The 237,343-nt window shown below is 45.1% G+C and overlaps 4 protein-coding genes and 1 long non-coding RNA gene across 11 annotated transcripts; 2 read left to right on the top strand and 3 right to left on the bottom strand.

Moving 5' to 3' along the window:
- Positions 1–5,408: 5,408 nt before the first annotated feature.
- LOC123995255 (sialomucin core protein 24-like) lies at positions 5,409–19,745 on the bottom strand. Of its 2 annotated transcripts, XM_046298731.1 has the most exons (6): positions 19,539–19,742; positions 18,596–18,658; positions 9,333–9,434; positions 8,531–8,623; positions 8,292–8,369; positions 5,409–8,135 (listed from the first exon to the last, which is right to left on the bottom strand). In XM_046298731.1, exons 1-6 carry the CDS (start codon positions 19,606–19,608, stop codon positions 7,969–7,971), a joined length of 573 nt encoding a protein of 190 aa, XP_046154687.1. In that variant the 5' UTR covers positions 19,609–19,742; the 3' UTR covers positions 5,409–7,968. The 2 variants fall into 2 exon arrangements, with proteins under 2 accessions (XP_046154687.1, XP_046154688.1); XM_046298732.1 differs by lacking the exon at positions 8,531–8,623 and having other exon boundaries at positions 19,539–19,745.
- Positions 19,746–26,354: 6,609 nt separating this feature from the next.
- Positions 26,355–29,204, bottom strand: ppil6 (peptidylprolyl isomerase (cyclophilin)-like 6). 2 transcript variants are annotated; one of them, XM_046298729.1, is made up of 8 exons: positions 28,674–29,204; positions 28,446–28,541; positions 27,934–28,122; positions 27,696–27,758; positions 27,449–27,596; positions 27,180–27,239; positions 26,882–27,017; positions 26,355–26,629 (listed from the first exon to the last, which is right to left on the bottom strand). In XM_046298729.1, the coding sequence occupies exons 1-8, from the start codon at positions 28,749–28,751 to the stop codon at positions 26,518–26,520; spliced, it is 882 nt and encodes a 293-aa protein (XP_046154685.1). In that variant the 5' UTR covers positions 28,752–29,204; the 3' UTR covers positions 26,355–26,517. The 2 variants fall into 2 exon arrangements, with proteins under 2 accessions (XP_046154685.1, XP_046154686.1); XM_046298730.1 differs by lacking the exon at positions 28,446–28,541 and having other exon boundaries at positions 28,674–29,203.
- A 7,147-nt stretch (positions 29,205–36,351) lies between these two features.
- On the top strand, positions 36,352–38,070 carry LOC123995767. Its single transcript, XR_006831888.1, has 2 exons — positions 36,352–36,639; positions 37,688–38,070. It is a non-coding gene; the product is annotated as an uncharacterized LOC123995767 (long non-coding RNA).
- Positions 38,071–39,935: 1,865 nt separating this feature from the next.
- Positions 39,936–60,134, bottom strand: ak9 (adenylate kinase 9). 5 transcript variants are annotated; one of them, XM_046298724.1, is made up of 38 exons: positions 59,973–60,126; positions 59,583–59,710; positions 59,361–59,424; positions 59,212–59,264; positions 59,038–59,134; positions 58,766–58,878; positions 58,382–58,558; positions 58,153–58,275; positions 57,873–57,947; positions 57,538–57,639; positions 57,210–57,349; positions 56,672–56,994; positions 56,471–56,521; positions 56,335–56,376; positions 56,095–56,228; positions 55,811–55,961; positions 55,583–55,694; positions 55,377–55,462; positions 55,153–55,221; positions 53,935–54,111; positions 51,667–51,794; positions 51,217–51,420; positions 50,710–51,012; positions 50,480–50,601; positions 50,148–50,367; positions 49,841–49,909; positions 49,485–49,688; positions 49,001–49,219; positions 48,612–48,825; positions 47,747–47,948; positions 47,320–47,466; positions 46,838–47,055; positions 45,222–45,418; positions 44,867–45,036; positions 41,057–41,155; positions 40,844–40,946; positions 40,582–40,696; positions 39,936–40,378 (listed from the first exon to the last, which is right to left on the bottom strand). In XM_046298724.1, the coding sequence occupies exons 2-38, from the start codon at positions 59,673–59,675 to the stop codon at positions 40,167–40,169; spliced, it is 5,328 nt and encodes a 1,775-aa protein (XP_046154680.1). In that variant the 5' UTR covers positions 59,676–59,710; positions 59,973–60,126; the 3' UTR covers positions 39,936–40,166. The 5 variants fall into 5 exon arrangements, 4 of the variants coding, with proteins under 4 accessions (XP_046154680.1, XP_046154681.1, XP_046154682.1 ...); XM_046298725.1 differs by having other exon boundaries at positions 50,480–50,598; XM_046298726.1 differs by having other exon boundaries at positions 55,159–55,221.
- Positions 60,135–60,159: 25 nt separating this feature from the next.
- fig4a (FIG4 phosphoinositide 5-phosphatase a) lies at positions 60,160–195,017 on the top strand. The gene is made up of 24 exons (XM_046298728.1): positions 60,160–60,345; positions 60,761–60,897; positions 64,752–64,850; positions 68,764–68,887; positions 86,180–86,336; positions 86,913–86,963; positions 88,532–88,683; positions 89,100–89,228; positions 92,347–92,447; positions 93,073–93,235; positions 98,401–98,498; positions 104,915–105,048; positions 106,758–106,874; positions 116,581–116,626; positions 116,758–116,906; positions 117,034–117,200; positions 135,143–135,281; positions 137,244–137,302; positions 138,340–138,487; positions 140,757–140,843; positions 162,827–163,025; positions 181,079–181,164; positions 186,465–186,539; positions 194,023–195,017. The coding sequence occupies exons 2-24, from the start codon at positions 60,835–60,837 to the stop codon at positions 194,198–194,200; spliced, it is 2,721 nt and encodes a 906-aa protein (XP_046154684.1). The 5' UTR covers positions 60,160–60,345; positions 60,761–60,834; the 3' UTR covers positions 194,201–195,017.
- The last annotated feature ends 42,326 nt before the right edge of the window (positions 195,018–237,343 follow it).

The raw sequence follows: 237,343 nt of genomic DNA, 5'->3' as shown, positions 1-237,343 counted from the left end.
CTGAGGGGTCTTTGGCCTGGTTTGCTAACTACCTCTCTCAAAGAGTGCAGTGTGAAAAGTCAGAAAACCTGCTGTCTCAGCCACTGCCTGTCACCAAGGGATTTACATCAACAACATAGCTCAGGCATTAGGAAGATCTCTCATTCATTTATATGCAGAGGATACAGTATACTCACTTGGTCCCTCCGCGGATTTTGTGTTAAATGCTCTACAACAAAGCTTTTGTAGTGTCCAACAACATCTCTGCCCTTAACCTTGTTCTGAACACCTCCAAAACAAAGGTCATGTGGTTTGGTAAGAAGAATGCCCCTCTTCCCACAGGTATGATTACTACCTCTGAGGGTTTAGAGCTTGAGGAAGTCACCTCATAAAAGTACTTGGGAGTATGGCTAGACGATACACTGTCCTTCTCTCAGCACATATCAAAGCTGCAGGCTGAAGTTAAATCTAGACTTGGTTTCCTCTGTCGTAATCACTCCTCTTTCACCCCAGCTGCCAGACTAACCCTGATTCAGATGACCACCCTACTCATGCTAGAGTACGGAGACATCATTTATATATCGGGAGGTAAGGGTGCTCTCGAGCAGCTAGGTGTTCTGCCAGTCACATTCTGTTAAAAGTCCCCAAAGCACGCACATCCCTGGGTCGCTCTGCTTTTCAGTTCGCTACAGCTAGAGACTGGAACGAGCTGCAACAAACACTCAAACTGGACAGTTTTATCTCAATCTCTTAATTCAAAGACTCAATCATGGACACTCTTACTGACAGTTGTGGCTGCTTTGTTGTCTCTACCTTCTTGCACTTTGTGCTGTTGTCTGTGCCCAATAATGTTTTTACCATGTGTTGTGCTGCTACCACATTGTGTTGCTCCATGTTGTTGTCATGTTGTGTTGCTGCCATGCTGTGTTGTCATGTGTTTATGCCTTGCTATGTTGTTGTCTTAGGTCTCTCATTATGTAGTGTAGTCTCTCTTGTCATGATGTGTGTTTGCCTTTTGGTAGACAGTCATTGTAAATAAGAATTTGTTCTTAACTGACTTGCCTAGTTAAATAAAGGTTAAATAAAAAACATACCTACACGTACGCTACGGTCACAAAACGCAGGCCTCCTAATTGTCCCTAGAATTTCTAAGCAAACAGCTGGAGGCAGGGCTTTCTCCTATATAGCTCCATTTTATGGAATGGTCTGCCTACCCATATGAGAGACGCAGACTCGGTCTCAACCTTTAAGTCTTTATTGAAGACTCATCTCTTCAGTAGGTCCTATTATTGAGTGTAGTCTGGCCCAGGAGTGTGAAGGTGAATGGAAAGGCACTGGAGCAACGAACCACCCTTGCTGTCTCTGCCTGGCCGGTTCCCCCTTTCCACTGGGATTCTCTGTCTCTAACCCTATTATAGGGGCTGAATCACTGGCTTACTGGTGCTCTTCCATCACATCCCTAGGAGGGGTGCGTCACTTGAGTGGGTTGAGTCACTGATGTTATCTTCCTGTTTGGCGCCCCCCTCGGGTTCCCTTCTGTCGCAGCCTCCAGTATTTATGCTGCAATAGTTTGTGTCGGGCTGCTAGGGTCAGTCTGTTATGTCTGGAGTATTTCTCCTGTCTTATCCGGTGTCCTGTGTGAATTTAAGTATGCTCCCTCTAATTCTCTCACTCTCCCTCCACTTCCAGAGGACCTGAGCCCTGGGACCATGCTTCAGGACTACTTGGCCTGATGACTCCTTGCTGTCCCCAATCCACCTGGTCGTGCTGCTGCTCCAGTTTCAACTGTTCTGCCTGCGGTTATGAAACCCTGACCTGTTCCCCGGATGTACTACCTTGTTCAGGACCTGTTGTTTTCGACTCTCTCTCACACCTGCTGTCTCTAACTTTGAATGCTCGGCTATGAAAAGCCAACTGACATTTACTCCTGAGGTGCTGACCTGTTGCACCCTCTACAACCACTGTGATTACTATTATTATTTGACCCTGCTGGTCATCTATGAATGTTTGAACATCTTGGTCATGTTTTGTTATAATCTCAACCTGGCGCAGCCTGAAGAGGACTGGCCACCCCTCAGAGCCTGGTTCCTCTCTAGGTTTCTTCCTAGGTTCCTGCCTTCTCGTGAGTTTTTCCGAGCCACCGTGCTTCTACATCAGCATTGCTTGCTGTTTGGGGTTTTAGGCAGGGTTTCTGTACAGCACTTTGTGACTTCGGCTGATGTAAAAAGGGCTTTATAAATACGTTTGATTGCTTGATGTTTTTAAGAGGCAGCGCTGCAGAGTAAAGCCGTAACAACCGGTTGCACCTCTACAGGCGTTGTGGGCAACGTGACCCTTCCAGCACGTGACTAGATCACCGACAGAGATGTGTTTGTTTGACTGTCGCTGACATCCACACCTTCACTAGGGGCCCTAGAATGTAGTCAGAGGCGCTACTTCTTTATCTTAGTCCAGCATCTTTGCCTGTTTAGTTCTTCCGAATTCTGTGAGGTTTCAACGTCAGGTATTCTAGTGTCTTCCCTACTTACTTCTCTCTCCCGTGTCCTAATTCTAAATCTGCTGGAGATGATTCTTTCTGAACTCTGTACCTTCTGTTGCTGAGGCAACCTGCCACATTATTTCATAGACAAGAGGTTAAAGATCCAAGTCCTGGTTTCCAAACTGTTTCACAAATATACAGCTCCATTGTAGCGGTCTTGATTTGTGGTTTACTGTATGTTCCACTGCATTCTGCCATAAGACTGTCCTGCTCAGAAACGTGAGAGAATTTACAGTAACTACAAAGACAAAATAAATTGTTTAACAATATTCAAACTTTATTGATTTTAACATCTTGAATCTAATGGCAAAACTATAAAAGAAAACTTAAGGCAAAACAAGATTCCAGGCAAAAAGGACACATCAAACAAGCATAAACCATTAGAGTAGTAGGCATCCTGACCATATGCAACAGCAAGTGTCTGTCAACACATTAACCTGTGTGTCTGTGTGTGTGAGAGAGTGAGGAAATCTGAGGAATCATTCCATAAGACCTATGACTTTTTATTCAACAGGACTTAGATCAAGGTGGCATGTGGACATGGTTAAAAAGCAGCAAGGCAAAAAAACAAAAACAGCTCCAGAGCTTCACACTAATAATGACAGCTGCCTCCAGAGCCAGAGACATGTAAAGGTCAGCCAACTGGGTACAATACTAACGTACACCGTTGTTCCAGAGAACGCTACATTCTAGGGTCAAGAATGTAAATTCCATTTTAGGTTGGAATGTAGGCAAGTCATGGAATGCTTGGTGACAATATCTAGGACAATTTGCCATACTATGCATGTCTGTGGCTCTGGCCAGCTGACCCATTCTTCTGTGTCTGGTTTAGGCTCCCAAAGCAAAGTGTGATTGAGAAAACGAAGACAACATTTAAAGATGCTCTTACAACACAAAGCATCTTTGATTTCATCTTTACAAGGGGTCTGAAAGTGCGGAGTCCCTTTGATATCTATTGGGTGTACTATCCCGTTACGACAAAAATAAAAACCTTCATTTATGTTCAACTGAGTAAGGCACTTTTCTTGAAAAGGTGCAGGGAGAGGAACTGTGTGACAGTCTACGGGCTCTGGAAAAAATTGGCAACAATCAGAATATTTGTATCAGTTGCTGTGGGTACTGGCGATGTCCTGTGACATCTACTGAAAGAAAATACTATCTCACTGCAAGATGGTGCCTTTCTACGGTAGGCAGTCATTTTAAATCAGTTTCAAAAACAAACATTGTGTCCTTAGGACTATGGCAAAAGGAGAAATAACAGGGAAGTAACAGTCAGAATGCTGGATTGATTCACAAATGCCACAGCATACTGTGAAGCTGTGAATGCAGTCAAGGCAAAACTAGATTTATACTTCTGACTTGCCATAGTTCGGGGGTCTTTGGGACGTATCCTAAAGCCGTTGGGTGACTGTAGATGAATATTGTAAAAGGCATGCTTAAAGCGATCAAGAAAAAAAACATAAAATCAGGGACAATGAAGGCCAAGGAAAGACGCATGCGCACATTTAAATGACATTGAGTGTGCTCATACAAAACAACCAAGTTATTTTTTTTTCCATCATTAGAAACATATTGAGTTAAGAGTTCTCACAAGCATTCATACATTTTTGGAAGCAATACAAAAACAATAAGGCAAACACTACAAAGCAAAGCTTCGTCAGTGCAAAGCTCCATTTTCCATGCCAAGACTGAGGACTTTGGCTTTAATGCACATTTTTTAGGCATACTCTCCACTAGCATACTGTTTGACAAATTCATCAAGTGGTTATTTTAAGTGTCTGAAGCCCCAAGAGCCTAATTCAAAATAAAATATTACAATTCCAAGCATTGGACATGCAAAAAATGACAAACAAAAACACAACCAAGTCTTGACATTGACAAGCCACTGCAAGCGAAAGCTATTGATAAAACACTAAAAAAGATCCATCATCTTGCCTTTACACAATTGAAAGTGGAAATCTTGAAGGTAGATCAAATGAAGGACATGACAGCTCTATGTACAAGGTGGACATCACACTGTTAGCAGCAAGCTAATCAAAGAACTAGACATACTGTACGAGCACTACATTTGGGAAACCTACAGTGCCTTGAGAATGTATTCAAACCTCTGGACTTTTTCTACAATTTGTTGTGTTACAAAGTGAGTGTAAAATTGATTTCATTGTATTTGTTGTGCCAACGATCTAGACAAAATACGAACGTCAAAGCAGAAGAAAAATCCCCCCAAAACTTGTGGGAGTTTTGCACACCTGGATTCTGCAATACGTGCACATTATTCAAGCTGTCTAGTTGGTTGTTGATCATTACTAGACAGCCATTTAAGTCTTGCCATAGATTTATGAGCAGAATTAAGTAAAAGCCCAACCAGGCCACTCAGGAACATTCAAAGTTGTCTTGGTAGAAACTCCAGTGTATATTTGGCATTGTGTTTTAGGAATTATCCTGCTGAAAGGTGAAGTTGTCTCCCAGTGTCTGTTTGAAAGCAGACAACCAGGTTTCCCGCTATGATTTTACTTGTGCTTAGCTCTATTCCGTTTCTTAACCTTATTCGTATCCTAAAAACTCCCTAGTCCTTGCCGAAGACAAGCATACCCATAGCATGATGTAGTCACCACCATGCTTGGAAATATGAAGAGTGGTACTCAGTGATGTGTTGGGAGTCGCCCCAAACATAATGCTTTGTATTCAGAACAAAGTGTCAAATTTATTTTCTCCCATCAATCATTAAACTCTGTAACTGTTTTAGAGTCACCATTGGCCTCGTGGTGAAATCCCTGAGCGGTTTTCTTCCTCTCCAGGAACTGAGTTAGGAAAGACGCCTGCATCTTTGTAGTGACTGGCTGTAGTGACACACCAGCCAAAGTGAAATTAATAACCACCATGCTCAAAGGAATATTCAAATGTCTAATTTTATTTATTTTACTCATCTTCCAATAGGTGCCCTTCTTTGTAAAACATTGGAAAACCTCCCTGGTCCTTGTGGTTGAATCTGTGCGTGAAATGAACTGTTTGACCGAGAGACCTTAGATAATTGTACATGTGGGGTTTTAGAGATGGAGTAGTCATTTAAAAATAATATTAAACACTATTATTGTGCACAGAGTGAGTCCATGTAATTTACATGACTCGTCAAGCACATTTTTAACCCTGAACTTATTTAGACTTGGCATAACAAAAGGGGTTGAATACCTTTCGACTCGAGACACTTCAGATTTTCATTTTTAATTCATTTGTAAACACTTCTAAAAACATAGTTCCACTTCAACATTTTGGGTATTGTGTGCAGATCAGTGATACAAAATCTCAATTTAATCAATTTTAGGCCGTAACAGCACAATGTGGAAAAAGTCAAGGGTTGTCAATACTTTCTGAAGGAACCCCTCTCATTCGCACTGCACTTAAAAAAAGACAGCTCACTGGGAGAAAAGAAAACTTCCAAAATGAAAAGGACGACATCTCAACATTGCGCCCATTTTAAGTTCAGGGACCAGGTATTAGTTAGTTTTTTGAAATGATCAAATAACTATCAGTTCAATTTATGCATGACTCCATGAAAAACAAATTGATTAAGAACTAAGCCAAAAAGTATTCTTCACTGTTAATTTTCAAAACACAGGCTAAGGATGTGCCTGTACAATATGAGGGGGAACTAGCACTAGGGCGCTGTGAGGAACATTCAAAACTTCTGCCTGCATAGGTAACATCTCATCCAATGCCAATAGAATCAATTGATACTGTAATAGGTCTTCATCCATCAAAGACCAAGATGAGGAACTAACGTATCGGTCTACTCTTCAATAATAAAAGGCTATTCAGTCCAGCTGGGATACTAGGGTTTTGCTGTTCAGGGTTGGGCCCAACTCATTGCAATTATTCAGCAAGTTCAGGAAGTCAACTGAAATTGAAATCATTCCCAATCTTCTATGAGGAACATTTTGGAATTTCAGGTAACTACTTGGTTTGAATGAATTAAAATGGGATTGAGAACCACCCTGGTTCTCTTCTCTCTGCTCATCACCAATATCAGCACCGCATTACCGTGCCTGTCACCAGACTGCTTTTACTTCACAAAAACGACACTCAGGCCTCAGCTAGGAGGAAGAGGAGCAACATCAGAATTCTCACTCATCCCCTCTTTAAGTCACATTTAACATTAAAGGCACTTTACTGCTATCACTGTACGCATCAATAAGGTGCAGACTGTCTTATCTTCATCTCTTTCCGTTCAACACTTGAATTCATAATTAGACTTATTTAATCATTCTCATATATTTACTACAATCTTTAATCTGTAGAACCTTCCGACCATGTCCCAAAGACTTGACTCATTGTGATTGCCTTCCTGTCAAGGGAAGATCTCAAGTCTACTGACTGGACTCTTCACTGTGATCCGTTTGGCTGAAGCCGATAAAGAGAGGGGGTTGTAGAAAGGGGGATTGATTTGGGGATATTGCATTGAGCTGCTCTCTTGGCAGCGTGTGGTGTGTGCTGTGTCTTAACACCAAGGGTCTGACTTCTCCTCTACTTCAGATGGAGGCATCTTCATACAGAATATAAACTTAAAGAATGGAGTACTGCTTCTAGTTATTTTTGTTTGGACTTTCTACCATCATTTGATTATAACCCCTTTATATAGGCGTGAAAAACTCTGCCCAGATCTGTCCCACGACAAACAAGAATAAAAGCTATGCTGCATCATCCAGTCATCAAATTCTGAAAAATAACAGGGGAGGGGACCTCAGTGGTTCTGAAGCGTTACCAAGGTGCATGAAGGCCACAAGCTAATGCCATGGCAGCCCCACTATATTCCAACAGAACAGAACGTCTATTACATAAATGACCGTCGGCTCGTTTTACGAGGCCAGGCAGGTAAAACATTCAAATGAAGGGCCAGGGGAGAGGAGCAGTAAATTAGGCTGATTTTTCTCAAGTCACAATGACTAACTGAATGAGGAGAGGGGAGTAGGAGAGGGGAAACACAGTGATGTAACTATGTGCTGAAGGCTGCACCAGGGTGTGAGAAATGCGTAGTGTACACATCCAGTAAAAGATGTGGCGCAAGTGTGGGTGTGTACCACAGGAGGTTGGTGGCACCTTAATTGGGGAGGACGGGCTCGTGCTAATGGCTAGAGCGGAATGGTATCCAATACATACAACGCATGGTTCCCATGGTTCCCATGTGTTTGATGCCATTCCGCTTGCTCCGTTGCAGCCATTATTATGAGCAGTCTTCTCCTCAGCAGCCTTCTGTTGTGTGTATAGTTTACAGCCCATGTGTCTATTCAGGCTACAGGCCTAAACCACAAGTTGCTAGCACAATGCAATGAGGAGTGGGGATTGTAGGAGAAACACTGTTTGAGAGAATCACAATGGCCAGGGGTTAGGGGTTTGATATTAGGAGGTTCCAGCTGGCCCGGGAGGGGGGGGGGGGCAGAGTAGGTGTTGGTCCTTCAGAGGGTGTGGTAGTTGCGGTCCTTGGACTTGCAGAACTTGTAGAGGAAGAAGAGCACAGCCTGCAGGCCCAGGACCAGCACGATGCCCCCAATGAAGCTCGCTGCGTCAAACGTTGCATTCTTATGAGGTGCAGGAGAGGGCCACACTGGTGACGCAGTGCTGTCTGCACAGGGTGGGAGTGAGAGCCAAGTCATACCACTGTATCACCACTAGCCTTTAGGGCCATATAGAACCACAAACATTGATAATACACTGGCGGAATTGACTTTTGATTCAGTAATATGATTTGATTTCAGACTGGGCTGTCATGGGAACTTACTTGAAGCAGTCGTTGTGTCAGAGACTGGGACGGTGCTGTTAGTGGGCAGGGCAGTGGGTACTGCAGTAGTCAGGTTAGCTGGACACAGCAGTAAGATATCAGTTTAATACCATTTCACCACTTACAAAAACAGTTGACCATTTCCCCATATTTAGGTTTGACATTACAACCATCCGGCCACCCAGTAGACACACACTGATTAGAAGGGAGCAGCTGAGAGGCTGGTTTTTGCTGGTTACCTGTGGTGGAGCTGTTAGTGACATTGATGACCGTAGGGATAGCAGACATGGTGGGGGTAGGAGGTTTGGCTGAACTTGAAGTAAAAGGCTGCACTGAAGAAACCGACACAGAGAGAGACAGAGTATAAAGCAGGGCCGTGACGATTTCAGTTTTGCAATATTTTTTCCAAGGCAAAAATGAAAACACATAGCAGACCTAACACTACGGTCCTGCTGCATGTAAAATATTGTGCGCCATTGCTTGGAAAATAAACGTGACTCTGGATGAGAACCGTTCGTTTCCAACATTAGGGCTGTTAATCGAAAGAAGTTAAATCCACTTTGCGTTTTGTTTCCTTGCCATAATACTAATGAGTATCGCGATACTGGTATCATCCCGGGCCTAGTATAAAGCAGGGAAGAAAGAGACAGGCTACATCTGGATAGTCCCAAATTGCCTCCTGCATTCCCCTCCTGCCTTCCATTTTAATCTGACAGGATTTGGTAGGTGAATGTAATAGCGTGAAATCATACAATTAGCTTTCACCCATCTAATCCTTTTAGACTGGTGGAATGACAAGGGAGGAGGAAGGCAGCGACAAAGCAATTAGGAAAGGAGGGAAGCATTTCAGAGTATTGAGAGAAAGCAACTGACACCACATAACAGAGATATAGAATGTCTCCAAATGCCTAGATCAGTCACTTTCTGTTGAAGGCCAGTCCTGTGTCATGTTAAATAAGCGACAGTGACTGGAATAACAAAGCACATGTAATCCCTCTGGAGAAGCCTTTAACTGAACCAGGTGATGGTATTGGACTTTACCTGAGCAGGTTTCATTGGAGCAGGCGCCTATGGTCATGTTCTGACTGTTTACGGAGGTGACGTTGACACAGGAGACATTGGAGACATCTGGAGTTGCTGTAACTGAACAGAGGGGATAAAATGAACAAACAAGCACCAATGAAAGACAGTTTTCCAGTAGAGCACTAACACAAAGACAAGAAAATGTGTTCAGGTGATCGGGAATCTTTAGGAAAAGTATATTAATCCTGACACCATAGGGAACATGAGCCATTTAAGAACACAAGGGCTACATTCCAAACACTTAAGACACACCCTATCCCCTCAGCCCTCAAATTAAGTGGACACTTCTGATGAGTATACACTTGCAGGGTAAGGGAGGAAGGAATGATTTTTAAAATGGACCGCCCTTGCACAGAAATTCGTCACTCATTCATCCCGCGGTAGCTTGTGGGTGCTTTACATATGCTACAGTCAATTACAATTGCACGTCTACTTTAAAATGAACTGTATAAATGATTCATATATGCCTACTATATGATAGCTAGCCAATTAATTAGCTAACTAATGGTTAGCTTGCCTAGCTGGAACTTCTGAAGAAGCTAAATGTTTCATTTAAAAATGTTCCAAAATCATCATTACATTTACAATGCCGTCATGTGCATTAGTAGCACAATTTATAACAAATTGAAACATGGAGAGTTTGTCCCCAAAGTGAACATAATTGTACACTCGGAAACTCAACTAAAAACGAGGGCAGAAGGGCTTACATTTTAAAACTCGCCTTGCTTGGCGAATCATTTGGACCGCCCTCCAAGATGGTGACAGGGATTCCCCCAAGGGCACAAGGCGAGGTTAAGTGGACGAGGGTGTGTCTTAAGAGTTTGAACCACAGCCAAGTATTATCTGGTTTTCAGTCAAATGGGATGGGCTTGTCAGCTCAGGAGTCTAGTCTAGTACGAGTTCAGTCATTCTCCTTCCTGGAAAGTCAGAAATCATAGCCAGCCCCCTCCCCCACTGCATGATCTTTCCCATTACTGATTAATCCAAGGGGGTGGATAGATACACTTCTCTCATCCAGTGGGGTTTTGAGAAGACGAGAGGACACGAGGAGTATCCAATTAAGATCATCCGTGTGTGACCCCACTCACTATCAGTGTGTGTGTGTAAAGCAGACTTTTCCATTGGTGGAGGGGGTAGAGGTGGCTGTTACCTCACAGGCAGCTATGAAAGGTGGAGCTCACTAACACACATTCCAGAAGGATCTTGACAGTGTGAGCCGAACCCACTGCAAGGGGCATCCAGTGAGAGATCGGAGGGAAGAGGATTGTCAGAGGGGAAATCCTTAAAGAGCCAAGTGCTGCATAACGCTTTATGTTTCTTACATCCAGACCAGTACACTTTGAGCTAAACCAGCTGACACGTGTAGCTCAGTGGGATTAAACTACAGGCTTCAGAACAAAAATGGAGCCCCTCTGACGCCTATGTGTTTACATGAAATCCCTAAACCAATGATAAATCTGGTAATAACAGTGGGACTTGCAGTAACTCACCACAATGAGCTGGGTCATTACCTCAGCCTAAGTGAGCTGGGTCTGTATTGTAGCCAACTTTAGAATGTCCTTCTCCATGGTCAGTCTGTGTGAACTTCCAGATTTAGTTCATATCTAATTGGTGATCCTGTTGTAGGGCTTGTGAAAAGCATTTGTTCAGACCTCCGACCTACTGTGTGGTGAGACGGTTAGTTCTGGTGTGAGAGAGAGAGACTGCCGAGTTATTAGTTCTGGTGTGAGAGAGAGAGACTGCCGAGTTATTAGTTCTGGTGTGAGAAAGAGAGACTGCCGAGTTATTAGTTCTGGTGTGAGAGAGAGAGACTGCCGAGTTATTAGTTCTGGTGTGAGAGAGAGAGACTGCCGAGTTATTAGTTCTGGTGTGAGAGAGAGACTGCCGAGTTATTAGTTCTGGTGTGAGAGAGAGAGACTGCCGAGTTATTAGTTCTGGTGTGAGAGAGAGAGACTGCCGAGTTATTAGTTCTGGTGTGAGAGAGAGACTGCAGAGTTATTAGTTCTGGTGTGAGACAGCACTGTGAGGATATTGTCTGTCAGTCATTAACCAGGTTTCCATCCACAGATTTGAATCAGAATAAAGTCATACCTTACTAAAAAATATATAATTCACGACAGCTGTGATGGAAACAAGTAATTAAGGTACAATTATATATATATATATATATATATATGCGACAGAACTAGTTTGTTCGATATGGTGGGATCTTTGTCTTGTAAAATGAATTACAGGGGAAAAGGATGTGCAAATATTGATATCAAATCAAAATTGTATTAATCACATGTGACGAATACAACAGACCTGCTTAATTACACGCCCCTAACCAACAATGCAGTTAAAAAATTAAATAAAACAGATACAGATAAGAAATCAAAGTAAACGGTAAAATAACAATGTGGAGACTATATACAGGGGGGTACCAGTACAGAGTCAATGTGGAGACTATATACAGGGGGGTACCAGTACAGAGTCAATGTGGAGACTATATACAGGGGGGTACCAGTACAGAGTCAATGTGGAGACTATATACAGGGGGGTACCAGTACAGAGTCAATGTGTGGGTGCACCGGTTAGTTGAGGTAGTATGTACATGTAGGTAGAGTTATTAGAAGTGACTATGCTTAGATGATAGAGTAGCAGTGGTGTTAAGGGGAGGGGGCAATGCAAATAGTCTGGGAGGCCATTTGATTAGATGTTAGAGTCTTTAGGCTTGGGGTTAGAAACTGTTTGGGCCGTACGCACTACCCTCTGCACCTTGCGGTCAGAGGCCAAGCAGTTGCAATACCAGGCTGTGATGCAACCAGTCAGAACCTTTTGAGGATCTGAGGACCCATGTCAAAATTTCAGTCTCCTGTGTGGGAATAGGCTTTGTCGTGCCCTCCTCACGACTGGCGTGGTGTGCTTGGACCATGTTAGTTTGTTGGTGATGTGGACACCAAGGAATTTGAAGCTCTCAATCTGTTCCACTGCAGCCCTGTTGATGAGAATGGGGGCGTGCTCGGTCCTCATTTTCCTGTAGTCCACAATCATCTCCTTTGTCTTGATCACGTTGAGGGATAGGTTGTTGTCCTGGCACCACACGGCCAGGTGTCTGACCTCTCTATAGGATGTCTTACCATTGTCGGGGATCAGGCCTACCACTATTGTGCCATCGGCAAACTTGGTGTTGGAGTCGTGCAGTCATGAGTGAACAGGGAGTATAGGAGGGGACTGAGCACAAACCCCTGAGGGGCCCCTGTGTTGAGTATCAGCATGGTGGATGTGTTGTTACCTACCCTTACCACCTGGGGTCAACCTGTCAGAAAGTCCAGGATCCAGTTGCAGAGGGAGGTGTTCAGTCCCAGGGTCCTTAGCTTAGTGATGAGCTTTGAGGGCACTATGGTGTTGAACACTAAGCTGTAGTCACATTGGTGTTCCATAGGTGTTCCTTTTTTTCAGGTGAGAAAGGGCAGTGTGGAGTTCAATAGAGACTGTGTAATCTGTGGATCTGTTACAAGTGGAATACAAAATTGGAGTGGGTCTAGGGTTTCTGGGATTATGGTGTTGATGTGAGCCATGACCACCCTTTCAAAGCACTTCATGGCTACAGACGTGAGTGCTACGGGTCGGTGGTCATTTAGGCAGGTTACTTAGTGTTCATGGGCACAGGCACTATGGTGATCTGTTTGAAACATGTAGGTATTACAGACTCGGACAGAGAGGGGTTGAAAATGTCAGTGAAGACACTTGAAAATTGGTCAGCGCATGCTCGCAGTACCTGTCCTGGTAATCCGTCTGCCCCTGCGGCCTTGTGAATGTTGACCTGTTTTAAGGGCTTATTCACGTCGGCTGCGGAGAGCGTGATCACAGTCTTACAGAACAGCTGATGCTCTTATGCATGTTTCAGTTCCATTTGCCTCGAAGCGAGCACAGAAATAGTTTAGCTCGTCTGGTAGGCCTGTGTCACTGGGCATCTCTCGACTGTGCTTCCCTTTGTAGCCTGCAATGGTTTGCAAGCCCTGCCATATCCGACGAGCGTCAGAGCCGGTGTAGGACGATTCAATCTTAGTCCTGTATTGACGCTTTACCTGTTTGATTGTTCATCGGAGGGCATAGCGGGATTTCTTATAAGCTTCCGGATTAGAGTCTCGCTCCTTGAAAGCAGCAGCTCTAGCCTTTAGCTCAGTGCGGATGTTGCCTGTAATCCTTCTGGTTGGGGCATGTACGTACGGTCACTGTGGGGACGACGTCGTCGATGCACATATTGATGAAGCCAATGACTGATGTGACGTACTCCTCAATGCCATCGGAGGAATCTCGGAACATATTCTAGTCTGTGCTAGCAAAACAGTCCTGTAGCTTAGCATCTGCTTCATCTGACCACTTTTTAAAAATTGATCTAGTCACTGGTACTTCCTGCCTTCATTTTTGCTTGTAAGCAGGAATAAGGATGATAGAATTATGGTCAGATTTTCCAAATGAAGGGTGAGGGAGAGCTTTGTATGCATCTGTGTGTGTGGAGTAAAGGTGGTCCAGAGTTTTTTTTCTTCTGGTTGCACATTCAACATGCTGATAGAAATGTGGTAAAAATGGATTTAAGTCCCCAGCTACTATGAGCGCTGCCTCTGCGTGAGCATTTACTTGTTTGTTTATGGCAGAATACAGATAAACTATCTAGGTGATCGTGTGTTCTACAGCTTATCATGAGATACTCTACCTCAGGCGAGCAAAACCTCCAGACTTCCTTAGATCTAATGCGCCAGCTGTTATTTACAAAAATACATAGCCCGCCACCCCTTGTTTTACCAGACGCTGCTGTTCTAACCTGCCGGTACAGCGTATAAGCAGCCAGCTGAATGTTCATAGTGTAGTTGTTCAGCCATGACTGTGAAGCACAAGATATTAGAGTTTTGAAAAACTTTGTGTCGCTGATGCAAGCCTTTGGAACATCTGCATTAAAAAAATCTAATAAATTAATTATTAATTTTAGGCAGGTCGAAAGAAACATTGATACGAATAAAATGTACAGTTGAAGTCATAAGTTGACATATACCATAGCCAAATACATTTAATCTCAGTTTCACAATTCCTGACATTTAATCCTAGTAAAATTTCCCTGTCTTAGGTCAGTTAGGATCACCACTTTATTTTAACAATGTGTAACGTCAGAATAATAGTACAGAGAATTATTTATTTCAGCTTTTATTTCTTTCATCACATTCCCAGTGGGTCAGAAGTTTACATGCTACCTAATACTAATTGTGTATTGCCATTAAAATGGTTTAACTTGGGTCAAACGTTTAGGGTAGCCTTCCACAACCATCCTACAATAAGTTGGGTGACTTTTGTCCCATTCCTCCTGACAGAGCTGGAGTAATTGTCAGGTTTGTAGGCCTCCTTGCCTCATTTTCTACAGGATTGAGGTCAGGGCTTTATGATGGCCACTCCAATACCTTGACTTTGTTGTCCTTAAGCCATTTTGCCACAACTTTGGAAGTATGCTTGGGGGTCATTATCCATTTGGAAGACCCATTTGAGACCAAGCTTTAACTTCCTGACTGATGTTTAAAGATGCTTCAATATATCCACGGAGCTGTGAGGGGAACGGCACCTCAGTACCTCCAGGCTCTGATCAGGCCCTACACCCAAACAAGGGCACTGCGTTCATCCACCTCTGGCCTGCTCGCCTCCCTACCACTGAGGAAGTACAGCTCCCGCTCAGCCCAGTCAAAGCTGTTCGCTGCTCTGGCCCCCCAATGGTGGAACAAACTCCCTCACGACGCCAGGACAGCGGAGTCAATCACCACCTTCCGGAGACACCTGAAACCCCACCTCTTTAAGGAATACCTAGGATAGGATAAGTATTCCCTCCCCCCCGCCCCTTTAAGATTTAGATGCACTATTGTAAAGTGACTGTTCCACTGGATGTCATAAGGTGAATGCACCAATTTGTAAGTCGCTCTGGATAAGAGCGTCTGCTAAATGACTTAAATGTAAATGTAAATATCCACATGTCATCATGAGGCATGAAAGTTATCTATATTGTGAAGTGCACCAGTCCCTCCTGCAGCAAAGCACCCCCACAACATGATGCCATCACCCCCGTGCTTCACGGTTGGGATGGTGTGCTTCGGATGGCATGCATCCCCCTTTTCCCTCCAAACATTACGATGGTCATTATGGCCAAACAGTTCTATATATTTTTGTCCCCATGTGCAGTTGCAAACCGTAGTCTGGCTATTTTATGGCGGGTTTGTAGCACTGGCTTCTTCCTTGCTGAGCGGCCTTTCAGGTTATATCGATATAGTACTCGTTTTACTGTGGATATAGATACTTTTGTACCCATTAGCTCCAGCATCTTCACAAGATCATTTGCTGTTGTTCTGGGATTGATTTGCATTTTTCGCACCAAAGTACGTTCATCTCTAGGAGTAAGACCGCGTCGCATTCCTGAGTGGTATGACGGCTGCATGGTCCCATGGGGTTTATGCTTGCCTACTATTGTTTGTACAGATGAACGCGGTACCTTCAGGCATTTGGAAATTGCTCCCAAGGATGAACCACTTGTGGAGGTCTACATTTTTTTTTCTTTTGATTTTCCCATGATGTCAAGCAAAGAGGCACAGAGTTTGAAGGAAGGCCTTGAAATACATCCACATGTACACCTCCGATTCAATACATCGAAATGATGTCAATAAGCTTATCAGAAGCGTCTAAAGCCATGACATAATTTTCTGGAATTTTCCAAGCTGTTTAAAGGCACAGTCAACTTAGTTTATCCAGTTCGGGATAGGGGGCAGCATTTTCACGTTCAGATGAAAAGCGTGCCCAGAGTAAACTTCCTGCTACTCTGGCCCAGAAGCTAATATATGCATATTATTAGTAGTATTGGATAGAAAACACACTGAAGTTTCTAAAACTGTTTGAATGATGTCTGAGTATAACAGAACTCATATGACAGGTGAAAACCTGAGAAAATCCAACCAGGAAGTGGGAAATCTGAGGTTTGTAGTTTTTCCAACTCATTGTCTATCGAATATTCAGTGTCTATGGGGTCATATTGCACTTCTACGGCTTCCACTAGAGGTCAACAGTCTTTAGAACCTTGTTTGAGGCTTCACTGTGAAGTGGGGGCGAATGAGAGCTGAATCAACCAGAGGCCTGCCAGAGTGCCATGAGCAGATTACGTGAGAGTTAGCTTGCGTTCCATTGCAATTCTAAAGACAAAGGAATTCTCCGGTTGGAACATTATTGAAGACATAGTTTGACATGTTTCTACGAACTGTAATATAACTTTTTTAACTTGCACTTGTGAATGTATGAAAGATACATATTTCAAAAAAATATTTTTGAATTTCGTGCTCTGCCTTTTCAGCGGAATGTTGTTGAGGAACCCCTAGCCATAAGAAGTTATGTAAACTTCTGACCCACTAGAATTGTGATAGTCAGTTTATAAGTAAAATATATCTGTAAGTAAACAATTGTTGGAAAAATAACTTGTCATGCACAAAGTAGATGCCCTAACCGACTTGCCAAAACTATAGTTTGTTAACAAGAAATTTGTTGAGTGGTTGAAAAACTAGTTTTAATGACTCCGACCTAAGTGTATAAACTTCCCAACTTCAACTGTATTTCAGTAAAACAGGATAGGAGTATGTTATCTGGCTATACGCCATGCCATAGGCCAGATTTGCCCAATTGGCGGCCCGCAGGCCTAATTTGGCCCGCTTACGCTCCGTTCCTTGCCTCAGGCTGCACACGCTGGTCTCTTTTCAAGTGAACATATTTCACCCTAATATGCAACATGTTTCGATTTAGAAGGGCCTATTAACAAATGGGCAGGAGCAGGATAAAAAAAAAGATGTCCATATGCACTCAAATAGCGAATGGAAGCTGCTGTCCCGCAGATCATTTTTCAAATCATGCTGGGTAGGCTACTCCGGTTTTATAGTGCAGCTGAGAAATAAATACAGTAGCAGCTGGGATCATCCTCTTTTTAGTGGCAACTGCCAAAACTGAGGGCCTACACTCAGCTCAGTCCACATAATCATTGAGGATAATGTGCCTGAATAGAAGGTTCCAACTTACCACACCCACAATTCAGATAGTCCTATAATACTGTCTATGTAGTTTGCTATGTTGAAGTAAATTATGCAAATCATGATGACAGACACACAGGCTCTCTAAAAACATCTCACAACCCTACGTAGCTTAAATGGCACCTCCTAAAACACACAATCGGATTTGCTCTGCTTCTTCTCAGCATCACACACACACACATACACACCCCCACATACCTGGGAATGACGCACCTGTTCACCTTCATTACTCAGCAGTGTGTCAAGGGCAATGATCTGGGCTTGGCTTAAAACCCCAATTAAAACAACCTGTAACCTCAATTCACTGGGCTGATAACATCCACAGGCAAACAGAGTTACGATGCGGCAGTCAGAGCAGCAGTCTGGCTATATAAACTAGGTGGTTAGAGCCCTGAATGCTGATTGATATACCACGTCTGTCAGCCAGACCATATACCACGGGTATGACAAAACATTATTTTTTACTGCTCTAATTACATTGATAACCAGTTAATAATAGCAATAATGCAGCTGGAGGGTTTGTGGTATATGGCACTCAGCGATGTCGTGCCTAAGAACAATCCTTAGGCGTGGTATACTGGCCATATACTACACCCCCTCGTGCCTTATTGTTGAATTATAGTGTATGACTCAGGCATCTAGGAGCTTAGTATATCACACCATCGACCAAAGCCTAAAAATGAACAAACATCCCCACTGGAGATTGAGACCACAATATCAAGACATTTATCATGATAGTCTGACCAGGTATTGCCATTATTGTAATGAGATAATTGTGTAGCAAAGTGTTCTTGTCCAAGGACCAGCAGATATCTCTACTCTCTAAAATGTCTGGTGTGGAAGAGATGAGGCCAAATGTCCTAGTAGCTTCCTAAACTACATAAGCAGGCACTTTAACTAAGGACACACATTTCTCGGTTCACTGCCTTGCCCAAACCGCCCATTGTCCCAGTCTTTTTTGACTTGCATCTCAAAATGGCTACCTCTTGATCCTTTGGAATGACATTGTCAAAAAACAGAATCAACTGGCTGACAAGTTCAGTATGGCTCAGGAAATTGTAGACTTAAACTTACATGCCAAAACGTATGACTCTTCACCACAGTATCATGCATGCAGGAGCAGGAAAAGTAGGTACTTACATGTGCAGTTCATCCATTGACAGTCACCAACACATGCGTCACAATCAAATGTAGCACAATCAACTGAAAGGGGAAACATCAATTAACATAAGTAATTACAAGTGTATAACTAAGGTTAGATGTAATAGGGGTATTTGCCCAACTTTGACGGATATAGAGCTAATTGGACTTGCCAGGGAGATATTAGGCAAAACATTACTCAAATGTATGCAAAGTTAAATCGTTAGTCACAGGGAGTGGTAAAGTTACTCAGCGATTCCTTGCAAATGAAATCAGTCTAACGTTACGAGGTGAGAAAGGTCATGTCAACATCAAGTGCATTACATTTAAAATACCTGTGTCAATGAGGGACTTTAACATTGTCCCTCTGTTCGTGTGACTTGTGTAGCTTCATAGCTAACTAACTAGAGCTTCATAACGCAACATAACTCTAATGTGACGCAAGGCTGACAGGCTTGTTGTTGCATATGATAACAGCCAGCTGGACATGGGCAATGAGAGAATAGCTGGCCTATTCACTAACCACCCATTTTCGAAAGTTGTTGTGAAAGGGTAAATTAAAAGCGACACATTTGCCTGTAAGTTCAGGGTTGCTGGCCAGCGTTAGTATTTGTTTCTTCTAAAAGCTAGTTGGAGGACGATAACGTGGGCTGCTTGATATGTCGCGCGCGCAGCTAGCTGGCTAAACTCCGCACATATCCTTAGAAAAACCAACTAGCTTGACATGATTTGACAACACGTGGAATTCGCACAAATAATTTTAAAAAACTGTTTGCAGTCACATTCGGGGGAACTAGATAGACATGTGACATAAATATGCACTCAAACGTCTCGCGCAGTTACCTCTCCTTAGTTAGCTAGCTAACGTTAGCTCGCTCGCTGGCTTTCCAATGCAGAAAGCGCAAGAACAGGTTGTGCTGTGCTTTGTAGGTCGCAAACTTACCTACGTATGCAGCTGTTGTTGCACTCACCAATGCGAGTAGCAATGTAACGAACACAAGTTTTAAAAACATGTTGTTTAATTTCTATTTTTCCTCAATTTGTTCAAACCGAATTTTAGTCGCGACAGATCTGGATATCTGCTGGATACGGGGCTTGTTGCTAACTTGCTACTTCCTTCTACACAGGTCATGTGGCACTTTTTATTGCGTGCTTGCAGGGAGGGGTAAAGAGATGTGTCGTGAAGTGGAGACGTCCAGTACTGACTTTATTTCACAGTATGGCCTAGGCCTACTGTACTTAAAAACACGGACCTCCAGTTTATACTACTTCACTGCAGAGTGGCACAGTTATAATAACTTGTCTCGGGTAAGTGGCAACATGTTTTCTTCTGAAAGAAACTCACACCTGTCATGAATCACAATTGAAATAACCAGATGATTTAATTATTGCTGATATAGAATCACTTGCAAATTGTTGATGAAACAAACAGATAATACATGCCAACCAACTCACAGCCCCTTGTTATAACTATTTTTATTTATTTAATTCTGTTCTGACTGTACACTACAGTGCAGGAATTTGGACAGCAGGCCTACTGTTTTTGTGGCCTCTTAGGTCAAGATACCATTTCCTGTATAGTCCACCACCACAAAATCACATATCTAGAGAACTAGAAATGCCACAAGTCTTTTGTTTTGACTAGTCTGCTTTGATTTACTCAAAAGAGGAGGGATTGAATCAACAAACAAGTCATTTTTAGGGGGGAATTATTGTTTCACATATACAGGGTACACTACATCTCTATCTAGCTTTCATTTCTGGTGCGTAAAAAGCTACAGTTGAAGTCTTAAGTTGACATACACTTAGGATGGAGTCATTAAAAGTAGTTTTTCAACCACTCCACAAATGTCTTGTTAACAAACTATCGTTTTGGTAAGTCGGTTAGGATATCTACTTTCTGCATGTCACAACTAACAATTCTTTACAGACAGATTATTTCTGTTAATTCACTGTATCACAATTCCAGTGGGTCAGAAGTTTACATATGCTAAGTTGACTGTGCCTTTAAACGGCTTGGAAAATTCCAGAAAATTATGTCATGGCTTTAGAAGCTTCTGATAGGCTAATTGACATCATGTGAGTCAATTGGAGGTGTACCTGAGGCTGTATTTCAAGGCCTACCTTCAAACTCAGTGCCTCTTTGCTTGACATCATGTGAAGAAAAAAAAAAAATAATAATAATAATAATTGTAGACCTCCACAAGTCTGGTTCAGCCTTGGGAGCAATTTCCAAACGCCTGAAGGTACCACGTTCATCTGTACAAACAATAGAAGTATAAACACCATGGGACCACGTAGCCGTCATACCGCTCAGGAAGGAGACTCGGTCTGTCTCCTAGAGATGAACGTACTTTGGTGCGAAAAGTGCAAATCAATCCCAGAACAACAGCAAAGGACCATGTGAAGATGCTGGAGGAAATTGGTACAAAAGTATCTATCCACAGTAAAACAAGTCCTATATCGACATAACCTGAAAGGCCGCACAGCAAGGAAGAAGCCACTGCTCCAAAACCGTCATAAAAAAAGCCAGACTAAGGTTTGCAACTGCACATGGGGACAAAGATCCTACTTTTTGGAGAAATGTCCTCTGGTCTGATGAAACAAAAATAAAACTGTTTGGTCATAATGACCATCGTTATGTTTGGAGGAAAAAGGGGGAGGCTTGCAAGTCAAAGAACACCATCCCAACCGTGAAGCACGGGGGTGGCAGCATCATGTTGTCCGTGTGCTTTGCTGCAGGAGGGACTGGTGCACTTCACAAAATAGATGGCATTATGAGGTAGGAAAATTATGTGGATATATTGAAGAACATCTCAAGACACCAGTCAGGAAGTTAAAGCTTGGTCGCAAATGAGTCTTCCAAATGGACAATGACCCCAAGCATACTTCCAAAGTTATGGCAAATGGCTTAAGGACAACAAAGTCAAGGTAGTGGAGAGGCCATCTCAAAGCCCTGACCTAAATCCTATAGAAAATTTGTGGGCAGAACTGAAAAAGCGTGTGTGAGCAAGGAGGCCTACAAACCTGACTCACTTACACCAGCTCTGTCAGGAGGAATGGGCCAAAATTCACCCAATTTATTGTGGGAAGCTTGTGGAGGACCACCCGACACATTTGACCCAAGTTCAACAATTTAAAGGCAATGCTACCAAATACTCAGGTATGTAAACTTCTGACCCACTGGGAATGTGATGAAAGAAATAAAAGCTGAAATAGATAATTCTCTACTATTATTCTGACATTTCGCATTCTTACAATAAAGTGGTGATCTTAACTGACCTAAGACAGGGATTTTTTAAATAGGAATTAAATGTCAGGAATTGGGAAAAACTTTGGCTAAGGTGTATGTAAACTGCCAACTTCAACTGTATATATATATGTATATATGTATATATATATGTATATATGTATATATATATATGTGTATATATATATATGTATGTATATATGTAAATATATGCAAATATGTATATTTACATACATGTATATGTAAATATATACATATATGTATATATTTACATATATGTATATGTAAATATATACATATATGTATATACTTACATATATGTATATATATGTAAATATATACATATATGTATATATTTACATATATGTGTATATATTTACATATATTTACATATTTACATTTCTGGCTATTCCCCCCAGAAATGTCAGGGAACTTGCAGGTGCCTTGGTAGAAGAGTGGGGTAACATCTCACAGCAAGAACTGGCAAATATGGTGCAGTCCATGAGGAGGAGATGCACTGCAGTACTTAATGCAGCTGGTCGCCACACCAGATACTGACTGATACTTTTAATTTTGACCCCCACCTGGCTGCTTACAAGCAAAAACTAAAGCAGGAAGCACCAGCGATTCGGTCAATAAGAAAGTGGTTAGATGAAGCAGATGCTAAGCTACAGGACTGTTTTGCTAGCACAGACTGGAATATGTTCGGTGGAAATATGTTCCGGTGGCATTGAGGAGTACATCACATCAGTCACTGGCTTCATCAATAAGTGCATCGATGACACCGTCCTCACAGTGACTGTACATACATACCCCAACCAGAAGCCATGGATTACAGACAACATCCGCACTGAGCTAAAGGGCAGAGCTGCTGCTTTCAAGGAGCGGGACTCTAACCCGGAAGCCTATAAGAAATCCCGCTATGCCCTCTGATGAACCATCAAACAGGCAAAGTGTCAATACAGGACTAAGATTGAATCATACTACACCGGCTCTTACGCTCGTCGGATGTGTCAGGGCTTGCAAACTATTACAGACTACAAAGGGAAGCACAGCCACGAGCTGCCCAGTGACACAAGCCGACCAGACAAGCTAAATTACTTCTACGCTCACTTCGAGGCAAGTAACACTGAAGTATGCATGAGAGCATTAGCTGTTAAATACCGACTACCGACCCGTAGCACTCATGTTTGTAGCCATGAAGTGCTCACATCAACACCATTATCCCAGAAACCCTAGACCCACATTTGCATACCGCCCAAACAGATGCACATATGATGCAATCTGTATTGCACTCAACACTGCCCTTTCCCACCTGGACAAAAGGAACACGTACGTGAGAATGCTGTTCATTGACTACAGCTCAGCGTTCAACACCATAGTGCCCTCAAAGCTCATCACTAAGCTAAGGACCCTGGGACTAAACACCTCCCTCTGCAACTGGATCCTGGACTTCCTGACGGGCAGCCCCAGGTGGTAAGGGTAGGTAGCAACATATCCGCCATGCTGATCCTCAACATGGGTGCCCCTCGGGTGCGTGCTCAGTCCCCTCCTGTACTCCCTGTTCACTCATGACTGCATAGCCAGGCACGACTCTAACACCATCAAGTTTGCCGAAGACATAACAGTGGTAGGCCTGATCACCAACAACGATGAGACAGCCTATAGGGAGGAGGTCAGACACCTAGCTGTGTGGTGACAGGACAACAACCTCTCCCTCAATGTGATCAAGACAAAGTAGATGATTGTAGACTACAGGAAAATGAGGACCGAGCAAGCCCCCATTCTCATCGACGGGGCTGAAGTGGAGCAGGTTGAGAGCTTCAAGTTCCTTGGTGTCCACATCGCCAACAAACTATCACGGTCCAAACACAATAACACAGTCATGAAGAGGGCAAGACAAAGCCTATTCCCACTCAGGAGACTGAATAGATTTGTCATGGGTCCTCAGATCCTCAAAAGTTTCTACAGCTGAACTGGTTGCATCACTCCCTGGTATGGCGACTGCTCGGCATCCAACTGCAAGACACAATAGAGGGTAGTGTGTACGGCCCAGTACATCACTGAGGCCAAGCTTCCTGCCATCCAGGACCTCTATACCAGGCAGTGTCATGGGAAGGCCCTAAAAATTGTCAAAGAATCCAGCCACCCTAGTCATAGACTGTTTTCTCTGCTAACCGCATGGCAAGCGGTACCGGAGCACCAAGTCTAGGTCCAAAAGGCTTCTCAATAGCTTTTACCCCCAAACCATAAGACTCCCGAACAGCTACTCAATTGGCTAGCCAGACTATTTGCATTGCCCACCCTCCCCTATTACGCTGCTGCTATTCTGTTTTATCTATGCATATGCATATATGCACTTTAACTCTACCAACATTTTATTCATTATTTTAGCAGGTAAATTGACTGAGAACACGTTCTCATTTACAGCAACGACCTGAGGAATAGTTACAGGGGAGAGGAGGGGGATGAATGAGCCAATTGTAAACTGGGTATTATTAGGTGACCGTGATGGTTTGAGGGCCGGATTGGGAATTTAGCCAGGACACCCCTACGATAAGTGCCATGGGATCTTTAATGACCTCAGTCAGGACACCCGTTTAACATCCCATCCGAAAGATGGCACCCTACACAGGGCAGTGTCCCCAATCGCTGCCCTGGGGCATTGGGATATTTTTTAGACCAGAGTAGAGTGCCTCCTACTGGCCCTTCAACATCACTTCCAGCAGCATCTGTTCTCCCATCCAGGGACTGACCAGGACCAACCCTGCTCAGCTTCAGAAGCAAGCCAGCAGTGGTATGCAGGGTGGTATGCTGCTGGATATTACCTCGACTAACCAGTGCCCCCACACATTGACTCTGTACCCTGTACCCCCTGTATATAGCCTTGCTATAGTTATTTCACTTCAGCTCTTTAATTATGTTACTTTTATTTCTTAACACGTGTTTTTTCAAAAACTGCATTGTTGGTTAAGCGCTTGTAAGTAATTATTTCACTGTAAGGTGAAATACTGTTGTATTTGGCGCATGTGACAAATTTGATTTGATACTGTGTGAATCAGGCCTTCATGGTTAAATTTCTGCAAAGAAACCACTACTGAAGGACACCAATAAGATACTTGCTTGGGCCAAGAAACAAGAGCAATGGACATTGGAGTGGTGGAAATTTGTCCATTGGTCTGGAGTCCAAATTTGAGATTTTTGGTTCCAACCGCTGTCTTTTTGAGACGCGGTGTGGGTGAACGGATGATCTCCACATGTGTGGTTCCCACCATGAAGCATGTGATGTGATGGTGTGGGGGGTGCTTTTCTGGTGACACTGATTTATTTAGAATGCAAGGCACACTGAACCAGCATGGCTATCAAATCAAATTTATTTATATAGCCCTTCGTACATCAGCTGATATCTCAAAGTGCTGTACAGAAACCCAGCCTAAAACCCCAAACAGCAAACAATGCAGGTGTAAAAACACGGTGGCTAGGAAAAACTCCCTAGAAAGGCCAAAACCTAGGAAGAAACCTAGAGAGGAACCGGGCTATGTGGGGTGGCCAGTCCTCTTCTGGCTGTGCCGGGTAGAGATTATAACAGAACATGACCAAGATGTTCAAATGTTCATAAATGACCAGCATGGTCGAATAATAATAAGGCAGAACAGTTGAAACTGGAGCAGCAGCACAGTCAGGTGGACTGGGGACATCAAGGAGTCATCATGTCAGGTAGTCCTGGGACATGGTCCTAGGGCCCAGGCCAGTTGAAACTGGAGCAGCAGCATGGCCAGGTGGACTGGGGACAGCAAGGAGTCATCATGTCAAGTAGTCCTGGGGCATGGTCCTAGGGCTCAGGTCCTCCGAGAGAGAGAAAGAAAGAGAGAAGGAGAGAATTAGAGAACGCACACTTAGATTCACACAGGACACCGGACAGGAGAAGTACTCCAGATATAACAAACTGACCCTAGCCCCCGACACAAACTACTGCAGCATAAATACTGGAGGCTGAGAGGCTAGAGGCTATCACAGCATTCTGCAGCGATTACGTCATCTGGTTTGGGCATAGTGGGACTATCAGTTGTTTTTCAACATGACAATGACCCAACATACCTACAAGCTGTGTAATTGCTATTTAACCAAGAAGGATAGTGATGGAGTGCTGCATCAGATGACCTGGCCTCCACAATCCCCCAACCACAACCAAATTGAGATGGTTTGGGATGAGTCAGACCGCAGAGTGAAGGAAAAGCAGCCAACAAGTGCTCAGCATATGTGGGAACTCCTTCAAGACGGTTGGAAAAGCATTCCAGGTGAAGCTGGTTGAGAGAATGCCAAGAGTGTGCAAAGCTGTCAAAGGCAAAGGGTGGCTACTTTGAAGAATCTCAAATATAAAATATATTTTGATTAACACTTTTTTTGGTTACTAGATGATTACATATGTGTTATTTCATAGTTTGTCTAAACTATTATTCTACAATGTAGGAAATAGTACAAATAAAGAAAAATCCTTGAATGAGTAGGTGTGTCCAAACTTTTTAATGGTACTGTATATATTTATTACAAATCCAATTCCCCAGTGACTAAAGCTTTAATTTACTGAGCTTAACTGAATATACCAAGAATAAAATAGAGCTGGACCAGTTGTCAGACTGGGTTTTAATAAAAATATGCAGTTAAGGTTATGTCAGGGTTCAAACACTCCACAGTCTGCTACTTTACAGTGTTGTTTGGGTCTTTCATTGTAGGTTGGGACTTCCTCAAGTCTCCTCAGAACCTCTGTGCCTTCAACCACTTGACTACAAAACAAAGAGAATATGAAAACAGCTGAATACCAGGTACAAAATACAGAAATACAGTATATCCCAGAACAGTCCTGACGCCACAGAGGTCGTTAAACGTTGACATCCAAAAGATTGTTCGAGCCTAAAGGTTTTAGAACACATAACCGAGACACAAGCAGTACACAAACACAACACTATAGCAGTACACAAACATACACTTCATTCAACTAACAGCACTATACCACACATTATTAGAGACATACACACCCGAAAGCCACATATTGTCTGTCCATCCAAAGGGCGGGCTGCAGGGTGATGTAGAACTGAGAGCTGTTGCTATGAGGACCCTGGTTGGCCATTCCCAGGATGCCCCTCCTACTGTGGGAGACTGCAAAGCTCTCATCTAGCAGAGATCCCACAGTCACATGTTAGTGTGGAGACAGTAAATAGACATACATCCTAATACATCTCCCTATACTTACTTACCCGAATACATTTCCCTAGGCATGTGTACTACATGTGTATACTGTAGAGTAGTAACTTGATGTTAGGCCTGCGTCTGTACCTTCAAAAGTTGGCCCGTAGATTGACTCCCCTCCGTTGCCTTTGCCTGGTGCAGAAATATCTGCAATAGGGAAATATGACATCATCAAGTGGTGTGTGTACTGACAAAGTAAATATTGACGTATGATGACTCAATTAAAACCTACCAATATGACAGCAAACAGATACAGTATGGAATCAATGGCAAGTCAAATATAGTCCTGTATGTCCTTTCTTATCAATGTAGGCCTATAGGGGTGACTTTCAGATAGAGGACCTGGTAGACTGTACCTCCCCCCTGTATCCAGCCGTTGGGCACCACACGGTGGAACACAGAACCCTTGTAGGTCAGGATTAATTCACTCTGTGACAGGCCTGCCTCCCCTGTACACAGAGCCTGGAAGTTTGTACACGTCTTCGGACACAGCTCTGTAAACAGCTGGGGGGACAGAAGACCTATGCTATCAATACAACTCTGGACCAACTTCTTTACCCATTCAGGTCCAGTCAGATCAATGGTTACAAATGACAGCCTCACCTCAAACAGTAATCTCCCAACCGAGTCCCCTCGGATCGAAATGTCCATGTAAACAAACGTGTGCTGTGGTGGAAGCGAGAGAGGATGTCATGTTTTAGGTATGATGTCACTGTTATAAAGTACTTTAGGGCCATGGGGCTTGCTGTAGTAACTGCACTGTCTGTCTTTGTGTGTTTCATGGTCTATTGTGTCACTCTATCCTAATCCTATGCAAGTACAGTGTGTAGACTAGACTTGCCCCAGTGCTGTGGAGGTGTTTAGAGTAGTAGTCGTCAGCAAGGGCCAAGTATAGTGCATGTGGACGGATAAGTGTAAACTCCCACTGCTTCTCAGCCCAGCTGGTCAGGTCCTTCTCGTTGCCAAGGAGACAACCATTCACGAAACACATTAGGTTGCTGGAGAACTGCCACACCTCCCCTTTCAGCTCCTTGGTTTGAAAATGTTAAAGGATGCAGTTTAACTCAACAATTCATAATACAAATGTTGACTAATGCACACCACAGCTCAAGCCATACATCACACTACTTAGCTAAGCATTATTCTCCATTTGAGTCTATTATTCAAATACTCAAAGCAGTGGTCCTTCTGTAGCTCAGTTGGTAGAGCATGGCGCTTGTAACGCCAGGGTAGTGGGTTCAATCCCCGGGACCACCCATACGTAGAATGTATGCACACATGACTGTAAGTCGCTTTGGATAAAAGCGTCTGCTAAATGGCATATATTATTATTATTATTATTATTATACCCACTCTTTTCTTATTGGTTAGATACACATGCCAGTCACATTCGAGTAATGGACGAATTGTTGGATCCAAAAACGAGGTGGGAAACTTCTGTTTCAGTCCCTGTGTTGACATAAAACATGATTTGGTCTGCTCAGTCAGTTAGTGCTCATGCTGGATAGCCTTAGCTAGCTAGCTAACCAGGTTGGTTTGCCAGAATGTCTACTTAAACTGTACTTTGAAGCTGAAAGTTACCTCGGCAATGCTCTTAGCAATTTGAAAATGGTGTTCTTTCATCAAACCCACGATTTCCAGGTAAACTTCAGAAGTCATGATTAGCTATTTCCATTGGGCTGCAATATAATTTTTTTGACAGCCCGGAGGTGTTTGTAAACAATACGTATCCATGGTAACATTGCAGTCACGAGCTAAAATGACGTTTTCGTCGCATATTGTCCCCGTTTAGTAACTGTGGTAGTCTGTTTTGCCAATGGTGCTTTCAAGACAACTGGGATCTCGAGAAAAAACGAGGTCAAATCATGACGTCTGTGATCTTCAGGTCGGAAAGTCAGCGCTTTAGAAATATGCCCGAGTTTCAGACTTGGAATTCCAAGTTGGATGACCGTTCACAAAGATTATTCCCAGTCTTTTTTTTCGAGTTCCCAGTTGTCTTGAACGCACTGAAGTCAGATGTCGGAGATTTCCCAGTTGTTTTTAACGCGGCATAGCATTCCACTTCACCTATTGTACTGGCCTTGTGACTGAGTTGCGGATTGGTTGTTAAACATAGCATAATTCCATGACAACACGTGGAGTCTCGAAAATATAATTATAACGTCAAAAACAAAATCAAAGCTAAGACGTTTTGTGGTTGGAATTGCAGTATGTATTTATACTGAACACATATAAACGCAACATGTAACAATTAACGACTTTATTGAGTTACAGTTCATATAAGGAAATCAGTCAATAGAAATAAATTCATTAGGTCCTAATCGATGGATTTCACATGACTGGGCAGCTAATTTTCAAATTGCTAAGAGCATTGCCGAGGTAACTTTCAGCTTCAAAGTACAGTTTAAGTAGACATTCTGGCAAACCAACCTGGTTAGCTAGCTAGCTAAGGCTATCCAGCATGAGCACTGACTGACTGAGCAGACCAAATCATGTTTTATGTCAACACAGGGACTGAAACAGACGTTTCGTTTTTGGTGATGTTACTGTAAATACATACTGTAAATAAATGTAATTTTGGGACGATGCCTGGGAGGGCATAGTCCCACCCACCCACTGGGAAGCCAGGCCTAGCCAATCAGACTTAGTTTTTCTCCACAAAAGGGCTTTATTACAGAGAAATACTCCTCAGATTCATTACCTGTCCAGGTGGCTGGTCTCAGACAATCCCCCAGATGAAGGAGTCGGATGTGGACTTCCTGGGCTGGCGTGGTTACACATGGTCTGTGGTTTTGAGGCCAGTTAGACCTACTACCAAATTCTCTAAAACTACATTGTACGTGGCTTATGGAAGAGAAATGAAGATTCAATACTCTGGTAACAGCTCTGGTGGACATGCCTGCAGTCAGCATGCCAATTCCACACTCCCTCAACTAGAGACATCTTGACATTGTTTTATGTGCCAAAACTGCACATTTTAGAGTGGTCATTTATTGTCCCCAGCACAAGGTGCGTCTGTGTAATGACAATGCTGTTTTAATCAGCTTCTTGATATGCCACACCTGTCAGGGGCATGGATTATCTTGGCAAAGAATAAATGTTCACCAACTAGGGCTGTAAACAAATTTGTGCACAACATCTGAGAGAAATAAGCTTTTTGTGCATATGGAATATTTCAGGGATTTTTTATTTCAGCTCATGAAACATGGGACCAACATTTTACATGTTGCGTTATTTTTGTTCAGTATAGTTTGAGGACTTTGTGTGCTAGCAACTTTTGACCAATGACGTACAGTTGAAGTCTGAAGTTTACATAAACCTTAGCCAAATACATTAACTCAGTTTCACAATTACTGACATTTAATCCTAGTAAAAAAATTCCCTGTCTTAGGTCAGTTAGGCATGTCCACCACTTTATTGTAAGAATGTGAAATGTCAGAATAATAGTAGAGAGAATAATTCATTTGATATTTAATTTCTTTCATCACATTCCCAGTGGCTCAGAAGTTTACATACACTCAATTAGTATTTGGTAGCATTGCCTTTAAAATGGTGCTGCCACCCCCGTGCTTCAAGGTTGGGATGGTATTCTTCAGCTTGCAAGCATCCCCCTTTTTCCTCCAAACATAACGATGGTCATTATGGCCAAACAGTTCTATTTTTGTTTCGTCAGACCAGAGGACATTTCTACAAAAAGTACGATCTTTGTCCCCATGTGCAGTTGCAAACCGTAGTCTGGCTTTTTTGTGTCGATATAGGAATCGTTTTACTGTGGATATAGATACTTTTGTACCGGTTTCCTCCAGCATCTTCACAAGGTCTTTTGATGTTCTGGGAATGATTTGCACTTTTTGCACCAAAGTACATTCAACTCTTGGAGACAGAATGCATTTCCTTCCTGAGCAGTTTGATGGCTGCGTGGTCCCATGGTGTTTATACTTGCATACTATTGTTTGTACAGATGATCATGGTACCTTCAGGCATTTGGAAATTGCTCCCAAGGATGAGCAAGACTTGTGGAGGTCTACCATTTTTTTTCAGAGGTCTTGGCTGATTTCCCCATGATGTCAAGCAAAGAGGCACTGAGTTTGAAGGTAGACCTTGAAATACATTCACAGGTACACCTCCAATTGACTCACATGATGTCAATTAGCCTATCAGAAGCTTCTAACATAATTTAATGACATAATTTTCTGGAATTTTCCAAGCTGTTTAAAGGCACAGTCAACTTAGCATATGTAAACTTCTGACCCACTGGAATTGTGATACAGTGAATTATAACGGAAATAATCTGTCTGTAAAGAATTGTTGTAAAGATTACTTGTCATGCACAAAGTAGATGTCCTAACCGACTTGCCAAAACTTTAGTTTGTTAACAAGAAATTTGTGGAGTGGTTGAAAAACTAGTTTTAATGACTCCAACCTAAGTGTATGTAAACTTCCGACTTGCTTCGACCCTGGATTGCTGATACTAATGATTGGCCGTTGAGAGGCCACCGGTCACCCATATTAGCACTTCCTAGCAGGAGCAGTCCTCCATAGGAATGAATGGAATTGAACAGTAATTCAATTGAATGTTAAGGACAAAATGACATGTATTTACAGTAAGTATTGTGACGACCCTCCCACTCTGGCTGCCGTATTCTCTCTTTGTTCTTGTTTCCTTATTAGGATGCCGGTGGGTGCAGTTGGGAGGGTCGTCAGTTACATGGGAAACACCTGGGCCCGGTGTGTCCCAGGATAAATAGACCTCTTCCACATTCATGGAAGATACTCTCTCCATGCAGACACCTTTACAGATTTTGTTGTGTATCTTGGTGGCCTTTTGGTTGTTTGCTTTGGCACCTTTCAACACCCTGCATTATCACATTCATGCATGCAAAACAGTCACTTATACAATGGTGTGTGTAATCAGTAGTGTATTGTAGTTACTTATTTAATAAATATATATTTTGTTACTCCTTATCTCCACGTTGTCTCCCTTTTGTTACGGGCTTTGAGCCGGTTCGTGACAGTATATATTTTTTGTTGTCGTGGGGACAGTAACATTACTGGTGTCTAAATTTGAAATGTTTAGCTGAATATAATTTAAAAGTATGCATTAAGGTGACAAATTGAATAAACGTGTCAAACTGATGTAGACATTAATAAATGCATTTCTATAGAGTCCTAAATTTAAAAAAATACAATTGAGTGCCAAGGTGGCTGCGTGGAGGTTTCAATACAGTGCCCCCTGCCAGTCATCCAGGGTTTATACACAACATTGCTTTTGTGAGATTGGTTTTATCGGGATAGTGGACAAACAAAAAACAGGTGCATGATCTGTGGAAGAAAAAAAGTGATCGAGTTCCAATATTTGCATAATTGTTGTGATTGGATGATAGCTGTGAGGGTTATCAAATCATGATTAAATCCTCTGTTCTCCCCGAGCTCATTAATGATAGAATCAAAGACAGTACAGTATGGTTTAGAAACTGTGATTGAATGTTCATATTTGAAGATGACAGAAAGGACAGTCTATTTAGTATGACAAGGAGTGAGTGGCAATGAGTGAAATGCTAGGTAAACAGACAGGTACCCAGACTACAGGTTCTCATAAAAATGAATAAATTACTTAGAATTAGAATACAGTGGGGCAAAAAAGTATTTAGTCAGCCACCAATTGTGAAAGTTCTCCCACTTAAAAAGATGAGAGATGCCTGTAATTTTCATCATAGGTACACTTCAACTATGACAAACAAAATGAGAAAAAAAATCCAGAAAATCACATTGTAGGATTTTTAATGAATTTATTTGCAAATTATGGTGGAAAATAAAAACCATAAACTGTTCTATAATTATATTACAATATTTTAGGTTGACAATAATTCTATTACACAATTTCTAATATGACATGCCTTTTTCCCCCCGGCATAAGTAAAATCAAGATCATGGCTCTACTGCCATTCATTCCAATTAGACTGGTTTGGATTTATCCCTGTCCAATACGTCCAACATGGCTGCCATTTATTCCATTCTGGAACATTGAGGGTTTATGACATAGGCTGCATTTCAAACTCAATGTAGACAGCCCTAGGCCCTAAACCCTCAGTCCTATGCCCTTGGGGGAATCCCTGCGGCCATATTTGTCGTCAGTCCAAATGATTAGCCAAGCAGGGGAAGTTTGCAATGTAAGCCCCTCAGACCTCGTTTTTAAGAGTTTGCGAGTGTACAATTCTGTTAACTTTGGGGCCTGAAATGCCCCATAATTCAATTCGCGATAATTGTGCATCCGCTAAGAAAAGTAAGCCAAAATGTAAAGCCAAAATTAATATGGAGAAGTCAACATACAAGTGTAAGTAAAAACAAATGTAAATAAGTTCGAAATTGTGCTACAGTGCTAATGCACATGACAGTGTTTTTATTTGGTTAGCTTTTGGAAACGTTAACTTAACACTTTCCCTGACATCACACTTATACATTGTAATTTTCGAATTACCTGAAATAGTAGGATGGCTAACATTCAATGTCTGAGGATACGTTGTCTTCTAGCCAAGATATGAAACATGACTGGAAACATGACCGAATACAAACAGTGTAGCTATTCCCTCCGCAAGGCAATCAAACAAGCTAAGCGTCAGTATAGAGACAAAGTAGTCGCAATTCAACGGCTCAGACACAAGAGGTATGTAGCAGGGTCTACAGTCAATCACGGACTACAAAAGAAAAACCATCCCCATCGCGGACCACGAGGTCTTGCTCCCAAACAAACTAAACAACTTCTTTACTCGCTTTGAAGACAAGACAGTGCCACTGACACGGCCCGCTACCGAAACCTGCGGGCTCTCCTTCACTGCAGCCAACATGAGTAAAACATTTAAACGTGTTAACCCTCGCAAGGCTGCAGGCCTAGACGGCATTCCCAGCCGCATCCTCAAAGCATGCACAGACCAGCTGGCTGGTGTGTTTACGGACATATTAAATTAATCCTTATCTGAGTAGGCTGTTCCCACATGCTTCAAGAGGGCCAACCATTTTTCCTGTTCCCAAGAAAGCCAAGGTAACTGAGCTAAATGACTACCGCCCCGTAGCACTCACTTCCGTCATCATGAAGTGCTTCGAGAGACTAGTCAAGGACCATATCACCTCCACCCTACATGACACCCTAGACCCACTCCAATTTGCTTACCGCCCAAATAGGTCTACAGATGACACAATCACACTGCACACTGCCCTAACCCATCTGGACAAGAGGAATACCTATGTAAGAATGCTTTTCATCGACTATAGTTCAGCATTTAACACCATAGTACCCACCAAACTCTTCATTAAGCTCGAGACCCTGGGTCTCGACCCCACCCTGTGCAACTGGCTCCTGGACTTCATGCCCCCCCCAGGTGGTGAGCATACTTCCTGTTCACCCATGACTGCGTGGCCATGCACACCTCCAACTCAATCATCAAGTTGCAGAAGATACTACAATGGTAGGCTTGATTACCAACAACGATGAGATGGCCTACAGGAAGGAGGTGAGGGCCCTCGGGGTGTGGTGTCAGGAAAATAATCTCACACTCAATGTCAACAAAACAAAGAAGATGATCGTGGACTTCAGGAAACAGCAGAGGGAGCAGCCTCCTATCCACATCGACGGGACAGTAGGGGAGAGGGTGGAATTTTCCACGGGGTACCCATCATGGACAAACTGAATTAGTCCACCCACACAGACAGCATGGTGAAGAAGACGCAGCAGCGCCTCTTCAACCTCAGGAGGCTGAAGAAATTTGACTTGTCACCAAAAACACTCAAACTTTTACAGATGCACAATCGAGAGCATCCTGCCGGGATGTATCACCGCCTGGTACGGCAACTGCTCCGCCCACAACTGTAAGGCTCACCAGAGGGTAGTGAGGTCTGCACAACGCATCACCAGGGGCAAACTACCTGCCCTCCAGGACACCTACACCACCAGATGTCACAGGAAGGCCAAAAAGATAATCAAGGACAACAACCACCCAAGCCACTGCCTGATCACCCCGCTAACATCAAGAAGGCGAGGTCAGTACAGGGGCATCAAAGCGGGGACCGAGAGACTGAAACAGCTTCTAGGCCATCAGACTGTTAAACAGCCATCACTAACATTGAGTGGCTGCTGCCAACATACTGACTCAACTCTAGCCACTTTAATAATGGAAAAATTGATGTAATAAATGTATCACTAGTCACTTTAAACAATGCCACTTTATATGTTTACATACCCTACATTACTCGTCTCATATGTATATACTGGACTCTATAACATCTATTGCATCTTGATGTAATAAATGTATCACTAGTCACTTTAAACAATGCCACTTTATATGTTTACATACCCTACATTACTCGTCTCATGTATATACTGGACTCTATAACATCTATTGCATCTTGATGTAATAAATGTATCACTAGTCACTTTAAACAATGCCACTTTATATGTTTACATACCCTACATTACTCGTCTCATATGTATATACTGGACTCTATACCATCTATTGCATCTTGATGTAATAAATGTATCACTAGCCACTTTAAACAATGCCACTTTATATAATGTTTACATAACCTACATTACTCATCTCATGTATATACCGTAGTCTATACCATCTACTGCATCTTGCCTATGCCGTTCGGCCATCACTCATTCATATATTTTTAAGTACATATTCTTATTCATTCCTTTACACTTGTGTGTGGTAGTAGTTGTGAAATTGTTAGGTTTGATTACTTGTTAGATATTACTGCCTGGTCAGAACTAGAAGCACAAGCATTTCGCTACACTCACATTAACATCTGCAAACCATGTGTATGTGACAAATACAATTTGATTTGAAATGCAATCATAATTGACTGTAGCGCATGTAAGGCACACACAACAGTTCCATGATGACTGAAAACACAACCGTGGGATGAACGAGTGACACATTTCCAGGCAAGAGCGGTCCATTTAAAATTAATTCATTCTTCCCTCGCCCTGCAAGTGTCAACTCGTCAGACAGACGGATGACGGCATGATACGTCATTAGAAGTGTCCACTTAATTTGCAGCAATATTCATTTAATAAGATCTCCATGGTTTAAAGGTCAAATGCAGACGTTTATTTTTATTTTTAAATCTCAATATCAAATCATTTCTGGGAAACAATGAAGTACCTTACTGTGATTGTTTTCAATTAAAATGTTTGAAAAGAAAAAATATTTTTTAGCAAAGAGCAATTTCTCATGCAATAATTTTGCTGGGACTGGAGTGGTCTGAGTGGGGAGGAGAAACTGAAAACGCTGTTATTGGCAGAGAGGTTTGGAACTCTGTCTTATTGGTCTATAGAGGGCTTGCAGTTAACATAAAAAGCGTCCTGGCGGCCACGTTGGAAACCACCGCATTACTTCTTCAGACAACAATAACTGACCGCCTACCCCAAACTGCAAGATAACATCAAATGGAGTACTTGGCTTCTCTAACAAGACAGGAAAGACAACAGGAAAAAAATATGTTTACAGATTCCCCGCAATCATGAAACGCCATTGGTGACACCAAGGTAAGACTCAAGAACTGTCAGATAAGAGAATAAACCGTTTTACCTATCAAGACCTAAAACCTAGGAACGCGAACCCAGACAGCTGTCAGTAACGGGTCTGCTACAATCATTTAATCACTGGTAAGTCGAGTCTGATCGATTTCGAGTTTAGTTTGGCTGTTATGCTAAACAAGTGTTAACAACAACACTAAGTTAGCCAAAATTATATAGCTAGATAGCTTGTAGTCTAGCAATTAACATTTGTCGTGTGAGTAAAGTTTTGGGGAATCTGTTTTCACCATAAATGCACCATTCTAACAAAGGATTGCATGCCTCTATCATCGTATATTTTCAGACAAATGTAAGCCTACAATTCCTAATGTTATGAGTAGATTGGATAGTAATAATTTAGGCTATTTAATAAGCACGTAGAGGTATAGGTATATAGGCTATATCAGAGACGTTTCTGCTACACTTTGACTGGTGACATTTTCAAAATCAATTTTCATACGATTGTAGCCTTGGCCTACTCTACTGATTAATAAAAATGATCATGTCTTGAATGCAACCATGTAATCTAGGCCTATGAAAAAGGGGTCCTGGCTAAAAGGGAGCCAACTTGTCAAAAGTACATTTTAGCTAACCCTTTTCTTAACCTGCTGCCTGAATGATCGTAATCTGCTACGAAATGTCAAATATGACGTTCATTTGACAACTGGATCCCTTCTAGCCATGACCATGGGACATGCAAATAGTACAATATTATGTCCATATAGCCCAGATGACAATATTGCCAAAACCTGTGGTTATCATATGATAAAACAATGATAATTTGTTGAACTTTATTCATAAGAGGAAGGAAAATTATATGGACATTGCAGCATAGGACAAAGGCCTCAATGGGATAGCACAACCTGTATTGACTATTGGTTGTTCAAGCCCAAAATATTTAAATCTTTATCACACTAAAACACATGAATTAAACACAACCAAACAATTTAAAGCCCTGGTGGTATAGGTGCCATTCTAACAACAGGTGGGCTTTTCATTTATTTATGTACTACTATAGGTTCACCAGCTGACTTCTCAAGACACCCATGTCAATTGGATTACCACTGAAGATGAGCAATGCTGCAGCAGCATCAGTTTCTACTTCACCATTTTCCAGATATGAAAGGAGACATCCCTCAATTATACAATATGATTGTGATCAAAGCACAGCATATAAATGTAAACGCTTCTGTTGTGCCTTCACCTTGTCGTCATAGAAAAAGTGCCCTCTTACACCATATTAATATATGAAATGTAATTTGGAAGGTGTAAAACTTGTTTACGATATTGTAAATGTATTGTACTTTAATAACAGGCTACAGTGTTGTATGGGTGAAATAAAGTATTGTCAGCTCTGCGTTGCCTAGCCCCATTGAATAAAATGTATTCTTATACCCCAACTATTTTCATTCTTTACAATTTGACTATGTATGCTATGTGTTTAATGTAATTGTGGTAGTCTTTAGGCAAACCATCTTCATTAGCACCTGCAAGTGCCACTCGGACCTTCTTGGATAAAAGTATCTGGCAATGAACACATTTACATAAAGTATTCAGACTGATGCACCTTTGGCAGCGATTACAGCCTTGTTTTTGGGGGTCAGACGCTAAAAGATTGGGAGAAATTCCAAATACAGGCGTGGCATTCTTCTCTGCAGATCCCCTCAAGGGCTGTCATGTGCCTTTTACTGAGAAGTGGCTTCTGTCTGGCCACTCTACCATAAAGGCCTGATTGGTGGAGTGCAGCAGAGATGGGAGAACCTTCCAGAAGGACCATCATCTCCAGAGAAACTCAAATGCTGTCAATCAGGTTCATGGTCACCTCCCTGACCTTCTCCCCAGATTGCTCAGCCCTAGGAACAGTGGTGGTTCCAAACTTCTTCCATTTTTAAGAATGATGGAGGCCACTGTTCTTGGGGACCTTCAATGCAGCAGACATTTTTTGCCACCCTTCCCCAGATCTGTGCCTCGACACTCCTGTCTCAGCTCTACGGACAATTCCTTCAAACTCATGGCTTGGTTTTTGCGCTGACATGCACTGTCAACTGTGGGACCTTTATATAGACAGGTGTGTGTGTGCTTTTCCAAATAATGTTAAATCAATTGAATTTACCACAGGTGTACTCCAAGTTGTAGAAACATCAAGGATGATCAATGGAAACGGGATGCACCTGAGCTCAATTTCAAATCTCATAGCAAAGGGTTTAAATACTTATGTAAATAAGGGATTTCTGTATTTTGTATACTTGCAAAAATGTCTAAAACCGTTTTCACTTTGTCATTGAGGTATTGTGTGTAGATCGAATAAAAAATATTTAAAATTTTTTAGAATAAAACTAACCTAACAAAAGGGAAGGGGTCTGAATGCATTGTATGTACCCTTAACATTCATTGGGACCTGTTCATCTGCAGACAGGATTGGATGGCTCTCTGCATCTGAGGACAGAACATCACACAGAAATACGCCGCATTATAATGGATGTTAGACATCCCTGAATATTAAGTTGCTTTATCTCGCTGTCCTTAGTTTTTCTCGCTAGGAACTGGAGAATAGTTTCGTAATGCCCTACCAAAGTTACCTGCCCTGTCCAGAGTAGACTACTCTCCCCTTTGTGACAGCTGGAAGTACTAGCTAATCCTTTCACCCTCTTCCATGGCCGTAAGCTATCTACCTACCTACCAATATATTTGGGTCTGAAATGGTAAATACATCAATATAGCTAACTAGCTAATATTAAGTTACTGTGCTATTTAATTCACGTAGCTAGCTATACAGTATGTAAAGTTAGCTAACTAACATTACGTTAGCAGCTCATTTGAGTTAGCCTGCACACTAACTTTCTGTAGTACGCTAGATAATACAGCATTTTTGATCACTTTCAACATATTTACTTACTTGAATAGGTTCTCCCACTGCCTCCGTTTTCTAGGTCCTTCAAAAAAATCATGGGAAATCTTCCTGAAGTTTCCGGTGGTAGCAAAACGCAGTCAGCCATGTCAACGATTGGAGGACTTTCCACAAACTTGTTTGTTCTTCCAACATGGCGCTTGGTGCTGTTGCTAGGTGATTTGTGAAGCAACTGCAAGCCCCCAATTCACACATTTACAGCCTCATGTCACCAGGCAGGCCCAAACTCCATCCCACCAAACAGGCAGAAATTTCTGGCAGTCTTTTCAAACCGCTCGTACACTTGAAGGACATGATCATTTTCACAATATTATTTCAACAATGTGGAAATGTATATCACTGTAAAATCACATTTCTGACTGCACTGGGTTTTTAATATGTACGAAGAAAACCCCACTGACTTCCAACTTACAAATGGTGAACTAACAAAATGCATTTGGTTAAATAATAAACATTTAGAAATGTTAATAGCAGTTTAAAAGGACTGCAATTCTAATGTCATCCTTTGATATATCAAGAGTGCAATGCACCCTGTGAAATACTTAGAGCTCAACATTTCAGTGAACAATATTTCACAAGTCATGCGGTACTATAGCACCCCAGCAGCAGCCTCTGTGGACTCTCCAAAAGCCAAAAACCTGTGCAGCTTAAATTCAAAGTCTATGGGCTGCTCCTGAGGAGCTCTGTACTTCTTGGTCATAGTGGAGCCCAGGTAGGAGATAAGCTCACAATTCTCCTCAAATGACGCCAGCTTCTTCTTGTACTTCTGGCGGATGTAGTCCGAGTTCCTGGGGTTGAAGGCTGAGGAACGGAGAGAGGGATGGAAGGAATAGGGAGGGAGCATAGGAGGAAAGAATGGACAAGCAAGATAATGCAGAGTCAAATTATAATCTGAGACCAATGCACTGCAAATATAGCATGACAAGGGACCGTGTGACATTATGGTGATGACAAACTTGGGTGTGTGAAGAGCCTTAAGGCTCCTCTCAACGATTTTTGCATACCTTTCAAATAAAATGCCAGATAATGGAGTGCCGATCTCTTCGGACTGAGGTAGGGGAACTTTGGTTTGAGACAACCGACGGCAGTCAGAGCTTTAATGATAGATCTTGCCACGCCCTGATATGGAACACAAAACCTCTGGTCAACATACAGTATGTCACATGCACTGTAGTGTAAACACACTTCAGCTATTTTTATTCAGATTAAGTCCCTCCAGTAATTACATCCAGAGTGCCTCCCGGTGTGTTTGAGCCTCAGTCTCACCTGTTCCATGTAGCCTAGCATGGGCAGGGAGGTGAGCTGCACAGGCTCACTCATAGGAGGCAGCTTGTCGGGCAGCTTCTGGTTCCAATAGGTCTCAGGTAACCTGAGAGGAGGAACAAGAAGTTGGAAGAGAACTGGTTTTGGGTTACCTAACAATATTAAAATTGATAATTTGAGATCACACCAGGATCATTGCATAAGTCTATTACTGACCTCAGAAACCTGTCCTGTTTCTGTTCGTTCTCAAAAATGTAGATTTGTTCCCGATATTCCACAGAGTACTCCACGCTTCCACGAACCAGGGCCTCATACCTGAGGAGAGTTTCAAACTAAAAGCAATACATCTCAAAGGCACTAAATATGAAACGGAATCAACTGAGAGCCTATAGCAAGCAGCCTGTCTGGGAGGTAGAATGAGAGCATCAATCTGTGACATTGTAAGGTTGGACCCAGGTGCAGAGAAGAGAATCACCAGCAGCAAGAGCAACATCATTGATATTTACAGAGAAAAGAGTCGGCCCGAGATTTGAGCCCTGTGGCACCCCCAAAGAGACTGTCAGAGGTCCGGACAACAGGTCCTCCGATTTGACACACTGAACTCTATCTGAGAAGTAGTTGGTGAACCAAAAAAAAGTGAACCAAAAACAACAGGGCAGGATGGATATAGCTCTATAACAGTTTGGGTCTGTCTCCCCCTTTGAAGAGGGGGATGACCGCGGCAGCTTACCAATCTTTGGGGTTCTCAGACGATACGAGAGGTTGAATAGGCTAGTAATAGGGGTTGCAACAATTTATGCAGAAAATTTTAGAAAGAGAGGGTCCAGATTGTCTAGCCCAGCTGATTTGTAGGGATCAGATTTTGCAACTCTTTCAGAACATCAGCTGTTTGGATTTGGGTGAAGGAGAAGCGGGGGGAGTTTGGGCAAGTTGCTGCAAGGGGTGCTGAGGTGTTGGCCGGGGTAGGGGTAGCCAGGTGGAAAGCATGGCCAGCTGTTGAAAAATGCTTATTGTGACAGTGTTTCCTATCCTCAGTGCAGTGGGCAGCTGGGAGGAGGTGCTCTTATTCTTCATGGACTTTACATTGTCCCAAAACTTTTTGGAATTAGTGCTACAGGAAGCAAATTTCTGTTTGAAAACTGACTGAGTATATTGGTTCCTCACTTCACTGAAGAGTTGCATATCGCGGGGGCTATTCGATGCTAATGCAATACACCACAGGATGTTTTTGGGCTGATCAAGGCCAGTCAAGTCTGGGGTGAACAAAGGGCTCTATCTGTTCTAAGTTCTACATTTTTTGAATGGGGCATGCTTATTTAAGATGGAGAGGAAAGCACTTTTAAAGAGCAACCAGGCATCCTCTACTGACGGGATGAGGTCAATATCCTTCCAGGATACTTGATCCAGGTCGGTTAGAAAGGCCTGCTCGCTGAAATGTTTTAGGGAGCGTTTGACAGTGATGAGGGATAGTCATTTGACCGCGGACCCATTATGCACGCAGGCAATGAGGCAGTGATCGCTGAGATCCTGGTTGAAGACCGCAGAGGTGTATTTAGAGGGCAAGTTGGTCAGGATGATATCTAAGAGGGTGCCCATGGTTAAGGATTTTGAGTTGCATCTGGTAGGTTCCTTGATAATTTGTGTGAGATTGAGGGCATCTAGCTTAGATTGTAAGACGGCCGGGATGTTAAGCAAGTCCCAGTTTAGGTCACCTAACAGTACGAACTCTGAAGATAGATGGGGCGATCAATTCACATATGGTGTCCAGGGCACAGCTGGGGTCTATAACAAGCGGCAACAGTGAGAGACTTGTTTCTGGAAAAGTTGATTTTTAAAACAAGAAGCTCGAATTGCTTGGGCACAGACCTGGATAGTATGGCAGAACACTTCAGGCTAACTCCTCCCCCTATTATTGCAGTTCTATCTTGTCGGAAAATGTTTTAGTTAGGTGTCACGACTTCCGCCGAAGTCGGACCCTCTCCTTGTTCGGGCGGTGTTCGGCAGTTGACGTCACTGACCTTCTAACCGTCATTGATCCATTTTTTAAATTTTCCATTGGTTTTGTCTTCTCTTCCTTCACACCCGGTTCCAATCCTATGAATTACATGTTGTGTATTTAACCCTCTGTTTCCCCTCATGTCCTTGTCGGAGATTGTTTATTGTATGTGTTGTGCTAGTCATGTGTCGGTGTGCGACGGGTTTTGTACTCACTTTTATTATTTTTTGTATATTTTGGTTTTTGGCGTTTTATGAGCGCTTATTACACAACTCTGTTTATACCAAGTTCGTTTTCCTGCGCCTGACTTACCTGCCACCTACACGCACTCATTACATTAGGGATGGAAATTTCAGGATTGTAGGTGGCCTTCCTAAGCCAGGATTCAGACACGGCTAGGACATCTGGGTTGGCGGAGTGTGCTAAAGCAGTGAATAAAACAAACTTAGGGAGGAGGCTTCTAATGTTGACATACACTAAGTTGACTGTGCCTTTAAACTGCTTGGAAAATTCCACAAAATTATGTCATGGCTTTAGAAGCTTCTGATAGGGTAATTGACATCATTTGAGTCAATTGGAGGTGTACCTGTGGATGAATTTCAAGGCCTACCTTCAAACAGAGTGCCTCTTTCTTTGACATCATGGGAAAATCAAAAGAAATCAGCCAAGACCTCAGGAAAAAATTGTAGACCTCCACAAGGCTGGTTCATCCTTGGGAGCAATTTACAAATGCCTGAAGGTACTACGTTCATCTGTACAAACAATAGTACGCAAGTATAAACACCATGGGACCACGGAGTCATCATACCACTCAGGAAGGAGACGCGTTCTGTCTCCTAGAGATTAACGTACTTTGGTGCGAAAAGTGCAAATCAATCCTAGAACAGCAACAAAGGACCTTGTGAAGATGCTGGAGGAAACAGATACCAAAGTATCTATATCCACAGTAAAAAGAGTCCTATATCGACATAACCTGAAAGGCCGCTCAGCAAGGAAGAAGCCACTGCTCCAAAACCTCTACGAAAAAGCCAGACTACGGTTTGCAACTGCACATGGGGAGAAAGATTGTACTTTTTGTAGAAATGTCCTCTGGTCTGACGAATTAAAAATAGAACTGTTTGGCCATAATGACCATCGTTATGTTTGGAGGAAAAGGGGGAGGCTTGCAAGCCGAAGAACACCATCCCAACCGTGAAGCATAGGGGTGGCAGAATCTAGTTGTGGGGATGCTTTGCTGCAGGAGGGTCAGGTGCACCGCACAAAATAGATGGCATCATGAGGCAGGAAAAGTATGTGGATATATTGAAGCAACATCTCAAGACATCAGTCAGGAAGTTAAAGCTTGGTCGCAAATAGGTCTTCCAAATGGACAATGACACCAAGCATACTTTCAAAGTTGTGGCAAAATGGCTTAAGGACAACAAAGTCAAGGTACTGGAGTGGCCATCACAAAGCCCTGACCTCAATCCCATAGAAAATGTGTGGGCAGAACTGAAAAGGTGTGTGCTAGCAAGAAGGCCTACAAACCTGACTCAGTTACACCAACTCTGTCAGGAGGATTGGGCCAACATTCACCCAACTTATTGTGGGAAGCTTGTGGAAGGCTATCTGAAAAGTTTGACCCAAGTTAAACAATATAAAGCCAATGCTACCAAATACTAATTGAGTGTATGTAAACTTCTGACCCATTGGGAATGTGATGAAAGAAATAAAAGCTGAAATGAATAATTCTCTCTCCTATTATTCTGACATTTCACATTCTTAAAATAAAGTGGTAATCCTAACTGACCAAAAACACACATTTTTACTAGGATTAAATGTCAGGAATTGTGAGAAACTGAGTTTAAATGTATTTGGCTAAAGTGTATGGAAACTTCCGACTTCAACTGTACCTAATTACTGGCATATTCCAAACTTGAGACCTCTTAAAAAGCCAGAGACCTACAGAGAACCCATGCCCCCCTGTGCCAACATTGAAGAAGACTGGTACTATAATGAATAGATAGGAGTAAAGCCAGTGTGTTGGCTACCTCTGCCTCCCATCCAGGTAGGTGACGGGGCAGTAGCCCTTCATCTCCACCTGCTTGGGGAACCTGGCCTTCACCTGGCCGGCCGTCAGCTTCTTGGGCAACATGTGGGAAGGGGGGAGAGCGTGTGGGCAGCCTGGGATCACAAACTGTTCTGGAGTCTCAAGGAAGAGCTTTTGTAGATAGGGGTACAAGGCAAAGAGAGACATCAATATAATTTTACCTCTGTTAATAGTTCCTGTGATGTAATCATATACATTTGACCTTTTAACCACAGATCTCAAAGAGCACTTTACACACATTTACATGCAGGTAAGTCACCAAATCATTGATGACTGTCACCAGGTATGAGACCCACCTCCAGGTACTCCCGAGAGCACATCTTGTAATAGTGTCCCCTGAACTCAGCTGCCAGCTCCAGAGATGTAGTGAGAGAACAGTCCACCAGGTGTCGATGGAGGGCGAGGCTGACAGGGCAGTAATAGCTAAACTCACCCAGCCGAGACTTTAGCTCCTTTGGTGTGATGCACAGCCTGTCGATGCTAGCTGCATGGCCTGTAGGGGCCAGGGGCAAAGACATAGGAGAAGCAGCAATCTCATAAGACTTTAATATTTTCTGAACAAAAAAAATAACAATATCAAAGATTTTACTGAGTTACAGTCCATATGAGGAAATACATGTATTAGGCCCTAATCTATGGATTTCACATGACTGGGAATACAGAAATGCATCTGCTGGTCACAGATACCTTAAAGGACAAGGGCCTCACAATGGGCCTCAGGATCTCATCACAGTAATTATGTGCATTCAAAGTGACATTGATAAAATGCAATTGTGAAGGCCTCCCGGGTCGCGCAGTGGTTAAGGGCGCTGTATTACAGCGCCAACTGTGCCACCAGAGACTCTGGGTTCGCGCCCAGGCTCTGTCGTAAACGGCCGCGACTGGGAGGTCCGTGGGGCGACGCACAATTGGCCTAGCGTCGTCCGGGTTAGGGAGGGCCTGGCCGGTAGGGATATCCTTGTCTCATCGCCACCAGCGACTCCTGTGGCGGGCCCGGCGCAGTGCACGCTAACCAAGGTTGCCAGGTGCACGGTGTTTCCTCCGACACATTGGTACGGCTGGCTTCCGGGTTGGATGCGCGCTGTGTTAATAAGCAGTGCGGCTTGGTTGGGTTGTGTATCGGAGGACGCATGACTTCCAACTTTCGTCTCTCCCGAGCCCGCACTCGAGTTGTAACGATGAGACAAGATAGTAGCTACTAACAATTGGATACCATGAAATTGGGGAGAAAAAGGGGGTAAAATTAAAAAAAAAATACAAATGCAATTGTGTTTGTTGTCCTTAGCTTATGCCTGCCCATGCCATAACCCTACCGGCACCATGGGCCACTCTGTTTACCACGTTGACATCAGCAAACAGCTCACCCACACAATGCTCAACACATAGTGGTTGTGTGGCCGGTTGGACATACTGCCAAATTGTCTAAAACAAGTTTGAAGGTGGCTCATGGTAGATAAATAAACTTTCAATTCTCTGGCAACAGCTCTGGTGGACATTCCTGCAGTCAGCATGGCAATTTCATGCTCCATCAAAACTCTGTGGCATTGTGTTGTGTGACAAAACTGCACACTTTAGAGTGGCCATTTATTGTCCCCAGCACAAAGTGCACCTGTGTAATGATCATGCTGTTTAATCAGCTTCTTGATATGCCACATCTGTCAGGTAGATTTTTACCTTGGCTAAGGCAAAATGCTCACTAACAGGGATGTAAACAAATATGTGCACAACATTTTAAAGAAATAAGCTTTTTGTGCATAATTTATGGAACATTTCTGGGATCTTTTATTTCAGCTCATGAAACATGGGACCAACACTTTACATGTTGCGTTTATATTTCTGTTCAGTGTAGAAATCAAATCATTACCAAAGTGAATAGGCTTTTTCTATAGTCTCTCTAGACTGCATATATTACCGGTGCGTATTTTCTCCAGGTAGGTGTGGATGTGTCTCATGCTCATGCGGGCCTCATCCAGGATTCTGTTCCAGACCCACCACTTGGAGTTGTGTCCATCCACAGAGACCCAGTTCTGGTAATGCTGCTGGTAGTGCTGCCTCACCGCCTCCACCTCATGCTTGAAATTAGAGTTACGGATGTTCAGGATCTGGGGGCTGTCATGCATCAGGTGGGGACTGCCAGGGGAGGGGGGATAATTAAGTGACAGTTTAAGCCAAAATGATAACAAGATGAATCCATGTCCCAGGTAATCTGTTGTGTAGATGCAGCAACATGCCCTAAATCTTAAATGAATGGGAAGCATAGACACTGTCAAAGTGTATTAATTTCAGGACGTGCTGAACTTTCCTATTCATTTAAGATTGATGAATATAGCTGGATGTACTGTACACAATAGTTTTGTTCTCTCTGGTAGGGCCATCTAGTGCCACCCGTCTGACCTGTTGGGTTTCATCTTGTCACTGAGGCCTCTCTTCAGCACCTCCACGGTGTCCAGCTGCAGCTCCACCACAAGCACTGGGATAATGCTCCGAGCCTCCATCAATTCAGCCTGCTTACGCGTCATAGGGAAGCCATCCAACACGTACCTGAGATAGGGAAGGAAATACAGTCAATAGAATATGTCATGGAAATAGAATGAATAGCCTAGTCAACCTTCTGGTTGGCATACAATGAAATGTTGCTTTTGGTCTGTTCAATACAACCTTTTTCCAGCTTTTGATTGGTCTGCATGGATCACCAAATTACTGTCTCACTGGGAATTACTGACTTTTAACGTTTTATGACATCATTCAGAATGAAGCCAGACATGAGAAAGAGGGAAATTGAACACTGCCTATATTTTTCAGCCAAGGTTAGCTGCCTTACCCTCTGGTGCTGCAGACCAGGCTCATGAGGGCTACCTCCAGACACTGGATGGCCAATTCATCTGGCAAGGTGTGGCCCTGGGAGAGGTGCTTCATCATCTGGGTGGCCAGCTCTGTCCTACCCTGGCTGGCCAGCACAGTCCGCATCACGTCCCCAATGGACAGACGAGTCAGGCTGTACTCATGGGCAAACATCCTCGCCACTGCACAACACATATAGATATGGGTGTGTTCTCTGTTTGGGGGAGCTAATGTACAGCTGGATTGGCAGAACTGTCCTGAGATGGTCTTAAATCAAAGTTTGTGTTAGAGAGAATCAAATCTTAATGCATTGTTTGACAAGTTACAATAAAGTGAGTTTTAGTGCATTCATAGAGGAGAAAAGAGTTTAAGAATCAAATACACATATTGCAAACAATCCTTACAAAAGTTAATTACATTCAGCTACATTTGTGATGAGAACAGTGGTGTAAAGTACTTAAGTAAAAATACGTAAGTCGTTTTTTGGGGTATCTGTACTGTACTTTACTAGTTATATTTTTTTAAACATTTTTTTTACTTTACTTCATTCCTAAAGAAAATGATGTCATCTGGTTTGTTTAATATAAGAAATTTAAAATTATTTATACTTTTACTTTTTACTTTTTATTTTAGCAATTACATTTACTTTTGATACTTAAGTATATTTAAAATCAAATACTTTTAGACTTTTACTCAAGTAGTATTTTACTGGGTGACATTCACTTTTACATTAGTCATTTTCTATCAAGGTATCTTAACTTTTACTCAAGTATGACAATTGGTTACATTTTCCACCACTGGATGAGAACTTGTGTAATATGCCTCTATGTGTTGTGAACTCTGACCTGTGGTTTTGCCTGACTTGGGGGGTCCGATAATGACCAGTTTGATGGGAAGGGAGGGGTTGGGTTTGGGCTGCTTCAGGTACTTGATGGGGTTGAGGATGAAGGTGTTCCTCGTCTCCTTGGAGGCAAAGAAGTAGATGAACTGGTGGAAGAGCACGGGGTAGGATGTGTTCAGGGGACCCTGCACTGGCTGGATCAGGTCTCCCTCTGTGTACTAAAAGAGGAACACATGGGTTCTGCTATCAGTCACATTACAACATACAGGGATAAACAGAAAGTTAGTAGAATATAAAAACATTTATCACACTATGAAGAAGTCCACATCCACTGAATTAAGCGGATTGGGATTTGAATAGAGAGAGTGTGGGTATGTCCCGGTTTATACTGACCTTGACGGGGTCCCAGCAGCCGAAGAAGCTGTTATACTTGAAGGAGTAGCAGAGCAGCTTGCGGGCCAGGGTATAGCTGATGGGCTGGCACTTGTGGAAGTGGGCCTCCCTGTTGGTCACCAGAGGCTGAACCTTCTGAAGCAGCTGGTAACGCACGATCCTGGACTTACGGCCACCGTTGATGGTCAGCTTAGGGATCTGGTTTTCATCCAGGAGTTCCTGAACAACAAACAAACAATTTTATACTCTGTATTGATACCCCGTGTATCTTGTTTTTTGTGTTATTATGTTTCACATTTTCTCTCTGCATTGTTGGGAAGGGCCCATAAGGAAGCATTTCACCTGTTGTTTACGAAGCATGTGACAAATAAAATGTGATTGGATTTATAATGGCACTTTGGGTTACAAATGTATTATTATTATTATAATGCCTGTAACTATATTAAAGCCTATTCATAGCTGGACAGTATGTGTGTCTCTGTACCATCATCCTAGTGAAGTTGGCGTCGTCTGTTTCAAAGCGTTCTCCGATCTCCATCTCCAGCCTCTCCTCAGCAGCCGCTTCTGTCTCCTCATCCTCCCCATCATCCTCCTCGTCCAGAGTAAACTCCTCAATCAGCATGGCTTCGATCTCCTCCATCCCCTCCTCTTCCTCATCAAACTCCTCCTCATCCTCCTCATCCTTCACCTGGCACACAGAGAGAGACTGTAAGGACCAGTGGATGACAGAGTCCCTACTTATCAGGGTCTAATCATAAACTCTTCCCAAACGAATATAGCACAGACCCATATCAGCCTCAAAGAGTCACAGCATCTGTGCTTGTGACAATGAAGGACTACCTTTGCAGCTGGTTGCTTTGAGGCATGCTCTGCCATGAGCTCAGCCCTCCTCCGGGTGATGGCCTCCTCCTGCATAAACAGAAAGAAATAGATTGAGGGGGGTGGGGGAGGAGGGAGATATATATATATATGAGAGAGAGAGAGATTTGGAGAAAGATAGAGAGGAGGGGGGAAAGATAGGGAGTGAGAGTGTGTTAACATGACCTCTAACACCTGCCTTGAGCATTGAGCCTCTACTTTCTCCACCTTCTCCCCCACTTGGCTCCCTGTCCTGAAGCCCTAGTAATCTGCCCTGCTCTCCTCTCACCCGTAGTTTGTGGCGTAGATCCCTGACTTGTCTCAGCTGTTCTCTCCTGCGGTCACGGCGTTCTCTCCAGCTGGCTAGGCGGGGGGGCAGCAGGCGCCGCACGACGTCTCTCACGTCCACCGTCATGACCACAGCTGCGTCCGGGAACAGCCGGCGCTCCACCATGAAGGACACGTCCTCAGGGTTCTGGGGGAAACCCTCCAGGATGAACCCTTTCGATCTGGGGTAGGGAGGGGGGTGCAGCAAATCAGTCAAGATGGGAAGTCAGTGGGTCGAGAGTGCCTTGTGTGTCAAGATGAGTCTGTGTGTGTGTTAGTGAAATGTCTTGGTACTTGTATGGCTCCTGGTCCCAGAACTGTGGCAGCATCATCTCCATGATCTCCTGAGGCAGAGGCTCTCCATCAAACAGATAGGACTTAATTGCCTCCTCCTCGTCACTCAGCCCCACCCCCTGCTAGCAACATACACAGCAACACAGATAGCCCACCATTCAATCCCTGGGGAACAAGCTGAAATACTGCACCATAACAACTGTGATATGTGACAGTATCATATCCTTTACCTCTGCTGCTGGGGCTTCCTCTGGGCTGTCCTTCCCACTGTGTTTTTCCTCCTCGTCCATAGAGAGCACTGCTGCCCCTCCCTGTGCCTGCAGCAGAAGGGCTTCCAGGTCCTCAAGGGGCTCCTCAGGGGGTTCCACCTCATCAGAGTAGGGCACGCGGGCCTGGGTCTTCCCCAGGATCAGCTCCTGCAGGCACTCTCTGAACTGGATGTGAAAAACCCCCAGTTTCTCCGCCAGCCATTTCCCGTGGGTGGTCTTATCAGAGCCCCTCGTACCCAGCAGGAAGACTCTCAGAGCTGGGGCCTGAGATGGGGACGAAGGGGAGGTGGAGAGGAAGAGGGATAGAATATGGGGGTCAAGTGGAATCATTATTTTATCATGGATTCACTTGTCTTAGCTATTTGGTAATTTCCGACATTCATAGATTAAATTGTTCAACAAGTTATCCAGTAGCTCTTACTTCCTCACTGTTTCTCTCTGTCCCTCCCTCCCTCCCACCTCTCCTACCTGCAATAGCTGTGTGTGTGAGACGTATGTCTCGGGGTTCAGTAAGAAGCGTTCCCTGGCCTCAGTACTAGAGAAGTAGTAGGCTTTCTCTCTGTACTTGGCAGCATATTCATCCAGACAGGGGATCAGTGCCCCGTTCTCCTTCAGGGACACGGGACAGAAATGTTGGGTGTCCCCCATCACCCTCTTAGATGCTACCTCCTCCTGGATACAGCAGGGAGAGAGGAGAGAGGGAACGTCACAAAAATGTCACAGAAAAACAGCAGTATGGGATGATGGTAAACAGACATGGACCAGATGTTTTTGGTTAGAATACCTATACTGTGAAGTCTGTAGCAATTTTATTTTCAGCTACAGTGCATTTAATTGGAGAAAGTGTACAAGAAATGTGTAAGGTCTAAATTGCCAACTACTATATGTCATTAGTGGGTTTCTCCATGTAGGACTTACGTCTGTCTCCTGTTCCTCCTCTCCCTCTGCCTCCTCAGGTTTCTCCAGCTCAGCCAAGGCCTGAGCATCCTCCTCCTCCTCATCCAGGTCTACTCCTGACAGCTCCCAGCCCACGTACTTAAAGGGCTCTTGGGAAAACACACATCAAGGTTATTAGGTACCTAAAGTGCCTTCAGAAAGTATTCTCCGCCCTTGACTGTTTCCTCATTTTGTTGTGTTACAGCCTATAATTTGTGTCACTGGCCTACACACAACAACCTATAATGTCAAAGTGGAATTATGTTTTTTGAAATGTTTACAAATTAATAAAAAATAAGAGTAAGCATTTGCTTAACAAGTCACATAATAAGTTGCATGGATTTACTCTGTGTGCAATAATAGTGTTTAACAGAGATGACTACCTCATCTTTGTACCCCACACATACAATTATCTATAAGGTCACTCAGTCGAGCAGTGAATTTCATACACAGATTCAACCACAAAGACCAGGGAGGTTTTCCAATGTTTTACAAAGAAGGGCACCTATTGGAAGATGGGTAAAAATAAAAAAGCAGACATTTGAATATTCCTTTGAGCATGGTGGTTATTAATTACACTTTGGATGGTGTATCAATACAACCAGTCACTACAAAGATACAGGTGTCCTTCCTAACTCAGTTGCTGAAGAGGAAGGAAACTATTCCACAATACTAACCTAATTGACAGAGTGAAAAGAAGGAAGGCTGTACAGAATACAAATATTCCAAAACATTCATCCTGTTTGCAACAAGGAACTAAAGTAAAACTGCAAAACATGTGGCAAAGAAATTCACTTTTTGTGTTGAATACAAAATTTTATATTCGGGGCAAATCCAATACAACACATTACTGAGTACTACTCTCCATATTTTCAAGCATAGTGGTGACTGCATCATGTTGTGGGTATGCTTGTAATTGTTGATTAAGGAAAAAAAAATAAACAGAATCGAGCTAAGCACAGGAAAAATCCTTGAGGAAATCTGGTTTAGTCTGCTTTCCACCAGACACTGGGAGATTAATTAAACTTTCAGCGGGACAATAACTTAAAACACAAGGTCAAATCTACACTGGTGTTGCTTACCAAGAAGACAGTGAATGTTCCTGAGTGGATGAGTTACAGTTTTGACTTAAAACTACTTGAAAATATATGGCAATACCTGAAAATGGTTGTCTATCAATGATCAACAACCAATTTCACTGAGCTTGAAGTATTTTGAAAAGCATAATGGGCAAATGTTGCACAATCCTGGTGCGGAAAGCTATTAGAGACTTACCCAGAAAGACTCACAGCTGTAATCGCTGCCAAAGGTGCTTCTACAAAGTATTGACTCAGCAGTTTGAATACTTACGTAAACTAGATATTTAATTTTCAATACATTTGCAAACATTTCTTAAAACATGTTTTCACTTTGTCATTATGGGCTATTGTGTGATTCTGATAACTATGTGACGTATAGGTGAGAATATATAATTGTTTTTATTAATTTTGCATTCAGACTCTAACACAACAAAATGTGGATTAAGTCAAGGACTATGAATACATTCTGAAGGTGCCTTATAACTCTGTCCTCTGCCACACTATTTGACCAAGCCAGTATAGTCACTCAACCTCAAACACTGCCATACTCTCAGTACCCTGCCATACTCTCAGTACCCTGCCATACTCTCAGTACCCTGCCATACTCTCAGTACCCTGCCATACTCTCAGTACCCTGCCCTACTCTCAGTACCCTGCCATACTCTTAGTACCCTGCCCTACTCTCAGTACCCTGCCATACTCTTAGTACCCTGCCCTACTCTCAGTACCCTGCCCTACTCTCAGTACCCTGCCATACTCTCAGTACCCTGCCATACTCTCAGTACCCTGCCATACTCTCAGTACCCTGCCATACTCTCAGTGCCCTGCCATACTCTCAGTCCCCTGCCATACTCTCAGTACCCTGAAATACTCTCAGTACCCTGCCATACTATCAGTACCCTGCCATACTCTCAGTACCCTGCCCTACTCTCAGTACCCTGCCATACTCTCAGTACCCTGCCCTACTCTCAGTACCCTGCCATACTCTCAGTACCCTGCCCTACTCTCAGTACCCTGCCCTACTCTCAGTAACCTGCCATACTCTCAGTAACCTGCCATACTCTCAGTACCCTGACATACTCTCTTTTACCAGCACAAAAAAAAAACACATGTACACACCCTGAGCCCCCACCCCCTCCACCTACACAAACACCCTAAGCCGAAAACTCACTCTCCATGTGGAAGACCATCTCCTGGACCAGGTCCTCAGGGCTCTTGCCAGAGGTCTCCAGTACATTGTAGCTGCCTGTGATAGAGGACTCCATGCTCTCCCAGTCCATCACAAACTGCTTTAGCTGCAGCTTGAATGGGTTCATCTCTGGACCGTCTGGATAGCCTCTCTTCCACACTGCAGAGAGAGAGAGAGAGAGAGAGAGAGAGAGAGAGAGAGAGAGAGAGAGAGAGAGAGAGAGAGAGAGAGAGAGAGAGAGAGAGAGAGAGAGAGAGAGAGAGAGAGAGAGAGAGAGAGAGAGAGAGAGAGAGAGAGAGAGAGAGAGAGAGAGAGAGAGAGAGAGAGAGAGAGAGAGAGAGAGAGAGAGAGAGAGAGAGAGAGAGAGAGAGAGAGAGAGAGAGAATGAAGGTGGAAGGGGAGAGGGAGAGAGAGAGAGAGAGAGAGAGAGTGGAAGGTGGGAGAGAGAGAGAGAGAATGAAGGTGGAAGAGAGAGAGAGAATGAAGGTGGAAGGGGAGAGGGAGAGAGAGAGAGGGAATGAAGGTGGAAGGGGAGAGGGAGAGAATGAAGGTGGAAGGGGAGAGGAGGAGAGGGAATGAAGGTGGAAGGGGGAGAGGGAGAGAGAGAAGAGGGAATGAAGGTGGAAGGGGAAGGGAGAGGGAATGAAGGTGGAAGGGGAGAGGGAGAGAGGAATGAATGAAGGTGGAAGGGGAAGAAGGGGGAGAGAGAGAGAGAGGGAATGAAGGTGGAAGGGGAGAGGGAGAGAGAGAGAGGGGAATGAAGGTGGAAGGGGAGAGGGAGGGAGAGGGAGAGGGAATGAAGGTGGAAGGGGAGAGGGAGAGAGAAGGGGAAGGGGAGAGGGAGGGAATGAAGGTGGAAGGGAGAGGGAGGAGAGGGAATGAGGTGGAAGGGGGAGGAGAGGGAAGGGAAGGTGGAAGGGGAGAGGGAGAGAGGGAGAGGGAATGAAGGTGGAAGGGGAGAGGGAGAGAGGAGAGGGAATGAAGGTGGAGAGGGGAAGGTGGAAGGGGGAGGAGAGGGAGAGGGAATGAAGGTGGAAGGGGAGAGGGAGAGAGGGAGAGGGAATGAAGGTGGAAGGGGAGAGGGAGAGAGGGAGAGAGAGAGAGAGAGAGAGAGAGAGAGAGAGAGAGAGAGAGAGAGAGAGAGAGAGAAGAAATAAAATGTTTTCACATTGCTCAGATGGTCATTGCTCATTGTCTTACCTCCACCTTTTATGCTGACGGTAGGTGGGCTTTTGTCAGCAACGTCTGCATCAGATTTTGCAGAGCCTTCTGCAAAGCAAATTAAGAGGATACATTGAAGATAGATATGAGTATACAAAAGCTGTGATCGTAGAAGGCAGCATGATGTGAGAAGCATACCAGTAAGTCATGTTTTTCAGGATCGATATCGAGAATGACAACATTTAGTTAAAATGGAACAGTACCCTCCACCTCCTCTTGCACTGCCTCCAGTTTGGCCTGAGGATCTGTTGGCTTAGGATCCTCCTCTGGGTCCTGCTGCATACTGTTTCTACAGAAGGCCACAAACACACATACAGCAAGTTAAAACTGGTTAACCCAACCATCCATGTTGGCTCCACTAATGCAGAGGACCAACACATCATTCCCCCTCCATTTTAGCTCTACTCACAAGGAATCTTGAGCCTCCTGGGCCTTCTGTTTCTGCTGTTCTTCAAGCCTCTTGATTACCTTGTCAACCTCCTCCCTGTTCTGTTCATACATCCTCTTCAATACTACCCTACCTGCAACAGAAATATTCTACATTGGTATAGAACTACAAATATGGTAGTCTTCAGATGAATAATACAAAGGCATTACTATGGTAGTATTTGTAGTTGTGAGTTGTAGTTTCTCCCACCTTCCCCATCATTGTCTTTCAGGCAGAACAGGATATCGGGCATGATCCCATCGTGGAGATCCTGAATGGTGGCCAACTGGGACCTGTTCCTGGGAAAGTTGTCCAGCACCCACCCTCTCTTGATCTCTGAGTCTGCATCGGCCATCTCAATCTGGAATACTCATTTGATAGAGAACATCAATGCCATTCCACAAGGCATGGCTTTTTCAATTTGGAAGGATACTGTGCACACGTTCAACTATTTAATCTTCAAGGTAATTTACTTGACTTGACTTCAGACAAACCTCTCTGATGTGATTCTCCAGCACCTCTGCATACAGGTCCAGAGAGGGCGGGGTTACAACCTGCTCCGCCTCCTTTAAAGCCTCCTCCACGATGGCCTGTACATCTGGGTGCTCCTCTGTCACCTCCATCATCACTGTATCCCAGCAGCAGCAGCAGCAACAACAACGACAACAACACCTCAGCAGACAGTCAAACAGAGTAACTGACAAGTAGTGGGACTGTATGGTTGTGTTGCTCACCTTCCTCAGTCTGTTCACTCGAGGAGTGGGTCGTGGATGTCGCTGTGGGATGACATCAGAATCACCAGTTAGACTAAATGTGTATGTCTATTAGGCAGCACTTACCTGTTTGTTGGTTAGAGTCTGATTTACTCACCTGAATCATTGTCATCAGACTCCTCCTCACTGATGTTGGATCTCATGTTTACTGCAGGAAATCCACATTTGATTACATTTGACTAAATGCTCATTCTATAAATGCTTTGCAGATGACAACACAAGAAACCGAGCAAAGGATTGATACACTTTTTCACCATGCATTCGTCATCATCACCACCATAATCATCCCATCACTCACTGGACCCGTGGGTGGCGTCCAGTTCCATCTTGACCTTGACCCTCTCGATAGCCATGAGGGTGGAGTCTCTCTTGACCTTCTCCAGCATGTCCTGTTTGACCTTGGCGATGACTGGCTTCATCAAGACCTCCATGTCCACCAGCTCTGCTCCGTAGTGCTGGGCCAGTAGGGCGCACAGCGTGCTCTTGCCTGCACATGGAGGCCCGATCACAGACACCTTGCAGGGCGGCCGCGGCATGGGTGGCAGGAGGTACCGCCGCGGGTTCAGCATAAACCTCCCCAAGGCCTCCTGGGAAGACAGGATGTAGATTTTGTCCATGAACCTGAAGGGGAGCGGGGAAGGAGAGTTAATGGCTGGAATGTGTAGACACAAGCAACAGAGACACGCACACACACTCTCACTCACCTACTCACTCACTCACTCACTCACTCACTCACTCACTCACTCACTCACTCACTCACTCACTCACTCACTCACTCACTCACTCACTCACTCACTCACTCACTCACTCACTCACTCACTCACTCACTCACTCACCCCACAGAGAACTCAGGCTTTCCCTTGATGATCTTGCCTTCCTTCAGGGCCACAGGGCAGGCTCTACACCAACGACTCCTCCTCCACCTGAACCCAGGGGCCACTGTCTTAGAGGAGGACATGGTCCGCAACAGCTCCTCCTGAGAGAAGACATCAGCACAGACAGCCAATGGCAGTTACTATCCCATAGCATTGGGCTACCATAACCTGTTAACATTGTGCTAGCTAGCTACATTGCTTGCTGCTCAAGGACCATTGACTAATCTTACAATAATAGATCTGAGTTTAGGGTTTTCCACACAAACAGTAGCATAAGCGAGAGGCTGACCGTGTCAATCTCATCAGGCAGCTCTTCCTCGTCGATCTGGAGCAGCCGAAGGGGGACAGCAACCCTCCTCACTGCCATGGACTCCAGACGGAAGAGCACTGACTACACCAGGGACAAAACCATAAACAACCAGCTCGTCAACCAGCAATTAAAACACATAAGTCAGTCTTTACCTACAGGGACAGTCACTGTGGTTAGTTGTAGAATGGATCATGAAACTGCAGCCAACTCAAGGGTTTTCAATGTGACTAATGTATTGACAGAGGACTAAGGTTTGCGTTGCTTATTCCCTCAGAAATGGAACTCCTCTTTCCAAGAACCCCCTCTGATCCCACCATGAACAGTTCCTCAGGGTTTTTATTCCCATCCAGCTCAAACAGGTGCAGGGAAGCATGGTCTGCCATGTAGTCCTGGAAACAAACAGCATGTCAAACAGCATGTCGGTAGCCATGGCAGTTAATCAGAACAGAGAACTATGTCCATCTAGTAATACACTACATCTCTATCACTGATCAAGATAGAACACTTGATGATGAGTCAACAAAGTGAATGGAGTTGTTGTCAGAAATTGGCAGCCATTTTAGGTGTGTCCTCTTCAGGCCTCAGTACGCTCACCTCTAGAGGTCTGAGAATGGTGTCCTTGTACAGGAGAACCCTGCGGTAGGCGTTCTCTGGGAAGTTTTCCTGCGCTCGCACCAGCTGGGTGATCATGTCCTTCTGCAGCTCGCGCTCCTCCACCTGATCAACAAATAAGCAACCGACTAAATAAACAAACAAACAAATCACATAGAATAGAGTAGAACAACATCTCCAATAAGTATCAATCTGTTCATGTTGGCTGCACCTCCTCTGCCTCCTCCAGCTCCCCTTCCTCCTCTTCCCCCTCATCCTCATCTGTCTCATTCCTTTTCTTGGTGGTCTCTTTCTTCACAGGGTCCCACTGCTCCCTGAGGAACACCCTGCCTGTCAGGGGGTGCTGCCTCTGGCCCGCTAGGCGGTGGATCAGGTCCCTGTCCGCACACTGGGGATGGAACAGCTCAATAGAATAAGCGGATAGAAAAGTTCAACGCAATGAGGATATTTCAGGCCAAGGACAGTTTCAGGATTTTACTGTTATTTCACGGTCGATGGTATAGTGTAATGGGCGTAACTAGCTGTAAAAGTTTGGCTGTGTCTTGTTAATTCAGCACAAGGCACAGTAAACTAACTCAAGGGAGAAGATGATAACCTTGATGTTTATGATGAAATCGGGTGCCAGTCGCAGGTTCTTGATGAACTCAATCTGCTCCAGTATCTTCAGGTACTCCTCTGACATGGAGGGCAAGCAGCTCAGCACATAACCTGCCATACAACATAATACTGACATTTTCCTGAAACTGCACACACTTCAAACATACACAAAACATGCAGCACTGTGTTGAATCTAGTGAGTATAATGTAGTTAGGGATTAAGGAACAACGAAACAATGTTGATTAGGCTAGCAAAATTAGTTGAATTACCGTAGTGCTCGACCTCTGGTGACTTGAGTCTGTCCAGAATCAGCTGGACCACCATCTCTTCTGAGATACTTTTCCCTTCATTCAGAATCTCAAGAAGCTGAAACCATAAGATGGGTAGTTGAAAAGTCATTCATGTAAATCTGCTACTGTACAGCAAATTGAGGCTGCACTTACCTCTACTCCTTGAGCTCTTTGATCATTGATGTGTTGGTTGAGCAATTCTGTGTCTGAAATGAATGTATAAAGACGTGTTCAGATACAGAAAATGAGAACAGGACATGATATTAGGAACAGAAAAACAGGTTGAGATAGGGAATATTTACCATTAATCAAGACACACTTCCAGGACTGGGCTAATTTTGTGGCAAGAGTGGATTTGCCAACCCCCTGTATAGAATAACAATATAGTAGGTCAGTGTGTGTGTGTGTGTGTGTGTGTGTGTGTGTGTGTGTGTGTGTGTGTGTGTGTGTGTGTGTGTGTGTGTGTGTGTGTGTGTGTGTGTGTGTGTGTGTGTGTGTGTGTGAGAACCATTTTGATAACTCACTGGCTTCCCAATAATGATGAAGCAGGTCGGTTTGGCAAGAAGAAGCTCAATCTCAGCTTCATCCTCAATGAGGTTGTCAACATAAGTGTTCATGACTGGGGTTTCTAGAACATTTGATGATACTTCCTCTGAAATATGCAATGACAAACAGCCACGAAAGAATGTTATCATTTCAAGCAGTTGACAATCAGCTGAAAAGGTTGTTGTAACCAACTGTCACAGGCAAACTCTAAACTGTTAGCTAACGTTAGTTTAGACAATTTGAATACCCCTAGTACTACCTAGACAGCGACTTGCCTAGTAAAATAAATAAATAAAAACAGTGAGTGGTTTAATAATACTGCAACGACATAAGCTAGCTAGCTACATTTGAAATTACATTTAACTTACCATTTAATAATGTTCCATCTGTTTGACTAGGTACTCAAAACAAGTTAGCCATGGTTATGATGTGCCTGTTATCCATATCATTTTCTCATGCTTCAACTTTGTTGTGCGAGGGTAACCATAGTAACCCGAGCCAGTACAGGGACTTTTAAATCGCTTTATATCGCGTCCTTTTTGACCGTGTGAGGACTCGTCTCAGCGGAAGTTTGTGACAGTCACCTGATCGAAACAAACGCATGATCAGGGAGGTGCATTGCAAAATAGTTTGCTTTTCTGTATTTGGCACTGCTGTCAAATTGGGTTTTTGATTAAGCATGGTTTGAAACAACATCTTAAGGAGCAGTTTAACATGCCTCGTATCAGCTAACGACATTTGGTGAGTCATATGGTAGCGATATGTTGTCAAACAAGCCAACGTTGGGTGCAATCATTACGCCGATTCTGTTGAAAAACGTTTCACAGAAAACCGTTTCCTCCAAACGAAAAACGCAAGCGAGAGTTTCTATTGGACAAATTCAGATCGTTCCCTCCCCGTTATGTTCCGTTTGCTTTATTTGCTTTCGTTTGTTTCTAAAACTGGTAACGGTTTCCTTAATGAATACACCCATGCTCGCCATGGTTTGGCACTATCTTACTGACGGTGACAATGTCAGCTAGCTACAATGTTTCCACTTTATAGCAGTCATCTTTAATGCAACAGATGTAATGCTTGTTTATAACTTTGTAACGTATTCTGTTTGTCAATTGACTTGAAGTTGACATCCTCGAATCTCTCTAATATCCTTCCCCAGTGTGAACTCCACAAAAAGCAGCTGACAGTCTCGTCCATCGAGTCTGTGAAGTTGGTCTTCGTCAAATCTTCACCATGCCTCTGTCAGCAGCCGTCATCAGTGGAGTACAGAAGTTGGTTCTGTACGAAACTAGAGCCGTACGTTTCACAGCATTTCCCCTAGACTTGATGAATGCATTATTCTCTCAAACATGGGCTGGAGGAAGCCTTCCATACGTTTTGCTCATAATGCATAGCTTATTTATTAACACATGAAGTATATGGTTGGTATGTCCATATTACACTGTCTTAACTGTCATTTATAAACTATTACAAGGTGTTGGATATTTAGTCACGATTGCATTCAATATCTCAACTGGAAGACAATATTTTTAGCAGACCATTTGCCCATTGTCTTATGTTATGACCTATTGTTTACAGTACATTAACACTAGATGGCAGTATAGGCACTGATATAACGCAGTTTCTCTGGACCCCGCAATGGCGAAGTTCGAGTACCGATTGCTGTCCCTGGTGCTGAAATAGCGACATGTCTGTGTGTGTGCATGCCTATCGATTCGATGATAGGCTTTCTGTGGTGCCAGGTCTTAGCTTTGCTTTAAATAATGGATACATGTTCATTGGTAGGCTTCTTTGCCCGTAGTTTTCTTATGTTAAGCCTAACATTTCACGAAGCTATACACCATGTCGCAATGCTGCCATTTTTAAAATGCTGACTGGTGGCAATGATGTAATACTTGTTTAGTAATTAAAGTTGGAAATTCAAACATTGCAGATAATAAATGTTTGATGCAACAGCATACTTGTTATATATATGTATAGGCTACCTGAACCTGCATGACATGAGCCATCCTCATGCTCTCTCCCAGCTTCGATAGAAAGTTATTGTGCATAAAACCAGTCCTTTAATGCCAAATAAGTCCGCCCACCCTCAAAACAATATCTTACTTGTGGTTTTATTATGCAGTGTACGATCTATAGCTATATACTGTATCTAGCTGCTATTAATAAACTTTAAATTTCATTTATTATTTATTATTATTATATAATATTCATTTTATTACACAGAAAATAAAGGGAAAAATTAGATGGCTTGAGGATAAATTCAGCCACAATTTTTTTGTTGAACTCAGTGGGTTGTGTGCTGCTAATAGCCGACCCAAATGGGCAGCTATATTCAAGGTAAATTAAATCAAATTAGATCCAAATTGAGACTTCCCTGGCCTCCTGAAGTTTTTTTTGTGCAAATGTTTTCACATGGCCTGTATGTCCAGGTTGCAAGGACCGACTGTTTTCTATACTGAGTATTGCCAACCCAGAGTCTTTCCTGACACATTGTGCATTATTTGTCCATGGAGCTGCACACAATTTAAATTGAGTCTTGAATGATGCATGCCAAGATATACCAGAGATAAGGGACTGTTGATATTACAACCATACAACTCCAATGCCGGTTCACCAGTATGAACGAAATTGAAAACATCTTTGTTTTTGTTCAAGTCCTCGAACTGTTGTCTGCTAAATATTATCATCTGATTATAATCTGGCAGCAATTAAGGTGAATGATAAACTAAATTAAAGATTTGACAGAACTGCTGTATTTGAAGCACAACCCTGTAGCTACCATACCTGTAGCTCTCGCGTCTACAGAGATATTGTTTTCTAAACAACAACAAAAGTCATAAAGGACTACCTAAGAAACATTAGGCTCTCTGTCTATGTCCTTATGAACACACTCATTGCACTGGCGCCGTCGTAGCCTTAACTACGGCATTTGTTCACTGAAGTACTAATGACTTTTTAGAGGGTTACTGTCAACTATTTTATAAAAAAATTAAATCGACTTCAATGACTGGCGCATGGGGCCCCAGAGCTCGTGGGCCCCCCTGCCTTGTGGGGGCTGCGGTGGTGTCTTGAATGCCAGTATGGGTAGGAGTATGTTGTAACATCTAAACATACAGTGGGGCAAAAAAGTATTTAGTCAGCCACCAATTGTGCAAGTTCTCCCACTTAAAAAGATGAGAGGAGGCCTGTAATTTTCATCATAGGTACACTTCAACTATGACAGACAAAATGAGGAAAAAAAATCCAGAAAATCACATTGTAGGACTTTTAATGAATTTATTTGCAAATTATGGTGGAAAATAAGTATTTGGTCACCTACAAACAAGCAAGATTTCTGGCTCTCACAGACCTGTAACTTCTTTAAGAGGGTCCTCTGTCCTCCACTCGTTACCTGTATTAATGGCACCTGTTTGAACGTGTTATCAGTATAAAAGACACCTGTCCACAACCTCAAACAGTCACACTCCAAACTCCACTATGGCCAAGACCAAAGAGCTGTAAAAGGACACCAGAAACACAATTGTAGACCTGCACCAGGCTGGGAAGACTGAATCTGCAATAGGTAAGCAGCTTGGTTTGAAGAAAAATTATCACAAGAACGGTGAGCAAAAATCCCAGAACCACACGGGGGGACCAAGTGAATGATCTGCAGAGAGCTGGGACCAAAGTAACAAAGCCTACCATCAGTAACACACTACGCCGCCAGGGACTCAAATCCTGCAAATCCTGCCGTGCCAGATGTGTCCCCCTGCTTAAGCCAGTACATGTCCAGGCCCGTCTGAAGTTTGCTAGAGAGCATTTGGATGATCCAGAAGAAGGACAAAGAATGCTGAGTTGCATCCAAAGAACACCATACCTACTGTGAAGCATGGGGTGGAAACATCATGCTTTGGGGCTGTTTTTCTGCAAAGGGACCAGGACGACTGATCCGTGTAAAGGAAAGAATGAATGGGGCCATGTATCGTGAGAGTGAAAACCTTCCATCAGCAAGGGCATTGAAGATGAAACGTGGCTGGATCTTTCAGCATAACAATGATTCCAAACACACCACCCGGGCAATGGAGTGGCTTCGTAAGAAGCATTTCAAGGTCCTGGAGTGGCCTAGCCAGTCTCCAGATCTCAACCCCATAGAACATCTTTGGAGGGAGTTGAAAGTCTGTGTTGACCAGCAACAGCCCCAAAACATCACTGCTCTAGAGGAGATCTGCATGGAGGAATGGGCCAAAATACCAGCAACAGTGTGTGGAAACCTTGTGAAGACTTACAGAAAATGTTTGACCTCTGTCATTGCCAACAAAGGGTATATAACAAAGTATTGAGAAACTTATTTTCCACCATAATTTGCAAATAAATTCATAAAAAATCCTACAATGTGATTTTCTGGATTTTTTTTCTCATTTTGTCAGTATAGTTGAAGTGTACCTGTGATGAAAATTACAGGCCTCTCTCGTCTTTTTAAGTGGGAGAACTTGCAAAATTGGTGGCTGACTAAATACTTTTTTGCCCCACTGTATACCTTTTTACAACACAAAGTTACTTGCAGCTGCATTCAGAAGACGGACAGAGATGGGTCCTCATACTAAAATAACTGATAATCTGATCATCAACTTGATTTGATGCATCAGAAGTGTTAATGTTGGGCTGGAACAAAAGCGCGCAAACGCTATGGGTCTCAGCAAGACGGCCTAGGATTGAGTAACACGTTTTGTGAAGAGCCAGCATTGACTACGTTGTAAAAGTTTCAGGTCAGCACTGCCCCTTTCATTGGCTCACTCGTGTTCAGACATGAGCAACACAGAGGTGTAGATGATAGGTAGAACAGGACAGAATTAACTCAGTTCCAGACTGTACTATCAACGTGTTCATACTGGACGTCCCCACATCAAATCTCACACCAATATAGAAACACATAAGGGTCGGAAGAAAGAGACTCATGTAGCATCTTAATTGTGTTAGTGAGAAAAGTCCTGCATGAAAAAGAAAAGCATGTCTTGTATTAAATACTGTTTTAAATTGTACTTTTCTCTCATCTTCTATCTACCAAAGCACTGCTTTCATCCCACTGTTGAGTGAGGCTCAATGTTTCATCCATGATGTACTTTATTGTGTGATGTAATCACACACTTTCATGTGTTCTTTGATTACAGAGGTATTTCCTTGTGGGGAGCAATCACGCCCAAACCAAACACCGTGTTCTGAAAATCGACCGCACTGAGCCCAAGGACCTGGCGATTATTGATGATAAGGTGAGTTGCTGCACGTCAAACCACTGCTTGAGAGTAGCAGCGACCATTGCCCTTGTTGTACAGCACCCCTCAGGGAAAATTGTACAATCAGTCACCTGGTCCTAAGTGTGTATGGGTGACAGATTTGGCTCATAGTTTAAGAGACTACTACTACATTATCACTCATCCCCTGCAATCAGTCATTACCAAGGTGTATGAGAGTGGAGGACATTTGTTTGTTCTCATCATCAGAATGATAAGGATTCTAATTGGTTTGTTATTATTGTACATAGTGTCAACTGGTGAGCTCTCTTTCCATCCATCATCATCCTCCCATTCGTTCCTGTAGATTAGGGGTTCCCAAACTTCTCTCTGGGCCCCCTCCCAGGATTGGGGAACAACCCGTGCCCTTTCTATTTCTGTGGGTACAAGCACTGTACATGACACAAACTGTTCACACCCCTCTTGTTGGTGGAGAGAATTCTGCAGATTTAAAGCTTATTTCCTGTAATTCTATTCATTTTGTCATGGGGTGCAAAGAACATTTAGCAGTTTTAAAGCTAATTGTCTTGCAATTTTATACATTTGCCTAATGTGTATTCAAGTGATACTGGAGTGACAATGAAAATGACAAAAATGGCAAACATTAAAAAATATAAATAAATTATGAGCATGGCCTTATTTCTATTACAGCATATTGGCTGACTGTCATTCATATTCCATTCACCCAGCTCAATGTATCAGCGATATGTTTAGACTACTACATGATACTCAAATTTTCCCTATACCCATCATGAGGTTGCTACAACCTAGAATATGAATAAAAGTTTACAACGTAGATGCACACAGGTTGAGAGAATTTTGAGCTATCAAGGTGACAGACAGTGGCACAAAATACCACCTTGCAGACTCTTGCCTAAATCTAGCTGATCTAGGGTGTAATCATCAGTCCAAAAGTTTCTATTGGACAAATTCAAAGTATATTTATCCCTGTTCCCTTTAAGAAACGTTTTTCAACAGAATCGGCGCAATGAATACACACCCCTGATCACACGCAAGTACAGTTCACTTTCATACCAGACACATACATCTAGCTCAGAAAGTATTCAAACTTTTCCACATTTTGTTTTACATTACAGCCTTTTTCTAAAATGTATACAATAAATGTTTTCCTCATCAATCTACACATAATACCCCATAATGACAAAGCAAAAATAGGTTTTTAGAAATGTTAGCAAAAATAAAAAACAGAAATACCTTATTTACATGAGACCCTTTGCTATGAAACTCGAAATTGAGCTCAGGCGCATCCTGTTTCTATTGATAATCATTGAGATATTTCTACAACTTGATTAAACCCAAGGCAGTGGTCGAAGAAATTGTCCATAGAGCTCCGAGACAGGATTGTGTTGAGGCACAGATCTGGGGGAAGGGTGGCAAAAAATGTCTGCAGCATTGAAGGTCCCCAAGAACACTGTGGCCTCCATTCTTAAATGGAAATAGTTTGGAACCACTAAGACTCTTCCAAGAGCTGGCCGCCCGGCTAAACTGAGGAATCGGGGGAGAAGGGCCTTGGTCAGGGAGGTGACCAGGAACCCGATGGTCACTCTGCCATAGCTCCAGAGTTCCTCTGTGGAGAGGGGAGAACCTTCCAGAAGGACAACCATCCCTGCAGCAATCCACCAATCAGGCCTTTATGGTATAGTGGCCAGATGGAAGCCACTCCTCAGTCAAAGGCACATGACAGCCTGCTTGGAGTTTGACAAAAGCAGAATCAAGATTCTCTGGTCTGATGAAACCAAGATGGAATTCTTTGGCCTGAATGCCAAGCCTCGCATCTGGTGAAAACCTGGCACCATCCCTACGGTGAAGCATGGTGGTGGCAGCATCATGCTGTGGGGATGTTTCTCAGCGGCAGGGACTGGGAGACTAGTCAGGATCAAGGCAAAGATGAACGGAGCAAAGTACAGAGAGATCCTTGATGACAACCTGCACCAGAGCGCTCAGGACCTCAGACTGGAGAGAAGGTTCACCTTCCAACAGGACAATGACCCTAAGCACACAGCCAAGACAATGCAGGAGTGGCTTTAAGTGGCTTTAAATGGCCTAAAGTGGCTCAGCCAGAGACCGGACTTGAACCCGATCGAACATCTCTGTAGACCTGAAAATAGCTGTACAGTGACGCTCCCCATCCAACCTGACAGAGCTTGAGAGGATCTGCAGAGAAGAATGGGAGAAACTCCCCAAGTAAAGGTGTGCCAAGCGTCATACCAAAGAAGACTCGAGCCTGTAATCGCTGCCAAAGGTGCTTCAACAAAGTTCTGAGTAAAGGGTCTGAATACTTATGTAAATGTGATATTTAATCATTTTTTAAAAGATTGATGAGGGCTCCCGAGTGGCGCTGTGGTTTTAAGCACAGCATCTCAGTGCTAGAGCCGTCACTACAGACCCTGGTTTGATTCCAGGCTGTATCACAACTGGCCGTGATTGGAAGTCCCATAGGGCGGCGCACAATTGGCCCAGCATTGTTATGGTTTGGCCGGGGCAGGCCGTCATTGTAAAATAATTTATTCTTAACTGACTTGCCAAGATAAATAACATTTTGAAAAATAAACAATTTAATCTATTTTAGAATAAGGCTGTGAAGTAACAAAATGTGGAAAAGTCAAGGGGTCTGAATACTTACCAAATGTACTATATATATAATTGCTTCTCAAATCTATCTACGCGCTCTCTCCTCCTCTCACCTCTTCGCTTGTGGACCAGTGCATAACACATCAGCTGTCTTTGAAAAAACCTTTCCAAGTCAAACCTTCATATGACTGCTAACCGCTTTACACCGCCTACATTGTTGTCATGTCGTGCTAGAACTAAGTTGTTAATAAACCCACTACAATCATGCAGTATAGTGAAGTCAGCAGAAATCAGTTTAGTAGTTACACTGGCAGGCCTCGTTGGCAATAAATGAGTAAAACCAAAAGCTTACCTTGACTTGGAAGAGTTCCAGTGTTGGATAGCCATAGCCAGCTAGTTAACATCCCTCTCTGTTTGAGTCGGGTGTTTGAGTAGGCTAAACTAGTTATCTGGAATTTGACTATACTACAAAATATATCTTGCTCTCTCTCTTGCTTTTCCTTAATTTTGGAAGAAATTATTTTTTCCCCCAAACTGTTCAAATATTGTCTTTCTCTCTTTTTGAGTCAACTACTTGCTACATGTTATGTACTGCAGTGCTAGCGAGCTTCAGCTTATACTATCAGTACAAAATTAATTCTCTGATCCTTTGATTGGGTGGACAACATTTCAGTTCATGCTGCAAGAGCTCTGATAGGTTGGAGGATGTCCTCTGGAAGTTGTCATAATTATTGTGTAAGTCCATAGAAGGCGGTGAGAACCATGAGCCTCCTAGGTTTTGTCAATGTACCAAGAGGAGGACAGAAGCTAGCTGTCCTCCAACTACACCATGGTACTACCCTGCTGCTGAGGCTATTGTAGACCTTCTTTGAAAAACAGTGTGTTCTAATACTTTTTTTGGTGATGTGAATATAGTTAGTGTAGTTTTATCTAAAAAGGATAACTTATTTTTTAAATGTTTCACTTTATATTGTAATGAAATTCACTGTGGATGATCCTCCCCTTCCTCCGCTGAGGAGCCTCCACTGGCACAGTATGTACGGTTCTGTTCTCTGCATAAGGAATGGTTGTACTGTCTGAGACGTTATGTTGTGATCACAGCAGAATTAATATTAAAATGTTTTTCAGTGTTCTGAAATCCTAAGGCTAGCACAGAAAAACATATTGACCACAGCCGGGGCTTAATCCCAAGATGTCTATGGGATGTGCTGTTTCTACTGCTTGCACCTGTCTCAGCCAGAAGCTCAGTTTGAAAGAATCCAGAAGCACACTATTAACAATACGTCCCTCTTGTCCCCAGCATGTCTACAACCAGCAGGAGTTGAGGGAGCTCCTGGGACGGCTGGATCTGGGCAACCGCACCAAGATGGGCCAGAAGGGCTCCTCAGGTCTGTCCAGAGCTGTGTCAGCCTATGGCATCGTGGGTAAGATAGTCCTCCTTGGACCCTCAGTCCTCACAACTACTTCTCCTCTACCAGTTGCCACAGGAACGGCCATGAGCCTGTCGGCATGTCTTGTCTTGTGAGAACTGCACATGAGGGTTTTGGCTGAGATGTGTAGGCTAGTAGGACTGTGGTAAGGAGAGTTGATCCTGAAGCAGTCACTAAGGGCAGAAAGTGTGTTTTCTGTCCCTGTGTTGCTGAGGAAACCATCCTTTGGAGGGTTCAGAGATATTATAGAGTTAGTGCTCCTAGCAGGATCTTTAAAAAAACTTGTTTTACAAGAGGCTAATCAATGCAGTCACTTGTTTTGGTTTACTTAATTTTTTATTTATTTATTTATTTCACCTTTATTTAACCAGGTAGGCTAGTTGAGAACAAGTTCTCATTTGCAACTGCGACCTGGCCAAGATAAAGCATAGCAGTGTGAACAGACAACACAGAGTTACACATGGAGTAAACAATTAAGTCAATAACACAGTAGAAAAAAAGGGGAGTCTATACAATGTGTGCAAAAGGCATGAGGAGGTAGGCGAATAATTACAATTTTGCAGATTAACACTGGAGTGATAAATGATCAGATGGTCATGTACAGGTAGAGATATTGGTGTGCAAAAGAGCAGAAAAGTAAATAAATAAAAACAGTGTGGGGATGAGGTAGTTGAAAATGGGTGGGCTATTTACCAATAGACTATGTACAGCTGCAGCGATCGGTTAGCTGCTCAGATAGCTGTTGTTTGAAGTTGGTGAGTGAGATAAAAGTCTCCAACTTCAGCTATTTTTGCAATTCGTTCCAGTCACAGGCAGCAGAGTACCGGAACGAAAGGCGGCCAAATGAGGTGTTGGCTTTAGGGATGATCAGTGAGATACACCTGCTGGAGCGCGTGCTACGGATGGGTGTTGCCATCGTGACCAGTGAACTGAGATAAGGCGGAGCTTTACCTAGCATGGACTTGTAGATGACCTGGAGCCAGTGGGTCTGCCGACGAATATGTAGCGAGGGCCAGCCGACTAGAGCATACAAGTCGCAGTGGTGGGTGGTATAAGGTGGTTTAGTGACAAAACGGGTGGCACTGTGATAAACTGCATCCAGTTTGCTGAGTAGAGTGTTGGAAGCAATTTTGTAGATGACATCGCCGAAGTCGAGGATCGGTAGGATAGTCAGTTTTACTAGGGTAAGCTAGGCGGCGTGAGTGAAGGAGGCTTTGTTGTGGAATAGAAAGCCGACTCTTGATTTGATTTTCGATTGGAGATGTTTGATATGAGTCTGGAAGGAGAGTTTGCAGTCTAGCCAGACACCTAGGTACTTATAGATGTCCACATATTCAAGGTCGGAACCATCCAGGGTGGTGATGCTAGTCGGGCATGCGGGTGCAGGCAGCGATCGGTTGAAAAGCATGCATTTGGTTTTACTAGCGTTTAAGAGCAGTTGGAGGCCACGGAAGGAGTGTTGTATGGCATTGAAGCTCGTTTGGAGGTTAGATAGCACAGTGTCCAATGACGGGCCGAAAGTATATAGAATGGTGTCGTCTGCGTAGAGGTGGATCAGGGAATCGCCCGCAGCAAGAGCAACATCTTTTGATATATACAGAGAAAAGAGTCGGCCCGAGAATTGAACCCTGTGGCACTCCCATAGAGACTGCCAGAGGACCGGACAGCATGCCCTCCGATTTGACACACTGAACTCTGTCTGCAAAGTAATTGGTGAACCAGGCAAGGCAGTCATCCGAAAAACCGAGGCTACTGAGTCTGCCGATAAGAATATGGTGATTGACAGAGTGGAAAGCCTTGGCAAGGTCGATGAAGAACGCTGCACAGTACTGTCTTTTATCGATGGCGGTTATGATATCGTTTAGTACCTTGAGTGTGGCTGAGGTGCACCCGTGACCGGCTCGGAAACCAGATTGCACAGCGGACAAGGTACGGTGGGATTCGAGATGGTTAGTGACCTGTTTGTTGACTTGGCTTTCGAAGACCTTAGATAGGCAGGGCAGGATGGATATAGGTCTGTAACAGTTTGGGTCCAGGGTGTCTCCCCCTTTGAAGAGGGGGATGACTGCGGCAGCTTTCCAATCCTTGGGGATCTCAGACGATATGAGAGAGAGTTGAACAGGCTGGTAATAGGGGTTGCGACAATGGCGGCGGATAGTTTCAGAATTAGAGGGTCCAGATTGTCAAGCCCAGCTGATTTATACGGGTCCAGGTTTTGCAGCTCTTTCAGAACATCTGCTATCTGGATTTGGGTAAAGGAGAACCTGGAGAGGCTTGGGCGAGGAGCTGCGGGGTGGCGGAGCTGTTGGCCGAGGTTGGAGTAGCCAGGCGGAAGGCATGGCCAGCCGTTGAGAAATGCTTGTTGAAGTTTTCGATAATCATGGATTTATCGGTGGAGACCGTGTTACCTAGCCTCAGTGCAGTGGGCAGCTGGGAGGAGGTGCTCTTGTTCTCCATGGACTTCACAGTGTCCCAGAACTTTTTGGAGTTGGAGCTACAGGATGCAAACTTCTGCCTGAAGAAGCTGGCCTTAGCTTTCCTGACTGACTGCGTGTATTGGTTCCTGACTTCCCTGAACAGTTGCATATCGCGGGGACTATTCGATGCTATTGCAGTCCGCCACAGGATGTTTTTGTGCTGGTCGGGCAGTCAGGTCTGGAGTGAACCAAGGGCTGTATCTGTTCTTAGTTCTGCATTTTTTGAACGGAGCATGCTTATCTAAAATGGTGAGGAAGTTACTTTTAAAGAATGACCAGGCATCCTCAACTGACGGGATGAGGTCAATGTCCTTCCAGGATACCCGGGCCAGGTTGATTAGAAAGGCCTGCGGGGGGGGGCGATCAATTCACAAATGGTGTCCAGGGCACAGCTGGGAGCTGAGGGGGGTCGGTAAGCAGGCGGCAACAGTGAGAGACTTATTTCAAAATTAGAGTAATTTTCAAAATTAGTAGTTCGAACTGTTTGGGTATGGACCTGGAAAGTATGACATTACTTTGCAGGCTATCTCTGCAGTAGACTGCAACTCCACCCCTTTGGCAGTTCTATCTTGACGGAAGATGTTATAGTTGGGTATGGAAATCTCTGAATTTTTGGTGGCCTTCCTGAGCCAGGATTCAGACACGGCAAGGACATCAAGGTTAGCAGAGTGTGCTAAAGCAGTGAGTAAAACAAACTTAGGGAGGAGGCTTCTGATGTTGACATGCATGAAACCAAGGCTTTTCACAGAAGTCAACAAATGAGGGTGCCTGGGGACATGCAGGGCCTGGGTTTACATCCACATCACTTGCGGAACAGAGAAGGAGTAGTATGAGGGTGCGGCTAAACGCTATCAAAACTGGTCGTCTAGAGCGTTGGGGACAGAGAATAAGAGGAGCAGGTTTCTGGGCATGGTAGAATATATTCAGGGCATAATGCGTAGACAGGGGTATGGTGGGGTGCGGGTACAGAGGAGGTAAGCCCAGGCACTGGGTGATGATGAGAGAGGTTGTATCGCTGGACATGCTGGTTGTAATGGGTGAGGTCACCACATGTGTGGGAGGTGGGACAAAGGAGGTATCAGGGGTATGAAGAGTGGAACTAGAGGCTCCATTGTGAACTAAAACAATGATAACTAACCTGAGCAACAGTATACAAGGCATATTGACATTTGAGAGAGACATACAGCGAGGCATACAGTAATCACAGGTGTTGAATTGGGAAAGCTAGCTAAAACAGTAGGTGAGACAACAACAGCTAATCAGCTAGCACAACAACAGCAGGTAAAATGGCGCTGACTAGGCAACGGGGCCGACAGATAAAACAAACAAGCAAAATGGAGTACCGTGATTAATGGACAGTCCAGCGTGCATCAGCTATGTAGCCAAGTGATCAGTGTCCAGGGGGCAGCGGTGGATGGGACAGGGAAGCTGGACTGGCGAGTTGTTATCCAGGTTAAAAACTAACAATGACTAAATAACTTGTAGCTAGTTAGTTGGTTAGCTTCTGGAGGTTCTTGAGTGTGTTCTAAACATTTTAAAAAATAATAGCGATTCCATATCACATTGGGTGAGGCAGTTTTCCGGAAGGTATAAACAAATAAAAAATCGGAAAGAGATAGAAAGTAAATATGGGTCCAGTGAGTGTTTACGACGCGGCGATGCAGACGGTTAGCAGGCCTATGCTAACAAGCTAACAGTTAGCAGGCAGGGGGTAAACAAGGTAGCAGTTAGCGGACCAGGGCTAAACAAGCTAGCAGTTAGCAGGGCGAATTAGCAAGCAAGGAGATAGCAAGGGCTAGAGAGTTAGCCTTTGGGGGACGTCACGCTGGGGTGAGTCTGTTTATTCCTCTTCATGCGGTGACATCGATAGACCGGTCGTGGGCCCGGGTATTGTAGCCCAGGAGTATGCTATGGTGGTAAGCACAGGTGCACTGGCCGGGCTAGCTTCAAGCTAAGTGGGTGGAAACGCTAGCCAGGAGTAATCATCCGGGGTTGCGGTTTAGCTAGATAGCTAGTTGTGAAGATCCAGCTGAAAAATGTTCCGTTTGCGGTGGGAATCCGGGGATAAAAAATAAATAGGTCCGTTATGCTCTGGTTAGCGTCGCGTTGTTCGAACTGGCGAGAGCTTTCCGAGCTAAAGGTTAGCTGATGACCGGTTAGCTGAAGACCGCAAGCATAGCAGGCGGTTAGCTGGCTAGCTTTAGTTGAGGGGTTCCGGTTCCGAAGTAAATATAAATACTTTAGGAAAAAAATAGCTACATTGGGTGAGGCGGGTTGCAGGAGAGTATTTGGAAGCTTAGGTTTAGGCAAAATGTTTTTAAAGATATGCGAAGAAAAATATGTAAAAACGAAAAAGAAACGATATATACAAGGGACACGACACGACAGGACGACTTACTGCTACGCCATCTTGGATTCGAAAAAAGTTGACCAAATAAAGGCTTAAAAGCGTAATCCAATCCCATTCAAATGTATTTCTGGCCTTAGTCTCTATGCCTGTTTCTACTCTCATAAGCATGTGACACGACCTGATCTCTCAAGACCTTCAGTGGCCACTTGAAGTTCGACAATAACCAACTTCCTGCTGGTTATACCATTTTCCCACATTTTTCTCTTGAAAACCAATTTTGTTACTTAATTGGTAATTTCGGTGTCTGAACCTGAGAGATGTATTTAGTCTTTTTCCCTGGAAGAATGAAGCATCTCAAGGTGAAATGGCTGCTAATTTGGGGTTGTGATGCTCTTGCTAGTAGAAATGTCAAGCTTTGAGATCAAGTTCACACTGAACGGAGGGAAGAAGGGATCCTGAGAGGGGAGCGTCACACAGCCTTATTATCCTTCTGTCGTTTCTGTACACACACACGTGCGCGCACACGCACACAAGCCCATTTACTTGGTGGCTGAGTCAGATGACATTCAGTAGTTTGACCAGACAATGTTGTGACGCTTTAATCATGGTGCCTTGTTCCAACCATTTCCGGGCCAGTGTGTTTGTAGAATTGTACCAACAGGTAATAGGTCTGACACTAGTGTGAATGCCATTCATCCCCCATCAGCCCTGATCTACATACAGTAATGGGGAGAACAACAAACAGATGTGCGCAAGCAAGGGCGCACAGGTATACACATACAGTGCCTTCAGAAAGTAGTCAGACCCCTTGACTTTTTCCACATTTTGTTAGGTTGCAGCCTTATTCAAACTACACACAATAACCCATAATGACAAAGCAGAAACTGTTTTTAGACATTTTTGCTAATTTATTAAAAATAAAGAACTGCAATATCACATTTACATAAGTATTCAGACCCTTTACTCAGAACTTTGTTGAAGCACTTTTGGCAGTAATTAAAGCCTTGAGTCTTCTTGGGTATGATGCCACAAGCTTGACACATGTGTAATTGGTGAGTTTCTCCCATTCTTCTCTGCAGATCCTCTCAAGCTCTGTCAGATTGGATGGGGAGTGTGTCTGCCCAGCTATTTTCAGGTCTCTCCAGAGATATTCGATTGGGTTCAGGTCCAGACTCTAGCTGGGCTATTCAAGGACATTCAGAGACTTGTCCCGAAGCCACTCCTGCGAGGTCTTGGCTGTGTGCTTAGGGTCGTTGTCCTGTTGGAAGGTGAACCTTCTCTCCAGTCGGAGGTCCTCAGTGCTCTGGAGCAGGTTTTCATCAAGGATCTCTCTGTATTTTGCTCCGTTCATCTTTCCCTCAAACCTGACTGGTCTATCAGTCCCTGCCACTGAGAGACATCCCCACAGCATGATGCTGCCACCACCATTTTTTAAATATTTTTTTATTTTTTTATTTCACCTTTATTTAACCAGGTAGGCTAGTGGAGAACAAGTTCTCATTTGCAACTGTGACCTGGCCAAGATAAAGCATAGCAGTGTGAACAGACAACACAGAGTTACACATGGAGTAAACAATTAACAAGTCAATAACACAGTAGAAAAAAAAGAGAGTCTATATACATTGTGTGCAAAAGGCATGACGAGGTAGGCGAATAATTACAATTTTGCAGATTAACACTGGAGTGATAGATGGTCATGTACAGGTAGAGATATTGGTGTGCAAAAGAGCAGAAAGGTAAATAAATAAAAACAGTATGGCGATGAGGTAGGTAAAAATGGATGGGCTATTTACCGATAGACTATGTACAGCTGCAGCGATCGGTTAGCTGCTCAGATAGCAGATGTTTGAAGTTGGTGAGGGAGATAAGTCTCCAACTTCAGCTATTTTTGCAATTGAGGATCTCATCTCGATACCTAATGGCAGTCAGGCTACCTCTGGCGAGCACAGGGAGGGCTGTGCGGCCCCCCAAAGAAATGCCAATCCCAAACACCATGACTGACCCACCGCCAAACCGGTCATGCTGGAGGATGTTGCAGGCAGCAGAAAGTTCTCCACGGCGTCTCCAGACTGTCACGTCTGTCACATGTGCTCAGTGTGAACCTGCTTTCTTCTGTGAAGAGCACAGGGTGCCAGTGGCGAATTTGCCAATCCTGGTGTTCTCTGGCAAATGCCATACGTCCTGCACAGTGTTTGGCTGTAAGCACAACCCCCACCTGTGGACGTCAGGGCCTCATACCACCCTCATGGAGTCTGTTTCTGACCGTTTGACCAAACCCATGCACATTTGTGGCCTGCTGGAGGTCATTTTGAAGGGCTCTGGCAGTGCTCCTCCTGCTCCTTCTTGCACAAAGGCGGCGGTAGCGGTCCTGCTGCTGAGTTGTTGCCCTCCTACGACCTCCTCCACGTCTCCTGGTGTACTGGCTTGTCTCCTGGTAGCGCCTCCATGCTCACTATGCTGACAGACACAGCAAACCTTCTTGCCACAGCTCGCATTGATGTACCATCCTGGATGAGCTGCACTACCTGAGCCACTTGTGTGGGTTGTAGACTCCGTCTCATGCTACCACTAGAGTGAAAGCACCGCCAGCATTCAAAAGTGACCAAAACATCAGCCAGGAAGCATAGGAACTGAGAAGTGGTCTGTGGTTATCACCTGCAGAACCACTCCTTTATTGGGGGTAATTTCCACCTGTTGTCTATTCCATTTGCACAACAGAAGGTGACATTTATTGTCAATCAGTGTTGCTTCCTGAGTGGACAGTTTGATTTCACAGAAGTGTGATTGACTTGGAGTTACATTGTGTTGTTTAAGTGTTCGCTTTATTTTTTTGAGCAGTGTGTATATATATATATTCATATACATATACATATATATATATATATACATATATATATATACATATATATATATATATACACACACAGTTGACGTTGGAAGTTTACATACACTTAGGTTGGAGTCATTTAAAACTTGTTTTTCAACCGCTCCACACATTTCTTGTTAACAAACTATAGTTTTGGCAAGTCGGTAAGGACATCTACTATTACTTTTTTTTTCAACAATTGTTTACAGACAGATTACTTCACTTATAATTCACTGTATCACCATTCCAGTGGGTCAGAAGTTTACATACACTAAGTTGACTGTGCCTTTAAACAGCTTGGAAAATTCCAGAGAATGATGTCATGGCTTTAGAAGCTTCTGATAGTCTAATTGACATAATTTGAGTCAATTGGAGGTATACCTGTGAATGTATTTCAAGGCCTACCTTCAAACGCGGTGCCTCTTTCCTTGACATCATGAGAAAATCAAAAGAAATCAGCCAAGACCTCAGAAAAACAATGGTAGATCTAGACAAGTCTGGTTCCTTGGGAGCAATTTCCAAATGCCTGAAGGTACCACGTTCATCTGTACAAACAATAGTACGCAAGTATAAACACCATGGGACCACGCAGCCGTCATACCCATCAGGAAGAAGATGCGTTATGTCTCCTAGAGATGAACGTACTTTGGTGCGAAAAGTGCAAATCAATCCCAGAACAACAGCAAAGGACCCTGTGAAGATGCTGGAGGAAACAGGTACAAAAGTATCTATATCCACAGTAAAACGAGTCCTATATCAACATAACCTGAAAGGCCGCTCAGCTAGGAAGAAGCCACTGCTCCAAAACCGCCATAAACATGCCAGACTACAGTTTGCAATTGCACATACTCTACTCAGACTGCATCCAGTTTGCTAACACAGTGCAATCCATTTTGTTACCAAATCACCTTATACCACCCACCACTGCGACCTGTATGCTCTAGTCTGCTGGCCCTTGCGACATATTCGTCGCCAGACCCACTGGCTCCAGGTCATCTATAAGTAAAGCTCCGCCTTATCTCAGCTCACTGGTCACGAAAACAACACCCACCCGTAGCACACGTTCCAGCAGGTATATCTCACTGATCATCCCCAAAGCCAACACCTCATTTGGCTGCCTTTCCTTCCAGTTCTCTGCTGCCAGTGACTGGAACGAATTGCAAAAATTGCTGAAGCTGGAGACTTATATTTCCCTCAATAACTTTAAACATCTGCTATCTGAGCAGCTAACCGCTCGCTGCAGCTGTACATAGTCCATCTGTAAATAGCCCACCCAATCTACCTACCTCATTCCCATACTGTTTTTTATTTACTTTTCTGCTCTTTTGCACACCAGTATCTCTACTTGCACCTCATCATCTGCTCATTTATCACTCCAGTGTTAATCTGCTAAATTGTAATTCTTCCCTACTATGGCCTATTTATTGCCTACCTCCTCATGCCTTTTGCACACTGTATATAGATGTTCTTTTTTTTCCTACTGTGTCATTGACTTTTTATTGCGTTATTGGATTGTTTATTGTTTACTCCATGTGTATCTCTGTGTTGTTCTCTGTGTCACACTGCTTTGCTTTATCTTGGTCATGTCACTACCTGGTTAAATAAAGGTGAAATAAAATTAAAACATGGGGACAAAGATTGTACTTTTTGCAGAAATGTCCTCTGGTTTGATGAAACAAAAATAGAACTGTTTGGCCATAATGACCATCCTCATGTTTGGAGGAAAAAGGGGGAGGCTTGCAAGCCGAAGAACCCCATCCCAACCGTGAAGAACGGGGGTGGCAGCATCATGTTGTGGGGGTGCTTTGCTGCAGGAGGGGCTGGAGCACTTCACAAAATAGATGGCATCATGAGGACAGAAAATGATGTGGATGTATTGAAGCAACATCTCAAGACATCAGTCAGGAAGTGAAATTTTGATCACTAATGGGTCTTCCAAATGGACAATGACCCCAAGCATACTTCCAAAGTTGTGGCAAATTGGCTTAAGGACAACAAAGTTAAGGCATTGGGGTGACCATCACAAAGCCCTGACCTCATTCCTACACCAGCTCTGTCAGGAGGAATGGGCCAAAATTCACCCAACTTTTTTGTGGAAAGCTTGTGGAAGGCTACTGGAAACGTTGGACCCAAGTTAAACAATTTAAAGGCAATGCTACCAAATACTAATTGAGTGTATGTAAACTTCTGACCCACTGGGAATGTGATGAAAGAAATCAAATCTGAAATAAATCATTCTCTCTACTATTATTCTGACATTTCACATTCTTAAAATAAATTGATCCTAACTGACCTAAGACAGTGAATTTTTACAAGGATTAAATGTGAGGAATTGCAAAAAACTGAGTTTAAATGTATTTGGCTAAGGTGTATGTCAACTTCTGACTTCAACTGTATGTATGCGTGTGTGTGTGTATATATATAACACACACACTTTTTTTCTTTTTTCTTTTTTTTGTGTGTATTTTACTGTTTTTTTTCTCCCCAATTTTGTGGTATCCAATTGTTTTTAGTACCTACTATCTTGTCTCATCGCTACAACTCCCGTACGGGCTCGGGAGAGACGAAGGTTGAAAGTCATGCGTCCTCCGACACACAACCCAACCAAGCTGTACTGCTTCTTAACACAGCGCCTATCCAGCCCGGAAGCCAGCCGCACCAATGTATCGGAGGAAACACCGTGCACCTGGCGATCTTGGTTACACCGTGCACTGCGCCCGGCCCGGCCCGCCACAGGAGTCGCTGGTGCGCCATGAGACAAGGATATCCCTACCGGCCAAACACTCCCTAACCTGGACGACGCTAGGCCAATTGTGCGTCGCCCCACGGACCAACTTTTCAGTTAATCGTTCAGCACTAATTGTTTAAAGTTTAAACATTCACACCAACAGACACCCAATCTATTTTTTCTAACTGAAATTGACTGTCATTGCAATTGGCTACGTAGGTAACATGGCAAGGCCTACAGAGAAACATTTCTTGGAAGTCCTTTGTATCGAGCTGGATGGTGATTTAGAACAGGGGTTCTCAAACTTTTTCACTCAGGCCCCCCCTTCTGGCACAAGTCAGGTTTTCTCCCTTGAGTACACTACCTGAGGTTGCCACTGGAGAACACCCTTGGGTTATTTCCAGTATCCAGGTGTCCCTGATTGGGCTTATTGGGATCACCTGCTGGATGACTATTTAGGTTCCTCTGTGGACTGGTCCAGTTGCTCAGGTCTCCTGTTTTGTTCAGTGTTCCTTTGCTTTGTTGTTTTGCTAAGAAGACCTTAAGTAAATATTCTGGATTTACCCTTACCTCTTTGCCTGGTTCCGAGTTCGTACTAGCACTAATATCACAGTAGACCTGAGACTCAAAATGGTCCCAATAGAGATGTCTCTGCCATCCGAGGGACACTCAGCTCCACCACTTACAGTCGGCTCTCACTCACATGGAACAGTGATTGGTCGCCATAAGGCGTGGCTGAAATCATTGTCGGAGGATTTAGGAACGCTTGTGTTCACTCTGCAGACGGGAGCAACTTCTGCTGCACCTTCGAACCCTTCACTTTCTACCAGTTCGTCTTCCTCCCCTCGGGAGCCTCATCTCCCAGCACCGGAGCGCTATGAGGGGCATCCTGGCAGGTGTTGTGGGTTCCTGCTTCCATGTTCGCTGGTCTTCAAATTGCAGGTCTTAACGTTTCCCACCGAGCGTGACATATGTCATCTCCTTGCTCTCAGGACGGACTCTCCAGAGTGGCATATGTCATCTCCTTGCTCTCAGGACGGGCTCTGGCCTGGGCCACGGCCATCTGGGAGCAGAAATCAGACATTTGTTTTAATTGGCAAAGCTTCACCCAGGAGATGAGGGTTTTTGATCACCCAATCAGTGGCAGGAACGCTGCTCAAAGAATCATTTCGGACGGTCGCCGCTGAGAGCGGTTGGAATATAGAGGCACTTCACTCTGTTTTTCTGAACAGACTCAGCGAGATTCTCAAGGATGAACTGGCTTCCCGGGACAGCCCTGACACTCTGGAGGAGCTTATCATTCTGGCCATCCTGATTGACAACCGGCTTCGGGAACGTCGTCATGAGAGGATGAAGGGGTCCCAAATTGGTTCCAGTGTTTCGGGCCCCGCTAAGGGAGTCCATTCTTCATTTGTTTCACTGCCGTATGCTGGGCCTGCTTGTCCTGTATTCCATCATGGTTCTCAATTCGTCTATGGCTACCATCTGTTTCCTGGATTGTACATTAGCTCGCCAACAGAGGCTGCCACTCACTAAGCTGGACACTCCGTTGTTGGTCACTGTGCTGGATGGTCAACCCTGGGAAGGTGAAGCAACTCACCATGCCTGTTCAGCTACGAGTTCTGGATGGCCATGTGGAGCTTAACCAGTTACATCTGGTGGACTCTCTTGAGCTTCCCCTGGTTCTTGGACATCTGTGGCTTTCCACCCATAATCCTCAAATTGCTTGGCCTTCGGGAAGAGTTCTGGTGTGGAATCCTTCATGCCAGTTCACCTGCCAGCAACTCTCTCCACACCTTTCCAGTCCTGCTTGTCTGGAGACTTCTGATCCTCCAATTCCTCTGGATGGGAATGACAAGCCTGATCTTTCCCATGTACCTTGGGATTCCTTGGATTTGGGTCAGGTCTTCAGCAAACAAGGGGCCAGCAAACTACCACCTCACAGGCCCTACGATTCTGCCATCGGCCTCCTGACCGTTACCACTCCTCTTAGAAGAGGGCTGTATTCTCTCTCAGGTTCAGAGACTGCAGCCATGAACAGTTATATTAAGGAGGCGCTGGCGGCTGATTTTATTCCTCCGTCCACTTCACCTGCAGGAGCGGGTTTTTTCTTTTGTTGGGAAGAAGGATGGGGGATTACGTCCCTGTATCGATTCCTGGGGTTTAAATAACATTACCATCAATAACCATTACCCCCTTCCTCTTATGTAATAAGCTTTTGAGAAACTCCAGGGAGCAATGGTTTTCTAAATTGGATTTACAGAATGCGTACATTCTGGTGCGCGTCAGACAGAGAGACGAGTGGAAGACAGCGTTCAACACTCCTAATGGACATAATGAGTACCTGATCACGTCGTTTGGACTTAATAATGCTCCAGTCGTTTTCCAGGCCCTGGTTAATGATGCGCTGCGTGACTTCCTTCACCAGTTCATGTTTGTGTACATCCTCATCTTCTCCAAGTCCATGGTTGAACACATCCAACATGCCCGCCAAGTTCTTCAGACTTCTCGCTCATCACTTGATTGTGAAGCCCAAAAAGTGTGAGTTTTACATTCCTCAGATCTCCTTCCTGGAGTACATTGTGTCTCAGGGCTGTGTACTGATGGACTCCCAAAAGGTAGGATCAGTGGTCAACAGGCCACGACCCAGCACAGTCAATCAAGTTAATTGTTTTTTTTCAAATTTTCCTGGAGATTTGTGAGGAACTTTAGTGCTGTGGCGGCGCTGTTGACAACGCTCATCAAGGGCTTGGCTAGGCATGTATGCTGGACCTCTGCTGCTTAGAAGGCGTTCCAGGACCTGAAACGTCAGTTTTCTTCTGCACCCATTCTCGTTCATGCGGATCCTTCTCTTTCCTTTGTGGTAGAGGTGGATGCCTCTGACGTTGGCGTTGGGGCTGTTCTGTCTCAGCGCTCGGCAAAAGACCAAAAGCTTCATCCCTGTGCCTTCTACACCAGGTGTCTCACTCCAGCGGAGAGGAACTATAATGTCAGCAATCGGGAGCTTTCTTGCGGTCAAACTGGCTTTGGAGGAGTGGCGGCACTGTTTGGAGGGCTCGGAACATCGCTTTACGGTTTGGACTGACCACAAGAACCTGGTCTATATCTAGGAGGTTAAACTCCTCAACCCACGGCAGGCTCGTTGGGCACTCTTCTTCACTCGGTTCAGATTCACATTATCTTACCGTCCGGGGTCTAAGAACGTGAAGCCGGATGCCCTCTCTCGCCAGTCCTGATGCCCTCTCTCACTTGAATCCATCATCCCCAGGTTGCTCATCCTTGCGCCAGTGTCCTGGGGTATAGATACTGTCCTGAGGGAGGCGCAAGGTAGGGAGGCAGTTCTAGATGGCTGTCCACCTAACAGACTTTTTGTTCCTCTTGGGGCACAGTCCAAGGTACTTCAGTGGGATCACTCGGCGCGTCTCACCTCTCATCCGGGAGGGCAGCGAACGCTAGAGTTTTTGAGGAGGAGGTTTTGTTGGCCCTCGGGCGGAGGCAGACACTCAGACCTTTGTGGCTGCCTGTCCGACATGCGCCCGGAACACGACTTCTTGTCAGCAGCCTCTGGGGCTTCTTCATCCACTGCCAACACCTTCTCGACCTTGGAGACATCTCTCTATGGATTTCATCACGGGCCTTCCATCCTCAGAGGGAGACACGCCATCCTGGTCATTGTGGACCACTTTTCCAAGGCGGCACATTTCATTCCGCTGCCTAAGCTTCCATCTACCCATGAGACTGCTCAGCTGGTCATTTGTTACGCACGCCTCTATGAAGAGGGAATGCAACACCCTGCTACAACTAAACTCTCCGTGAAGAGAAAAAGGTATGGACTGTAGGTGCAAGTAAGAATGACAATAGGCAGAATGTGGTACCGTTTACAAGGACTTTATTCCTTTACACGGTAATATGGGGAAAAGGGGCTGGACGGAACCAAAGCAAAGAAAGTAAATCTCAAAGCCCCCCCCCCCTCTCCTGTCTTACCTGCCTACCCACTACTTACCTAATTTAGCACCACCTGGTGCCCTAACCAAAATATAGGGGGTGGTCCGCCCAGGTCTTACCTAGTGTGCCTAGACAGCGAATATGCTACGGGTATATGTATGCCCACGGGCCTCTTGCCTAAGCACTCCCAAGGTGCCTTCCCCTTCCCCCCTGGGAACAAATGAAACAGAATATTAAACAATTTCACAAACAAACTAAGAAACAAAGGACATCAAATAAGCTCTATCTGAGCAACAAACTCACAAAACATACCAACTCTCAGCAATGAACTCCCAGCAAAATCAACCTCTATCAAAATCTCTCTAGCAAAATCTCTTCAATGACATCCCAGCAAAACTCTCTAGCAAAATCTCTGCAATGACCTCCCAGAAAATCTCTCTAGCAAAATCTCTGCAATGACCTCCCAGAAAATCTCTCCCTCCTGAACAGAACACTGGCATTTATATAGCTTCAGAATGAATGGGTAATTGGAGACAGCTGCGTCTTGACGAGGGGGCGGGGTCAGCTCTCCAATTAGCCATGGAGTCGACCAATCAGCTGCTTGATGGATTTCAGGAAGCCATTTCCTGAAATAAACACATGCACAAACACAAACTACAACACAAACTGGGGAACGTAACACATTCAACATGTTTTCATCTTCACGGACTTCCTCGGGACAGAGTCTCCGACCGGAGATACCAGTTTGCCTCCAGATTCTGTACTCTTCTGGGGTTATCAACCAGTCCGTCCTCGGGTTATCATCCTCTGTCCAACGGTCAAACTGAGTGGGCAAACCAGGATCTGGAGGCCGCCTTACGGTGCTGTGTGTCCGCCAACCCCGCCACTTGGAGTCCGCACCTTCCCTGAGTGGAGTATTCACACAACACTCTCCAGTGTTCCTCCACTGGCCTGTCATCATTCCAGGTGTTGTACAGTTAGCAGCCCCCCTTGTTTCCATATCAGGAGATTTGAAGTGACGGTTCCTTCCTCTCTAAGCCTCATCTCTCGTAGCCGCCGGACCTGGAAGAGGGCTCGTTCAGCGCTCCTGAGGTCCTCAGCTTGCGTTCAACAACAGGCCAACTGTCATTGCTGCCCGAGTCCCCTCCTGCGTCCAGGCCAGATGGTCTGGTTGTCTACTAGGGATCTGCCTCGACCCGTGGAATCTAGGAAGTTGGCTCCCCGGCACGTTGGGCCATTCAAGTTTCTATGGCACATCAATCCAGTGGCCTATCCTCTTCATCTTCCCCGGTCCATGAGGTTTCATCCCACCTACCACATCTCCAGACTCAAGCCTCTAGTGTTCATTCCTCTGGTTCCGGCCACCTGGCCTCCACCTCCACTTTCATGCAAGGCGGGACAGCCAGCCTACACGGTGCGATGCATCCTCTCCAGTTGTCAGTTCCTGAGAGGGACTCAGAACCTCGTGGACTGGAAGAGTTACTGCCTGAGGAACGTTCCTGGATTCCGGCACCGGGACATTTTGGACCCCGGACTCATTCGGGACTTCCGTCGATGTTCAGCTACCCCTGGTGGAACATCAAGAGTCGTTCCTTGAGGGGGGGTTTTGTCACATGTCAGGTTTTCTCCCTTGAGTACACTACCTGAGGTTGCCACTGGAGAAAACCCTTGGGTTACTTCTAGTATCCAGGTGAACCTGATTGGGCTTATTGGGATCACCTACTGGATGACTATTTAGATTCCTCTGTGGACTGGGCCAGTTGCTCAGGTCTCCTGTTTTGTTCAGTGTTTTCGTATGCACTTGCTTTGTTGTTTTGCTATGAAGACCTTATGTAAATATTCTGGATTTACCCTTACCTCTGCCTGCTGTGTTTCTCTGCGCCTGGGTCCGAGTTCGTACCAGCACTAATGTCACACCTTCCAGCATTGGACAAATAGCTCTTTAAGGTTTGCGATGACAGACATGACAAGAGGAACTGATGATGCACTACCCAATTTCTAAATGACACCTTTTGCATTCTACTATTACAACTTTCAAGAGTAAGTTGAAAGCCGTACTGAGTTCAATTTGGGAACCACTGATATAGGAAATCGCTCACACCGACCCAGACAAAGCAGGGAAATTGAATGTCAATGTGTCACGGCAAGAAAATGGGTGGTTCTGATGGTGTAAAATGGGTAAGGGTATGATTTTGAGTTACAAAATTCCATTCTCTATCTCCTATCCTCCAAACATCTATCCATGTGAATGTATGTCCTATGCTGTTTCTATGGAGGTTTCTCTCATCTATCCCCAGTAGATAATTTCCTCCAGTAGGATGCGTAACCTATGATCTCATCCCCTCCCATTAACGTAAATCGGAGTGGGAAACCCTGGTCCAAGTGACATGGCGCTAGTAGTCTGTGTTTCTAGCGGTCTGTGACCTCTAAGAGGAGATCATATGAAAACAGCCTGACTAATATGATTGACAAACAATAATAAGCTCTCAGAGAACATCTATTCTGCTTTTCCGTGAAGCAGTATACACATTCCAGGACTGAAAACATTATTTTGTAATTGAAAATATATATAATTGAAAATAAAGATTTTGAAGGTGATAATGAAGGATGTAAGACAGATGAACAGACTGTGAGTGTGTTGTGGTCATGCAGCATGAAAAACAAGTGGTCTCATCTATTATGAAGACACACACACACACACACACATACATAGATAGGCACTCATTTGATTGTTGAGATGAGAATAGATATTGTACATAGATGTATGAAAATGTGTCTTGAAAAAAACATTGAGGATGGAAAGGTTCATGTTAAAAGTTTCATATGAGTTGTATAAGTTATCTGGGTGGTTTGAGGTGTCCTATAGTAACATTAATCTTATGTGTGCTGTTCATGTGTATTCATTGTCCTGGTCTTGCAGGCTTTGTCCGATTCCTTGAGGGTTATTACCTCGTGTTGATCACCAAGCGGAGGAAGATGGCCGACATTGGTGGTCACTCCATATACAAGATAGAGGATACTAACATGATCTACATCCCCAATGACTCAGTGAGGGTGACACATCCTGACGAGGCCAGGTACAGTAGGTCAACCGTTATATACCCAACATCTCACACCCCACTGGAGATTTTCTTCTTTCCTTCCTCTTTCTCTCACTTGTTTCTCTCTCAGTTTACACACACAGTGTGACGGCTTCACTGACCCACTAACCAAGTGTGACCAGCTAAGGATCACTCTGTATATGGGTCTATATAACCTGCCGTGCACAGCAAATGCTTATGGTATTTTCTAGTCTCCCCTTTTCATTGAGATGAGAAAGTAACATGTATGATGTTATATCCTAAAGACTAGGACTGTTTCCTATGTGACCTGACAACTCCAGTGATGTGACTGCGGTGATGCGACATGAAAAACTCCTGCCACTAGTATTACAGGTTCTGACTCGGTGGGATACAGCTACGGCCAGAAGTTACTTTTTCGTAGCAGGTTAGGAGAACTTACGCAGCCACGTGGCAGGTTAGGGGAATTAGGTTAATGTTAGGAAAGGAGTTAGGGTTAGCTCAAATGCTCTCCTGAACTAACCATGCTCTCCTGGTTATGGCGTGCAGGTCATAACCATAAGAGATTGGTACTGTTTCTTTCTCCTCTTATAGATACGTGAGGATCTTTCAGAATGTGGACCTGTCCAGCAACTTCTACTTCAGGTAAGTAAGTGTGTGTGAGATCTTAAAAATAACCACTCCTCCGCATCTCTCTTCTGTTGTTTGTCAAGTCAATGCTTTTGTTTGTCACAAGTCTTGGTGATCAGGAGGCTCAGGTGTTTGTTGCAGTATGGAACCTGTCAAACGCTATTCACAGTTCTTCACTTTTTTTGTATGTTACTTTGTTGGAACAAATGTCACACAAGATGCACAGTATATCTGTGGTTATCGCTCTCTCACGTGCATACACATATACACACACACACTTTCAAGATTGGATATTTTATTACAGTGATGTTGTGAATCGGTGAGAGAGGACAGAGTCACACTCTTATGGATTTATGTATCAACATCCTCCTCATTAAAACTACACAAATAATCAGTGAGTGTACAAAACACCTTCCATGACAGACTGACCAGGTGAATCCAGGTGAAAGCTATGATCCCTTATTGAAATCCACTTCAATCGGTGTAGATGAAGGGGAGGAGACGGGTTAAAGAAGGATTTTTAAGCGTTGAGACAATTAAGACATGGATTGTGTATGTGCGCTATTCAGTGGGTGAATGGAGAAGACAAAATATTTAAGTGCCTTTTGAACAGAGTTTGCCAGGCGCACCGATTTGAGTGTGTCAAGTACTGCAATGCTGCTGGGTTTTTCACACTCAACAGTTTCCTGTGTGTGTTAAGAATGGTCCACCCACCCAAAGGACATCCAGACAAGACAACTTGACCTAACTGTGGGAAGCATTGAGTCAACATGGGCCAGCATCCCTGTGGAAAGGTTTTGACACATTGCAGTGTCCATGCCCTGACGAATTGAGGCTGTTCTGAGGACAAAGGGTGTGCAACTCAATATTAGGAAGGTGTTCCTCATGTTTTTATCTCAGTGTACATCTCATTAAAACAAATGGTTAGCATTTATTTCCATCCACCCATTGAATTAGATTTTCTTTTCTTTAATTGAATTCACTTAAAAAAACACATAAGAGATGCCATCACTTCCATCAATAGTTATGTATCATTAAAGTACTGTTTGGACTCCTTTCTGAAGTGTCGGTCTGTCATTTCGTCATTAAGCCAGAGTGACACACAGAGACCTCAAAATACCCATCTGGTGTACCCTTAACTCCTCTTGGAATCATGCCCTTCAGCACCTACCATCTAAAGCCCACTGTATCAGTAGCCGTACTAAAGGTTAACCTGTACTGAAAGGGTCAGTATTGACATAGTGTATTCACGACTCGCTCCACAGATGACCTTCTATCAGTTCTCACTCAGACTTGTTGTCAAGCTGGTCATTTATCTCCCTAGTGACAGGTGAAGATACATTTGGGACCCTACCTTTTTTGTATCCTCAAGGAAAAAAACATTGTATACCGCAAAGAAAAAATATATACAAAAAATAGACGTACTGTCAGGTGTAAAACAAAATGTTTTTTTTTTGGTCATTCTTCTATCATTATTCTTTATACGCATCACTCCATTCATCCATCTCATTGATTTTTGATTATCAAAGTGTTGTTCTTCTTCCTCGTTGACCTCTTCACCTATGAACTTTGACCCCTCCCAGCTACAGCTATGACCTGAGCCACTCCCTGCAGTACAACCTGACGCTGCTGCATAGCCCGTGTGACCCGGGCACAGTGGAGGAGGTGCACACACGGAGCAGCAGACAGCAGGACAGCTTCGACATCTTTGAGGACGAGGGCCTACCCACACAAGGTCAGACAGCTCCTGCCCTCTCACACTCTCCCTAAACTCCAGTTCATCCAGTTTTAAAACATGTGAATACACTCTATTGAACACATTTCTTTCCATTTGATAACCACGTGTAACATACCATTCCTTTTTTTGTGATATGTTTTCTTGATCTTTTAACCGTTAAGTCAGTCAGTGGTCCCAAATAGAAAACGATCCTCACAACTCAAGCCACTCATAAAGCCATTCACCAGCTAAAAGGTTGATCAGGACATCACTACTAGCCCAAAACCAAAGTCTTTATTCAGCTCATCTGTCTCAATACAGTTTCCATGTTCTAATCTACTGTATCGGTGGTAAACCATCCCCTCCTTGATCCTGTCCATCCATGTAAGCTGTTCTGTGGTGTTTTGTGTTCCTATGTAATGGTTCCGTTGCAGTGTTCCACGGCCTCCAGAGTGAACCGTACGCCAAGTACGTGTGGAACGGCAAGCTCCTGGAGCGCGTCAAGGACACGGTGCATCCTGATTGGCTCATGTACATCATTCATGGCTTCTGTGGCCAGTCCAGTATCCTTTTCCTCCTGCCTGGTTACGACCTGCAAAGTAGAGTGTTCAGTTTAGTAGTCAGGTGCTGCATATGTGCTTGTGTCAGTGACTTGGTGCTTTTGCCATGTTCCAGATGTTGGTATCCACTAGGGCTGACCCCATTTAATCAACTGGTCTATTGTTTGTTCGATAGGCTGGTGGTTGACCGAGTATTCTTTCTTTTTTTACCGAGCAGTCGCATATATATTTATAAATAAATACATTTTATTTAAATATTTTATGGCACACGAGACACCTGTCTGACTCACGCCTGCCTCAGTGGACTAATCCATTGCTGAGGCTGTGGGGATGGCACACCTGTATCACCAGTAGTACCTTTAACTTTAATTACCATCATTTCTCATCTCCAATGGAACATTTTGTTAATGCATTCAATATATTATCAGTCTTTTACCATTCTCATTGTCGGTGGACACGTTGTTTGCGGACCTCCATCTTTCTGTCCGTCTGTCTTTTGACAGTTATCCTTTAGAAGACAGCTTTATTCCTCTTGTGTTCCTTTCCCTCGCCCGCCTCCTCCACTCCCCATCATGTGTCTGGCATGCTGCTCACTGGAAAGTGTGTGCCTGCCTCTTGTTCCGCAACACATGGAATACCATTTTATTTGTTTTTTTTTTGTTTAGGGGGCACATGGAATACCTAATGAGACAGATGCTCGCCAGTCTGCTAAGCTGCATTAAGCGATTTGTGTTTATATTATGGTCTATATAAAAATATTAAGCAATGCTTATCAGGTATGAAAACAGTGGAGCTTTTGCATGCTTTGCCCATCTGGTATATGAGGTGGAAAAGAAAACAAATATTAGGTTAGCTAGACAGGTTCTTTTTGTTTAGACTAGGAAAGCACAGCTAGTGTGTCCACTAAGCCAAAGAAAAACACACTTGAAACAAAATGTATGCCTACTTTGGTTATATTGATGCATATTTGAGTGTGGATGCTCGGGGCTTGGGTAGAAGTGCTTGAGAATAACTAAATCTGATTAATTGTGTCCCTGATTTTGAGAGCCCAGTTTAACTATCCGTCAGTGCAGATCTTATAGGCAGACATTAAGACATTATAACCATTCATTGCACCTCATAGCCATGAAAGGTTTTAGCTCATGACTCTTATGCTTGACAGAAGTTGTTCTTGGCTTTTTATATACACAAGTAATAATGAATGACCTCCTCCACAGTCATGAGATTCGTGAACCCCCCAGTATCCCAGTGATGAAAGAGGAAATGGATAGAAAAACAAAAATACTTCAGTCTGAACTTAAACAACTAAAACTTTGTAGAAGGTGTGTGGAATTGATAATGAACCTACTTACATTTTTATTTGTTTTACCTCTGAAACTATTTTTTCAATCACAGTATTTTCTTATCTAGAGCTATTAGCAGTGCTATTTAGTTGATTTGGTTGATTTTGTGGTCTCAAATCAGTCAGCTTATTAACATTCTTCATCAAGAATATTGGCAAATTAGAGTTATTGACCATGGAAAACGGTGGGAATGTTGTTCCCTTATCATATAATTGCTACATCTACTATCAATATAGCATTCTAAATAGTTTTCCAGATTGTATTTTTGCAACAACAACAACAAAATGGGATGCTAATATTGGGTTGCGACTGAGAAAATTTGGTTCAATTTGGTTCCCAAGACAACCAGTTGAGGACCACTGGTTTACAGCAAATATTGCTGAATAGCGCGAGGTGCGTGTGTGTGTGTGTGTGTGTGTGTGTGTGTGTGTGTGTGTGTGTGTGTGTGTGTGTGTGTGTGTGTGTGTGTGTGTGTGTGTGTGTGTGTGTGTGTGTGTGTGTGTCTCACCAGGTTGGCTGGTTAGATGGGCAGTGGGGGCCACATTGCAGATGCTGGGTTTAGACAATGGTTCCTGGAAGCCGTCCTTCTCTCATGGTTATTTTCCCAGAGAAACCCAGGCAGAATAATTCATAGAAGGAAACTGAGGAGGGGGGTGAAGAAAGGCAGAGGCACAGAGATGGGGGAAGTGATGGGGTTGAAGTGATGGAGGTTAAGAGGAAAACAGAGTTAAGAGAGGGACTTAGTAAATTAGTGCGAGAGAGAAAGAGATGGAGGGTAGAGAGAGGGGAACAGTGATTGGCAGGGGCAATTCCATTTCAATTCAGGAAGTGAATTACAAATCATTTTTCTCCCATTTTTGAATTAGACATATAAACGTATACACTTTACAATTCTTGACATGAGTACCAATATCTTTTCCCCCCCTTTTCTCATTGGAGAAGCCCCCCCCCAAAAAAATAAACAATCAAACTAACATTCCATATGAAAATACAATTACAACAGATCACAGCACACTATCCCTTCCCTCCCCTTTTGGTCCCAAGTTCTTGCTCAATAGAGTGTAATTTGTCAAGAAAAGGAAATTAAAGGTGGCCATCTCAGAAAAGTTAGCAGTACATGCACTTTAAATTAAGAAAAGACATAAGAACTCAGTGGTTGGTTTGGGAGATTTCCTATTCAGCCAAATCTGCTGGCGGGCCACTAGTGAAGCAAACGTTACATCTGCTTTACTTTAGGTGAGAATAGACAGCACAAATGGAGGTCCAAATATAGCTATCAAAGGACAAGACTGCAGGTCCATATCAATACCTTTAGAGAGAGTAGTTAAGAACAAAACCCTTGACTGCTTAGAGCATGAGTAAAACATGTGACTGTGATCAGCGGGAGACATTGCGCATTGTGTCATTTGTCTCTGGGGGAAAATTTTGTGCAACACTTTGATCTGATTTAGGACACATGGATAGTGGGGCACAGATTCAAGAAGAGAAGGGATGATTGGAAAGAATGGGCTTCTATTGAGCACCAGTTGGTACTTGGAGAATTACACCAGACCAAAATCTTCTGAATAGTAGCTGCCCAGTAGTGAAACAGTAAGTTGGGAAGTGCCAAACCACCATCTTGTCTTCCTCTTTGAAGTATCTCTCTTCTCCTAGGTGTTTTGCCTGGCGAGTGAATTACAATACCATTTCAGTAATTTACTAATTGTTATTTGAAATCAATGACACTTTGCCTTTTTATGTTACATCTGTGTGTGTCCCACCTTAACCTCTGTGTGAAGAGCTCCTGATCTACGGTCGTCCGGTTCATGTCACCCTTATCGCCAGGCGCTCCAGTAAATTTGCTGGCACCCGCTTCCTCAAGAGAGGAGCCAACTGCGAGGTAACCTCCTGCCTCATCTTGTCGCCACGACAACAGGGCGAAGTCGCCCCCGGTGTTATATAATAGCAGCATGGCACAAAGGAGGGGGTGTGAGGTTAATGTAACCTCCGTGTCTCTGCATCTCCCTTTTGTGTATGTAGTTTGGTGGTAAAGGGGTTCAGTATGCTGTGTTTTTGAGGCCAAATTATGTGTCTATTATTCCCTCTGCGCGGCTTAGTTTAGTCCAGGATTGACATTCGTAAGGTGTGTGTGTGTGTGTGTGTGTGTGTGTGTGTGTGTGTGTGTGTGTGTGTGTGTGTGTGTGTGTGTGTGTGTGTGTGTGTGTGTGTGTGTGTGTGTGTGTGTGTGTGTGTGTGTGTGTGTGTGTGTGTGTGTGTGTGTGTGTGTGTGTGTGTGTGTGTGTGTGTGTGTGTGTGTGTGTGTGTGTGTGTGTGTGTGTGTGTGTGTGTGTGTGTGCTCATTTTGGGATGACTTTCTGGTCCAGTATATGGTCCACTCCTGTCAATTACAGGTCAAAACTGTTGAACAATGACAAAAACAACTATGGGACCATCTAAGAGTGTGTAGATCCATGTGGTTCTCTCTGTATATTGTCCCTCACCTGTTTTCATCTGATCCTCTGCAGGGTGACGTAGCCAATGAGGTGGAGACTGAGCAGATCATCCACGATGCGTCAGTGATGTCATTCACGGCAGGGAGTTACTCTTCGTACGTTCAGGTCAGGGGTTCTGTTCCCCTCTATTGGTCCCAGGACATCTCCACCATGATGCCTAAACCACCTATACGATGTAAGATATTATCATCATTAGATATCGTATACACTGTACAGTATCATTAATATAATGTGGTCTACTGGTCTCTGTCTGGACATACCCCTATCACCAATATGCCATAAGATACACATTACTACAGTACTTACAGTAGTAGTAATACTATAAACTATACTCTGGCCAAACGGACCATGTTTTACTATTGATGAGAGAGAGATTTTCTCTCCTCTTTTCATCCATCTCTGTTTCTCATTATGACTCCAGCAGGATACATCTTAGGGAGTGGAGTGTGTAAGGATCAGATGGTCTCAGAGATTGAAAAGATGGAGAGAGACTGCAGTTTGTGTGTGTGGACTCGACTGCATTAAATTATATCCTCTCTTACCTCATTTGGCCTACAGTCCATCGTGGACGATATTTACTTAAGAGATTGAAAGCTTGTCCCAAGATGTGTGTATGCGCGCGCCCGCATGCATTTGTATATGAAAGGATATTTTCCTCTCATCCTCCATTTGGTTTTCAGTCCATCCTAGGATGACATTTACATGCATAATGCAGAGATGTAATGTACAGAGAGAGCTAGTGTGCCCTCCAGATCTATGTGATGGGGACCTTACCTTCCCTCTCCCATCTGTCTATCTACACTACATAACCAAAAGTATGTTGACGCCTGCTCGTCGAACATCTCATTCCAAAATCATGGGCATTAATATGGAGTTGGTCCTCCCCTTTGCTGATATAACATCACTATGCATTGGGTCAGGTAGTGTTCTCCTGGCATCCGCCATACCCAGATTCATCCGTTGGACTGCCAGATGGTGATGTGTGATTCATCACTACAGAGAATGTGTTTCCACTGCTCCAGAGTCCAATGGCGAAGAGCGTTACAGCACTCCAGCCAACGCTTGGCATTGTGCATGGGGATCTTGGACTTGTGTGCAGCTGTTCAGCCATGGAAATCCATTTCATGAAGCTCCTGCTCAAACGTCATTCAGCTAATCCATTAAATCAATTCAGCGATATGGCATCAGGCACACACACAGATATAGAAGCCCATAGACACAAAGATGTCCAATTACATGTCAATTCTTGTTCGATAACGATGTCTGTCGGCTCCAAGATCATCAGCCATTAGTGAATTTAGGACAGGTTTGACGATCAGGAAGACCCTGGTGGGACATAGTGGTCAGTCACCACCCAGCCAGCCGGTCCTGAAAAATGAGACTGCGGTTACACAAGCCTCCTGTTGACTTTATGACATGCTTAAGTAGGTGAATAGCTTTGTAGGGAGGGTTGAAGAGAAGCGTGTCTTTTCATGCTTCCTCGTCCTAATCATGAAGACCCACGGGGGAACGAGGATGAAGGCCTTATAAAATGGCTTCAGTCAGCCCCCCTCCCCTCGCCCTGGTTACCCAACATCACCATTTACAACTGACCTAAATGGATGAGTGATTTCCCCTCATGACTGATCATAAGGGGAAACATGTTTGACTGACCCAGATCTTCATTTGGTTGGCTGAATTGTCTGCAGGTGTGGGGCTCTGCGTGACCACCACATGAAGTCATAACACTGAAAGAATAGAAGGGATGGGTGAAATGATGGAGAGAGGGGCTGAAAGGAAATGGGCATGTGTGTTCGTTACGGTATAATAATACTCTACTGTATAACCAACAGCAGGTTAGATGACCTTTGTCATGACGTTGGCCTGGGGGTAGGTTTATGACAGTCATAAATACCTCTCCCCCCTTTTTCCTCTCTCTACCCTACTGATGTTACATTTGAAAACCCCTTGGTTAACATAGAGATTCTAGGAACATCAGAAGGTGGGGGAAATTAACTATATTCTGGTAATCCGACCAATTGAACATATGCTTAATGTTCATATGCTTAATGTTCATATGCTTAATGTTCATGCTTAAAGGTACTTAATGAATATGATGTCAGTTTGGTTGTCATCTGAGACATTCTCATCAATGATAAGATGACATTAACTCTACAGTGTCTAACTCTAAAATCTACACATCAGAGTTATCGGATTCACATGGAATTGTTGTTCAATTTAAATGTTTGAATATGAAATTATTCGTGATGGGATGAAATGTGATTTTAGCTTCTAAAATGTGAGAATTGGGTTTTCATGAGTGAATTAGGCCCAACTCAGTGGCCCGCCCACATGAAGAGACATAGTTTGTAAACTATGAAACACACCCCTTTTCTCCCTCCACTATATAAGCCCTTGACGAAAAGGACTCGGTTTGGCAACACGGCCTTCTATCTACCACCAACCCCCCGAAGCGCAGCTCAGAGTAAATATTTATTGCATTTTCCTTTTCCAAATGGGTGGTAATTTAAAATGCATAAAATACTGTATTTACGAAAGCACAGCTTCTTCCCGCTCTTTCACTCAAACCCAGCCCTTTTCTTTTGTGTAACGAGCTGTCATATTTGTTCCGCCCGCTAGAGACGTTTTCCTTTATAATGTCATCAAGGTATAATTAATTCTGTGTATATGTAATTCTGTGTGATTAGTTGGGTATTTAGTAAATAAATCATTCAACCCAATTTTGTATTGCTGATTCAACCAGGGTTCGTGAAGATAACCAAGAATTTACAACTTTCAGATGAGACTGAATTAAGGTGACGATTAATATTGACTGCTATTGATATAAAATATTACTAGGTCTTTAAGAGTTTATTCGGAAGATAACAGCTCTATAAATATTATTTTGTGGTGCCCCGACTCTCTAATTACATTTACATGATTAGCTCAATCAGGTCATTTTAATAGAATAGCATGTTATATCACTTAATCCGGCATAGCCAAAGACACGACACCTTAATGTTTCTAGGTTACCTTTTGGTTGGTCTTATGAAATGCTTATGAATCATTATATCAAACATTATTGCTTACCTTATGATACAGCCAGTGGCATGGCTTTGATTCAGAGGGGTTGGGATAAATGCAGAAGACACATTTCACTTGTACAACTGACTAGGTATCCCACTTTCCTTCTAACATCCTAAACCTTAATGTTTGCTCATCGCTCAGTCAAAATAGAGTTGAGTGAACTAGATGCTAAAGTGACCCCTACGGCCATGTAGCTAACCTCTCTCTGTTGCACCTCAGTAGCTGCCTTCTGACCTCTCTCTGTTGTGTCTCAGTAGACCAGGCCTACCTATAAGCCCATGTAGCTGCCTTCTGACCTCTTTCTGTTGTGTCTCAGTAGACCAGGCCTACCTATAAGCCCATGTAGCTGCCTTCTGACCTCTCTCTGTTGTGTCTCAGTAGACCAGGCCTACCTATAAGCCCATGTAGCTGCCTTCTGACCTCTCTCTGTTGTGTCTCAGTAGACCAGGCCTACCTATAAGCCCATGTAGCTGCCTTCTGACCTCTCTCTGTTGTGTCTCAGTAGACCAGGTCAAGCCCTATGCACATGTATCTGCCCTCTAACCTCTGACCTCTCTCTGTTGTGTCTCAGTGGACCAGGCCGACCCGTGCGCCCATGTACACTACCGTTCAAAAGTTTGGGGTCACTTGGAAATGTTCTTGTTTTTGAAAGAAAAGCAATTTCTTTGTCCATTTAAAATAACATCAAATTGATCAGAAATACATTGTTAATGTTGTAAATGACTATTGTACATGGAAACAGCTGATTTAAAATGTTTAAAAATGTAATATCTACATAGGCGTACAGAGGCCCATTATCAGCAACCATCCCTCCTGTGTTCCATTGGCACGGCGCGTTAGCTAATCCAAGTTTATCATTTGAAAAGGCTTATTGATCACTAGAAAACCCTTCTGCAATTATGTTAGCACAGCTGAAAACTGTTGTTCTGATTGAAGAAGCAATAAGACTGTCCTTCTTTATACTAGTTGAGTATCTAGAGCATCAGCATTTGTGGGTTCAATTACAGGCTCAAAATGGTCAGAATCAATTAACTTTATTCTGAAATTTTGAGAAATTGCGAAGAAACTGAAGATCTCATACAACGCTGTGTACTATTCCCTTCACGGAACAGCACAAACTGGCTCTAACCGGAATATAAAGAGTGGTAGGCCCCAATGCACAACTGAGCAAGAGGACAAGTACATTAGAGTGTCTAGTTTGAGAAACAGATGCCTCAAGTCTTCAACTAAATAATACCTGCAAAACACCAGTCTCAACGTCAACAGTGAAGAGGCGACTCCGTGATCCAGAGTTCCTCTGTCCAGTGTCTGTGTACTTTTGCCCATCTTAATATTTTTATTGGCCAGTCTGAGATGTTTTTTCTTTGTAACCCTGCCTAGAAAGCCAGCATCCAGGAGTCCCCTCTTCACTGTTGACGTTGAGACTGGTGTTTTGCAGGTATTATTTAGTTGAAGACTTGAGGTGTCTGTTTCTCCTCTTTCTCCTCTCCCACTCTTTCTATTCTGGTTAGAGACAGTTTGTGAAGGGAGTAGTATACAGTGTTGTATGAGATCTTCAGTTTCTTGGCAAGTTCCCGCATGGAATAGCCTTCATTTCTCAGAACAATTATAGACTGACAAGTTTCAGAAGAAAGTTATTTGTTTCTGGGCATTTTGAGCCTGTAATCAAACCCACAAATGCTGATGCTCCAGATACTCAACTAGTCTAAAGAAGGCCAGTTTTATTGCTTCTTTAATCAGACAACAGTTTCCAACTGTGCTAAAATAATTGCAAAAGGGTTTTCTAATGATCAATTAGCCTTTTAAAATGATACACTTGGATTAGCTAACACAACGTGCCATTGGAACAGAGGATTGATGGTTGCTGATAATGGGCCTCTATGTAGATATCCCATAAAATATCTGCCGTTTCCATGTACAATAGTCATTTACAACATTAACAATGTCTACACTGTATTTCCAATCATTTTTGTTATTTTAATGGACAAAAAAAAAGCTTTTCTTTCAAAAACAAGGACATTTCTAAGTGACCCCAAATTTTTGAACGGTAGTGTAGCTGCTCTCTGACCTCTCTCTGTTGTGTTTCAGTGGACCAGGCCGACCCCTATGCCCATGTAGCTGCTCTCTGACCTCTCTCTGTTGTGTTTCAGTGGACCAGGCCGACCCCTATGCCCATGTAGCTGCTCTCTGACCTCTCTCTGTTGTGTTTCAGTGGACCAGGCCGACCCCTATGCCCATGTAGCTGCTCTCTGACCTCTCTCTGTTGTGTTTCAGTGGACCAGGCCGACCCCTATGCCCATGTAGCTGCCCTCCATTTTGACCAGATGCTCCAGCGGTTTGGCTCGCCCATCATCATCCTCAACCTCGTCAAGGTAACAGCACCTCACCTCACTGCACCGTACCCCCCACCACAGGGCACCTCAGACCAACACCTCAGTCACACTGTTAATGGAACAACGGAATAATTACTCTGGTAGAAACTGAGTCCAATAGATGAAACCTTCCTCAGAGTACCCATTTACGATACTGTTACATCAGCGGACAGTTAAAGGATTGTTCCACAGTTTGTCTCCACGGATCCATTTACTTCATTTAAATTGTAGTGTGTTCACCCATAAAATGATTCATTCATTCAAGGTTTATACAAATATGTCCATTCAATAGAGAATTGCGTCAAAAAAGCAATAGTCCAAACCTCATGCCTCTACCATGAGAATACTCAGAGAATTGAGCATGTTTAGAGTGAATGGAATGTCGTCACCGGGATGATCAAAAAGTGGTCACTGCTCAATAGAACTCTGTGGTGCTGCTTCATGGCAGATTGGCGCTAATATCGGACATCAACTGACCAGCTAACTATTGGCTACAGGTTCATGAGTGAAAACATGGGCTTTTTCTAAATTAAATCCGCGGAATAGAAAGCAACATAGGGACTAAATAATATTTATTTAGAAGGCTGCCAGACTGAATTTCATTATCCACCCTCCGCGTAGACAATCTGTTCCTGTTTTCATTGTGTATTTCTGAGTCTCTCCCTTTAAATCGCTATAGAAACGGCCCCTCTAAATGTAAATTGAAGGCCAATATCCAGCCAATGGAAGCCAAGGATCGGGAGATGAAAATTACGAGGGTATCAAGTTGATTTTGATAGGTCCATCCTGCAGAAAGACTTCCAAATGGTGCCATCTCCCACTGCTAAATATGGAAGAGATACAACCAAGAGCACCTCAGTCTAAACTAGCAAACTAACGTTCTTATTTCATCAACACTGTCAAGAACAAGTGATTGATAATGACAGGGCAAACAAAGGAAACTACATTTTGACATTAATTTATAGCACGCTCTTGAATTGCCCTGTTTTTCTCTACATTTTAGAGCAGGGAGTGAATGCCCTATAAATTGTTAGTGGCCCTAGTTATCCAAATTGCCCGGAAATAAGTTTGGTGTCACTTAAAAGCCATATCTCAGACTGGCCAATGAAAACAAAAGATTAAGATGGGCAAAAGAACACAGGCACTGGACAGAGATATGGCTTTTCATTTCTCTTCCTAGAAGGCCAGTGTCCCGGAGTTGCCTTGTCACTGTTGACGAGTACTATTTAATGAAGCTGACAGGTGAGGACTTGTGAGGCATCTGCGGCAGGGTAGCCTAGTGGTTAGAGTGTTGGACTAGTAAACGGAAGGTTGCAAGTTCAAACCCCCGAGCTGACAAGGTACAAAAATATGTCATTATTCCCCTGAACAGGCAGTGAACCCACTGTTCCTAGGCCGTCATTGAAAATAAGAATTTGTTCTTAACTGACTTGCCTATGTTAATTAAAGGGTAAAAAATATATATAAAAAAAAAACTAGACACTAATGTACTTGTCCTCTTGCTCAGTTGTGCACTGGGGCCTCCCACTCTTCTTTCTATTCTGGTTAGGGCCAGTTTGCACTGTTCAGTGAAAGGAGTAGTACATAGCATTGTACAAGATCTTCAGTTTCTTAGTAATTTCTCGTATGGAATAGTTTTAATTTCTCAGAACAAGAATAGACTGACTAGTTTCAGAAGAAACGTATTTATTTCTGGCCATTTTGAGCCTGTAATCGAACCCACAAATGCTGATGCTCCAGATACTCAACTAGTCAAAGAAGGCCCGTTCTATTGCTTCTTTATTCAGACAACAGTCTTCAACTGTGCTAACACAATTGCAAAATCGATTTCTATTGATCAATTAACCTTTTTAAAAACTAGCTAACACAACGTGCCATTGGAACACAATAGTGATGGTTGCTGATAATGGGCCTCTGTACGCCTATGTGGATATTCCATAAAAGATCTGCCGTTTCCAGCTACAATAGTCATTAACAATGTCTACACTGTATTTCCGATCATTTTGATGTTATTTTAATGGACAGAAAATGTGCTTTTCTTTCAAAAACAAGGACATTTCTAAGTGACCACAAACTTACTTTTGTACGGTAGTATATATACAGTACCAGTCAAAAGTTTGGACACACCTACTCATTCAAGGGTTTTTCTTTATTTTTGTTATTTTTTACATTGTAGAATAATAGTGAAGCTCTGAAATAACACATATGGAATCATGTTTTAAAAAATCAAAATATATTTTAGATTCTTCAAAGTAGTCACCCTTTGCCTTGATTACAGCTTTGCACACTCTTGGCATTCTCTCAACCAGCTTCACCTGGAATGCTTTTCTTGAAGGAGTTCCCACATATGCTGAGCACTTGTTGCCTTCTTTTACTTCACTGCGGTCCAACTCATCCCAAACCATCTCAATTGGGTTGAGGTTGGGTGATTGTGGAGGCCAGGTCATCTGAAGCAGCACTCCATCACTCTCCTTCTTGGTCAAATAACCCTTATGCAGCCTGGAGATGTTGGGTCATTGTCCTGTTGAAAAACAAAGGATAGTCCCATTATGCGAAACCCAGATGGGATGGCGTTTTGCTGCAGAATGCTGTGGTTCAGTGTGCCTTGAATTCTGAATAAAACCCTTCTGCAATTATGTTAGCACAGCTGAAAACTGTTGTTCTGATTGAAGAAGCAATAAAACTGTCCTTTAGACTAGTTGAGTATCTAGAGCATCAGCATTTGTGGGTTCAATTACAGGCTCAAAATGGTAAGAAACAATTAACTTTATTCTGAATTTTTTAGAAATCTCATACAACGCTGTGTACTATTCCCTTCACAGAACAGTACAAACTGGCGCTAACCAGAATTTAAAGAGTGGAATTCTGGAATGCATTTCAATTAACAGGTTAAAAATGAATTTGTGGAATTTCTCCGGTCCTTCCGTCTAGAGTCCAAATGGTATGTTTTTGGTTCCAACCGTCTTTGTGAGATGCGGTATGGGTGAAAGGATGATCTTTGCGTGTGTATTTCCCACCGTAAAGCATGGAGGAGGAGGTGATATGGTGTGGGGGTGCTTTGCTGGTGACATGGTCTGTGATTTATTTCGAATTAAAGGCAAACAACCATCATGGCTACCACAGCATTCTGCAGCGATACGCCATCCCATCTGGTTTGGGGTCAGTGGCACTATCATTTGTTTTTCAATAGGACAATGACCCCAAACACACCTCCAGGCTGTGTAAGGGCTATTTTACCAAAAAGGAGAGTGATGGAGTGCTACATCAGATGACCTGGCCTCCACAATCATCTGACTTTAACCCAATTGAGATGGTTTTGGCAGAGTTGAACCGTATAGTGAAGGAAAAGCAGGCAACAAGTGCTCAGCATTTGTGGGAACTCCTTCAAGACTGTTGGAAAAATATTCCAGGTGAAGCTTGTTGAGAGAATGCCAAGAGTGTGCAAAGCTGTCATCAAGGCAAAGGGTGGCTATTTGAAGAATCTCAAATATAAAATATATTTAGATTTGTTTAACTTTTTTGGTTACTACGTGATTCCATGTGTGGTATTTCATAGATTTGATGTCTTCACTATTATTTTACAATGTAGAAACACACATGACTGTAAGTCGCTTTGGATAAAAGCGTCTGCTAAATGGCATATATTATTATTATTATTATTAGTAAAAAAGAAGAAAAACCCTTGAATGAGTAGGTGTTCTAAAACCAGTAGTGTAGCTTACTCCAGTAGTAGTGAGAGGACTTGACTGGCAAGCCATACATTAGTTTACCAGTCTGTTGCTGCTCTGACTTCAAAGTTAAAGACCTATATGTTAATGTGACTTGTGACAGAATGCAGGGCTAGCAGCTTGTGGTGATACTGCCAGAGAGGAGAGCGCTGAAGTGAATGGTTATACAAGCACTTCTGACTCAATCAGCCAGGCTGTTGTCCTCTTTCTGTGTGAAGTAATTATTCCTGGTTCTTGTTGTTCTCGGTTCTGTAAAGTGGGTTGGAAACTATTGGGGCCATACTTGCAAACATAAAAAAGTCATAATAATTTTAAGTTCAACCTGGACCTCTGTCTTAAAATGTGCATCAGCCAAATACAATCGTAGCTGATGCAGAACTTATTGGATATAATCATTGTCAGCTGGTGAGGTTAGCATAAGGCTAACGTGTGCCATGTTATCTGATGGGACCAGCTACAATGTAGCATTCTATCATGTGCAACTATGTTTACGATTGTATCTGGCTGATGCTCGTTTTGAGACGGGTCCAGGTTAAACAAAATATATATATCATGTTCGGAAGTATGGCCCCATTGTGCTGTTTTCCAAGCATTATATTACTGCAATGTTACAATTAACATATTTATACTAAAGATGGCATTAAATAAGCTTTTGGAGAGAAAAAAAACATGTTCTCCGGTGTCAGATGTCCCTGTGGGGGAGAAAACAAGGACAGGGGGAGAGATGTAATATCCAACATGACCATAATGAAGTGTTGACAGACACATCCAAATGACTGAGAATTTAACTTGAGGATTTTTCTAAGAAACCAGCAGGATTCCTGGAATCACACCTTCATGTGATTGGACAATAGCCTGGTGTGTTGGTTTAATTAGCTAGTGAAGGTTTAGGCTAACTCCCTAAGCTAACTCAATACATTGGAAAAGAACAGTTGTTTGGTTACTTTGACAGATGGAGTGATAAAAGAGGTACTCGAGAGAAACTGGTTAGGCGCTAGTGATTACAAGCTGTTGAAGAACCACCTTAAATGCACTCATGCACACTCACACTCTCTTCACACAGTGTTGTGAACCCCCCCTTCTTACTGCTGAGCTCGGGTGTCCTGTGCATTTCACTCACAAGGGAACGAGGAGAGGGATAGCCAATCACAGCCCTCCGTTGCCTGCACAAGCTCGGCCATGTGCAGTAGGGGAGGAGAGGGTAGGGTGCTCCCCCTTAGTCCCATGCTCCCCGGTCCCCCCCCCTCCCTCTCACTCACTATCTCACTCACAAGCAGAAATCAAAAAAGTCACCATAGACTTTGCAACATAGGAGTGATTTGTGTTGGCCAGTGATGGGTAGGTGGGGGTGTGTCACTCATCAGGATCCATTTCTCTTAACTGGGAAATTCCCTCGTTTGTGCAGAGACACATTTAACCACTGTTAATTTGTCACATCAAGAGCCTCTGTCATGCCTTGCCACACTCTCTTATGCAGGTGTGTGAGATCTGTGTGTATCCGTGTGCATGCATTTTGCATGACGCCCATCTGTGTGTGCAGAGCATGTACTGCACTGCATGCATGGTGTGCTGGCACATGATTAGTGTGTTTGCAGTTGTGCGCGTGTATGCATGATACTTTGTGTGTGTGTGTGTGTGTGTGTGTGTGTGTGTGTGTGTGTGTGTGTGTGTGTGTGTGTGTGTGTGTGTGTGTGTGTGTGTGTGTGTGTGTGTGTGTGTGTGTGTGTGTGTGTGTGTGTGTGTGTGTGTGTGTGTGTGTGTGTGTGTGTGTTTTGATGCCATGCTGTGAGAGAGAGCCTGGCAGTGGTTAATGGCTGGTTATTAACTGGGCTGTGACACTGATAGAGGCGTGTGTGTGTTTTGTAGATAAGTGGTTAAAAGGTTGTTGAAGGTCTAGCGACCGGGGTGATCTTTAGGAGAGATGACAGGAGGAGCAGCAGGGGTAGACTCTCTTGGCTTCAAACAGAATGAATAGGAACTGACAGTGCTCAGGAAGTAGCCAGCATATGTGAGGGAGAGTGTGTTTTGAGAGAACGTTTTGTAGAGAGGAACTGAACTTCTGGTAGACAGACATAGTTTGGCTGCTGTAGACATGATTAGCTGATGTCAATGCAGAGCTAGGAGTACTGTGTGTGTGTGTGTCTACGTTGGAGAGAAGAGGTCATGACTAATGCGTGACACGTACATGCGCACACACTGATCCTGTGGGTGAACTGGCATTAATGTCTGGAAATAATTCTCTCTTAAGGTAGCTCCATCTGATCTTAGTTACAGATGTAGGATCTTAATTTGATCATTATTTTGTTGCTGAGAATTTTCCTGCACTTGTACAAACTTGTAGTGTATTTGAATTTCCACTTTGACATTTCAGACTTAAATTTGCCCTAATGAAAAATGTATCAACTCCTACAAAAAGTCCATTAATTATAATCTACATAATTTTTTTTTTTTTTTTTTTTTTTACATAATTCACATTTCCTGTTGCTGCAGAACTATTTTCCTGCTTTAGCAAACTGGCTCAAATGATTAAGGTCCTACATCTGTATGTAGTTAACGGATTGAGATGTTAAGAAAACGTTATGTTCATTCAGGTGGTACCGTTGTGGGAGAAATCTTCCAGAAACAAAAAATTATGAAGTTACCATAGTGTAAATGAGTAATGCTGATGATGTGTGTGTCTGTGTGTAGAAACGAGAGAAGAGAAAGCATGAGAAGATCCTCAGTGAGGAGCTCTTACCTGCTGTAATCAACCTCAACCAGTTCCTCCCTCCAGAACACTGCATCGACTACATCGCCTGGGACATGGCCCGATACACCAAGAGGTACAGATCTAGGATCAGCTCACCCAAACCCTATCCTTAACCATTAATGGTGAAACGCCTAAGATCAGTGTTTGGTTGCGACTTCGTCCTACTCATACCTGCTGCTTTAGCTTAACCCTACACCAGCATCGTGTTCTGTAAGAGCCAGAGGTACAAAATGTTGTCCCAGCAACCTAAGTCAACACCTAAGAACATTTAATGGTTCCCAAACGTTTTGGGTCCACAACCCTATTTTTATATCTGAAAAGTCTCGTGACCCCACCCATGTGAATTAAAAACCAATGTTTACTTTTAATGTGGGACTGTGACAGTCAATTGCAAGTTATGCTGATGTCTCATATCTTGCCACCACTAATGAGATGGGTGTGGTTGATGAATGTCGCGTCGGAGCTTCTCAAAGTCAGGGGGCGTGGTCGACAGTATGCTCCTCCTTTCTGCTGTCACATCCAACCCTGATCTATATTTGCTTTTAATGCAGACAAGCACTGGATCCAGCTTCACACATATGAGCTGGCAAAGGGTAGTCTACCCTGACCTTTATGGTGCTTTCAAGACAACTGGGAACTTTGAAAAATACGAGGTTGAATCCTGACATTAGTGATCTTCAGGTCGGAAAGTCTGAGCTCTAGAAAGAGAGCTGAGTTCCCGAGTTACATGACTGTTCAAAGCAAATTTTCCCAGTTGGAGCTCTCTTTTCATTCCGAGTTACCAGTTGTCTTGGGAAGTAAGTCCCAAAGTGCCCTTCCAAGTGTTGGGAGGTGAGCAGTCATCACTCATGTGGGACACTTACTGATGCTGTTTTCTGTTATCAACCAAGTCAGTTGTTTTTACATCCTTTGTGAATGACAACCGCTCCTCTCTCAATGCGAAAAATCACATTCACGTTCATAACTAGAGTGCGGAGGCCTGCCTGTCGTCCCGGGATAGATGGAGCTCCATCTGTGCAAAAGCCCACCATTCCTTCCCATATGGAATCTGTTTTTCATCAAGCCTCTGCTCTCTGTCTGTTTGCCTCGGTCTCTGTCTGTCTGCCTGCCCCGCCCCCTCTCTCTGTCTCTCTCTCTCTCTCTTTAAGGGGCTTTATTGGCATGGGAACATATGTTTACATTGCCAAAGCAAATTAAATGGATGATAAACAGAAGTAAAATAAACAATCAGAATAAACATTACACTCACAGAAAGTTTCAAAAGAATAGAAACTTTAATGTAGCTGAAGTTCAAAAAATAATAAATATGGTTTTATTTAAACTGGTTGCTTTTGTAGCAACAGGTCACATCTTGCTGCTGTGATGGTACACTGTGGTATTTCACCTAATAGATATGTGAGTTTATCAAAATGTAATTTGTTTTCCAATTCTTTGTGGATCTGTGTAATCTGAGGGAAATATGTGTCTCTAATATGGTCATACATTTGGCAGGAGGTCAGGAAGTGCAGCTCAGTTTCCACCTAATTTTGTGGGCAGTGTGCACATTGCCTGTTTTCCTTTGTGAGCCATGTCTGCCTACGGCAGCCTTTCTCAATAGCAAGGCTATGCTCACTGAGTCATTACATAGTCAAAGCTTTCCTTAATTTTGGGTCAGTCAGTGGTCAGGTATTCTGCCAATGTGTACTCTCTGTTTAGGACCAAATAACATTCCAGTTTGCTCAGTTTTCCACTGTGTCAAATAATAATCTAATCTCTCTCTCCCCCGCTCCCTCCCTCTCTCAGTAAGCTGTATAACGTGCTAGACCGTCTTAGTATGATAGCAGAGAACGTGGTCAAGAGGACTGGCTTCTTCATCAACCGCTCTGACTTCTTCTGCCACACCCTCAGACCAGACGAGAGGTACACACACACACACACACACACACACACACACACACACACACACACACACACACACACACACACACACACACACACACACACACACACACACACACACACACACACACACACACACACACACACACACACACACACACACACACACACACACACACACACACACACACACACTCACACACTCACACCCTCACACCCTCAAGCTAGACGAGAGGTACAAACGCACACCCTCTGGGCAGACAAGAGTTACATACCCTCAAGCCAGACGAGAGGTACACACGCACACCCTCTGGGCAGACGAGAGTTACATACCCTCAGGACAGACGAGAGGTACACACAAACAGGCCAGACGAGAGGTGAGCCCAGAGGGGTAAAAACTTGCGCCCTTTAAACCCCAACCTTACAGGGGTTGGTGTTAAGTTGTCATAATTGGTTTTAATTGTGATTATTGCTATGTTTGTTTTTTTATAATATGTTTATTATTTTACAATAAAAAATCAAATAGAAAAGACAGCAATACTAACAATGACATTCATTGTACTGTTGAATGGGATGGCCAATTTAGAGGACAAAACAAAACTTAACCTGTTGATCCTACCTCCTACTTTTTCGAACATTCTGTTAAAAATCGCGCAACATTTCAGCACCCTGCTACTCATGCCAGGAATATAGTATATGCATATGATTAGTATGTGTGGATAGAAAACACTCAGACGTTTCTAAAACTGGTTAAATCACGGCTGTGACTATAACAGAACGTGCGTTTCATCGAAAAGCGCAGGAAAATCTGATCACTGAAAACTGGAAAATATATCAATGCGCCACTTGAATGTATTGTTGAATAGAAACCACATTACCTGGAGCCGAGGTTGCAATACCTACAGCTTCCACACGATGTCAACAGTCTTGTCATTTGCCTAGGATTTGTTTCTTGGTCAAATGAACAAGAGACAGCCCATTTCTTTCGGTCTCCAACAGGATATTTTGGTTGAGATTTATCCAGACATTATTTCAAGACGTAGAGCTATAGAATATACATCGCCCCGTGATCAATTTGATCGATTATTAACGTTTACTAGTACCTAAAGTTGCATTACAAAAGTATTTCGAAGTGTTTTGTGAAAGTTTATCGTCGACTTTTTTAATTTAAAAAAATGACGTTGCGTTATAAAACGCTGTTTTTTTCCTTGATCACACAGTCTTCATAGATCGATATCTAGGCTATATATGGACCGATTTAATTAAAAAAAAGACCCAATAGTGATGTTTATGGGACATCTAGGAGTGCCAACAAAGAAGATGGTCAAAGGTAATGAATGTTTTATATTTTATTTCTGCATTTTGTGTAGCGCCGACTATGCTAATTATTTTGTTTACGTCCCCTGCGGGTCTTTAGGGGTGTTGCATGCTATCAGATAATAGCTTCACATGCTTTCGCCGAAAAGCATTTTAAAATTCTGACTTGTTGGCTGGATTCACAATGAGTGTAGCTTTAATTCAGTACCCTGCATGTGTGTTTTAATGAACGTTTGAGTTTTAACGAGTGCTATTAGCATTTAGCGTAGCGCATTTGCATTTCCAGATGTCTAGATGGGACGCCTGCGTGTCGGGTGGAGGTAAGAGGTTTTAACTCACACATACACAAAATAAAACAAAATCCTATTAGGTGGTACATGTATATGAAGACAGCATATAATCATTACAAGCAGTGTAATTAAGCCAAAAATAAATGTTGAGTGGAGTACAGCACAGAGTAGCAGCAGATCGTCAACCCAGTTATGAAGCGGGACTAGACCATTTATCCAGTATCGGCTGCCATATTTTGTAAAATATTGGACTTCTATTGGAGGTATTGTATCGAGTCTTTTCCATATGAGTTACTATTGAATCCAGTTTCTTAAAATGGCTTTGTGGTATGAAATTGGGTAGACATGGGAAGAGGTAAAGAAACCTGGGTAGGACAACCATTTTAATAGCGTTTATACGACCAACCAAGGAGATAGGCAGAGTTTTCCAAAAATCTATATTTTGTTTAAGCTGATATATTTTCTTGTCCCATTTCGCTTTCAATAGCTGATCAAGGTCTCTTGTCACTACAATCCCAAGGCTTGTGAACTTGTCCATCACTGTTCTAAACAGGGTAGATTGCAGAAATTGCATATCCACAGGCCGTGATATTGGCATCAACTCACTTTTTTGCCCGTTTATCTTGTAGCCAGAGAAGGAGCCAAATGTGTTTATCAAGTTAAGTAAGGGTGGAATAGAAGTTTTAGGTTTATACAAAAACAAAAGAACATCGTCTGCATATAGGGACATTTTTTGCTGTGTGTCCTTTATTTTAACAGAAGCTATATCGGCACATGCCCAAATGCGAGTTGCAAGGGGTTCCATGGCTATAGCGAAGAGAGCAGGCGAAATAGGGCACCCCTGTCGGCACCCCTTGAACAAGCGGAATGACTGCGACATTTCTTGATTGGTTACCACGGACGCCATTGGGTGTGCATAAATAATTCTTATCGAATTAATAAATTCCTTTCCGAACCCGAAGTGCTCCAGAACCGACATCATATATTTCCACTCAATCCGGTAAAACTCCTCTCTGCATCAAGAGCTATTACCACTGCCTCAACCTTATGATCGTGATACATTACGTTGAAAATACGTCTCAAATTGTAGTGTATATGTCGGCCCGGGATAAAACCTGTCAGGTCAGGGTGTATGATGTCAGAAATATATGTTTTCAATCGGTTTGCCAACATCTTTGTCAACATCGTGTTTTCTATGGGGAGTAACGACACGGGCGATAAGACATCTCCATTGAATCTCTATCTTTCTTCAAGATCAGTGCAATTGTAGCCTCATACAGTGTTTGCGGGAGTTTGGCATTTTCTTTGGATTGTTTAAACATTCGCAACATAAGTGGAGCTAGACTGGCGCAATACTTCTTATAGAATTTTATTACATATCCATCGGGCCGAGGGGCCTTGCTGTTTGGAAATTGTGCTATCGCTGTGTTAATTTCCTCCAAAGTTATCCCTGCATCGAGTGCAGAAGCTGCCCCCCTGTCTAGTTTAGAAAGTCCACATTCAGCGAGAAAGTGTTCCATAGTTTGTGGATCAGTAGCATCGCATTTTGATTGGTATAGCTCTGAGTAAAACTGCGCAAAGCATTTATTAATATCCTGCGGATCTGTTACTATTTTACCCTTCTTGTCTTTTATTTTGTGAATAGCTCTAGATGCCTGTACATGCCTTAGCTGTCTTTCTAATAATTTATGTGGTTTGTCACCCAGTTCAAAATAACTTTGTTGCGTTCTAGCAAGTAAAGAGCCCACCCGTTTCGAAAGGATGGTATTCTATTCATTTTTTAACTTTGTGATCATCTCAAGGACTGTATACGAGGAATTCGTCCTAAAAACGTTCTCCTGTTCCCCTAACTCTCTTTCAATTTCTCTTAGCCTAGTATTGGCGCGTTTCTTCCTCTCTGATGTATAAGAAATAATGTAACCTCTAATCACAGCCTTTAGAGATTCCCAAAGGGTGGAGTCGTCAACACCCCCGTGTCTTTAGTTCCGAGGAAAAAGGCAATCTGTTCCTTCAAATACTGACAAAAAGCCTCATCTTTCAGCAGGTATGCGTCTAAGCGCCACGGTCGCCGACCTGTCGACATATTGTGAAGTTTCAGCACCATGGACAGAGGAGAGTGGTCCGTAATTAGAATAGGGTGATAGGTAACCGACTCAGCTGCTGAAATTAGTTTGTCGAGTTTCAGCACCATGGACAGAGGAGAGTGGTCCGTAATTAGAATAGGGTGATAGGTAACCGACTCAGCTGCTGAAATTAGTTTGGAGTCCAACAGAAAAGAGTCAATTCTGGAATATGATTTATGAACTGATGAAAAGAAAGAGTAATCCCTGTCTGTTGGGTGCGTCAGTCTCCAAATATCGACAATGTTAAGGTTAACAGGCCAGACGAGAGGTGAGCCCAGAGGGGTAAAAACTTGCGCCCTTTACACCCCAACCTATACCTCTATAACTACCTCACCCCACCCTCTAGATTTTTTTACAGGGGTTGGTGTTAAATTGTCATAATTGGTTGTAATTGTGATTATTGCTACGTTTGTTTTAATGTGTTAGACAAAGTCCCTCTGAGGGCTGCAATAAAGCTCCGTCTAATAACTAATCATACAGTATTTTACAGTCACGCATTAATAGCAATTACATTAATTTTTTTCCCTTCTGATATAAATGAATGTCCAGTAATGGGAATAGATGGGTCTGTTAGATGGGAGTCTTGCTGAATAGTCATGGCCAGGGTATCCCTACCTATCAGAGTAGATGATGGAGCATGCAGCAGCAGAAGGGTGTGAAGAACAGCTGCACTGCTCACTATCTGCATGTCTTAATCACAACCATTGACATTTCCATCTGGTTACCTAAGCTGCTAGCCATTCTTCTAATGACGTATTTATTAGCTTTATGTTACATTATCAAACACACTCCCTTGCTTTTATACATGTGCTCATGCTTAAGAAACACACACACACGGCCGCCCACTCTCTCGTCTCTGGCGGGGTTGTTGACTTGAGTCCAGACCAGACGTGTCACAAATGAAAAGTCTTCCTCCATTTACTTCTTAATTTATTATTTCTTCTGTGCTTCCAGACATGTGACATTCTGACTAGCCCTGGGTTGTCTCATATGGAGACTCCCATGGGGCTCACTGCTAGTCTGGAGGCTAACCTTCTTACACAACCACAATTATGAAAGTCAATCAATCAATCAATCAATCAAAAGGGATTCAAAAGAAGAAAAATATATACACACTACCGTTAAACTTTGGGGTCACTTAGAAATGTCCTTGTTTTTGAAAGAAAAGCACCATTTAAAATAACATCAAATTGATCAGAAATACAGTGGAGACATTGTTAATGTTGTTAATGACTATTGTAGCTGGAAACGGCTGTTTTGTAATGGAATATCTACTTAGGTGTACAGATGCCCATTATCAGCAGTCCTGTGTTCCAATGGAACGTTGTGTTACCTAATCCAACTGTATCATTTTAAAAGGCTAATATATCATTAGAAAACCCTTTTACAATTATGTTAGCACAGCTGAAAACTGTCCTGCTGTTTTAAAGAAGCAATAGAATTGGCCTTCTTTAGTCTAGTTGAGTACCAGTTGGTGTCATGATAGTTTGCCCCTGGTGATGCGTTGTGCAGACCGCACTACCCTTTGGAGAGCCTTGCGGTTGAGGGCGGTGCAGTTGCCTTACCAGGCTGTGATACAGCCCGACAAGGTGCCCTCGATTGTGCATCATTTTGGGTAGAGGTCGACCGATTAATCGGAATTGCCGATTAATTAGGGCCGAGTTCAAGTTTTCATAACAATCGTTAATCGCCATTTTTGGACACTGATAATGGCCGATTACATTCTACTCCACGTGGAGACTGCGTGACAGGCTGACTACCTGTTATGCGAGTGCAGCAAGGAGCCACGGTAAGGTGCTCGCTAGCATAAAACTTATCTCATAAAAATCTATCTTAACATAATCACTAGTTAACTACACATGGTTGATATTACTAGTATATCTAGCTTGTCGATGCGGTGCCTGTTAATTTATCATTGATTCACAGCCTACTTCAACAAACGGTGATTTAACAAACGCATTTGCGAAAATAGCAATATAGCAATAGCAAAAATAGCAAATAGCAAATTAACAAAAGTGAACAAAATCGTTGCACTAATGTACCTAACCATAAACATCAATGCCTTTCTTAAAATCAATGCACAGAAGTATATATTTTTAAACCTGCATATTAATGTTAGCAGGCAATATTAACTCTGCAAATTGTGTCACCTCTCTTGCGTTCATTGCACGCAGAGTCAGGGTATATGCAACAGTTTGGGCCGCCTGGCTCTCTGCGAACTTATTTGCCAGATTTTTACATAATTATGACATAACATTGAAGGTTGTGCAATGTAACAGCAATATTTAGACTTATGAAAGCCACCAGTTAGATAAAACACAGAACGGTTCCATATTTCACTGAAAGAATAAACGTTTTGTTTTCGAAATTATAGTTTCCGGATTTGACCATATTAATGACCTAAGGCTCGTATTTCTGTGTGTTATAATTAAGTCTATGATTTGATAGAGCAGTCTGACTGAGCGGTGGTAGGCAGCAGCAGGCTCGTAAGCATGAATTCAAACAGCACTTTCCTGCATTTGCCAGCAGCTCTTCCATTGCGCTATTTATGACTTCAAGCCTATCAACGCCCAAGATTAGGCTGGCAATACTAAAGTACCTATTAGAACATCCAATAGTCAAAGGTATATGAAATACAAATGGCATAAAACCTAAAACTTCCTACCTGGGAATATTGAAGACTCATGTTAAAAGGAACCACCAGCTTTCATATGTTCTCATGTTCTGAGCAAGGAACTTAAACGTTAGCTTTCTTACATAGCACATATTGCACTTTTATTTTTTTCTCCAACACTTTGTTTTGGCATTATTTAAACCAAATTGAACATGTTTCATTATTTATTTGAGACTAAATTGGTTTTATTGATTGTAATTTTATTGTACTATATTAAGTTAAAATAAAAGTGTTAATTCAGTATTGTTCTAATTGTCATTATTACAAATATATATATATAAAAATCGGCCGATTAATCAGCATCAGCTTTTTTTTGGGGTCCTCCAATAATCGGTATCGGCGTTGAAAAATCATAATCGGTCGACCTCTAGTTTTGGGTGACAAGCCACATTTCTTCAGCCTCGTTCTGTGATGTGTACGCCCATGAACTTAAAACCTCCTACCTTCTCCACTGCTGTCCCTTCAATGTGGATAGGGGGGTGCTCCCTCTGTTGTTTCCTGAAGTCCACGATCATCTCCTTTGTTTTCTTGACGTTGAGTGAGAGGTTGTTTTCCTGACGCCACAGGAATGAGTGCCCTCACCTCCTCCCTCTAGGCTGTCTCATCGTTGTTGGAAAGTCCGGGACCCAATTGCACAGGGTGGGGTTGAGACCCAAGGCCTCCAGCTTGATGATGAACTTGGAGTGTACTATGGTGTTGAATGCTGAGCTGTAGTCAATGAACAGCATTCTTATATAGGTATTCCTTTTGTCCAGATGGGATATGGCAGTGTGATGGCAATTGCGTCGTCTGTGGACCTATTGGCAGGAGTGGAAACTGAAGTGGGTCGAGTTTGGCCAGTAAGGTGGTGATATAATCCTTGACTAGTCTCTCGAAGCACTTCATGATGACAGAAGTGGGTAGTCATTTAGTTCAGTTATCTTTGCCTTCTTGGGTACAGGAACAATGGTAGCCATCTTGAAGCATGTGGGGACAACACACTGGGATAGGGAGCGATTGAATATGTCCTTAAACACACCAGCCAGCTGGTCTGCGCATGCTTTGAGGATGCGGCTAGGGATGCTGCCTGGGCCAACAGCCTTTCGAGGGTTAACATGTTTAAATGTTTTACTCACATCAGCCATGGAGGTGGGGGGGGGGGCGCAGTCCTTGTTAGTGGGCCATGATGGTGGCACTGTATTATCCTCAAACCGGGCGAAGAAGGTGTTTAGTTTGTTTCGAAGCGTGACGTCCGTGACGTGACTGGATTTCTTTTTGTAGTCTGTGATTTCCTTTAGACCCTGCCACATATGTCTTGTGTCTGAGCTGTTGAATTGCGACTCCACCTTGTCCCTGGCATTTCGCTTGTTTGATTGCCTTGTGGAAGGAATAGCTACACTGTTTATATTCAGACATATTCCCAGACCTCTTTCCATGGTTAAATATGGTGGATCGCGCTTTAATTTTGCACGAATGCCGCCTTCCATCCACGGTTTCTGGTTAGGATAGATGTTAATAGTCACAGTGGGTACATCATCTCCAATGCACTTCTTTATGAAAGCACTCACCGAGCCAGCGTATATGTTGATGTTTTTCTGATGCTGACCGCAACATATTCCAGTCCGCTGATCAAAACAATCTTGAAGCGTGGCTTCCAATTGGTCGGACCATCATTGAATGGTTCTCGTCACTGGTACATCCTGTTTGAGTTTCTGCCTATAAGACGGAAGGAGCTAGATGGCATTATGGTCAGATTTGCAGAGGGGAGGGCGGGGGAGGGCTTTGTATGCATCACGGAAGTTAGAGTAGCAGTGGTCGAGGGTATTGCGCATGCGCAATCAATATGCTGGTAGAATTTAGGTAGCCTTGTTCTCAAATTTGCTTTGTTAAAATCCCCAGCTATAATAAATGCAGCCTCAGGATGTATGGTTTCCAGTTTGCATATAGTCCAGTGAAGTTCCTTGAATGCCGTCTTGGTGTCTGCTTGAGGGGGAATGTACACAGCTGTGACGAGAATTCTCTTGGTAGGTAAAATGGCTGGCACTTGATTGTAAGGAATTCTAGATCGGGTGAGCAGAATGACTTGACTTCCTGTATGTTGTTATGATTACACCATGAGTCGTTAATCACAAAGCATACACGCCCCTATCTTTGCCCAGAGAGGTGTTTATCTCTGTCGGCGCGATGCATGGAGAAGCCCGGTGGCTGAACCAATTCCGACAACATATCCCAAGAGAACCATGGTTTCCGTGAATCGGAGAATGTTACAATCTCTGATGTCTCTCTGGAAGGCAACCCTTGTTCGATATTCATCTAACTTGTTGTCAAGAGACTGGACATTGGCTAGTAGTATACTCAGGTGTGGTGTGCACTTCTACGGAGCCTGACCAGGTGGCCGCTTCGTCTGCCCCTAATGCGGCGTCGTTGTTTTGGATCTCCCACTGGAATTAGATCCTTTGTCCTGGGTGGTGGTCCGAACAGAGGATCCGCTTCGGGAAAGTTGTAATTCCTGGTCGTAATGTTGGTAAATTGACGTTGGGCTTATATCCAATAGTTCTTCCCGGCTGTATGTAATAAGACTTAAGATTTCCTGGGGTAACAATGTAAGAAATAATACATAAAAACTCGAAGCGAGGCGACCATCTCTGTCGGCGCCATCATAATGAGTGAGAGGCACTGCCTCGCAGTGCTTGTCACAACCGGCCATGAGCATGAGTAGGGTGGCGTCTGGGTTAGGGGAGGTTTTGGCCGGGTGGGCTTTACTTGGCTCATCTCGTTCAAGCGACTCTTTGTGGCGGGCCAGGCGCCTGCAGGTTGAACAGTGTCTCCTCCGACACATTGGTGCGGCTGGCTTCCGGGTTAAGCGGTGCTTTTTTGGAGGATGCATGACTCAACCTTCGCCTCTCCCGAGCCCGTTGGGGAGTTGCAGCGATGAGACAAGATCGTAATTGGATCGCAATTTGATATCACGAAATTGGGGAGAAATAGAGGTAAAAAAATGTTTTTACATTAACATATCATGCATAGCATACAAGCCAGGGACACACCTGGCAATGAAGCAAGCATAGAGTGACCTAAATTGATAAGCAAAGAAGACGGGATGGTAATCTTGGAAGAGATGCTATGGGTAGAAGAGCCAATGTTTCTCTGGTTTTCATCACACAGTGCTGTATGCCATTGTGGCATTGGATAATTACTCCTCGATGCACCAGTCCTAAATGTGTTCAGATTCAGAAACTTCAAGTTTTGCCATCTCAAGACAATTTATGTGCATTGCAGGAGTATAAAAGTACAACAAGCATACTCTGTGTTTGATTGATTAAAGGAGTTTTCTCTTTCCTCAGGTGGGGAGATCTTGGGGGAATTCTTACCTCAAGTGGGCGTGTCCAGGTACGGTATATTACACACCGTACACACCTGAGCAGGCGGTGGCTGTTGACATGGAAACGTGGAGATGATCTTTTATCAGCGCCCACATTCAAATGTTTTGTTGTTGTTGAGCTCTCCTCTCCCATCTTCAGACAGGTGTGTTAAGGACGAACTGCGTGGACTGTCTGGACCGTACTAACACGGCCCAGTTCATGGTGGGGAAGTGTGCTCTGGCCTATCAGCTCTACGCTCTGGGCATGATTGACAAGCCCAAGCTGCAGTTCGACACGGACTGTGTTAGGTAAAACCCTACTCTACTCTCGCCTCTGAGACTCACTTACACATTTTCTAAAAGTTGACATAAGTAATTAGAAAATGCTGTTGACATCTCTGACCTTGTGTGACCTTTACCCCCCTCCCCACTTCAGGCTGTTTGAGGAGCTGTATGAAGACCATGGGGACACCCTGTCTCTGCAGTACGGGGGCTCCCAGCTTGTCCACAGGGTGAAGACCTACCGGAAGATAGCCCCCTGGACACAGCACTCCAAAGACATCATGCAGACCCTGTCCCGTTACTATAGCAACGCTTTCTCAGGTAGATACGGACACACACTTTTATCTCACCTTTATTTATCCAGGTAGGCCAGTTGAGAACTAGTTCTCATTTACAACTGCTACCTGGCCAAGATAAAGCAAAGCAGTGTGACACCAACAACACAGAGTTACACATGGAATAAACAAACATACAGTCAATAACACAATAGAAAAGTCTATATACAGTGTGTGCAAATGGAGTAAGATTAGGGAGGTGAGGCAATAAATAGGCCGAAGTGGCAAAATAATAATTACAATTTAGCAATTAAACTCTAGAGTGATAGATGTGCAGAAGATGAATGTGCAATTAGAGATACTGGGGTGCAAAGGAGCAAAAAAATAAATAGCAATATGGGGATGAGGTAGTTGGGTGGGCTCTTTACAGATGGGCTATGTACAGGTGCAATGATCCGTAAGCTGCTCTGACAGATGATGCTTAAAGTTAGTGAGGGAGATGTGAGTCTCCAGCTTCAGTGACTTTTGCAATTCGTTCCAGTCATTGGCAGCAGAGAACTGGAAGGAAAGGCGGCCAAAGGAGGAGTTGACTTTAGGGGTGACCAGTGAAATATACCTGCTGGAGAGCGTGCTACGGGTGGGTGCTGCTATGGTGACCAGTGAGCTGAGATCAGGCGTGGCTTTACCTAGCATAGACTTATAGATGACCTGGAGCCAGTGGGTTTGGCGACGAATATGAAGAGAGGGCCAGTCAACGAGAGCATACAGGTCGCAGTGGTGGGTAGTATATGGGGCTTTGTGACAGAACGGATGGCACTGTGATAGACTGCATCCAATTGACTGAGTAGAGTGTTGGAGGCTATTTTGTTGCAAAATAGGAAGCCAACTCTAGATTACATTTTGGATTGGAGATGCTTAATGTGAGTCTGGAAGGAGAGTTTGCAGTCTAACCAGACACCTAGGTATTTGTATTTGTCCACATATTCTAAGTCAGAACTGTCCAGAGTAGTGATGCTGGACGGGCGGGGAGGTGCGGGCAGCGATTGGATGAAGAGCATGCATTTAGTTTTACTTGCATTTAAGAGCAGTTGGAGGCCACGGAAGGAGAGTTGTATGGCATTGAAGCTTTTCTGGAGGTTTGTTAACAGAGTGTCCAAAGAAGGGCCAGAAGTACACAGAATGGTGTCTGATGCTCGCAAGCACACACATGCTCACACACACCCACATGCTCACACACACCCACATGCTCACACACACCCACATGCTCACACACACCCACATGCTCACACACACCCACATGCTCACACACACCCACATGCTCACACACACCCACACACACACACACACACACACACACACACACACACACACACACACACACACACACACACACACACACACACACACACACACACACACACACACACACACACACACACACACACACACACACAAAATCTGTCATAACAAAAATACTTTTACCATTGCAAATTCTTTACAGGCATCTAGGTAGTCTCTCTTGACAGCCCTAGTTTGAGATTTCTTATGTAGGTAGTAGTGTCTCCGAGGTAACGGTGCCTCCCAGGTAATGGCGCCTCCGAGGTATGACCACTTCATACCACTCACTCATCACCCCCGTATTGTTACTTCGGCAACACACTCACTCAGGATCCCTCTATTCCCCCTATATACACACACATACTCCATTCACCCCTGCCCTGTCCTTATGACACCACTGCTTACTCATCCACGAGTGTCTCTTTCTCTCTCATTACCCCTCCTCATCCACTCACCCCCTCTTCATCCCCTCACTCCCTCCTCATCCCCTCATCCCCTCACCACCTCCTCACCCTCTCCCCTCACCCTCATCCCCTCTCCCCTCTCCTCATCCACTCTTCCTGCCCCCTCCTCTTCTCCCACCCCCTCCTTTTCCACGCTTCCTTCTCCCCTCCTGCCACCCCCTCTTCTCCCGCCTCCTCCTCTTCAGCCGATTCTTTCATCTTCTCCCACCCCCCTCCTCTTCTCCTGCCCCGCCCTTCATCCACTCTTCCTTCTCCCCTCTTCTCCTGCCCCCGGCCCCTCCTCATCCACTCTTCCTTCTCCCCTCCTCATCCTCCTCTTCTCCCGCCCCTCCTCTTCTCACATCCTCCTCTTCTCCCACCCCTCCTCATCCACTCTTCCTGCCCCCTCCTCTTCTCCCACCCCCACCTTATCCACTCTTCCTTCTCCCCTCCTCTTCTCCCACCCCCACCTTATCCACTCTTCCTTCTCCCCTCCCGTCCCCTTCTTCCGCCCTCCTCCTTTTCTCCTGCCCCCTCCTCATCCACTCTTCTCCCGTCCCCCTCCTCTTCTCCCGTACCCCTCCTCATCCACTCTTCCTTCTCTTCTCCTGCCCCCTCCTTTTCTCCCGCCCCCTCCTCATTAACTCTTCATTCCCCCCTCCTCATCCACTCTTCCTGCCCCCCTCCTCAACCACTCTTCCTTCTCCCCTCCTCATCCACTCTTCCTGCCCCCTTCCTCATCCACTCTTCCTTCTCCCCCCTCCTCACCCCTTCATTTTATTCTGCCCCCTCCTCATCCACTCTTCCTTCTCCCCTCCTCACCCCTTCATTTTATTCTGCCCACCTCCTCATCCACTCTTCCTTCTCCCCTCCTCACCCCTTCATTTTATTCTGCCCCCCCTCATCCAGTCTTCCTTCTCCCCTCCTCACCCCTTCATTTTATTCTGCCCCCTCCTCATCCACTCTTCCTTCTCCCCTCCTCACCGCTTATTTGATTCTGCCCCCTCCTCATCCACTCTTCCTTCTCCCCTCCTCACCCCTTCATTTGATTCTGCCCCCTCCTCATCCACTCTTCCTTCTCCCCTCCTCACCCCTTCTTTTTATTCTGCCCCCTCCTCATCCACTCTTCCTTCTCCCCTCCTCACCCCTTCATTTTATTCTGCCCACCTCCTCATCCACTCTTCCTTCTCCCCTCCTCACCCCTTCATTTTATTCCCCCCCCCCCTCATTCACTCTTCCTTCTCCCCTCCTCACCCCTTCATTTTATTCTGCCCCCTCCTCATCCACTCTTCCTTCTCCCCTCCTCACCGCTTCATTTGATTCTGCCCCCTCCTCATCCAGTCTTCCTTCTCCCCTCCTCACCCCTTCATTTGATTCTGCCCCCCTCCTCATCCACTCTTCCTTCTCCCCTCCTCACCCCTTCATTTTATTCTGCCCCCCTCCTCATCCACTCTTCCCACCATTGCTCCCACTACTTCTATGCTCTCTCTGTCAGATAATGTGACCACCCCCTCCCAACTCCTTAGTTACATTTCAAATCAAATCTATAATGAGTTTGCAGACCCAGCGTAAGGTAAGTGGCAACCTCGTAATAATGTCATACATCATGTGATGTTTACACACCCTATCTCTCTCCCAAGGGACTTACACACACGCACACAGTTTGCATTACAGTGGAGACTAATTGCTGTAAATTATTCTGACAGAGAAACACTGTGTAGAGAGCTATATATTATCCCCCTTTTTCACATCCGTCTTCAGCATTGCCATAAAGACCCTAATAAATCAACTACTGTAAATGTGTCCAGTACTGATGTATTTATTGTATTTACCAGCTACATTGTTTGAGGACACGACATTGTGGGGAAGAGTTAGAGCAGAGGGGTGGAACCGTAGAGATCCTATTAATTTACTATTCTAATTCTATGGGTAGAACTCTATTGCCTTGGAATACTTTAGAACAGAGTATATAAAACACAGGAAAACCTACTATACACAGCACTAAGTGCATCTGGTTGTGTTCTTGGCTTAGAAGTGTTCCCTTTCTACCTTAAAATCACAGTCTCTCTACGTCTTAGTTCACAGCCCTTTGCTGTTCAGAACACTGTAGACAGGGGGTTGATTAGAAGGCGTCCCCTCGTCTCAGTCTCCTACATCTCCTGTTGCTGGAAGATTGAACATCAGAGCTGTAGAAACTCTCCTCTGTCTCCCAGAGCACTTTCTTCTGAATCACCCTCACACGTACAAAGATCCACAGTCACACACGCATGCATTTCATTTGCATGGACACACACACACCCTCGCCCACCTCCACACTAATTATGATGAAATTAGGCTTCCTTCACGACGTTGAATTATACATTCTCATGACATCCTCCAGTGTAACATTCAGCCTACCATCACCACAGGACCCATATCCCGGTAATGATAGCGCGGTGCACAATTGGCCCAGCGTCGTCTGGGTTTGGCCGGGATAGGCCATCATTGTAAATAAGAATTTGTTCTTAACTGACTTTCCTAGTTAAATAAAGGTTAAATTAACAAACACAAAAATATCTCCCTTCAGTCACACTGACACCTTACAGGGGACAAAATTGCTTCTCTCCACTTCAACTAACACATGACTTCCTGTCTCCCTCAAACTTTAGTGAGGAAAGTAACCCTGGAGTGTTTTACTGGGGACCATGTTTAGTTTAACTCAATCCAAGTGAATCATGGGAATAATCCAGTCAACAGTAATTGCCTTAATTGTACTGGACCCAGGAAGAGTGCTAATGGGGATCCATAATAAATACAAATACAAAACAGTTAGGCCTAAATGGAGAAATTATATTATTGGAATATGGAGGAAAATAATTGTTTCTTTTGGATGAGATTATTATTATCTCTGTTATTGCATCCAAATATTTTTATATGAAAATCCTCCGTGCCTCCCTAGGTTGATTCAATTGACCTTGTGTTGACTACACACACACACACACACACACACACACACACACACACACACACACACACACACACACACACACACACACACACACACACACACACACACACACACACACACACACACACACACACACACACACACACACACACACACACATGCGCACCACACATAGTCATCTAATTGTGGTGGTAATGAAAGTTTACTGTTCTCTAGTTCAGGATGAAACTATCCTCATTGGTATTAGTGTTCAGAAATGACGTACACCAGAACCCCAGGTGTCATATAAGATATCCACAATGAGATCTGCTGGGGCCTGGCTGCGATGGAGTGAGTGGGAGAAAAGAGGGCCTCAGGGGCCTGTGAGAGGATGAGGGGCCACTAACTCATTCTTCTGCTGAGTGGGAATCAGTTTGATGTCAGTGTTGTGGCCAGGTATTCGTTAGTGAGCTTGTGTGTGTGTGCGTTAGCATGTTCAAGACTAACGTTCCACACTAAACCCACCCTTTTGGGTTTGAGTAGAGCATTTCATCAAGAGTCGACACAAGAAACTCCTCTTCTCTTTTGGCTGCAGAAGTCAATTGCAACATCTCTGTGTGTGATGTCGAGTGGTGAGTCACTGTCTTCCTTTGTCCTCACACACCCTGCCCTCCCTGCACCAACCAATGTCTGTCATCAGACTAATATAGATACAGGATAATTTTGATTGGCCGGTAACAGTTAGACTGAGTGCTGGTTAACCCAGATGTGTCATCTATGCCTGACGGTTAGTACAACAGAGCTGACACTTATCCCACCCTTAAGCGTCCATCGTTGTCCAAAACTTGTACGCACAGCAGTGTTCTAGAATATTGGACCGTTGACGTTCATACTTTTCAAATTCTCAACTCAGATCAAGCTGAACAACATGTCCAAACGAATGCTTGTCGAACATCTCATTCCAAAATCCACTCTTCTGGGAAGGCTTTCCACTAGCTGTTGGAACATTGCTGCAGGGACTAGAGCATTAGTAAGGTCGGGCACTGATGTTGGGAGATAAGGCCTGGCTCGCAGTCTGCTTTCCAATTCATCCCAAAGGTGTTCAGTTGGTTGAGATCAGAGCTCTGTGCAGGCCAGTCAAGTTCTTCCACATGGATCTCAAAAAACATTTCTGTATGGACCTCGCTTTGTGCACTTAGTCTGTACAGTGTCAAACTGTTGCCACAAAGTTGGAAACACAGAATGTCATTGTATGCTAAATGTCATTGTGTGCTATAACGTTAATATTTCCCTTCACTGGAACTAAGGGGGCTAGCCCGAACCATGAAAAACAGCCCTAGTCCATTATTTCTCCTCCACCAAACTTTACAGTTGTCACTATGCATTGGGGCACGTAGAGTTCTCTTGGTATCCGCCAAACCAAGATTCATCCGTTGGACTACCAGATGGTGAAGTGTGATTCATCATTCCAGAGAACGCATTTGCACTGCTCCAGAGTTCAATGGCGGCAAGCTTTACACCACTCCAGCTGACGCTTGGCATTGCACATGGTGATCTTAGGCTTGTGTGTGGCTGTTCAGCCATGGAAACCCATTTCATGAAGCTCCTGACGAACAGTTATTGTGCTGATATTGCTTCCAGAGGCAGTTTGGAACTCTTTAGTGAGTGTTGCTTCAGCACCCGACGGTCCCGTTCTGTGAGCTTGTGTGGTCTACCACTTTGCGGCTGAGCTGCTGTTACTCCGAGACATTTCCACTACACAATAACAGCACTTGCAGTTGACTGGGGCAGCTCTAGCAGGGCTGACTTATTGGAAAGGTGGCATCCTATGACAGTGCCACGTTGAAAGTCACTGAGCTCTGCAGTATGGCCATTCTACTGCCAATGTTTGTCTATGGCGATTGCATGGCTGTTAACTCGATTTTATATACCAGTCAGCAACGGGTGTGGCTGAAAAAGCCAAATCCACTAATTTGAAGGAGTGTATTTCTCCAACTGTCAACACATTCAAATGATTCGAGGACACGTACGGGAGCCACGTTGTTTGGAAATTGGGGGGGGGGGGGGGGCATTCGGGCGTAGCTATGTCACAATGGGACACGGGACTAACGCGTCTTACCATCTGTGGATTATGATTTACGCTTCATCCCTCACAGCACTCGGGTTCCAAACAGATGGAGAGAACAAAGAAAATAAGTGAAAGGGCCAAACTACTGTGCCACTGAGGATGGGATCAGACAGACTGTCACAGTGCTTATTTCCCATGATTGCATTTCCTTTCCCTATTATGATATTGTGTTGTGTTGAGTCACCACCCTCGTTGTTGTCACTAATGCTAAAACAACTCTCATTTGGTTTTTCTTACTGTAGCCTCTCTCTCCTACCCCTCTGGTTGAGAGGGTCTGTCTCCTATTTGACTATTCTGAACTCATCTTTTTTCTTAACTGTAATTGAGGGTTTTTATTCATTCATAGGCTTACTCTTGTTTATTTTATGGCAAGATGTTCAATGGCAAGATGTTCAAAGAAGATTGGAGTGTAACTGACATCCAAGAGAAAGAGCTGTTACATGTTCTATGATGAGTCTGTACAGTATCGTGTCCAAGTTGAATGTTGGAACATTGTTAGAGCTGAAAACGTCTGCAATTCAATCTGTTCGAGGAGGCACATATGTTTTTCTGGCTGAGGTACATGCAGTGCATTCGGAAAGTATTCAACCCCCTAGACTTTTTCCACATTTTATTACGTTACAGTCTTATTCTAAAATTGATTAAATAAAAATTGTTCCTCAATCTACACACAATAACCCATCATGAAAAAGTGAAAACAGATGTATTCAGTCCCTTTTGCTTTGAGACTTGAAATTGAGCTCAGGTGCATCCTGTTTCCATTGATCATCCTTGAGATGTTTCTACAACTTGGAGTCGGTGTTAAATTAAATTGATTGTACATCATTTGGAAAGGAACACAGCTGTCTATATAAAGTCCCACAGTTGATAGTGCATGTCAGAGCAAAAACCAAGCCATGAGGTTCAAGGAATTGTCCGTAGAGCTCCGAGACAGGATTGTGTTGAGGCACAGATCTGGGGAAGGGTACCAATACATTTCTGCAGCATTGAAGGGTCCCCAAGAACACAGTGACCTCCATTTTTAAATGGAAGAAGTTTGGAACCACCAAGACTCTTCCAGAGCTGGCCACCCAGCCAAACTGAGCAATCGTGGGGAGAAGGGTCTTGGTCAGGGAGGTGACCAAGAATCCGATGGTCACTCTAACAGAGCTCCAGAGTTTCTCTGTGGAGATGTGAGAACCTTCCAGAAGGACAACTATCTATGAAGCAATGAACCAATCAGGCCTTTAGGGTAGCCAGACAGAAGCCACTCCTCAATAAAATGCACATGACAGCCAAAGACACCTAAAGGACTCTGACCATGAGAAACAAGATTCTCTGGTCTAATGAAACCAAGATTGAACTCTTTGAACTGAATGTCAAGCATCACGTCTGGAGGAAACCTGGCACTATCCAAATGGTGAAGCATGGTGGTGGAAGCATCATGCTGTGGGGATGTTTTTCAGCGGCAGGGACTGGGAGACTAGTCAGGATCGAGGGAAATATAAATGGAGAAAAGTACAGAGATCATTGATGAAAACCTGCTCCAGAGCACTCAGTACCTCAGACTGGGGTGAAGGTTCACCTTTCTACAGGACCAAGACCCTAAGCACAGCCAGGACAACACAAGAGTGGCTTCGGGACAAGTCTCTGAATGTCCTTGAGTGACCCAGCCAGAGCCCGGACTTGAACCCGATCTAACGTCTTTGGAGAGACCTGAAAATAGCTGTGCAGCGACGCTCCCCATCCAACCTGACAGCTTGAGAACATCTGCAGGGAAGAATGGGAGAAACTCCCCAAATACAGGTGTACTAAGCTTGTAGCTAAAAACCTGGTTTTGCTTTGTTATTATGGGGAATTGTGTGTAGATTGAAGAGAGAGAAAAAAACTATTTTGAATCAATTTTAGAATAAGGCTGTAACGTACCAAAATGTGGAAAAGGTTAAGGGGTCTGAATACTTTCTGAATGCACTGTACAGTATTACCTACAGTTGAATGATGTTCCAAGCTCTGTGCTTTCTGTTCACGGAAGAGGAGTGACTAATGTTTTAACATGACATAATTACTGTAGATGACTAACAAACCTCTAGTAGCTTGATCTAATTCCCTATAGTATTCCCTATAGTATTCCCTATAGTGTTCCCTATAGTGTTCCCTATAGTATTCCCTATAGTATTCCCTATAGTATTCCCTATAGTGTTCCCTATAGTGTTCCCTATAGTATTCCCTATAGTGTTCCCTATAGTGTTCCCTATAGTGTTCCCTATAGTGTTCCCTATAGTGTTCCCTATAGTGTTCCCTATAGTATTCCCTATAGTATTCCCTATAGTATTCCCTATAGTATTCTCTAGATAGTAACTGGCATTTTGATATGGGCTGCATTTATTGTTGATGGGTAGTGATTGGATAAGCATGCTGTAAAGCGTCAAGAATATAGTCATAACCCCACTTTGTAAAATTATGCAGTTTATTCAGGACCCAGTTTCCCGATAGCGATGGAACTTAGGCTTACGATTGTTTGACTGATGCATCGTTCCTACAACCGCCGAAGATGTAACATGCGTTTCCCAAAACTCCACACAGAGAGAACATTTGTTAAGTGTGTAGTTGAGGCATGGGATTGAAAGACGAGCAGCGCTGCTCTCGGATCAGCTTCCTCAATTAAAGTCTTGGCCTACCTTAACATTAGGAGAATAATTCCACAATACTGACGACAGATCAGCTTCTAGAGTGATATTATCACCTATGGCTGTAAATATTGAAGCAACTTATTCTAATGCTCATAGGCATTACCCTATAATTACCATATAAAAATGTGCACATGCTACACCATGAAATATATATTGAGAAATTGATTTCAATATGACTGATCGAAATATATAGGCATGTAGTCGATACAGTTGCATAACAAAGACATTGGTGACTTTGTATTTGTGATCAACTTCGTTCCCTGTTACCTTTAGTCCTTAGGCAACTTCTTAATAGAACAGGTACAACGCCCCAGGGACCTTCTGCCTTGTAAATCTCTTTGAAATGTCAGGTGTCTTTCTTGGAAACTGATGTAACGGATGTATACGGCCTGTGCACCTGTCAGTGGTGACTGAAACATGTGACCAGATGCAAAATGGTCAGTTTCACAGCAATACGTGTTTGGCCTTTCTACCTTCTTTCCTCTGGGTTCCTCCCATTCTTCTTTTCCTCCCCTCATCATCCCTCTCCTCTCACACTGTTCCTGACAATACAGAATGTTTGTGTGGGTCAGGGACGGTGTGTGATTTCAGTCACACAGGCAAGGCTAATGTTTTTATTTAGTCATTGCCCCAATATTACTCTTGCCTCACTGACTCTCAAGGTCATGTCAAACTTTTGGCCGGACGTGAGCTTTGGAGCTCACCTGTGCATGATGTCATAGGGTCCTTCACTAAATATGTCATGTTTCATGATGGAGACCACACACACACACACATCTCACACACACACACCTCACACACACACACCTCACACACACACACCTCACACACACACCACATACACACACATCTCTCACACACACACACACACACACACACACCTCACACACACACCACACACACACACACACACACACACACACACACACACACACACACACACACACACACACACACACACACACACACACACACACACACACACACACACACACACACACACACACACACACACACACACCACACACACATCTCACATCTCACATCTCACACACACGCACATCTCACACACACACACACATCACACACACACGCACATCTCACTCACACACACATCTCACACACACACACACACGCACATCTCACACACACACATCTCACACACACGCGCACATCTCACACACACACATCTCACACACACACCTCACACACACACTGTTTTGCAAAGTGTTTCCCTTGAGCTGTAACCCCTTTCTCAGAACAACAGTTATTTAAAGGAAATAACAGAGAAGAACAGGTGTAGCATTGACATCACGTTGTACATGCAGAATCTATTGCATCTGTGGAGGATGTACAGAACAGAGAAACAATAGTGTTGAATTAAAGGAACACAAGCTCTAACACACACACACACACACACACACACACACACACACACACACACACACACACACACACACACACACACACACACACACACACACACACACACACACACACACACACACACACACACACACACACACACACACACACACACACACACACACACACTAACCTGTCTCCCATGTACAATTAACACACACACAAATGTAAAAAACACATTTTCTTCTCCTTGATGTTTGTAGCTGTGTGTATTCCTCCATTTTTTAAATTAACTCCTGATTTATTTATTGAATATGATGAAAATTACCTCTAGAAATTAATGGGAGAGAGAGAGAAAGAAAGAGCCTGTAATTGCTTCCAAACATCCTCGTTTTGCAGCTAATTACCCACCTTGGCCCTTAAGTGTGTTAGTACGGGGCTGCGCAGCAGAGAGGGAGGTGTAGAAACCTAATCAATCACACCTCGAGTCACCACAACATGGTATAACACATGACACGCAGACGGCCGAACAATGATCTCTGCAGCACCCATCTGCCACACCTACAAACTGTCTTGTTTTAATGATGTTTTCCCCTCATGTATTAATCACAGGAGTCCCTGGAGCCTTTAATGTACATGTAGTTGTATTAGATGATTAATCTTCATTTTTCTCTCTCTATCCTCCTCTTCCATTTTATCTGGCTCCAAAATTACCGTGTGGTCAAAATGACCTTAAAGTGGCCTCCCGGGTGGTGCAGTGGTCTAGGGCACTGCATCACAGTGCTAGCTGTGCCACCAGAGACTCTTGGTTCGAGCCCAGGCTCTGTTGCAGCCAGCCGCGACCAGGACTGGAGCGACGCACAATTGGCCTAGCGTCGTCTGGGTTAGGGAGGGTTTGGCCGATATCCTTGTCTCATCGCGCACTAGCGACTCCTGTGGCAGGCCAGGCGCAGTGTGCGCTAACCAGGTCGCCAGGTGCACGGTGTTTCCTCCCACACATTGTTGCGGCTGGCTTCCGGGTTGGATGCGCGCTGTGTTAACCTCTCTGGCCAAAAGCCAGGGAAAATTCAGAGCGCCAAATTAAAATAAATTACTATGAAAATCAAACTTTCATAAAAGCTACACTTGTTGTGAATCCAGCCAACATGTCAGATTTCAAAAAGGCTTTTCGGCGAAAGCAAACGATGCTATTATCTGAGCATAGCACCTCCGTAAACAAAGACAGAAACCATATTTCAACCCTGCATGCGCGACACAAAACGCAGAAATAAAAATATAAATCATGCCTTACCTTTGACGAGCTTCTTCTATTGGCACTCCAATATGTCCCATAAACATCACAAATGGTCCTTTTGTTCGATTAATTCCGTCCATATATATCCAAAATGTCCATTTATTTGGCTCGTTTGATCCAGAACAACACCAGTTCCAACTTGCGCAACGTGACTGCAAAATATCTCAAATGTTACCTGTAAACTTTGCCAAAACATTTCAACGGTCTCGCGCCTCTATCTAACAGTACACTTCAAGTGACCCTTGTTCAAGATGGCCATACTTCTTTATTACACAAAGGAATAACCTCAACCAATTTCTAAAGACTGTTGACATCCAGTGGAAGCCATAGGAACTACAAGAAGGTCCCTTAGAAATCTGGATTCCTAATGAAAACCCATGGAAAAGAGTGACCTCAAAGAATAATAATAGTCTGAATGGTTTGTCCTCGGGGTTTCGCCTGCTAAATAAGTTCTGTTATACTCACAGACATGATTCAAACAGTTTTAGAAACTTCAGTGTTTTCTATCCAAATCTACTAATAATATGCATATCTTATCTTCTGGGGATGAGTAGCAGGCAGTTGAATTTGGGCATGCATTTCATCCTGATGTGAAAATACTGCCCCCTGTCACCAAGAAGTTAAGAAGAAGTGCGGCTTGGTTGGGTTGTGTTTCGGAGGACACATGGCCTTCGACCTTCGTCTCTCCTGAGCCCGTACGGGTGTTGTAGCGATGAGACAGGATAGTAACTAATAAACAATTGGATACCGCGAAATTGGGGAGAAAATTAAACATTTAAAATAAACTTTTTTTTAAATTACCTTAGTCCTTGGTCTGATTTAAGGTCAAATCTGAGCCAAATGACCAACACTATAGAATAATTACATCCTGTTACTATAGAACATTTACTTCCCGTTACTGTACAACATTTACTTTCTGTTACTGTACAACATTTACTTCCTGTTACTGTACAACATTTACTTCCTGTTACTGTACAACATTTACTTCCTGTTACTGTACAACATTTACTTCCCGTTACTGTACAACATTTACTTCCCGTTACTGTACAACATTTACTTTCCGTTACTGTACAACATTTACTTTCCGTTACTGTACAACATTTACTTCCGTTACTGTACAACATTTACTTCCGTTACTGTACAACATTTACTTCCCGTTACTGTACAACATTTACTTCCTGTTACTGTACAACATTTACTTCCTGTTACTGTACAACATTTACTTCCTGTTACTGTACAACATTTACTTTCTGTTAATATACAACATTTACTTTCTGTTACTGTACAGCATTTACTTCCCGTTACTGTACAACGTTTACTTTCTGTTACTGTACAACATTTACTTTCTGTTACTGTACAACATTTACTTCCTGTTACTGTACAACATTTACTTCCTGTTACTGTACAACATTTACTTTCTGTTACTGTACAACATTTACTTTCTGTTACTGTACAACATTTACTTTCTGTTACTGTACAACATTTACTTTCTGTTACTGTACAACATTTACTTTCTGTTACTGTACATTTACTTTCTGTTACTGTACAACATTTACTTTCTGTTACTGTACAACATTTACTCCCTGTTACTGTACAACATTTACTTTTGTCACAGGCGTAGACTAACGTGAAATGCTTACTTCTGGGTTAAAGAAAGAAAAAGTGACAGGGAGTACCAGGAGTACCAGTACTGAGTCCATGTGCAGGGGTACGAGGTAGTAACATGACTATATACAGGGAGTACCAGTACTGAGTCCATGTGCAGGGGTACGAGGTAATAACATGACTACATACAGGGAGTACCAGTACTGAGTCCATGTGCAGGGGTACGAGGTAATAACATGACTACATACAGGGAGTACCAGTACTGAGTCCATGTGCAGGGGTACGAGGTAATAACATGACTACATACAGGGAGTACCAGTACTGAGTCCATGTGCAGGGGTACGAGGTAATAACATGACTACATACAGGGAGTACCAGTACTGAGTCCATGTGCAGGGGTACGAGGTAATAACATGACTACATACAGGGAGTACCAGTACTGAGTCCATGTGCAGGGGTACGAGGTAGTAACATGACTATATACAGGGAGTACCAGTACTGAGTCCATGTGCAGGGGTACGAGGTAGTAACATGACTATATACAGGGAGTACCAGTACTGAGTCCATGTGTAGGGGTACGAGGTAATAACATGACTACATACAGGGAGTACCAGTACTGAGTCCATGTGCAGGGGTACGAGGTAATAACATGACTACATACAGGGAGTACCAGTACTGAGTCCATGTGCAGGGGTACGAGGTAGTAACATGACTATATACAGGGAGTACCAGTACTGAGTCCATGTGTAGGGGTACGAGGTAATAACATGACTATATACAGGGAGTACCAGTACTGAGTCCATGTGCAGGGGTACGAGGTAATAACATGACTACATACAGGGAGTACCAGTACTGAGTCCATGTGTAGGGGTACGAGGTAGTAACATGACTATATACAGGGAGTACCAGTACTGAGTCCATGTGTAGGGGTATGAGGTAATAACATGACTACATACAGGGAGTACCAGTACTGAGTCCATGTGCAGGGGTACGAGGTAGTAACATGACTACATACAGGGAGTACCAGTACTGAGTCCATGTGCAGGGGTACGAGGTAATAACATGACTATATACAGGGAGTACCAGTACTGAGTCCATGTGCAGGGGTACGAGGTAATAACATGACTATATACAGGGAGTACCAGTACTGAGTCCATGTGCAGGGGTACGAGGTAATAACATGACTACATACAGGGAGTACCAGTACTGAGTCCATGTGCAGGGGTACGAGGTAGTAACATGACTACATACAGGGAGTACCAGTACTGAGTCCATGTGCAGGGGTACGAGGTAGTAACATGACTACATACAGGGAGTACCAGTACTGAGTCCATGTGCAGGGGTACGAGGTAATAACATGACTACATACAGGGAGTACCAGTACTGAGTCCATGTGCAGGGGTACGAGGTAATAACATGACTACATACAGGGAGTACCAGTACTGAGTCCATGTGCAGGGGTACGAGGTAGTAACATGACTACATACAGGGAGTACCAGTACTGAGTCGATGTGCAGGGGTACGAGGTAATAACATGACTATATACAGGGAGTACCAGTACTGAGTCGATGTGCAGAGGTACGAGGTAATAACATGACTATATACAGGGAGTACCAGTACTGAGTCGATGTGCAGGGGTACGAGGTAATAACATGACTATATACAGGGAGTACCAGTACTGAGTCCATGTGCAGGGGTACGAGGTAATAACATGACTACATACAGGGAGTACCAGTACTGAGTCCATGTGCAGGGGTACGAGGTAATAACATGACTATATACAGGGAGTACCAGTACTGAGTCCATGTGCAGGGGTACGAGGTAATAACATGACTATATACAGGGAGTACCAGTACTGAGTCCATGTGCAGGGGTACGAGGTAATAACATGACTATATACAGGGAGTACCAGTACTGAGTCCATGTGCAGGGGTACGAGGTAGTAACATGACTATTAAGGGAGTACCAGTACTGAGTCCATGTGCAGGGGTACGAGGTAGTAACATGACTACATACAGGGAGTACCAGTACTGAGTCCATGTGCAGGGGTACGAGGTAATAACATGACTACATACAGGGAGTACCAGTACTGAGTCCATGTGCAGGGGTACGAGGTAATAACATGACTACATACAGGGAGTACCAGTACTGAGTCCATGTGCAGGGGTACGAGGTAATAACATGACTATATACAGGGAGTACCAGTACTGAGTCGATGTGTAGGGGTACGAGGTAATAACATGACTACATACAGGGAGTACCAGTACTGAGTCGATGTGTAGGGGTACGAGGTAATAACATGACTACATACAGGGAGTACCAGTACTGAGTCGATGTGTAGGGGTACGAGGTAATAACATGGCTATATACAGGGAGTACCAGTACTGAGTCCATGTGCAGGGGTACGAGGTAGTAACATGACTACATACAGGGAGTACCAGTACTGAGTCCATGTGCAGGGGTACGAGGTAGTAACATGACTACATACAGGGAGTACCAGTACTGAGTCCATGTGCAGGGGTACGAGGTAATAACATGACTATATACAGGGAGTACCAGTACTGAGTCCATGTGCAGGGGTACGAGGTAATAACATGAATATATACAGGGAGTACCATTACTGAGTCCATGTGCAGGGGTACGAGGTAATAACATGACTATATACAGGGAGTACCATTACTGAGTCCATGTGCAGGGGTACGAGGTAATAACATGACTACATACAGGGAGTACCAGTACTGAGTCCATGTGCAGGGGTACGAGGTAATAACATGACTACATACAGGGAGTACCAGTACTGAGTCCATGTGCAGGGGTACGAGGTAATAACATGACTATATACAGGGAGTACCAGTACTGAGTCGATGTGTAGGGGTACGAGGTAATAACATGACTACATACAGGGAGTACCAGTACTGAGTCGATGTGTAGGGGTACGAGGTAATAACATGACTACATACAGGGAGTACCAGTACTGAGTCGATGTGTAGGGGTACGAGGTAATAACATGGCTATATATAGGGAGTACCAGTACTGAGTCCATGTGCAGGGGTACGAGGTAGTAACATGACTACATACAGGGAGTACCAGTACTGAGTCCATGTGCAGGGGTACGAGGTAGTAACATGACTACATACAGGGAGTACCAGTACTGAGTCCATGTGCAGGGGTACGAGGTAATAACATGACTATATACAGGGAGTACCAGTACTGAGTCCATGTGCAGGGGTACGAGGTAATAACATGAATATATACAGGGAGTACCATTACTGAGTCCATGTGCAGGGGTACGAGGTAATAACATGACTATATACAGGGAGTACCATTACTGAGTCCATGTGCAGGGGTACGAGGTAATAACATGACTATATACAGGGAGTACCAGTACTGAGTCGATGTGCAGGGGTACGAGGTAATAACATGACTATATACAGGGAGTACCATTACTGAGTCGATGTGCAGGGGTACGAGGTAATAACATGACTATATACAGGGAGTACCAGTACTGAGACGATGTGTAGGGGTACGAGGTAATAACATGACTATATACAGGGAGTACCAGTACTGAGGCGATATGCAGGGGTATGAGGTAAATGTACACATAGGTAGGGTTATAGTTACTAGGCAACAATATAGATAATAGACAGTAGCAGCAGCATGTAGCCATTTGACTAGCTCTTGTTTAGCAGTCTTATGGCTTGGGGATAGAAGCTGTTCAGGGTCCTGTTGGTTCCAGACTTGATGCATCTGTACCGCTTGCTGTGCGGTAGCAGAGAGAACAGTCTATGGCTTGGGTGGCTGCAGTCGTAGACATTTTTTGGGGCCTTCCTTTGACACCGCCAAGGTATAGAGGTCCTGGATGGCAGGGAGCTCAGCCCCAGTGATCTACTGGGCCGTACTGACCACCCTCTATAGCACCTTGCGGTCGGATGCCAAGCAGTTGCCGTACTAAGCGGGGATGCGCCCAGTGAAGATGCTCTCAACGGTGCAGCTGTAGAACTTCTTAAGGATCTGAGGGCCCATGCCATATCTTTTCAGCCTCCTGGGGAGGAAGAGGCTCTGTCGTGCCCTCTTCACAACTGTGTGGGTGTGTGTGGACTGTGTTAACGCCTTATTGATGTGGACACAAAGGATACATGTACTTCCTGTTACTTCCACCTCGGTCTTGTACATATTGTGCTTAATATATCATCGTCTCTGTGACGCTCTCTCTGTCTCAGATGCAGACCGGCAGGATGCCATCAACCTGTTTCTGCAGGTGTACCAGCCATCAGAGTCTAAGCCTCACCTCTGGGAGCTGCCCACTGACTTCTACCTGCACCAGAAGAACTCTATGGCGTTGACCCACGACAGGCGCAGGTACACACACCACGGCAGATGCGTACTCACATGCTAATATGCCTGGTGGGAGATCACTTAGACAAGATTACCAGCTGCATCTGTGTTTCTTTTACAGCAGAGAGCTTACCTGCAGAACAGGTGTGTGTGCCTTGCGTGTGCTTGTGCTCATGCTTGTCTGAGTGTGTGTGTTGCCTGAGAGCGCACGTGAAGGCAAATATCTACTTCTGTGTAGAAATAAAGCTCTGTCCCCACCACCACCACTGTCTGTGAGTCTCTGACCAGAGAAGGGAACACTTTACATTTGCTGTGTTAAGAGGGTTTATTCAAAGCAAGGAGAGGGCAACTCTCTGTCAGTACTGTAAGTTATGGCTTCCTTCCCTTTCTATCACCTCTGCTGTGTGCTAGCAGGAGACAGGTGGTCAACTCCCCTGTCATCATCTCTGGGGCTTCGAGTGCACCTTGGTTCCCACTTACCCTGCTTCGTCTCACTGTAACCCCACTCTCCATCCCACCGTCTCACTCACCCTCTTCTTCTGGCTCTCTCTCTCTTTATCTCTTTTTCCTTTTCTCTTGGTTCTTACCCATATTTGACCCCATTCCTTTGCCTTTCTTTAAATGTTTTATAATTAAGTGTCTCTTCTCCTTCTCTTGGTCCCTCTCTCTCGGACACGCTCGCTCTCTGTCTCATTCTTTCTTTTTTATTTCACGCCCTCTCCGCTCCCTCTAGCCCTCTAGCCCTCTAGTCCTCTAGCCCTCTAGCCCTCTAGCCCTCTAGCCCTCTAGTCCTCTAGCCCTCTAGTCCTCTAGTCCTCTAGTCCTCTAGTCCTCTAGTCCTCTAGCCCTCTAGCCCTCTAGCCCTCTAGTCCTCTAGCCCTCTAGTCCTCTAGTCCTCTAGCCCTCTAGCCCTCTAGCCCTCTCCACCCCCTCGCTCCCTCTAGCCCTCTAGCCCTCTCCACCCCCTCGCTCCCTCTAGCCCTCTAGCCCTCTCCACCCCCTCTAGCCCTCTAGCCCTCTCCACCCCCTCGCTCCCTCTAGCCCTCTAGCCCTCTCCACCCCCTCTAGCCCTCTCCACCCCCTCGCTCCCTCTAGCCCTCTAGCCCTCTCCACCCCCTCGCTCCCTCTAGCCCTATAGCCCTCTCCACCCCCTCGCTCCCTCTAGCCCTCTAGCCCTGCACAGTCATGAATTTTAAGCCGAGCCCTATCCATGCCCGTGATGTTCAGGCCCTCCCCTACCCAGGCCTGATTGCTTCTGGCAAATTTAAGGCCCTGCCCAAAACCCCAAATCAGAAGTAACTTCCTCCCTTAGTAAATCCATTAGCTGCTCCTCTCTGTCTGTCACTGGCTCCATGAAAAAACAGTCCCTACCCGTCCCTAACCCCACGTATAATATCGGGGCTCGTCTGGCTCGGGTAGGGTAGCAGACCTCTACTACCACTCTCTCATTCTTTATTTTTACTTTGACGCCCTCTCACCCCCTCTCACTGTCTTTCACTCTCCTCTCTTTCTGTCTTCCATTCTCTCACTCCCTCTTAACCTTTCTCTTCGCGTATGTTCTGACCCAGATCTGTCTGCCTACCTGCCTGACTGTGTTCAGTCAATTCTTTGTGGTTGTGCTGCTGTCATAATGACAGACCCAGATTGCTGTGGCCACTCCACCATTCAGTTACAAAGACCAAGATGACTATGTTATTATCATAAGAAACTAAATCTGCAGTCAGTCTTTTTCCTCTCAACCAGCCACACAACTCCCTATAATTGCTGTATTTATTTACACAAACTGGACTTCGTTGAATTAAAGGGATGATGTATTAGTTGTTAGGCTTTCGTCAAGCTGAATCCTAGTTTCATATCTGGGTTATGGACGTACGGTATTCATTGGTGTTATGGCAGTGAAGGTAGAGTATGCAAACCTTACGGAAACTTGCATTTATCATAATGTTGAACGCTGTTAGCTAATCCTTGTTGTGTGTTTCTCTCTAGCTATACGTACTGGTGGTCGGAGGGGATCTTATCCTACCTGCCTCTGCCCTATGATGAAGGTATCTATTCAATCATACACACATCTGGGTTGGAAAGTAAAGTTTGTCTCAAAGTCAAAATCATGACCGACGTAAATGAAAAGAATATGCTTTTCTCTAATTTCACGGTGTGTGTGATTGTGTGTACACTATGAGCATGTGGCGTATGTTCAATATGTTAGTGTGACGTGTCCTAATCAGGGTGTGTGTGTACACTATGAGCATGTGGCGTATGTTCAATATGTTAGTGTGACGTGTCCTAATCAGGGTGTGTGTGTGTGTACACTATGAGCATGTGGCGTATGTTCAATATGTTAGTGTGACGTGTCCTAATCAGGGTGTGTGTGTACACTATGAGCATGTGGCGTATGTTCAATATGTTAGTGTGACGTGTCCTAATCAGGGTGTGTGTGTGTGTACACTATGAGCATGTGGCGTATGTTCAATATGTTAGTGTGACGTGTCCTAATCACGGTGTGTGTGTGTGTACACTATGAGCATGTGGCGTATGTTCAATATGTTAGTGTGACGTGTCCTAATCACGGTGTGTGTGTGTACACTATGAGCATGTGGCGTATGTTCAATATGTTAGTGTGACGTGTCCTAATCAGGGTGTGTGTGTATGTACACTATGAGCATGTGGCATATGTTCAATATGTTAGTGTGACGTGTCCTAATCAGGGTGTGTGTGTATGTACACTATGAGCATGTGGCGTATGTTCAATATGTTAGTGTGACGTGTCCTAATCAGGGTGTGTGTGTATGTACACTATGAGCATGTGGCATATGTTCAATATGTTAGTGTGACGTGTCCTAATCAGGGTGTGTGTGTGTGTACACTATGAGCATGTGGCATATGTTCAATATGTTAGTGTGACGTGTCCTAATCAGGGTGTGTGTGTATGTACACTATGAGCATGTGGCATATGTTCAATATGTTAGTGTGACGTGTCCTAATCAGGGTGTGTGTGTATGTACACTATGAGCATGTGGCGTATGTTCAATATGTTAGTGTGACGTGTCCTAATCAGGGTGTGTGTGTGTGTGTGTGCTTCCAGTTCCCTGTGAGGAGAATATGAAGAAGGTAGGGGTGAGGAGAGTGAACCGTTACGACGAGAGCATCGATACCTACACAGAGTTCTTCAAACCCTACGAACTCACCTCCTTTGACGACACCTTCTGCATAGCTATGACCAACTCTGCACGGTACGTACCCTAACCTGCATACAGTCACATCAATATCTACTGGGTCATTGTCTGAATAATGGCCTGAGAAAAAATATTCTAATTGTAAATTGACAATGAAGGTATTATATTCAGGGCCTTCAGAAAGTGTTCATACGCCTTGACTTATTCCACACTTTGTTGTTACAGCCTGAATTCAAAATGGATTCAATTGTTTTTTTGTTCACCCATCTTCACACAATACCTCATAATGACAAAGTAAAAACAAGTTTTTAGATTTAAAAAAAATAATCAGAAATGAATTACAGAAATCTCTCACTTATAAAGGTTTTCACAACCCTGAGTCAATAGTTTGCAGAAGCACCTTTGGCAGCGATTACAGCTGTGAGTTTTTCTAGGTAAGAGCTTTCCACACCTGGAGTGTGCAGCATTTGCCCCTTATTCCTTTCAAAATTCTTTAAGCTCTGTCAAACTGGTTGTTGATCTTTGGTAGACAGACAATTTTAGGTCTTGACAGATTTTCCAATTGATTTAAGTTAACAGTAACTCTGCCATTCATGAAGATTCAATGTATTCTTGGTAAGCAACTCCAGTGTATATTTGGCCTTGTGTTTTAGGATATTGTCCTGCTGAAAGGTGAATTAATTTCCCAGTGTCTGGTGGAAAGCAGACTGAACCAGGTTTTCCTCTAGGATTTTGCCTGTGCTTAGCTCCATTCCGTAAAAATGTTATCCTGAAAAACGTTCCAGTCCATAACAATTACACACATACCCATAACATGATGCAGTCACCATTAGGCTTGTAAATTTAGAGAATGGTACTCAGTAATGTGTTGGATTGGATTTGCTCCAAACATAACATTTTGTATTCAGGACAAAAAGTGAATTGCTTTGCTACATTTTTTGCAGTATCACTTTAGTGCCTTGTTTTAATCATGATGCATGTTTTAGAATTTTTCTATTCTGTAAAGGCTTCCTTCTTTTCACTCTGTCAAGTAGGTTAGTATTGTATAGTAACTACAGTTTTGTAGATCATCCATCCTCAGTTTTCTCCTATCACAGTCATTCAACTCTGTAACTGTTTTAAAGTCACCATTGGCTTCATAGTGAAATCCCTGAGCGGTTTCCTTCCTCTCCGGAAACTGAGTTGATACACCATCCAAAGTGTAATTAAAACTTCACCATGCTCAAAGGGACATTCAATGTCTGTTTATTTTTATTTTTTACCCAACTACCAATAGGTGCCGTTTGCAAGGCATTAGAAAACCTCCCTGATCTTTTTTGGTTGAATATGTCTTTGAAATTCACTGCTCGACTGAGGGACCTTACAGATAATTGTATCTGTAGGGTACAGAGATGAGGTAGTCATTCAAAAATCCTGTTGAACACTATTATTGCACACAGAGTGAGTCCATGCAACTTACTGTATGTGACTTGTTAAGCAAAGTTTTACTCCTGAACTTATTTAGGTTTGCCATAACAAAGAGGTTGAAAACTTACTGACTCAAAACATTTCAGCTTTTCATTTTGTATTAATAAAGATTAAAGATTTAAAGTAAAGATTTCTAAAAACATAATAACACTTTCACATTATGGGGTGTTGTGTCTAGGCCAGTGACCAAAAATCACAATTGAATCTATTTTAAATTCAGGCTGTAGCAACAAAATGTTGAAAAAGTCAAGGGGTCTTAATCATTTCTGAAGGCACTGTCAACTGACCATGTGAATCCTGGTGAAGGCTATGGTCCCTTGTTAAATCCAATTCAATCAGTATATATGAAGGGGAAGAGACAGGTTAAGGAAGGATTTTTAAACCTTGAGATAATTGAAATATGTATTGTGTATGTGTGCCATTCAGAGGGTGAATGGGCAAGACAAAGAATGCAAGTGCCTTTGAACAGGGTATGATAGTAGGTGCCAGGGCGCATCAAGACTGCAACATTGCTGGATTTTTCACGCTCAACCATTTCCTATGTGTATTAAGAATGGTTCACCACCCAAAGAACATCCAGCCGACTTGACACAACAGTAGGAAGCATTGGAGTCAAAATGGGCCAGAATCCCTGTGGAACTCTCTCGACACCTTGTAGAGTCCATGCCCTGACGAATTGAGGCTGTTTTGAGTGCAAGGGGGGGTGAACAACTCTAATATTAGGAAGGTGTTCCTAATGTTTGGTGTACTCACCTGTTGCAGAGAGACAAAAGAGATTTGGATCTGGGTGCAGACATGAGGTTAACTATGATGTGTTTTTTCTGGGATAATGATGTGATGATTATGTTCTCTGTGAAAGGGAGTTGATGCCCAAGACGGTAGGAGTGGACCCCAGCCCCTTCACTGTGCGCAAGCCAGAGGAGACTGGGAAATCTGCTGTGATTGGGTGAGTGTACTCTACTCGCGTGTGTCCTGACTTTACGTTAATTCATCTGATGACTGTTATTTATCTTATCACCTAACTATGTTTAATTGTTACCTGATTAAATTAATAATGTAACAGTCAACTCATTAGGATCTGGGGCACCATGAGAGAGGTTCTTTAAAGAGTTACCATCTCCCTATTTAAAGGTAATTACCTATCACATCTATAAACAGTCAACTCATTAGGATCTGGGGCACCATGAGAGAGGTTCTTTAAAGAGTTACCATCTCCCTATTTAATGGTCTTTACCTATCGCATCTATAAACAGTCAACTCATTAGGATCTGGGGCAACATGAGAGCGGTTCTTTAAAGAGTTACCATCTCCTATTTAATGGTCTTTACCTATCACATCTATAAACAGTCAACTCATTAGGATCTGGGGCAACATGAGAGCGGTTCTTTAAAGAGTTACCATCTCCCTATTTAATGGTCTTTACCTATCACATCTATAAACAGTCAACTCATTAGGATCTGGGGCAACATGAGAGCGGTTCTTTAAAGAGTTACCATCTCCCTATTTAATGGTCTTTACCTATCACATCTATAAACAGTCAACTCATTAGGATCTGGGGCACCATGAGAGAGGTTCTTTAAAGAGTTACCATCTCCCTATTTAATGGTCTTTACCTATCACATCTATAAACAGTCAACTCATTAGGATCTGGGGCACCATGAGAGAGGTTCTTTAAAGAGTTACCATCTCCCTATTTAATGGTCTTTACCTATCGCATCTATAAACAGTCAACTCATTAGGATCTGGGGCACCATGAGAGCAGTTCTTTAAAGAGTTACCATCTCCCTATTTAATGGTCTTTACCTATCACATCTATAAACAGTCAACTCATTAGGATCTGGGGCAACATGAGAGCGGTTCTTTAAAGAGTTACCATCTCCCTATTTAATGGTCTTTACCTATCACATCTATAAACAGTCAACTCATTAGGATCTGGGGCAACATGAGAGCGGTTCTTTAAAGAGTTACCATCTCCCTATTTAATGGTCTTTACCTATCACATCTATAAACAGTCAACTCATTAGGATCTGGGGCAACATGAGAGCGGTTCTTTAAAGAGTTACCATCTCCCTATTTAATGGTCTTTACCTATCACATCTATAAACAGTCAACTCATTAGGATTTGGGGCACCATGAGAGAGGTTCTTTAAAGAGTTACCATCTCCCTATTTAAAGGTCTTTACCTATCACATCTATAAACAGTCAACTCATTAGGATCTGGGGCAACATGAGAGAGGTTCTTTAAAGAGTTACCATCTCCCTATTTAATGGTCTTTACCTATCGCATCTATAAACAGTCAACTCATTAGGATCTGGGGCACCATGAGAGAGGTTCTTTAAAGAGTTACCATCTCCCTATTTAATGGTCTTTACCTATCGCATCTATAAACAGTCAACTCATTAGGATCTGGGGCACCATGAGAGCAGTTCTTTAAAGAGTTACCATCTCCCTATTTAATGGTCTTTACCTATCGCATCTATAAACAGTCAACTCATTAGGATCTGGGGCAACATGAGAGAGGTTCTTTAAAGAGTTACCATCTCCCTATTTAATGGTCTTTACCTATCACATCTATAAACAGTCAACTCATTAGGATCTGGGGCAACATGAGAGCGGTTCTTTAAAGAGTTACCATCTCCCTATTTAATGGTCTTTACCTATCACATCTATAAACAGTCAACTCATTAGGATCTGGGGCAACATGAGAGCGGTTCTTTAAAGAGTTACCATCTCCCTATTTAATGGTCTTTACCTATCACATCTATAAACAGTCAACTCATTAGGATCTGGGGCACCATGAGAGAGGTTCTTTAAAGAGTTACCATCTCCCTATTTAAAGGTCTTTACCTATCACATCTATAAACAGTCAACTCATTAGGATCTGGGGCAACATGAGAGAGGTTCTTTAAAGAGTTACCATCTCCCTATTTAATGGTCTTTACCTATCGCATCTATAAACAGTCAACTCATTAGGATCTGGGGCAACATGAGAGCAGTTCTTTAAAGAGTTACCATCTCCCTATTTAATGGTCTTTACCTATCACATCTATAAACAGTCAACTCATTAGGATCTGGGGCACCATGAGAGAGGTTCTTTCAAGAGTTACCATCTCCCTATTTAATGGTCTTTACCTATCACATCTATAAACAGTCAACTCATTAGGATCTGGGGCACCATGAGAGCAGTTCTTTAAAGAGTTACCATCTCCCTATTTAATGGTCTTTACCTATCGCATCTATAAACAGTCAACTCATTAGGATCTGGGGCACCATGAGAGCAGTTCTTTAAAGAGTTACCATCTCCCTATTTAATGGTCTTTACCTATCGCATCTATAAACAGTCAACTCATTAGGATCTGGGGCAACATGAGAGAGGTTCTTTAAAGAGTTACCATCTCCCTATTTAATGGTCTTTACCTATCGCATCTATAAACAGTCAACTCATTAGGATCTGGGGCACCATGAGAGAGGTTCATCTTATTTAAGAGTTACCATCTGGGGCACCATGAGAGCAGGTTCTTTAAAGAGTTACCCTATTTAATGGTCTTTACCTATCGCATCTATAAACAGTCAACTCATTAGGATCTGGGGCACCATGAGAGCAGTTCTTTAAAGAGTTACCATCTCCCTATTTAATGGTCTTTACCTATCGCATCTATAAACAGTCAACTCATTAGGATCTGGGGCACCATGTTCTTTAAAGTTACCATCTCCCTATTTAATGGTCTTTACCTATCGCATCTATAAAGAGTTACCATCTGGGGCACCCTTTAAAGAGTTATTTAATGGTCTTTACCTATCGCATCTATAAACAGTCAACTCATTAGGATCTGGGGCACCATGAGAGAGGTTCTTTAAAGAGTTACCATCTCCCTATTTAATGGTCTTTACCTATCGCATCTATAAACAGTCAACTCATTAGGATCTGGGGCACCATGAGAGCGGTTCTTTAAAGAGTTACCATCTCCCTATTTAATGGTCTTTACCTATCGCATCTATAAACAGTCAACTCATTAGGATCTGGGGCACCATGAGAGCGGTTCTTTAAAGAGTTACCATCTCCCTATTTAATGGTCTTTACCTATCACATCTATAAACAGTCAACTCATTAGGATCTGGGGCAACATGAGAGCGGTTCTTTAAAGAGTTACCATCTCCCTATTTAATGGTCTTTACCTATCACATCTATAAACAGTCAACTCATTAGGATCTGGGGCAACATGAGAGCGGTTCTTTAAAGAGTTACCATCTCCCTATTTAATGGTCTTTACCTATCACATCTATAAACAGTCAACTCATTAGGATTTGGGGCACCATGAGAGAGGTTCTTTAAAGAGTTACCATCTCCCTATTTAATGGTCTTTACCTATCGCATCTATAAACAGTCAACTCATTAGGATCTGGGGCAACATGAGAGAGGTTCTTTAAAGAGTTACCATCTCCCTATTTAATGGTCTTTACCTATCGCATCTATAAACAGTCAACTCATTAGGATCTGGGGCACCATGAGAGCAGTTCTTTAAAGAGTTACCATCTCCCTATTTAATGGTCTTTACCTATCGCATCTATAAACAGTCAACTCATTAGGATCTGGGGCACCATGAGAGCAGTTCTTTAAAGAGTTACCATCTCCCTATTTAATGGTCTTTACCTATCGCATCTATAAACAGTCAACTCATTAGGATCTGGGGCACCATGAGAGCGGTTCTTTAAAGAGTTACCATCTCCCTATTTAATGGTCTTTACCTATCGCATCTATAAACAGTCAACTCATTAGGATCTGGGGCACCATGAGAGAGGTTCTTTAAAGAGTTACCATCTCCCTATTTAATGGTCTTTACCTATCGCATCTATAAACAGTCAACTCATTAGGATCTGGGGCACCATGAGAGAGGTTCTTTAAGAGTTACCATCTCCTATTTAATGGTCTTTACCTATCGCATCTATAAACAGTCAACTCATTATGGGATCTGGGGCACCATGAGAGAGGTTCTTTAAAGAGTTACCATCTCCCTATTTAATGGTCTTTACCTATCGCATCTATAAACAGTCAACTCATTAGGATCTGGGGCACCATGAGAGCAGTTCTTTAAAGAGTTACCATCTCCCTATTTAATGGTCTTTACCTATCACATCTATAAACAGTCAACTCATTAGGATCTGGGGCAACATGAGAGCGGTTCTTTAAAGAGTTACCATCTCCCTATTTAATGGTCTTTACCTATCACATCTATAAACAGTCAACTCATTAGGATCTGGGGCAACATGAGAGCGGTTCTTTAAAGAGTTACCATCTCCCTATTTAATGGTCTTTACCTATCACATCTATAAACAGTCAACTCATTAGGATCTGGGGCAACATGAGAGCGGTTCTTTAAAGAGTTACCATCTCCCTATTTAATGGTCTTTACCTATCACATCTATAAACAGTCAACTCATTAGGATTTGGGGCACCATGAGAGAGGTTCTTTAAAGAGTTACCATCTCCCTATTTAATGGTCTTTACCTATCGCATCTATAAACAGTCAACTCATTAGGATCTGGGGCAACATGAGAGAGGTTCTTTAAAGAGTTACCATCTCCCTATTTAATGGTCTTTACCTATCGCATCTATAAACAGTCAACTCATTAGGATCTGGGGCACCATGAGAGCAGTTCTTTAAAGAGTTACCATCTCCCTATTTAATGGTCTTTACCTATCGCACATATGTCAGAGTCAAGGCCCGCGGGCCACATCCGGCCCGCGAGAAGGTTTTTTACGGCCCCTGGGATGATCTTGATTTATTATTAGAACCGGCCCGCAGACCGCAGCAAGCCGGCAGCCCGCAGATCTTTTACACGCACCAATACTACATTTCCCACAATGCAACGGTGACGCACCGAGCAGTAGGCTGCTTCATTTCTGGCACAGCAGTTGGCCCAATATTTATTCAGCAGCATCACAGTAAAATTAACTTTCAGATACCCATCAAAAATGGCAAAACGGAAGGTGGACACTGAGAACCGGGGTTTCAAACAAGGTGGGAGTCGGAGTATTTGTTCACGGAGGTAGCTGGAAAACCTGTGTGTCTTCTGTGTGGAGAAAGTGTGGCGGTACTGAAAGAGTATAATCTGAGACGACATTATGAAACGAAACACGCGGACAAAAACAAGAATATGGACATGGAACAAAGGCTACAAAAGGCAGAGGAATTAAAACGAGGCCTCAAATCTCGACAGGCTCTGTTCAAAAAAGCCAAATCACAAGGCCAGGCTGCTGTCAAGGCCAGTTTTATTTTGGCAGAAGAGATCGCTAAATCAGCCCGGCCATTTACGGAGGGGGATTTCATCAAAAACTGCATGATTAAAGTTTGTGACGAAGTTTGCCCAGAAAAAAGGCAACTCTTTTTAAATGTGAGTCTGAGCAGAAACACCATTGCCGAGAGAGTAGACCAGTTGTCCATCAATCTAAAAGAGCAGCTTGTGAAAAAGGGAAAAGATTTCATTGCATATTCCTTGGCTGTGGATGAGAGCACCGACATTTCTGACATTGCCCAGTTGTCAATTTTCATCCGCGGAGTGGACTCCAGCCTAAGCGTGACAGAGGAGTTTTTGGCTTTACGTCCTATGCATGGCACAACTACGGGGCATGATTTGTATGAAGAGGTGTCAAGATGTGTAAATGAGATGGAGCTGCTTTGGGAAAAACTTGTGGGTTTGACAACCGACGGAGCACCTGCGATGTGTGGACACAGGAGCGGACTGGTGGTGAAGATACGGGAAAAGATGCAAGAGGAAAACGCGACAGGTGAGCTGACAGCTTATCATTGTATCATACACCAGGAAGCGTTGTGCGGTAAAGCCTTGAAAATGGAGCATGTAATGAGCATCATCACGCGCACAGTTAACTTTATCAGAGCCAAAGGTTTGAACACCGTCACCGCCAGTTCAAGGCATTTCTGACGGAGTTAGAAACGGAGCATGGTGATTTGCCTTATCACACAGAGGTGCGATGGCTAAGCCAGGGAAAGGTGCTTCAAAGATGTTTCGAGCTTCGTGAGGAGATTTGTCTGTTCTTGGACAGCAAAGGGAAAGACACAACACAACTCCGAGACGAAATGTTTCTGTGTGAAATGGCTTTTCTGTGTGACATTACGAGTCATCTGAATGCAATGAACTTGCAGCTGCAGGGTCGGGATCGTGTCATCTCTGATATGTACAGTACAGTGAAGGCATTTAAAACCAAACTGACTCTGTGGGAGACGCAGATGCGGAAAGAAAATTTGAGCCACTTTCCCAGCTGCCAGACCATGAAAGAGAAGCTCTCTACCAGTGCGTTCCCGAGCGCACAGTTGGCTGATAAAATAGGTATGCTTGCCGCTGACTTTCGACGCCGATTTGCTGACTTTTAAGCACAAAAAAGCAGGTTGGAACTGCTCGGTAACCCATTTGCTGTTGACGTGGAAAGCTCACCACCAAACCTCCAAATGGAGTTGATTGACCTCCAATGCAATGATGCACTGAGGGCAAAATATGCGGCAGTGGGTGCTGCGGAGTTCGCCCGTTTCCTCCCCGACACAATGCCCCAGCTGCGCATCCAGGCTGCTCAAACGTTGTCTATGTTTGGCAGCACATACCTGTGTGAACAACTGTTTTCTTTGATGAACTTGAACAAAACATCACACAGAAGTCGACTTACTGCTGAACACCTCCACTCAATTCTGAGGATTTCCTCAGCTCAGAGCCTTACCCCGAACATTGATGAACTTGTGGAAAAGATGGGACACCACCAAGTATCACCCTCAACCTCAAACAAGTGAACATTACTGTGCAATCACATATTTAGAGTTTTTACTCAGTTCAAGTTTAAAAGTTAAAGTTTAATATTTGTTTTCACTGCATGTTACTTCTCCTTAAACAAAGTGTTGTTTTTGATTAATAGATAGATTTTTGCACTTTATTTTATTGTATTTCAATCCAATTATATTTTAAAAATATTTCAGTTGAGTGGATGATAGAAAATTGCTATTATTGTTTTTTTCTTTGAAGTAAATTTAGCCCACTTTTGCTAAAATAGAAAATATAGGCTACTGATGGTGCCTTGAATACCGGTTTCTTTCATTTAATGTTCATGTTATGGGGATTTTTATATAAAGGAAATTTGTCTTTTGTGTCTGTTGAAAATTAAAGATTACTGACAGAGCCATAAGAAAATATTGCTTTATTTATCTGATCATATTGGAATATATTTGTTAGGTTTTCAGTAGGTTCAATTAGGTTCACTAGACTATATGCGTCATTTAAATTTTTTTCAATGAACATTCGAACAGTCCGGCCCTCGGCTTGTAGCTAAATTTTTTATTTGGCCCTCCGTCCATTTGACTTTGACACCCCTGACCTATCGCATCTATAAACAGTCAACTCATTAGGATCTGGGGCAACATGAGAGAGGTTCTTTAAAGAGTTACCATCTCCCTATTTAATGGTCTTTACCTATCGCATCTATAAACAGTCAACTCATTAGGATCTGGGGCAACATGAGAGAGGTTCTTTAAAGAGTTACCATCTCCCTATTTAATGGTCTTTACCTATCGCATCTATAAACAGTCAACTCATTAGGATCTGGGGCACCATGAGAGCAGTTCTTTAAAGAGTTACCATCTCCCTATTTAATGGTCTTTACCTATCGCATCTATAAACAGTCAACTCATTTGGATCTGGGGCAACATGAGAGAGGTTCTTTAAAGAGTTACCATCTCCCTATTTAATGGTCTTTACCTATCACATCTATAAACAGTCAACTCATTAGGATCTGGGGCAACATGAGAGAGGTTCTTTAAAGAGTTACCATCTCCCTATTTAATGGTCTTTACCTATCGCATCTATAAACAGTCAACTCATTAGGATCTGGGGCACCATGAGAGCGGTTCTTTAAAGAGTTACCATCTCCCTATTTAATGGTCTTTACCTATCACATCTATAAACAGTCAACTCATTAGGATCTGGGGCACCATGAGAGAGGTTCTTTCAAGAGTTACCATCTCCCTATTTAAAGGTATTTACCTATCACATCTATAAACAGTCAATGTATTAATCATAACCTCGTATCATATCATCATTCTCCTTGTATCTGCAAAAACCCAAGCCTTATTTATGATTCAGTACTACACAAATTGGTTTAATTATTCATTTACCAGCTAACTAAATGGTAACACAAGTTAAACATACACACTTAATACATTAGCAACAGGTCCCAAGCAGACTGACACAATATGGCAGCTTGTTACAAAAGACAGAAAGCGAGAGAGATGGACAGACATACACTACCTTTTCAAAAGTTTGGGGCCACTTAAAAATGTCCTTGTTTTTGAAAGAAAAGCAAAAAAAATGTGTCCATTTATAATAACATCAAATTGGAAACGGTTGATTTAAAAAATAAAATAAAAAGGTAATATCTACATAGGCGTACAGAGGCCCATTATCAGCAACCATCACTACTGTGTTCCAATGGCATGTTGTGTTACCTAATCCAAGTTTATCATTTTAAAAGGCTAATTGATCATTAGAAAACCCTTTTGCAATTATGTTATCACAGCTGAAAACTGGCCTTCTTTAGACTAGTTTATATCTGGAGCATCAGCATTTGTGGGTTCGATTACAGGCCCAAATTGGCCAGAAACAAAGTACTTTCTTCTGAGTCTCGTCAGTCTATTCTTGTTCTGAAAAATGAAGGCTATTCTATGTGAGAAATTGCCAAAAAAACTGAAGATCTCGTACAATGCTGTGTGCCACTCCCTTCACAGAACAGCGCAAACTGTCTCTAACCAGAACATAAAGAGGAGTGGGAGGCCCCGGTGCACAACTAAGCAAGAAGACAAGTAGATTAGAGTGTCTAGTTTGAGAAACGGACGCCTCACAAGTCTTCAACTGGCAGCTTCATTAAATAGTACCCGCAAAACACCAGTATCAACGTCAACATTGAAGAGGCGACTCCAGGATGCTGGCCTTCTAGGCAGTTTTCAGATGTGCAAACATAATTGCAAAAGGGTTTTGTAATGATCAATTAGCCTTTTAAAAGTATAAACTTGGATTAGCTAACACAACGTGCCATTGGAACACAGGAGTGATGGTTGCTAATAATGGGCCTCTCTACGCCTATGTAGATAATCTATTATTTTTTTAATTGACAAAAAATGGGTTAACAAAAACAAGGAGAATTTGAGGTGATCCCAAACCTTTGAACGGTAGTGAAATATTTTGGTACATTTAGAAACTACTTTCACTGTAATCATATACTTTGCACACGGACCGCCACCCGTTTGGAGTAATAAATCATGACGTGTGTGCGCTTCTCGTTGTTCGTGTGTGTGTTCCGCACAGGCGTTGTTTATGTGTGTTTGTATATTTCTGTGTCTCAACACATGTATATGGAAGCCGTGGGCCAAAAACAAGACACTCATCTTCCATTAGCTGACTCATGTGAGCACACACACATAAACACACACACACACACACACCACCTCTTTACCTTCTTGAAAACCTTCAATAACACCTAGTTGTTGAGCAACTACATGTGTTAGTATGATATTGAACTCCTATAAAGGGCATGTATTACTCCTGTTCCTTTAACCAGTCAATGGCTGTTTATGGATTTATTTATCAAAGCACAACCTTTTAATGAATGATTGTCATTCATTCTCTACTGGAGTGTTATGTAGGCGTCCAGATTGGGGTTGTCCATCCGTTGTAGAGAGAGGACAAAGCTTTGATTACACTCTCTCTCTCCTTCTCTCCACCCCCCTACTCCCACCTAACCTCTCTCCTCTGCCCTCCCCCTACTCCCCTCTGTCCTGCTGCCTAATCTCTCTCTCCTCCCCTCTAACTCTCTCTCCTCCCCCTATCCTCTCTCTCCCTCTTCCCTCCCCCTACTCCCCTCTGTCCTGCTGCCTAATCTCTCTCTCCTCCCCTCTAACCTCTCTCTCCCTCTTCCCTCCCCCTACTCCCCTCTGTCCTGCTGCCTAACCTCTCTCTCCTCCCCCTATCCTCTCTCTCTCCCTCTTCCCTCCCCCTACTCCCCTCTGTCCTGCTGCCTAACCTCTCTCTCCTCCCCCTATCCTCTCTCTCCCTCTTCCCTCCCCCTACTCCCCTCTGTCCTGCTGCCTAACCTCTCTCCCTCCCCCTATCCTCTCTCTCCCTCTTCCCTCCCCTACTCCCCTCTGTCCTGCTGCCTAACCTCTCTCTCCTCCCCCTATCCTCTCTCTCTCCCTCTTCCCTCCCCCTACTCCCCTCTGTCCTGCTGCCTAACCTCTCTCTCCTCCCCCTATCCTCTCTCTCCCTCTTCCCTCCCCCTACTCCCCTCTGTCCTGCTGCCTAACCTCTCTCTCCTCCCCCTATCTCTCTCTCTCCCTCTTCCCTCCCCCTACTCCCCTCTGTCCTGCTGCCTAACCTCTCTCTCCTCCCCCTATCCTCTCTCTCTCCCTCTTCCCTCCCCCTACTCCCCTCTGTCCTGCTGCCTAACCTCTCTCTCCTCCCCCTATCCTCTCTCTCCCTCTTCCCTCCCCCTACTCCCCTCTGTCCTGCTGCCTAACCTCTCTCTCCTCCCCCTATCCTCTCTCTCTCCCTCTTCCCTCCCCCTACTCCCCTCTGTCCTGCTGCCTAACCTCTCTCTCCTCCCCCTATCCTCTCTCTCTCCCTCTTCCCTCCCCCTACTCCCCTCTGTCCTGCTGCCTAACCTCTCTCTCCTCCCCCTATCCTCTCTCTCCCTCTTCCCTCCCCCTACTCCCCTCTGTCCTGCTGCCTAACCTCTCTCTCCTCCCCCTATCCTCTCTCTCTCCCTCTTCCCTCCCCCTACTCCCCTCTGTCCTGCTGCCTAACCTCTCTCTCCTCCCCCTATCCTCTCTCTCCCTCTTCCCTCCCCCTACTCCCCTCTGTCCTGCTGCCTAACCTCTCTCTCCTCCCCCTATCCTCTCTCTCCCTCTTCCCTCCCCCTACTCCCCTCTGTCCTGCTGCCTAACCTCTCTCTCCTCCCCCTATCCTCTCTCTCCCTCTTCCCTCCCCCTACTCCCCTCTGTCCTGCTGCCTAACCTTTCTCTCCTCCCCCTATCCTCTCTCTCCCTCTTCCCTCCCCCTACTCCCCTCTCTCCTCCCCCTATCCTCTCTCTCTCCCTCTTCCCTCCCCCTACTCCCCTCTCTCCTCCCCCTATCCTCTCTCTCCCTCTTCCCTCCCCCTACTCCCCTCTCTCCTCCCCCTATCCTCTCTCTCTCCCTCTTCCCTCCCCCTACTCCCCTCTCTCCTCCCCCTATCCTCTCTCTCTCCCTCTGCCCTCTCTCCACTCCCCTCTGTCCTGCTGCCTAACCTCTCTCTCCTTCTCTCCACCCCCTGCTCCCATCGGTCCTCCCCCTTAACCTCTCTCTCCTCCCCCTAACCTCTCTCTCTCCCTCTGCCCTCTCTCCACTCCCCTCTGTCCTGCTGCCTAACCTCTCTCTCCTCCCCCTATCCTCTCTCTCCTTCTCTCCACCCCCTGCTCCCATCGGTCCTCCCCCTTAACCTCTCTCTCCTCCCCCTAACCTCTCTCTCTCTCTCTGCCCTCTCTCCACTCCCCTCTGTCCTGCTGCCTAACCTCTCTCTCCTCCCCCTATCCTCTCTCTCCCTCTTCCCTCCCCCTACTCCCCTCTGTCCTGCTGCCTAACCTCTCTCTCCTCCCCCTATCCTCTCTCTCCCTCTTCCCTCCCCCTACTCCCCTCTGTCCTGCTGCCTAACCTCTCTCTCCTCCCCCTATCCTCTCTCTCCCTCTTCCCTCCCCCTACTCCCCTCTGTCCTGCTGCCTAACCTCTCTCTCCTCCCCCTATCCTCTCTCTCCCTCTTCCCTCCCCCTACTCCCCTCTGTCCTGCTGCCTAACCTCTCTCTCCTCCCCCTATCCTCTCTCTCCCTCTTCCCTCCCCCTACTCCCCTCTGTCCTGCTGCCTAACCTCTCTCTCCTCCCCCTATCCTCTCTCTCCCTCTTCCCTCCCCCTACTCCCCTCTGTCCTGCTGCCTAACCTCTCTCTCCTCCCCCTATCCTCTCTCTCTCCCTCTTCCCTCCCCCTACTCCCCTCTGTCCTGCTGCCTAACCTCTCTCTCCTCCCCCTATCCTCTCTCTCCCTCTTCCCTCCCCCTACTCCCCTCTGTCCTGCTGCCTAACCTCTCTCTCCTCCCCCTATCCTCTCTCTCCCTCTTCCCTCCCCCTACTCCCCTCTGTCCTGCTGCCTAACCTCTCTCTCCTCCCCCTATCCTCTCTCTCTCCCTCTTCCCTCCCCCTACTCCCCTCTGTCCTGCTGCCTAACCTCTCTCTCCTCCCCCTATCCTCTCTCTCCCTCTTCCCTCCCCTACTCCCCTCTGTCCTGCTGCCTAACCTCTCTCTCCCCCCTATCCTCTCTCTCCCTCTTCCCTCCCCCTACTCCCTCTGTCCTGCTGCCTAACCTCTCTCTCCTCCCCCTATCCTCTCTCTCCCTCTTCCCTCCCCCTACTCCCCTCTGTCCTGCTGCCTAACCTCTCTCTCCTCCCCCTATCCTCTCTCTCCCTCTTCCCTCCCCTACTCCCCTCTGTCCTGCTGCCTAACCTCTCTCTCCTCCCCCTATCCTCTCTCTCCCTCTTCCCTCCCCCTACTCCCCTCTCTCCTGCCCCCTACCTCCCCCTCTCCCCTCTCTCCTCCCCCTTATCCTCTCTCTCCCTCTTCCCTCCCCCTACTCCCCTCTCTCCTCCCCCTATCCTCTCTCTCTCCCTCTTCCCTCCCCCTACTCCCCTCTCTCCTCCCCCTATCTCTCTCTCTCCCTCTGCCCCTCTCCACTCCCCTCTGTCCTGCTGCCTAACCTCTCTCTCCTTCTCTCCACCCCCTGCTCCCATCGGTCCTCCCCCTTAACCTCTCTCTCCTCCCCCTAACCTCCTCTCTCCCTCTGCCCTCTCTCCACTCCCCTCTGTCCTGCTGCCTAACCTCTCTCTCCTCCCCCTATCCTCTCTCTCCTTCTCTCCACCCCCTGCTCCCATCGGTCCTCCCCCTTAACCTCTCTCTCCTCCCCCTAACCTCTCTCTCTCCCTCTGCCCTCTCTCCACTCCCCTCTGTCCTGCTGCCTAACCTCTCTCTCCTCCCCCTATCCTCTCTCTCCCTCTTCCCTCCCCCTACTCCCCTCTGTCCTGCTGCCTCTCTCCTCCCCCTATCCTCTCTCTCCCTCTTCCCTCCCCCTACTCCCCTCTGTCCTGCTGCCTAACCTCTCTCTCCTCCCCCTATCCTCTCTCTCCCTCTTCCCTCCCCCTACTCCCCTCTGTCCTGCTGCCTAACCTCTCTCCTCCCCCTATCCTCTCTCTCTCCCTCTTCCCTCCCCCTACTCCCCTCTGTCCTGCTGCCTAACCTCTCTCTCCTCCCCCTATCCTCTCTCTCCCTCTTCCCTCCCCCTACTCCCCTCTGTCCTGCTGCCTAACCTCTCTCTCCTCCCCCTATCTCTCTCTCTCCCTCTTCCCTCCCCCTACTCCCCTCTGTCCTGCTGCCTAACCTCTCTCTCCTCCCCCTATCCTCTCTCTCTCCCTCTTCCTCCCCCTACTCCCCTCTGTCCTGCTGCCTAACCTCTCTCTCCTCCCCCTATCCTCTCTCTCCCTCTTCCCTCCCCCTACTCCCCTCTGTCATGCTGCCTAACCTCTCTCTCCTCCCCCTATCCTCTCTCTCTCCCTCTTCCCTCCCCCTACTCCCCTCTGTCCTGCTGCCTAACCCTCTCTCCTCCCCCTATCCCTCTCTCCCTCTTCCCTCCCCCTACTCCCCTCTGTCCTGCTGCCTAACCTCTCTCTCCTCCCCCTATCCTCTCTCTCCCTCTTCCCTCCCCCTACTCCCCTCTGTCCTGCTGCCTAACCTCTCTCTCCTCCCCCTATCCTCTCTCTCTCCCTCTTCCCTCCCCCTACTCCCCTCTCTCCTCCCCCTATCCTCTCTCTCTCCCTCTTCCCTCCCCCTACTCCCCTCTGTCCTGCTGCCTAACATCTCTCCCTTTCTCTTCCCCCTATCCTCTCTCTCCTTCTCTCCACCCCCTGCTCCCATCGGTCCTCCCCCTTAACCTCTCTCTCCTCCCCCTAACCTCTCTCTCTCCCTCTGCCCTCTCTCCACTCCCCTCTGTCCTGCTGCCTAACCTCTCTCTCCCTCTTCCCTCCCCCTACTCCCCTCTGTCCTGCTGCCTATCCTCTCTCTCCCTCTTCCCTCCCCCTACTCCCCTCTGTCCTGCTGCCTAACCTCTCTCTCCTCCCCCTATCCTCTCTCTCCCTCTTCCCTCCCCCTACTCCCCTCTGTCCTGCTGCCTAACCTCTCTCTCCTCCCCCTATCCTCTCTCTCTCCCTCTTCCCTCCCCCTACTCCCCTCTGTCCTGCTGCCTAACCTCTCTCTCCTCCCCCTATCCCTCTCTCTCCCTCTTCCCTCCCCCTACTCCCCTCTGTCCTGCTGCCTAACCTCTCTCTCCTCCCCCTATCCTCTCTCTCCCTCTTCCCTCCCCCTACTCCCCTCTGTCCTGCTGCCTAACCTCTCTCTCCTCCCCCTATCCTCTCTCTCCCTCTTCCCTCCCCCTACTCCCCTCTCTCCTCCCCCTATCCTCTCTCTCTCCCTCTTCCCTCCCCCTACTCCCCTCTGTCCTGCTGCCTAACATCTCTCCCTTTCTCTTCCCCCTATCCTCTCTCTCCTTCTCTCCACCCCCTGCTCCCATCGGTCCTCCCCCTTAACCTCTCTCTCCTCCCCCTAACCTCTCTCTCTCCCTCTGCCCTCTCTCCACTCCCCTCTGTCTTGCTGCCTAACCTCTCTCTCCTCCCCCTAACTTATCCCTCTCCCTCTGCCCTCCCCCTACTCTCACTTCCCCCTATTCCCCTCTGTCCTGCTGCCTAATCTCCTCTCTCTCTCTCTCTCTCTCTCTCTCTCTCTCTCTCTCTCTCTCTCTCTCTCTCTCTCTCTCTCTCTCTCTCTCTCTCTCTCTCTCTCTCTCTCTCTCTCTCTCTCTCTCTCTCAATTCAATTGACTTTATTGATATGGCTAGTTCTTACATTGTCAAAGTATACATATCGAAAAAATAAATAAATGGTGGGACCAACAGCAATAATAATAGTAGTAGTGGACATGGTATTACCATTAACAACAACTACAACAACAATATTAATCAGAATAACAATCCATTAAAGCAATGGTAGTAGACCAGTGTCAACCTGACTGAGAAGACACATGACCTGGTAGTAGACCAGTGTCAACCTGACTGAGAAGACACATGACCTGGTAGTAGACCAGTGTCAACCTGACTGAGAAGACACATGACCTGGTCGTAGACCAGTATCAACCTGACTGAGAAGACACATGACCTGGTCGTAGACCAGTGTCAACCTGACTGAGAAGACACATGACCTGGTAGTAGACCAGTGTCAACCTGACTGAGAAGACACATGACCTGGTAGTAGACCAGTGTCAACCTGACTGAGAAGACACATGACCTGGTAGTAGACCAGTGTCAACCTGACTGAGAAGACACATGACCTGGTCGTAGACCAGTGTCAACCTTACTGAGAAGACACATGACCTGGTAGTAGACCAGTGTCAACCTGACTGAGAAGACACATGACCTGGTAGTAGACCAGTGTCAACCTGACTGAGAAGACACATGACCTGGTAGTAGACCAGTGTCAACCTGACTGAGAAGACACATGACCTGGTCGTAGACCAGTGTCAACCTGACTGAGAAGACACATGACCTGGTAGTAGACCAGTGTCAACCTGACTGAGAAGACACATGACCTGGTAGTAGACCAGTGTCAATCTGACTGAGAAGACACATGACCTGGTAGTAGACCAGTGTCAACCTGACTGAGAAGACACATGACCTGGTAGTAGACCAGTGTCAACCTGACTGAGAAGACACATGACCTGGTAGTAGACCAGTGTCAAACTGACTGAGAAGACACATGACCTGGTAGTAGACCAGTGTCAATCTGACTGAGAAGACACATGACCTGGTAGTAGACCAGTGTCAACCTGACTGAGAAGACACATGACCTGGTAGTAGACCAGTGTCAACCTGACTGAGAAGACACATGACCTGGTAGTAGACCAGTGTCAACCTGACTGAGAAGACACATGACCTGGTAGTAGACCAGTGTCAATCTGACTGAGAAGACACATGACCTGGTAGTAGACCAGTGTCAACCTGACTGAGAAGACACATGACCTGGTCGTAGACCAGTGTCAACCTGACTGAGAAGACACATGACCTGGTAGTAGACCAGTGTCAACCTGACTGAGAAGACACATGACCTGGTCGTAGACCAGTGTCAACCTGACTGAGAAGACACATGACCTGGTAGTAGACCAGTGTCAACCTGACTGAGAAGACACATGACCTGGTCGTAGACCAGTGTCAACCTGACTGAGAAGACACATGACCTGGTAGTAGACCAGTCTCAACCTGACTGAGAAGACACATGACCTGGTAGTGGACCAGTGTCAACATGACTGAGAAGACACATGACCTGGTAGTAGACCAGTCTCAACCTGACTGAGAAGACACATGACCTGGTAGTGGACCAGTGTCAACATGACTGAGAAGACACATGACCTGGTAGTAGACCAGTGTCAACCTGACTGAGAAGACACATGACCTGGTAGTAGACCAGTCTCAACCTGACTGAGAAGACACATGACCTGGTAGTGGACCAGTGTCAACATGACTGAGAAGACACATGACGTGGTATGAAAGACAAAACAAAACAAGATGGGAAATATTATTGACATTACTTTGCACTTTTCACTGGCTGTCCCTCAGGTTGTGGCAGGAGGACACATATTTGGCTGCCAAAACTGCACATTTTGGCTTTTATACCTAATAAATATTTGATTTTTATGGTAGTTTCAAATTCTTTGTATTGAATTATAATTTTGGGAAAGAAATATTCGCTTAGGTCTGAGTATTTGTCACAGTGTAATAGGAAATGCAGCTCTGTCTCTACCTCTCCCCTGGAGCAGAGTGAGCACAGCCTGTCCTCTCTGGGCAGCCAGGTTTGTCTGTGACGACCGGTCTCTATAGCCCGACTGCTCACTGAGTCTGTACCTAGTCAAAGTTTTCCTCAGTTTTCTATCAGTCATAGTGGTCAGATAGTCTGCCACCATGTACTGTCTGTTTAGAGCCAAATAACATTGAAGTTTACTTTGATTTTTTGTGGTGTCTTTCCAATAGGTGATATATTTAAATTTTTGTGTTGTGATGATTTGGTTGGGTCAGATTTTCTGAGTGCTGTCCTGAGGCTCTATGGGGTTGGTTTGGGTTGGTGAACTGAGCCTCAGAACCAGCTGGCTGAGGGGACTCTTCTCTTGTTTCATCTCTTGACATTGTAGAGCTGTGTGATGGAATGTTTTGGGGTCACTTGTTTTTAGATGGTTGTAAAATTTGATGGCTCTTTTTTCTATTCAACTGAGGAGGGGGTGTTGGCCCAATTCTGCTCTACATGCGTTATTTGGAGTTTTTCTTTGCACTTGCAATACAGTCTTGCAAAACTCTGCATGCAGTATTTCGATTGGATGTTTGTCCCATTTGGTAAATTCACTATTAGAGATTGGGCCCCATACTTCACTGCCATATAGAGCAATTGGTTCTATAACTGATTGAACATTTTTGAGCCAGATTCTAATTGGAATTTCTATTTTGATGTTCCTTTTAATAGCATAGAATGCTCTTCTTGCTTTGTCTCTCAGCACATTCACAGCCATGTGAAATCTACCTGTGTTGCTGATATTTAGTCCTAGATATGTGTAGTTTTTGGTGTGTTCTAATAGAACTGTGTCCAAATAGAATTTATATTTGTCATCCTTATTTACGGACCTTTTTTGGAATATCATCGTTTTTTAGGTTAACGGTCAGAGCCCAGGTCCGACAGAACCTGTAAATACGATCTAGCACCAGGTCATCTGCGTACAGCAGACACTTGATTTCAGTGTTGTGTGGGGTGATACCAGGTGCTGCCGATTCTTCTAATGTTTTTGCCAATTCATTAATGTAGATGTTAAATAATGTTGGACTTATTGGGCAGCCCTGTTTCACTCCCCGTCCCTGAGAGAAGTCTGTTTGCTTGTTGCCAATTTTAACTGCACATTTGTTTTTAGTGTACATTGATTTAATAAAATCATGTTTTCCCTCCAATACCACTTTCTATTAGTTTATAAAAAATACCTTCGTGCCAAATTGAATCAAATGCTTTCCTGAAATCTACAAAACATGAGTAGATTTAGCCTTTGTTTTGGTTTACTTGTTTATCAATTAGAGTGTGGAGGGTGTAATGTGATTGGTGTGATCAATCCCTGGTTCCAAATATCGGGATAAATACCTGCAGTGAGGATAATGTTGAAGAGTTTGAGTATAGCCAATTTGAATTTGTGGTCTGTATATTTGATAATTTCATTTAAAATACCATCAGCACCACAGGCCTTTTTGGGTTGGAGAATGCATAGTTTTTCCAATAATTCTTCTTCTGTAATTGGGAATCCACAGGATTCTGATAGTCTTTGACTGCTGATTCAAGGATTTGTCATTTTTCTTGTATATCTTGTTGTTCTTGGCTCCTTGTTATATTGCTGTAAAGGTTTGCAAAGTGATTTCTCCACATATCCCCATTTTGGAGAGCCAATTCCTCATGATGAGGTTTGTTTAATTTATTCCAATTCTCCCAGAAGTGGTTTGATTCTATGGATTCCTCAATTCCATCCATCTGATTTCTAATGTGCTGTTCCTTTTTGTTCTTAGGGTGTGTTTGTATTGTTTCAGTGTTTCCCCATATTGATGGTGTATATTTTTGTTGTCTGGTTCTGTGTTTTTGATTAGATATATTTCTCAATGACTTTCTTAGATTTTTGCAATCATTATCAAACCATTTTTTATTATCTGTTATTTCTGGTTTGCTCTTATGCTTCTTTAGATTAGCCAAGGAGGTTAATTTGTCAAATATAAAGTTTATGTTCCAAACAGCCACATTTACACCTTCATTGCTGTAGGAGAATGTTAATGCTAAAAAGTTGTCCAGGAGAGATTGTATTTTTTGGCTACTAATTGCTTTTTGGTAGATGTCTGTACTGTTTGCACTCCATCTATAGGCCTGTTTAGTACCATGTCATTTATTGGGCCGTGATGCTTAATGGTTGGGTTCTGCTCTTCTCAGATACACTGTGATTTTACTGTGGTCTGAGAGAGGTGTTAGTGGGCTGACTGTGAAGGCTCTGAGAGAGGTGTTAGTGGGCTGACTGTGAAGGCTCTGAGAGAGGTGTTAGTGGGCTGACTGTGAAGGCTCTGAGAGAGGTGTTAGTGGGCTGACTGAAGGCTCTGAGGTGTTAGTGGACTGACTGTGAAGGCTCTGAGAGAGGTGTTAGTGGGCTGACTGTGAAGGCTCTGAGAGAGGTGTTAGTGGGCTGACTGTGAAGGCTCTGAGAGAGGTGTTAGTGGGCTGACTGTGAAGGCTCTGAGAGAGGTGTTAGTGGGCTGACTGTGAAGGCTCCGAGTGAGGTGTTAGTGGGCTGACTGTGAAAGCTCTGAGAGAGGTGTTAGTGGGCTGACTGTGAATGCTCTGAGAGAGGTGTTAGTGGGCTGACTGTGAAGGCTATGAGAGAGGTGTTAGTGGGCTGACTGTGAAGGCTCTGAGGTGTTAGTGGGCTGACTGTGAAGGCTCTGAGAGAGGTGTTAGTGGGCTGACTGTGAAGGCTCTGAGAGAGGTGTTAGTGGGCTGACTGTGAAGGCTCTGAGAGACTGGGTTTAGGTCGGTGAGGAAGTAGTCTACAGTGCTGCTGCCAAGGGATGAGCTGTAGGTGTACCTACTAAAAGAGTCCCCTCTCAGCCTACCATTGACTATGTACAGACCCAGTGTTCCACAGAGCTTCACGAGCTGTACTATGTTTTTGTTTTTCACTTTGTCATAGTTGTTTCTGTGGGGGTATGTGGGGAGGGAAAGGTTGTTGCTTCCCGGTAGGTGTTTATCCCATGACTGTTAATAGTGTCTTGTTCTTCTGCTGTTCTAGCATTCAGTTCTCCACAGACCAGTACGTTGCCTTGGGCCTAAAAGTGACTAATTTCCCCCTCTAGAATGGACAAACTCTCTTCATTGAAGTAGGGTGACTCTGAGGGGGGAATGTATGTGGCACAGAGGAAGACGTTTTTGTCTGTGAAGACAGCCTCCTTGTTGATTTTAACCAGATAAAGAATGATCCTGTTTTGATCAATTGAATGAATTAGTTCAGATTTATACCATATTAGCATTCCCCCTGAGTCTCTGCCCTGTCCTAAGTCTCTGCCCTGTCCTGAGTCTCTGCCCTGTCCTGAGTCTCTGCCCTGTCCTGAGTCTCTGCCCTGTCCTGAGTCTCTGCCCTGTCCTGAGTCTCTGCCCTGTCCTGAGTCTCTGCCCTGTCCTGAGTCTCTGCCCTGTCCTGAGTCTCTGCCCTGTCCTGAGTCTCTGCCCTGTCCTGAGTCTCTGCCCTGTCCTGAGTCTCTGCCCTGTCCTGAGTCTCTGCCCTGTCCTGAGTCTCTGCCCTGTCCTGAGTCTCTGCCCTGTCCTGAGTCTCTGCCCTGTCCTGAGTCTCTGCCCTGTCCTGAGTCTCTGCCCTGTCCTGAGTCTCTGCCCTGTCCTGAGTCTCTGCCCTGTCCTGAGTCTCTGCCCTGTCCTGAGTCTCTGCCCTGTCCTGAGTCTCTGCCCTGTCCTGAGTCTCCTGCCCTGTCCTGAGTCTCTGCCCTGTTTGATTCCTTTTAATTTAGTGGATGGTATGATTATCTCCCTATAACCTAGTGGACAGCCAGTGGAAACATCACCTCTGCACCTTGTTTCCTGTAGTACTACAATATCAACATCATCAATTTCTTTCAGGAAGTCTGGGTTTCTGCTCTTTAGTCCAAAAGCAGAGGACTTCAAACCTTGTCAATTCCAACATGCCACGTAAAAAGATTTCAGAACTTTTTAAAATTTTCTTTACCTTCAAAATGAGACAAACACTCACAATCCAACAAGAACTATTCAAACAGGATTTTTCAATTAAAGTAAACTCTTATTATGCAAATGTGATTTGTTTATCATTTAAGCTAGAATTTGTGTCATGCCACTTGGGTGGGTGTAGTGTGAGGATGGTGGAGTTCTTGTGCTCATCTTACCATGACCCTCAGCCTATCACATGTGAGCATCCATGACCCTCGGCCTATCACATGTGAGCATCCATGACCCTCAGCCTATCACATGTGAGCATCCATGACCCTCAGCCTATCACATGTGAGCATAGTAGACTCAGCATTTGTTTAATGTCACTCATTTGGTTGGTGGGGCTGGGCCAGTTGCACCTCTCACAGCCTGTGCGTAGCTCTGCCTGCTGGGCTGTGGCTCCTCCAAGTGGGGGTCTGCGGTGGGGGGTGGGAGGCCCCGTCTGGGTGGCTCTGAAGCTGGGCAGGTGTGGTCTGTGCTCGTGGCTGAGGGTTCCAGGGTGCTGGTCTGGGGTGTTGTCTCGGTGATCTTGGTGGGGTGGAGTTTGCTCCGCTGTTCCTGGCTGGAGAGGTCGGACTGCAGTTTAAAGCGACGTCCTTGAGAGTCTTAGCAATGATGGGGACTGTCTCCCTGTACAGGTGAACATGGTCATACAGACAGTCCAGATCGAGAGTGGGATGGTGGGCCAGGTGTACCTCCCCCTAACCTCTCTCAGCCTTTCAGTCTGGCTCTGTCTTGTTAACCATGTTTATTCAAAAAACGACCAACGATACTGTCTACCTCTACTGTCGGTTTATTCTGTGTGTCTAAGAGCAGTATGGTCACGCTATGGACTACTGACACTAACTACTACTAATGTGTGTGATAGCTGGGTGAGACAACCACTTATAGTAAGATGAAGGCATGAATTGTAAGTCGCTCTGGATAAAAGTGTCTGCTAAATGACTAAAATGTAAGTGTGTGTAGTGCTAAGAGCAGTAAGGAGGAGACGGTGGTCCAGAGGAAGACAGCGGCCAGCGCCCCCCCAACCCCCAGTGAGGAACAGATCTCCAGCAGCTCAGAGGACGACTCCGAGGACGACCGCGACGATGACGGATCAGTGTCCCAACGCTCCACCCCCGTCAAACTACTGACCGAGTCTGGGGAGAGCGTCCGCACTCAGGAGGTATGGGATGGGAAACGCGCTGACACAAACACAGGTAGCCAGCTGAGAAGGTGTTAACTAAATGTGAAGATTTCAACTATCGAGATTGAAAACTCATTCTGTGTCAATATAAAAAAAGATTTTCAGTGTCAGGTGGAGCTCTCTTGTTTCTCCTCACATGTACAGAACATAATGAGGTTTCTCTTGGTTTCTCTCTTGCTAACTGGCCCTCTCTCATTCCCTCTCCTTCCCATTTCTGTCTCTCTAGCCAACATTTGTCTCCCTCTCTCACTCACGGAGTTGACCTATCGGTGTTATGTGTTATTGTTTGAGAACATTAATTTCTCCCCTATCCATTGAGATTTTCACAATGGTCGCATAATCATTCAGATAATGAATCCATAACATGGCATACAAATGATATGTAATCAAAAGCGTATTCATCACAACACAGTTTGAGTTCTTATAGTTTGATTGAACTCCCCAGGACACGGATAGTTTTGGATGGTTTGGTTTGATGGTTTGGCTTTTTAGACAGCAGAGCAAAATGTAGAAGACTAACATACCACCACAGCTGATATTGTGTTCTATCATCAACGTTATCCACAGTCACCAGTCTAATACATTGTATCATAAAGATTATACTAGAGTGAATCAAATACATGAGACTGATCTATTTTCATGTGCACACACACTTCACAACAAAAAACCGGGGGCTCTCATCTCTCGCTTGTGACTCGAGGTCTCTCTCTGTGTTTCCATGACAACTGGACTGGTTGAATATTCTCCTTAGTAAGCAAGTGAGAGAGCAGAGGGGAGACGATGGGAGTTTGAATTTGAATAGGATGACCTGGAAGCGGAGCTGGGCTTTAGCCCTTTGATGCCAGCCTCAGTCAGAATACATTGTGTGGTTGTGTCCCAAATGGCACCCTATTCCATATATAATGCACTAATTTGGACCAGAGCCCTATGGGCCTTTTCAACAGTAGTGCACTACAAAGGCAATAGTATGCCATTTGGGACACAGACATGCTGTTGGACTGGTACCCAGGTGGTAGTACCACTGTCTATTAAGAGTGGTACCATCAGCTGGACCTCATGTGAGTGCTACCATAATAGGGGTATTTAGATTGGCAGCAAGATGTGAGTAGATTCCATTGGAGCTCATTCAGGTCAGGAAATGAACTGGGGAAGATGGGGAGCATATTGAAGATGAGGAGGAATTACCAACTCATGAATTGTATAGAACTGGCCTTCCTGATGAAGTAGATGACTTGGATGTAATGAATTAATGGCTCACAGTACTTTTCCCTGTGAGAGAGACAACACAACGAGTTCTCTCCTTCTCTATCCATTCTACCATCCTTTAGGTCAGTTGGTTTGGAAAGGCCTCTTCCCCTGAGTCCATATCATATCTGATATCTCTGTTTGTCAATCATAGACTGGGTAGATCTATGGTAGTTTTGTCTCGACTTATCTCTCAATGTCCAGTTACTGAACCTTACTCGAACGGTCATTCCCACCTTCTGTCCATCTCCTGCCCCCCTCCCTCCCTCAGGTGGTTGCCTCCTGTATGTTTTATGATGACAGCTAGGGTTTCAATTCTACTCTGCCGTAAAATGAAATACAACAAAAGCATACATGAATAGATGGATGGACCGAGATGAAAAGAGAAATTAGGCCACTAGAAAAGAGACAGAGTAATCGACAGCCAAGCCCAGTGACGTACACCGGGACACATAAAAATGTCACGCTTTGCTTCAAAATCCCAATTGTACTCCATCTGTTGCTATAACGAGACTATTGTGTGCCACATTTGTTGTCAGCGGCGATGGTAACCCAGATGCTGTTTGGGGTCTCTTTGACCGACTAGACCCTCGTTGTGTGAAGAAGCAGCGAGGTCGGTGGTGGTGAATCAAGCTTTTGTTTTTGTGTGCCGCCAGGCAGCCACACAACATGGCTTCCGGTGCCAGCTGGGGGCTTGTGGGTAATTTCTTCCTCTGTTTACATTCTTGAGTAAAGTGTTCAGGTTAAGGGCCATCGCATACTCTCTAAACAGAGTATGCACAAGGCTAAGCTCTCTCCTCTCCCCGTCTGCACGTGATGAGAGATGGAGAAAGGCCAGGATCCATGGAGACAGCAGGGTAGAGAGACGAAGACAGAGCGAAAGAAAGAGATTACCCTCCTCCGCTGTCCCCTTTTATTTTACTTAACATCTTTATTCACATGCCTTTAGATTTCAATTATATGTTAATTCACATGCCTTTAGATTTCAAATAATATGTTAATTCACATGCCTTTAGATTTCAATTATATGTTAATTCACATGCCTTTAGATTTCAATTATATGTTAATTCACATGCCTTTAGATTTCAATTATATGTTAATTCACATGCCTTTAGATTTCAATTATATGTTAATTCACATGCCTTTAGATTTCAATTATATGTTAATTCACATGCCTTTAGATTTCAATTATATGTTAATTCACATGCCTTTAGATTTCAATTATATGTTAATTCACATGCCTTTAGATTTCAATTATATGTTAATTCACATGCCTTTAGATTTCAATTATATGTTAATTCACATGCCTTTAGATTTCAATTATATGTTAATTCACATGCCTTTAGATTTCAATTATATGTTTATTCACATGCCTTTAGATTTCAATTATATGTTAATTCACATGCCTTTAGATTTCAATTATATGTTAATTCACATGCCTTTAGATTTCAATTATATGTTAATTCACATGCTTTTAGATGTCAATTATGTTAATTCAAATGCTTTTAGATGTCCACACACCTTTGTTAATTCAAATGCTTTTAGATGTCCACACACCTTTGTTAATTCACATGCTTTTAGATGTCCACACACCTTTGTTAATTCACATGCCTTTAGATTTCAATTATATGTTAATTCACATGCCTTTAGATTTCAATTATATGTTAATTCACATGCTTTTAGATGTCAATTATGTTAATTCAAATGCTTTTAGATGTCCACACACCTTTGTTAATTCACATGCTTTTAGATGTCCACACACCTTTATATTAATTCACATGCGTTTAGATGTCCATACACCTTTATGTTAATTCACATGCGTTTAGATGTCCACACACCTTTATATTAATTCACATGCGTTTAGATGTCCATACACTTTTATGTTAATTCACATGCGTTTAGATGTCCACACACCTTTGTTAATTCACATGCGTTTAGATGTCCACACACCTTTGTTAATTCACATGCGTTTAGATGTCCACACACCTTTATATTAATTCACATGCGTTTAGATGTCCATACACCTTTGTTAATTCACATGCTTTTAGATGTCCACACACCTTTGTTAATTCACATGCGTTTAGATGTCCACACACCTTTGTTAATTCACATGCATTTAGATGTCCACACACCTTTATGTTAATTCACATGCATTTAGATGTCCATACACCTTTGTTAATTCACATGCTTTTAGATGTCTATACACCTTTATGTTAATTCACATGCTTTTACATGTCCATACACCTTTGTTAATTCACATGCCTTTAGATTTCAATTATATGTTTATTCACATGCCTTTAGATTTCAATTATATGTTAATTCACATGCCTTTAGATTTCAATTATATGTTAATTCACATGCCTTTAGATTTCAATTATATGTTAATTCACATGCTTTTAGATGTCAATTATGTTAATTCAAATGCTTTTAGATGTCCACACACCTTTGTTAATTCAAATGCTTTTAGATGTCCACACACCTTTGTTAATTCACATGCTTTTAGATGTCCACACACCTTTGTTAATTCACATGCCTTTAGATTTCAATTATATGTTAATTCACATGCCTTTAGATTTCAATTATATGTTAATTCACATGCTTTTAGATGTCAATTATGTTAATTCAAATGCTTTTAGATGTCCACACACCTTTGTTAATTCACATGCTTTTAGATGTCCACACACCTTTATATTAATTCACATGCGTTTAGATGTCCATACACCTTTATGTTAATTCACATGCGTTTAGATGTCCACACACCTTTATATTAATTCACATGCGTTTAGATGTCCATACACTTTTATGTTAATTCACATGCGTTTAGATGTCCACACACCTTTGTTAATTCACATGCGTTTAGATGTCCACACACCTTTGTTAATTCACATGCGTTTAGATGTCCACACACCTTTATATTAATTCACATGCGTTTAGATGTCCATACACCTTTGTTAATTCACATGCTTTTAGATGTCCACACACCTTTGTTAATTCACATGCGTTTAGATGTCCACACACCTTTGTTAATTCACATGCATTTAGATGTCCACACACCTTTATGTTAATTCACATGCATTTAGATGTCCATACACCTTTGTTAATTCACATGCTTTTAGATGTCTATACACCTTTATGTTAATTCACATGCTTTTACATGTCCATACACCTTTGTTAATTCACATGCTTTTAGATGTCCATACACCTTTATGTTAATTCACATGCTTTTAGATGTCCATACACCTTTATGTTAATTCACATTCTTTTAGATGTCCATACACCTTTGTTAATTCACATGCTTTTAGATATCCATACACCTTTGTTAATTCACATGCTTTTAGATGTCCATACACCTTTATGTTAATTCACATGCTTTTGGATGTCCATACACCTTTATGTTAATTTACATGCTTTTAGATGTCCATACACCTTTATGTTAATTCACATGCGTTTAGATGTCCACCCACCTTTGTTAATTCACATGCTTTTAGATGTCCATACACCTTTGTTAATTCACATGCATTTAGATGTCCATACACCTTTCTTAATTCACATGCTTTTAGATGTCCATACACCTTTGTTAATTCACATGCTTTTAGATGTCCACGCACCTTTGTTAATTCACATGCGTTTAGATGTCCACACACCTTTATGTTAATTCACATGCGTTTAGATGTCTATACACCTTTATGTTAATTCACATGCTTTTACATGTCCATACACCTTTGTTAATTCACATGCTTTTAGATATCCATACACCTTTGTTAATTCACATGCATTTAGATGTCCCTACACCTTTGTTAATTCACATGCGTTTAGATGTCCACGCACCTTTGTTAATTCACATGCGTTTAGATGTCCACACACCTTTATGTTAATTCACATGCGTTTAGATGTCCATACACCTTTATGTTAATTCACATGCGTTTAGATGTCCACACACCTTTGTTAATTCACATGCATTTAGATGTCCATACACCTTTATGTTAATTCACATGCGTTTAGATGTCCACACACCTTTGTTAATTCACATGCATTTAGATGTCCATACACCTTTGTTTATTCACATGCTTTTAGATGTCCATACACCTTTGTTAATTCACATGCTTTTAGATGTCCATACACCTTTATGTTAATTCACATGCTTTTAGATGTCCATACACCTTTATGTTAAATCACATGCTTTTAGATGTCAATACACCTTTGTTAATTCACATGCTTTTAGATATCCATACACCTTTGTTAATTCACATGCTTTTAGATGTCCATACACCTTTATGTTAATTCACATGCTTTTAGATGTCCATACACCTTTGTTAATTCACATGCTTTTAGATGTCCATACACCTTTATGTTAATTCACATGCTTTTAGATGTCCATACACCTTTATGTTAATTCACATGCGTTTAGATGTCCACACACCTTTATATTAATTCACATGCGTTTAGATGTCCATACACTTTTATGTTAATTCACATGCGTTTAGATGTCCACACACCTTTGTTAATTCAAATGCTTTTAGATGTCCACACACCTTTGTTAATTCACATGCTTTTAGATGTCCACACACCTTTGTTAATTCACATGCCTTTAGATTTCAATTATATGTTAATTCACATGCCTTTAGATTTCAATTATATGTTAATTCACATGCTTTTAGATGTCAATTATGTTAATTCAAATGCTTTTAGATGTCCACACACCTTTGTTAATTCACATGCTTTTAGATGTCCACACACCTTTATATTAATTCACATGCGTTTAGATGTCCATACACCTTTATGTTAATTCACATGCGTTTAGATGTCCACACACCTTTATATTAATTCACATGCGTTTAGATGTCCATACACTTTTATGTTAATTCACATGCGTTTAGATGTCCACACACCTTTGTTAATTCACATGCGTTTAGATGTCCACACACCTTTGTTAATTCACATGCGTTTAGATGTCCACACACCTTTATATTAATTCACATGCGTTTAGATGTCCATACACCTTTGTTAATTCACATGCTTTTAGATGTCCACACACCTTTGTTAATTCACATGCGTTTAGATGTCCACACACCTTTGTTAATTCACATGCATTTAGATGTCCACACACCTTTATGTTAATTCACATGCATTTAGATGTCCATACACCTTTGTTAATTCACATGCTTTTAGATGTCTATACACCTTTATGTTAATTCACATGCTTTTACATGTCCATACACCTTTGTTAATTCACATGCTTTTAGATGTCCATACACCTTTATGTTAATTCACATGCTTTTAGATGTCCATACACCTTTATGTTAATTCACATTCTTTTAGATGTCCATACACCTTTGTTAATTCACATGCTTTTAGATATCCATACACCTTTGTTAATTCACATGCTTTTAGATGTCCATACACCTTTATGTTAATTCACATGCTTTTGGATGTCCATACACCTTTATGTTAATTTACATGCTTTTAGATGTCCATACACCTTTATGTTAATTCACATGCGTTTAGATGTCCACCCACCTTTGTTAATTCACATGCTTTTAGATGTCCATACACCTTTGTTAATTCACATGCATTTAGATGTCCATACACCTTTCTTAATTCACATGCTTTTAGATGTCCATACACCTTTGTTAATTCACATGCTTTTAGATGTCCACGCACCTTTGTTAATTCACATGCGTTTAGATGTCCACACACCTTTATGTTAATTCACATGCGTTTAGATGTCTATACACCTTTATGTTAATTCACATGCTTTTACATGTCCATACACCTTTGTTAATTCACATGCTTTTAGATATCCATACACCTTTGTTAATTCACATGCATTTAGATGTCTACACCTTTGTTAATTCACATGCGTTTAGATGTCCACGCACCTTTGTTAATTCACATGCGTTTAGATGTCCACACACCTTTATGTTAATTCACATGCGTTTAGATGTCCATACACCTTTATGTTAATTCACATGCGTTTAGATGTCCACACACCTTTGTTAATTCACATGCATTTAGATGTCCATACACCTTTATGTTAATTCACATGCGTTTAGATGTCCACACACCTTTGTTAATTCACATGCATTTAGATGTCCATACACCTTTGTTTATTCACATGCTTTTAGATGTCCATACACCTTTGTTAATTCACATGCTTTTAGATGTCCATACACCTTTATGTTAATTCACATGCTTTTAGATGTCCATACACCTTTATGTTAAATCACATGCTTTTAGATGTCAATACACCTTTGTTAATTCACATGCTTTTAGATATCCATACACCTTTGTTAATTCACATGCTTTTAGATGTCCATACACCTTTATGTTAATTCACATGCTTTTAGATGTCCATACACCTTTGTTAATTCACATGCTTTTAGATGTCCATACACCTTTATGTTAATTCACATGCTTTTAGATGTCCATACACCTTTTTTTAATTCACATGCTTTTAGATGTCCATACACCTTTGTTAATTCACATGCTTTTAGATGTCCATACACCTTTATGTTAATTCAAATGCGTTTAGATGTCCACACACCTTTGTTAATTCACATGCATTTAGATGTCCATACACCTTTGTTAATTCACATGCATTTAGATGTCCATACACCTTTGTTAATTCACATGCTTTTAGATGTCCATACACCTTTATGTTAATTCACATGCTTTTAGATGTCCATACACCTTTGTTAATTCACATGCTTTTTGATGTCCATACACCTTTATATTAATTCACATGCTTTTAGATGTCCATACACCTTTATGTTAATTCACATGCTTTTAGATGTCCATACACCTTTGTTAATTCACATGCTTTTAGATGTCCATACACCTTATGTTAATTCACATGCTTTTAGATGTCCATACACCTTTGTTAATTCACATGCTTTTAGATGTCCACACACCTTTGTTAATTCACATGCCTTTAGATTTCAATTATATGTTAATTCACATGCCTTTAGATTTCAATTATATGTTAATTCACATGCCTTTAGATTTCAATTATATGTTAATTCACATGCTTTTAGATGTCAATTATGTTAATTCAAATGCTTTTAGATGTCCACACACCTTTGTTAATTCACATGCTTTTAGATGTCCACACACCTTTGTTAATTCACATGTGTTTGGATGTCCACACACCTTTGTTAATTCACATGCGTTTGGATGTCCACACACCTTTATATTAATTCACATGCGTTTGGATGTCCATACACCTTTATGTTAATTCACATGCGTTTAGATGTCCACACACCTTTATATTAATTCACATGCGTTTAGATGTCCATACACCTTTATGTTAATTCACATGCGTTTAGATGTCCACACACCTTTATATTAATTCACATGCGTTTAGATGTCCATACACTTTTATGTTAATTCACATGCGTTTAGATGTCCACACACCTTTGTTAATTCACATGCGTTTAGATGTCCACACACCTTTATATTAATTCACATGCGTTTAGATGTCCATACACCTTTGTTAATTCACATGCATTTAGATGTCCACACACCTTTGTTAATTCACATGCTTTTAGATGTCCACACACCTTTGTTAATTCACATGCTTTTAGATGTCCACACACCTTTATATTAATTCACATGCGTTTAGATGTCCACACACCTTTGTTAATTCACATGCATTTAGATGTCCATACACCTTTGTTAATTCACATGCGTTTAGATGTCCATACACCTTTGTTAATTCACATGCATTTAGATGTCCATACACCTTTATGTTAATTCACATGCATTTAGATGTCCATACACCTTTGTTAATTCACATGCGTTTAGATGTCCATACACCTTTGTTAATTCACATGCATTTAGATGTCCATACACCTTTATGTTAATTCACATGCGTTTAGATGTCCATACACCTTTGTTAATTCACATGCGTTTAGATGTCCCCACACCTTTGTTAATTCACATGCGTTTAGATGTCCATACACCTTTATGTTAATTCACATGTGTTTAGATGTCCATACACCTTTATGTTAATTCACATGCTTTTAGATGTCCATACATCTTTATGTTAATTCACTTGCGTTTAGATGTCCACACACCTTTGTTAATTCACATGCTTTTAGATGTCCATACACCTTTGTTAATTCACATGCGTTTAGATGTCCACACACCTTTGTTAATTCACATGCTTTTAGATGTCAACACACCTTTGTTAATTCACATGCGTTTAGATGTCCACACACCTTTATATTAATTCACATGCGTTTAGATGTCCACACACCTTTGTTAATTCACATGCTTTTAGATGTCCATACACCTTTGTTAATTCACATGCATTTAGATGTCCATACACCTTTGTTAATTCACATGCTTTTAGATGTCCATACACCTTTGTTAATTCACATGCTTTTAGATGTCCATACACCTTTGTTAATTCACATGCATTTAGATGTCCATACACCTTTGTTAATTCACATGCTTTTAGATGTCCACACACCTTTGTTAATTCACATGCGTTTAGATGTCCACACACCTTTGTTAATTCACATGCATTTAGATGTCCACACACCTTTATGTTAATTCACATGCATTTAGATGTCCATACACCTTTGTTAATTCACATGCTTTTAGATGTCTATACACCTTTATGTTAATTCACATGCTTTTACATGTCCATACACCTTTGTTAATTCACATGCTTTTAGATGTCCATACACCTTTATGTTAATTCACATGCTTTTAGATGTCCATACACCTTTATGTTAATTCACATTCTTTTAGATGTCCATACACCTTTGTTAATTCACATGCTTTTAGATATCCATACACCTTTGTTAATTCACATGCTTTTAGATGTCCATACACCTTTATGTTAATTCACATGCTTTTGGATGTCCATACACCTTTATGTTAATTCACATGCGTTTAGATGTCCACGCACCTTTGTTAATTCACATGCGTTTAGATGTCCACACACCTTTATGTTAATTCACATGCGTTTAGATGTCCATACACCTTTATGTTAATTCACATGCGTTTAGATGTCCACACACCTTTGTTAATTCACATGCGTTTAGATGTCCATACACCTTTGTTAATTCACATGCGTTTAGATGTCCATACACCTTTGTTAATTCACATGCATTTAGATGTCCATACACCTTTGTTAATTCACATGCATTTAGATGTCCATACACCTTTATGTTAATTCACATGCGTTTAGATGTCCACACACCTTTGTTAATTCACATGCATTTAGATGTCCATACACCTTTGTTTATTCACATGCTTTTAGATGTCCATACACCTTTATGTTAATTCACATGCTTTTAGATGTCCATACACCTTTGTTAATTCACATGCTTTTAGATGTCCATACACCTTTATGTTAATTCACATGCTTTTAGATGTCCATACACCTTTATGTTAATTCACATGCTTTTACATGTCCATACACCTTTGTTAATTCACATGCTTTTAGATGTCCATACACCTTTATGTTAATTCACATGCTTTTAGATGTCCATACACCTTTATGTTAATTCACATGCTTTTAGATGTCCATACACCTTTGTTAATTCACATGCTTTTAGATGTCCATACACCTTTATGTTAATTCACATGCGTTTAGATGTCCATACACCTTTATGTTAATTCACATGCTTTTAGATGTCCATACACCTTTTTTTAATTCACATGCTTTTAGATGTCCATACACCTTTATGTTAATTCACATGCGTTTAGATGTCCACACACCTTTATGTTAATTCACATGCGTTTAGATGTCCATACACCTTTGTTAATTCACATGCGTTTAGATGTCCATACACCTTTGTTAATTCACATGCATTTAGATGTCCATACACCTTTGTTAATTCACATGCATTTAGATGTCCATACACCTTTATGTTAATTCACATGCGTTTAGATGTCCACACACCTTTGTTAATTCACATGCATTTAGATGTCCATACACCTTTGTTTATTCACATGCTTTTAGATGTCCATACACCTTTATGTTAATTCACATGCTTTTAGATGTCCATACACCTTTGTTAATTCACATGCTTTTAGATGTCCATACACCTTTATGTTAATTCACATGCTTTTAGATGTCCATACACCTTTATGTTAATTCACATGCTTTTACATGTCCATACACCTTTGTTAATTCACATGCTTTTAGATGTCCATACACCTTTATGTTAATTCACATGCTTTTAGATGTCCATACACCTTTATGTTAATTCACATGCTTTTAGATGTCCATACACCTTTGTTAATTCACATGCTTTTAGATGTCCATACACCTTTATGTTAATTCACATGCGTTTAGATGTCCATACACCTTTATGTTAATTCACATGCTTTTAGATGTCCATACACCTTTTTTTAATTCACATGCTTTTAGATGTCCATACACCTTTGTTAATTCACATGCTTTTAGATGTCCATACACCTTTATGTTAATTCACATGCGTTTGGATGTCCATACACCTTTATGTTAATTCACATGCGTTTAGATGTCCACACACCTTTATATTAATTCACATGCGTTTAGATGTCCATACACCTTTATGTTAATTCACATGCGTTTAGATGTCCACACACCTTTATATTAATTCACATGCGTTTAGATGTCCATACACTTATGTTAATTCACATGCGTTTAGATGTCCACACACCTTTGTTAATTCACATGCGTTTAGATGTCCACACACCTTTATATTAATTCACATGCGTTTAGATGTCCATACACCTTTGTTAATTCACATGCATTTAGATGTCCACACACCTTTGTTAATTCACATGCTTTTAGATGTCCACACACCTTTGTTAATTCACATGCTTTTAGATGTCCACACACCTTTATATTAATTCACATGCGTTTAGATGTCCACACACCTTTGTTAATTCACATGCATTTAGATGTCCATACACCTTTGTTAATTCACATGCGTTTAGATGTTACACCTTTGTTAATTCACATGCATTTAGATGTCCATACACCTTTATGTTAATTCACATGCATTTAGATGTCCATACACCTTTGTTAATTTGCGTTTAGATGTCCATACACCTTTGTTAATTCACATGCATTTAGATGTCCATACACCTTTATGTTAATTCACATGCGTTTAGATGTCCATACACCTTTGTTAATTCACATGCGTTTAGATGTCCCCACACCTTTGTTAATTCACATGCGTTTAGATGTCCATACACCTTTATGTTAATTCACATGTGTTTAGATGTCCATACACCTTTATGTTAATTCACATGCTTTTAGATGTCCATACATCTTTATGTTAATTCACATGCTTTTAGATGTCCACACACCTTTGTTAATTCACATGCTTTTAGATGTCCATACACCTTTGTTAATTCACATGCGTTTAGATGTCCACACACCTTTGTTAATTCACATGCTTTTAGATGTCAACACACCTTTGTTAATTCACATGCGTTTAGATGTCCACACACCTTTATATTAATTCACATGCGTTTAGATGTCCACACACCTTTGTTAATTCACATGCTTTTAGATGTCCATACACCTTTGTTAATTCACATGCATTTAGATGTCCATACACCTTTGTTAATTCACATGCTTTTAGATGTCCATACACCTTTGTTAATTCACATGCTTTTAGATGTCCATACACCTTTGTTAATTCACATGCATTTAGATGTCCATACACCTTTGTTAATTCACATGCTTTTAGATGTCCACACACCTTTGTTAATTCACATGCGTTTAGATGTCCACACACCTTTGTTAATTCACATGCATTTAGATGTCCACACACCTTTATGTTAATTCACATGCATTTAGATGTCCATACACCTTTGTTAATTCACATGCTTTTAGATGTCTATACACCTTTATGTTAATTCACATGCTTTTACATGTCCATACACCTTTGTTAATTCACATGCTTTTAGATGTCCATACACCTTTATGTTAATTCACATGCTTTTAGATGTCCACACACCTTTGTTAATTCACATGCTTTTAGATGTCCATACACCTTTGTTAATTCACATGCATTTAGATGTCCATACACCTTTGTTAATTCACATGCTTTTAGATGTCCACACACCTTTGTTAATTCACATGCTTTTAGATGTCCATACACCTTTGTTAATTCACATGCGTTTAGATGTCCACACACCTTTGTTAATTCACATGCTTTTAGATGTCCATACACCTTTGTTAATTCACATGCGTTTAGATGTCCATACACCTTTATGTTAATTCACATGCGTTTAGATGTCCACACACCTTTGTTAATTCACATGCTTTTAGATGTCCATACACCTTTGTTAATTCACATGCATTTAGATGTCCATACACCTTTGTTAATTCACATGCTTTTAGATGTCCATACACCTTTGTTAATTCACATGCTTTTAGATGTCCATACACCTTTGTTAATTCACATGCATTTAGATGTCCATACACCTTTGTTAATTCACATGCTTTTAGATGTCCACACACCTTTGTTAATTCACATGCGTTTAGATGTCCATACACCTTTGTTAATTCACATGCATTTAGATGTCCATACACCTTTATGTTAATTCACATGCATTTAGATGTCCATACACCTTTTGTTAATTCACATGCTTTTAGATGTCCATACACCTTTATGTTAATTCACATGCTTTTAGATGTCCATACACCTTTGTTAATTCACATGCTTTTAGATGTCCATACACCTTTATGTTAATTCACATGCTTTTAGATGTCCATACACCTTTATGTTAATTCACATGCTTTTAGATGTCCATACACCTTTGTTAATTCACATGCTTTTAGATGTCCATACACCTTTGTTAATTCACATGCTTTTAGATGTCCATACACCTTTATGTTAATTCACATGCTTTTAGATGTCCATACACCTTTATGTTAATTCACATGCATTTAGATGTCCATACACCTTTGTTAATTCACATGCATTTAGATGTCCACACACCTTTTGTTAATTCACATGCATTTAGATGTCCATACACCTTTTGTTAATTCACATGCATTTAGATGTCCATACACCTTTGTTTATTCACATGCATTTAGATGTCCATACACCTTTATGTTAATTCACATGCTTTTAGATGTCCACACACTTTTTGTTAATTCACATGCATTTAGATGTCCATACACCTTTTGTTAATTCACATGCTTTTAGATGTCCATACACCTTTATGTTAATTCACATGCTTTTACATGTCCATACACCTTTGTTAATTCACATGCTTTTAGATGTCCATACACCTTTATGTTAATTCACATGCTTTTAGATGTCCATACACCTTTATGTTAATTCACATGCTTTTAGATGTCCATACACCTTTGTTAATTCACATGCTTTTAGATGTCCATACACCTTTATGTTAATTCACATGCGTTTAGATGTCCATACACCTTTATGTTAATTCACATGCTTTTAGATGTCCATACACCTTTTTTTAATTCACATGCTTTTAGATGTCCATACACCTTTGTTAATTCACATGCTTTTAGATGTCCATACACCTTTATGTTAATTCAAATGCGTTTAGATGTCCACACACCTTTGTTAATTCACATGCATTTAGATGTCCATACACCTTTGTTAATTCACATGCATTTAGATGTCCACACACCTTTGTTAATTCACATGCATTTAGATGTCCACACACCTTTATGTTAATTCACATGCATTTAGATGTCCATACACCTTTGTTAATTCACATGCTTTTAGATGTCCATACACCTTTATGTTAATTCACATGCTTTTAGATGTCCATACACTTTTATGTTAATTCACATGCGTTTAGATGTCCATACACCTTTATGTTAATTCACATGCTTTTAGATGTCCATACACTTTTATGTTAATTCACATGCGTTTAGATGTCCACACACCTTTGTTAATTCACATGCGTTTAGATGTCCACACACCTTTGTTAATTCACATGCGTTTAGATGTCCACACACCTTTGTTAATTCACATGCGTTTAGATGTCCACACACCTTTATATTAATTCACATGTGTTTAGATGTCCATACACCTTTATGTTAATTCACATGCTTTTAGATGTCCATACACCTTTATGTTAATTCACATGCGTTTAGATGTCCACACACCTTTGTTAATTCACATGCTTTTAGATGTCCATACACCTTTGTTAATTCACATGCTTTTAGATGTCCATACACCTTTGTTAATTCACATGCTTTTAGATGTCCATACACCTTTGTTAATTCACATGCATTTAGATGTCCATACACCTTTGTTAATTCACATGCTTTTAGATGTCCATACACCTTTGTTAATTCACATGCTTTTAGATGTCCACACACCTTTGTTAATTCACATGCATTTAGATGTCCACACACCTTTATGTTAATTCACATGCATTTAGATGTCCATACACCTTTGTTAATTCACATGCTTTTAGATGTCTATACACCTTTATGTTAAATCACATGCTTTTACATGTCCATACACCTTTGTTAATTCACATGCTTTTAGATGTCCATACACCTTTATGTTAATTCACATGCTTTTACATGTCCATACACCTTTATGTTAATTCACATTCTTTTAGATGTCCATACACCTTTGTTAATTCACATGCTTTTAGATATCCATACACCTTTGTTAATTCACATGCTTTTAGATGTCCATACACCTTTATGTTAATTCACATGCTTTTAGATGTCCATACACCTTTATGTTAATTCAAATGCGTTTAGATGTCCACACACCTTTGTTAATTCACATGTATTTAGATGTCCATACACCTTTGTTAATTCACATGCATTTAGATGTCCATACACCTTTGTTAATTCACATGCTTTTAGATGTCCATACACCTTTATGTTAATTCACATGCTTTTAGATGTCCATACACCTTTGTTAATTCACATGCTTTTAGATGTCCATACACCTTTATATTAATTCACATGCTTTTAGATGTCCATACACCTTTATGTTAATTCACATGCTTTTAGATGTCCATACACCTTTGTTAATTCACATGCTTTTAGATGTCCATACACCTTTATGTTAATTCACATGCTTTTAGATGTCCATACACCTTTGTTAATTCACATGCTTTTAGATGTCCATACACCTTTATGTTAATTCACATGCTTTTAGATGTCCATATACCTTTGTTAATTCACATGCTTTTAGATGTCCATACACCTTTATGTTAATTCACATGCTTTTAGATGTCCATACACCTTTATGTTAATTCACATGCTTTTAGATGTCCATACACCTTTGTTAATTCACATGCTTTTAGATGTCCATACACCTTTATGTTAATTCACATGCTTTTAGATGTCCATACACCTTTGTTAATTCACATGCTTTTAGATGTCCATACACCTTTATGTTAATTCACATGCTTTTAGATGTCCATACACCTTTATGTTAATTCACATGCTTTTAGATGTCCATATACCTTTGTTAATTCACATGCTTTTAGATGTCCATACACCTTTATGTTAATTCACATGCTTTTAGATGTCCACACACCTTTGTTAATTCACATGCTTTTAGATGTCCACACACCTTTGTTAATTCACATGCTTTTAATGTCCATACACCTTTATATGTTAATTCACATGCTGCTTTCTGTTTTCTGATTCATCCTCTCCCCTCCCAGTCTTTCTTGCCAGATTCACGCATCTTCACATCCCCAGTAACATCCACACTGATTGCTTTTGACAACGAGAGGCAAAAAAACATTGAATAAAATATATATTTTTGTAAATATCCATTAACCCCAGTACTGTTTTCTCCCTCAGGCTTCATTTATAACATGCTTCCCTCAGCTATACGTTTTCTCCCTCAAGCTTCATTTATAACATGCTTCCCTCATATGTTTTCTGCCTCTTCTTGGATCTGGAGTGGGTAGCCGGGAGGGGGTCATTAATATTTTGGGATAGAAGGTTAGCGGTTAGCTCACGTGTCTGCACATACACACACGTGTCGCTGCCTGCGAGCCTGTCCCAGAGAATGGATTGCTATGGCGCCAGAAAAACACAACTGATCAAATATTTAAACATCTGATCATTACCTTTCTGCTTGCTGTATAATTAGACACACTAATTCCATATTCCCCCTCTGTGCGTTCGTGTGAGAGTTTGTTTCTGTGCGTGTGTTTGCAAAGCTTCACTCTCTTGTATTTTGTTGTATCCGGCCACCTCCCTCCAGTCCTCTCGTCTTGGGAACAAACCATGGTGCCAGGCTGAATCCATAGGCTTTGAATGGAAATGCTATGTTTTGTGTTGGACATAGAGCTATCCCATCATCTCAGAGGAGAGGGTACTACTGTTACTTCAACCACCGCTGGACCATCCACGTTATTTAGGGACAGAAGATGGATGTACACTTCACCTTTATTGTTGTTCGTATTCATTCTCACTCTAGTCTCTTGTGGTGACAATCACAGGCGTTCCAGTCTGTAGTTTTCCTATGTGGCTTTGTGTTTGCTGAAAAGCCATCTATTTTCTCCCTGCGGACTACAAAGCACACCTCCCACAGTAAACTACACTTCCCACGTCTAGTGTTTCTCAGGAGGGGAGAATGTGTTGATATGTTCTCCTCATGTTTGGTCCCTGGTTAGAGGAAGGGGGTACAATCTGAACAGTTGCACAGTACAGTTGGAGAGCGCTTGAGGAGGTCTAGTTAGAGTTGTTCAGGATGATTTCATACTGTTTGTTTGTCTCCTTTCATCCCACTCCTCACTGTTACCTCTCACCTCTCTAACCTTTTGACCCCTAACATTTGACCCTTGCCCCCACACAGGACTTCCTGCAACAGTCCACGAGGGAAACCTATGGACTCAACCTGGCCGCGCTCCCTGCCGAGGAGGACATGCTCATATATGAGAGGTGAGACACACACACCATGATAATGAGGGGCTTCCACGCATCATGTGAGACTGAGTTAGGTGTTTGATGATTGACTGTATGCCGAAAAGATCGATCTTCACACTGCCGTCACACTGAGTATTGCATTTCAACCTCTGTGAGCTTCTGATCTACTGACACAAAACTGCCCAAACGTCTAATCATGACGGAGACTCGTTTCCTTATGAAAGTGGTCCCTGTGAGACAAACGGAACTGATGATCAGCCAGTCTGATTCTGATCCTTTTCTCTGGACTGTTGATAATGATAATAGAAGACATCCTGTCCTGAAGACGGGGACAGGCCGTCCCATAGTCACTATTAGAGTGATGTTCTAAATGGACTCAACTGGAGAACGGCACACTAATGACCTCATGACCAGGTGAAAAATCTGTCCATGTACCCATTGAGCAAGGCACTTAAACATAATGTACTCCAGGGAATCCTACTACTATGACTGACCTTGTAAAACAACACATTTCACTGCACCTATCCGGCATATGTGACAATATAACCATAACACCCAAACCCTTCAATTAAAACCATTTCGCCCCTAAAACACGCTGAAACAAATCCATTTGTTCTTGAACACAATGTGGTCATTAGACTAATTCTCGCTGAGTGCATCAAGGTGTGACACTGTCTATAGTCGTGGTCAAAAGTTTTGAGAATGACACAAATATTAATTTTCAAAGTCAGCTGCCTCAGTTTGTATGATGGTCATTTGCATATAGTCCAGAATGTAATGAAGAGTGATCAGATGAATTGCAATTAATTGCAAAGTCCCCTCTTTGCCATGGAAATGAACTGGATCCCCAAAAACATTTCCACTGCATTTCAGCCCTGCCACAAAAGGACCAGTTGACATCATGTCAGTGATTCTCTCGTTAACACAGGTGTGAGTGTTGACGAGGACAAGGCTGGAGATCACTCTGTCATGCTGATTGAGTTCGCATAACAGACTGGAAGCTTCAAAAGGTCCGAGCTCTGGCTGGACCACTCAAGGACATTCAGAGACTTGACCAGAAGCCACCCCTGCATTGTCTTGGCTGTGTGCTTAGGGTCATTGTCCTGTTGGAAAATGAACCTTCACCACAGTCTGAGGTCCTGAGCGCTCTGGAGCAGTTTGTCATCAAGGATCTCTCTGTACTTTGCTCCATTCATCGTTCCCTCGATCCTGATTAATCTTCCAGTCCCTGCTGCTGAAAAACATCAGGCCAAACAGTTCAATATTGGTTTCATCAGACCAGAGAACCTTGTGTCTTAGGGTCTGAGAGTCCTTTAGGTGCCAAACTCCTAGCAGGCTGTCATGTGCCTTTTACTGAGGAGGGGATTCCATCTCGCCACTCTACCATAAAGGCTTGAATTGGTGGAGTGCTGCAGTTGTGCTTCTGGAAGGTTCTCCCATCTCCACAGAGAAACTGTGGAACTTTGTCAAAGTGACTATTGGTTCTTGGTCACCAAGTCACATAGTAAAAAATGTGAATACTTGTGTAAATAAGATGTTTTGAGATCCAAGTGCCAGCTACATGTAGAGACGTGTACACATTTGTACATTTAGTTCATATCCTTTGCTGCTTAGTGAGTTAATAGCCCAGTTATAAATCATTTGTAGTCAGCAATGGGGGAGTGATTGCTTCCTACAAGAGCACAAAACATGTACATTTCTAGACATCTTTGAAAAGCGAGTCAGGTACAGAGCTTTTTTGTGTGTGTTGTATTTTGAGACTGGCTTCAATAAGCTAAGTAGCCAATAGGCCGAAGGTAGCATGATTTGTCTGATTCTCTGTAATAATGGTATGGGAATAATGCTGCATTTTATTTTGTAAATTGGTTTCTTGCATCAAACAACAACATTTTGTGTCACCTTGTCTGAAGGACAAGTGGATGAACAGGTTAATGTCAAGCTTGGCTTGTTTTTTTCAACAATCTCATGGAATGTAGGCCTAAACTGAACAACACACATTGGCTACTTCTGTAGGCTGAACGATAACAGCTATTTCCATGTTCAAATCTTGTTGGATGGTTTTTATGGTAGGCCACTGCTATACCTACATTATGATCAAATAGCCACAGTAGGCTACTTGACCACTGTTAAAATAAACTTAGTGGGTACAACCTCAGTGTTCACAGTAGAAAATGGTTAGAGCTCTGTCAAATTGGTTGTTGATCATTGCTAAACAGCCATTTTCAGGTCTTTCCATCGATTTTCAAGTAGATTTAAGTAAAAACTGGATCTCGACCACTCCGGAACATTCACTGCCTTCTTGGTAAGCAACGCCAGTGTAGAGTTGGCCTTATGTTTTTGGTTAATGAAAGGTCATTTTTATTTATTTTTGTTTGACCTTTATTTAACTAGGCAAGTCAGTTAAGAACAAATTCTTATTTCCAATGATGGCCTAGGAACAGTGGGTTAACTGCCTGTTCAGGGGCAGAACGACAGATTTGTACCTTGTCAGCTTGGGGATTTGAACTTGCAACCTTCCGGTCACTAGTCCAACGCCCTAACCACTAGTATGAATAACTTCATACTGATCAAAGGGATATTCGATGTCTACTTTTTTGTTTTACCCATCTACCAATAGGTGCCCTTCTTTGCAAGGATTTGGAAAACCTTCCTGGTCTTTGTGGTTGACTCTGTGGTTGAAATTCACTGCTCAACTGAGGGACCTTATAGATAATTCTGTGTGGTGTGTAGAGGGATTAATTCAAAAATCATGTGAAGTACTATTAGTGTGTGTGTCCATGCAACTAATGTGACTTGTCAAGCACATTTTTACTCCTGAACTTATTTAGTCTTGCAATAACAGAGGAATTTAATACTTATTGTCTCAAGACATTTCAGCTTTTTGTATATTTGTAAACATTTCTAAAAACACGATTCCCCTTTGACATTATGGGGTATTGTGTCTAGGCCAGTGACACAAAAATATAAATGTAATCGATTTTGAATTCAGGCTGTAACAACAAAATGTGGAAAAAGTTGAGGGGTGTGAATTCTTTCTGAAGGCCCTGTACATACTGTGTCTGTAGGACACATACAATGAATGGCTCATTAATATGTACTGTATGATCATATCTATAATCCCCCTTCAGAAGTATAGATCTGCTCTCATCACCCAAGCTTTTCACCATGTGCTATGGCAGCCTATATTATAGTGGCCATCAGTGTAGGGATGGAACTCAGGACACAGAGGGGTACCTCAGGTTAGCTACGGCCGTCTCTTCCTCAATGAACAACTGAGTGTGTGTGTTGGGCCTTTGAAGTCCCTTGGAGCCTAATCCCATCAGAACACACACACACACTCACATCTCCCTACCTGTGGGGCGTCCTGATGGAACCACAGAAAAGGAGAGATTAATCAGGCCAGGGGAACAATAAAGTTTTGTGTTTCTCGCTCTCCCCTCACAGCCCTGTATTTCTAGGTGCTGTTCGTCATACTGTCCTTTGTTCCTGTGTCCTTCTGTACCCTGGTCACTCAGATATCACATTTTGGAGGAACTGAACACAGCCATTGTATAGTACTGGGAACTATTGTATGAAGATAATTATTGGTATACGTCACCTTGCTTTTACCTTAACCAGTGGAGGCTCCTCAGAGAAGGAACGGGAGGACCACCCTCAGTGAATTTCGTAAAAATATAAATGTTAAATCATTGAAAAAGTTTTCTTTTTTAGATAAAACTATACTAAATATATTAATGTCACCAAATAATTGATTAAAACACATTGTTTTGCAATAAAGGTCTACAGTAGCCTCAACAGCATTCTGTAGGGTAGCACCATGGTGTAGCCAGAAGACAGCTAGTTTCCGTCCTCCTTTTGGTACATTGACTTCAATACAAAACCTAAGAAGCTCTTGGTTCTCACACCCGTCCATAGACTTACACAGTAATTATGACAACTTCCAGAGGATGTCCTCCAACCTATCAGAGCTTTTGCAGCATGAACTGAAATGTGGTCCACCCAATCAAAGGATCAGATAATGAATCTAGTACTGAAAGCATAAGCTACAGCTAACTAGCACTGCATCAAATATGGTGAGTAGTTGACTCAAAGAGAGAGTGAGACAATAGTTGAACAGTTTAACAAATTCATTTCTTCAAAAATGAAGGAGAAGCATGCGAGATTCTGTACTTTTTTATTTTTTCAGTTTCACTCAGCTAGCAAATGCAGCTGGCTAGTTTAGTTACTCAAACACCTGGCTCAAACAGAGAGGGATGCTATGTTAGCTTGCTGGCTATGACTATCCAACACTGGAACTCTTCCAAGTCAAGGTGGGCTTTTGGTTTTATTAATGTATTGCCGCTGGAGCCTGCCGGTGTAACTGCTTACTGTGACTGTACACTGAAATGTTACTGCATGAATGTAGCAGGTTTACGAATGAGTTAGTCCTATTAGCTATGTTGACTAGGACATTACTTTAGCTAATATGGGGACAACTATGTAGGCTGTGTGTAGTGGTTATGATATGGTTTGGCTTGGAAAGGTTTTTTTCGCCTGGTCACGTACAGCTGAAGTGTTGTTCATTGAAGTCTACAAACGAAGGGAAAAGGTGAGACGAGAGTGCATAGAGGCAAGAAGGAATACAAAGTGAACTGTTTGTGTGATCAGGGGTGTCTTCATTCCATCGATTTCTGTTGATAAACGTTTCTTAAACGGATGCAAACGAAACGGGGATAAAAACCTGAATTTGTCAATAGAAACTCTTGTTTGCAACTGTTGGACTAATGATTACACCCTAGATAAGTTAGATGCATGCAAGAGATCTCGTACAACGCTGTGTACTACTCCCTTCACAGAACCGTGCAAACTGGCTCTAACCAGCATATAAAGAGGAGTGGGAGGCACCACTGCACAACTGAGCAAGAGGACAAGTAGATTAGAGTGTCTAGTTTGAGAAACAGACACCTCACGAGTCCTCAACTGGCAGCTTCACTAAATAGTACACACAAAACACCAGTCTCAACGTCAACAGTAACGAGGCGACTCCGAGATGCTGGCCTTCCAGAAATGTCAACTCAGATTTATGAACATGGTTTGGGATTCTGTGTTTTTCTATATATTGATTACTGTTTTTCAACGTTACTTTTAGTTTGGAATGAGATGTTTGACGAGCAGGCGTCCACATACTTTCCAAATTCAATGTTAAATATTTGATACAGTGGTGTCTAAAAAAAAGAGGTGTGATGCTACTTACGTTATCTGAAATGTTTGGTGATGTTTGGGTCTCCGTGGTGATCAGCTGTTTAAACACTGACTGTGTGTGTGTTGTTCTGCAGGTTTGCCTATCTGGGTCAGAACCAGCACAAGTTGGAGAGAACCGAACCCTCAGTCCTGGAGAACGCCATCAACGTGTAAGTTGAGCGTTTAACACACAAACAAGTACACTGTCTAATACTATTCTAATGAACAGATGGATACAGGCCTTTTCAGACGACTCTGGAAAAAATGTAATAACACATTCCTTTCTAAGTGGTCCCAAAGGGGCTTGTGGACTTGTGCTGCCTGCCTCTCCACAATTTCTCTCTTCTTATTATTGTCAATCCCCTCCCTCTATCCTCCTCAGTGGTATTCTCTCATCAGTGGTAGCCTCTCGCTCCCGTGTCCTTCTGACCCACCCAAGTGCATTGTGAACCTGGGGTTTAGAAGTGCCAGCACTCCAACACATGTTAAAGCAATGTGCGCTACGCACGCACACACACACACACCATCTTATAAAAACGTATGAACAACAGTCTCCTGGGAATAGGGTTGCAAAGCTACTGGTAATTTACTAAGTTACTGGAATCTCTGCTAATATTGGTAATTAACAGGTTCATCTATGGTAACTTTAGTCATTTATACTTTGACACAAAAAAAGTTGATATAGTATTCACTTTTATATCTGTGTCGATATTGTCCATGAGTTTGTAGTGGATAGACCATATGGTTATTGCCTAATTGATTAAAAAAAGCATCTGATCAACAATGGAATTATTTTTAATGAACTTTTCCAACTATTGACATTTTTCACGACTGCCACCAGTTTGGCACCAAAACATTTACAACAGAGAAATTACAAAGTAAATAAAAGTATGTACAAAATATATGTATTATATTTATATACTGACAACTCATATTAAGTACCAATGGTAACCAAGTTGATGGTTTTATATTTAGGATAATGTTTTACAACTTTTCATACATACAGTTGAAATCGGAAGTTTACATACACCTTAACCAAATACATTTAAACTCAGTTTTTACAATTCCTGGCATTTAATCCTCAAAACAAATCCCTGTCTTAGGTCAGTTAGGATCACCACTTTATTGTAAGAATGTGACATTTCAGATTTGATTTCTTTCATCACATTCCCAATGGGTCAGAAGTTTACATACACTCAATTAGTATTTGGTAGCATTGCCTTTAAATTGTTTAACTTGGGTCCAACGTTTCCAGTAGCCTTCCACAAGCTTCCCACAATAAGCTGGGTGAATTTTGGCCCATTCCTCCTGATAGAGCTGGTGTAACTGAGTCAGGTTTGTAGGCCTCCTTGCTCGCACATGCTTTTTCAGTTCTGCCCACATATTTTCTATAGGATTGAGGTCAGGGTTATGTGATGGCCACTCCAATACCTTGACTTTGTTGTCCTTAAGCCATTTTGCCACAACTTTGGAAGTATGCTTGGGGTCATTGTCCATTTGGAAGACCCATTTTTGACCAAGCTTTAACTTCCTGACTGATGTCTTGAGATGTTGCTTCAATACATCCACATAATTTTCCTCCCTCATGATGCCATCTATTTTGTGAGGGGCACCAGTCCCTCCTGCAGCAAAGCACCCCCACAACATGATGCTGCCAAATATTGTGAAAAGTACAGTAAATGTAAAATGCACATCAAATCAACAGTGTTAATGTTTGGATTCAGTCTTGTCAGGTGAACTGTTGTGTCCTCACCTTTTGGTCTGATCATTTCCCCATAATCTCCAACGTTTTTCTAGCATTGTCATGTGCTTTTTATAGGTCTTCTGTAAGAAACATTTCAATTTGACCTTATCCATATAGGCCAATTCCCATGAGTGTAAAGGGTTAAAGCAAAGAAAAAATGTAGAAACACGTGTTTTGACTGCATTGTCCATTCCTTCTAGGCAGTTCCAGACTCTGAGGAGAGGTGGGTTTAGTGTTAGATGGGCTGAGTGGTTTTCAGGTCCAAAGCATTGTGTGGCCCTCCAGTAAAATGAGGAATACATCTTGCACTTTCATTCACTGTGTGTTAAAGCTGGGAATTGCCAGGGACCTCACGATACGATCACAATACTTTGGTGCCGATTCTATAGGTATTGCAATTCTCATGATTTTATATTTATTGCGATTCGATGTTCCAAACATATTTCTCACCATATGTCTGCTGCAGAGGAACAAGAGAAGCCATGAGAACGTTTTGATCAGTCAAGGAAATAAAAGTGCTGAAAACAAATTGGCTTCCTAATTAAAAAGGAGAAGAACAAGCTTCTCAAAATATGTGTACATGTATCTATCCCCCAACCCATCAATACTGCCTGTTAGATCTAGTGGACAAGCCTCTGGTCCAGGGTATTCAACTCTTACCCTACGAGGTCCGGAACCTGCTGGTTCTCTGTTCTACCTGAACATTAATTGCACCCACCCGGTGTCCCAGGTCTAAATCAGTCCCTGATTAGAGGGGAACAATGGGGAAACAAAGCAGTGGAACTGAGTTTGAGGGATCTGTTGTGTGTGTCTGTGTGGCATTAGACTGCTTAATGGGTTCACGCAATCACACCTCCACAGTCACATCCTTAATGTAGGTGACCATTATTGGGATAATGTTAATTAGCTGTGTGTGTGTCTCAGAGGTGAGGGTGGTCTTCTAATATCTCCATCCTTCATCACCACCCACTCACCTGCCCTGAGTGCATTCACCCTTTCATAGAACCCTTGTTCATCTCCACAACCTGTTGTCACGGTAACACTCTTTCGTCTCATCCATCTCCTGGACGTTGAAGTGGTTGACGCATAGCAATCCATCTACACACACACTCACACAGACACACTTGTTGCTCTCTTCCTGGCTCAGTTTGATTGAGGCTAGAACAATAAAAGTCTTCAGTACCTTCCATAATAACCATGGCGAGAATTAGTCTGAATAGGGGAACTTTCAGAGAACCATTTGAGAGGGTTAGATTGTCTGTTTTTGTTTCGCTGCAAAAAATATAGACTGGAGACAGGATGGAAGGAGAGCCACGTGTGTTATCAAGGTCTATTTACTGAATCAACGTGTTGCTGTGGATTCACATCACTGTAGAGATCAGTCAACCTCACAGCCAGAATCTGAGGCAGAAAGGGAGCGATACGGAGAGAGAGACACACCAAATGAGACGGAAAGAGACAGCAATAGGGAGAGCGAGACTGGTAGAGAGAGAAACCTCAGATCCGTCTCACAGGAGATTGAATTCGAATTTTGAGATATGAATTTGAATGAAAGGAGACAGTGGAGCTGGAACAGTGGACAGTGGAGCTGGAACAGTGGACAGTGGAGCTGGAACAGTGGACAGTGGAGCTGGAACAGTGGACAGTGGAGCTCTAGATAAGCTGGTTTCTTTCTCTCAGGCAGTGCAGAAAAGGTCATGTATTTCTTTGCAGAACGTGTGTGTGTGTTGTCCTCACATGCGCTTGGTAGTAGGAACCAGCCATCAGCATTGTTGACCAGCCATCAGCATTGTTGACCAGCCATCAGCATTGTTGACCAGCCATCAGCATTGTTGACCAGCCATCAGCATTGTTGACCAGCCATCAGCATTGTTGACCAGCCATCAGCATTGTTGACCAGCCATCAGCATTGTTGACCAGCCATCAGCATTGTTGACCAGCCATCAGCATTGTTGACCAGCCATCAGCATTGTTGTCCTCACATGCGCTTGGTAGTAGGAACCAGCCATCAGCATTGTTGACCAGCCATCAGCATTGTTGTCCTCACATGCGCTTGGTAGTAGGAACCAGCCATCAGCATTGTTGACCAGCCATCAGCATTGTTGTCCTCACATGCGCTTGGTAGTAGGAACCAGCCATCAGCATTGTTGACCAGCCATCAGCATTGTTGTCCTCACATGCGCTTGGTAGTAGGAACCAGCCATCAGCATTGTTGACCAGCCATCAGCATTGTTGTCCTCACATGCGCTTGGTAGTAGGAACCAGCCATCAGCATTGTTGACCTCGCATGCGCTTGGTAGTAGGAACCAGCCATCAGCATTGTTGACCTCACATGCGCTTGGTAGTAGGAACCAGCCATCAGCATTGTTGACCTCACATGCGCTTGGTAGTAGGAAATAGCCATCAGCATTGTTGACCAGCCATCAGCATTGTTGTCCTCACATGCGCTTGGTAGTAGGAACCAGCCATCAGCATTGTTGACCAGCCATCAGCATTGTTGTCCTCACATGCGCTTGGTAGTAGGAACCAGCCATCAGCATTGTTGACCAGCCATCAGCATTGTTGTCCTCACATGCGCTTGGTAGTAGGAACCAGCCATCAGCATTGTTGACCAGCCATCAGCATTGTTGTCCTCACATGCGCTTGGTAGTAGGAACCAGCCATCAGCATTGTTGACCAGCCATCAGCATTGTTGTCCTCACATGCGCTTGGTAGTAGGAACCAGCCATCAGCATTGTTGACCAGCCATCAGCATTGTTGTCCTCACATTGTAGTAGGAACCAGCCATCAGCATTGTTGACCTCGCATGCGCTTGGTAGTAGGAACCAGCCATCAGCATTGTTGACCTCACATTGGTAGTAGGAACCAGCCATCAGCATTGTTGACCTCACATGCGCTTGGTAGTAGGAAATAGCCATCAGCATTGTTGACCAGCCATCAGCATTGTTGTCCTCACATGCGCTTGGTAGTAGGAACCAGCCATCAGCATTGTTGACCAGCCATCAGCATTGTTGTCCTCACATGCGCTTGGTAGTAGGAACCAGCCATCAGCATTGTTGACCAGCCATCAGCATTGTTGTCCTCACATGCGCTTGGTAGTAGGAACCAGCCATCAGCATTGTTGACCTGCACTTGGTAGTAGGAACCAGCCATCAGCATTGTTGACCTCACATGCGCTTGGTAGTAGGAACCAGCCATCAGCATTGTTGACCTCACATGCGCTTGGTAGTAGGAAATAGCCATCAGCATTGTTGACCAGCCATCAGCATTGTTGTCCTCACATGCGCTTGGTAGTAGGAACCAGCCATCAGCATTGTTGACCAGCCATCAGCATTGTTGTCCTCACATGCGCTTGGTAGTAGGAACCAGCCATCAGCATTGTTGACCAGCCATCAGCATTGTTGACCTCACATGCGCTTAGTAGTAGGAACCAGCCATCAGCATTGTTGACCAGCCATCAGCATTGTTGACCGGCCATCAGCATTGTTGACCTCACATGCGCTTGGTAGTAGGAAACAGCCATCAGCATTGTTGACTGGCCATCAGCATTGTTGACCTCACATGCGCTTGGTAGTAGAAACCAGCCATCAGCATTGTTGACCAGCCATCAGCATTGTTGACCAGCCATCAGCATTGTTGACCTCACATGCGCTTGGTAGTAGGAAGCAGCCATCAGCATTGTTGACCAGCCATCAGCATTGTTGACCTCACATGCGCTTGGTAGTAGGAACCAGCAATCAGCATTGTTGAACTCACATGCGCTTGGTAGTAGGAACCAGCCATCAGCATTGTTGACCTCACATGCACTTGGTAGTAGGAACCAGCCATTAGCATTGTTGAACTCACATGCACTTGGTAGTAGGAACCAGCCATCAGCATTGTTGACCTCACATGCACTTGGTAGTAGGAACCAGCCATTAGCATTGTTGAACTCACATGCACTTGGTAGTAGGAACCAGCCATCAGCATTGTTGACCTCACATGCACTTGGTAGTAGGAACCAGCCATTAGCATTGTTGAACTCACATGCACTTGGTAGTAGGAACCAGCCATCAGCATTGTTGACCAGCCATCAGCATTGTTGACCTCACATGCACTTGGTAGTAGGAACCAGCCATTAGCATTGTTGAACTCACATGCACTTGGTAGTAGGAACCAGCCATCAGCATTGTTGACCTCACATGCACTTGGTAGTAGGAACCAGCCATTAGCATTGTTGAACTCACATGCACTTGGTAGTAGGAACCAGCCATTAGCATTGTTGACCTCCATCACATTTTGAATGAATTTAACTGCAAAAGTTATTCTTATGTGCACTACATCATCCCGCATATATTTTTAGCCGCAATAAGCCTGTTTCATAGAAACAACTCTGCTTGGAAAATTTACATTGTTTTTATCGGGATTTTGTCACCAATTGGATGGAAACCTTGCAAGTGTCTTCTCTCTTATTCACGTATTCACCTACATTTCTTTCCTCTCGGGAGAGGAGAGTTTCCACACCTCAACTGTTTCTCTCTCAGGCGCCCAGAAACCACACAGAAACACACACACTCGATTCACAGCCAGGGACTAGAGGGACAGGGGAACCAGTAAAAAGAGTGAGAATGAGAGGACAAAGAACAGAAAAGTAATTTGATTTACTACAGAGGAAGTGGGTCATCAAACGTGCTGGGACAACTAAGAGGAAGACCAGTGTTGCTACAGGAAATAGTGGTAGGAAAGGTGGAACATGTGAAACGATTAGGTTGAGTTCTACTCTACTTCCTGGTATTGTTCATCCTAGCTAACTTGTGACTGTTTGCTTTGCTCTGACTCACCCAAAACACTTCAGTCACAAGTGCTTCTCTATCAAGGCTAACTACTGTACATCACTCAGTGACCCACTGGAAGCCTCACTGTGTTGTCTTGGTGACCTCTCAGCCAACATCCGCTATCAGAAGTCAGTTTAGTACTGTGTGCTGAGTGTACATATCAAGCTTTTACAATAAGAGAGTTGTGACCGCCAAGCAGAACAGACACATTGTACATCCACATCCACATGTTGTTCTTTTTCAGTCATAAAAGCACTTGATGTTAAGTCTCGTCCAATGGCCGGCCCCATTGCTCAGCACTGGCTTTTTACTAAAGTGCTCTGATGAATTCTGTGTCATTCTGTCATGTTGTGTATTCTGTGTCATTCTGTCATGTTGTGTATTCTGTGTCATTCTGTCATGTTGTGTATTCTGTGTCATTCTGTCATGTTGTGTATTCTGTGTCATTCTGTCATGTTGTGTATTCTGTGTCATTCTGTCATGTTGTGTATTCTGTGTCATTCTGTCATGTTGTGTATTCTGTGTCATTCTGTCATGTTGTGTATTCTGTGTCATTCTGTCATGTTGTGTATTCTGTGACGTTCTGAAAGCGGGGGGGTAGTGTTGAGTGCTGTGAGAAAAAGTGGTCTATGAAATGTCTGTATAGTGGGTATGTGCATGAGGCTGGTGGGTGGGGTGGGGTTGTGGTGTGGTGTGGCCACCCTCCAGAAGGATGACTTGAGAAACCTGAAGTAGCTAATGAGCTGTGTAGATGACTGAATTTGCGAGGGGGGTTCAGGAGGCGGGGGGGTTCAGCTTCCACACAAGTTATTATTAGTGATTACCAGGGCTGTAGAAATATCAACATTGCTCTCTCCCTCCCTGCATCCCCAATCATCTACAATCTGTCTTGTGACCCATTCTCTTCTTTTAGCAACACGTTTCAGTTTAAAAATGTCACTTTTCTGCAGAACACATTTTGGTCTGTTTAGCTTAGTTATGTTACACGTGAATCACTACTACCTACAGCTACTGTACCACAGTAACTTATATCCAGCATGAGTTTAGCATTTGTTTTATTTTTCACGTCTCCCTCTTATCTCTCTCTCTCTCCAGTGTTCCTGTGTCATGCTTTACGACTGACAGTATATACGAGGTGTCGTCTCCGCAGGTGGACAGGGACAACAGGGAGGTGTTTGAGGGCCACGTGCTAACTGGCCTTGGCCAGGTGAGATCACTGTGCCGAGAGGACATACTCATGTACAGAGAGTATATCAAGAACAGGTACATGTGATGTGAGAGGCTCCATAACCATAGAAATAGAATGAATAGAATGGTCATCCCCATTAAAGTCAATGATGGCATAATGGGTGGACTGGTGGCCATTGTGAGTGTACCCATAAGGAGCAAAGCAGGAAGTGTGTCATCAATCTGTGATGTGATATGTTAAGTCAACTCAACTGACATGACAAAAGAAATACATTCCATTGTAAGAGCCACATCAGTTAGCATCATTTGAATTAACATTCTACATTACCATGGAAATTATTTAATCAACAGGCAGCCATTACAAGTGTACCCATGAGTTTACCAGTCATATTGCCAGGGTCAGAGATTCCAAGCCTGTTCTATTCATTCTATTTCTATGGCCATAACCAACTCGCAACCATCGATCAACCACATCTCAACGTTGGATCAACCACGCTCTTGACCTCAGCCCCATTACCTGCAAGGAGAGTGAATTGTGGTTTCATGGTATACAGTGGACTCCCAATCAAAGGCTTCTCAGGCTGATGAGATGACCGTTAAGTGAGTGTTTCCAGAAGAGGCAGGACAATATTCCTAGTCTGTTTTATGACTTCATATTTTTCAGTAGTTATTTTAGTGACAGCAGTAAAGGATGAAAACAGGTTATTTATTTCAGTTCTTTTAGTCATGATCATGTATGGCTTCCAAGGTTAAACAAGTGTTTCATTGTTTTCTTTTTCTCTCTCTTGCCATTTTAAACACATCCCTGTTTTTTTAAATGTAGCTTTTGAGTTTTACACACATTTAGCACAGCTGTCGTTTTTCTGTTGGACAAAATAAACTTATCATGTTTACAAAACGAATTGATTTAATTATATTTCATAGAAATAATGATTTTTATTTAGCTTTCTTTAGAACAACTGCCTATCTAAATACTGAGGGTGAATAAGTGTGTAGCGCCATATTAAACTTGTATATTTATGAAATGTCATGTAAATCTAAATGTGATGAGGTTTCATTGGTGAGTGGACTACAGTAGCATCCTTAGAGAACAAGACCAAGCCACACTCCTTCTGTCTCTTCTCTCCTTCCTATCCTCTACAGCTGTCACTAAAAGAACTGCACATGTCAGACACACACTGACAGTACTGTATACTCATTCATTGAGGATGATTTGTCTGGTTGTGACTTTGGGCTGCGTGCTCTACAGTTGTATTCATTTTGTTAATCTCTCCATCTTGACGTCTCCTCTGTCTCTCTGAGTGTGTGTGTGTCTTTCCCTCACTCTCTGTCTCTCTGAGTGTGTGTGTGTCTTTCCCTCACTCTCTGTCTCTCTGAGTGTGTGTGTCTTTCCCTCACTCTCTGTCTCTCTGTGTGTGTGTGTCTTTCCCTCACTCTCTGTCTCTCTGAATGTGTGTGTGTCTTTCCCTCACTCCCTGTCTCTCTGAGTGTGTGTGTCTCTGCCTCGCTCTCTGTCTCTCTGAGTGTGTGTGTGTCTCTCCCTCGCTCTCTGTCTCTCTGAATGTGTGTCTCCCTCGCTCTCTGTTTCTCTGAGTGTGTGTGTGTGTCTCCCTCACTCTCTGTCTCTCCGAGTGTGTGTGTGTGTCTCTCCCTTGCTCTCTGTCTCTCTGAGTGTGTGTGTGTCTCTCCCTCTCTCTCTGTCTCTCTGAATGTGTGTGTGTCTCTCCCTCTCTCTCTGTCTCTCTGAATGTGTGTGTGTCTCTCCCTCTCTCTCTGTCTCTCTGAATGTGTGTGTGTCTTTCCCTCACTCCCTGTCTCTCTGAGTGTGTGTGTCTCTCCCTTGCTCTCTGTCTCTCTGAGTGTGTGTGTCTCTCCCTTGCTCTCTGTCTCTCTGAGTGTGTGTGTGTCTCTCCCTCTCACTCTGTCTCAGAGTGTGTGTGTGTCTCCCTCACTCTCTGTCTCTCCGAGTGTGTGTGTGTGTCTCCCTCGCTCTCTGTCTCTCTCTGAGTGTGTGTGTGTGTGTCTCCCTCGCTCTCTGTCTCTGAGTGTGTGTGTGTGTCTCCCTCGCTCTCTGTCTCACTCTGAGTGTGTGTGTGTGTGTGTCTCCCTCGCTCTCTGTCTCTCTCTGAGTGTGTGTGTGTCTCTCCCTCACTCTCTGTCTCTCTGAGTGTCTCTCTCCCTCACTCTCTGTCTCTCTGAGTGTGTGTCTCTCCCTCGCTCTCTGTCTGAGTGTGTGTCTCTCTCCCTCACTCTCTGTCTGAGTGTGTGTCTCCCTCGCTCTCTGTCTCTCTGAGTGTGTGTGTCTCTCCCTCGCTCTCTGTCTCTCTGAGTGTGTGTGTCTCCCTCGCTCTCTGTCTCTCTGAGTGTGTGTCTCTCCCTCGCTCTCTGTCTGAGTGTGTGTCTCTCCCTCACTCTCTGTCTCTCTGAGTGTGTGTCTCCCTCGCTCTCTGTCTCTCTGAGTGTGTGTCTCTCCCTCGCTCTCTGTCTCTCTGAGTGTGTGTGTCTCTCCCTCGCTCTCTGTCTCTCTGAGTGTGTCTCTCTCCCTCGCTCTCTGTCTGAGTGTGTGTGTCTCTCCCTCGCTCTCTGTCTCTCTGAGTGTGTGTGTCTCTCCCTCGCTCTCTGTCTCTCTGAGTGTGTGTCTCTCCCTCGCTCTCTGTCTGAGTGTGTGTGTCTCCCTCGCTCTCTGTCTGAGTGTGTGTGTCTCTCACTCGCTCTCTGTCTGAGTGTGTGTGTCTCCCTCGCTCTCTGTCTGAGTGTGTCTCTCCCTCACTCTCTGTCTGAGTGTGTGTCTCTCCCTCGCTCTCTGTCTGAGTGTGTGTGTCTCTCCCTCGCTCTCTGTCTGAGTGTGTGTGTCTCTCCCTCGCTCTCTGTCTGAGTGTGTGTCTCTCTCCCTCGCTCTCTGTCTGAGTGTGTGTCTCTCTCCCTCGCTCTCTGTCTGAGTGTGTGTCTCTCTCCCTCGCTCTCTGTCTGAGTGTGTGTCTCTCTCCCTCGCTCTCTGTCTGAGTGTGTGTCTCTCTCCTCGCTCTCTGTCTGAGTGTGTATGTCTCTCCCTCGCTCTCTGTCTGAGTGTGTGTCTCTCTCCCTCGCTCTCTGTCTGAGTGTGTGTCTCTTTCCCTCACTCTCTGTCTCTCTGAGTGTGTGTGTGTCTTTCCCTCACTCTCTGTCTCTCTGAGTGTGTGTGTGTCTCTCTCCCTCGCTCTCTGTCTGAGTGTGTGTCTCTTTCCCTCACTCTCTGTCTCTCTGAGTGTGTGTGTGTCTTTCCCTCACTCTCTGTCTCTCTGAGTGTGTGTGTGTCTTTCCCTCACTCTCTGTCTCTCTGAGTGTGTGTGTGTCTTTCCCTCACTCTCTGTCTCTCTGAGTGTGTGTGTCTTTCCCTCACTCTCTGTCTCTCTGTGTGTGTGTGTCTTTCCCTCACTCTCTGTCTCTCTGAATGTGTGTGTGTCTTTCCCTCACTCCCTGTCTCTCTGAGTGTGTGTGTCTCTGCCTCGCTCTCTGTCTCTCTGAGTGTGTGTGTGTCTCTTCCTCGCTCTCTGTCTCTCTGAATGTGTGTCTCCCTAGCTCTCGATTTCTCTGAGTGTGTGTGTGTGTCTCCCTCACTCTCTGTCTCTCCGAGTGTGTGTGTGTGTCTCTCCCTTGCTCTCTGTCTCTCTGAGTGTGTGTGTGTCTCTCCCTCTCTCTCTGTCTCTCTGAATGTGTGTGTGTCTCTCCCTCTCTCTCTGTCTCTCTGAATGTGTGTGTGTCTCTCCCTCTCTCTCTGTCTCTCTGAATGTGTGTGTGTCTTTCCCTCACTCCCTGTCTCTCTGAGTGTGTGTGTCTCTCCCTTGCTCTCTGTCTCTCTGAGTGTGTGTGTCTCTCCCTTGCTCTCTGTCTCTCTGAGTGTGTGTGTGTCTCTCCCTCTCACTCTGTCTCAGAGTGTGTGTGTGTCTCCCTCACTCTCTGTCTCTCCGAGTGTGTGTGTGTGTCTCCCTCGCTCTCTGTCTCTCTCTGAGTGTGTGTGTGTGTGTCTCCCTCGCTCTCTGTCTCTGAGTGTGTGTGTGTGTCTCCCTCGCTCTCTGTCTCACTCTGAGTGTGTGTGTGTGTGTGTCTCCCTCGCTCTCTGTCTCTCTCTGAGTGTGTGTGTGTCTCTCCCTCACTCTCTGTCTCTCTGAGTGTCTCTCTCCCTCACTCTCTGTCTCTCTGAGTGTGTGTCTCTCCCTCGCTCTCTGTCTGAGTGTGTGTCTCTCTCCCTCACTCTCTGTCTGAGTGTGTGTCTCCCTCGCTCTCTGTCTCTCTGAGTGTGTGTGTCTCTCCCTCGCTCTCTGTCTCTCTGAGTGTGTGTGTCTCCCTCGCTCTCTGTCTCTCTGAGTGTGTGTCTCTCCCTCGCTCTCTGTCTGAGTGTGTGTCTCTCCCTCACTCTCTGTCTCTCTGAGTGTGTGTCTCTCCCTCGCTCTCTGTCTCTCTGAGTGTGTGTCTCTCCCTCGCTCTCTGTCTCTCTGAGTGTGTGTGTCTCTCCCTCGCTCTCTGTCTCTCTGAGTGTGTCTCTCTCCCTCGCTCTCTGTCTGAGTGTGTGTGTCTCTCCCTCGCTCTCTGTCTCTCTGAGTGTGTGTGTCTCTCCCTCGCTCTCTGTCTCTCTGAGTGTGTGTCTCTCCCTCGCTCTCTGTCTGAGTGTGTGTGTCTCCCTCGCTCTCTGTCTGAGTGTGTGTGTCTCTCACTCGCTCTCTGTCTGAGTGTGTGTGTCTCCCTCGCTCTCTGTCTGAGTGTGTCTCTCTCCCTCGCTCTCTGTCTGAGTGTGTGTCTCTCCCTCGCTCTCTGTCTGAGTGTGTGTGTCTCTCCCTCGCTCTCTGTCTGAGTGTGTGTGTCTCTCCCTCGCTCTCTGTCTGAGTGTGTGTGTCTCTCTCCCTCGCTCTCTGTCTGAGTGTGTGTCTCTCTCCCTCGCTCTCTGTCTGAGTGTGTGTCTCTCTCCCTCGCTCTCTGTCTGAGTGTGTGTCTCTCTCCCTCGCTCTCTGTCTGAGTGTGTGTCTCTCTCCCTCGCTCTCTGTCTGAGTGTGTGTGTCTCTCCCTCGCTCTCTGTCTGAGTGTGTGTCTCTCTCCCTCGCTCTCTGTCTGAGTGTGTGTCTCTTTCCCTCACTCTCTGTCTCTCTGAGTGTGTGTGTGTCTTTCCCTCACTCTCTGTCTCTCTGAGTGTGTGTGTGTCTCTCTCCTCGCTCTCTGTCTGAGTGTGTGTCTCTTTCCCTCACTCTCTGTCTCTCTGAGTGTGTGTGTGTCTTTCCCTCACTCTCTGTCTCTCTGAGTGTGTGTGTGTCTTTCCCTCACTCTCTGTCTCTCTGAGTGTGTGTGTGTCTTTCCCTCACTCTCTGTCTCTCTGAGTGTGTGTGTCTTTCCCTCACTCTCTGTCTCTCTGTGTGTGTGTCTTTCCCTCACTCTCTGTCTCTCTGAATGTGTGTGTGTCTTTCCCTCACTCCCTGTCTCTCTGAGTGTGTGTGTCTCTGCCTCGCTCTCTGTCTCTCTGAGTGTGTGTGTGTCTCTTCCTCGCTCTCTGTCTCTCTGAATGTGTGTCTCCCTAGCTCTCGATTTCTCTGAGTGTGTGTGTGTGTCTCCCTCACTCTCTGTCTCTCCGAGTGTGTGTGTGTGTCTCTCCTTGCTCTCTGTCTCTCTGAGTGTGTGTGTGTCTCTCCCTCTCTCTCTGTCTCTCTGAATGTGTGTGTGTCTCTCCCTCTCTCTCTGTCTCTCTGAATGTGTGTGTGTCTCTCCCTCTCTCTCTGTCTCTCTGAATGTGTGTGTGTCTTTCCCTCACTCCCTGTCTCTCTGAGTGTGTGTGTCTCTCCCTTGCTCTCTGTCTCTCTGAGTGTGTGTGTCTCTCCCTTGCTCTCTGTCTCTCTGAGTGTGTGTGTGTCTCTCCCTCTCACTCTGTCTCAGAGTGTGTGTGTGTCTCCCTCACTCTCTGTCTCTCCGAGTGTGTGTGTGTGTCTCCCTCGCTCTCTGTCTCTCTCTGAGTGTGTGTGTGTGTGTCTCCCTCGCTCTCTGTCTCTGAGTGTGTGTGTGTGTCTCCCTCGCTCTCTGTCTCACTCTGAGTGTGTGTGTGTGTGTGTCTCCCTCGCTCTCTGTCTCTCTCTGAGTGTGTGTGTGTCTCTCCCTCACTCTCTGTCTCTCTGAGTGTCTCTCTCCCTCACTCTCTGTCTCTCTGAGTGTGTGTCTCTCCCTCGCTCTCTGTCTGAGTGTGTGTCTCTCTCCCTCACTCTCTGTCTGAGTGTGTGTCTCCCTCGCTCTCTGTCTCTCTGAGTGTGTGTCTCTCCCTCGCTCTCTGTCTCTCTGAGTGTGTGTGTCTCTCCCTCGCTCTCTGTCTCTCTGAGTGTGTGTCTCTCCCTCGCTCTCTGTCTGAGTGTGTGTCTCTCCCTCACTCTCTGTCTCTCTGAGTGTGTGTCTCTCCCTCGCTCTCTGTCTCTCTGAGTGTGTGTCTCTCCCTTGCTCTCTGTCTCTCTGAGTGTGTGTGTCTCTCCCTCGCTCTCTGTCTCTCTGAGTGTGTGTCTCTCCCTCGCTCTCTGTCTGAGTGTGTGTGTCTCTCCCTCGCTCTCTGTCTCTCTGAGTGTGTGTGTCTCTCCCTCGCTCTCTGTCTCTCTGAGTGTGTGTCTCTCCCTCGCTCTCTGTCTGAGTGTGTGTGTCTCTCTCCCTCACTCTCTGTCTGAGTGTGTGTCTCTCCCTCGCTCTCTGTCTGAGTGTGTGTGTCTCCCTCGCTCTCTGTCTGAGTGTGTCTCTCTCCCTCGCTCTCTGTCTGAGTGTGTGTCTCTCCCTCGCTCTCTGTCTGAGTGTGTGTGTCTCTCCCTCGCTCTCTGTCTGAGTGTGTGTGTCTCTCCCTCGCTCTCTGTCTGAGTGTGTGTGTCTCTCTCCCTCGCTCTCTGTCTGAGTGTGTGTCTCTCTCCCTCGCTCTCTGTCTGAGTGTGTGTCTCTCTCCCTCGCTCTCTGTCTGAGTGTGTGTCTCTCTCCCTCGCTCTCTGTCTGAGTGTGTGTCTCTCTCCCTCGCTCTCTGTCTGAGTGTGTGTGTCTCTCCCTCGCTCTCTGTCTGAGTGTGTGTCTCTCTCCCTCGCTCTCTGTCTGAGTGTGTGTCTCTTTCCCTCACTCTCTGTCTCTCTGAGTGTGTGTGTGTCTTTCCCTCACTCTCTGTCTCTCTGAGTGTGTGTGTGTCTCTCTCCCTCGCTCTCTGTCTGAGTGTGTGTCTCTTTCCCTCACTCTCTGTCTCTCTGAGTGTGTGTGTGTCTTTCCCTCACTCTCTGTCTCTCTGAGTGTGTGTGTGTCTTTCCCTCACTCTCTGTCTCTCTGAGTGTGTGTGTGTCTTTCCCTCACTCTCTGTCTCTCTGAGTGTGTGTGTGTCTTTCCCTCACTCTCTGTCTCTCTGAATGTGTGTCTCCCTCGCTCTCTGTTTCTCTGAGTGTGTGTGTGTGTCTCCCTCACTCTCTGTCTCTCCGAGTGTGTGTGTGTGTCTCTCCCTTGCTCTCTGTCTCTCTGAATGTGTGTCTCCCTCGCTCTCTGTTTCTCTGAGTGTGTGTGTGTGTCTCCCTCACTCTCTGTCTCTCCGAGTGTGTGTGTGTGTCTCTCCCTTGCTCTCTGTCTCTCTGAGTGTGTGTGTGTGTCTCCCTCACTCTCTGTCTCTCCGAGTGTGTGTGTGTGTCTCTCCCTTGCTCTCTGTCTCTCTGAGTGTGTGTGTGTCTCTCCCTCTCTCTCTGTCTCGGAGTGTGTGTGTGTCTCCCTCACTGTCTGTCTCTCCGAGTGTGTGTGTGTGTCTCCCTCGCTCTCTGTCTCTCTCTGAGTGTGTGTGTGTGTGTCTCCCTCGCTCTCTGTCTCTGAGTGTGTGTGTGTGTCTCCCTCGCTCTCTGTCTCTCTCTGAGTGTGTGTGTGTGTGTCTCCCTCGCTCTCTGTCTCTCTCTGAGTGTGTGTGTCTCTCCCTCACTCTCTGTCTCTCTGAGTGTCTCTCTGAGTGTGTGTGTCTCCCTCGCTCTCTGTCTGAGTGTGTGTCTCTCTCCCTCACTCTCTGTCTGAGTGTGTGTCTCCTCGCTCTCTGTCTCTCTGAGTGTGTGTGTCTCTCCCTCGCTCTCTGTCTGAGTGTGTGTGTCTCTCCCTCGCTCTCTGTCTCTCTGAGTGTGTCTCCCTCGCTCTCTGTCTCTCTGAGTGTGTGTGTCTCTCCCTCGCTCTCTGTCTCTCTGAGTGTGTGTCTCTCCCTCGCTCTCTGTCTGAGTGTGTGTGTCTCTCCCTCGCTCTCTGTCTCTCTGAGTGTGTGTCTCTCCCTCGCTCTCTGTCTCTCTGAGTGTGTGTCTCTCCCTCGCTCTCTGTCTGAGTGTGTGTGTCTCCCTCGCTCTCTGTCTCTCTGAGTGTGTGTGTCTCTCCCTCGCTCTCTGTCTCTCTGAGTGTGTGTCTCTCCCTCGCTCTCTGTCTGAGTGTGTGTCTCTCCCTCGCTCTCTGTCTGAGTGTGTGTGTCTCCCTCGCTCTCTGTCTGAGTGTGTGTCTCTCCCTCGCTCTCTGTCTGAGTGTGTGTGTCTCTCCCTCACTCTCTGTCTGAGTGTGTGTCTCTCCCTCGCTCTCTGTCTGAGTGTGTGTGTCTCTCCCTCGCTCTCTGTCTGAGTGTGTGTGTCTCTCCCTCGCTCTCTGTCTGAGTGTGTCTCTCTCCCTCGCTCTCTGTCTGAGTGTGTGTCTCTCCCTCGCTCTCTGTCTGAGTGTGTGTGTCTCTCCCTCGCTCTCTGACTGAGTGTGTGTGTCTCTCTCCCTCGCTCTCTGTCTGAGTGTGTGTCTCTCTCCCTCGCTCTCTGTCTGAGTGTGTGTCTCTCTCCCTCGCTCTCTGTCTGAGTGTGTGTCTCTCTCCCTCGCTCTCTGTCTGAGTGTGTGTCTCTCTCCCTCGCTCTCTGTCTGAGTGTGTGTGTCTCTCCCTCGCTCTCTGTCTGAGTGTGTGTCTCTCTCCCTCGCTCTCTGTCTGAGTGTGTGTCTCTCTCCCTCGCTCTCTGTCTGAGTGTGTGTCTCTCTCCCTCCCTCTCTGTCTGAGTGTGTGTCTCTCTCCCTCGCTCTCTGTCTGAGTGTGTGTCTTTCCCTCACTCCCTGTCTCTCTGAGTGTGTGTGTGTCTTTCCCTCACTCTCTGTCTCTCTGAGTGTGTGTGTCTTTCCCTCACTCTCTGTCTCTCTGTGTGTGTGTGTCTTTCCCTCACTCTCTGTCTCTCTGAATGTGTGTGTGTCTTTCCCTCACTCCCTGTCTCTCTGAGTGTGTGTGTCTCTGCCTCGCTCTCTGTCTCTCTGAGTGTGTGTGTGTCTCTTCCTCGCTCTCTGTCTCTCTGAATGTGTGTCTCCCTAGCTCTCGATTTCTCTGAGTGTGTGTGTGTGTCTCCCTCACTCTCTGTCTCTCCGAGTGTGTGTGTGTGTCTCTCCCTTGCTCTCTGTCTCTCTGAGTGTGTGTGTGTCTCCCTCTCTCTCTGTCTCTCTGAATGTGTGTGTGTCTCTCCCTCTCTCTCTGTCTCTCTGAATGTGTGTGTGTCTCTCCCTCTCTCTCTGTCTCTCTGAATGTGTGTGTGTCTTTCCCTCACTCCCTGTCTCTCTGAGTGTGTGTGTCTCTCCCTTGCTCTCTGTCTCTCTGAGTGTGTGTGTCTCTCCCTTGCTCTCTGTCTCTCTGAGTGTGTGTGTGTCTCTCCCTCTCACTCTGTCTCAGAGTGTGTGTGTGTCTCCCTCACTCTCTGTCTCTCCGAGTGTGTGTGTGTGTCTCCCTCGCTCTCTGTCTCTCTCTGAGTGTGTGTGTGTGTGTCTCCCTCGCTCTCTGTCTCTGAGTGTGTGTGTGTGTCTCCCTCGCTCTCTGTCTCACTCTGAGTGTGTGTGTGTGTGTGTCTCCCTCGCTCTCTGTCTCTCTCTGTGTGTGTGTGTCTCTCCCTCACTCTCTGTCTCTCTGAGTGTCTCTCTCCCTCACTCTCTGTCTCTCTGAGTGTGTGTCTCTCCCTCGCTCTCTGTCTGAGTGTGTGTCTCTCTCCCTCACTCTCTGTCTGAGTGTGTGTCTCCCTCGCTCTCTGTCTCTCTGAGTGTGTGTGTCTCTCCCTCGCTCTCTGTCTCTCTGAGTGTGTGTGTCTCCCTCGCTCTCTGTCTCTCTGAGTGTGTGTCTCCCTCCCTCGCTCTCTGTCTGAGTGTGTGTCTCTCCCTCACTCTCTGTCTCTCTGAGTGTGTGTCTCTCCCTCGCTCTCTGTCTCTCTGAGTGTGTGTCTCTCCCTCGCTCTCTGTCTCTCTGAGTGTGTGTGTCTCTCTCCTCGCTCTCTGTCTCTCTGAGTGTGTCTCTCTCCCTCGCTCTCTGTCTGAGTGTGTGTGTCTCTCCCTCGCTCTCTGTCTCTCTGAGTGTGTGTGTCTCTCCCTCGCTCTCTGTCTCTCTGAGTGTGTGTCTCTCCCTCGCTCTCTGTCTGAGTGTGTGTGTCTCCCTCGCTCTCTGTCTGAGTGTGTGTGTCTCTCCTCGCTCTCTGTCTGAGTGTGTGTGTCTCCCTCGCTCTCTGTCTGAGTGTGTCTCTCTCCCTCGCTCTCTGTCTGAGTGTGTGTCTCTCCCTCGCTCTCTGTCTGAGTGTGTGTGTCTCTCCCTCGCTCTCTGTCTGAGTGTGTGTGTCTCTCCCTCGCTCTCTGTCTGAGTGTGTGTGTCTCTCTCCCTCGCTCTCTGTCTGAGTGTGTGTCTCCCTCGCTCTCTGTCTGAGTGTGTGTCTCTCTCCCTCGCTCTCTGTCTGAGTGTGTGTCTCTCTCCCTCGCTCTCTGTCTGAGTGTGTCTCTCTCCCTCGCTCTCTGTCTGAGTGTGTGTGTCTCTCCCTCGCTCTCTGTCTGAGTGTGTGTCTCTCTCCCTCGCTCTCTGTCTGAGTGTGTGTCTCTTTCCCTCACTCTCTGTCTCTCTGAGTGTGTGTGTGTCTTTCCCTCACTCTCTGTCTCTCTGAGTGTGTGTGTCTCTCTCCCTCGCTCTCTGTCTGAGTGTGTGTCTTTCCCTCACTCTCTGTCTCTCTGAGTGTGTGTGTCTTTCCCTCACTCTCTGTCTCTCTGAGTGTGTGTGTCTCTTTCCCTCACTCTCTGTCTCTCTGAGTGTGTGTGTGTCTTTCCCTCACTCTCTGTCTCTCTGAGTGTGTGTGTCTCTCCCTCGCTCTCTGTCTCTCTCTGTGTGTGTGTCTTTCCCTCACTCTCTGTCTCTCTGAATGTGTGTGTGTCTTTCCCTCACTCCCTGTCTCTCTGAGTGTGTGTGTCTCTGCCTCGCTCTCTGTCTCTCTGAGTGTGTGTGTCTCTTCCTCGCTCTCTGTCTCTCTGAATGTGTGTCTCCCTAGCTCTCGATTTCTCTGAGTGTGTGTGTGTCTCCCTCACTCTCTGTCTCCGAGTGTGTGTGTGTGTCTCCCTTGCTCTCTGTCTCTCTGAGTGTGTGTGTGTCTCCCTCTCTCTCTGTCTCTCTGAATGTGTGTGTGTCTCTCCTCTCTCTCTGTCTCTCTGAATGTGTGTGTGTCTCTCCCTCGCTCTCTGTCTCTCTGAATGTGTGTGTGTCTTTCCCTCACTCCCTGTCTCTCTGAGTGTGTGTGTCTCTCCCTTGCTCTCTGTCTCTCTGAGTGTGTGTGTCTCTCCCTTGCTCTCTGTCTCTCTGAGTGTGTGTGTGTCTCTCCCCTCACTCTCTGTCTCAGAGTGTGTGTGTGTCTCCCTCACTCTCTGTCTCTCCGAGTGTGTGTGTGTGTCTCCCTCGCTCTCTGTCTCTCTCTGAGTGTGTGTGTGTGTGTCTCCCTCGCTCTCTGTCTCTGAGTGTGTGTGTGTGTCTCCTCGCTCTCTGTCTCACTCTGAGTGTGTGTGTGTGTGTGTCTCCCTCGCTCTCTGTCTCTCTCTGAGTGTGTGTGTCTCTCTCCCTCGCTCTCTGTCTCTCTGAGTGTGTGTCTCTCCCTCGCTCTCTGTCTCTCTGAGTGTGTGTGTCTCTCCCTCGCTCTCTGTCTCTCTGAGTGTGTCTCTCTCCCTCGCTCTCTGTCTGAGTGTGTGTGTCTCTCCTCGCTCTCTGTCTCTCTGAGTGTGTGTGTCTCTCCCTCGCTCTCTGTCTCTCTGAGTGTGTGTCTCTCCCTCGCTCTCTGTCTGAGTGTGTGTGTCTCCCTCGCTCTCTGTCTGTGTGTGTGTCTCTCCTCGCTCTCTGTCTGAGTGTGTGTGTCTCCCTCGCTCTCTGTCTGAGTGTGTCTCTCTCCCTCGCTCTCTGTCTGAGTGTGTGTCTCTCCCTCGCTCTCTGTCTGAGTGTGTGTGTCTCTCCCTCGCTCTCTGTCTGAGTGTGTGTCTCTCCCTCGCTCTCTGTCTGAGTGTGTGTGTCTCTCCCTCGCTCTCTGTCTGAGTGTGTGTCTCTCTCCCTCGCTCTCTGTCTGAGTGTGTGTCTCTCTCCCTCGCTCTCTGTCTGAGTGTGTGTCTCTCTCCTCGCTCTCTGTCTGAGTGTGTGTCTCTCTCCCTCGCTCTCTGTCTGAGTGTGTGTGTCTCTCCCTCGCTCTCTGTCTGAGTGTGTGTCTCTCTCCCTCGCTCTCTGTCTGAGTGTGTGTCTCTTTCCCTCACTCTCTGTCTCTCTGAGTGTGTGTGTGTCTTTCCCTCACTCTCTGTCTCTCTGAGTGTCTCTCTCCTCGCTCTCTGTCTGAGTGTGTGTCTCTTTCCCTCACTCTCTGTCTCTCTGAGTGTGTGTGTGTCTTTCCCTCACTCTCTGTCTCTCTGAGTGTGTGTGTGTCTTTCCCTCACTCTCTGTCTCTCTGAGTGTGTGTGTGTCTTTCCCTCACTCTCTGTCTCTCTGAGTGTGTGTGTCTTTCCCTCACTCTCTGTCTCTCTGTGTGTGTGTGTCTTTCCCTCACTCTCTGTCTCTCTGAATGTGTGTGTGTCTTTCCCTCACTCCCTGTCTCTCTGAGTGTGTGTGTCTCTGCCTCGCTCTCTGTCTCTCTGAGTGTGTGTGTGTCTCTTCCTCGCTCTCTGTCTCTCTGAATGTGTGTCTCCCTAGCTCTCGATTTCTCTGAGTGTGTGTGTGTGTCTCCCTCACTCTCTGTCTCTCCGAGTGTGTGTGTGTGTCTCTCCCTTGCTCTCTGTCTCTCTGAGTGTGTGTGTGTCTCTCCCTCTCTCTCTGTCTCTCTGAATGTGTGTGTGTCTCTCCCTCTCTCTCTGTCTCTCTGAATGTGTGTGTGTCTCTCCCTCTCTCTCTGTCTCTCTGAATGTGTGTGTGTCTTTCCCTCACTCCCTGTCTCTCTGAGTGTGTGTGTCTCTCCCTTGCTCTCTGTCTCTCTGAGTGTGTGTGTCTCTCCCTTGCTCTCTGTCTCTCTGAGTGTGTGTGTGTCTCTCCCTCTCACTCTGTCTCAGAGTGTGTGTGTGTCTCCCTCACTCTCTGTCTCTCCGAGTGTGTGTGTGTGTCTCCTCGCTCTCTGTCTCTCTCTGAGTGTGTGTGTGTGTGTCTCCCTCGCTCTCTGTCTCTGAGTGTGTGTGTGTGTCTCCCTCGCTCTCTGTCTCACTCTGAGTGTGTGTGTGTGTGTGTCTCCCTCGCTCTCTGTCTCTCTCTGAGTGTGTGTGTGTCTCTCCCTCACTCTCTGTCTCTCTGAGTGTCTCTCTCCCTCACTCTCTGTCTCTCTGAGTGTGTGTCTCTCCCTCGCTCTCTGTCTGAGTGTGTGTCTCTCTCCCTCACTCTCTGTCTGAGTGTGTGTCTCCCTCGCTCTCTGTCTCTCTGAGTGTGTGTGTCTCTCCCTCGCTCTCTGTCTCTCTGAGTGTGTGTGTCTCCCTCGCTCTCTGTCTCTCTGAGTGTGTGTCTCTCCCTCGCTCTCTGTCTGAGTGTGTCTCTCTCCCTCACTCTCTGTCTCTCTGAGTGTGTGTCTCTCCTCGCTCTCTGTCTCTCTGAGTGTGTGTCTCTCCCTCGCTCTCTGTCTCTCTGAGTGTGTGTGTCTCTCCCTCGCTCTCTGTCTCTCTGAGTGTGTCTCTCTCCCTCGCTCTCTGTCTGAGTGTGTGTGTCTCTCCTCGCTCTCTGTCTCTCTGAGTGTGTGTGTCTCTCCCTCGCTCTCTGTCTCTCTGAGTGTGTGTCTCTCCCTCGCTCTCTGTCTGAGTGTGTGTGTCTCCTCGCTCTCTGTCTGAGTGTGTGTGTCTCTCACTCGCTCTCTGTCTGAGTGTGTGTGTCTCCTCGCTCTCTGTCTGAGTGTGTCTCTCTCCCTCGCTCTCTGTCTGAGTGTGTCTCTCCCTCGCTCTCTGTCTGAGTGTGTGTGTCTCTCCTCGCTCTCTGTCTGAGTGTGTGTGTCTCCCTCGCTCTCTGTCTGAGTGTGTGTCTCTCTCCCTCGCTCTCTGTCTGAGTGTGTGTCTCTCTCCCTCGCTCTCTGTCTGAGTGTGTGTCTCTCTCCCTCGCTCTCTGTCTGAGTGTGTGTCTCTCTCCCTCGCTCTCTGTCTGAGTGTGTGTCTCTCTCCCTCGCTCTCTGTCTGAGTGTGTGTGTCTCTCCCTCGCTCTCTGTCTGAGTGTGTGTCTCTCTCCCTCGCTCTCTGTCTGAGTGTGTGTCTCTTTCCCTCACTCTCTGTCTCTCTGAGTGTGTGTGTGTCTTTCCCTCACTCTCTGTCTCTCTGAGTGTGTGTGTGTCTCTCTCCCTCGCTCTCTGTCTGAGTGTGTGTCTCTTTCCCTCACTCTCTGTCTCTCTGAGTGTGTGTGTGTCTTTCCCTCACTCTCTGTCTCTCTGAGTGTGTGTGTGTCTTTCCCTCACTCTCTGTCTCTCTGAGTGTGTGTGTGTGTCTTTCCCTCACTCTCTGTCTCTCTGAGTGTGTGTGTGTCTTTCCCTCACTCTCTGTCTCTCTGAGTGTGTGTGTGTCTCTTCCTCGCTCTCTGTCTCTCTGAATGTGTGTCTCCCTCGCTCTCTGTTTCTCTGAGTGTGTGTGTGTGTCTCTCCCTTGCTCTCTGTCTCTCTGAGTGTGTGTGTGTCTCTCCCTCTCTCTCTGTCTCGGAGTGTGTGTGTGTCTCCCTCACTGTCTGTCTCTCCGAGTGTGTGTGTGTGTCTCCCTCGCTCTCTGTCTCTCTCTGAGTGTGTGTGTGTGTGTGTGTCTCCCTCGCTCTCTGTCTCTGAGTGTGTGTGTGTGTCTCCCTCGCTCTCTGTCTCTCTCTGAGTGTGTGTGTGTGTGTGTCTCCCTCGCTCTCTGTCTCTCTCTGAGTGTGTGTGTGTCTCTCCCTCACTCTCTGTCTCTCTGAGTGTCTCTCTGAGTGTGTGTGTCTCCCTCGCTCTCTGTCTGAGTGTGTGTCTCTCTCCCTCACTCTCTGTCTGAGTGTGTGTCTCCCTCGCTCTCTGTCTCTCTGAGTGTGTGTGTCTCTCCCTCGCTCTCTGTCTGAGTGTGTGTGTCTCTCCCTCGCTCTCTGTCTCTCTGAGTGTGTCTCCCTCGCTCTCTGTCTCTCTGAGTGTGTGTGTCTCTCCCTCGCTCTCTGTCTCTCTGAGTGTGTGTCTCTCCCTCGCTCTCTGTCTGAGTGTGTGTGTCTCTCCCTCGCTCTCTGTCTCTCTGAGTGTGTGTCTCTCCCTCGCTCTCTGTCTCTCTGAGTGTGTGTCTCTCCCTCGCTCTCTGTCTGAGTGTGTGTGTCTCCCTCGCTCTCTGTCTCTCTGAGTGTGTGTGTCTCTCCCTCGCTCTCTGTCTCTCTGAGTGTGTGTCTCTCCCTCGCTCTCTGTCTGAGTGTGTGTGTCTCTCCCTCGCTCTCTGTCTGAGTGTGTGTGTCTCCCTCGCTCTCTGTCTGAGTGTGTGTCTCTCCCTCGCTCTCTGTCTGAGTGTGTGTGTCTCTCTCCCTCACTCTCTGTCTGAGTGTGTGTCTCTCCCTCGCTCTCTGTCTGAGTGTGTGTGTCTCTCCCTCGCTCTCTGTCTGAGTGTGTGTGTCTCTCCCTCGCTCTCTGTCTGAGTGTGTCTCTCTCCCTCGCTCTCTGTCTGAGTGTGTGTCTCTCCCTCGCTCTCTGTCTGAGTGTGTGTGTCTCTCCCTCGCTCTCTGACTGAGTGTGTGTGTCTCTCTCCCTCGCTCTCTGTCTGAGTGTGTGTGTCTCTCTCCCTCGCTCTCTGTCTGAGTGTGTGTCTCTCTCCCTCGCTCTCTGTCTGAGTGTGTGTCTCTCTCCCTCGCTCTCTGTCTGAGTGTGTGTCTCTCTCCCTCGCTCTCTGTCTGAGTGTGTGTGTCTCTCCCTCGCTCTCTGTCTGAGTGTGTGTCTCTCTCCCTCGCTCTCTGTCTGAGTGTGTGTCTCTCTCCCTCGCTCTCTGTCTGAGTGTGTGTCTCTCTCCCTCCCTCTCTGTCTGAGTGTGTGTCTCTCTCCCTCGCTCTCTGTCTGAGTGTGTGTCTTTCCCTCACTCCCTGTCTCTCTGAGTGTGTGTGTCTCTCCCTTGCTCTCTGTCTCTCTGAGTGTGTGTGTCTCTCCCTTGCTCTCTGTCTCTCTGAGTGTGTGTGTGTCTCTCTCTCTCTCTGTCTCGGAGTGTGTGTGTGTCTCCCTCACTGTCTGTCTCTCCGAGTGTGTGTGTGTCTCTCCTCGCTCTCTGTCTCTCTCTGAGTGTGTGTGTGTGTCTCCCTCGCTCTCTGTCTCTGAGTGTGTGTGTGTGTCTCCCCTCGCTCTCTGTCTGTCTCTGAGTGTGTGTGTGTGTGTGTCTCCCTCGCTCTCTGTCTCTCTCTGAGTGTGTGTGTGTCTCTCCCTCACTCTCTGTCTCTCTGAGTGTCTCTCTGAGTGTGTGTGTCTCCCTCGCTCTCTGTCTGAGTGTGTGTCTCTCTCCCTCACTCTCTGTCTGAGTGTGTGTCTCCGCTCGCTCTCTGTCTCTCTGAGTGTGTGTGTCTCTCCCTCGCTCTCTGTCTCTCTGAGTGTGTCTCCCTCGCTCTCTGTCTCTCTGAGTGTGTGTGTCTCTCCTCGCTCTCTGTCTCTCTGAGTGTGTGTCTCTCCCTCGCTCTCTGTCTGAGTGTGTGTGTCTCTCCCTCGCTCTCTGTCTCTCTGAGTGTGTGTCTCTCCCTCGCTCTCTGTCTCTCTGAGTGTGTGTCTCTCCCTCGCTCTCTGTCTGAGTGTGTGTGTCTCCCTCGCTCTCTGTCTCTCTGAGTGTGTGTGTCTCTCCCTCGCTCTCTGTCTCTCTGAGTGTGTGTCTCTCCCTCGCTCTCTGTCTGAGTGTGTGTGTCTCCCTCGCTCTCTGTCTGAGTGTGTGTGTCTCCCTCGCTCTCTGTCTGAGTGTGTGTCTCTCCCTCGCTCTCTGTCTGAGTGTGTGTGTCTCTCTCCCTCACTCTCTGTCTGAGTGTGTGTCTCTCCCTCGCTCTCTGTCTGAGTGTGTGTGTCTCTCCCTCGCTCTCTGTCTGAGTGTGTGTGTCTCCCTCGCTCTCTGTCTGAGTGTGTCTCTCCCTCGCTCTCTGTCTGAGTGTGTGTCTCTCCCTCGCTCTCTGTCTGAGTGTGTGTGTCTCTCCCTCGCTCTCTGACTGAGTGTGTGTGTCTCTCTCCCTCGCTCTCTGTCTGAGTGTGTGTGTCTCTCTCCCTCGCTCTCTGTCTGAGTGTGTGTCTCTCTCCCTCGCTCTCTGTCTGAGTGTGTGTCTCTCTCCCTCGCTCTCTGTCTGAGTGTGTGTCTCTCTCCCTCCCTCTCTGTCTGAGTGTGTGTCTCTCTCCCTCGCTCTCTGTCTGAGTGTGTGTCTTTCCCTCACTCCCTGTCTCTCTGAGTGTGTGTGTCTCTCCCTTGCTCTCTGTCTCTCTGAGTGTGTGTGTCTCTCCCTTGCTCTCTGTCTCTCTGAGTGTGTGTGTGTCTCTCCCTCTCTCTCTGTCTCGGAGTGTGTGTGTGTCTCCCTCACTGTCTGTCTCTCCGAGTGTGTGTGTGTGTCTCCCTCGCTCTCTGTCTCTCTCTGAGTGTGTGTGTGTGTGTCTCCCTCGCTCTCTGTCTCTGAGTGTGTGTGTGTGTCTCCCTCGCTCTCTGTCTCTCTCTGAGTGTGTGTGTGTGTGTCTCTCCCTCACTCTCTGTCTCTCTGAGTGTCTCTCTGAGTGTGTGTGTCTCCCTCGCTCTCTGTCTGAGTGTGTGTCTCTCTCCCTCACTCTCTGTCTGAGTGTGTGTCTCCCTCGCTCTCTGTCTCTCTGAGTGTGTGTGTCTCTCCCTCGCTCTCTGTCTCTCTGAGTGTGTCTCCCTCGCTCTCTGTCTCTCTGAGTGTGTGTGTCTCTCCCTCGCTCTCTGTCTCTCTGAGTGTGTGTCTCTCCCTCGCTCTCTGTCTGAGTGTGTGTGTCTCTCCCTCGCTCTCTGTCTCTCTGAGTGTGTGTCTCTCCCTCGCTCTCTGTCTCTCTGAGTGTGTGTCTCTCCCTCGCTCTCTGTCTGAGTGTGTGTGTCTCCCTCGCTCTCTGTCTCTCTGAGTGTGTGTGTCTCTCCCTCGCTCTCTGTCTCTCTGAGTGTGTGTGTCTTCCTCGCTCTCTGTCTGAGTGTGTGTGTCTCTCCCTCGCTCTCTGTCTGAGTGTGTGTGTCTCTCCCTCGCTCTCTGTCTGAGTGTGTGTGTCTCCCTCGCTCTCTGTCTGAGTGTGTGTGTCTCTCCCTCGCTCTCTGTCTGAGTGTGTGTGTCTCTCCCTCGCTCTCTGTCTCTCTGAGTGTGTGTCTCTCCCTCGCTCTCTGTCTGAGTGTGTGTGTCTCCCTCGCTCTCTGTCTGAGTGTGTGTGTCTCCCTCGCTCTCTGTCTGAGTGTGTGTGTCTCTCCCTCGCTCTCTGTCTGAGTGTGTGTGTCTCTCTCCCTCGCTCTCTGTCTGAGTGTGTGTCTCTCTCCCTCGCTCTCTGTCTGAGTGTGTGTCTCTCTCCCTCGCTCTCTGTCTGAGTGTGTGTCTCTCTCCCTCGCTCTCTGTCTGAGTGTGTGTCTCCCTCGCTCTCTATCTGAGTGTGTGTCTCTCTCCCTCGCTCTCTGTCTGAGTGTGTCTCTCTCCCTCACTCTCTGTCTGAGTGTGTGTCTCTCTCCCTCGCTCTCTGTCTGAGTGTGTGTCTCTCTCCCTCCCTCTCTGTCTGAGTGTGTGTCTCTCTCCCTCGCTCTCTGTCTGTGTGTCTCTCTCCCTCGCTCTCTGTCTGAGTGTGTGTCTCTCCCTCGCTCTCTGTCTGAGTGTGTGTGTCTCTCTCCCTCGCTCTCTGTCTGAGTGTGTGTCTCTCCCTCGCTCTCTGTCTGAGTGTGTGTGTCTCTCCTCGCTCTCTGTCTGTGTGTGTGTGTCTCTCCCTCGCTCTCTGTCTCTCTGAGTGTGTGTCTCTCCCTCGCTCTCTTCTCTGTCTCTCTGAGTGTGTGTCTCTCCCTTGCTCTCTGTCTGAGTGTGTGTGTCTCTCTCCCTCGCTCTCAGTCTGAGTGTGTGTCTCTCCCTCACTCTCTGTCTGAGTGTGTGTGTCTCTCCCTCGCTCTCTGTCTCTCTGAGTGTGTCTCCCTCGCTCTCTGTCTCTCTGAGTGTGTGTGTCTCTCCCTCGCTCTCTGTCTCTCTGAGTGTGTGTCTCTCCCTCGCTCTCTGTCTGAGTGTGTGTGTCTCTCCCTCGCTCTCTGTCTCTCTGAGTGTGTGTCTCTCCCTCGCTCTCTGAGTGTGTGTCTCTCCCTCGCTCTCTGTCTGAGTGTGTGTGTCTCCCTCGCTCTCTGTCTCTCTGAGTGTGTGTGTCTCTCCCTCGCTCTCTGTCTCTCTGAGTGTGTGTCTCTCCCTCGCTCTCTGTCTGAGTGTGTGTGTCTCTCCCTCGCTCTCTGTCTGAGTGTGTGTGTCTCTCCCTCGCTCTCTGTCTGAGTGTGTGTGTCTCCCTCGCTCTCTGTCTGAGTGTGTGTCTCTCTCCCTCGCTCTCTGTCTGAGTGTGTGTGTCTCTCCCTCACTCTCTGTCTGAGTGTGTGTCTCTCCCTCGCTCTCTGTCTGAGTGTGTGTGTCTCTCCCTCGCTCTCTGAGTGTGTGTGTCTCCCTCGCTCTCTGTCTGAGTGTGTCTCTCTCCCTCGCTCTCTGTCTGAGTGTGTGTCTCTCCCTCGCTCTCTGTCTGAGTGTGTGTGCTCTCTCCTCGCTCTCTGACTGAGTGTGTGTGTCTCTCCCTCGCTCTCTGTCTGAGTGTGTGTGTCTCTCTCCTCGCTCTCTGTCTGAGTGTGTGTCTCTCCCTCGCTCTCTGTCTGAGTGTGTGTCTCTCTCTCCCTCGCTCTCTGTCTGAGTGTGTGTCTCTCTCCCTCGCTCTCTGTCTGAGTGTGTGTGTCTCTCCCTCGCTCTCTGTCTGAGTGTGTGCTCTCTCCTCGCTCTCTGTCTGAGTGTGTGTCTCTCCCTCGCTCTCTGTCTGAGTGTGTGTCTCTCTCCCTCGCTCTCTGTCTGAGTGTGTGTCTCTTTCCCTCACTCTCTGTCTCTCTGAGTGTGTGTGTGTCTTTCCCTCACTCTCTGTCTCTCTGAGTGTGTGTGTGTCTCTCTCCTCGCTCTCTGTCTGAGTGTGTGTCTCTTTCCCTCACTCTCTGTCTCTCTGAGTGTGTGTGTGTCTTTCCCTCACTCTCTGTCTCTCTGAGTGTGTGTGTGTCTTTCCCTCACTCTCTGTCTCTCTGAGTGTGTGTGTGTCTTTCCCTCACTCTCTGTCTCTCTGAGTGTGTGTGTGTCTTTCCCTCACTCTCTGTCTCTCTGAGTGTGTGTGTGTCTCTCCCTCGCTCTCTGTCTCTCTGAATGTGTGTCTCCCTCGCTCTCTGTTTCTCTGAGTGTGTGTGTGTGTCTCCCTCACTCTCTGTCTCTCCGAGTGTGTGTGTGTGTCTCTCCCTCGCTCTCTGTCTCTCTGAGTGTGTGTGTCTCTCCCTCTCTCTCTGTCTCTCTGAATGTGTGTGTGTCTCTCCCTCTCTCTCTGTCTCTCTGAATGTGTGTGTGTCTCTCCCTCTCTCTCTGTCTCTCTGAATGTGTGTGTGTCTCTCCCTCTCTCTCTGTCTCTCTGGATGTGTGTGTGTCTTTCCCTCACTCCCTGTCTCTCTGAGTGTGTGTGTCTCTCCCTTGCTCTCTGTCTCTCTGAGTGTGTGTGTCTCTCCCTTGCTCTCTGTCTCTCTGAGTGTGTGTGTGTCTCTCCCTCTCTCTCTGTCTCGGAGTGTGTGTGTGTCTCCCTCACTGTCTGTCTCTCCGAGTGTGTGTGTGTGTCTCCCTCGCTCTCTGTCTCTCTCTGAGTGTGTGTGTGTGTGTCTCCCTCGCTCTCTGTCTCTGAGTGTGTGTGTGTGTCTCCCTCGCTCTCTGTCTCTCTCTGAGTGTGTGTGTGTGTGTGTCTCCCTCGCTCTCTGTCTCTCTCTGAGTGTGTGTGTGTCTCTCCCTCACTCTCTGTCTCTCTGAGTGTCTCTCTGAGTGTGTGTGTCTCCCTCGCTCTCTGTCTGAGTGTGTGTCTCTCTCCCTCACTCTCTGTCTGAGTGTGTGTCTCCCTCGCTCTCTGTCTCTCTGAGTGTGTGTGTCTCTCCCTCGCTCTCTGTCTCTCTGAGTGTGTGTGTCTCTCCCTCGTTCTCTGTCTCTCTGAGTGTGTCTCCCTCGCTCTCTGTCTCTCTGAGTGTGTGTGTCTCTCCCTCGCTCTCTGTCTCTCTGAGTGTGTGTCTCTCCCTCGCTCTCTGTCTGAGTGTGTGTGTCTCTCCCTCGCTCTCTGTCTCTCTGAGTGTGTGTCTCTCCCTCGCTCTCTGTCTCTCTGAGTGTGTGTCTCTCCCTCGCTCTCTGTCTGAGTGTGTGTGTCCTCGCTCGCTCTCTGTCTCTCTGAGTGTGTGTGTCTCTCCCTCGCTCTCTGTCTCTCTGAGTGTGTGTCTCTCCCTCGCTCTCTGTCTGAGTGTGTGTGTCTCTCTGTCCCTCGCTCTCTGTCTGAGTGTGTGTGTCTCCCTCGCTCTCTGTCTGAGTGTGTGTCTCTCCCTCGCTCTCTGTCTGAGTGTGTGTCTCTCTCCCTCACTCTCTGTCTGAGTGTGTGTCTCTCCTCGCTCTCTGTCTGAGTGTGTGTCTCTCTCCCTCGCTCTCTGTCTGAGTGTGTGTGTCTCCCTCGCTCTCTGTCTGAGTGTGTCTCTCTCTCTGCTCTCTGTCTGAGTGTGTGTCTCTCCCTCGCTCTCTGTCTGAGTGTGTGTGTCTCTCCCTCGCTCTCTGACTGAGTGTGTGTGTCTCTCTCCCTCGCTCTCTGTCTGAGTGTGTGTGTCTCTCTCCCTCGCTCTCTGTCTGAGTGTGTGTCTCTCTCCCTCGCTCTCTGTCTGAGTGTGTGTCTCTCTCCCTCGCTCTCTGTCTGAGTGTGTGTCTCTCTCCCTCGCTCTCTGTCTGAGTGTGTGTCTCTCTCCCTCGCTCTCTGTCTGAGTGTGTGTGTCTCTCCCCCTCTCTGTCTGAGTGTGTGTCTCTCTCCCTCCCTCTCTGTCTGAGTGTGTGTCTCTCCCTCGCTCTCTGTCTGAGTGTGTGTCTCTCTCCCTCGCTCTCTGTCTGAGTGTGTGTCTCTCTCCCTCGCTCTCTGTCTGAGTGTGTGTCTCTCCCTCTCTCTGTCTCTCTCTCTGTCTGAGTGTGTGTGTCTCTCCTCGCTCTCTGTCTGAGTCTGTCTCTCTCTCTCCCTCGCTCTCTGTCTGTGTGTGTCTCTCTCCTCTCTGTCTGCTCTCTGTCTGAGTGTGTGTGTCTCTCCTCGCTCTCTGTCTGAGTGTGTGTGTGTCTCTCTCCCTCGCTCTCTGTCTGAGTGTGTGTGTCTCTCTCCCTCGCTCTCTGTCTGAGTGTGTGTGTCTCTCCCTCGCTCTCTGTCTGAGTGTGTGTGTGTGTCTCTCCCTCGCTCTCTGTCTCTCTGAGTGTGTGTGTCTCTCCCTCGCTCTCTGTCTGAGTGTGTGTGTGTGTCTCTCCCTCGCTCTCTGTCTGAGTGTGTGTGTGTGTCTCTCCTCGCTCTCTGTCTGAGTGTGTGTCTCTCTCCTCGCTCTCTGTCTCTCTGTCTGAGTGTGTGTGTGTCTCCCTCGCTCTCTGTCTGTGTGTGTGTGTGTCTCTCCTCGCTCTCTGTCTGAGTGTGTGTGTCTCTCTCGCTCTCTCTGAGTGTGTGTCTCTCTCTGTCTCTGAGTGTGTGTGTCTCTCCCTCGCTCTCTGTCTGAGTGTGTGTGTGTGTCTCTCCCTCGCTCTCTGTCTCTCTGAGTGTGTGTGTCTCTCCCTCGCTCTCTTCTCTGTCTCTCTGAGTGTGTGTCTCTCCCTCGCTCTCTGTCTGAGTGTGTGTGTCTCTCTCCCTCGCTCTCAGTCTGAGTGTGTGTCTCTCCCTCACTCTCTGTCTGAGTGTGTGTGTCTCTCCCTCGCTCTCTGTCTCTCTGAGTGTGTCTCCCTCGCTCTCTGTCTCTCTGAGTGTGTGTGTCTCTCCCTCGCTCTCTGTCTCTCTGAGTGTGTGTCTCTCCCTCGCTCTCTGTCTGAGTGTGTGTGTCTCTCCCTCACTCGCTCTCTGTCTCTCTGAGTGTGTGTCTCTCCCTCGCTCTCTGTCTCTCTGAGTGTGTGTCTCTCCCTCGCTCTCTGTCTCTCTGAGTGTGTGTCTCTCCCTCGCTCTCTGTCTCTCTGAGTGTGTGTGTCTCCCTCGCTCTCTGTCTCTCTGAGTGTGTGTGTCTCTCCTCGCTCTCTGTCTGAGTGTGTGTCTCTCCCTCGCTCTCTGTGTCTCTCTCGCTCTCTGTCTGAGTGTGTGTCTCTCCCTCGCTCTCTGTCTGAGTGTGTGTGTCTCTCCCTCACTCTCTGTCTGAGTGTGTGTCTCTCCCTCGCTCTCTGTCTGAGTGTGTGTGTCTCTCCCTCGCTCTCTGTCTGAGTGTGTGTGTCTCCCTCGCTCTCTGTCTGAGTGTGTCTCTCTCCTCGCTCTCTGTCTGAGTGTGTGTCTCTCCCTCGCTCTCTGTCTGAGTGTGTGTCTCTCCCTCGCTCTCTCTGAGTGTGTGTGTCTCTCCCTCGCTCTCTGTCTGAGTGTGTGTGTCTCTCTCCCTCGCTCTCTGTCTGAGTGTGTGTGTCTCTCTCCCTGCTCTCTGTCTGAGTGTGTGTCTCTCTCCTCGCTCTCTGTCTGAGTGTGTGTCTCTCTCCTCGCTCTCTGTCTGAGTGTGTGTCTCTCTCCTCGCTCTCTGTCTGAGTGTGTGTGTCTCTCCCTCACTCTCTGTCTGAGTGTGTGTCTCTCCCTCGCTCTCTGTCTGAGTGTGTGTCTCTCTCCTCGCTCTCTGTCTGAGTGTGTGTCTCTCTCCTCCTCTCTGTCTGAGTGTGTCTCTCTCCCTGCTCTCTGTCTGAGTGTGTGTCTCTCTCCCTCGCTCTCTGTCTGAGTGTGTGTCTCTCTCCCTCGCTCTCTGTCTGAGTGTGTGTCTCTCTCCCTCGCTCTCTGTCTGAGTGTGTGTCTCTCCCTCGCTCTCTGTCTGAGTGTGTGTGTCTCTCCCTCGCTCTCTGTCTGAGTGTGTGTGTCTCTCTCCCTCGCTCTCTGTCTGTGTGTGTGTGTCTCTCTCCCTCGCTCTCTGTCTGTGTGTGTGTCTCTCCCTCGCTCTCTGTCTGAGTGTGTGTGTGTGTCTCTCTCCCTCGCTCTCTGTCTGAGTGTGTGTGTCTCTCTCCCTCGCTCTCTGTCTGAGTGTGTGTGTCTCTCCCTCGCTCTCTGTCTGAGTGTGTGTGTGTGTCTCTCCCTCGCTCTCTGTCTCTCTGAGTGTGTGTGTCTCTCCCTCGCTCTCTGTCTGAGTGTGTGTGTGTGTCTCTCCCTCGCTCTCTGTCTGAGTGTGTGTGTGTGTCTCTCCCTCGCTCTCTGTCTGAGTGTGTGTGTCTCTCTCCCTCGCTCTCTGTCTGAGTGTGTGTGTCTCTCCCTCGCTCTCTGTCTGAGTGTGTGTGTGTGTCTCTCCCTCGCTCTCTGTCTGAGTGTGTGTGTGTGTCTCTCCCTCGCTCTCTGTCTGAGTGTGTGTGTCTCTCTCCCTCGCTCTCTGTCTGAGTGTGTGTGTCTCTCCCTCGCTCTCTGTCTGAGTGTGTGTGTGTGTCTCTCCCTCGCTCTCTGTCTCTCTGAGTGTGTGTGTCTCTCCCTCGCTCTCTTCTCTGTCTCTCTGAGTGTGTGTCTCTCCCTCGCTCTCTGTCTGAGTGTGTGTGTCTCTCTCCCTCGCTCTCAGTCTGAGTGTGTCTCTCTCCTCACTCTCTGTCTGAGTGTGTGTCTCTCCCTCGCTCTCTGTCTCTCTGAGTGTGTCTCCTCGCTCTCTGTCTCTCTGAGTGTGTGTGTCTCTCCTCGCTCTCTGTCTCTCTGAGTGTGTGTCTCTCCCTCGCTCTCTGTCTGAGTGTGTGTGTCTCTCCCTCACTCGCTCTCTGTCTCTCTGAGTGTGTGTCTCTCCCTCGCTCTCTGTCTCTCTGAGTGTGTGTCTCTCCCTCGCTCTCTGTCTCTCTGAGTGTGTGTCTCTCCCTCGCTCTCTGTCTGAGTGTGTGTGTCTCCCTCGCTCTCTGTCTCTCTGAGTGTGTGTGTCTCTCCCTCGCTCTCTGTCTCTCTGAGTGTGTGTCTCTCCTCGCTCTCTGTCTGAGTGTGTGTGTCTCTCCCTCGCTCTCTGTCTGAGTGTGTGTGTCTCCCTCGCTCTCTGTCTGAGTGTGTGTCTCTCCTCGCTCTCTGTCTGAGTGTGTGTCTCTCTCCCTCACTCTCTGTCTGAGTGTGTCTCTCTCCTCGCTCTCTGTCTGAGTGTGTGTCTCTCCTCGCTCTCTGTCTGAGTGTGTGTGTCTCCCTCGCTCTCTGTCTGAGTGTGTGTCTCTCCTCGCTCTCTGTCTGAGTGTGTCTCTCTCTCCTCTCTCTGTCTGAGTGTGTGTCTCTCTCCTCGCTCTCTGTCTGAGTGTGTGTGTCTCTCCCTCGCTCTGTCTGTCTCTCCTCGCTCTCTGTGTGTGTCTCTCCCTCGCTCTCTGTCTGAGTGTGTGTCTCTCCCTCGCTCTCTGTCTGAGTGTGTGTCTCTCCCTCGCTCTCTGTCTGAGTGTGTCTCTCTCCTCGCTCTCTGTCTGAGTGTGTGTCTCTCCCTCGCTCTCTGTCTGAGTGTGTGTGTCTCTCTGCTCTCTGTCTGAGTGTGTGTCTCCTCCTGTCTGAGTGTGTCTCTCCCTCGCTCTCTGTCTGAGTGTGTGTGTCTCTCCCTCGCTCTCTGTCTGAGTGTGTGTGTGTGTCTCTCCCTCGCTCTCTGTCTCTCTGAGTGTGTGTGTCTCTCCCTCGCTCTCTTCTCTGTCTCTCTGAGTGTGTGTCTCTCCCTCGCTCTCTGTCTGAGTGTGTGTGTGTCTCTCTCCCTCGCTCTCTGTCTGAGTGTGTGTCTCTCCCTCACTCTCTGTCTGAGTGTGTGTGTCTCTCCCTCGCTCTCTGTCTGAGTGTGTGTGTCTCCCTCGCTCTCTGTCTGAGTGTGTCTCTCTCCCTCGCTCTCTGTCTGAGTGTGTGTGTCTCTCCCTCGCTCTCTGTCTGAGTGTGTGTGTCTCTCCCTCGCTCTCTGTCTGAGTGTGTCTCCCTCGCTCTCTGTCTGAGTGTGTGTCTCTCTCGCTCTCTGTCTGAGTGTGTGTGTCTCTCTCCTCACTCTCTGTCTGAGTGTGTGTCTCTCCCTCGCTCTCTGTCTGAGTGTGTGTCTCTCCCTCGCTCTCTGTCTGAGTGTGTCTCTCTCGCTCTCTCTCTCTGTCTGAGTGTGTGTCTCTCCTCGCTCTCTGTCTGAGTGTGTCTGTGTGTCTCTCCCTCGCTCTCTGTCTGAGTGTGTGTGTCTCTCCCTCGCTCTCTGTCTGAGTGTGTGTCTCTCCCTGCTCTCTGTCTGAGTGTGTGTCTCTCCCTCGCTCTCTGTCTGAGTGTGTGTCTCTCCCTCGCTCTCTGTCTGAGTGTGTGTGTCTCTCCCTCGCTCTCTGTCTGAGTGTGTGTGTCTCTCCCTCGCTCTCTGTCTGAGTGTGTGTCTCTCTCCTCGCTCTCTGTCTGAGTGTGTGTCTCTCTCCCTCGCTCTCTGTCTGAGTGTGTGTCTCTCTCCCGCTCTCTGTCTGAGTGTGTGTCTCTCTCCCTCGCTCTCTGTTTGAGTGTGTGTCTCTCCCTCGCTCTCTGTCTGAGTGTGTGTCTCTCCCTCGCTCTCTGTCTGAGTGTGTGTGTCGCTCTCTGTCTGAGTGTGTGTGTCTCTCTCCCCTCGCTCTCTGTCTGAGTGTGTGTCTCTCCCTCGCTCTCTGTCTGAGTGTGTCTCTCTCCCTCGCTCTCTGTCTGAGTGTGTCTCTCCCTCGCTCTCTGTCTGAGTGTGTGTCTCTCCCTCGCTCTCTGTCTGAGTGTGTGTCTCCTCTCTCTCTGTCTGAGTGTGTGTCTCTCTGCTCTCTGTCTGAGTGTGTGTGTCTCTCCCTCGCTCTCTGTCTGAGTGTGTGTGTGTCTCCCTCGCTCTCTGTCTGAGTGTGTGTGTCTCCCTCGCTCTCTGTCTGAGTGTGTGTGTCTCTCCCTCGCTCTCTGTCTGAGTGTGTGTGTGTCTCCCTCGCTCTCTGTCTCTCTAAGTGTGTCTCACCCTCCCTCTCTGTCTCTCTGAGTGTGTCTCTCCCTCGCTCTCTGTCTCTCTGAGTGTGTCTCTCCCTCGCTCTCTGTCTCTCTAAGTGTGTCTCCCTCGCTCTCTGTCTCTCTAAGTGTGTCTCTCCCTCGCTCTCTGTCTCTCTAAGTGTGTCTCTCCCTCGCTCTCTGTCTCTCTGAGTGTGTGTGTGTCCCTCGCTCTTGTCTCTCTGAGTGTGTGTGTGTGTGTGTCTCCCTCACTCTCTGTCTCTCTAAGTGTGTCTCTCCCTCGCTCTCTGTCTCTCTGAGTGTCTCCCTCGCTCTCTGTCTCTCTAAGTGTGTCTCTCCTCCCTCTGTCTCTCTCTGTCTCTCCCTCGCTCTCTGTCTCTCTGTGTGTCTCTCTCGCTCTCTGTTTCTCCTCTCTCTCTGTCTCTCCCTGCTCTCTGTCTCTCTAAGTGTGTCTCTCCCTCGCTCTCTGTTTCTCTGAGTGTGTGTCTCTGTCTCTCTAAGTGTGTCTCTCCCTCTCTGTCTCTCTGAGTGTGTCTCTCCCTCGCTCTCTGTCTCTCTAAGTGTGTCTCTCCCTCGCTCTCTGTCTCTCTAAGTGTGTCTCTCCCTCGCTCTCTGTTTCTCTGAGTGTGTGTGTCTCTCCCTCGCTCTCTGTTTCTCTGAGTGTGTGTCTCTCCCTCGCTCTCTGTCCGAGTGTGTGTGTGTCTCTCCCTCGCTCTCTGTCCGAGTGTGTGTGTGTCTCTCCCTCGCTCTCTGTCTCTGAGTGTGTGCGTCTCCCTCGCTCTCTGTCTGAGTCTGTGTCTCTCTCCCTCGATCTCTGTCTCTGAGTGTGTGTGTCTCCCTTGCTCTCTGTCTGAGTCTGTGTCTCTCTCCCTCGATCCCTGTCTCTCTAAGTGTGTCTCTGAGTGTGTGTGTGTCTTTCCCTCACTCCCTGTCTTTCTGAGTGTGTGTGTCTCTCCCTCGGTCTCTGTCTCTCAGAGTGCGTGTCTCTCCCTCACTCTCTGTCTCTCAGAGTGCGTGTCTCTCCCTCGCTCTCTGTCTCTCTGAGTGTGTGTGTCTCTCCCTCACTCTCTGTCTCTCAGAGTGTGTGTCTCTCCCTCGCTCTCTGTCTCTCTGAGTGTGTGTGTGTCTCCCTCGCTCTCTGTCTGAGTGTGTGTGTCTCTCCCTGCTCTCTGTCTCTCTGAGTGTGTGTGTCTCTCCCTCGCTCTCTGTCTGAGTGTGTGTGTCTCTCCCTCGCTCTCTGTCTCTCTGAGTGTGTGTGTCTCCCTCGCTCTCTGTCTCTCTGAGTGTGTGTGTCTCTCCCTCGCTCTCTGTCTGAGTGTGTGTGTCTCTCCCTCGCTCTCTATCTCTCTGAGTGTGTCTCTCCCTCGCTCTCTGTCTCTCTGAGTGTGTGTCTCTCCCTCGCTCTCTGTCTCTCTGAGTGTGTGTGTCTCTCCCTCGCTCTCTGTCCGAGTGTGTGTGTGTCTCTCCCTTGCTCTCTGTCTCTGAGTGTGTGCGTCTCCCTCGCTCTCTGTCTGAGTCTGTGTCTCTCTCCCTTGATCTCTGTCTCTGAGTGTGTGTGTCTCCCTCGCTCTCTGTCTGAGTCTGTGTCTCTCTCCCTCGATCCCTGTCTCTCTAAGTGTGTCTCTGAGTGTGTGTGTGTCTTTCCCTCACTCCCTGTCTTTCTGAGTGTGTGTGTCTCTCCCTCGGTCTCTGTCTCTCAGAGTGCGTGTCTCTCCCTCACTCTCTGTCTCTCAGAGTGCGTGTCTCTCCCTCGCTCTCTGTCTCTCTGAGTGTGTGTGTCTCTCCCTCACTCTCTGTCTCTCAGAGTGCGTGTCTCTCCCTGCTCTCTGTCTCTCTGAGTGTGTGTGTGTCTCTCCCTCGCTCTCTGTCTGAGTGTGTGTGTCTCCCTCCTCTCTGTCTCTCTGTCTCTCCCTCACTCTCTGTCTGAGTGTGTGTGTCTCTCCCTCGCTCTCTGTCTCTCTGAGTGTGTGTGTCTCCCTCGCTCTCTGTCTCTCTGAGTGTGTGTGTCTCTCCCTCGCTCTCTGTCTGAGTGTGTGTGTCTCTCCCTCGCTCTCTGTCTCTCTGAGTGTGTCTCTCCCTCGCTCTCTGTCTCTCTGAGTGTGTGTCTCTCCCTCGCTCTCTGTCTCTCTGAGTGTGTGTGTCTCTCCCTCGCTCTCTGTCTGAGTGTGTGTGTCTCTCCCTCGCTCTCTGTCTGAGTGTGTGTGTCTCTCCCTCGCTCTCTGTCTGAGTGTGTGTCTCCCTCGCTCTCTGTCTGAGTGTGTGTGTCTCTCTCCCTCACTCTCTGTCTGAGTGTGTCTCTCTCCCTCACTCTCTGTCTGAGTGTGTGTCTCTCCCTCACTCTCTCTCCCTCGCTCTCTGTCTGAGTGTGTGTGTCTCCCTCGCTCTCTGTCTGAGTGTGTGTCTCTCCCTCGCTCTCTGTCTGAGTCTGTGTCTCTCTCCCTCGATCTCTGTCTCTGAGTGTGTGTGTCGCTCTCCTGAGTCTGTGTCTCTCTCCCTCGATCCCTGTCTCTCTCTCTGAGTGTGTGTGTGTCTTTCCCTCACTCCCTGTCTTTCTGAGTGTGTGTGTCTCTCCCTCGGTCTCTGTCTCTCAGAGTGCGTGTCTCTCCCTCACTCTCTGTCTTTCAGAGTCCGTGTCTCTCCCTCGCTCTCTGTCTCTCTGAGTGTGTGTGTCTCTCCCTCACTCTCTGTCTCTCAGAGTGCGTGTCTCTCCCTCGCTCTCTGTCTCTCTGAGTGTGTGTGTGTCTCTCCCTCGCTCTCTGTCTGAGTGTGTGTGGCTCTCCCTCGCTCTCTGTCTCTCTGAGTGTGTGTGTCTCTCCCTCGCTCTCTGTCTGAGTGTGTGTGTCTCTCCCTCGCTCTCTGTCTCTCTGAGTGTGTGTGTCTCCCTCGCTCTCTGTCTCTCTGAGTGTGTGTGTCTCTCCCTCGCTCTCTGTCTTTCTGAGTGTGTCTCTCCCTCGCTCTCTGTCTCTCTGAGTGTGTGTGTCTCTCCCTCGCTCTCTGTCTGAGTGTGTGTGTGTCTCTCCCTCGCTCTCTGTCTGAGTGTGTGTGTCTCTCCCTCGCTCTCTGTCTGAGTGTGTGTGTCTCCCTCGCTCTCTGTCTGAGTGTGTGTGTCTCTCCCTCGCTCTCTGTCTGAGTGTGTGTGTCTCCCTCGTGTGTAAGTGTGTCTCTCCCTCGCTCTCTGTCTGAGTGTCTCTGAGTGTGTCTCTCCCTCGCTCTCGCTCTCTGTCTCTCTGAGTGTGTCTCTCTCCTCGGTCTCTGTCTCTCTGAGTGTGTGTCTCTCCCTCACTCTCTGTCTGAGTGTGTGTGTCTCCCTCACTCTCTGTCTCTCAGAGTGCGTGTCTCTCCCTCGCTCTCTGTCTCTCTGAGTGTGTGTGTGTCTCCCTCGCTCTCTGTCTGAGTGTGTGTGTCTCCCTCGCTCTCTGTCTCTCTGAGTGTGTGTCTCCCTCGCTCTCTGTCTCTCTGAGTGTGTGTGTCTCTCCTCGCTCTCTGTCTGAGTGTGTGTCTCTCCCTCGCTCTCTGTCTGAGTGTGTGTGTCTCTCCCTCGCTCTCTGTCTGAGTGTGTGTGTCTCCCTCTCTCTCTGAGTGTGTCTCTCCTCGCTCTCTGTCTCTCTGAGTGTGTGTCTCTCCCTCGCTCTCTCTCTGAGTGTGTGTGTCTCTCCTCGCTCTCTGTCTGAGTGTGTGTGTGTCTCTCCCTCGCTCTCTGTCTGAGTGTGTGTCTCTCCCTCGCTCTCTGTCTGAGTGTGTGTCTCCCTCGCTCTCTGTCTGAGTGTGTGTGTCTCTCCCTCGCTCTCTGTCTGAGTGTGTGTGTGTCTCGCTCTCTGTCTGAGTGTGTGTCTCTGTCTCTCTAAGTGTGTCTCCCTCGCTCTCTGTCTCTGAGTGTGTCTCTCCCTCGCTCTCTGTCTCTCTGAGTGTGTCTCTCCCTCGCTCTCTGTCTCTCTAAGTGTGTCTCTCCCACGCTCTCTGTCTCTCTGAATGTGTGTGTGTCCCTCGCTCTCTGTCTGAGTGTGTGTCTCTCTGTCTCACTCTCTGTCTGAGTGTGTCTCTCTCCCTCACTCTCTGTCTGAGTGTGTGTCTCTCCCTCACTCTCTGTCTGAGTGTGTGTGTCTCCCTCGCTCTCTGTCTCTCTGAGTGTGTGTGTCTCTCCCTCGCTCTCTGTCTGAGTGTGTGTGTCTCTCCCTCGCTCTCTGTCTCTCTGAGTGTGTCTCTCCCTCGCTCTCTGTCTCTCTGAGTGTGTGTCTCTCCTCGCTCTCTGTCTGAGTGTGTGTGTGTCTCTCCCTCGCTCTCTGTCTGAGTGTGTGTGTGTCTCTCCCTCGCTCTCTGTCTGAGTGTGTGTCTCTCCCTCGCTCTCTGTCTGAGTGTGTGTGTCTCTCCCTCGCTCTCTGTCTGAGTGTGTGTGTGTCTCCCTCGCTCTCTGTCTCTCTAAGTGTGTCTCACCCTCCCTCTCTGTCTCTCTAAGTGTGTCTCCCTCGCTCTCTGTCTCTGAGTGTGTCTCTCCCTCGCTCTCTGTCTCTCTGAGTGTGTCTCTCCCTCGCTCTCTGTCTCTCTAAGTGTGTCTCTCCCACGCTCTCTGTCTCTCTGAATGTGTGTGTGTCCCTCGCTCTCTGTCTGAGTGTGTGTGTCTCTGTCCCTCACTCTCTGTCTGAGTGTGTCTCTCTCCCTCACTCTCTGTCTGAGTGTGTGTCTCTCCCTCACTCTCTGTCTGAGTGTGTGTCTCTCTCCCTCGCTCTCTGTCTGAGTGTGTGTCTCTCCCTCGCTCTCTGTCTGAGTGTGTGTGTCTCTCCCTCGCTCTCTGTCTGAGTCTGTGTCTCTCTCCCTCGATCTCTGTCTCTGAGTGTGTGTGTCTCCCTCGCTCTCTGTCTGAGTCTGTGTCTCTCTCCCTCGATCCCTGTCTCTCTAAGTGTGTCTCTGAGTGTGTGTGTGTCTTTCCCTCACTCCCTGTCTTTCTGAGTGTGTGTGTCTCTCCCTCGGTCTCTGTCTCTCAGAGTGCGTGTCTCTCCCTCACTCTCTGTCTCTCAGAGTGCGTGTCTCTCCTCGCTCTCTGTCTGAGTGTGTGTGTCTCCCTCACTCTCTGTCTCTCAGAGTGCGTGTCTCTCCTCGCTCTCTGTCTCTCTGAGTGTGTGTGTCTCTCCCTCGCTCTCTGTCTGAGTGTGTGTGTCTCTCCCTCGCTCTCTGTCTCTCTGAGTGTGTGTGTCTCTCCCTCGCTCTCTGTCTGAGTGTGTGTGTCTCTCCCTCGCTCTCTGTCTCTCTGAGTGTGTGTGTCTCCCTCGCTCTCTGTCTCTCTGAGTGTGTGTGTCTCTCCCTCGCTCTCTGTCTGAGTGTGTGTGTCTCTCCCTCGCTCTCTGTCACTCTGAGTGTGTCTCTCCCTCGCTCTCTGTCTCTCTGAGTGTGTGTCTCTCCCTCGCTCTCTGTCTCTCTGAGTGTGTGTGTCTCTCCTCGCTCTCTGTCTGAGTGTGTGTGTGTCTCTCCCTCGCTCTCTGTCTGAGTGTGTGTGTCTCTCCCTCGCTCTCTGTCTGAGTGTGTGTGTCTCCCTCGCTCTCTGTCTGAGTGTGTGTGTCTCTCCCTCGCTCTCTGTCTGAGTGTGTGTGTGTCTCCCTCGCTCTCTGTCTCTCTAAGTGTGTCTCCCTCGCTCTCTGTCTCTGAGTGTGTCTCTCCCTCGCTCTCTGTCTCTCTGAGTGTGTCTCTCCCTCGCTCTCTGTCTCTCTGAATGTGTGTGTGTCCCTCGCTCTTGTCTCTCTGAGTGTGTGTGTGTGTGTCTCCCTCGCTCTCTGTATCTCTGAGTGTGTGTGTGTGTCTCCCTCGCTCTCTGTCTCTCTAAGTGTGTCTCCCTCGCTCTCTGTCTCTCTGAGTGTGTCTCCCTCGCTCTCTGTCTCTCTAAGTGTGTCTCTCCCTCGCTCTCTGTCTCTCTGAGTGTGTCTCTCCCTCGCTCTCTGTCTCTCTGAGTGTGTCTCTCCCTCGCTCTCTGTCTCTCTAAGTGTGTCTCCCTCGCTCTCTGTCTCTCTAAGTGTGTCTCTCCCTCGCTCTCTGTCTCTCTAAGTGTGTCTCCCTCGCTCTCTGTCTCTCTGAGTGTGTCTCTCCCTCGCTCTCTGTCTCTCTGAGTGTGTCTCTCCCTCGCTCTCTGTCTCTCTAAGTGTGTCTCTCCCTCGCTCTCTGTCTCTCTGAGTGTGTGTGTGTCCCTCGCTCTTGTCTCTCTGAGTGTGTGTGTGTGTCTCCCTCGCTCTCTGTGTCTCTGAGTGTGTGTGTGTGTCTCCCTCGCTCTCTGTCTCTCTAAGTGTGTCTCTCCCTCGCTCTCTGTCTCTCTGAGTGTCTCCCTCGCTCTCTGTCTCTCTAAGTGTGTCTCTCCCTCGCTCTCTGTCTCTCTGAGTGTGTCTCTCCCTCGCTCTCTGTCTCTCTGAGTGTGTGTGTCTCTCCCTCGCTCTCTGTTTCTCTGAGTGTGTGTCTCTCCCTCGCTCTCTGTTTCTCTGAGTGTGTGTCTCTCCCTCGCTCTCTGTCCGAGTGTGTGTGTGTCTCTCCCTCGCTCTCTGTCCGAGTGTGTGTGTCTCTCTCCCTCGATCTCTGTCTCTGAGTGTGTGTGTCTCCCTCGCTCTCTGTCTGAGTCTGTGTCTCTCTCCCGATCCCTGCTCTCTGTCTCTGAGTGTGTGTGTCTTTCCCTCACTCCTGTCTTTCTGAGTGTGTGTGTCTCTCCCTCGGTCTCTGTCTCTCAGAGTGCGTGTCTCTCCCTCACTCTCTGTCTCTCTGAGTGTGTGTGTCTCTCCCTCACTCTCTGTCTCTCAGAGTGCGTGTCTCTCCCTCGCTCTCTGTCTCTCTGAGTGTGTGTGTGTCTCTCCTCGCTCTCTGTCTGAGTGTGTGTGTCTCTCCCTCGCTCTCTGTCTGAGTGTGTGTGTCTCTCCCTCGCTCTCTGTCTGAGTGTGTGTGTCTCTCCCTCGCTCTCTGTCTCTCTGAGTGTGTGTCTCTCCCTCGCTCTCTGTCTCTCTGAGTGTGTGTGTCTCTCCCTCGCTCTCTGTCTGAGTGTGTGTGTCTCTCCCTCGCTCTCTGTCTCTCTGAGTGTGTCTCTCCCTCGCTCTCTGTCTCTCTGAGTGTGTGTCTCTCCCTCGCTCTCTGTCTCTCTGAGTGTGTGTGTCTCTCCCTCGCTCTCTGTCTGAGTGTGTGTGTCTCTCCCTCGCTCTCTGTCTGAGTGTGTGTGTCTCTCCCTCGCTCTCTGTCTGAGTGTGTGTGTCTCTCCCTCGCTCTCTGTCTGAGTGTGTGTGTCTCTCTCCCTCACTCTCTGTCTGAGTGTGTCTCTCTCCCTCACTCTCTGTCTGAGTGTGTGTCTCTCCCTCACTCTCTGTCTGAGTGTGTGTCTCTCTCCCTCGCTCTCTGTCTGAGTGTGTGTCTCTCCCTCGCTCTCTGTCTGAGTCTGTGTCTCTCTCCCTCGATCTCTGTCTCTGAGTGTGTGTGTCTCCCTCGCTCTCTGTCTGAGTCTGTGTCTCTCTCCCTCGATCCCTGTCTCTCTAAGTGTGTCTCTGAGTGTGTGTGTGTCTTTCCCTCACTCCCTGTCTTTCTGAGTGTGTGTGTCTCTCCCTCGGTCTCTGTCTCTCAGAGTGCGTGTCTCTCCCTCACTCTCTGTCTCTCAGAGTGCGTGTCTCTCCCTCGCTCTCTGTCTCTCTGAGTGTGTGTGTCTCTCCCTCACTCTCTGTCTCTCAGAGTGCGTGTCTCTCCCTCGCTCTCTGTCTCTCTGAGTGTGTGTGTGTCTCTCCCTCGCTCTCTGTCTGAGTGTGTGTGGCTCTCCCTCGCTCTCTGTCTCTCTGAGTGTGTGTGTCTCTCCCTCGCTCTCTGTCTGAGTGTGTGTGTCTCTCCCTCGCTCTCTGTCTCTCTGAGTGTGTGTGTCTCCCTCGCTCTCTGTCTCTCTGAGTGTGTGTCTCTCCCTCGCTCTCTGTCTGAGTGTGTGTCTCTCCCTCGCTCTCTGTCTCTCTGAGTGTGTCTCTCCCTCGCTCTCTGTCTCTCTGAGTGTGTGTCTCTCCCTCGCTCTCTGTCTCTCTGAGTGTGTGTGTCTCTCCCTCGCTCTCTGTCTGAGTGTGTGTGTGTCTCTCCCTCGCTCTCTGTCTGAGTGTGTGTGTCTCTCCCTCGCTCTCTGTCTGAGTGTGTGTGTCTCCCTCGCTCTCTGTCTGAGTGTGTGTGTCTCTCCCTCACTCTCTGTCTGAGTGTGTGTCTCTCCCTCACTCTCTGTCTGAGTGTGTGTCTCTCTCCCTCGCTCTCTGTCTGAGTGTGTGTCTCTCTCCCTCGCTCTCTGTCTGAGTGTGTGTCTCTCCCTCGCTCTCTGTCTGAGTGTGTGTGTCTCTCTCCCTCGCTCTCTGTCTGAGTGTGTGTCTCTCTCCCTCGCTCTCTGTCTGAGTGTGTCTCTCTCCCTCGCTCTCTGTCTGAGTGTGTGTCTCTCTCCCTCACTCTCTGTCTGAGTGTGTGTCTCTCTCCCTCGCTCTCTGTCTGAGTGTGTGTGTCTCCCTCGCTCTCTGTCTGAGTGTGTGTGTCTCTCTCCTCGCTCTCTGTCTGAGTGTGTGTCTCTCTCCCTCGCTCTCTGTCTGAGTGTGTCTCTCTCCCTCGCTCTCTGTCTGAGTGTGTCTCTCCCTCGCTCTCTGTCTGAGTGTGTGTGTCTCTCTCCCTCGCTCTCTGTCTGAGTGTGTGTCTCTCCCTCGCTCTCTGTCTGAGTGTGTGTCTCTCCCTCGCTCTCTCTCTGAGTGTGTGTGTCTCTCCCTCGCTCTCTGTCTGAGTGTGTGTGTCTCTCTCCCTCGCTCTCTGTCTGAGTGTGTGTGTCTCTCTCCCTCGCTCTCTGTCTGAGTGTGTGTGTCTCTCTCCCTCGCTCTCTGTCTGAGTGTGTGTCTCTCCCTCGCTCTCTGTCTGAGTGCGTGTCTCTCTCCCTCGCTCTCTGTCTGAGTGTGTGTCTCTCTCCCTCGCTCTCTGTCTGAGTGTGTGTCTCTCTCCTCGCTCTCTGTCTGAGTGTGTCTCTCTCCCTCGCTCTCTGTCTGTCTCCCTCGCTCTCTGTCTGAGTGTGTGTCTCTCTCCCTCGCTCTCTGTCTGAGTGTGTCTCTCTCCCTCGCTCTCTGTCTGAGTGTGTCTCTCTCCCTCGCTCTCTGTCTGAGTGTGTGTCTCTCTCCCTCGCTCTCTGTCTGAGTGTGTGTCTCTCTCCCTCGCTCTCTGTCTGAGTGTGTGTGTCTCTCCCTCGCTCTCTGTCTGAGTGTGTGTGTCTCTCCCTCGCTCTCTGTCTCTCTGAGTGTGTGTGTCTCTCCCTCACTCTCTGTCTCTCTGAGTGTGTGTGTCTCTCCCTCGCTCTCTGTCTGAGTGTGTGTGTCTCTCCCTCGCTCTCTGTCTGAGTCTCCCTCACTCTCTGTCTGAGTGTGTGTCTCTCCCTCGCTCTCTGTCTGAGTGTGTGTCTCTCTCCCTCGCTCTCTGTCTGAGTGTGTGTGTCTTTCCCTCGCTCTCTGTCTGAGTGTGTGTGTCTCCCTCGCTCTCTGTCTGAGTGTGTGTCTCTCTCCCTCGCTCTCTGTCTGAGTGTGTGTCTCTCTCCCTCGCTCTCTGTCTGAGTGTGTGTCTCTCTCCCTCGCTCTCTGTCTGAGTGTGTGTCTCTCCTCGCCTCTGTCTGAGTGTGTCTCTCTCCTCGCTCTCTGTCTGAGTATGTGTCTCTCCCTCGCTCTCTGTCTGAGTGTGTGTGTCTCCCTCGCTCTGTTCTGTCTGAGTGTGTGTCTCTCCTCGCTCTCTGTCTGAGTGTGTGTGTCTCTTCCTGTCTCTGTCTGAGTGTGTGTGTCTCTCCCCTCTGTCTCTCTGAGTGTGTGTCTCTCCTGTCTCTGTCTCTCTGAGTGTGTGTCTCTCCCTCGCTCTCTGTCTCTGTCTGAGTGTGTGTGTCTCTCCCTCGCTCTCTGTCTGAGTGTGTGTGTCTCTCCCTCGCTCTCTGTCTGAGTGTGTGTCTCTCCCTCGCTCTCTGTCTCTCTGAGTGTGTGTCTCTCCCTCGCTCTCTGTCTCTCTGAGTGTGTGTCTCCCTCGCTCTCTGTCTCTCTGAGTGTGTGTCTCTCCCTCGCTCTCTGTCTCTCTGAGTGTGTGTGTCTCTCCCTCGCTCTCTGTCTGAGTGTGTGTGATCTCTGAGTGTGTGTCTCTCCCTCGCTCTCTGTCTCTCTGAGTGTGTGTGTCTCTCCTCGCTCTCTGTCTCTCTGAGTGTGTGTGTCTCCCTCGCTCTCTGTCTCTCTGTCTCTCTCACTCTCTGTCTGTGTGTGTGTCTCCTCGCTCTCTGTCTGTCTCTGTCTGAGTGTGTGTGTGTCTTTCCTGTCTGAGTCTCCCTGTCTCTGTCTGAGTGTGTGTCTCTCCCTCACTCTCTGTTTCTCTGAGTGTGTGTGTCTCTCCCTCGCTCTCTGTTTCTCTGAGTGTTTGTCTCTCCCTCGCTCTCTGTCTGAGTGTGTGTGTCTCTCCCTCGCTCTCTGTCTCTCTGAGTGTGTGTCTCCCTTGCTCTCTGTCTGAGTGTGTGTGTCTCCCTCGCTCGATCTCTGTCTCTCCGAGTGTGTGTGTGTCTCTCCCTCGCTCTCTGTCTCTCTGAGTGTCTCTCCCTCGCTCTCTGTCTCTCTGAGTGTGTGTGTGTCCCTCGCTCTTGTCTCTCTGAGTGTGTGTGTGTCTCCCTCGCTCTCTATTTCTCTGAGTGTGTGTGTGTCTTTCCCTCACTCCCTGTCTCTCTGAGTGTGTGTGTCTCTGCCTCGCGCTCTGTCTCTCTGAGTGTCTCTCCCTCGCTCTCTGTCTCTCTGAGTGTGTGTGTGTCCCTCGCTCTTGTCTCTCTGAGTGTGTGTGTGTCTCCCTCGCTCTCTGTCTCTCTGAGTGTGTGTGTGTGTCTCCCTCGCTCTCTGTCTCTCTAAGTGTGTCTCTCCCTCGCTCTCTGTCTCTCTGAGTGTGTGTGTGTGTCTCCCTTGCTCTCTGTCTCTCTGAGTGTGTCTCTCCCTCGCTCTCTGTCTCTCTGAGTGTGTGTGTGTCTCTCCCTCGCTCTCTGTCTCTCTGAGTGTCTCTCCTCTCTCTGTCTCTCTGAGTGTGTCTCTCCTCGCTCTCTGTCTCTCTGAGTGTGTGTGTGTGTCTCCCTTGCTCTCTGTCTCTCTAAGTGTGTCTCTCCCTCGCTCTCTGTCTCTCTGAGTGTGTGTGTGTGTCTCCCTCGCTCTCTGTCTCTCTGAGTGTGTGTGTGTCTCCCTCGCTCTCTGTCTCTCTAAGTGTGTCTCTCCCTCGCTCTCTGTCTCTCTGAGTGTGTCTCTCCCTCGCTCTCTGTCTCTCTGAGTGTGTGTGTCCCTCGCTCTTGTCTCTCTGAGTGTGTGTGTGTGTCTCCCTTGCTCTCTGTCTCTCTAAGTGTGTCTCTCCCTCGCTCTCTGTCTCTCTGAGTGTGTGTGTGTGTCTCCCTCGCTCTCTGTCTCTCTAAGTGTGTCTCTCCCTCGCTCTCTGTTTCTCTAATTGTGTCTCCCTCGCTCTCTGTCTCTCTAAGTGTGTCTCCCTCGCTCTCTGTCTCTCTAAGTGTGTCTCTCCCTCGCTCTCTGTCTCTCTAAGTGTGTCTCCCTCGCTCTCTGTCTCTCTGAGTGTGTCTCCCTCGCTCTCTGTCTCTCTGAGTGTGTCTCCCTCGCTCTCTGTCTCTCTGAGTGTGTCTCTCCCTCGCTCTCTGTCTCTCTAAGTGTGTCTCTCCCTCGCTCTCTGTTTCTCTAAGTGTGTCTCTCCCTCGCTCTCTGTCTCTGTAAGTGTGTCTCTCCCTCACTCTCTGTCTCTCTAAGTGTGTCTCTCCCTCGCTCTCTGTCTCTCTAAGTGTGTCTCTCCCTCGCTCTCTGTCTCTCTAAGTGTCTCTCTGAGGGTGTGTGTGTCCCTCGCTCTTGTCTCTCTGAGGGTGTGTGTGTCTTTCCCTTGCTCCTGTCTTTCTGAGTGTGTGTGTCTCTCCCTCACTCCCTGTCTTTCTGAGTGTGTGTGTCCCTCGCTCTCTGTCTCTCTGAGTGTGTGTGTCTCTCCCTTGCTCTCTGTCTCTCTGAGTGTGTGTGTGTCTCTCCCTTGCTCTCTGTCTTTCTGAGTGTGTGTGTGTCTCTCCCTCTCTCTCTCGGAGTGTGTGTGTCTCCCTCGCTCTCTCTCTCTCTGAGTGTGTGTCTCCCTTGCTCTCTGTCTCTCTCTGAGTGTGTGTGTGTCTCCATCGCTCTCTGGCTCTCTGAGTGTGTGTGTGTGTCTCTCCCTTGCTCTCTGTCTCTCTGAGTGTGTATGTGTCTCTCCCTCTCTCTCTCGGAGTGTGTGTGTGTCTCCCTCGCTCTCTCTCTCTCTGAGTGTGTGTGTCTCCCTCGCTCTCTGTCTCTCTGACTGTGTGTGTGTCTCTCCCCCAGGCTTCAGAGAGCTTTGCAGCCACTGACTTTCTCACAGATATGACACACATTCAGTTATACACACTCCACAAAGACACACACACCCTGGCCGCTGGTCCTTTCTCTCTGGCCTCTCTGTGCCTAGTGGCACGGCGTTAGAGGAATGAGAAGGAAGGGGGAGAGAAGGCGTGGAAGGAGGAGGGATGAACAGCCTGCTGCATGTACCTGCATGTAGAGGAGAGGGAATGAAACCGAGAGGGAACATCTATTAGCTGTTATTAAGCACAGATTAAAGCTGAGTGAGAGAACACGTGCTGGTGTCTGCCTGCCTCCCACATTTCTGGCCAGCTCTTTATATACTTGGTCTTTCTGGTTTCCTTGTCTAGTGACATTATCAAAAACAGACCGTTAGAGATCAGGAATCAGACCAAGCCCATGAGCGTACATGTGCTTAGGTAAACATGCCTCCCCTCTCTCCATACCACCTATTCTCCCTCTCTTTTTTCTTCACTGTAAAAGACTGTTTGGCCAAAGGCATATACAGCTGTAGCAAGGTTAACAAGGTGGGCATTTATAGATTTCAGGATGAATATGTGTCTCAGGAGGCTGCTGGCACCTTAATTGGGGAGGATGGCCTCAGAAATGGCTGGAACGGAATAAATTGAATGGTATCGAACACATCCAACATGGGTTCCATGTGGTTGATGCCATTTAATTCCAGCCATTATTATGAGCCATCTTCCCCTCGTGTGTGTGTGTGTGTGTGTGTGTGTGTGTGTGTGTGTGTGTGTGTGTGTGTGTGTGTGTGTGTGTGTGTGTGTGTGTGTGTGTGTGTGTGTGTGTGTGTGTGTGCGTGTGCGCGTGCGTGTGCGCGTGTGTGTGCGCGTGTGTGTGCGCGTGTGCTTATATGTGAGAATGAATGAGAAGCAGGGTCTTTAAATAAGCCTGTTTTTCTAAGTTGTTTTTGAACCAAACAGTGGGTGTCAAATATCAGTGATTTGTTTTGGTCACACACCTCTCACTCGCCTGAAATGAATGAATCATCTGGAGCCAGCTACCTTTCATGGGGAGGCAATCCTGTTCAATTTGTATCCACAAAAACAGTTGATTAGTGGAACAGAAGTATGTGTAGCTCCCTCTGTGCATGGTTAATAGTAGTACTCCTGCTGTGGTCACAGAATGACGGGAGAAGCTGCATGTTCTATAAAACGGACATCTCCCTCTCATTCCCTCTCTCTATTTCAACCATGAACTGCCTCCTGCTCCACCTATTACATCCCACCTCTCGCACTCTCTCTCCTCGCTCTCGCTCACTCTCCGCACTCTCCTCGCTCTCTCCTCTCGTACTCTCTCCCACTCCTCTCTGTCTTTTCTCACTTTCACCCCATCTTTCTCCCCAAATGTGTATTTCTCTTTCTCTCCTCTTACACACACACACACAACTGTTAAAAGACCACTCAGGACGTTGTCACCATGTGATCCTCCCTACTTGTCACACTGTCCTCGGAGATTCAAAGCAGTGATCTCCATCTGGAGTGCATTATGTATGCTTTATGATTTGACAACTCATGGTGCGATCATAACACAGGAACTCAAGTCCTTCTGCTCACCCTCCGCCCCGTAGCACTCACTTCTGTCATCATGAAGTGCTTTGAGAGGCTAGTTAAGGATCATATTACCGCCACCTTACCGGCCATCCTAGACCCACTTCAGTTTGCATACCGCCCCAACAGGTCCACAGATGATGCAATCACCATCGCACTGCACACTGCCCTATCCCATCTGGACAAAAGGAATACCTATGTAAGAATGCTGTTCCTTGACTACAGCTCAGAATTCAACACCATAGAACCCTCCAAGCTCATCATCAAGCTGGAGGCCCTGGGTCTCAACCCCTCCCTGTGCAACTGGGTCCTGGACTTTCTGACGGGCCGCCCCCAGGTGGTTAAGGTAGGAAAAAACATCTCCCCTTCACTGACCCTCAACACTGGGGCCCCACAAGGGTGTGTGCTCAGCCCTCTCCTGTCAGGAAAACAACCTCACTCAACATCAACGAAACTAAGGAGATGATTGTGGACTTCAGGAAACAGCAGAGTGAGCACCCCCCTATCCACATCAAAGGGTCAGCAGTGTAGAAGGTGGAATGTTTTAAGTCCCTGGGCGTACACGTCACAGACAAACTGAAATTGGTCCACCCACACAGATAGTGTGGTGAAGAAGGCGCAACAGAGCCTCTTCAACCTCAGGAGACTGAATAAATTTGACTTGTCACCCAAAACCATGACAAACTTTTACAAATGCGCAATTGAGAGCATCCTGTCGGGCTGTAACAGCCTGGTACGGCAACTGCACCTCCCTCAACCACAAGGCTCTCCAGAGGGTGGTGCTGTCTGCACAACGCATCACCGGGGGCCAACTACCTGCCCTCCATGACACCTACAGCACCCAATGTCACAGGAAGGCCATAAAGATCATCAAGGACAACAACCACCGAAGCCACTGCCTGTTCACACCGCAATCATCTAGAAGGCGAGTTCAGTACAGGTGCATCAAAGCTGGAACCGAGAGACTGAAAAACAGCTTCTATCTCAAGGCCATCAGACTGTTAAACAGCCATCACTAACTCGGAGAGGCTGACCACATTGAGACTCGATCACTTTAATAAATGGATCACTAGTCACTTTAAACAATGCCACTTTAATAATGTTTACATATCTTACATTACTCATATCACATGTACAGTTGAAGTCGGAAGTTTACATACGCTTAGTTTGGAGTCATTAAAAGTTTTGGCAAGACGGTTAGGACATCTACTTTGTGCATGACAAATAATTTTTTAAACAATTGTTTACAGACAGATTATTTCACGTATAATTCACTGTATCACAATTCCAGTGGGTCAGAAGTTTATATACACTAAGTTGACTGTGCCTTTAAACAGCTTGGGAAATTCCAGAAAATGATGTCATGGCTTTAGATGCTTCTGATAGGCTAATTGACATCATTTGAGTCAATCAGAGGTGTACCTTTGGATGTATTTCAAGTCCTTACCTTCAAACTCAGTGCTTCTTTGCTTGACATCACGGGAAAATCAAAAGAAATACACCAAGACCTCAGAAAAAAAGATTGTAGACCTCAAGTCTGGTTCATCCTTGGGAGCAATTTCCAAACGCCTGAAGGTACCACGTTCATCTGTACAAACAATAATATGCAAGTATAAACACCATGGGACCACGTGGCTCAGGAAGGTCTCCTAGAGATGAACGTACTTTGGTCCAAAATCCACCCAACTTATTGTGGGAAGCTGGTGGAAGAATTCCCAAAACATTTGACCCAAGTTAAACTATTTAAAGGCAATGCTACCAAATACTAATTGAGTGTATGTAAACTTCTGACCCACTGGGAATGTAATGAAAGAAATAAAAGCTTAAATAAATTATCCTCTACTATTATTCTGACATTTCACATTCTCAAAATAAAGTGGTGATCCTAACTGACCTAAGACAGGGAATTTTTACTAGGATTAAATGTCAGGAATTGTGAAAAACTGAGTTTAAATGCATTTGGCTAAGGTGTATGTAAACTTCTGTCTTCAACTGTATATACTATATTTTATACCATATTCTGCACCTTGCCTATGCCGCT

The sequence above is a fragment of the Oncorhynchus gorbuscha genome, linkage group LG14 (genome assembly GCF_021184085.1).
Source record: "Oncorhynchus gorbuscha isolate QuinsamMale2020 ecotype Even-year linkage group LG14, OgorEven_v1.0, whole genome shotgun sequence".
NCBI lineage: Eukaryota > Metazoa > Chordata > Actinopteri > Salmoniformes > Salmonidae > Oncorhynchus > Oncorhynchus gorbuscha.
The sequence above is the reverse complement of the archived record's forward strand: the minus strand, read 5'-3'. Positions and strand labels throughout refer to the sequence as shown.

Coding starts and splice junctions, on each gene's coding strand:
- fig4a (XM_046298728.1), top strand. CDS start 60,835: ATGCCTCTGTCAGCAGCCGTCATCAGTGGAGTACAGAAGTTGGTTCTG. Junction 86,337..86,912: donor ACACATCCTGACGAGGCCAG/GTACAGTAGGTC, acceptor CTCCTCTTATAG/ATACGTGAGGATCTTTCAGA. Junction 138,488..140,756: donor GCTATGACCAACTCTGCACG/GTACGTACCCTA, acceptor TCTCTGTGAAAG/GGAGTTGATGCCCAAGACGG.
- ppil6 (XM_046298729.1), bottom strand. CDS start 28,751: ATGACTTCTGAAGTTTACCTGGAAATCGTGGGTTTGATGAAAGAACAC. Junction 27,759..27,933: donor AACACCTCCACAGCACTGGG/GCAAGTCTAGTC, acceptor CTTCCACCACAG/CACACGTTTGTTTACATGGA. Junction 27,597..27,695: donor TTGGGAGATTACTGTTTGAG/GTGAGGCTGTCA, acceptor CTGTCCCCCCAG/CTGTTTACAGAGCTGTGTCC.
- ak9 (XM_046298724.1), bottom strand. CDS start 59,675: ATGAACACTTATGTTGACAACCTCATTGAGGATGAAGCTGAGATTGAG. Junction 50,368..50,479: donor TGGGACCAGGAGCCATACAA/GTACCAAGACAT, acceptor TCCCTACCCCAG/ATCGAAAGGGTTCATCCTGG. Junction 40,697..40,843: donor TGCTAGGCTACATGGAACAG/GTGAGACTGAGG, acceptor GTTCCATATCAG/GGCGTGGCAAGATCTATCAT.
- LOC123995255 (XM_046298731.1), bottom strand. CDS start 19,608: ATGTTTTTAAAACTTGTGTTCGTTACATTGCTACTCGCATTGGTGAGT. Junction 18,659..19,538: donor AACAACAGCTGCATACGTAG/GTAAGTTTGCGA, acceptor TTCCCCTTTCAG/TTGATTGTGCTACATTTGAT. Junction 9,435..18,595: donor TCAATGGATGAACTGCACAT/GTAAGTACCTAC, acceptor CCCTCTGTTCAG/TTACAGCAACTCCAGATGTC.